The sequence below is a fragment of the Thermobia domestica genome, chromosome 10 (assembly GCF_964235325.1).
Source record: "Thermobia domestica chromosome 10, izTheDome1.hap1.1, whole genome shotgun sequence".
NCBI lineage: Eukaryota > Metazoa > Arthropoda > Insecta > Zygentoma > Lepismatidae > Thermobia > Thermobia domestica.
Window position 1 is genome coordinate 25,870,966 of NC_137463.1, and position 288,358 is coordinate 26,159,323.

Below are 288,358 nucleotides of genomic sequence, written 5' to 3' on the forward strand. Positions count from 1 at the left end.
AGAGAGAGATAAATCTCTGAAATCTAAACTATAGAGAACATAAAGGACAAAAGAATCTTATAGAGTCTACTTTGAATAAGTCAATGAGGCAGAGTGCTTCAATGGTAAAGCGCGAACCTCTACTGCTAGGGATCCCTCGATCAACCCCGGGCCAAGTGACTTTGTGGTGGACAATATCGTATCCTTGTGTTTTGTAGGGATTTTCCAGATTCCTCCCATTTTCTCATTCTATTAACTAGTTTTTCATCATTCACATACCTGAATAATCCGTTTTCTTAATCTTAAAGAGCATAAAGTGTGACGTAAGAATGTTCTGTCCTTCATATTTAATTCAAGCTAGCAGAATGTTTGCACAAAAAGAGTGGGGTCTATGAAAATTATTTGCCAGATATGCACGGAGGATTTTCTGGTTTTCAAAATACCTGTGGATACAAGGTTGATTTCACTCTGGTTATGTATAAAATTTCATAAAATTTCACAATGTTAAAACTGAGTGAAATCGTATTCTCACACCTCAAACCGATGGATTTATCCAATTTATGCAATTCGTTAGGCAGAACCTCTATCAGTATAAAATTGGAAATATTAGGATATTACAGAAATAGGAGTCCATTACCCCTTTAAAAGCAGAATTTCAGAAAGTGTTGAAAGATGTGTTCGGTTAGTTCTAATGAGGATTCTCATGAGGCAAAACTTCGAACTCCTTTCCTCCCCCATTAGGATTAACTAGGTATTTGAATTAAAGTAAAGTGGTAAATACTACATCGACCCAAGTGCTGACAATGCTTAAAAATTTATTTCAAGTGTTTCAACTTTCTTCTGACTTAACATTTTAGGAGTATATAATCTGAAACTAAAATCTGTTATAAATTGTTCCCTTTACCGTTTATGAGCAAAATTTGCCAATTACACAGGAAAAAATGATCCCTTACTTTTAATGAGCACGTTATATCCATTTACAGTTATTGGTATCAAATAACACTAAACAAATCTAAAATAATGTAAATAATGGATGGTAAAGCCGAATGAAATACAATTACAATGTCATTAAAAAGAGTATTATTTGATAGCAATTGAATCTAAACAAAATAAAATAAAAATCCCACAACAAACATGTTTACACCCTTCTATATGATACCTGTGATTATCATCAAGAATTTTTCGCTCAAGGAGAAAAGTGCGAGCTTTATGAAATCATTAGCGTTTTACATAGTCACAATATCCTTTGAAAACATTGTAAGCCAGCCAAACTAACAAACTAATTACTCTTTGTGATGACATCAATGAATATTCAACTTGTATACTCGTGTATACATACAGACACACACACACATATATATATGCTGTAATACCAATTGTGTCTCTTTCACAAAGTCTATCCAAAGCACCAACAGAGTTAGCGCCAGTGAGTATCACAAACAACTCTTTTGATGTCAACCTATTTACACCGTACTTTACATTAATCGACCAGTTTCTAAACCATTCACACTATCCTATGATTATGTTTCAAGTTATTTAGACTGGCTTATCACCCATAATTAAATTTATATATATATAGGTTATATGTTCACTTAGTCATATAGTCATATACACGTATATATATGTACATCACTATTTTCTTGTTTATGTACTGTATTTTACAACATGCATACTTAACTTTATGCTGATGTTACAGACTATTTAAATAAAAGCGTATTTTCTTTTCCTGAGTGGCTGGTCGTTTGCAGAACAAATAATATAACTCTATGGCTTATGGAACCCGGAGGTTCAATGCCACGTTCACAAAAGCTCTCCACTGACTTCTATCTTTAGCCAACTGGATCCAGTTTCTACTTTGTATTCCTATCTCTGCGAGATCCATCTTAATATTGTCCTCCCATCTACGCCTAGGTCTTTCTAATGGTCGTTTCCCGATTGGTCTTCCGGTCAAGACTTTGAAATTGTTTCTACTTTCTTCCATCCCAGCTACATGACCTGCCCATCTAAGCCTCCTAGACTTGACGACCCTAACAATGTTGCGTAAACCGTAAAAATTATGTAGTTCCTCGTAATGAAGCTTCCGCCATTCCCCATTCCCATTCCTCTTGGGTCCGAATATTTGTCTCAGGATCTTGTTCTCAAATACTTTCAGTCTATGTTCTTCTTTCAGAGTAAGCAACCATGTTTCGCAACCATATAGAACAACAAGCATGATTATCGTTTTATATATTTTAAGCTTCAAATTCCTCGATAGAATTCGCGACGACAAAAGATTTTGAACTGAATAATAACATGAATTCCCTGCTTTTAGTCGACATTTAATTTCTTCGTGAATATGATTTTCGTCTGTTAATATTGATCCTAGATATTTGAAAGTATCAAAAAGTATTATTTAATATTTTTACGTATCTATAATTTGCTGTATTACGGTCCCGACGCACTTCCATGTATTTAGTTTCCTTGCAGAACAAACAATATGATCCTTTTAATTAATTTAATGTTCCACGTGGGAATTACGTGTGACATTAAGTTAAATATTGATTCTATCAAAGGTTTGTTCAAATCTCAGAGTTAAGAGAACTGCTCTCGGGATAGATTCGTCACTGTATCTATCATTTTATGGATAGATACATAGGAAGGAGGAGGTGTTTATTTCCTTAATAATGATTAAACACTGCGCGAAATTTATAGCGAGTTTACTACGATTATTGCTTTGAGTACACCTTCTACAGTACATTTAAACTCCCCTTTGTGGAAATCTTGTGAGAAATCGTGGTAGTGGTAATAACTTAATATACTCTAATTAATTCAGATTTCCTTCTTAACTTTTTTCTGGGGCAACAGTGTTCAATTGTTACATGTATTCTTTAGGCAATTGTTGTCTCTATCCTTGTCACTTCCTCTTAGGTAACTGTTAGTAGTTACTTTCTAGTTAATTGTTCCTTTACCTTACTCTAGGATAACTGCGTCCAGTTACTCTCAAATTAGTCGTAAGTTTCGTCTTTTTTTTTTTTTTTTTTTTTACTAACAGATAAACAGTTACAAGCTATTTTCTAGATCAGTGATCACCAAAAAGTCGATTACGAGCTACTAGTAGCTCACAGGGACATTTTCGGTAGATCGCATTAACACTCTGGTTGGCTAACCTTGATTCCTCCATTTGATAGGCAATAAACAAATGTAAGATTTTTTTAAAAAAAAGTTGATAGTTCTTTTAGTTGGTAGTTTACAGTAGGATTTAAAAGTTGTAGAGTAGCTCAGAAGCTTCGTAAGTTTGGTGACCACTGCTCTAGATATTTGTTTTCTAACTTTCTCTGGGGCAAAGGTCAGCATCTATTTTTCTAGTCAATTGTTTTTCTCTATTTTTAATTTTATCTTGAACATTTTGTAGTTATTTTCTAGTTTGTTCTTGTCTTTCTTATTTCAACTGACATGACACTTCCTTAGCTGTGTCTAGTTATTTGCTAGTTGCAGGTTCCTTACTGTTGTAATTTTCCCTGCAGGTTAAAGTTGATAATTGTGCTTTACTTAGTCGTTCTTTTCTTGCATTTTCACAGTTGTGTGAAGTACCAGTGCTTAGCAACAATGTTTCTTCGAGATATGTTTTTGGGGGAGCACTGCCCTCCCCCCGCAGCTCTGAGAGTGCCTTTTCCCGGATGACACCGAAATAATACGTCTATAATATAATAATAAATAGAATATTACTAGGAGTGAATCCGGAACATTTTTTTTCTGAAAGAAGGACTGCTTAGCAATAAACTGGTTACTATTTTCCTTATTTTTTAAATGTTTTTACTTAGCTCTGAGCATGAAGTGTGTAGCAAAGATATACAGCTAGTTGCTTTTCCTCACTCTATTTTTTGAGATAATACTATCTACCCAGACAGCAATTTAAACTTGTTGCAAGGTTGCGGCAAACTTGCCTTTGCAGGTCAATTGGCTTGCCGCAAGCAGTACTATGCAAGCGAATTTACTTGCTGCATGCTTGTGGCAAGCTAGTTAGTTACATCAGGGCAAGGCTTGCTGCAAGATTGTTTTCACAAGCGAAACACAAGTTAAATTATGTCAAACGCAAGCCAACTATAAGCGTAACTCATCAATGGCAACGCAAGCCAACTATAGTTATCATCTAGTTAGTTCCTATTTTCTATTTTAATATTTTTCTGTGTCTCCTAGAGAGAATTCACTTGATAATAGCTGCATGCAAGTTTGCACAAAGAAAACAACGTATGTGGCGTACGTGAAAGCATACGTATATGAGTACATGCGCAAATCCTGTAGTTTTTGTACTTAACGTACAACCGTATGTAACATCCTTCAGCAAACACATGGTTGAAAACGTGTTTTATACTACTTTCTGTATAAGTGTTCTATCTATACGTATTTTCTGTATGAAAGAAAGAACTGTATATAGGAGGACAGGATCTCATACAGATCAACGTATATAACATATCGCTGACGTATGTCATACAGGAAAGACTGCTAGATGTCAGATATCCTGCAACGGCATGATGTAACATCGAAGAGGGAAAAAGGCAGTTCGTATGTACCATACGGATAATATATACTCCGTACAGATTTCCGTAGTGAACATATGGACTCCATATATTTGTACAATGCAACGCTGTCCGGATAACAGATTTTTCTCAGTGTGGTTATTCATTTTTGTCACAAATGGTGGTTCCCCCTGATTTTCTTTAATAGCACCAGACTTTTGTTAACCAAATAGTAAAATATCAGTTTTACTATAAATATGTGTGAATGATTGCCTAGTTAGCAAATAGTGACATTGTGATCTAAAGTTGTTATTTATCATTTCAAAAAAGAATATGGGTTGATTGCTGATTATGATTTATTGTATACCGAAAAGCTAAGAGTATTATTTCGATTTCACAGTTTGTCGAATTGTGCTTAATTCTATTTGAAAATTATTTCCCAAATCTCCAACGTTAAAGTTTTATTTGTATTTCAAAACTGTATTTCTTAGTTAAATATATTCTACATAAAATGTTTATAGGGCGTTAGGGAATGGTTACAAGAAAAAATCAGATGAGTAATGTTACCATATGATTTAATATCGTCACAATAATATAACTGTAGTTGAGAATACCGAATGCAACGAAAAATATTGTTTCAATATTGAAATACAACTTATGTATTAATATGCAGACATACAAAGTGGACCATTTTTCTTGATATGCCCTTCTCACTGTTGAACTAATAGATACAACCGCTGAAATGTTCTATCATTCAAATATCGACAGGGGACATTGTTTGACATACTGTGCAATACAGGCAGATTCAGAGTGTCATCAACCCAATAAAAAGTTTTATTTTTTAAAAAAAATATCACTAGGTATGGTTACTACATATTTCAAATCGATATATTAACCGAAGACTTACAGTATTGCACTTATTTTACAGTGTTGCAAACTAAGGAGGGTACAATATCAAACAAAATCGAGAAAGAATCAAAGATTGGGGGATTCTGAACAGTAATAGCGCAAATGAGACAGACAGGGTAATGCACATCCAAAGTACTTGAATGTCGAATAGCACAATCACCATATTACGTATTTTAGACAAGAAGAAACTAAGTTACATTGAATTGAAAATTATTTTTCTTCAAAGTACTTTTTAAAAAGTGTTTAGATGTGTCCCAGATCCAACTACGTAGATGGTTTTCAATATATACGAGGACTGATCAACAAAGACTGAGATTGATTATTGTACCGCAGTTTCCTTTGTTGCCGAATGCCGGCACGTTTGATAGTTGAAAGAGTTGTTTCATGTATACTTTCACTAGGTGGCAGCATTGTGGTGTCGGTAGGTTGGGAGTAATCCGCTGTGTTTTAGATACTGCTTCCACTTCGCCTCACAACGTGCTGTGTATATGCATACAACGGAGGTTACAAGAAAAGAACAGTATGGAACAATAAAGGCTTGTTCGCTTGAACCACACAGCTTCTCAAACACGAAAAGCTCAAGCAAGCTTAGGGTGAAAGTGCATTACCTCGAGCAACAGTGGTAGATCAAAAAATTCAAAGAAGGACCAGTTTTATGCGCTAGGGCAAGGTGAACCTTGTGTTTCGGCCTGTGATGTGACAGAAAGAAACATCAATACTGCTGCTGTGATTGTTCTTGAGGATCGAAGGATAATATTACGTAAACTAAATGAAGTGTTCGGAATTTCATATGGTAGTGTTTTTCAATACTGCACGATCACCCCGATATGTCCCGTGTTTGTGCCCGTTAGGTACCACGACTATTGACTCCGGAACAAGCTTGCTTGAGCTTTTAGTACGTTTCAGAAGCTGTATGGTTTAAGCGGAAACAAAACTTTATTGCTCTATACTGTTCTTCTCGTATAACCTCCATTGTATGCATATACACAGTACGTTGTGAGGCAAAATGGAAGTAGTGTCTAAAACACAGCGGATTACTCCCAACTAGGGATAACCAGAACCGGTTTCTGGTGGAACCGGTTTTCGGGCCTAAACGGATCCGGTTCTAGAAGATCCGGTTCCGGAACCGTTTTTCCGTATCCAGGTCTGGAACCGGTTCCCAAGATCCGGTTCTGGAACCACGGTTTCGGATCCAGGTCTGGAACCGATTCTGAAAACCGGATCCAAGAACCGGTTCCTTGCGGAACCGGTTCCGCTGGAACCGAAACTTTGTGACCATCCCTACGCTAAACCCGAGCTGCTGGCAGGCTCGGAACAGTGTGCTAGATTAAATTCTGGAAGCGACAGGCAGGCGCCCAGGCGGCGGCCGCTTGTCTCATTTGGCTAAATAAATTGGGTAACTGGCAAACTCATTGGCTAAACAGGCAAACTCGCCAACTCATATGGCTAAACACCCACTGGTGAACCAATTTATTTTTCTGGGTGCACAAGCGGGTCTGGGCGGGAGGGCACAAACACATAGTCCTCTTTGCAGTGTTTTGAAGGTGAACTTTGTGCCTCCTTTACGGGTCTTTGGGGGCTTTCGGATCCAGGTCTGGAACCGGTTTCTACGATCCGGTTCTGGAACCGGGTTTTCGAATCCAGGCCCGGAACCGGTTCTGAAAACCAAATCTCTGCGAATCGGTTCCTCGCGGAACCCGTTCCGCCGGAACCGGAACTTTGTGGCCAACCTACCGATAAGACACTGCTGCCACCTAGTGAGAGTATACATGAAACAACTCTTTCAACTATCAAACGTGCCGGCATTCGGCAACCAAGGAAACTGCGGTACAATAATCAATCTCAGTCTTTGTTGATTAGCCTTCATATGTAAAGATAATAAAATCGTTTGCAATTTGGTTTCTCAAACCATTCGGGAGACATGAAAACGTTGTTAGGTTTGACATATTAATTGAAACGTACTTTTGCGAAAACTTTTGAAAATTTTACTTTGCACTTATAACTTTATTACAATACCTTTTGAAAAGAGTAATTACAACAAGTCTTCGGAATTACATAATTTTAAGCAGTGCTACAAACTTTGCCCTTATTTATCATTGATACATCAAATTGCTACAAACACCTTTATAATCTTCACATCTTTTGAAAGCCATTTATACAACTGGTTGAAGTACTTGTCAAACTATTAGAAGTTTTTTATTGAAATAAAGTTCTTTTTTGGAAAAAGTCAAAATTTTAATCCCTTGTATTTTTGTTCTTATTCATTCAAAATCCATATCATGATCATAGTATTAGACACTACAGCTCTTAAAATATGCAGTGCCCTAAGAGTCTTAATTTCGTTACTACTGTTATAATGCCACTGAAATTTGATGTTTGTAACACTGTAGAGTCCATACTTTGTTTATAGTGATGAGTAATACATTCGATATCGTGTTTATTTGACGTGTAGAATAGAAATATGTAATAACTTGACGTAGCGCTATTTGAAAAAAATATATATTGCAATGTTCTATAGGTAGAGTCTAAATAATGTGTTCGGGAATTTTAACCATTCAACTTTTTTATTGTAAAATGCTTCTTATGAAGTTTTTACAAAGTTCTTGTAAGTCTTTTCCCTAAGTTTTTAAATGTTTCCAATGTATTGTCAGGGCGAAGCCCCTCGGCACACGATGCAGTCTCGGGAAATAAAGGATTTTTTCTTATACCAGAGCGGACTCGGAGCTGTTCGTATCTCATAGCAGCCTCGGGAGTAGGTATTAAAGGATATCTCCGTCGTTTATAGCAACCACGGGAGAAGGTCTTACAGGATTATACTCCGTTGCTCATTGCAGCCCTGGGAGTAGGTATTAAAGGATATCTCCGTCGCTCATAGCAACCTCGGGAGGTCTTACAGGATTATACTCCGTAGCTCATAGCAGCCCTGGGAGTAGGTATTAAGGGATATCTCCGTCGCTCATAGCAACCTCGGGAGGTCTTACAGGATTATACTCCGTAGCTCATAGCAGCCCTGGGAGTAGGTATTAAAGGATATCTCCGTCGCTCATAGCAACCTCGGGAGAAGGTCTTACAGGATTATACTCCGTACCGTAGCTCATAGCAGCCCTGGGAGTAGGTATTAAAGGATATCTCCGTCGCTCATAGCAACCTCGGGAGAAGATCTTACAGGATTATACTCCGTAGCTTATAGCAGCCCTGGGAGTAGGTATTAAAGGATATCTCCGTCGCTCATAGCAACCTCGGGAGGTCTTACAGGATTATACTCCGTAGCTCATAGCAGCCCTGGGAGTAGGTATTAAAGGATATCTCCGTCGTTTATAGCAACCACGGGAGAAGGTCTTACAGGATTATACTCCGTAGCTCATAGCAGCCCTGGGAGTAGGTATTAAAGGATATCTCCGTCGGTCATAGCAATCTCGGGAGAAGGTCTTACAGGATTATACTCCGTAGCTCATAGCAGCCCTGGGAGTAGGTATTAAAGGATATCTCCGTCGTTTATAGCAACCACGGGAAAAGGTCTTTTAATTTTAATTTAATTTTTAATTTATTGACATATAACACAACAGGCACAGGCCTAATTACAGTGTTACATAGTATATCGCTATACAGATTATATAGGTTAATAAAGCATAGTTACATTTGTCTTACAAAATTAATAGACTTCTTAAAACTACTTACATCCATTGCCAGTACATCCAGGTTGAAATTTTCTTTAACTAACGTGTTGTAGGTTGCACTAACTCTCCATATAGGAGCTCTGCTTAAAACGTTTGTTTTCGCTGTCATACAAAAAAATGTATTTTTCGAAGCAGTGCGCAATTTAATAGATGGTACTTGGATACATATTTTTTCGTTAAGATCAGGACAGTCTATTTTGCCATGAAAGAGTTTGTGTAAAAACAATAAATCAATATTTCTTCTCCTGAGCTCTAATGTTTCAAAATTAAAATTTTCAACAAGGTTAATGTAGCTTTCAAATTTTGGATAGAATTTTGTTTTCTTAAGGGTTAGAAGCCTTAGAAACTTATTTTGAGTACGCTCAATCAAGAATGAGTATTTCTGTATATTGGGGTTCCATATATTACTACAATATTCTAATTTTGACCTGACGTATGCATAATACAGCACAATTAAAGTTTGATCATTTTGAAAATCTTTACTGACTCGATAAATATATCCAAGATTTTTGTAGGCTTCTTTGCAAATAGTTTCAATATGTTGAATAAAGGTTAATTTTAAGTCAAAAATAACTCCCAAATCCCTTATAAAATCAAGCTTTTTTAGTTTTTCCCCTAATATTGAATAATTATATTGAATATATTTTTCTTTTCTAGTGAATGTTAAATAACTGCATTTACGAACATTTAACTTAAATTTATTGTTTTTACACCAAATTTCAAGATTTTGTAAGTCACTCTGAAGTTCTAAACAGTCCTGAATTGTTTCAATTCTGTTGAATATTTTAAGGTCATCAGCAAAGAGTAAATTTTTAGAAAACTGAAAGCACTCAGGAAGATCATTTACCGCCAAAATGAAAAGTAGAGGTCCCAGGTTCGAGCCTTGAGGGACTCCAGATGTTGCATGAAAGATTTGAGATTTATGATTACGATACAATACAGTTTGTTTACGATTTTGAAGGTAGGATTTCGAATGCAGAGTTGATTTCGAGAAGTTAAAGGATGCCAGTTTGTTTAAGAGAATGTCATGGTCAATGACGTCAAATGCTTTAGAAAAATCAGTATATATGACATCTACTTGTCCTTGCTTGTCAAGTTCCTTCGAAATGTAGTCTGCTATTAGTGCTAGATTTGATACAGTAGATCTGCCCTTCAGAAATCCATGCTGACTGACAGATAATGCAGGTTTAACATGATCCATTATTCGCTTATGCAGTATATATTCATACACCTTGGCAAACGCAGATAAGATAGAAATTGGTCGGAACTGTTCGATGTTGCTAGCTGAGTTTGTTTTGGGTATTGGACACACAACTGACTCCTTCCATTTTTCAGGAAAGGTACATGTTTTTATAGATAAATTAAATATAATATTCAGAGGTTGTAAGAATATATCTGAACAGCCTTTCACAATGTACGTTGGGATCATATCTGGGCCACTTGCTGTTTTTGATTTCAACTTCCTTACTGCTTCTTTTATTTCTTTTTCAGATATGAGAGGTAGTGAAAATATATCAAGAAGAGCACTGGAACGATCATTTAGAGACATGCTCGATACGTCATAGTCCGCTCTTGAGGAGCCATAGACTGAACTAAAATGTTGCCCGAATGCTTTAGCTATGTCCCTATCATCAGTAAGGTCGTGACCATTGTACTGTATGCGATCAGAAGACAAGTGACGCGATTTATTTTTAATGAAAGACCATAATAATTTCGGATCATTCTTCAATTTATCTTCTGTGCTGCTTAAAAACCCCTTATAAGCAGCAGTTATTTCTGCTTTAATTTCTCTACGCAGTTGACGAAATTGCTTTTCATGGTACTTAGTGTTACCTACACTGAGACGACTTTTTTTACGATGATAAGTTTTACGTTTAATTTTATTAATAATATTCGGGGTAAACCATGTAGGGTAGATTTTATTAGTTGCTCTTTTACGGGGAATGCAATCATCAAATATTTGATACAATACTTCATAAAATAGATCGACAGCGTGATTGACATCCTTAATATTCTGCAGCATCCCCCAATCCACAGCTAATAGGTTTCAGTAAAGTTTTTCAAAATCTGCTTTCCTAAAATTATAACCTACTGTGTTAGGCACTGTTTTAAGTTTGGTTGAATACAATGCTGTAAACTGAATAAGAAGGGGAGGATGATGTTTATCTTCTATTACCAGTGGATCGCATTCTCTTTGAACTGTTACTTTTGAGAGATTTGTGAGAACAAGATCTAAGGTTCGGCCATTGCTATTAGGAATATTATTAAATGAAATCAAATTAAAGAGGGACATAAAATTGTCAAGACTTTTACATTTAGCTGATGACGTCATTAAATCGAAATTTGAACTAGTTATTTGTCGTAGATTCAGATCCCCTATACAGAGAATTGTGCAACCCACAGGACAATTTGATTCTACAAATTCAAAAAACTGTTCATATATATGAAGTGGTGAATCAGGCTCTATGTAAACAGTACAAATATACACGGTAATTGAGTCCAAAACCAGTTTGACAATTACACTTTCAAAGTTAGTTTCCCAGCTATTTACTTTTTGAATATTATATTTTTTAAGCGCAGCAAACAATACTCCCCCACCCTTAGTCTTTTTTTGTAGTTCAATATTTCTGTCTTGTCTCCAGACCACATACCTATCATCAAAGAATTCTGAGTCAGAATAATTTGTCGTTAAGAAGTTTCTACCAAGCTAATAAAGTCATAAGAGTTAGATAAAACAGCATTATGAAAACAACTGGCTTTAGTACGCAGGCCATTGACATTTTGAAAGCACAAAGAAAATGTTTGGTTTTGATGTTTTGATTTTGATGGGTCACTGATTCTACCAAAAGAATAGTTACTTACTGGAAATGTTGGCTTCTGTTGTCTCTGATGGCAATTTTCCCGGCCATTTATTTTGGCGCTTGAGCTGCACCCCTAGTGCGAGGGTCCTGTTGTTTCCCTGCCCCGCCTAACCTTGCCTTCCTTTTGTCCCCGAGGGGTCATCCACCTTCCGTGTTTTCCGCCTTTGGATTTCTCTTGAAAGCTGTTTTCAGTATTGCTAACCACACGCACTTTTTCTCTATCCACACTCTCGCCTTTATCTTCATCTTACAGGATTATACTCCGTAGCTCATAGCAGCCCTGAGAGTAGGTATTAAGGTTATTCATAACGTCCAAATAGTTTGTGTCTAAAACGATAGATGGCGCCACCGTCACCAATGTTAACATATACAACTAATAAAATTTTAAAAATCAAAAATAAAATAAACAATTCAAAAATTAAGCAAAAACGGATATAATCTGGTTAATGGACGTTACAAAATCTAGGGAACGGTACGTGTCGATTTCACATATTGTTATTAGTTTCATTGTTAGAGGCCACCATTGTTAAGTAAACAATCAAATTTATCTGCCGTACTTTCTACCAGAAAGTGAAGAAACTTTGCACACCCATTTAAGATTGAGATATCTAGGGAATGGTACGTGTGGATTCCACATATTGTTGTTAGTTTCATTGTTGAAGGCCACCATTGTTAAATAAACAATCAACTTTATCTGTCACACTTTCTACCACAAACTGACTAAACTTGGCACACCCATCGGCTTAGCAGAGATATCTACTGAATAGTACCAGTCGATTTCGCATATTGTTGTTAGTTTCATTGTTAGAAGCCACCATTGTTAAACAATCGTTGGATTTCACCATTGTTAAATAAACAATCAACTTTATCTGCCATACGTTCTATCACAAACTAACCAAGCTTGGTACACTCATTTACGATTGAGATATCTATGGAATGGTACGTGTCGATTTCACCTATTGTTGTTATTTTCATTGTTAGAGGCCGCCATTGTTAAATGAACAATCAACTTTTTATCTGCCATACTTCCTACCAGAAACTGGCCAAACCTTGCACACACATGTAAGATTGAAATATCTAGAGAAAGATATGTGTCAATTTCTCATATTGTTGTTAGTTTCATTGTTGAAGATCACCATTGTTAAATAAACATTCGTTGGATTTTTCCATTGTTAAATAAACGATCAACTTTATCTGCCACACTTTCTATTACAAACTAACCAAACTTTGCACACTCATGAACGATTGAGATATCTATGGAATGGTATGTGTCGATTTCCGGGAGGTCTTACAGGATTATACTCCGTAGCTCATAGCAGCCCTGGGAGTAGGTATTAAAGGATATCTCCGTCGCTCATAGCAACCTCGGAAGAAGGGTATTGTGGGTGAGCATCAATAGTGGCACTGATAACTTCTTGGTTTCGACGTCCTCTTTTATAGCCATCTTCTTGGAGGGAGGACCCAAGGAGGGGCAGTAGGCTTTCTTCGTAGTTTTCCGAATCTTCTTCGTTTCCTCCTTGAGGTACAGTCTCCTTCTGTCTGCCACAGTTTGTTTATAATTGGAAAAAAACACATGTTTGTAGTGAAAAAATGTGGCTTTCAGTATGTGTGCAAATGGATCCTTGCAACATATAACGTTAGGTTTACGTTATGTTGGCAACACTGTTAATCTTGTTCCTTAACAAAATATACGAAACAGTGTCATGCTGCTGATATTCGCATGGTACAAATATTCAGGGTTTTAAATCTATTAGATTAGAAGTTAGAAGTGGGTATAAAGATAAATAATCCACTCTGTATAACTGAAGTATGTGCTTTATAAGAGGAAAAAGAAAAAAACTTGATCGAAGTGGAAACCTACAAGGAAAGAGAGAACAAGATTGCGTATTATTAAATCAAAGCAGCGATATTGGTTGCGACACTGATGGCTCTTGAAGGAAGTTATGTCTGTAGATATTAAAATTTTAATACTCCAGCTATGATATGAAAGCCTACTTAACGTATTGACTATTGTATACGACCTCCTGAAGCTGTATCAAGCTTCCTTCCTTTAGCTTGAGCAATGTTATTTTTAACGAGTGAATTCTTTCAAAAGTCACTGGTTGTGATATTGAATAAGAAGGAAATGTATCCCCAGAAACGGTATACAAGATACAGCAAAAAGGAGACAAGAAAGGTTGGGGAGAAAGAGACAAAACTCAATGAACTGTACAAGAACGCTTAACCCTCCTGGGATTTATAGTATATATGCATAACATACGTTTGTATTGTTTTAAAAGGCTCATTTAGCATCTGTTACTGCTGGATTTGCTCTGTTGTTGTGTCGTACATGCAATGCGAAACAGGTCACATGTGTTTTGAGAAGGAGCTCGTCAGGTTGGTAGGGGTCATGCCGTCATTTGTCTGCTCTTCAAGAGTGCAATGCAAAAGGCTTATTTTGTTCTCTCGCCTGGTGCCGCGGTGGCTCAGTGGTAGAGCGTTCACCTCTGGTGCTTGGGATCCTGGGTTCGATCCCAGCCCCCACCAAGTGAACTTTGTGGCGGACAAACACCGTGTGCGTGGGTTTTCTCGGAGTTCTCCCGTTTCCTCCCACTTTCTTCATTCCACCATTTTATTCATTACTCACCATCACCGTCTCCTTTAGCCTAACCGGCATAACCGTGGGACGTAAAACTCAAAGATTTCATTTGTTTTCTCGCAAATGTTGTCTAAAAGGTTTTATGGGATCCTAAAACGCATATATAAATATCGTGAGCACACGACGCATTGTATACATTGATAATTTTTTGAAGAGATTTTCAGATCAATACGTTAAAACAGGGCCGGTCCAAAGGGAGCCAAAACTTTTGAAAAATAAATTGTTTCAGAAAAACTCCTCAATTTCCTTTATTTCTCCTTCATACAAAACGTACATTTATAATTGAATAACTACTGTTAAATTCAACGTTACGCGTTAAAATGTTAAGAGATTAAATTAAAGACCTTGAGCAAAATAATCGCTCTAGCTCACGTGAGGTGAGGAAACCGCAAAACTGCCTCATGAGGTTCGGATCTCACTCCAAGTTATAAGCCTATGCCTCATTTTTACTCGATTATGAAAAAAACGAACCGTAAACTCTTTCCATACTCTGGTAGTAGCTAACCTTGGTTAACACAAAAAAGTAAATGAAAAAAATGAAATTGAATCTCTAATTTAACACCCCACGGTTATGCCCTGTCAGTTAACGAAAATTGACTATTAACCAAATTAAAATGGTGTTAAAAAGTTTTGGTGAAATTAGAATGTGGAAGGAGTGGGAAAACCGCGGAAACAACACTAAAACAATGTTGTCCTCCACAAAACTTACAATGCCAGGGACTGATCCAAAGACTCTTCTTAATAAAGATTAGCGTTTTACCACTAAGCCACTGTGATCCTAGTAGTAAATTTAGGGATCTCTCTTATAAAACAAAATATACAAAAGTATATTTATATTGAGATTATTTATTAAATTACCCTTGGGTCAAACCTTTCGATGTCTGTGTGTTTAACAGAATTAGAGAAAATTATAGGTCCAAAATATATAGAAAATAATCATTCTATCTAATACTGATTATTGTGGATTTTATTTCGAAGTTTATGCTATTTATAATTTCGTGAACTTGTTACACCTATTATATAAAAATATTACTTTGCAATTATTGAAGATATTTTACATGTGAAATTGTTAGAACGCATTAAGGGTTAAATTACCCGAACTGCTTAATTGTCATGGATCATAATATTTCATGGAGTATTATTTCTGATCCATCATCAGACGAGAAACATGAAATTTTATCGTCTTAAACACCATAAAATCTAATCTCTATTTCTTTCTTTTTTTCCCCTTTTCCCACCGTGTCTGACGAAGCTTCGTTTACATAATGTTCTTGTTCACTAGAACAACAACAGCTGTATTGAGATTGTATTTCCGAAAAAGATTTTTGAAAGCTTTCTTTTTATGAGAACGAAATAGTTATTTAATCCTTATATTTTATTTTTTGGGTTGCATATCTGACGTTCATTTATGCTGTCAACTTCCCTTTTTGTAAGTAGTTTTATGAATTTTTAATGAAAGTTCTCAGATAAACTTAGAAGTAATAAGATTTATGTAAACCAGCATTATCCATTTAAATTTCAGAAGCAACAATTCAAACAATTTTTAGTTTTATACAAGTTTCTGTGTTCTGTCTTTTTACAATACCAAGCTTATGAAGGACAAAACTTTGGTATAACGTAGGTTCTGAACCATAAGCGGGGCTTGAATTCAACGCAGATCGTCATGCAGGAGCTACACGTACGGTATAAGTCGTTCCCCACCATTACATCTCGCCTCCAAGATAGATTATAAGATCATATCAGCGGTTGCAGTTTTGTATTTTGTAACATATTGCAGTAGCCATACCTCTGTATTTTAATACAAATAGCCGCTTCATGCAAGTCAAAATAAATTTTGGAACAGCAGCGTTCATTTAAATCTCTTAAGGACTTTTCTATTGGTAAATAATAATAATTGGCGAATGTAGTTGAATTCACTGAGTATTGTGTTCTTTAATAATCAGAACTTGTATATATGATTATTCTCATCTGATTACTTAGGCCCGGTTTACATGAATTGACAATGCTTAAATAGTCCTTAGCATCTTTAAACACTCATTAAGTATTCTGTCCGAGAAGAAAATGCTGTCACTTACTGAAAATGTTTGTCACTGTGCAGTAACATAGTACTATACAAACACAGTAACAATGTAAAGTGTTAGATACATTCGATAATTACTTGCCGTCTGACACAAGGAGCTCATTACTTGCTGTTTGGTCAGCTTCAGAAAGGTGAAGTCAAATGTTGGAATTCCATAATTAATGCGGTAACAGATCGAGAAAGAGTGCGGATGCGAACCCGCTCCTCAAGGGAAGATTTTTGTGTTATTTCAACGAGATGCGAGTAAATAGTTTTTTTTTCTCTTATTATAGTAGACTAAAAATCTCCTCTCGTTCTATTGTTATTAAAAATTAGCTAATGTGTCCAAGTGGGTAATATTTTCCACCTCTCGCCCTCATCCCTTTTATTCCTTTGCACAAGAAAGAAGAGATTTAAACCCTTCAAAGTGGAAGGTATAACGTGTACATTCAGAAACAATATAAGTATAGCTTGGAGCTATGATGTCTTATACCTCCAATCTATGCTTAATATTGTTTCTGAATGTATATAGAACTTGTTGCTTAAGCCGTTCAGCATCTACAGGCCAACCGTAATGTATCATTTAGAACGTTAAGCATTCTATTAGTTCATGTTAACAGTGACTTACTTGTTAGCCTGTTCTTTAACTAAATCTTTTTCAGTTTTAAGTTTTTAATCCTTTAAACCAGAGTAGGAAAAATGTGCAGCTCTATACATACTCTAATGATCTAGTTACAGTGTAGTTTCACTGAGTAAATGGGCTGTAGACTCCTTCTGAAATGAAATGAAACATTTTATTTCATGGTCCCAGGATTGTGACTTTTAGGCTTTGGGAGATGGATGATTAACACAAGTGAATGACAATAGGGGAATTGGTGGAATGGGAATGTAGGACCCCGTGAAAACCAATGTAAACGATGTTGTTCACTACAAGCTTGCTTGTACTGAGATATTAAATTTTATGAATTATGCTTCAATTTGGAAGAATAGGTTTGATTAGTGATCTTGTATTAGTAAAAATCTTGGCCGCTAGAGTTGTTATGGCAGGGAGTGCCATGGGTGGCGAGTTTAGAAATTATTGCGTTCGTAAATTTTTGAAGTTGGATAAAGGTCAGTTGCTAACAAGAATATAACCGGTCAAGAAAGAAAAAAAAAGTTTACAGGTTCCTATGAGTGTTATATATATTTAGTGGCTGCCTAGAGCTTATAGTGAAAAATTATTGTATAATATCTGGTGAGTTACGTATTAATATATATTATATCAAAGAGATTAATACTCATTATATATTGTGAAGACATTGATATGTAAGGCGGGCTTAAATTGTTAGTCAAATTGTAACTGGATAATTGATTGACTCTGTCTTGTTGAGATATATATATAGGGCTAATATTCATATTGTAGTTGATTCTATTTAGATGTTGTTTTCAGTCGATACATATAATGTTAAATTGTTCCTATCAAGTTCGGATATTTTATAAAGGATTTTTTTGAAAATTAGATTTTCCTTTATCCTAGATTGTCCTTATTTAGTTACAAAGAATTGCATATTAATAGAATACGTTTATTTATTAAAGGTTAAACTATCCGTATTTCTTTTAACTGGATTAAATGTGGGGAATGTTGTGCATTCCTGACCGGTAACAGTGGAGCTATTCGTATTACGGGCAGCTTCAAGTTACACAAGATTCTTGTTAGCAACTCATTTCAGTTAATGGGTAGTTTAGGATTTACGAAGCTCACCAGTTATAATAAACTGAAAAATAGAGAATTGTGGATAAAGAGGATAAGATAAGAAAAAAAAAACAGAAGGAAATTAAGAGTCTTGTATATGTGTGCAGATATATGTAAAATTATATGCTTATTTCTTTTTCTTTTCTTGTAAAATTAGTGTTAATAGCGGGGCATAATGGATTCTGACCGACCACAATTATATTTAAATCATTTCGAAAATGGTGATCAGGGAATAGTAGTAAATAGGAACTGGGATATGTCCTTCTTGACGGATAATTCTGGATTGTTTGATTCTACTAGTAATGAAACGCAAGGAAACCCGTTTGTTGGGTCAAGTACAGACACCTGTAGTGATACGATTCGATCGACGACCTTGAGTGCTGTAGATAATTTGCTGTTTAGTAGTGGTGTTCTGGAAGGTCATGGCTCTATGCGTTCTCTTTATGACAGCCCACCTGCTTGTCCTTCAAATCAGGTAGATAAGCGATTACATAATAGCAGACCTAGTAACGTTAGTAAAGGTGTAGGATCAACAGCTGATCAGCCGTTTATACCATTTAATACGTGTTTTGATAAAATAACAGTAAATGCTGCAAGTCGTAGTTTTTCTGAATATATGAATAAAATTCCGAATTGTAATGGTTTGAATGATAGACAGTTATTTTCGTTTATGTTGGCTGTATACAGGGTTACTAAGTTAGGATTATTTCCTATAGAATCTGTATTAATAGCAGCTTTGGGTAAAACATCTGGCGTACTTCATAATGAATTATTGCATTTGTTTTCGTTAACGCATGATTGGATTAAAATATGTTCTTCGTTGTTTGCGAAATTTATAACAGATTTAGGAAAAAGGGAAATAATAAGGTCGTTTGTAGAACGAATACAGCAGCCAAGTGAAAATACAGTATCATTTGTAAATGACATGATTGATAGTTACATTATTTGTATGGGACTTAAAGATAATACTATTATTTTGGATAATGTAATGAAGGGACTTAGACCTCAAATTAGATATGAATTGTTTAAATACGAATATCCTGCAAGTTTAGAAGTGGTTATAAGAGAAGTTCAAAAATACGACGTTTTTCAGCGGAATCAGTTGGTTTATGATTCTATAGTTCGTAATACTCAACATTGGGAGAAGAAAAAAATAGACTGTTACTTTTGTGGAGGTGATCATCGTATTGCCCAGTGCCGAGTACGAGCAAGGACAGTGGCGGTAAATAGGAAAACAAATAGTGAGCGGCAACGCGACGTGACTCGTGTGTCGAATAGTAGGGATCAAACGGGTAATAAAAACTATGTACCACAAGACGCGAAGAAAAGGGACAGAAATTCGGCTGTTACTTTCAGTACTCAAGAGTTCTCTAATCAACGTGAACGATTAATTGCAACATTTGTGCGTGCATATGTTTTGGGAAAGCATTACTTTGGGGGAATTGACACATGTTCGTCTATTTCTATGATTAATAAAGAGTGTTTCGAACAGTGGAATAGTACATTACGTCAGCCAATTGAACTAATTCAAGAAACTTTCCGTGGTAGTGGTGTTGATGGGAAAACTATTACTTTACATTCTTGTGTGGTCTTGCCTATTCGGTTTCATACCAAGGTTTATAAACTAAAGTTCTTTTTAGTGGAGAAGTTGGAACCGGTATTCATAATAGGCATAAATGAGCTTTCATTTATAAAGGCTCAAATTGATTTAAGTACTAACAGATTAATCTTGAAATTTGAAAAGGTGGAAGTCCCTCTTAGTTATAAACCGACACCCCCCTCAAGTGATTTCAATAATGCTGCCGGAGGATTTGTATTTTGTAGTAAACATGATCAACCTGCCATGAAGTGGTGTGTCCAGACAGATCGAGATAACCAGTTAAACCCGTATGTTAGAGGAGAGGTTGGTGATTCGACTTTTGGAAATTGTCATCCTACGTTATTCCAGAATCAGGAGTTTACGGATGTGCAAGATAAGATTATGGTAGATCCACTTCTACATGAGGCAGATCCTTCATTACAAGGGTATGTAAACAATTTATTGTGTCAATTTTCGGATGTGTTTACAGATAGGGTTGGTGAGATAAAAGATTTTGAGTATGATATCAAGGTTGATAATGAAACTCCCATAAGAAACAAACCGTATCCGTTGTCCCGTGTTGATCAAAAGAATTTAGATAAGGTATTGGATGAATTGTTGGCTCAAGAAATTATACAGTCTAGTGATAGTAATTGGTCATTTCCTTGTTTTCTAGTGAAAAACAAGACAGGAGATCCTCGTATGGTAGTTAATTACCAAGGGCTAAATCGACGTTTGTATTTAAATCCACAGTATACGCCGCGGATAGAAGATGTTATGGCGGAGTTATCAAAGGGTGTTATATTTTCAAAATTAGATTTACGCCGAGCCTATTTGCATATTAAATTGACTGAGCGTTCTCGAAAATATACTGCCTTCCTTACGCATAGAGGGTTATTTCAATTTAATTATTTGCCATTTGGATTAGCGGCAGGTTCTTTCGTTTTATCACGAATAATGAATAATATATTATATTCATTAAAATCAGAGGGCGTTGATTGGTTCTTTGATGATGTAATATTATATAGTTCAGACATTGAAGGACATAAGAAATTGTTGGAGAAGGTGCTAAGTAAATTCCGTGAAAACGGAATAACTTTATCTGTGAGCAAATCTTTGTTGTTCCAGAAGCGCGTGTCGTATTTGGGTCATGTTATAGAGAATGGTAATATGTACATGGATCCTGAAAGAATCGAAGTAATAAAGAAGTTACCAGCGCCTAAGAATAGACGTGGTTTAATTAGTTTAGTCTGTTTTTTGCAGTACTTTAGTAAATTTATACCTAATTTTCAGGATATCATGGAACCACTTAATCGACTTAGGTCACCTAAGGTAGCTTTCCAATGGACGGAGGAGCAACAAGAGGCGTTGAAAAAATTAAAGAACTGTTTGAAACGCATGCTGTTTTGAAATTGCCTGACTTAGATGCAAAATTCGTCCTTAGCAGCGATGTAACATTACGTAGCGTTGGAGGCTGTTTACAACAATATGATAGTACAGGGCAGTTAAAGGTCGTAGCATTTTATTCTCGTAAACTAAAACCTTATGATTTCCATAAGCCTATATTCTTGCTTGAGCTTATTGCAGCTATCGAATCGATGGAACGCTTTAAAACATATTTGCATTCTCGTTTTGAGTTGAGAGTGGATCATCAAGGTCTTGCGTACGCTATTAAAAATTTAAAGCGGGTTAAGAAGTATGGTAATTTACTGTATAGACTTCTTGCTTTTGATTTTGATATTAAACATGTCCCTACTAATTTAAATGTGGTACCAGATTTTATTTCTAGGCTGTATGATAGAGAGAATTTTGAAGAAATGGTGTTGGAACCGTCTTTGTCGGACAAGGTAAAAAATTTGTGCTTGATTAACATGTGGAATATGCCTTTAGCTAGTGTGTCTATTAAGGAATACCAAAGGAGGGATCCAGATCTGAATAATATAATAGATAAGTTGAAGAGAAAAGAATGTGTGGAAGGGTATAAGTTAGTTAAGGATATTTTGTGTAAAAAAACTAAAGCGCTAAGAAATCCGTATAAGATCTGTCTTCCGAGGAAATTAATTAATACTATTTTTGAATTTTATCATAATTCAATAATACCGGGAGCTCATACTGGAACGAGGAAAACTATAGCGAAGATATGTTCCAGATATACATGGATGGGAATGGTAGATGATATTAAAAGATATGTATCTACGTGTGACCAGTGCCAACGTATGAAAAGTAACAATCGTAAACAAATGGGTCAGTTAGTATCAACTTTTGAGAAGGTGATAAACGGGATTTGGTACACGGATGTAATAGGGCCAGTAACAGAATCTAGATCTGGTCGATATTGCTTAATTGTAGTAGATTCTTGTTCTAAGTTTATGTATTTGGAACCGCTTAGAAATTTGAATAGTCAAACAATTATTAATAAATTGTATAAATTAATGTGTAGGCATGGTTTTCCGTTCTCAATAGCACACGATAACCATAGTGTATATGTATCTGCAAGGTTTCGAGATTTTCTTTTTGGTCAAGGAATTCGTGACATTCGTATTTCTCCTTATCATAGTTCTTCGAATAATGCTGAAAGATACATCCGTCTTTTAAAAAATTGTTTGAAAATTTATTTTCATGACAAACAAACTCAATGGGATAAGGGGATTAACGAGATAGAATTTTCGATCAATTGTGCAGAGCATTCTGAATTGAAATGTTCACCGATGGAAATGGTATATAATTATAATGTATGTGACCCACTTGATGTTAAATGGAATGTAGGAATTCTTGATTTAGATGCGCGAAAGGTAGATGTTTGGGTAAATGCTATGAAAAATATGGAAAGAGCATGGTACAGAAAGAAAAAGATATTTGATAAACGTAGATCGCCTACGAATTACCAGCTTGGGGATAAGGTTTTAATTCAGGCTCAGTTTAAATCATCTTTAGCTGATAAGATAACTCGAAAATTTCTTCCTCGCTGGCTGGGGCCGTTCGAGATTATCAAGTTCTTAGGGCCGAATAGCCTTCAAGTAAGATCTATAAGTAATGAGCGCGATGTAAGAAAGACCCATGTTTCCTTAACTAAGCCATATCGAGAAAGGAGGTATATTACTTAAGTGTATTAATGAAATGATCCGTCTCTTTATCCTTAAAAAAAATATATATATATATATATATATATATATATATATATATATATATATATATATATATATATATATATATATATATATATATATATATATATATTTGGCAGCATCCAGATATTTGGTTTAGATTTAAATATCTAAAATGTATATTTAATGTATGTTTGTTAATTATTCTTTTGTGTATTCCAGGCCTGGAATTCAATGATGTCCGCGTGTTTGTCGTTTAATGTCATATTGTAAATATTTGTACAAGAATTTGACTGGAAAAGAATGTCAATCGACCGAGAGCCGTATGGAACTATCCTTGAATTTGACTAGTAATTGCAAGTAATATTTGTATTTGTACCTGATGACATCTGTAAGTGTTAATTTTTCGATTTCTTGCCTATATTGTTTAGTTATTTGCTCTGGCAGTCAATTTTGGGGTACTTGTATTTAAAAAAAAAAAAAATCTCAGGTATTTATGTGTTCTTATAATTGAAATACGCCTGTAAATTGCATATGAATTATGTGATCATAGACATATGACCCAGTAGATAAATTCGGGAGTAGATGGTGGTGCTTAGATGGGGGTATGTATGGATTGTATGAGTGAGTGAATGAATGAAATTTTGGGGGAAATTTTTGTTATTTAGTTTATATTTTTTTATGTTGGTGGTGAATGAGTTGTATGATTCTGTGTAGGAATTAGAGTTTAGTGGTGACTAATTACTAATTATGAGAGCATGACATACGCTGATCCTATAATTCATAGCAATAGATTAAAAATAAATAAATAAATTTATTTTTGGCCAGGGGCGCCGATGTGTGTACTGAGATATTAAATTTTATGAATTATGCTTCAATTTGGAAGAATAGGTTTGATTAGTGATCTTGTATTAGTAAAAATCTTGGCCGCCAGAGTTGTTATGGCAGGGAGCGCCATGGGTGGCGAGTTTAGAAATTATTGCGTTCGTAAATTTTTGAAGTTGGATAAAGGTCAGTTGCTAACAAGAATATAACCGGTCAAGAAAGAAAAAAAAAAGTTTACAGGTTCCTATGAGTGTTATATATATTTAGTGGCTGCCTAGAGCTTATAGTGAAAAATTATTGTATAATATCTGGTGAGTTACGTATTAATATATATTATATCAAAGAGATTAATACTCATTATATATTGTGAAGACATTGATATGTAAGGCGGGCTTAAATTGTTAGTCAAATTGTAACTGGATAATTGATTGACTCTGTCTTGTTGAGATATATATATAGGGCTAATATTCATATTGTAGTTGATTCTATTTAGATGTTGTTTTCAGTCGATACATATAATGTTAAATTGTTCCTATCAAGTTCGGATATTTTATAAAGGATTTTTTTTGAAAATTAGATTTTCCTTTATCCTAGATTGTCCTTATTTAGTTACAAAGAATTGCATATTAATAGAATACGTTTATTTATTAAAGGTTAAACTATCCGTATTTCTTTTAACTGGATTAAATGTGGGGAATGTTGTGCATTCCTGACCGGTAACAGTGGAGCTATTCGTATTACGGGCAGCTTCATGTTACAACTAGAACAAGAAGAGGTGTATTGAGATTGTATTTCCGAAAAGGATTTTTGAAAGCTTTCTTTTTATGAGAAACGAAATAGTTATTTTAATCCTTATATTTTATTTTTTGGGTTGCATATCTGACGTTCAGTTATGCTGTCAATTTCCCTTTTTGTAAGTAGTTTAATGATTTTTTTAATGAAAGTTCTCAAATAAATTAGAAGTAATAAGATTTATGTAAACGAGCATTATCCATTTAAATTTCAGAAGCAACAATTCAAACAATTTTTAGTTTTATACAAGTTTCTGTGTTCTGTCTCTTTACAATACCAAGCTTATGAAGGACAAAACTTTGGTATAACGTAGGTTCTGAACCATAAGCGGGGTTCGAATTCAACGCAGATCGTCATGCAGGAGCTACACGTACGGTATAAGTCGTTCCCCACCATTACATCTCGCCTCCAAGATAGATTATAAGATCATATCAGCGGTTGCAGTTTTGTATTTTGTAACATATTGCAGTAGCCATACCTCTGTATTTTAATACAAATAGCCGCTTCATGCAAGTCAAAATAAATTTTGGAACAGCAGCGTTCATTTAAATCTCTTAAGGACTTTTCTATTGGTAAATAATAATAATTGGCGAATGTAGTTGAATTCACTGAGTATTGTGTGCTTTAATAATCAGAACTTGTATATATGCTTATTCTCATCTGATTACTTAGGCCCGGTTTACATGGATTGACAATGCTGAAATAGTCCTTAGCATCTTTAAACACTCATTAAGTATTCTGTCCGAGAAGAAAATGCTGTCACTTACTGAAAATGTTTGTCACTGTGCAGTAACATAGTACTATACAAACACAGTAACAATGTAAAGTGTTAGATACATTCGATAATTACTTGCCGTCTGACACAAGGAGCTCATTACTTGCTGTTTGGTCAGCTTCAGGAAGGTGAAGTCAAATGTTGGAATTCCATAATTAATGCGGTAACAGATCGAGAAAGAGTGCGGATGCGAACCCGCTCCTCAAGGGAAGATTTTTGTGTTATTTCAACGAGATGCGAGTAAATAGTTTTTTTTTCTCTTATTATAGTAGACTAAAAATCTCCTCTCGTTCTATTGTTATTAAAAATTAGCTAATGTGTCCAAGTGGGTAATATTTTCCACCTCTCGCCCTCATCCCTTTTATTCCTTTGCACAAGAAAGAAGAGATTTAAACCCTTCAAAGTGGAAGGTATAACGTGTACATTCAGAAACAATATAAGTATAGCTTGGAGCTATGATGTCTTATACCTCCAATCTATGCTTAATATTGTTTCTGAATGTATATAGAACTTGTTGCTTAAGCCGTTCAGCATCTACAGGCCAACCGTAATGTATCATTTAGAACGTTAAGCATTCTATTAGTTCATGTTAACAGTGACTTACTTGTTAGCCTGTTCTTTAACTAAATCTTTTTCAGTTTTAAGTTTTTAATCCTTTAAACCAGAGTAGGAAAAATGTGCAGCTCTATACATACTCTAATGATCTAGTTACAGTGTAGTTTCACTGAGTAAATGGGCTGTAGACTCCTTCTGAAATGAAATGAAACATTTTATTTCATGGTCCCAGGATTGTGACTTTTAGGCTTTGGGAGATGGATGATTAACACAAGTGAATGACAATAGGGAAATTGGTGGAATGGGAATGTAAGACCCCGTGAAAACCAATGTAAACGATGTTGTTCACTACAAGCTTGCTTGACCGGGGATCGATCCAGGGAACCCATGCACCCGAGATAAGCGCTCTACCACTGAACAACTATGCCTCCTCCCATAGGCTACTTTTACCTATTCTAATGTGTATGGGCGTAAAAGTTACGTACTTACCCGGACAAACAATATACAGAGAATTGGTTCACTTAGTCTCAAGAAAATATTCAGAGCAGCAAGCGAATAAGAAATCGCCCAATGACAAAGGTTTCTTAACCCAGAACTTTCTGTCATGTTCAGGAAATAATTAAATTCAGACGTCCTTAACAACACAAGATGTGCTAGGCATGTGTCATTTAAGTGTGTCAGCTACTTTTTAGATACCTGACACTTGGCACATATGATATTCATGTGCTAAGTATGTTCTTCAGCTACCTACAGTTTTAGGTACTTGTTACACCTAATTGATATTTGCAACTATGTACCACAAATATAGCATTTGCATACCTGGCTCAGTTTCGCACTCTAACAGTCATTTGTTTTTATGTCGTTACTTGGGACATATATCTGTCATGTTCTAGGTACGTCCTTTAGGTACACCTTGTCTCAAAAAGGTTGAGCGCATTCTTTATTGCTGTTTCGAGGCAAAAATTTTCAAAGTCCAACTTCGGGTATCTTCGGGAAAAAGTAAACCAGGTTCGAACCTCGAAGCCAACCTTTGCAATCGGGAAAAATCTTGCAGATGTGTTTTTCTTCTTTTAAATATAATAAGACTTGTTACCAATTATATATAAAAAAGCAACATTGATTGATGATACAATATTTCGAAACTGTATTAATGCCAGCACATGCTTGTTTGTCATTTTGCTCTCCATACTTAATGGAATATTTAGATACGTAAACGAATCTTTCCATTTGTAAAAGAATGGTGAAAGTTAAGACATAAAACATTATTCTCTCCTGAGTACTAAAATAAGAGTCAAAGTAGAACAAAAACAGCGTTTGCAGTGGATATGAATGTAATTATTATCTTAAATACCGTTATATATCGCTAGAAGTACTATTCGTGGAGCGCTTGTGTTAGCTCAGTGGTACGCCGCTGGATTTCAAATCGTAAGGGCGAGGGTTCGCTTCCGATCTGAGACAATGTTTTTTTTTATGAAATTCTATGTTCTGCAATGCATGATAAATTATATAAAATAATTACATTAAAATACGTTAGTTGTATATATATAACATATAATCATTGCAGAACATAGTGATTATTATGTTTAAAATATAACAGGGTTCACAGTACGTTGGTATTCTATGATAAATGTGAATGTTAAATACAAATTAAGAAAATAATATCATCTCAATAAATAAATTATGTAGTGTATTTATTTGCAGCTATTTGTCATATAGGGGTTACTTCTGAACATTCGTATTACAGCATGTCATTGATATTCTTGAAAAATTATCCGAGGCATAAAAAGAGGGTATAAACAGAGAATCCAAAGTCGGAACGCTCGCAAGAAATTCATGAACCCCAAAGGTCACGTGAGCAGACTGGAATTGTCCTTATGAAGCATGCCTCAGCAGAAGGTCTTTACATAGATTTTCAATTCAATACCTGATATATGCTTTTGCAATGTGGAAGTGGTGATGCCTTTGGTCGCTCTCTCTCACTTTCTCGCTCGCTCACTCTGTATTTATATATATGAAAGTGGATGTATGTGTGTGTTTCGACATAATTCTGATATGTCTAGAGCAATTTTAACCATATTTCTTACAATCTGGAAAAGAGTACTGTCGGGATATATACCAAAAATGCTAGAAAAGGATCGATATTAGTATCGAATCCATAGTTTCGTGGTCGCTTAGGTAAACAGTTCTACTTTCAATTCAAGTCCAATTAAGCTCCCATTAGCACCCAGGGTGGTTACATAGCGACAAAAAATATCGAAATCAACCAATATTAGAGTCGAAGCGTAAGTTTTCAGTGCCGCATTTCCCATTAGTCCAACTAGGCCCGTAACATATTTGAAGAGTGCAAAGTTTAAAATTTTAATTTTTTCGTATGAAAAAGTTAAAAAAATCGAGAGCAAATATACTATTTCATGAGCAGTCCTCTTTTACTATTCTAATATATTTAATGATAGCGTAAGAAATCTGAAAATAATTCAGAACATGTTTACCATTTATTTTTTGTTACGTAATTGTAGCTGTAGCATCTAGTGAGTGGTATTTAACTGCAATAAATTCACTAATTAAGCATATTCGAATTAAGTTTTATTTGTAAGTTAGGGATCAAGGGACGGAGAAATGTGTAGTTATTGGGGGCGCCGAGAGCAAAAGTGCGTAGGGACGCCGAGCTTCTAAATGCAGCACTGTTCGCTGAATTAATTGGTAGAAATTTTAATGCCATTTAAGACCAAATTTAGTCCTAGCAGTGGCAGTATCCGTTTGCTGTCCTAGGAGGAATGAAAGGGACTGACATCAAAATTATAAAAAAAGACCTACATTAGTGTCGAATCTATAATTTTGGGGGTCTCTTAGGTAAAGATTGGAACTTCAGATGCCATGTAAGTTAAGCCCTCATTAACACAATGAAGGAGTTTGTGAAATTTGACATGTAGAAATAATTGAAAATAACCAATGTTAGTATACAACCCATATCTTTCGTGGTCGCCAAGTTCATTGGGAGCAGTTCTGATGACCTTTAAGTTTAAGTTCAACTTCCAGTAAGAGTAAGATCCCCCAGCACATCTAATAAGGAGAGCGTAGTTCTGGAATGTCTGGAACAACCTTTACCAAACTTGGGGGACATATTACTTTCAATCAAAGAAGAAAATATTGTAGTAGTATGAAGTTATGGAAGTTGGGAGGTGTGACATGTAAAAATAATGTAAAACGACTGATCTTAGTGTTTTATCCATAATTTTCTCGGTCGTTGAGATGGATAGTGATGCTCCAAATGGAGGTTACATCCAAATTCATCCCCATCTTCACAGGATGATGGCCTGGGAGAGCTAAAAATAAAATCTCAAAAATTACTTAAATATTTGTCGAATTCATAGTTTTCGGGGTGAGAAAGCGTTTCTAATAACTTTGGAAGGTAATTTGTACCCACGTCTAGATGGGCTTTTTAATCATATCAATTTCTCACCTTAAGAACAAATTACCATTACAATTATGATATTAAGCCAACCTTCGCAATCGATGAAAAAATTATGTGGATGTATGTTTCGTCTTTTAAATGAAACAAGACATGTTAAAATCAAAGATGGAGTGGGTCAGTGGGTCGGTTGGTAAGTGGGTGAAATGGGTCAAGATTTGTGAGTGGATCAGTGGATCGTGGGTCAAAAGGACGTGACCTACTGCGAAACACCACTCACCGTGACTCACACTGGCCCACCCGGTGGCCACCCTTTTAGTCCAAAGAACATTTCGTCCAGAGACATTTAATCCAAAGACATTTGGTCCAAAGGACAATTCGTCCAAATGACATTTCGTCTAAAATACAATTGGTCCAAAGGACATTTCGTCCAAAGGAGAATTGGTCCAAAGGACATTTCGTCCAGGGATGTTTAGTTCAAAGCACATTTCGTCCAAAGAACATTTGGTCCGGTAACGCTTGGGGGTCAAGGGTTTGTTTCTATTAGAAGAGTAAAAGTGATTCATATAACATTATGACTCAGTAGCTTCTTATTTCTAAAGGAAATTTGAAATAGAGATTTATTCCGCAATTTTCATTTTGATAGAACAAATAATGCTGAGATATTCAGAAAAACGTAAACGCCTGAAAACAACATGGCCGAACAACAGGAGTGAGGGAAAGGTTGTAGTGTGAAGTATGTTGCTGTAATAACTGCTAACATGACATCTAAAATTTTCGTGTTGTGGATGAAAATTTTCATGTGTTTTCATTTTATTAATCATATCTCCAAGCCCCTCATCCTGTAAAGATGAGGATGAATTTGGATATAATGCCATTGAGTGCCTCACTACTCATCTCAACGACCGAGAAAACAATGGATAACACTCTACAATCAGTCATTTTACACTATTTTTACATGCCACTCTTCCCAACTTCAATCCCTTGAGGTATCTGAATTCCACAATATTTTTTTCCTTAGATTGAAAGTAATATGTCTCCCATGTTAGGTAAAAGTTGCTCCAGACATTCCGGAGTTTCGCTGGAATATACACGTATACATACATCAAAACATTTAGAGCTGTGTGAGCAATGCTTTTGATGTTGCTCCTGTAAATTCAAAATCCAGGAGGCATAGTCGCTCATACCAAAACGTGGCATTAAATGATATTGTGTTTGTAACAGTGTCACGAACTCAAACTATGGATTTCACACTAATCTCAATCACTTGAGACATTTTATTTTTCATCCTTTATCGCCCGCCATAATAATGGGTTTTGAACCAATTGAATTGATTTTGAGTTTAACGTCCCGTCAGCAGTGAGGCTATATGAGACGTAGACCTACTAATTAACGCGAACTACATGAGCTCTCGCTGGGGGCCGAATCTGGGTCTCCCACACCGAAAGCGTGTACGCTATACGCTTAACCACAAAGGAGCTTTACGATGAGAGTTAAATTTGGACTTTAACGCTTTCGGAGTTGTAATTAATAATTTCTGCAACAACGAGAACTATGGATTCGACACTAATATCGATCGCTTTTACTTTATATATATTGGCGGAGAGAAAGGGACCACATCCATATACAAAAGCCTTGCAGATTATTGAACTGAAATCCTTTGGAAAGAAATCCTATTCTACTTTCTTTCTCGAGTATAAATAAGTCTCTTAGACATGACTTCGTATTCGTAAATTTCCTGTTTACATAGTTTTGGGGATCGGGAGTTTTGTGTCTGTAACGAAGATTGGAGTTTGTATAATAATTTATGTTTATACCTGAATGGTCTCTTTACCCTTCAGAAAGCGTAAATCACTTGCTGTAATGAGAAAATTCAGAAGTAACTTCCGATGACAAATAGCTCCAAATAAATACACTACATAATTTATTCATTGCAATGATATTATTTTCTTAATTTGTATTTAACATTCACATATATCATAGAATACCAACGTACTGTGATCACCTGTTATATTTTAAACATAATAATCACTTTGTTCTGCAATGATTGTATGTTATATATATACAGCTGACGTATTTTAATGTAATTATTTTATATAATTTTTCATGCATTGCGGAAAAAAGAATTTCATAAAAAAAAACATTGACTCAGATCGGAAGCGAACCCTCGACCTTACGATTTGAAATCCAGCGGCGTACCACTGAGCTAACACAAGCGTTCCACGAATAGTACTTCTAGCGATATATAACGGTATTTAAGATAATAATTACATTCATATCCACTGCAAACGCTGTTTTTGTTCTACTTTGACTCTTATTTTAGTACTCAGGAGAGAATAATGTTTTATGTCTTAACTTTCACCATTCTTTTACAAATGGAAAGATTCGTTTACGTATCTAAATATTCCATTAAGTATGGAGAGCAAAATGACAAACAAGCATGTGCTGGCATTAATACAGTTTCGAAATATTGTATCATCAATCAATGTTGCTTTTTTATATATAATTGGTAACAAGTCTTATTATATTTAAAAGAAGAAAAACACATCTGCAAGATTTTTCCCGATTGCAAAGGTTGGCTTCGAGGTTCGAACCTGGTTTACTTTTTCCCGAAGATACCCGAAGTTGGACTTTGAAAATTTTTGCCTCGAAACAGCAATAAAGAATGCGCTCAACCTTTTTGAGACAAGGTGTACATACTGTTTCAGATACTCTACCAGCACAACATGTGCTAGGCATGAGCCATTTAGGTGTTTTAAATTCATCTTCCAGATTTGATGCATTTGTTCCTTCTTTTTCTAAGCGATTGTGTACTAGAAGCAACGAACCCATCAACTTTATTAAATGGAAACTGTCGCCGATCACTTGAAAGTGAATATGGAAGAAAGTAAATAGATATTCGTCATTTTGTTATAAAGTTACATGGCGAGCAGATTTTATCTGATCCCACACGGTTATCGTCGAATATACGCGGTTAAACGAGCACTCTGATTAGCCAAATTTAAAAGACCTCAACAATTTTTTCCTCTACAAGCGACCTTCTCTTCAGCGCCTCCGTGGCCAATTTCGAAGAGCACGCGGCTAGTACTCCAAAGGTTGGTGGTTCACGGCCACCCCAGCGTACATTACTGGTTTAAAGTGTTTCTAGATTCACCTTAATGTATACACATTATGGATATAGGCGATTTAACATACTTTGGGGGAGTAATTTTGTGGTTCATTTACGCTTACGGTATGGGGAACATACCTAGAACATACTAGGCACGTTCCCCAGGTACATGTCAGCCATATGTCTAGGGGTGGACATAGATTGTGGCTATCACTTGCCATCCATGTGATTTCTTTGTCAGAGGTACATAAGGCACATACTGGACACATTCCCATGTACCTGAGGGAACATGATAGGGATATGCCTGGTATGTAATTGTGCTGTTAGGGGTGTACAGTCAGATGGACGCAGTAAGTTGCTTATGTGATGTGCTGTTTTGAGTTTAGCGTTCTCTTTTTAGTACAATGGGTATTTAAAATTTGAACCTACAGGTCAAAGTGGACTCTGAACCATAATAACTCTCACAAGAAAAAGTTCTCCATCGTTAAAGACGTGCTCGTCAATACCATCCATTAATTCGTAAAGAGAGATTACCTCTCATGTATGAGAATCGAGTGCACGATACATCGAATATTGGCTAAAAACACAAGTTGTTCCTTACAAGTCTTCGGCTTGCTATATGTTATAGGATGAACTCGTGATTAATTAGAAGTTCTGATTGTCTACACTTCAACTTTTTTATGGTTTATCCAACTAACTTCCACTTACACAAATATTAATTCTAAGTCCTAAATATTCTTAGATTTGCTAATGGTAGTATGTTTCATGTAGATTGATTGTAACACTTTAGTAAATGTTGCACCACCCTAAAGATAAACGTTAACAAGTGCTTTAGCTGATATATACTGTGTTCATGTATTGCTGCTTAGTCAATATTATGTTGTAACGGACATGGAATAAGTACTTGTGGGTACTGTGTAAATAATTACAACCTTATTTATGTTTAATTCACATTTAATTGTCTTAACCCATTGAATCCCATCCCCGTATATAAGGTGTAGAACCTCGCACAGTCTCTCTGATTTTTATTTATTCATTTATTGAGTTGAGAAAAAGACTCGCTTCGTGTGGATCATTGTACTGTATGGGGCAGAAACATGGGCATTACGTAAAAATTATAAAAAGCAATTGGAAGCTTTCGAAATGTGGGTGTGGAGAAGAATTGAGAGAATTAGCTGGATCGAGCGGAAAACGAATGAGAGAGTGTTAGAAAGAAAATTTTAAATTTTATTAAGAAGAGGAGGAGAAACTGATTGGTACATTGGCTAAGAAGGAACTGTATTGTGAGGAACGTGCTAGAGAGTATAGTGGCAGGAAAGAGAGGGAGAGGTTGAAGGAAACTATAAAAAATGAACTATATCAAAACAGAAAAATCGTACGAAGACTGTGCAACATAACAGCTTCTCATTTGTGGAAAATGACCTGCTAATAATGGTAGAATACTATGATGATGATGATAATATTTACTTATTTGTTTCAAAACGGAAATATCCTTTCGTAAGTACAATTTTTTACTGAGTTCGATATGCCACTAAAAAAATATGATCATCATATTTTTCTCTTTTTTATTTCTTAGAGTCTTAAAAAGTAAAATGCACTGAAATAGCAAAATGAACAATATAATGTGTACCTACTAACTATACATTTAAAAAAAATCGTATAATGTTCTCGACAATTTCGGATGACAAATATGTCGACTCCGTCAATTATAATTCTTGCAATGAAGTAAAAAGTTTCCATCAGGGAGAAACTATTACACATTCCCGTGATGTTATTTAGTTAATGGACTTCCATGATCCTTCAACTTTCTTTTGTCCCCATTATCAGATATATATATATCAGATCATAATTTATATCCGCGTGGATTATTAGAAAATAACATGCAGCTGCTGTGAGAAACAGAGATTATTTTCTGCAAAGAAATAACAAAACTCTGAACTCGATATTACCCTGTTCGTAAATGTTATTTGACACGAAAATAGAACATAAAATGGCTTCTACAGTTAAAGTGATGAAGTTCAAGATATCGAAATTGTATTCACACTTCCTTATCATGTACTCAAGAAACGGTTCTTGGATTCCGTATAGCATGTCTATCTTTATATGTGAACACATTGTCAACCACTAAGGGGGGGAAAAAACGTACGTGGTGGACGTTAAAACGTAGGTTACATGCGTATTTCCTGTAGTTTTTGGATTTAACGTGCAGCCCTATGTAACATGCTGCAGCACAAGTATAACTAAAAATGTATATTTTATACGTACTTTCTGCATATATGTTCCGAATAAATATGCCGTCCTTACCAAAGAAATAACTATATATAGATGGTCATGGACGTATTTAATATACATATACGTTTGTAATATACGGAAGACTGCTAGATGACAGACATTCTGCAGCGCATGATGTAACATCTAAGTGGGGAAAGAGCAGTACATATATAGCACATGGATAACGCGTGCTTCTTACAGATTTCCGTAGTAAACGTAAGGAATCCGTATATTTGTACTATATACCGCTATCCGAATAATAAATTCTTGTGAGTGCAGATTGAAATCGAACATTTGACATCAATTTCTAGGAAACTGCTCTAGTATTTTTTTTAATTCCGGATTGACCACTAAACAATTATATTTGTGAATTTTTTTTAAAAAATAAGTAATTTTGAAGGCAGTTGTAGACAAGACAAAATCTACAATAACCAGCGAGTGCGTCCTCATAACACAGTGATTAATAGCTTAGTGTAGGGTTTGATTCTGGCAGTGGGCATTTGCCTTAGATAAAAACTCCAGCATTGACTATGCTCCCACTTTAAACAATATATTCTTTCCTATTACATAAACTGAGAAAAAAATGTAGATTGCGTACTTAAAAAGATAGGTTACATGCATAATTTCTGTAGTTTTTGGACTTAACGTACAGAAGACGTATAACTGAAAACGCATGTTTTATAATACTTTCTGTATAAGTGTTCCATCTATATGTACTTTCTGTATGAAACAATGTAGGCGGTCAAGATCTCACATACAAATGGACGTATATAACATATAACCGACGAAGGTAACATAAGTATATGTATGTGATATAGGAAAACTGTTAGATATCAGACATCCTGTTAGATATAGATATAGATATATACTAATTTTCAATACCATTGGAAAAACAAAAATTCACATGCACGTCAATTACATCAATGGATGCTGAAGTGTAGTTTTATGAAAGTATTTGTCTGTTACATTTTGAAATGCTTTTACCATTTTAGTAAAAGCAAAGCAATTATATTACAACAGCAAATTCAACATAAACAAATAAATAAGCAGTTTCAAGAAGCGGAGAGGAATCGAACTCAGAACTTCCCGGTGTGCAAAACTGTGAAACACAAACTCTGTTATTGAACCGAGTCCAGACACAAAATGTACCATCTTTTATTTTCTAGACTATGGTCTATTTGTCCATCAAATTTGATTCAGATTCGGCCAGTAGTTACCGAGAAATAAAGTACTACATACAAGGTGAATCTAGCCAAGCCTGTAACTAGACAAACCATTGCACCAAATATAGCATTTTTTTCATTCATTTGACCATAGACTATTTGTCCACCAAATTTGGTTCAGATCCTCGTCTTTTGATGGTTTAAAGAGATATCTTGAAGTTGAAAGTAGATTAAAAGGGTGTTGCACTTTTAAATGTTTATTTTTTTTTCAGAATTTTACAATTATTAAGTTTTGCTTCACAATTCGGCTATCTGTAAATATCTTTAAAAATAACATATACACTGAATGATTACATACACTGTATATCTCTCAGAAAATCATCACAGACTAGCAATGAAGTAGAGCATTTAGAAATGAGATCTCGTGTATTTGGGAAGTTCTTTGATCGACTTTCTGCGCTAGCTATCTTGACTGTGCTCTTCAGTGGTTTATTTGGGCACATCGAACAAACAATAGGATATCATTTCAAATAAAACCAGGACCGCTTCCCTTCTAAACCTTTCCAGAATTGTATTTGTTGTTAAACACTTTGTATGAATTGGCTTCTGAAGTGTGTCTGAAAACTGTTAAATATTAGTATTCAAATACAATACACTACACACGCACATTTTCAGAAAATAAAAAAATCTTCATTAGCAGATGTAAGAAATTTTAGAAAGTAAAATAATGAGTTCGGGCGCGTTTTTTTTTTTTTTTTTTTTTTTTTTTTTTTTTTTTTTTTTTACGGAACAAATTACGCCAATGCACTTTATGCTTATAGATCTGATTACTTAATAAGTTAACATATTATAATGTAATTCAAAATAATGTGCAAAATAATACTATTTAAAAAGAAACACGAAATGAGGCGCCTATAGTACTCGCGCTGAGTCGTGAAGCTTGGGCTCTAAACCAATCATAGAAATATTTTGCTTGAGCTCCAACACATCGGAAAACTTCGGTACAATTTGTGGAGCCGCTTCCCGAGCGCACACTTGGGGAAATGTCGAACAGCTGAAATTCACCAACAATGTTGCCAAACTTTGAATATATAGTAAACAAGTATATAAAAAAGGCATTTAAAAATTACCAATAATAACACTGCACAACAATAAAAACTATAACAACTATTCTAAAATGGTAACAATAGCACAAATACTAACAACGAAAATATCACGCAACAAAAAAGAATTAACAAAACGGAACTTGACGTCAATCCGACAACACTGTACTCTCGGGAGATGTTTTCCGTGTAGCGCGAGGAAAGACACTGACAAAATTTGATGGGTGGGGGTTGACGACCGGAACACACCCTCGCGTTCTATTGGGTGGTGAAATCGGTAGATCTAGGTCAACCTTCACGACTCGGCGCGAGTACTATAGTATCAAAAGCCGCCAAATTATTATTATTATTATTATTATTATTATTATTATTATTATTATTATTTTTACCGAAATTGAGTTCTATATCGCTTGTAATTTGTTTGATCTAAAGGAATTCCATGGAAACAGAATTTTGTTTAAAAGCTTAATATTAAATACTAAAAAATTAGTTCAAATATGGGACGTTGTACGCGTGTATATGGAGCTTCATCGCAAGTTTTGCGAGATTACTCGAAACTAAGCGACATACATGTGGCGGGTTTTGATACTAGACACCTCAAATGTATATTCCTCGTGATCTTTGGTTATCTAAATTCGAGCACCAAAATAGTCTATGAAGTGCCTGAAGCACTAAGTACTATATATTACAAAATAGATTATCTCCTTTAAATCCACACTACCTATCTCAAAAAATTATCTTTCTCATAAAAAAAAATAAAGCATACAAACGAAACCAATAAAATTCCTTTATTTTTATATAACAAAATTGCCTTGTATATACTATATCGTAATATTGCAAACATAAATTGTGAATACTAACATATAAAATAAATGATATTTTTCATGTAATATCCTCAGTATATTTATGTAAGTTATAATCTCCGTCGTAATCTATATTTTACGACAACAGAATCCAGTTAGCTTTACGACTGTACATCCTCCGGAAAAGAATAATGACTTTTTATTTTTCACATGTGAACGAGTTTACTTAAACTAGCAAGAGATTAATTTCTAGCATAATAAATAAAATAAGAATAGTAAACCACTATGTACTACTAATCCCTATGCTTAAACATTGCAGAGGAAAAGGAGGTTATGGCCCTTTTGGACTACTTCAAAGATTTGTGTGAAGCTTTTACAAAAGTTACAATGCACAAACTTTATTGTGCAACAACACCAGAGTTGAGAAGTAAGTACTCATATGAGAAGAACAATAAAAACTCGTTAAATTAGAAGATTTTTTTTTAGCTTTTACTGTTACTAAAACATTTTAACTTTTGCCATTCTTTGCTTTCTTTCTCCTTTCCTCTCAAGTCTCTTTTGTTGGTTTTATTTCTCTGTCTATCTTCACAAAAAAAGAAAAAACGCATGTGTAACGCTAAGATTTGTTTGCATACATTTCCATATTGTTTCTCCAGAATCCTTTATTTCTTCGCTTGGATCTTGTAAAATGGAAATTAATCTACTTCACACAATACAACTATGCAAATGTAATCGCTTTATAGTTAAAATAATTTTGTGTCCAAATGTTTAGAAAAGTATAATCCAGTGATAGGCAAACTACAGCTCGCAAGTCGGATGCAGTCCCTTTAAATGTTCTATTCGAAAATTGAAATCATTCAATTCTACGTCCCACGTTTACGCCGTTAAGATAAAGCAGACGGTGATGATAAGAAATGAATCCAATAGTGGAATGAGTAAAGTGGGAGAAAATGGAAAATCCCCGAGAAAATCCACAGCGGTGTTTGTCCACAACAAAGTCCACTTGGCGTGAGCTGGGATCGAACGAGGGACCCCATGTACCAGAGGTGAAAGTTCTACCTCTGAGCCACCGCACCTCCTGTTCTATTCGCTCCGCGATATGACTCCTACTCTAGCGAATGAAAACAAGAATATAATTACTTCGAAAGGGTTGCATTCGAATCATACCAACAGATCGCCATCGCATTACAAACATTTACAACTAAAGACCTTGTGAATATGTTTATTCTCGTGTATTATTTTTGTGTGCAAACTGAAGGTGTAATCATTAAATACAGTGAATTTATATTTGGTTGCATTCATGTGGTGTACGAATCAAGCCTTACAGTCCACTAGTATGAATATTGTTTTTAGCATTGTTATTGTACTTTAGTGAAGTTACAAATATATACATTCATATTGTACATTTGGGCCTCCGGGGGCTCTCGGGATAGCTTTTCTGCTCTAATATTTCCCAGGATACTTTGCGGTCGGTGACGTCACGTGGAGGTATCGCGGTATTTTTCAAAATAAGTGAAATTCTGCATAAACAATAACACTACTGTTTCAAGATGGGGAAAAGTTATTTTACTTGTGCAGTAGCTCATTCTAATAGCATAGGAAGCAATACAAACGAAATAATGTTCCATCGATTCCCTAAAAATGATGAACTTCGAAGAAGATTGATTTCCTGCTGTAAGCGAAAGAACACTTTTAATATGGATAACGCACGAATATTCTGCTCACTTTTTATCAGAGGATTATCAAAGGGTTTGAAAAAACGAGCTTCTAAGTTTCCTGCAAAAGTAATGTTTAAGATCTGACGCTCTTTCTTCATTATTGATACCAAACTGGCATGGGGAAAAATAAACTAGACACTAGACACTAGTCAAGTTGAAAAACAGGTGTGTAACAACAATAATTTTACTTTTATGACATTTGTTTCTGAGGGCCTGAAGCTTAAGGAGTTTATGTACGTAAAGTGAAGTGAAAGGGGGTATCAACGAGAATATAAATGTATACTCTCATATATTCTTTAGTTTAAATGATATTCGTAAGTTTTGTTAAGTATCTGAAACATTATTCTAGAAAAGTTAAAAGTGCATTTGAGCAGAACATTCATAGGAACCTATTACGAACCGAACCTTACGTAACTTTACCTAATCTAACCTAATAAAATCTTGTTCAACCGAACCGTACCTGTTACGTACAAATCACATTGATTTTATTCCATCTCGAATGCCACATCGTGTGACAAAATCATTTGTTCTGATCAAAGTGCACTCTTACCATATTCTTATAATTGAAGGGCTGGCCGATAGAGGGGGCTAAGCCACAAAAACTAAATTCCGATAAGTCGAAGGGCAAAGTGTAGGACAATTAACTGCAAATTTTCCCCTGTGAAGCTGGATCTTTTATGTATGTATACCACTCTATATATCTATATATCTTTTATGTATGTATATGTATATCTGTGCAGCTTATAACCTGTAATACATACTGTAAAATGTGTTATATTGAGTAATAAACAAATATTACTAAGGTAAAGGAAATATTTTGCTGTCACGATTTCTGACAATTTGGTTAATACACACTAAATACAACGGGTAGGTTAGATTTCTAACCTGACCTAACTTAACATAACCTAATAAATTAGGTTAGGTTAGATTCGGTTATATTAGGTTAGGGTAGATTCGATTTCTAACAATCTAACCTATCCTAACACAACCTTACCTAATTTATTACATACCCGGAATCTCTGAAATTTTGAATAATGTTTGCTTTATGTATTTTACTACCTGAAATGCTCTTATTGAGAGGATTAGTTTATGGAAATGAAAGTGCAATGACAAAAATCCATAATGCCACCCCTTCCCCACGCCCAAAGAGGATGAATTTGGTTTTAAACGGCATCGGGTTGGTCACTATTCATTTCAGTGACCCTGAAAATCATGGACTGGACACCAATTTAGGCTAAGTTAGTTAGTCCTGGCTGCATTAAAGTACCAAAAATCGTTAAAGTTGGTCGAGGAGAGTTGGCAATCAAAGATTGTTACAATGAATAGAAAATGCCCCCACTTCCCTTAAAACGGAAATTTTCAAAAACAATAGGACATGTTTTTCTTTAAGCTTAATGAGGAGTTTATATACCGAGTTTCATCTTTCTAACTTGATAGGTTCGTGAGATACTGCATTGTAGGTACAAATTTTGAACCCCTTCTACCCCTTAGCATTCGCTCTTTAATCAAAGTAATAAGGGCCAGGTCACGGTGGCGTATTTAGGGTGGAGGCTTCCGGGCTTAAGCCCCCCGCGAAATCTTACTTCCTATAGTAAAGTATATAAAATATCTTGCTGAATTTTCACATTTTCAGCAAAGCGCTCCCCCTACCCCGAAAGTTAGCAAAGCCCCTTCCGAAACAAAACCGTAAATACGCCACTGAGGTCAACTCATGTACGGTACTAAAAATTATAAAAATCGATCCAAAGCTCTAGAATGAATTAGCAAATAAACATTATATCCATTTTTATTTGTATAGATAATTAACCATTATTGACGATATTTATATATTTATTACATTATATTGTTTCATCTGTGAGTAGAAATAACTCATTATTTGTATTTGGAAAGACAAGGAATATCATAATTATGTTTTGAATCCACTTTTACGAATAAAGCGCGAAGTGTAACAAGCAGGCAAGCGAAAACAATCTTCACAGATACCTCCACATGACGTCACGGACAGTGAGCCAATCAGAACGCTAATCGCGAACTGGGGCTACCTGTTATTTTATATACCTTGCTAACAGATGAGCATTTAACTTCACTTATGGGAATTCTGCATCCTAGTTAAAGCCAGATTATTAGAAACTTTAATTATTAATAGAGTTTAGCATTGCAAGAATTTTGTAAAAATGCACCATTGTTGTTTTAAATAAATTACCAGGGCTGTCCAGAAAGTACAAAACGTTTTCAAATAAAAAGAAAAGTAACAAAATGAACTAACCAAATTGTATTTTATACATTTGAAAGGTACACTCTTAAGCTATTTTCCCACATAATCGCACATGCAAATTAAGGTACTTATTATAACGTGGCATAAGTTTTTTTAATACAATTGCGGTAAAAATCTGCCGCTTACGATTTCAACCACCAAGCTTTTCCACCTGAATTTCATGCACCAAAGTCTGTGAAATTTGGGGAAAATATTCAGCAAGTTCCGTAATCGTGAAACGACGATTTTCACGAATTTTGTGATCGATTTGCCTCAGCAGTTCGTCAGACACAAGGTTATGCCTAGCACTGCGGTTCCCATCGTGGCCATAATGCACCATTGCCTCACTCGGCCTTCACTCATTATTGCATGTCTGAACACTTCACAGAGTTGGGGATGGATTTCAATTGGCTTATGTTTTTCGCCAACAAAAACCTAATCACAGAACGCACCTCACAAGAGACGGAATTTTCTATTGCAGCGCACATTGTAACACGTCACAGAAAGCACAGTAAGAGCGTCACAGCTGGATCCGTACTGAGTATGGCAATGTTCTGACACCAAGATGACGACTCTAGCCACACGCCCACTGCCGCGATAGGCCAATTCGTCTGGAACTTTCTGAACAGCCCTCGTTGATTGGCCAGCCTAAAGCTTTCTTTCTTACTTTTTATTGGGCTCTGTCCTAAAATAACAAAAGCTGCCTATTACTGGCATAAGCTTTACAAAATTAACTTTATAACCAATGATAAAGTCATCATAATGGAATGCTATATTATTATTAAAATAATAATAATAATAATAATAATAATAATAATAATAATAATAATAATAATAATAATAATAATAATAATAATAATAATAAACAAATTTCATATTATATATAGCGACGATTACTTCCACGTTTCCGTTAAGAAACACGTGTTTTCGGTTCTGCCAAAATCTCATTTACGACAATACAGTTTTAACCTTATCAACAAATGAAATAATTGAGTTCGATTCTTTTTTCTATTTTTTTTCCCCCTCTGAAATGGTCGTAGTAATGTTGGCATCCAGTACATATTACAGAAAATTATTGGAGATATCTCTAAGAAGCTTTATAAAACCGGAGACAATTTCATTTTATCTTCTTCATTGTGTGGATAGCTCTTCTGATGACAGCCATATGCTACAGACAATCCAATCCTCTGGCGATGGCCATATCAAACGATGTTTTTTTTCTCTCTCTCTCTATTATTTTCAACGAAGATAAGCATTGTCTACTCGTGAATGGATCAATTTCTATTTGATTCAATCACAAAAGCGCTCTTGGCTTTTCTTTCGCTAGCTTCCATTTATCCCGGGTTATCTTTTCTAAATTCACCGGGTTGTCACACTGAAGTCATGTCTGATCGAATTGAATTGTTACCAAAGCAATTCAAACTCTCGTTGGTAGAGAGAAATGCATTAAAATGATAATACTTCCAATGATTAAGTGCTTACGTATTTGTAGTAATAACCAAAGATGTTCTGGCTATGTTGACGTGTCACAAACTGAAAGAGCCCAGAGGGCCGCGGTAGCTCAGTGGTATAGCGTTTGCCTCTAGTGCATAGGGTCCTTGATTTGATCCCAATGCTCCCGCCAAGTGAGTTTTGTGGTGGGCAAACACTGTGTGCGTGGGTTTTCTCGGGGTTCTCCCGTTTTCTCTCACGTTTCTCATCCCACCATTTCCTTCATTTCTCACCATCACCGTCTCCTTTAGTATAGCTGGCATAACCGTAGGACAAAAAACTTAAGGATTTCATTTCATATCATGAAGGGGTCCATCCATCACAGTCTTCAGTTATCCTCTTCGTCTTCGCATAGAAATTTTCTAGTTTAATACCGGTCATCAACTATAGCTTCTTTAGCTCCTTCCTCTTTTCTTTCAAATCGAGCTCTTAGCATTGTCCCTGAGTGTACATTAAATTACCAACTAATGCACGAACTAGTTTCTTCTAGTTTTCTTTATTAAATCTTAAATTTTTCTTTTCTTCGTTAAAATATTAAATAATACTTTTGATAAAGTGGATAGTTTCAAATATCTAGGATCAATATTAACAGAGGAAAATCATATCGACGAAGAAATTTAATGTCGACTAAAAGCAGGGAATTCGTGTTACCATTCGGTTGAAAATCTATTGTCGTCGCGAATTCTGTCGAGGAATTTGAAGCTTAAAATATACAAAACGATAATCATGCTTTTTGTTTTGTATGGCTGCGAAACATGGTCACTTACTCTGAGGGAAGAACATAGACTGAAAGTATTTGAGAACAAGATCCTGAGACGAATATTCGGACCCAAGAGGAACGGGAATGGGAAATGGCAGAAACTTCATAACGAGGAACTACATAATTTATACGGTTTACCCAACATTGTTAGGGTCGTCAAGTCTAGGAGGCTTAGGTGGGCAGATCATGTAGCTAAAATGGAAGAAAGTAGAAAAGCTTTCAAAGTCTTGACTGGAAGACCAATCGGAAAACGACCATTAGGAAGACCTAGGCGCAGATGGGAGGACAATATTAAGATGGATCTCGCAGAGATTGGAATACAAAGTAGAAACTGGATCAGTTAGCTAAGGATAGAAGTCAGTGGAGAGCTTTTGTGAACGCGGCATTGAACCTCCGGGTTCCATAGGCCATAGAGTTAGTTAGTTGTTCTTTTCTTTCCTACTATTCCCTCCACTTCCTCATTCGTTTTAAGTTAGACACAATTAATTTTCTTAATTATTCTCTACACTCACATTTTAAAAGTCTATAACCGTCTGTCGTCGATTTTGCGTAATGTCCTATATTGCACAGTACTTCACTCAAATATTTTATGAGTCTTCTTCCTAAACTCTTTGTTAAAGACGTTGTGACTAGAATTTCGCTCGTCCTAGAAGTATCTTCTACCCTATTTCCATTCTTACTTTTATTTTGCGTTCATGCTGTGTATCTTAACTAATAGTACTACATATGTAATGAAAATTAGTTACCTGTTTGACTTTCACCTCTTTCTAGCGTTTATTTTCATCCTATATTCGTAGCAGCTTTCTCTTAAGACTTGTATCTTATTTTCATTTCAGATTACCCAGATATCGCCATGTCGCCTACAAACCGTTTATTGGACATAATCCTTCTGTGGGGTAGTGACCCCCTCATCTTTCTATATTAATATTACGTATTAATATTTCTATATTAAAAGTATTACGTACATTATACTATGGTTAGAAGGAATATTTGGTAAATCATAGAACAACGCTGTTTACCCTCCATTTTTCGTCCTTTTTCTCGTGTTCCTTTTGTTTTCTTCGCTTGACGAGCTGCAGAAAATAGTATATGTATGTGTGTACTTGGTTTCTTTTTGAGTTGAGAGATCTTGTACCACAGCTATTGGTAAGAGATCCCGTGATCGCAGTTCTGCATTCTGATTAGTTAATAGATCTTCTCTCAGCGATGAATAGGGAACAAGTGAAAAAGTACATCACTTTTCTATTCAACGGGATGTAGAACATGTATCTTAAAACTTGTGTAAAAAAAAAAAAAAGTTTAATTTTTGTTACTTGTGTTATCACTCGTTTTACTACTGCATGTGAGTATATTTAATGTGGAATACTTAGTTATTCAATATGCTAAAGAATTTTGTTGGGTAAAATAGGAGTGAGACATGTTAAAAAATAGTATTTTCGGAATATTATCCTTGCTCCGATTTGTAATTAAGGCAGTAGCCATATTGAAACAAATTTCAAGTTAGAACACGTGGCGTACCATAATGGTATGGAAAGAATATGTACAGTATATATATATGGAGTCGATAATCAGCGGCAATTTAAGATTCGTATATTTTATTTTACTTGTCAATTGCAGACGTTTATTCTTGTTGGATTTTGAAAGTTTTTTTTTTTTTTTTTTTTTTGTTAATAAAATTCTGTTATGTTAACTTAATTCCGAGGTGTAGTTTGTTAAGTCAAATCATTGCTTTATCCTGCAACCAATGAAGCTGAATATTTATGTGTGCTTAATAAATTACGTTCTTTCTTTCAATGTATATTTTCATTTTTACGTGCGCTAAGCGACGTTGTAAAATACATACCTGTTGGGAATACCTTTCTCAGGAGTATTAACTCTCGCTTTTGCGGAGGGGGAAAGGATCGTGTTGATATTCGTGAATCCTTTCCTTTAAATTTAATCTTTGTGAAAGTTGGGCTTTCTGGGAGGGAGCTGGTTATAGCAACATTCCCACCCATAACAACGATACACTTCTATTCGAAATATCGACTTCCTTACGCAGTCCCTTCAACACTATCTCCGATAGATATATATTTATAAATAAACAACGCTATTGAATATTTGTCGAACTCCTAATCCCATTCCCCTCTACTCTGTTACTTCTTTCCCTTTTTAACACTTACCAGTTGGTTTATATATCAGTTTCTCACTTGTTGGTCTTTATAATATTTATTTTAATTAAAAAAGTGACATTTACTTATTGTAAAATGTTTTAGTTACAGTTGTATTGAAATTGAATATGTTTTCTTCTTCTTTTTCTTTTGTTGGCTTCTTTGCGACATTTTAAAACTCCATCGATCTTGGAAATGAAAAAAAAAAATTCTTCTTTCTACAACGGCGACTAGTGACGGTTTTGACACATTCTTGTAAGAAAGATTCGACGACACAGTGAATATGCATATGACTACTAAATCTAACTCAAGAATAAAGATGTAGAGATTTCCAATACTATATTTCGTGGCTCAATTATAAAATACAATATGTACAACATGTTACAAGAATTCAGTTAAATTTTCAACTTTTACTTCTTTTAGGCCAAAACTTATAGGGTACCACAAATGAACTTCATACTTTAATGTTTCTTGTAAACTGAAACTATTATATTAGAACGAAGAGCTTGTAAATAGAATGAAATGAAATCTTTGAGTTTTACGTCCCACAGTTATGCTGGTTAGGCTAAAAGTGACGATGATGATGAGAAATGAATGAAATGGTGGAATGAAGAAAGTGAGAGGAAACGGGAGAACCTCGAGGAAACCCACGCACACAGTGTTTGTCCCCTACAAAGTTTACTTGGCGGGAGTTCGGACTGAACCGGGACCCCATGCACCAAAGGTGAACGCTCTATTACTGAGCCACCATTGCTTTTGATTGAATTCTATCTGTGGATAATAATACAGGGCTTTCGGAGAGAGGCAAGGGGAAAGACAGGTTTTATTAAACTAGATTGTGCAACCGATATGTTTAAGCTATAGGAACCTTGTGCTTCCAGACTAAACTCAGTCCTTTCAACCAGTGTTTCTTCCAGACATGTTTTTGGGGGAGGTACTGTCCTTCCGGAGCTCTGAGAGTGTTTCTCGGAGTAAATCAAAATAACACATCTATAATATAATAATAAATTGAATAATATCATGTGAAAATATGTGCCCTTCCGAATATTAAGTGTACCCCTGAAATATTTTTTTCAGAAAGGAACACTGTGTTTCAACTTAATCGAAACACAAAATTAAAAAATGTTCAATACAAAAAGTATTACTGCTATTATATCTAGAAATACAGACACAAGAATAGTTATTAAGTTTCAAAATTAAACTTTCTATGTAAACCGTTGGTATAATTAATTCTTTGTAATCTGAGTTGCAGAACTGGAGATAAATTCAGAGCAAGTCCAAGGAAATGTTCTTTCCTCGTGAAAGTTGTGAGTTTATAATATGTTGAAGCAATGAAACCCGTGTTCACACCACCCATACGCTCAACTTTTATCAAACAACTTTATTCCAATTTTATCAAACGACTGGATTTAGATAGTGATCCTAAAAAAGATGCACTCTAATCAAATTTTACAAGTCAATTCCGAAAGGCAAGATTCCTAATTCTATAATCCGTTTAAAAAACTGCAGCAAAAAATCTTCCTCACCTCCCTTTCTCCCAGAGTTCGCATTCCCTGAAAAAAAAAAAAAGATTTTTTTTTTCTTTTAGTTTCTAAAGGGCTGGTGTGACCTTTAGAGTAAAGGAGATGATTTATTAATGACAACGAATGATTGTAACATTAATAATTTGTGCCCTTAGTTCGGGAATCGAACCGGGAACCATGTGCAGTAAAGGCACACGCGCTAGCCACTGGACGAGCAAAGAGATAGACCAGCGACGAGAATTTTACTATTCCTTGAGTGAACACGCATTAGAATTCTCACCTGGCTGAAACTCAAGGAAATAATCTGTCATACGATAACCATACATTTCTCCCGTTCTCTCCCACTTTCTTCATTCCTCCATTTCATTCATATCTCATCGTCTCCTTTAGCCGGCATAATCGTGGGAAGTAAACTTAAATGTTTCATTTCCTTTTCAAAATTCAACCTAACAGGAGAAGAAAATTCAAATAATGTACCTTTCACACATTTTCCATAAAGTTAAGAATAGACATTTTAGTGAGTTTATTACAGTGCAGTGATGTGAAACATCAGCGCCCGGGGCGATAGTATAAGACGGCACGCCCGTGCATATGAGTGGGGTCGACAGACGAGCCGCAAAGCGCCACCACCGTTGACGTGAAGCGTAAGAAAATTTTTAAAATAAACCCTGCTTTTCGAAGAATTGGAGCACTTTTTATTACTTTTTCTTTTCATTTTCCATATGTGCACTTCATTTTCCTAATATGAGTAAGGGTATAGGATCACTTCCTAAAGCAGGAAGAGGATTTAAGTACATACTAGTAATATTCCAAGTAATTTTTCCTCTCTATTTTTTCTTTCCTTTTTCCTCCCGAAATTTTTGCCCCCTTACTTCGGCGCCCAGGGCCGTCGCCCCGCTCGCACCCACCCCCGCGGCATGGTACTGGTTCATTATAAAAGCTGAACTCAATATATATATATATATATATATATATATATATATATATATATATATATAACTTCATTTCTAAGGTACAAGATACCTACTCTGAACCTTACAGTCTCTAGGTACTTCAGTCCTCTTCGATAATACTATTTCACAAGCTCCAGAAATATCATATTTCATCATACATTTGCATTCGTTATGCGTTTACTTTGCGTAAAGGCTATATGACATGAGGCGACAAACTTAACATGAAGTTTCGTTTGCATAGAGTGAATGTTTTATCCCTCACATTTTCAGGCCATCTTCCACTCTGACAAAAGAAAAAAAATACCAAAAAAAGTTTCGCAAGTCAAACGAGAGCTAGAAACAGAGAGAAAGAGAAAAGTTAGAATCATGCGCACAGAACAAGTTACTGGAAAACCTCCAGCCTGAAGCTATGATACAATTCAGGGGATGTGAACAGATATCCACTCAGTCGAGTCCTCTCGTCCGGAGGGGTGAGATACACAAAGTCATAAAGCGTTCGCTTTCCCTGTTTTGATGCGCGTATTTTATCACGTGTTAATTAGTGATATATGAAAGTGTACACCTTTTTATGAGCTTTGCGCTTGCTGCAGAAACGCAAGGTAATGATTTTCGCAGCAAGACATCGCAATGTTACTGCTATTTAAGCCGTGAACATGAAAGTTTTCTCGCGTGTTTGAATGTAATTGAAAACTTTATAGTTTAAAAAATTACAGTGAACTATACATTAGTTTGTTTTCATAGCTGTATAAGATTAAGAAATTTTTATTACCAGATCTTGGTAAGTAATTATATCTCGCTCTTGTTTTGACTTTTTTTTCTGTGTTGTAAGTTCTTTCCAATATTTCATTGAATGTTTAATATCAAATTTAAACCATGGTGTTTGATCGGCTGGTCAATCCGCTAATATTATTTCATTGGCAACATAGTTTCATAGTCTCCTTCGGTGTAAAAAAAATTTTTTTTTAAAAATTATGCCCGTTGGATTAAGGAAGACGGATTGTTAAGACATGTGAATGATGATGTAATAATTGGTTGAAATGGGAATGTGCGAGGAGACGGGAGTACCCCAAGGAAACCTACGGACAGTATGTTGTCCACCACAAACTTATTTGGCCGGGGGCTGAACCATGAACCCCACGCACCAAAGGTAAGCGCTCTACACTGAGCCACTGTGCCCCTCATTGAAACAAATAGAACGAACTTCTATCATTTAGATTCCCGATCAGAGTTTGTGTATTTGTCTGTCTATCTGTTTCATGATTCTTCCAAAATATTAACCAATTTCAATGAAAGTTATTATGTGCCACCCTCCAACATTCCGAAATAAGTCTATTATTTCCGAATGCAATCCATCAAGACTAAAAAAGGGTACACAGTGGCGCAATTCGCCACACGTTGTAAATATTCATATATACATACCATTTTCCAGTCTGTATAAACTAAATTAAAATAATTATTTGATTTTGATAAAACACAGAGAATATTATCTTTTATACATTCCGATCGTCAACATTGGTAAAAACCGTCAAGCATAAGTGGGTAAATGGGGATAAGGCCTCCTGAACTCTAAAATTTCCTTATTTAAACATACAATAGGGCTATGTTCACAAAGTAATTTTCCTCGATATCTTTTACCAACACGAATCGTTTTTAATGCAATAATGCGTATAGTTTTTCTTTGACGACTCTTAACCATTCCTACTGCATAGAGTTCAAGTCAAGAATTAAGAGTAAAATTTACCTTTCTTTACTCTACAACGCCCCACTTCCGGATATATTACAAACAAATTTCGTGATAAAATTAGTAAAGTGTATTAGATTTTAATACTTTCGATCCTAAGCTCGAGTCAGACTCGGGTTGGCTGTTTATTCCAAAACGCCAAAACCCGAGTCTAACTTTTTTTTTTTTTTTTTTTTTTTTTTTTTTTTTTTTTTTTTTACAAAATAGCTCCTATGTAACTTATTATGGTTTCCAGTCGGTTGTCAGCCGTGTTAAATACTCACTGAGACTCAGTTCTTAAAGAAATGCTATTAACCTGACATCCAGCGAAGAGTAAACGAACTTTTGCTGCTTGATTGCTGTGATTAACTTTCTTCGTTTGGCTGCAACACGATCGATAATATAGTGGAATATTTTGTTTGTATAACTATATAAGTTTACAAAGTTGTCATTGTTTGAAGCAAGTAAGATGAATATAGAGGAAATATCAGAGATTTTAGAAGAGTACAGTTTAGATCCCGTTCGGAAGGTGAAATTGACCATTCAGATTTAGACCCTGATTTCGAAATTCAAAAAGCAGGTGAGTACATGAGCAGTTCCGTGCTGTGGAAATCAGCGCCCGGGGCGGGAGTATACGACGGCACCCTCCTCCCCGTACATATGAGTGAAGTCGACAGACCAGCCGCAAAGCACCACCATACAGTGATTTTCCTTGATTTTGACCATCCTTCATTTTGAGCACTTTTTATTACTTTTCCCTTCCATCTTATATACAAGGGCGCCGACCTTGGGAGGCAGAGGGGGCCCGGGCGCTCCACAAAGCTCATGTTGGCTCCTGCATTGTATTGATGAATATACAATATTTGGCATAATTTGAATGCAATTTGTCTTAAAATTATCTATGCCTTCTGCATCTGAATGCCCCCCCCCCCCCAAATTTACAGAGAAATCGGTGCCCTTGCTTATATATATCTTCCCTTTATCCTCCCGAATCCTCACAATAACGGAACTCAGCGGTCAGTTCCAGCAGATTTCCAGCTCCTTATTACACACCATTGTTACTGTTTCGCACTTCATACGCAGCGGGAGTATTATGTTTTTATTGTAAACATTTTTTTCGTCTGTTGAAAAAGTACATATTTCAAGTAGCAGTGTAGTAAACTATTTCTTCTTGCATCATCAAATTATATATTCATAATAAAATCTAATGTCCAAAAACTTGTTTGCAATGTTTTTAGTGCGTCTATTATTATTTAGCAATGTGCTATAAAATTTTTAAAAAGTCCTAAAAAAAACCTCAGAATACTGGAATAAACGAGTCAGATAAGCCCAGGATCGAAAGTGTTCATACAGCACGGCCTTCAACTATCTCTAAAGCATGGGGCTAAAATCATATATATAAGACCGGGTGTATGTTCTTTATATTAACACCTACCGTTGTCTTGGCATACTTTTAGGTTTGATGTAATTTTAAGTAAACTCTCGAAGAAGAAAAAAAAAAGACCACAGGATATTGAGAAATTATAACGTTTGTGCTGGACAGAGGCGCACCTAGGTGGGGGTCCACAGGGTTCGAATTCCCTCCCAAAAAATTTCGTAACTCTACATACACTTGTACATTTTGTTAACAACTATATTTGTTTAATAGAGAAATTATTGATAATAGCGCAAAGATTTGATCTTACTTTCCCTCTGAGCTCCTTCTTTTCTTATAAAAACTATTTAGTTCTACTATTTTGTTTGAGACTATAGGTGACAGTGTTTAACAATTACTAATCCTATTTCTGCGTGTAAAATTACACCAGTTCAATACTAAATAGACGTGATGTCTTGTAGTATAGTATTGGACTCAACCAAACTTTGTACAGCTAGTGGCGGATCCAGGGGGGGGGGCTATCGGGATGATCCAACCCCCAAAAGATGAAACTTTCTTATATATATACAGTGGCGTATTTACGATTTCGTTTCGGGGAGGGCTTTGCCTGAAAATGTGAAAATTCTGCAAGATATTTCATATACTTTACTATAGTAAGTAAGATTTCAGGGGGGGGCTTAGGCCCGGAAGCCCCCCTAAATACGCCACTATATATATATATATATATATATATATATATATAAAGAAAACCCATCCCATTTTGAAGCTCTTAAAAGTAGCTCTAATAGCAGTATTACAACCCACCGCCCCCCAGATGTTCGTCCTGGATCCGCCCCTGTGTACAGCTACCAACAATCATTTCTAGATACGCACCTGGCGCTGAGTACTTTGTGTATAAAAAAATAAACGTGATATTGCACAATCATCAGACACATCCTTTTTTTTATTACATCAATTCTCACTATTTTCAAAAATTGTATTTTATTAGCGATGTTACATTACTCAGTATAGATTTATTTTAGAATGACATAATTGTTTATTTTAAGAGGATGGTTATAAATTCAGCCTGTTTGTCAGTTGTACATATTACTTTCGTGTGGCAGACATGGGTTCGATTCCTGAAGGAATCTCATATGGTTCTGATTCCACGTCAAACTGAAAGTCAACGTCTTATATAGTATCGCTACTGAAAGTACCGCTAAACTTATATAAAATAAGTTTTACATATTTTCAGGTAACTGTAGGAAGGATGCCGCAAACTATAGAATTTTAGTCAGGCACACTCAATTGTTTAGATGCTAATCAATCAATAATAAGGGAATGAATTTGTCACTCCCTAAGACAGTAAAATTTTCAAGAAGGTAATGCTTGAAAATCTCCAGTAATACAAGTACTTTTATCCTGTTTCCATAACGCAGAATATCACTACTTATATGTATTTTGCCAACAACTAACAGGCGACATAGCAAATGGTTAACATTGTTCAATACTAGCAGCTTCTTCTCCTCCATCTCTTACCTTTTACCATATCTTCCTTTCACCGTCTCTTATATCGTGTATCACGTTCATAATAAGACACTAATCGACAAGTTAGACATTAATCCAGAGATGATCACTTATTCTCGCTTCACGGCACCGTTAGCGTATCAGGATCTTATGACATCTAGAGTAGAAAATGAATTGTTTAAGTTTACTGTTCCAAGATTATGACTGTTACGCTAAGGGAGACGTTGATTAAAGCAAGGAAATGATAATGGAAGCATTGGTGGAATGAGAAATTGGGAGGAAGCAGGAGTGCCCCGAGAAACCCACGGACACAACCCACCTTTTTATATTAAATGCAAATAAAATTCAATTCCCAGTCTGGTGCTGTAGGTCATTCACACGTGCAAAGAAATTAAGGAAGTCTCATAATAATTTAAAACTATGTCCAGTTAAAACATTCTTTTAAATAGGAAATATAAAATTATGTTATGTAGCAATGTATCAAGGAAATAATAACACTTCCTGCTACACGTTATGAGGTAATTCTAAAAATGTAATGGTAAGCGGAAGAAAAGACGCTACCAAAACTAGGAAGAAAAGGTAGGTGGACAAAAAGAGTAGGGAACTCGAGAGAGTTTTGAAGTGACCATCTGATTAAAAGGATCTACCTCTCAAAAATCTTCATTCGTCAAAATCTGGGTGAGTACAATGCTGGATACTATTTGATATCACGCTTTATTATTCGACCTTGTCACAAAATTCGTTTAATTCTTATCCTATCTTCAAAATTCATTATGACAGTTATTATAATTTTTAACGTAAGGCCACAGCACCAGATTTGGGTAATTATCTGATCTGATATCTCTACTTTTATTTCTACAATTATTACCAACCATCTTAACTAATTATTTGCTCTACCTAAAAATTAAATGGTTAAGTTTGTTATGAGAAAACCCTTCAAATTGCCCCCATGCTATTATGGTTATTAATACATTGAATTATTTGTGGATAAAATTGTGTATGTCAACGTCCGGATTTCGGTCCAATATGTTGGCATATGTTAATATTGTCCACCACAAACTTACTTGGCCGGGATCGAACCACGGACCCCACGCACCTGAAGTAGGCACTCTACCACTTAACCACCGTGCCACCTGTCACCTAGACACCCTACAAGTGTACCTAAGACATACATATAAATATAAATGAATTAATGTAAAGTAATCTAAAAAGAAGTGAGGCTTTTCCAAACAAGATGCGTTGCTGTCAGAAGTCTCAGGGTATATGATTCGCAGCGGGACAGACCTAACGTCATGTGATGACTGATAGTTGAACCTAGTAGATTTGCAAGAGAAAGTGGTCTCTTCCATTCAGAGATTCGAAAGTTTTGACTTTCTAATATAACAATTGCCACTGTATTTTCTCTTTTCCTCGTCAAATTTCCAAAAATCCTTCCTTAGTGGTATATTACGTCAGGAAAGCTACGCTTTGTCCAAATTTAAAGTTTTTATCTTAATCTGTTTGGCCCTAGCGTTAATCAGTCAGTCAGTCGCTCAGATTGACCATCTGTTCAGGTCTTAGAAAGATATAGGAAGGATGCCCATCCACATTTTTTCATGGAATAAGGCTGATCTATAGTTTTCCGGTCGAAATTCATATAATAATGAATAAAATTGTATTTACGGGGTAGTGGGAAACTTACAATGATTCAAAATGATTTAATATTGCTCCATTCAGAAACATAAAATATTGCCATATTACTTTATTGATGCGGCAATGGCAGGAGTGCGAATACTTCTGACGCACAATTGGGCCAAACCAGGCAATTCTTGGCAAAACTCGAAAAATGAAGTGAAAGGTTTGTTATAATGAAACCTTAATGATGTACACATAAGATAGTGTGCAGAAAAGGAAGTTGTAGTAGCATACAATGACCTTATGGCACGCGTAAACTTGGTTATCCAGCCTGAGAGGCACTGCTTAGTGTCAGAAGATAGAATGTTGAATTTGAATGTGACTATCCCTACATTGCATATAGATATTCAGCGGTTGGTAAACATGGTGACACGGTCCACAAGTATGTATCGTTTTGTATACTTAGAATGTTGACGTGATGTGTACTAGTACTACATAATATAATATTTGGAAAATGGCGTGGTACTGAAAGCATGTAGATAGAACCATGGTCAAACGATACAATAGCCTGTTGGTAGAAAACATTGCATATAATGCATGTGATTTTTTAGTATGTCATAGCGGAAACCTTGTTCTTACTGTATGCAAAGAAGAAACCTGTATATATTTGCACTTTTGGGATATATAGCGCTTGAAAATAATTTAGAAAAAACGCATTCTGCATGTAGTGCTGTTTTTGAATTGAGCTGGGGCGAATGTGAGAGCAAGTATTATGCTATTAGAAGTGGGATCCCCATGCACGAACTGGCAAAGTTGAATATAAGTGGATTCTGGGAATTTTGCGCCTAGGCCTCGTTGGGGGCTTCGCCCCCAGGCCTCATTTGTACCCAACATCTAGTCATACTTCTTAGGCATTCACCACAGAAATGAACTCTAATCAAGCATGTTTGATTAGTGGTGGCGAAATATCAATGTTTGCTCAACATCTATGGACCATAACGTAGCACCATATTAAAAATGGCGTTGGTCAAATTCAGTTTTTTTTTTTTTTTTTTTTTTAAGATGGGTGGACAGATACGATTTGGTCACTCTATGTAACATTTCTCCATTGTAAAGTACGATTATGTATTGGTTGTTGAGTTTTAATTTAATATCTCTTTTCACAACAATCAGGAGATATGAATTTAAGATTTAACGTAGTTTCCGAACACATGAACTCCAATCTGGAATCACGATAGTGTCTTCCGTACCAAAAAAGAGTAGACTAACAATGTAGCCTCGAAGAAGCTCTACAATGAACTCCAGTAAGTGTCATTTCATCGTGCATTATACTTCCGTCACTCTTATTCCAAACTTGATCCAACCTATTTTGTTTGCACTTGCTGACCGGAAAGCACGTAGAACTAATGCTGTGTTGCAGTTTAACACACCGATGAACTTTCTCAATCAGCAATGGCTGTACAGGCTTTACTTATTAAGTAACGTGGCAACACTAGTGATGGGGGAAAAAACGGAAAATATTTTTCTTTTCCTGGGTTTAAACCCGTTTTTTTTTTCTTAATTTTTGAAAAATATGAGGGTTTTTCGTGTAACTACGAGAAAAAAATGATATATTTTATTTTTTTTATTTATAAGAGTATATCTCTTGACATGGAAAAAAATACAGGTTCTTTCGGAATATAATAATACAGATCTCATAAATTTTACTATTTTATGTAAATGAAGAAATATTTCTCAGGACTTATCACTTACGACACTTTTTGAAACAATCATAAATACTATACAAGAAATAAAAATGGTAGCTTATGGACGGACCACGTGTCCGAGTCAAGTAAGTATCACCCAAAACAACAAAACCTAAGCCAAATGATTTTTATGTGAAATAAGAGAATACCACGTATGCTAGTAAAGTTTCTAGAGTTTCTAGCGTATTGCCTGATGAAATCTGTTGTAACAAATTTTCTTAATGACTAATAAATAATGATTAAGCGGGCGAGCTAAGGATCTTCGACCACAAATGTCACTAATTTCGGATTAGATTAGGAAGGTAGTGGTTGGCTGACCCGCATTACCCATAACGTGTCTCTAAGCCAATTAAATTACGTTGATTTAAGAAATAGCAAAAGACCCTAAATACTTTGTTAATATAAATACATTATATTTTTTATATTAGAAAAATAAATCTCAGTTGGATTCCCGATTATGGAAATTAGGTTAGGTTAGGTTAGCTTGTTACGGTTAACAGTGCATAGCTAGTGAAAAGCCGATTATAATATAAACTTTTGCGAGGATCAAGGAAACTGGTCTACTACACGTATACAACAGTAAGAGTGCTATATTTTTCTAACGTACGAGTGCAAGCTATAACTAAATCACATTTATTACATCATACGTAAGTGCATCTTATCATTCTTAAGCAAAGTAACCTAACTTTTTCTAACCTGAAGTCAGTAATATGTACGTAAGTTGGATCAGTTTTCTTTACTCTTTCTTAAACTTTGATTCTGAAAACATTTTCTTACGGATTTAATGTTTTATGAAAGATCGAAACTTTCTGTTGTGAAGGAAAGACAATATATGCTATCTTCAGTTGGAAAAATTGCTCACTTCGGTAATAAATTATAATCATTCATTTAATGCCTAATGCGATTCAGTTTTCCGTTTGCATCTTATTTCTCTGAATGTGTGTAACGAACCGCGAAACGATATCGTCTAAATAAAACACTGATATATGTGGTGTAGGTGGGCGATATGAATCTTTATTTTAGATAGTTGTATTTATTCCAACAACAGACACAGTAAAAATACGCATATCTTCAAATCTTTTGCACAATAGGAAGTAAACACAAAATTGATTACAAAATACCACATGAACAGGCATGCCTAGTTAATACAAACGCTGTAAAAATAGAATTGGATGTCGTGATCATTTGTTCTTCAATTACTAATAAAGTTCATTGTATTCCAAACGTGTTTAGCTAACTCTAAATTGAAAAGAAAGTAATTTGTCACCATCTGCTATGGAATATAATTAATTTTATGAAAATATTAACATTGCCACCAGGTGTGCGGCTTTTGAGTTGTGGTATATTTAATAGTCATTAGCGATTTCAGTCAGATTGTAAATTGCCACCTACATCTCACACTAAAAATATGTTTTCTCTATCCTTGTAATAACAAACCACAATCAGACATCTGCAAATTATATAAACCCATATATATTCTCTTTTGAATATATCGGGAAAGAAACGTACTGTACTAAATATAAATATGCTACAAGGTTATAAGAATATGAAACAATTATAATTACCTGAAAACTTTTTACTGTAACCACTGCAAAAAGCCAATGCTATAGTATGTTTTTCGTTTGGTTTGCAAAAGGCTTTCGATCGAATTTGAAATATTAGACTCATCTATAACCACAATTTATCTCAACTTGCTTCTACTTATAGTATATCTCTTTCATCTAGGATTTCCTGCACAACTGAATAGTGCACGTTTCCATCAAGGCAAGTTTGGGCATGAGGCTCTGCATTGTCTTCACCAAGATAATATATTCTAGTCATGAGTGAGTTCCTCGTTTATCCCGCCAACCATTTATATTTTCCCTTTACAGTCGATACAATACCCGTGCACTAAAGTACAAGGTATGATCAAAAATACGCTGAATGATTTTTTTTAGCAGAAACTGCAGACGCTAAACTCATGTGATGTAATTTGTCCGATAGCCTAAGCCATTGAGACAGGCTGCGTCAAGTTGAAACACGTTCTGACTTGTCAGTCAGCGTCCAGATCCGCTAGAGTGAGGTTGTGTTTACCGTGTCTGTCGCGAATCAACAACACATAAACATTAAATTATATTACAAGTAGTGATGTGAGGTGGAAAATTTTCCGCTATATTTTTCCGGAAAATTTTCCGTTCTAAGAAAATATCAGTAATCAAGTAACAATTCCTCAGCAATCATGAAATTGATTGAATTCATGTATAGAAATGTTAAAAACTGAAAGATCGTTTAAAGAATCTGAAAATTTTCATGGCTCAGACAATTTTCAGTACTATGTAGGAACAAGTTAAACAATTTTTCATGAATCGAAATATTTTCTGCCTTATATGGAAAAATTGAAGAACATTTTATGAGTCGGAAAGTTTTTATCATTTTGAAGCAAGAAGTAAAACAACTTTTTTGTGAATAAGAAAGTTTTATTGCTTTGTAGAAACAAGTGAGAGAAATTTTCATAGATCGGAAAATTTTCATCACGATGTAGAAACAAGTGGAAAACACTTTTCATAGGCCTGGCAATTTTGGATATTATGTATAGTGATGTTAGGTGGAAAATTTTCCACTATATTTAACTGCACATAGAGCTACAAAATTGAATTTCAGTGGAGGAAAGATAGACAGCAACAAATTATAATTTTCCAATTAGCTTTCGGGAACCGGAAAATTTTCTATTCCAAGTTGGGAAATAAAATTTTACAGTGTTTTTCTCTCTCTCTCTCTTGCTCTGCGAGCTCCTTCGTTGCTAAGCGGTTAGCATACGCGTCTTTGGCATGGAAAACCTGAAAAATTGTTCCACTTGTTCCTATGTTATGTATACTGACGAATTGTTACTTAATCACTGATATTTGTTAAGAACGGAAAATTTTCCGGAAAAATATAGAACACAATTTTCCACCTCACATCTCGACTAAACAACGATGTAGGAATAAGTGGAGTATATTTTTATGAATCGGAAAATTTTAGGGAAACTTTTCATCACTGTACAGGACAGACAATTTTTCGATTCATGAAAAATTGTTCCACTAGTTAATACATCGTACTGAAAATTGTCTGAGCCATGAAAATTTTCAGATTCTTTAAAGGATCTTTCACTTTTTAACATTTCTATACATGAACTCAATAAATTTTATGAATATTGACGAACTGTTACTTAATCACTGATATTTGTTAAGAACGGAAAATTTTCCGGAAAAATATAGAAGAAAATTCCCCACCTTACACCACGGCTAAACAACAATGTAGGAATAAGTGGAGTATGTTTTTACGAATCGGAAAATTTTCCGTTTCAAAATTTCCCGGAAAATTTTCATCACTGTACAGGACAGACAATTTTTCGATTCATGAAAAAATTGTTCCACTTGTTCCTACATAGTAGTGAAAATTGTCTAAGGCATGAAAAATTTCAGATCCTTTAAACGATCTTTCACTTTTTAACAATTCTATATAGCCTATGAATTCAATCAATTTTATGAATACTGACGAATTGTTACTTAATCACTGATATTTGTTATAGAACGGAAAATTTTCCGGAAAAATATAGAAGACAATTTTCCACCCCATATCTCGACTAAACAGCGATGTAGGAATAAGTGGAGTATATGTTTATGAATCGGAAAATTTTCCGGAAAATTTTCATCCCTGTACAGGACAGACAATTTTTCGATTCATGAAAAATTGTTCCACTTGTTCCTACATCGTACTGAAAATTGTCTAAGCCATGAAAATTTTCAGATTCTTTAAACGATCTTTCACTTTTTAACATTTCTATATAGCCTATGAATTCAATCAATTTTATAAATACTGACGAATTGTTACTTAATCACTGATATTTGTTAAGAACGGAAAATTTTCCGGAAAAATATAGAAGAAAATTTTCCACCTCACATCTCAACTAAACAACGATGTAGGAATAAGCGTACTATGTTTTTATGAATCGGAAAATTTTCGGGAAAATTTTCATCACTGATTACAAGTTTCAGAAAAAGTGCCAAAGAAACTCATGAAATGTTAAAATTGGTATATCTTCATAATGTTCTAACTCCGAAGACTGTTTACAAGTGATATGAGCGATTTGTAAGCGCAAATGAGTCAGTAGAAGAACAGCAACGTTCGGGAAGTCCATTAATCTCAAAAACAGAAGAAAACATGCAAAAAGTGGCAAAAAAAAACTATTCGGTTGTTCGTTCAAACAGGCGAATAACGATTCAAGAGCTTTCCAAAGAACTAAATATCTCGTACGGGTCTGTACAAGGATTTAAACCACCGATTTGGAAATGAGAACAGTGAGTGCAAAATTCCTTCTCTAACTTTTGACTGGCAAACAGGGTTTTTGGCCGGAAAAATATTCCTATCTGTCCACATCCACCATATTCTCCAGATATAACATGCCGCAATGTCTGGCTCTTACCAAAAATTAAAACCGTGCTTAAAGGAAAACGTTTGGATGCCATTTCTGACGTTGAGAAGGCCACGACATAGCAGCTGAACGCAATTCCGAAAGGAGTTTTCCAGAAATGCTTTCAGATATAGATTCAACGTTGGGATAACGTACGCATACCTAAGACCACAAGGATCTTCCTACAATCTCTTAGAATCCCCTATATCGATATAACAAAAATTTATTATTATACACATTTAGATACCATGAAATAGTGGAGAAGAATGGAAAGAATTTGTTGGGTCGAACGGAAAACGAATGAGAGAGTGTTAGAAATGGTGAGTGAGAAAAGAACACTTTTAGATATTATTAGGAAGAGGAAGAGAAACTGGTTGGGACATTGCCTAAGAAGAGATTGTATCATGAGGGACGTCCTAGAGGGTATGGTGGCGGGAAAGAGAGGGAGGGAGCGAAGGAGACTACAATTAATGGATGATATAAAAACAGAAAGATCATACGCGAAGACGAAGAAGTTAGCGGAGGACCGTGGAGCATGGAAGCTTCTCAGCTGCGGCAAGTGACCTGCCAATAAAGGCAGAATACCTATGATGATGATGAGATACCATGAACGTAGATACAGGAGCATAGTTACCCGCAAGTAACATCGCAATGTGTTCAACCCTACCTTGAACTTGTGCGTCACCACTCCACGTAACTACTTCCTTCCATTTACTTGTCACTTGTCTAAAAATATGACGATAGTAGTTTCCGCTTCCAGATAGTCCTTCAAATGTTTAATCGCCTCAATGCAAGAGATAATAGGCACGTCCTTTTCTAACCACAAGTGGTTAATCTCATAGACCACACTAATAGATCATACTATTGTCTTCAATACCCACAGAGATATGTCAAACTACAAAAGAACCACAAATGGTAAATTATTTATTATGCATGCAATATTACATGTTAATTGGTCAGTGCCTGAGAAAATAGAAATTATCGCTAATCACCAAAGTTTGCAAAATAAATATCATCCTATCCCACAAAATGACTAACCAGAACATCTTGACCACCCACTACTTTTCGAGTGAAGTAGTTGACCTGATGTAAAAGTCATGGAGCACAACAGAACCTCTGACCAAACGGTAACAGCAATTTCACTCAACCAGTCATCATAGTCCTTTATGCATTGAATGGCGAAGGTAGCTTATACATCAGAGTTTGATATGAGCCAGTTTGTGACGGCCAGTGAGGTGGGAGCAAGCATCTCAGAGACAGTCCATCTTGTCGGATAAAAATATGCCAGCTGTCGTGATTAGTGTCTTCTAAAGATGAGAAAAGAACAGTAAAACAAGCAGCAAATGACAAAGCACGAAATGACCCAACCTTATCAACGATGATGTTGTAAACTAGTACCATATGATGAAACTTGGTGTATGAAGTGGATTCTGATCCAGAGAATTGTGTTCAACTTTTTCCTACCAGAAATCAAACTCAGGACCACAAGCACCAAAGGCACACGTGCTAATTACTGAACTAGCGGTGAGAACTTGCATTGCTTGATCCATTCTACAGTAATAACACAATAATGATCAAAACAAAACTATTAAAACAAAAGATTTGTTCATTTTGTATCCATTACTTTGATGGGAGTGCGTCTGAATCCTCCATTTCTTAGCTAAGTAAGACAAGTCCAAAACAATTTACAATTCAAGTTGCTTCATGCAAGTAGACTTTCTTAATGACGTCATTATCCAACCTCTATTGCCATTGGCCATTTTTAAACTGGGCCTTGTGCACTCACTAGAAAGCGTCTTGGAGTTACTGATTTTGCACAAAATTATTGAAAACGCGTTCATCAAAATTAATGGAAGATGTGTTTCATAATTTTCACACAGCTCTAGACGTTTTGCAAATATAGTAGTAGTAATAGTGATTGGCAAATTCCAGGGAAGATATTTTTCGGGAATATTTCCGGGAAGATTCCCCCAAATGGGAATTTTCGGGGAATTTATGTACAATCACAAAGAAAATTGCATTCTATTACTATATTATGATTTCAAAGTTAAATTCGTTTTCTTATCACTGTATATTATTACTGTTGTCTCCAGAGGATTCTTTAAAATGTATATTCTGAACGGTATTATGTTATTTTATTAATATTTTATTATATTTAGAGAATACACATAAATGTATATTTACTTACAATATGTTCTATGCAAGTAAATATGTGGAAAAATGGTATAGTAGGTCCATATACTTTTACATCGCTAAATAGTTTAAATTTATATGGAAGTGGATTTTTTAAACTTGACTGTACTACTGATAATATTTAAATGTTATAAACAAATTTGCTTGGGTAACTACCAGAAGACACATATCTCATCATTTTATCAACGTTTACGCATACATATTTATGTTCACAATATTTGAAAGATACTGACTTTGTAATTTTACACGTAACATTACCACATACGACCTTTCTTCCTATCTATTTCTCGAAATATAATGCGTTAATTCACATGTAAGAGAAGTCCAAGTACCTCTTCAGAAATTCGAGTCAGAGACAAGAGACAGACCGACGTCTGTTATTAACGGTGGTTCGGGGAGTATTAATAGTACTTCATCTCTATTTCTACATAATTTCTACATTACTTTACAAACTGGTTCCCTTTCATCATTTGTAAATTAGTACTTTGCTACTTTTTAGTGCAAATGGAAATGGAAATTAAAAACTCATATTAGTAGTTATATAAAGTACAGTCAACGAATTTTATTTTAACCTCCAAATTATTTAAAACTTAAAAGTAAATCATGATAAATGAAAACAAAGTAATTAGTCATATGGTTCTTATAATTTGGAAGATAAAGTAAAGAAATGGAAATAAATTCCTTCCCGGGAATTTATGTGCCAGGGAAAAAACCGGGAGTATTCCATTTTTATTCCTTCCCACCGGGAATATTCCCACTGCCCATCACTAAATAACTTAGTAACGGAATCTTGCACAGGAGAGGAAATGGCAATATACCTCGATTTTGATCTGTCACTGTCGATAGATCCCACCAAGTGACCCGAAACTTGTACCGCATTATTAGTTTGTGTAATCCTTTTTAAATGACCATCTACACTCTTTACTGACTTATCCCTAACCCATCTCTCTGGCTACGCCACTAGTGTAATCCACTTAGCTGAAAATATCCACCTTAGCTTAAAATATCAACCTTTAAAATCGATAGACTAGAGGCCTCAGTATTGTAAGCAATTCTCAGCTGCTTCAGAATTACAGAGGTAGTACCAAACTTCATGAATACCCAATACATAAAAATTAAATTTATTTTGTATGTTCCCTTTTTCACCACAGAGAGTCTTAATCGTTTTAAATGATTTTTTGAACATAGTTAGCTGTGCTCTAGAGGTAGGATTATATAACTCTATTTACATTTAAATACATATTCTAAAGCTGAAGGAGATTCAAATTACTAGGTATATACCATTAATATAGTACTTTACGAGCCTCTCAAATTATGGAGATGATAAACGGCATATAAACTTATTTATAGTGCGTCCAGTAAGAGAACGTCTCTGACAGCTCGTAGTGACATTGCCACTACTCGGGTGTCAAGGTTTTTTTCGGTGCAACTGTAGTGGCAATTTAATTAATGGTATAAGGCAAATGATCGTTTTTGGTAACACTGGTATCAAAGTAGGGGCTGCAATGTCCCATCGCATGTGGTAAGAAACGTCAGAGACCATCTCTTGTTGGCCGTGCTATAACAATATGTGAACTTATGATTCAGAATTTCAGAAAACCCCACCTTTAAAGGAAGGCAGTGGAGGAATTTCTACCATATTCGTACTTCTGATTTTGTGTTCAATGTCAAATTTGAATTCGGTCAAGTTGTTTTGCTTAACACTTTATTTAAAATAAGTGACATCGATGTTTTCCAAACTTTCAAATTTAAAGATGACACGAAAATGAGCCATTTTAAATGAATTTCTGAATATAATTAGCAATTTAGCATTTTGTCACTTCATACCATTAATAGATTCTCCACAAGTTGAGATATTTGATCATCAAAGTGTCTGTTGAGTTCTAATTGAACTAATTTCTCATAGTCAGTTAGGTATGCAACCATGATTTTGTTTTCGCATAATGAACGAACGTAACACTGGTTTCCTGCCTCTTACCCAAAAATATGCCTACAAGTTTATTGTCTACGACATTGTATATCGGCTTTTGACGACAAAGTGACTGGAACGTTTGATATAAACGTTTGAATATAGTTAGTGGTTGGCTTGAGCTGGGTTTCAAAACTTCACTTTGATATTCAACTGCCCACAAACTGAGATAATTATTCATCAAAGTCCTTTGAATTACAAGGAACGATTTATCATTGTTACGGTTTGTCTTTGTGCACAGTACGCAGTTGCAAAATATATATATTATCCCCACGTAGAATTGTTTTTCCTTTAGCTGATACCAGCGAAGCGGAGTTAACAAAGCTGATACCTAACACATATTAGCATCAAAGTCAGTTAGAAAGGATGAGTTTCAGAGTAACATTTAAACACATCTTCGAGATATACACTCAAAACACACAGTTAGCTTTATTTACTTACGAAGAGAAGCAGTACTTAGAGAGATGCTGAATATTTTTTTATCTTATTCATTTTTATCTTACTAAACTAATTCATGACTTTCCTTGTAACAAATAGTTGATTCTCATTTATTTCTGGAAACAATGAACAATAAAACATTCACAGGAATCCACTGTCTCATTGTGGCTTCGTATATCGGTAGAAGAAGCCTGGCAAAACTTTAGCATGAACGAGCTGGTGCCTGATTCGAGCTCTGATCTTCGCGATAGTTGAATAATATCACTACTCACTACCCTACTCTTCTTTGTAAGAAACTTATCAAAGCCTGCCATACGTAAAATTTGCTTTAAAATGTTCATTACTGCTGGAGTTTTTATTTTTGAGTCGTACATACATTGAGAAACAGGTCACATGTTTTTTCAGAAGCTCGTCAAGTTGGTATGAGTCATGACGTCATCTGTTTGACCTTCAAAAGTACAACGCAAAAGGCTTATTTTGTTATCTCCTAAATGCTGTCTAAAAGTTTATGGGATCTGAGGACACATGTGTATGCCGTCGACATGACCGGAGAGAGTACACGTGTCATGCCATCTTCCCTTCCCCCTATACAATTTAGATGTCGTTGTTTACTTTCAATTAAATGGCACTGGTCTTCAGTCCTCGTATTTTCCTTTTTAGGTTTATGATACGGACATGTAAATGATACTGTTTGGAAGGTTGCTTTATTCTGATGAGAATGAGGTATGAGTAAAAATCCTAGATTAATAGTGATGATGTAGTAGTTGCTTCACTGAAAGTCTAAAATTCACCTTTAAAATTCCAAAATCCCAAAGCGGTTAAAAGCGTTATTGTATATTGATCTAGAGTTTATATAGTTTCCAGAGTTTGTAAAACTATTTAACAGTACGAACCATTAAAAAAAACAGAAAATGATAAGAAAAGAGACGAACAAAGAATGAGGATCTTCAAGAAGGTCGCATAAATACAAATTAAAATTTTATCGCTAGAAACTTTGAGAAGAAAACTTACCACTATAATGACGTAATGTACACAGAAATTTGTAGATTAGGAAGTTTATCCTTAGTTTGCAGAAGTTAAGTGAATGAGCTCACTTAGAAGAAGATTCGCTTTCTTTGTGATTTTGTTTGGTATCTTTTCTCGTTGTTGAATAACATGCTGGTATTTTTCTTATTTTTTTTTTTTTTTTTTTTGAAACAGAAAAGCTAACGTATGTTGGTCATACAGAGGTTGTTCAGCCTACGTTTGGCCGAATTCGTTCCTTCCCCCTCCCGCGCAGAATGAACTCACCCGACCTGGCTCGTGGCGTCCTGGGAACGGAGTTGTTTTTCCACGCGGACGACAATAACGCACAAAACAGGACCATTGTTCTGAGTGTTGTGTTAAATTTGTTTCCAATTTTGTGGGCTTCCGCTCTATGACAAAAATGCCGCCCAAAGTAAGCCGGCTATGGGAAGGTTATGTTACAGCCCTTTATGACGCCCACTTTAGTGTTTCTGTCATTAGAAAACAGCGCAAGAAGAATGGTTGCAACATTAGCTTAAATGGAATAAAATATGTTATTAAAAAGTACAATGGCAACGAAGCTCCACCATTTGGATCACCATCGAAGTTGCCTAGGAAGCGGGAATGCACCAAAGCCACCTCCACTATGCGGAGGAAACTTCGCAAAATGGCAATGCAAGGTAATCCGCCAACACAAAGGAGTATGGCTAATCGTCTTGACGTGTCTTTGGGGACTGTGAGCCGGACGTTACACCATCAACTCAAGCTGGGAAAAGTCATGAAAGCTCGCGGCCATCTTTTAACGGATGCCCACCAAAAGGAACGAAAGTGTAACGCCCAGAAGCTGTACGAACGGCATCTGGCATAATAAAGGTGGATGCACGTCGTAACGCTCGATGAAGCATTGATTTACCTTTCCGACTGCGGCAAACCGAGAGCCATCATGTACCGAGAGGAAGTCGCCAAGAACTTCAGAAGGTGGGTGTCTGTAAAGAATCCTTCCCAAAAGGGTTCATGGTCGTTACTGGCTACGGTAACCGAGGTAAACTGAAGATTCGTAGGGTGGCGAAGAACTGCAAAATAAATTCGTAGTATTTTCAGGAGCAGATCATGCTGCCGATCTACGAGCATGAGATTCCAACAATGTATGGAAATGACGCCAATCTGGTGTGCATTCACATGGACAAATCCTCATCACATACCTCACGATCGTCCCCCGCATTCTACAGGGAGGTGGAAGAGGTAAGTGGTATACAGGTGATACCTTTCAATGAGGTACCTGTTAAATCTCCAGATGCAAGTCCTATGGACTATTGTGGATTTGGATTGCTGAAGCGGGCTTTGGGAAAACGGCGTGTAATAACTGTGGAAGGACTTTGGAAATCTGTGCAAAGGGAATGGGACAAGATTACCCTCCCAGTTCTTCATAGAAGCCTATTACAGTGGAAATTACGCTGTCGGGCTATTGTTAGGAACCAAGGGAAACACATCGAACACTTACGGAACTGGGACCATGGATTCTTCTAAATTTTTAGGTAAGTCGAAATTGGCCAAATGTAAACTGAACAACCTTTGTATTTATACAAAAAAAAAACAACTAAACCTAACTAATTAGAACATCCTGCAAGCATCGAGAATGTTCTTGGTAGGTTATACTAGGTTAGGACTCCGAATTTCAATTAAAAATCTTGTTAGTTTATTTATAATAGAGACCAGAGTAAAGCGAACTAACTCTCTGGTTTCATATTGATAATCTCTGTTGATGTTCGATACAGAGTGAATACCACCCAATCCAAGACAAGAGAGAATCTTGTAATTAAATTTCCAAATTTTGATCTTTACTTCAGCTCTTACTGCTGTGCGCCGACTTTACAATTAATCTCGCACTTGCTCGCACGAATACTATATTGGCATATCAGGATAAAATTAATGTAAACATACGATATTTGATATTTAAATCCTGTATTCTTTATCGCAGATACTTTTTTTTCTACCGACTATGAACTTCTCTCATTGTCAACATCTCCCTACTAAAGTATATTTGATGTTTTAGGAATATATTGTAATCCGTCATTCCTGCACATCATCTGCTGAGACATTACTTAATTTCAAAAATGTTAAACATGATTGAGTATACTTGAGTATACTTATTGGCAATTTCAATTTGGGCAAGGGAGGCACGGTGGCTCAGTGATAGAACGCTTACCTCTGGTGCATTGGGTTCCTGGTTCAATCCCTACCAAGTAACTTTGTGGTGGAAAACATCGTGCTCATGGGTTTTCTCGGGGTTCTCTCGTTTCCTTCCACTTTCTCATTCCACCAATTCTTTCATCATCATTCATTTGCTTTAATCATTGTCTCTCTTAGCCTAACAGGCATAATCGTGGGACGTTAAACTCAGAAGACTTAATCTCATTTTCAATTCAGGCACGAAAAAGTGCTAAGTCATTGAATCACATTAAGGAAATTCTGTTGTGACAGTAGTTATTGGCATAATACTATGCAAAAACCTTCACCTGGTTCTTAAACGTAAACTATTTGTCTGTTCGACTTCCAAAAACAAATAAATAAAATTATTAAATTCGACTAACAATAAACGAGATCTTATTCTAGTATGAAGACAAAGTATTAAACACAATTACCAGATTAACTTAGTATATAAGAAATTGTATAGTGTCTCAAAAAAAAAGACTTGTTTGAAAACGCGGTACATTCGAATGAAACTTTCTTTTCATCATCCATAAATATGTCTTCTAAGAAAGTAATCTATGATAGTAATTACAAATTCCCATGATAACAAAATAACGGTTTCGATTGATGAATGTACTAGGGTGGAGTGAAAAGAGGCCAAAAAGTTTTTTATTACTTCGATTTTGGCTAGGGGACAAAAGTTGCATCGTATCATAGTACTTTTCCATGGAAACTTTCAAGTCCCTAAAGTAATTTTTAGCCGGGGCGCAATGGACCTTAAGTTTGATAGATTATGCAAATAACTAAAAAGAGGCTAATTTTTAAAAAATCTAAATTCGAATTTTGATAGGGAGCAAAAGTTGCAATCATATCGTAGTGCTTTACCATGGAAAATTTCAATTCTATAAAATATTTTTAGCCGCTGCTCAATGGGCCTTAAGTTTCGTAGATTTTGTAAACAAATACATGTTTGTTGTGTATTTGTGTAATTATTAGACTGCTCTTCGATTGAAGTAGACTAATTTCAGGGCGCTAAGATTCGTTGTCGCGACAGGTGTATTTTCTGAAGAGCGAAGTTTCTTGCAATATTCTATGTTACAGGCTACATCATCCAGAATTCACCACTAAGAGGTGGCACGCCTGGAGATCAATCCCACCCACCCGCCAACATTAGATTGAATGTTTCATAAGTTTCGTTCACGTCTTCCTGCAAAATACTGCGACTTTGTCTCAAAAGTAGGCATCTATTTTTTCGTGTCAATTTTGGAACGAATACAGAAATCGCTCTCTCGTGCCCCACATACTGAAAGAAGTTTCACTAATTATTTTCACTAATCTTTCCACTACTTGCGTATGATATTTGAACTCAGGGACAACACATGTATTTTCTGAAGAGAGAATTTCTTGCAATTTTTCATCTGTCTCATGAGCCAGTATTGGCGGTTCTGTTATGTTACACTCATTCCAGTTTATCATTTCTGTGTAATTATTAGCTTCGAAGTTTAATACTGGCAACTCGAAGGAACGAATTTCAGAAGGTTTACACTGCTTTCTAGATTGAGATATTTTATCAGCAGCAAGGATTCGTGTAGTTGATCTGTCCTCGCCAATCACGGCAAAGAGAATGTTTTAAGGATTCGCATAAAATGCATTTCTGGAAATTACTTTATTGACTGGAGTCATGTATGGTTCTTGCAAACATCGCGAAAGTTTTATGGTCAAGAAGATATGTTTAACTCCGTATTTGACAAGAGGTTTCAGTTTAATGTTGAACCACACTGGTGAATATACTTTTACCACGAACTTTGATAGAGTTTTGAGCTCCTCTGAAGGACTTGGCATTAATATATATAGACGCAAAAGTCTGTAAACCATTGTTAACCAGCGAACATGCCCAAGTTTAACAGGTTTCTTAATGTGCTACTCTTTTATCACACTCTTCTCTTATGACAGATTGGAGTATTTCACACAAGTACCTCTGATCATAACTGAGATCACGCTCATTTAGGAGTGTAGGAGGTTCTGAAGAAATCTTTTCGGAGCCGTACACTGAATTTGTTTCAGAATTCACAAATGATCTATCAACAGAGCCAGAGAAAGTATAAGGGCCAATACTTACACCATCGATTTCTTTTAGTAAATGACGAAGTGGTAGTTCAATGAAATGCAATAAGCATATGCACCACTACAAGGGCCTCCCTAAATGGCTTTCGAACACTCTAATCACTCCTCCTTTTGACTCAACATTAATATTAGTGTCATCGCAGCCGATAGCTACCACATCTGATAGGTCCACATTATTTTCTTGTAATTCGCGGCAGATGAAACTAGAGACCCATTTCTACACGGATACAATAATATTCTTCCATCTTCATATCTCTGACTTCCGGACATCATGAGCGTTTGGTCTTTCTTCTAATCAAAATAGATGGCACGAGGTTTCACTTTATTAACAGTCTCTTTAGTTCTTACACTTATACCATTTTTCGCAATCTCTCTTTGAATTTTAATTCTGTCAATTATGTCTTGCGACTGCTCTGGACTCACGTATTTAAAATCCTCCAAAGCCGCAGTAATTGCTGCAATTTTTCTTCTAGTCACGCCGGTTTTCTCCTTCACTTTTGCTAATGTTGGAACGAATTTTCTTATTTGCGTACATTCGATCTGTGATTGCTCTCTTGTCAAGAAGATACTTCCAACTAAAATATTATTTCCTCCAGCTTCAGCGTGTTCTTTATAGCCTTCCTATCTTGTTTCCGAAGATGACAAGTAGTCTGAAGATTCGATAATATAACTAGTAGAGTATAATACTCTTTGGTTGAAAGCTTCACCGGAAGATCGCTTTTTGGCTTTCCTTCCTTCTCTTTTCTTGAATTTCTTTATCCAAGTAATATCAATAATACCGAATATCATTTTTTAGTCACCGCTCAGCAACACAAATAGGCTAGTTATCGCCCGGGGCAAGAACTCGCCCTAGCACCTCCCGACCAACCAAACCAAAAGGCTCCCCAATTATACCTGATATTGGCATCGGACAGTAGTTCTCCTATTCCATTCTTTCTTCGAGTGGTAAAGCTTGATTTCAAAATTATAGTACATATTTTAATTTTTAGTACACGATAAAACACTAAACTACTTTATAACTGATTGACAAATAATCTGAGAATAGCATGCTTGACACATTCTTACAGTCTTAACGAAATAACTGCAAATCGCAATGTTTATGGAATTATATGGGGATGTGCATATGTGTAGAATAAATCAACAGTCTTTTGCTTTAGAATAGAATATTTAATTATGACAAACAATCAAGCTGTTGTCTCGAGTATACTCGGACAGTTTACAAAACTCATGCATTTATGCATACATGCATCCATTTAAGTTTTACGTCCCACGCATATGCCGGCTAGACTAAAGGAGACTGTGAAGATGAGAAATGAATAAGATGATGGAATGAAGAAAGTGGGAGGAAACGGGAGAACCCTGAGAAAACCCACGAGTACGGTGTTCGTCCACCACAAAGTAAACACGACGCAAGCTGGGATCGAACCAGGGACCCCAAGCACCGGAGGTGTACGCTCTACCGCTGAGCCACCACGCCCCCTTTTACAAATCTATTAAATCGATGTAAGTTAAATGAAAGCACAAAAAGCAGGAACTAAAATTTAACCTTGCGGACTTTTTTTTTGGATGCAAAGGTTTTTACAATGGCCTCAAAACACAGCTTTGAAGCTAACTTATGATCTATGGATATGATTCTAAAGTTGGTGAGTCGTTGTTGTCCTCTTAAGTTTATGAGGTAATTTTTTTATGATCTTTAGTTTGCTAAAACTCCTTTACTTGCCTTATAGTGAAAATAATTATTTGTCCAGTTTTGCGCCCCGCCCAATTCGGCGCCCGGGGGCACAAGCCCCGTTTCCCTCCCTAGTTACGTCACTGCCATCACCAACCAAACAATTGTACTATTAGCAATACTGCTAAAAGTTCATTGTAGGATATCAGAAGACTTATTAAATAGCAAAAAGCTTTTTTATGACAAACTCGCAAAATGCTTACAGTTGATCACTTTTCTCCTTAGTATTTCCAAGTTTCAGGACTAAAAATAATTTTAGAGAATTAAAAATTCATGTTGTTATCTATTGACAAAGTATCCATCTTTTGCCCTCTATTCACAATACAAATTACAGTCTACTTTCAGCGAAGATTTGCTAAATAGTTACATAGTAAACGGAAATTGATGTACAAAATCTCAAATTTAAAGGCCCTCGGCTAAAAATTATTTTAGAGTATTAAAATTTTCTATGGTAAAGTACTACTACGATATGATGCAACTTTTGCCCCCTATCCGAATTCGAATTTCGAAAAAAAAATCGCTCCACCCTAGTATGTACTAAACAAACTGTCATACTTACAATTAATGGAATCACTAACGAATTGTAATCTATGTTTGTTTGTTTCTAGAATGAAGTAATTGCCATCAACTAATTTGATGATCAACTGGAAACCCTTTAAATGCTCAAGTAATAACATCGCGTGATTGGATTCAAGTACTGTGTCTGAACAATGTATCAGTGGGAACCAATATTATTTATTGATCGCTGCTGAACCTCTTGTGAATGAATGGTTCAGTGGATGACAATGGCCATCATGCAGTCTTGTTGTTGTTGGAGATCTGTGAGAAAAGGAAGTTATGCTAGCGGATGTTATACCTTGGTAAGTACATGTATCCTTTATTTCATCATTTCTATTTCACAAACATTCCAACTTACATTTTGCCTCAGATGCAGTGCCCCCAGCGGTATATTTTCCAAAGGAGGAGGGTCAAAAGATTACTACCAAGCGTGCTCTCGAATTACTCCAAGCGTACACGCTACACATAAGTGTACATTTGACATTTAATGTACGTACATTACCTATAACTATTAACTACAGTAAATATATTATAGTGCTTTAATATTTAACATAATTTTATAAAATAACAAGTAGTGTTGTTATGTGTACACCACGCGCAGGTGTTTGGTTTGTATGGTATAATATATTGTATATTAATGCCGAAACCGGAAGTGGAAGTAGATTTATACAATTTTCTGTTTAAGTGAAGAGTTAAAGACGGAGATGAAATGTATTCTTGAGACGCTTAATTAATTACAGGAAACCGGTTCTCACTGTCTACTATTGCGTTTGCTCTATAGTAATAATCAATTACAGGAAACCGGTTCTCGCTGTCTACTATCACTTTTGCTCTATAGTAATAACCAATTACAGGAAACCAGTTCTCACTGTCTACTATCGCGTTTGCTCTATAGTAATAATCAATTACAGGAAACCGGTTCTCGCTCTATACTAGTGGCTTTCCTCTATAGTAGTAATTACAAGAAACTGCTCCTCCCAATCTACCACCGGTTTTGCTGTATAGTAACGATCAATTACAGGAAACTGCTCCTTCCAACCGGTGCTCTATTGTAATCAACATTAAACCCGGATATGGTTGATTACTATCACTTCCAATTTTAATGGCACTTCCACCAACGAAGTTAATTCCTAACGTTTGACCCTCTGCACCCTGATGAAAACTACTGATAAATAAAAGAATTAAGGTAGGTGTAGGTAAATACGCCATGTTAAGGGTGTTGGATTTATTATGGCCTTAATTTTCGTGAACGCAAAGAACAAGACGTGTGCGTTGCAGAGTAGCCTTTCCCGTGTGTAAGGAAAAAAAATGTGCCAATAGTGCAACTCATTTCTATTTTGTACCCAAGATAAAAGAAAAAAAAGTGTTACAAAGTGACGCATTTACCAACACGTGCAGGTAATTATGCAAAGTCTAGGATACTACTAGAAACCTGTAATAAATATTGCAACTGCTTATATTGTTTGTATTGTACATACTCAAATATCACTACACAATACCGCTGAAGCAAAAAATAGAATAACCAAAGTGCAAGATGAAGATAAAAAGATGCAATATAAAAACGATAATCTCCAAGGTTCAAATGAAGTTCCAAACTGAAAAGTTTTAGTCCATAAGAAGGTAATCAAACAGTGTCACTGTACTGTGACTTAAAAAACTGCATCGATATTACATGGAACATGTTGGACAAATGAAAATATATTTATCTTCTGTAGTCAGTCCTGCACAAGCCCTAGCGTATTTCGCTGAACCACGCTTGGTATTGATTTAGTAGCCATGGAATCACAAATACTGATATTACACTTACAAAACAGTGATCCTAGACGGACACGAAATAAGGCATACATCGCTGTAGACAATCAGCAATGTTCTGAGTTAGCACGGTACAAATAACGGATTAATACCTCTATTGAAATTATAACGTCCTTCCACGGAACCTTCCCGAAGCAAACAACACTGCACGGCGTGGCACGACGTCTCCCGGGATATTCGTCAAATCGGACTCGTCCAAGACCGTGGCACATATTGGACACGCATTTTAGCGGATTTCGTCGGAAACGTCCAAGAACTGAACATTTGGTGTATTTAGCTGCACTGGCGTATACCTGCAGTTATCTTAGTTCTTAGGATTTTGTGTCTCAGACGGGCAGACAGAAGGACAGGCAAAATTTTTAATATAGTGTGTAAGTGCAAATCCAATATATTGTTACATTTCGAAGAACTGTACACCTTTCAAAATCCAGGAATGGACAATTGTCTATCCTGTATGCGACCATGGTGAGACGTATCAGATATGGTGAAACATCACTGCGTCTTTCTTTATACCGCTGAAAACGTTCTCAGCAATGACCAGGTGAGAGAGGCCTGATAAATGTTTAATGTTTCTGTGCTCAGCGTGAATACTGTGTCGAATATTATCCTTGATACTCCCTTAGCATTATAAACTTATTTCTGGAAATTCGTTCAGAATGTCTACCACTATATGAACACAATGGCTAGAATAATATCAAAACATGAAAAAAATTTAACTTCCTCAGTCCCGAGCTGATGTTTGATAAAATAAACTAGAATGGTTGTGTTGAGTCAATCGCTTATAGTCTTTCAAACACAAAACTGCTTTATTTTTTAGACATCGGATCCCTAGGGACCTATGACGTCATGTTCAGTCTGGTGAACATTTGAACATAGTATACAAATTTGTGTCATAAGTTAATTCTTCTTGTAATGGAATATCATGTTGAGGAATATACTTTTTCTTTTCACTAAGCATTTTTATTTAAGTACAGTAGTATTCTATGAACTACGCAGATTTTTTCAAATATTGTGATTAATATAAAGGTTTCTCATATATAAATCACAATGAATAAACATGTTCAAATTAAAAATTTGTATGGTGAGTAGTATATAAATATAGTGAGTAGTATAATGAGTTCTTCATATAAGATTTAATTACTTCTGTATTTTCATATTACAATTTTCTTTTATCTATTACGTATATTAACCAATAGCAATGTAACATGTTTTTCAGCATTTATTTTTCATGAAATTAAAGAAAAGGTAATTACGTTGTTCTTACACACAGAGGAGCAAGTAGTACATCACATTTTCTGCACTTAACTCTGCTTGATTTGGAACACCCTTGTTTCCTGCAATGTTGAAAGTTTTTTCATTCCGCAGCAAAGATGTTCGCACCACTAATCCTAAGATCAAGGGCAGGTAATGAAGTTGAGCATTGTCTCTTTTGTAATGGTTGTTCTAGTTGTGCTGCGTTATCACAGGTCCAATTTCGTTATGTTTCTTTCCTTTACCTCGAAATACCAAAATGCTTCTTCTCTTCCACGTTTGAGAATCAAGAGTTTGCTGGCGCTAAATCTATGAAGTGAAAGAAAACCTTTACTGAATATTTCTATGTTCTGGTGTCTATTCTGCACAAAGCAACAAATTTGTTGTTGAGGTCCACTCCACCCCTATTGATATTGTATTTGTTCACAGGATATGGCTGTTGTACTTGAATGTACTCCTTCTTTATCTTGCAATAGCGATAGGTATATGCAAGTGGTTCAGACCCATGACATGTTAAGCCAATGTAACGGACCGGTTATCCATCCCTTTTGTAACTGCAATAAATTCCTCATTCCTCACAAGTTCATCGAAGGAACATCACCCTGTTTTACTCAAACTTGCATCAATTTGCAGCTGGGAACAAATAGATAGTTTTGAACTTATACACGTTTCAGCACCTAATATACCGTTGTCACGTAAGTAATCAAGAAGATTAATATTCTTGAAATATCTATCAAAATATATCTTAGTACCTTTGCTAAGCGGTTTAGCAAGTTCTTTACAACCGTTCCTCCTATACCCAAACCTTTTTCAACAGACTTTTAGCCATGCAGTTGCTCCTTAGTATATCAGGACTGTGATCATTCGAGGTATATTCGTCATCGCTGTCCCCAACTTCAATATCACTTTCATCAAGAAACGAGTATTTGCTGAGGATTTCGCTCCACATCTAGAAAAAATAAATTGAAAATAAATACTCTGACTGAAGCATAAAACAAAGATTTTCACTTTTTGTTTTTTGCATTTCAGTTTGACGTTGATCCAAAATGACATTACAATTAGTATTTATGAGGTTAGACTTAAAAATGATTGGACCCACCGAAAAATCTGACTTTAGGTACCTTAGAATCTATTAAAAATGAAGATTTTAAAAAATACATTTCAGAAAAACACACACTGTGTCCAAATGTTCAGCGGGCTTTACACGTTTTTTGTAGCTACATTACCATGCCTCATCCCTTCACCACCAAACTAAATATTATTAATTTCGAAAGTCTAGACAATCAAAAAAAAAAGTAGGCTACAAAACATTTTGAGAAGAAAAGAGAATAAAAACGGAAACTTACCTCTTGTCCTAGAAGTTGAGAGATTCACCGTGTTTTCACCTGAAGACATCTTCCTTTGTCACGTAAAACCAAGCAAACGAAAGAAAATCACTTCCTGCTTACATATATTGTAGACCGATGTTCAACCTACCACATTGCAGGAGGTGGCGGGTGAAACTCTGATCTGAACCTTTATATTTCGCATAGAAAAATGTCCAGCATTCTCGACAAAAGGAGCGACAAGGTTAAAAATTTATCACCCTTAAAATACCTCTAACGCAGACTAAACTAGAAACATATTTCAATTTAGCGCCTCAAATTTCTGTAAGAATCATAAGTTTTATTCTACAAAAATAGGGGAAAATATTGTTTTATTGTAAAACGGAGTTGTTAAAGATACAGTTTTTTATATTACTGTCTGGAACGTTTTAGTTCGTTCTGCTAAAGAAAGTTAGAATTAATGTAAATTAAGTAATTTGATTTTCTTATTTTCGAATTGACGATGGGAATAGGATTAATTAAATACATTTCCACAATATTTGTCTCGCTTAAATCGCCTTTCACAAAAGCAGAGAGATAAATCTGAGAGTGTACCTCTCAAAAAATTTCTTACTTCTGGACTAGGATATGGATATGTATATATATATTTCAAAACGTGTACCATGACAGAACATACTTTAAACGAATATCCAACTGACGTTGATAAATACACAGAAAAATGACCACTGGAATGAAAATCGATCGTCGTTATTTCGAATTCTAGCCGGATGCTCTACCACTGGGGGTTGTAGCTACTCGTTTCTGCTTTTAACAGGATTGAGTTGAACTTCCTCCCACTCTACTGGCTGGTTTTCTGTGTACTTTTAAACATAAATCAACAAACAGACGGTTATGTGCAATAAAAAGTTGTCATGATACCTCATGCTTGTAGCATGTTAGCATAGAATTATTAGGTGAATTTCAGATGCTTATCATGTAGTGATATGAGATACGTTCCAAGAAAGTATGATTACTTATCCTGCAAAGAATCAGTGTAAGGACACAGTTCCACAGAATTGGACAAAACTAATCATTCAAAGCTGCGAACTTGAATTGCAAGGTTAACACGCTTCCTGTATCTTACTTTAATGAGGTGGTGATTTTAGTTTAGCGTCCCGTTCAGCAGCGAGGCTATATGAGACGGGGACCTACTGATTAACGTGGAATCCGAACCACATGAGCTCCCGCCGGGGTTCGAACCCGGGTCTCCCACTCTTACTTTAATGAATTACAAGCTTCTATATTCTCATACTGTACCAGTATTATTATTATTATTGTGTTTTACTCGAAAACAAGATCCAGTTACCCATAAATACCATTATTATTTTATATTTAAAGATGGAAGGTACACAACTAATATTATCAAGTAACTCCTCATTCTGTTAGAGTTCTTACTTTCGTTGCAGGACGACTGGATTCAATCCATGTGGTTCTGGTCCAATGAAAGGCTATTCAATAACGTCACACATAATCCCAATATTGAAAAGGAATATAAAATGCCAACATAATGATGTTTCATTTGATCTTTAGAAATCATGCAGTTGCAATTTTTTCCTTAAAATAAGTAGCAGTGCCTCGTGTACACCACGTGAAAGAGTTTGGTTTCGCTGGCGTGATATTTTCTAAATTAATATAGAAACTGAAAGTTTGTAGTACATTTTGATCAATTCCGGCTTTAGTAGAGATATTAAAGTGGAGAATATATATATTACTAACGCTTAATTGATTGCAGAAAAGAGCTTTCTATTCCTTTTTTTTACACTATAGCGATCAACGTTAAAAGCAAAAATGGTTAATATCTGCAACTTCCAGTTCGAATATAGAATTAAGAAAGAGGGTAGTTTCTATCTTTAGAAAGCCAAATCTATTCCAATCAAATGCTTCTTGCCATCTCTTATAGTATTTGCTCCATGTAGATCACTATTGAAAGCGAAAGTTTTAATGGATTTCTATCTCTTCCGGTTTTAGTATAGAGTTAAGAACAGATATGATATGTATTTTTGGGACGCTTAATGGATTGCAGAAAACCTTTATAGAGGTATTACAATTTTCCTTTATAGAGGTCAACGTTAAAACTGGAATTATTATTTTTTTTATCACTTCCAGAGGATAGATGATCTCCATGAGCGAAGTCGATTCTTAACTTTTCTCTCTCTCCCTCTCTCTCTCTCTCTCTCTCTCTCTATATATATATATATATATATATATATATATATATATATATATATATATGGTTAGAATCTAAGCTTAGTTTCGCATTTCGTCCATGGTGCGTTGTCCGTTGTCGTTGTGCGATGTCCATGGTGCACTTTCATACGACACTGTTCAACAACACACTGCCTTGTGGATACCTTGGTACTCTAGCCTTTTTGCTGGACGAGTACTACTTCTGTAACGTTGATCTCGTCACCTTAGGCCATCCCTGTGTTGAGTTGCTGAGATGAGTTTTTCAGCAGACTCCAATCCAAGCATTGGCAACGAGGGTTGCACGTTTCTCATGGTTTAATAGTTCCATTGGTATTCTACATAATTGTAATTCGTGAGAAACTTCTATACATACATTCCGAACCAACTGTGCACAGCTGTGACCGAAATGAATAGTTAGCTGTCACACTGGCTAGTTACTAGAATTTCACTACTTCTAGCCAATACGTTACTGGCAAAGAAATAATAATGTTGTATTTTAACTTTGAATAACCACTGGAATAAATTATTAGGAAGCTGTTCAGGAAATCAAATAAAAAATATCGTTCGAGAGGTGCCCACTAAATCTCTCGGTAGTCGTTTGACCGGATATAAGCATTTGTAGACATTATCCAGTTTTGGCCAATCGAAGACAAACATTTATTGATATTTCAGCTGTGTCCTGTGCGATGTGTTGTAGTAACTTCTGACTACGATGTTGTTAGTACTAAAAGAGGGAATCATATCTAATTTTACCACATATCTGTTAGTTATCTTCTCCAGCAAAAAATACAATCCAATATATCCACAATTTATGTATTTATTTACATATTTATGCATCGTTTCGCCTAATCCTCGTTTCCCTAACCAATTATCTGACACTTCTATGACAAATAAGTGATAAGATTTGTGTCCGTCACTTTAGGCGAAATAAGGATCCTCGTTTGGCCTAAAATGGCGGACTATAAAGACTATAAAAAATCGCGGAGGTAAAACTGGAGGGAAATTTCGAGTTTGTTTCCAAATATCTGATATTGTCAAACGGTACTGCTAGTTGCTATGTTAAAGGAAGTATAGTTTGTATGAGTATAAATGGAAATATTATTCGGATTTTACATTTCTGTTTGTTTCGTTCTTATGTGGATGCAGAAGTTATTTTCTTGTAGATTTTGCTAATCTTTCAAAGGATTTCATTCGTTCTAACATCCTTAAACTGTTAATGCATTATAAGGGAAATTATTGTGATTCTATAAAATTTTAATTCATATTAAATTTGTAAGCATTTTGAGCTAGATCTGACAAAAAAAAATGCCTTTTGCTCATAATAATGAATAACTGTGATCGAAATGAGTGATTTGTAGCAAATCGTTATGCTGTCAAGTAGCTTTTTAGATAATTTCACAATCCAACTATTTCAATGTGTTACTAATAAAGAAAGAAGTAAAATATATCTGAATTCTGAATAACCATTAGTAAATAGTTATTGGAAAACTGTTAAGGATATAAAATTCTATAAAAGAAAACAAAAAATATAAATATTTTTACATATACCCTTCAAATATCGCGGACAGGCATTCAATGAATCACATATAAGGATTTGTTTACATTTTTCAGTTTTTGGCCCCACACGATTTTTATGAGGTACACTTGAGCGTAGTATTTCATTCAAACGTATTTAATATTTTTTAAATTATTTAGTCACACGATTTCTTAGTATCATGTTCCATTATAGATCTACTGTATAAGCTTCTTTTTTGCTGTTGTAGCAAGTAAATTTCCCATGATACTGAATTATTTTCCAGTATTTTCTCGAACCTAAGAAATTCCAATGTAGTAAATGACTTTTTAAAACACATGTTTCTGACCAGAACAAAATGAATTATTTAATAATTATACGATGTTTCATTCAGAATTCAGAGCATAGGAGAAAAGACGGAAGTGATAAAGGGGTTATTAAGAGAAGGAGGTATTAAGACATATAGAAAAGGAGGAGAAACGTTGTTGAGGTGTATAAGGAAGAAAAAGAAAAGGAGGGAAAGCAATATAGTGGAGGAAGAAGAAGGAGTTATCTATGAAGTGAAATGTAGTGAGTGTGAAATGAAATACATAGGGGAGACGGGAAAAAGGCTCATGGACAGATTGAAACAACATAAAGATGATGTTCGAATGAAAAGAGAAAATAATGCTATTTACAAACATGTGAAAGAAACGGGGCATATGATAGATTGGGAAGGGGATTGAGGTTTAGAAAGAGAAAAAAGAAAGATTATTAGGAAGTGGAAGGAAGCGAGAAGAATAAAGAAAGAACAAGAGGAGAACTTAATGAACTGGACAAGTGGTATAAATATACATGAGCAATGGGAGAAATTATTAGAAGTGATAGAAAAGAAAAATGCATAAGACTATTAGTGCAATTTGAATATTTCCAAATTTCTGTTATTTTATTTTATTTTATTTTATATAAAGATAAATAGAATTGTAAATTGCATTGACAATTAACATACATTAACAATGTAATTATATGATATTGTTACATATTACAAATTTAAATTTTATATATATAAAAACAACAATTCTATTTGGAATTAAATTATTAACATCTTCTAACGCCGAACTGCTAGGAGCGGCTCTTACACCAGACACAAGGAGCAAGATATTACTGGAAAAGTTTTCATCTTTAGATCATCTACTTTCACGCCTTTCCAAACTTTCTGCACATTCAGCATTTTATCTCCTCAGAGCATCTTTCTCGATCCCAAGATTGTTGTATTTTCTACGTTGTTCCCCCTCCTGGAGGGACGATAATCTACTTGAGAAATTCGACTAAGCTCTTAAAACAGGATTGGAGAATATTCTTAATTGTACCCTCAGTGATGAAGCATGTCTACAAGCATCACTACCAGTCAGAAATGGAGGTCTTGGAATACGTCGCGCCACGGATCTGGCTATCCCGTCTTTTCTGGCCTCTTTCTATAGTTCAAGACAACTGATTGGAACCCTCCTTCAGAGAGAAGATGAAGTCACAAACCCGGATGTGGAGGACTGCATAGCCAGATGGTCAAATTTAGTTGGGTCAGACCCCCCGGCCAGGGATTTATTTGTAGCCAGGGAAGCCTGGGAATTTCCCCCCTTCTAAGTTTTGACTTCCCTGTCTCTAGATTTAATTCAGTCTTCCCAGCCTGGGAAGATATTTTCCCCCTTTCTTAGGCTATACAATCTGTTTTAAAGTATAATAATTCATTTTTTCAGTATGTTTATTGTCGCGAGCTGTGTTGGTCTTGTTTATACTGTAGAATTGCTTCCCGAAGAAAAATTCTTTCAACTGGCATCACTACTTATCATTCTTAATCTGAGTAGCACAGTAATAAAAAAGCAACGTTTTCAGTAATCAGTGAGAGCTCCTCCGTGGCTAAGCGGTTAGCGTACGCGCCTTTGGCGCGGGAGACCCGGGTTCGATTCCCGGCGGGAGCTCATGTAGTTCGGATTCCACTCTAATCAGTAGGTCCACTTCTCATATAGCCTCGCTGCTGAACGGGACGTAAAACTCAAAATCAATCAATCAATCAGTAATCAGTGAGCAGTCATAGCAGTTGTGAATTGGTATCTTCTTCGTTGACAAACACGTTAAAAAGAACAAAAGGAAATGGATATTAGACTATATTTTAACAAAAGAAAAGCTCCTGACGATGAGGCAAGTAATTCCAGCACACAAAGTAAGAGGCTTTGAAGATAGTGCAACGTCCGAATTCACATTAGAAACATCTCATCAGAAAGATGAAAATGATTCGGGACCTAGTGTTAATAATGGTAAGGTTATTTCTAGCCCAGTGGCTTGTTCTCTTCTATATGTGATCAAAAACAATCTGCGAGGTGGAAAATTCAACGACCGTGGCTAGGTGTTAAACAAAATACTAATGACATTCGCGTTGTGTATACTATATGTGCTTCCGTTCGTAAACTCGGTATTGATACAGTGCGTGAGTTTTCTCGAGGTTCTTCTGTTTCCTTCCACTTTCTTCATTCCACCATTTCGTTCATTTCTCATCATCACCGTCTCCTTTAGCGTAACCGCCATAAACGTGGGATGTAAAACTTGAAGATTTCATTTCATTATTCATACAGAAAGAAGAATAAATGCACAAAGTGTGTGGTGCAACGATATTATTGCAAAAACATCAAAGAAACGTTTTTATAAAATCTTTGACTACGAAAAAATGTTCACATGTCAATATGTGAACAAAGAGATAGGGCAGAAATATAGGTTTAAAGGCAAATGCAGAAGACAGGTGGAAAATTGTGAATGAAATTCGTGTTAAAAACACAGCTACGATATTTAGGACTGCCTACGTTATTGTCCAAAATCGTCTATCGTTTACGGTGCTCCTACATCGTATTAAATTACAAGAAATAAATTTAATGGACCTCGAACAAGTTCTTTACTCGTATGTTACATGTGCAAATATTATTGACTTTTAACTACAGAAATGAAGGTACTGATGAATGAAGGTAAAAGGTAAATGAAGGTAATGAAGGTAGGTAAATGAAGGTAAACTGACTGAGTACCTTGCGCGTTCCGTTGAACCCTTCGAGCTAATAGTGGATGAATCCTCCATTGTGTCTGATGTTCTCATTGTGTATATCCGTACTGTAGTTAATCACGTATGTATCAATATAATTTTAGGATTATTTGAGTTACAGGCAGAGGGGTTTGTGATTTCGTGATTATGTGAACGTATGAATCTTTCCAAAACGATATTACGGGAAAGACTTATAGCAGTTTGTCTGAGAGCGCCAGTAACATGCAAGGTGGAATAAGTGATGCTATCTCTTAACTGCAGCAAGAATTTGACACCAATTTACTCGTGTTTTACTACATGAGTCAGAAGATGGAACTGGTTGTTCACAACGTTGTTAATACGGTTTTAGATATGGTTCATTTTTAAAACTTTGTAGAGCGATTACATGGTGTTTATTCAATGTCCCCGTAGAGCACGAGAAATCGAATTAATATCAGAAGAACTAGGTATTCTCTTCTATAATATTGCTACAGTTTTTGATATACGGTGGTTAAACTCTTCTTACCTACCCTGCGCTAGTGGAACACTTTCGAGAAGGTTCTACAAATTTGCAGAGAAGTTTTGAGCAGCATGCAACATTTTCGGGCCTGCAAAATTTCACGAAGTGGAATTTGGTTTATGAAATGTCCATGGTCCGAGATGTCCTTAGCCTTTTTCTACAAGAAAGGTCAGCATCCCTTGTACTGTACAGGCAATAAGCAAAATTGAAACAAATGTACGTGTACTGGAAGCTTTGCAAGCAAAGGGTGGCATGTTCATGGTAGAATTACAACTTCAGTTTGAAGAAACTGCTCAGTTTTGTGGAGTCCCACTCGCAAAACCCTTAGACAGTTCTTTTCAGAAGTACCAGCAAATAAGATTGCAATTCTGTCAGGGTCTAGCAGATGACATACGGTCTTGCTTTTCTAACGAAACGTTCAGTAGGGTCGAGGTTTTGCTACAATCCAAGTGGTCAGAAGAATTGTCTGCAAGAATGTTATACGGCGACAAAGAAGTAATGAAAATAATAAATAAATAAATAAATTAATTAATTAAAATAAAATGTTCCTCTGATAATACAGCCAAAATTCTGCAGCATTCCGAGAAAACCTCCTAATATTGGACGAAATCTACAAAATCTTAACATGAAATCATTGTTCTTCTTGTTTCTTCTGCATACTGTGGGGAGGCTTTTCCAGCTTAAACTTACAGCACACTGACGCTAGAAATCGTTTATCTGTAAAACCAACCTCAAATCTACCAGACATTACGAGACTTCTTTCAATGCAGAAAAGTATGTCATCAACTGGATAAAAAGTGGACATCATGCTGCTACCGACAAATCAACTAGGAAAAAGACGGTATCCGATTTAAACCAATCTCGTATTGCTTCACTATTCTAAAGTGAGGTACAGTGTGACAGTACTATTAATTGTATTGGCACTAAAAATTATTTATGGTATGAAGAATGACATTTAATGCCGTTTTTTCCCTTCTATTTAATAAAATTAGATTCAAGTGTATGTGCACCTATCACTGTTCTGCAAAAAGTAAACTCTTAATTTTGTAGTGTTTATTGTTCGGGCGATGAATTTCGTCTTCAAATATCTAACAAGAATGGTCTAAAGAATTACTTGTCATAACAAAACAGTTTTACGTAGGAGTGTGACACTTGTTATGACAAGTTATGCAGGTTGCAATGTAACTATAGGGCTTTTGCTAGATGCTGCACACTTGCCCTCAGCAGTAGGACGAAAAGTAGCAAGGCAAGTAACGAATGTGATCTCATCTACTTAACCAAATTTTATCTAACGTCCCTACCAATATTTATCATAAAATTGTTTTTTTTTTTTTTTTTTAATGAAAAAAATATGAACTTGGGGACTGGCTATGAAACTAGTACCATAATTTCAAAGTAGATAGGTTTAAAAATAACGTTGTCCCAACCTGACTTTATAGTTGTTCTGTTATACGGAACACAATCTTTCATAAATATTCCCCCCTTCTACAAAATCCACAAATAAATCACTGCCCCCGGCTCCCGAAAGTCGAAATAATCAGTCGGTCTGGGACGAGCCTATCGTGAATTACCGTTTGGATTCATTATTGCAGACTTCTAATAACATCGAAGATAAGGCCAGATTACTTGCTGTCATGTCCCCTGAAAACGGAGCATGGCTTCAAGCGCTACCTTCACCTTCTCTCGGCCTACACCTAGACAACGAAAGCTTCCGTGTGTCCGTCGCCCTTCGACTAGGAGCAAATATATGCGAACAACACCACTGCCCAAGATGCAACGCTCTCGTAGATAAAAGAGGTTTACACGGTCTGTCATACAAAAGCAGTGCCGGCAGACATTCACACCATTCGAATGTGAATGACATCATTTTGAGAGCCTTAACATCCGCAGGGGTGCCAGCAGTGAGAGAACCAATTAGGTGCAGCCGTTCAGACGGAAAAAGGCCGGATGGTATGACTTTAGTGCCCTGGAAGCAAGGAAAGTCGTTGATTTGGGATTTCACTTGCTCAGACACTTATGCGCCCTCCAATCTGCAATTTTCATCGACCAAAGCAGGACTTATCGCTGGACGAAGAGCAAAAGAAAAAAGAAATAAATACGTTAATCTCCTAGATAAGTATTGGTTTATTGCAATAGCAATTGAATCTAGTGGATCCTGGGATCAAGAGGACGCAAAATTTATTAACGAAATTAAGAAGCGTATATCCATTAAATCGGGAGACACTCGAGCTAGGTCTTTTCTGGTTCAGCGCATAAGCATTGCCGTTCAGCGAGGGAACGTAGCCGCTATTATGGGCACGTTACCCACTGGTAAAGAATTAGAACAGATCTTTCTTTTATAATTTCTGACGGCGCTTAGTACACTAGGAGCATTGAAATTTGGAAATAAAGTTGGAGGGATCTAGAATGCATTTGAGCCCCGAGTCTTCTAGGAGTTAAAGCGCCGGTCAATGCATTGTACAGAGCTATGTTAACCAGAAGAAAACTAATTCTGGTTTTCCCTTTCTCAGCAGAGAGCACAGTAGGTCAAATGCATCGACCTCCGTTTGAATCAATATTAGTATTTTAAATATTTGTAAACAATCATATATTCAGCCGAGGTTTTCATCTAAGAATGTCGGAAAATTAATTGTTGTAAAAACGTTATATTCAAATTTCTATTTGTTTCTGTAATTTTAAATTTTTAAATAATTATTGATTTTATTAGTATGTAAAAATAATAAACAATTTAAAAGATAATAAAATATAACCGGATTGAGAAAAAAACAATTAAAATTATATAAATGAAAATGCTAACTAACGGCTGAGGAAGATATAAGATTTGCTGTCATCTGTCTTTTCTCAATGTCTGATGAAGAGGACGTTAGGTCCTTGAAACTGTAACAAAAATCGTATAATTATTAAATAATTCATTTTGTTCTGGTCAGAAAAATGTGTTTTAAAATGTTATTGTGATTATCCAGAACCATGGAGTATATTTAGTAAATGACTTCAAAGCTTTTTGACTGCTTTCAGTATTTGTAAAGATTCCGTACTACAACTCATAGAGAATCTGCACTATACTCTGCGCAAGATATGGGTAAACAATGTCGTCCAACATGAGGATACCATATCTCTTAATATTAGCTGAATACTTCCGGATAAGTTTGAGATGCATTTAATGAAGTTTAGCAGACTAACAATCTGTATCAATGGCTTCATCCTGTCTGAAAAAGACGTAATATATCACACTCTCACCATAGCTGCAGTGTTGTCCAAACACAGTTGGAGAACTTAATACAAGGCAGAATACGACTCTCTTACCTAAATTACCTAATTTTCTTCCAATGTGTTTGAACAACCGTGCGTAGAAGTCCTGACTGACTTTCTTCGATATAAATCCTTCTTAACTTTATGTACATGTTACCGAATACGGAAGTTAGTATTACACGATAATCGAGCTCTTCATACAACGCTAAAAACGACTCTGCATAAGGCTCAATATGTTCAGAATTCCTATCACCCTTTATTTCATAATGCTTTTTCGTTCTTTGACACAATTCTCTGAGCTGTCACATTGATTTCATGTTACGTTTATTTACTACATACAGTGTTCTCAGATTGGGCTACAAATAGCGGATTAGGCGATTTTTCAAGTCCCCTCGCGACCAAAATTTCAAATTGGGCGACGTACTACTTTTGGGCTACTTTTAATTATCTGCAGGCTATAGATCCTAAGATCTGCAGGCTACTTTCTTATTTTTCATTTATGAAATCAAAAATTATTAGCTTTATATAATAAAAGATTTTTTCTGAATATTCTATTCACAACGAACAATAATTGTAGTAAAATTAATATGTTCAATACTAGTTTAATTCTTGTTTTAATACTTTTAATTTCCAGATCTGACAATACTATACTTTTTCGAATTTGTGCTGTTACAGCAACAGCACAGTGACAAATAGTTTCTGTAGATACATTTCAAAAAATAGCGAAATCACTTATTAATAACGAATTTATTCATGATGGTTCATTCTAGATGTATTTTTTTTTTATTCTTTTAGGCACATATGCATATTCTAATTTTGTAGTTAACTACCTCTTGTTAATGAGCTACAAATATTTTCCTCGCAAAAGATGTTTTGAGAAAATCTTAAGGGAATTCATATCTCAAAACCTCCGCTACCTTTCGACAAGCCGTCAGGTGCCAATAGTTGACAATTGAGATGGTTAGCTTTAACCTTGAGAATTTTCTGGAATTGCTAAAGTTACCCATTGATGAAAGGAGCTAATATAGCTATAATGGTTTTACCAAAGCTGACAGGGTAAACAAATACGTACAACCATTTCCTAAATTCCTGTACGTGCTTTTTGTTTTTCACATCTTCCTTCACCACCCCTTTATGTGGGTAGTGCTCTGCCCATTGACCTCCAAAAACAAATCGTGGAAATTCATGCTTCTTTGTCTCCAGTCACATATACAGAACATCTGCCTCTCATATGGAAATACGAAAGAGTTAAGAAAAATAACAAAACGGTATTTTAAGTGACCAAAATATGCAGGTAAATTTATCATTATCATCATAGTATAAACATTTCTTCAAGGCGGCCAACTCACAAAGTAATATGTAACAAATGTCTTATGGGCAAATGCAGGTTCAAGACGAAACAGGTCAAGATGAGCAGGTCGCCATCTTAGAGGTGGCTAAGTTGACAGGTTTTACTGTATAGGGTTAGTAAAAGTGTGTAGCTTCAAAATAATTCATTTTTATGTTTCAACTACAAATAGTTCAAATCTGCTACTTTTAGAGTACAATCTCGCTATTTTATATCTTTGGATTTGGCAACACTGACTACATATATAGTGTTATTACCTGCAAATTACGATTCTATGAACAGGTGTCATACATCCAAAACCTAAGTTGCAGGAATCTCTGTATACCTGATAGAGGTCTGCATGGGTTCGGGCCTACAAGCATGTATAACTTCGGGCCCGGGCCGGGCTCGGATCGTAAATTTTTATATATACAACCATATTTCTCGGGCCTTTTCGGGCCTAACTTTGTAAATATACTGTACAATGATATACCGGTACGTATATTGCACCGTTTTTTCTGGAGAACTTTTAGAGCACAACTGCAAAATTAAACTTCTGATTGCTGTAAATAACAAATACAATTTGCGTTAATTATTAAATATCTGTAATTCGGGATTATTTCGGGCTCATTTGATTATCACACAAGCTTGGGACGGGCTCGGGCCTAAATGGTAAAACATATTTCGGATTCGGATCTGGCTTCACATTGTAAATTTATGGGCCGGGCCGGGCTCAGACTAAAAATTCTGGCCCGTGCAGACCTCTAATACCTGACAAAATGTTCTGTAGTTAATACCTGAAATTGCCATGTTTTTTTCTTGTCAACAAGCCTTTCACTATGTACGATACATCACATAGTAATATATATATATACATATATATATATTAGACAGTTTTTCTGCCTAGAATAGTATTTCACTCATAGTAAAATGTTACAAGCACATCAATGTTACAAATTATGTTCATAAAAAGTTTTAATGGTTCTCATGTTCTCCCATGATAATGAAACGGGCAACCTCAAAGTGACTTTTATTATTATTATTATTATTATTATTATTATTATTATTATTATTATTATTATTATTATTATTATTATTATTATTATTAAATATTCTGCATTTTGGGAGGTCCTGGGACTAATGGGTTTTATTTTTGCTTTTTAGTTTTTATTTTAGTTTTGGACTTGAAAATGTTTCTTCCACGTTTCTGGATCTTCAGCTTTCTCTTTTAACTCCAAATATTTTCTTCGTTTTTTCAAATCATAATTAGTTGTGTTCTTCTTCTTCCTATTCTTCGCTTTCCTTCCATCTTTCCTTCTATGGTGGTATGAAGAAAAAAATTTTTTGCAAGAAATATCCAATGCTATTGGCCTTCCTACAAAGAATAATGGCTAAAAACATCCTCTTTTCTCCTATCCGTTTTAAAAATACGAGGGCTATCCAGAAAGTAGATTACGTTTTCGTCTGTGTCCGCTAGGGGCGGGGCTAGCGCGGCCATCTTGGGGTCAGAGCGTTGCGCAGCTCAGTCGGCATCTAGCCGTGCTAGTGAGAGGTTCGTGCTGTGCTCCGTTAAGATACTGTGACGGTTTGAAATGTCTGCGTTAATTGAAAATCCCGCGAGCTGCGAGGTGCGTGCAGTAATAAGGTTTCTGACAGCAAAAAACTGTAAACCGATAGAAATCTATCGGCAGCTGTGTGAAGTGTATGGGGACAACATTATCACTGAAGGTGGAGTGCGACAGTGGGTCATAAGATTTAAAAATGGCCGAACCAATGTTCACGACGAAGATCGAAGTGGGAGACCCAGCAAAGTGACTGCCGAACTTGTCGAAAAAGTCGATGTTAAAGTCCGTGAAAATCGAAAGTTCACAATAACGGAACTTTCTTTGAGTTTTCCACAAATTTCGCGAAGTTTGTTGCACGAAATCATCAGCGAAAAGCTTGGTTACCACAAGTTTTGTGCAAGATGGATTCCAAAAATCTTGACAGAGGACCACAAAAATCAGCGAATGGCTGCAGCGTTGCACTTTTTGGACGCCTACAATAAGGATGGTGACTCTTTACTCGATCGCATCGTTACTGGTGACGAAACATTGGTGAAACACGTGAACTGTGAAACGAAATTGCAATCAATGCAGTGGGGGCACACAGGTTCTCCCCAAAAACCCAAGAAATGCATGCAAACAATGTCGGCAAGGAAGATGATGGCGACTGTTTTTTGGGACAGAAAAGGTGTGATTTTGGTGGACTTCCTGGAAAGAGGCACTACAATAAACGCTCAAAGGTATTGCCAAACTCTGCAAAACCTCAGAAGAGCAATTCAAAACAAGCGCAGAGGAATGTTGAGCTCTAAGATCTTGTTGATTCACGACAACGCCCGGCCCCACACGGCAAATGTCACGCGTGAAGTTCTTGAATCTTTTCAGTGGGAGTTGTTTCCTCATCCGCCGTACAGTCCCGACCTGGCACCGAGCGACTTCCACCTATTCCCAGCAATGAAGAAGTGGCTGGCTATGCAGCGTTTTGATGACGACGAACAGCTGCAAGAAGAGGTAACGAAGTGGTTGAAGTCGCAGGCGGCCGAATTTTTCGACGAAGGAATTTCCAAGCTCGTACATCGCTACGATAAATGCCTTAATTTGAATGGTGACTATGTCGAAAAGTAGTATTTGTGTGTGGCTTTCATCTGTATATAATAAAATTTGTTTCCTATACTTTGTTGATTTTTTATTCCAAAACGTAATCTACTTTCTGGATAGCCCTCGTATCTTCGGCTTTTACTCTTTGTCAATTTTATCTTCCCTTGTTTCCTCCAACAACACATTTGGGAGCTCTCTAAGTATTTCTTTTCTAACTTTCGTATTAAGAAAACAAATAGAAATTGTTCTTCTTCTTCTTCTTCTCTTAAAGGAGACAGTGATGATGAGAATGAACGAAATGGTGAAATGAGGAAAGTGGAAGGAAACGGAAGAATCCAGAGAAACTACGCACACAATGTTTGTCTACCACAAACCCCACTTGGCGTGAGCTGGGCTCGAACTAAGAACTCCACGCACTACTAGTGAATGCTCGAACACAGAGCCACTGTGCCCTCTCAAACACACTGAAACACGTCTTTAAATATTTTAAATCAGAATTTAAATACCAAATTTCTTGCCTCTAATCTTAAGGGAAAGACATAGCCATTTTATTATGCAAATAGCGAAAGTGATTTGTATCTCTGATTGACAGCTGATAAAATATAACACGAAAAGAAAATTACGCGAGTTGATGAATAAATAGAATGTAATTTAAAACTCTGAAACTCAAATACTCTTTTTTCTCGTTTCTTCCCTATATATATATATATATATATATATATATATATATATATATATATATATATATATATTCCTCTGTCGAATAATTTTGTATAACGCTAATTTTGACACTGTGATTCATTTATTTCGTATTCAAGAGCTGTTGCTTTTGTTTACTGTCTAACTCTCATCTGCCTCGTTTCCATGACAACGAAGAAGTGTAATAATTCAAGTTATGATGAATACCCAACAATTTTATTTTCTCCAGAGAATTTGAATGCGAGAAAAAAAGGTAGCGTGCAAGGTAAAGCGTCTATTTTTATAAAACTTTCTTCTCGTTCTATTGAGAGCAACAACACTCTTAAAAGTTCGATTTCGCATTGCTCTTTTCGTTAAAAAGGAAGTCCTGCTTCCTAATCAGAGCACGACTACGCGAAAATCATTCTGCCGGATGTTTATAATAGAATCTGTCTAGTGCAGGACAAAATAAGGTGGAAAACGAGGTAGTTTTGTTTCTCTCTGTGACTTCAAAGTTAAAGCAACTTCTTTTCAATGATTTATTCCTTGGGGCATAATTACTCAGTTGTTCTAAATGCCTGATTATGAACAGGAAGTTTCTAGGAGTCTTTAATGAGAAAAGGGTGAAAGAATCTTACCATTTACGTACTTTACATATAAAGAACAGAAACAATACAGTTTCGAGCCCTTTTTGTGTTTCTTTTGAAGTTTTCGCTAATTGATGTAAGACGTAATTAACTTAACAAGTAGAATCTTCGAAATTACATCAAAGGGACTTTCTTCAAAAGGTTATAACGTTCGCATAGCTATGCATACAGAATATAACATCAGAATTTTATTCTTATCAATGGACAAGGTGATTCTAGAAAATGAATCGCGTTTCTAATATATATTTTTAAAAAATAGAAGTAATGGAATTGTAGAAGTTCTCACATTTACTTACAGATGTCTAAAGTTTATCTATAGATATACGGTATTCAGAATTGCAATATCTCCCCCAGAGCCAGTAGCGTGGGTTGGGTCTGCGCCCACAAAATTGGAACAGTGAAAAGAGGACCCATGACGGCGAAACTAAAATACTGCTAATTTGAAAGTAATTATGTGATATCTTCAAATAGATAAAAGATAATCGAAAAGTGGAACAAGAGCTCGCTAGACAATATTGTCTTACATGAGGTACCGTTGTCACTACTCACTTACCTGCTTTCAATTTCCAGCCATTTAGAAAATCGGCATTTATTTTCGAGTTTCTAAATGGCCGCAGACGGAAAGCTACTAGGTGATTTGTGAAAACGATACCTCAGGCAAAATAATATTGTCTAACACGCTCTTCTTCCACATTTCGATTATCTTTTTATCTATTTGAAGATTTCACATAATTACTCTAAATTTAGCGGTATTTTAATTTCGCAGTGATTAGGCCTCTTAAAGGTGTTAAAAGAAAATTGCTGAAGGGAAATAGAAGACAAAATAATAATGCAAGTCAAATCTACCCAGGTTAAGTATTACGATAGTAGAGTGGAATTTAATAACCATAGGACGAGTTTCTTCAAATTAAATTAAGCTGTTACTCTGGAGCAAACTCAGAAGTTAATTCATGTTATGGGTGGTAGAGGACAAAGAAAATTGCTTCTGTGAAAACAGAGAGATGATTTCTTTTCATTGTGTTTTGTAGTAGTGTGTGAATATACTTCAAAGAGAAATGAGAGGTGTATGTGGATAACTTACAGATAGGAAAAAATATATAAAGTAGAACTTGAGTTGATAGCTGTGACCAGGGTTTCTAAGGTATAAAAATCTCTGCTTCCCATTGGTATATTTGCTATGGATCAGAATCTTTTAAACATCGACTCAAGCTCTTTTATTTTAGCAACGACAATAACTTGCGGTTTCACCTACTTTATTCAGGGGTACCATAATTTTATAGTTGAGCTTCCTCGTGATTAAATGGTTAGCGCACGCGCCTTTGGCGTGGGAGACCCAGGTTCGATTCTGGCGAGAGCTCATTTGGTTCAGATTTCAACGTTAATCAGTAGGTCCACGTTTAAGATAGCCTCGCTGCTGAACGGGACGGTAAACTCAACAATTTTAGCATTTTTTTTTATATTGTCACGTTGGTATCTATATTCTTCGGAATCTAAGAGATAAATAGAACTTTTTCATTGGGAGCACTAATTTGAGTTTCAATTTTTACACCCTTCACTGCTTTTATATTTAAACGTTTATTAATCTAAACAAACATTTGAAAATTTTGTGAAGGGTGAATATGGTCATCCCTAGCTGTGGGTCTGAACATAGTCGTTCAGAACATTGAAGCTAGTAATACTTGTCTTTGTTTTTTTTAATGCACCATTACATATTCATAGACATACATAAACACACACACACACAGAGAGAGAGAGAAAAAACCATATACCTGTAAATGTTGAATCGATATATTCATAATCTTGTAAACGTCTCTCCCGCTTTCAAATGGATGGTAAAGTTTATAAAGAAAGAAACTAATATAGCATCCATCAATTCTTGGCTAGAAGGCTACAGACACTCTAAAGAAAATTTTGTTACGGGATTCCCTCCAGTCGCTTTGACTTCGCTCACAGTATTTGCCATTTTCTTTCCACTCTACACAACAGCTGAGAAAGTAATTGAGTTTGTCCGTGTGGTTAAGGCAAATAGTGTCTCTTCTTTTCTTTCTTTTCTAACACAGCAGATGGCGCCACAATGAGATTTTTTCTTTTTAGCTGAACGAAATGTTCCTCCATGGATTTACAGCCTTGTACACAAAGTGAAACTTTAGTCCTGCTTTGAGCCACACAAGATTCAGATGAGACACTCTAAGCCTTTGGCACTTGACTGATTGAACTTCTTATCTCTTTCTTTGCTTTGTTTTGTCTTTCTTGTTTCTCTTTTCACCCTGTTTCTCTTATTTTCTTCTTTTTCGCTTTCAATCTACGTGTTGTTTTTCCACTTTTGCCCTTCAAATCCCTTTCACGCTGAATCAAATTACGCAAAGATAAAAAAAAATACAAAACTACGTTGCCTTTTCCAGAAAGAAAGAAAAATCACCATAAATTAATTTAACAAACAGTACACCATTCATAACCCAGTTAGCACCATCTGCGTCCATCCATAACTTAACCTAAGTTGCCATGCTGCAAGAATCTTGTTATTAAAAATCTTGCAACCTCATCTTTCTATTTACTATTTACACATTACAACTTTCTGAAACCAAGAAACAATATCTCCAACCATACAACACTGAACTCTAGTGGACAAATAGTGAACCTCCTCATTAAATACGTGTATTTTGGCGCGCTCCTCTTTCCCGACCAAAAGGATCCGTCGTTTCGGAAGCAGCGAAACTGTTTATTTTCATTATATCCTTATTTTCCTTGCGATAGCAGGTAGCAAGCAAGACGACCAAGAAAGTTGTACATGGTTTGAATCCTTGCAAGATGAAAAAGTTGGTACATGTCCCTTTCAAGACTATGTTTACATGGAGAAATATTGTAGGGTTGCAAGATTTTTTTTAAATAAGACTACAAGATTCTTGCAGCACGGCAACCTAGTTTTACCTCAATGCAAGTGACAAGTTTTGACGCCTGGTATGCCGAGGACTCAAAAATTGGTTATTACAACTGAAGGGAACCCAATGAAAGACATAGTGTCCCTAATTACTACGAGGGTTGTCCTGAAATCAACAGACGTTTTGAAGTAAAAAAAAAAAAGAAGTAACAGAATAAACAAACCAAATTGAATTATTAATATATACATTTAAAAGGTACACTCTTAGGCTATTTTTTCATATAATCACTATGCAAATTAAGGCACTTATCATACCGTAGAACAAGTTTTTCCATACTATCGCCGCTTGCGATTTCAACCACTGGCTTACACCGGCATGTAGTTCAGCATCACCGCATTGTGTAATGAACCATATCTTCATCCCTGGGAAGAGATGGTAGTCGATTGGCGGCAAATCTGGGCTGCATGCTGGGTGATCGAACACCTCCCATCCAAAACCTTCCAAGAGCTCTCGGGTACGTTTGGCCGTGTGTGCACGTGCGTTGTTGTCCTTCACTCATTATTCCATGTGCTTACACTTCACACAGTTGGCGACGGATTCCAATTAGTTTCTGGTTCTTTGCCAAGAAAAGCTAATCACAGAACGCACCTCACAAGAGGGGGGGTATTGTAGCGCACATTGCAACATGTCACAGAAAGCAATAGTAAGAGCGTCACAGTCCTTACGCTACCACAGCTGGATGCGTACTGAGTGTGGCAACGTTCGACACTAAGATGGGGACTCTAGCCCCACCCAGTACCGCAATAGCTCAAAACGTCTGACACTTTCTTTACAGTCCTCGTAATAGATATTTCATTACACGTGTTGAAGGGTTCTATTCCCGGTTAGAGTAGTTCTGAGTAATGGCTTGGATCCCACTTTGAAGAGGAAGTCCTGTTGAAACACAGGCTTGGTGTTGGACATAAAACTCAAATCATCCCAGAAACTAATGAGTAAGACACACATGCAGGAAAGATTCATTATTCATACTCTGACCTTGTTTTAATTGCAAGATAACTATGTCCAAATCTGTTCATTAGTTACATAGAGGTGTTCTTATTCGAAACAATGGTGTGTTCTAAATGATAAATGAGAACCCCCCTCCCTATTACATATCTGTTGGCCAAACATATTTGCCCAAATACTTTGGGTAAAGTACGAGGCATATCCAGAAGATAAATGTACTAGGTTTTTGTAGGTTTCAAAAAATGTATTTAAAACAAAACTTTTACAAGGTTACATCAGTACATATGTGAACTATTTTTCCACGTAGTCGTCATCCCTCTCGATGCACTTAGTGAGACGAGGAATCCATTCTTTTATGCCTTGGTCAAAGAAGTCTGAAGCCACCTCTTTTGCCCAATTCTTTATCTCTACCTTCACTTCTTCGTCAGCTGGAAATGTTTTTCCATCCATATGCATCTTCATGAACATAAACAGATGATAGTCTGAAAAGACAAGGTCACGGGAATGCGCGAAACAGTCAAAATCGGCGGTCTTCAACTCCTTTGCTCATCGTGCAGATCAGTACGACCATTTATAAGTTCATGATACCATAGAAACATACTTATACGATTCATAATTTCTTCGCCATAAACTAATTTGATCTCGTTAAAAACTTGAGATGAAGATTTTTCTTTCACAACGAAATAACGGATAACGCTGCGAATCTCGCACTTGGCGTCAGATTTTATCGACATCTTTCATGGGAGACGTTACTGTTGGTTGCACTAACGCGTGCGTGATTGGCCTTGCTGGAAAGGGTAGGAGCTAAGCTACACGGCAGTGTGACCAACATAGCAATAACAAATTCCCTCCTCCCACGAGGGCCCTAGTACACTTATTTTTGGACTTGCCTCGTATATGATCTAAAGTATATGTTTACGTGATGATTGTGATAAATTCAATCTTTAGATACCTATGCAGATAGTCTCGAACGAAAAAAAGATGAGGAACAAGAAATAAATGTTTCTTGCAACTGTGCATTTCTTGTAGGAAATTGTCAACGTAAAACACAACTTCCTAAATCATCCCTTCATCCACAGAAGATGTTACTGTTAGTATAATGATGACTTATGATCGCAGTGATATACTGCCTCTTTCTAAGGCAAGATGAAGCTGTTAATACACATCGTTAACGTGCTGAACTCCATTAAATGTATCTCAAACTTGTCCGGAAGTATCCAGCTAATTATTAAGAGATATGATATCCTTATATTGCACGATATATTCGCCCATATCTCGCTCAAAAATCGATGGAGGTTCCCCATGAGTTGTAGTATAGAACCTTTTGCCAGCCACCATATGCCCCCAATATCTCTCCATCTGAATAACACTTCTTCCGGTATCTCCACCATTTCTTCGTAGGAACTACCTTGTATAATGGCGGGCTTTTGCTATACAACATAATCGTTGACCTTATGCTGGCACAAGCATGTGGCTTCAAACAGTGACTATTTCCATTAACCAAGTATGGCCTTTTTCACATTTTGGCCTTTGGAAAAGACACAACTGAAGTGGACATTTTATTCGTATTAATCACTAATATTTTGTGATTAGTCGGCCTTGGGTAGGGTACTAAGTCTCTGCTACGAACCCTGGGAATGGTTAGGATTACATTTGAAGTTGTATCTACCCTTTCTCATATCCTGAGTGTTGGAGAAAGAGCTTGAACTCTAATTAACACTCGCCCAACGGAAATCAGGTCATTTCTGACCCATAAATGTTTTATTTTAACTTTTTTTCCTATTTCTTCTTCCTGTTTCCGGTCATCGGCGTAGGTATGCTTCTTTTATCCTACGTGCCATGTAGTAACACTTCTATTACCCTAACATTCTTCATTTGTCAACCACAAATAAACAATTCTTTGTCTGGGTCTTGAATGACCCGGTCTTCGCTGTTTACGTGAAGGATATTTTATTCGTCTTGTCTACTTCACACCGTCCAATTTGTTGCCATTTTACTCACTCTGCACGATCACGTCTACTCATGATCACTTGCTCATTCCCTTAGCGTGTTCCAACATGTCAGCAGTGTTGCCAGGTGGCAAAAAATTCTCACAAAACGGGAAATTCATATGAGTAGTGGGAATTTGGAATATTTTCTTCCAAATATGTAGGATATGAGATAATTTACTTCAAAATATGTACCAATCGAAACGCATGGCAGGACTAATATATATGCATATCTGAGTGTATTTGTGTGCGTTATATATTTGCAGGAAACATTGAATCATATTGGAAAATTTCATGTCTATACGGGCGGGAAATTTCCTTTCATGAACTGGTAACACTGCCTGTCAGAGTAAATATCAAACATTTTAGTCCAATTTGACTCATGCAGACGAAGAATTTAAATAAACTGTGCGCGTCTGTTCTCTGTGCGGTAATAATATATTTCGTGAACTGATTAGACAGCAACAAGAAAGTGCTGAAGCTATCATAGTCTGGGTTCTGGCTGTCTCCCCCCCCCCCCTCAATTTTTACCTTCAATATCCGCCACTGAAGACCAATATGCTCACCACTAATATCAAACTTTAAATTAATTGGAAATCTAGTAATAATACCATGTTCTCCTTAAAAAAACAATTAAAATATTGGTGTGTCAAAAATAGCCCTATGTTCGTCGGATACGTCATTTCTAGTATCTTCGCTGGGCGAGTGTTAACCAATCAAAACTGAATTCCTCAACGAAACGTTGGGAATGAGCAGTACACAGATCTGATCTTAATCTCGTGGACCTAATAGCATACGTTGAATCATTAAAACTTATGAGTTTGAAGTGAAAATTACAGTTCAGATAACTTCCGTGATACCAGAAATACAAAACGATTATTGTGAATCTTCACATGTTTAAACTAACTAACTAACTCTATGGCCTATGGAACCCGGAGGTTCAGTGCCGCGTTCACAAAAGCTCTCCACTGACTTCTATTCTTAGCTAATTGGATCCAGTTTCTACTTTGTATTCCTATCTCTGCGAGATCCATCTTAATATTATCCTCCCATCTGCGCCTAGGTCTTCCTAATGGTCGTTTTCCTATGGGTCTACCAGTCAAGACTTTGAAAGCGTTTCTACTTTCTTCCATTCTAGCTACATGACCTGCCCACCTAAGCCTCCTAGACTTGACGACCCTAACAATGTTGGGTAAACCGTATAAACTATGTAGTTCCTCATTATGGAGCTTCCGCCATTCCCCATTCTCGTTCCTCTTGGGTCCGAATATTCTTCTCAGGATCCTGTTCTCAAATACTTTCAGTCTATGTTCTTCCCTCAGAGTAAGCGACCATGTTTCGCAACCATACAGAACACAGGCATGATTATCGTTTTATATATTTTAAGCTTCAAAGTGAGCTGAAACAAATAAAGTGAATCATTTGAGAGAGAAAAATATGTCGGTAATGGTGGACATGTGAAGTGCCTTTCGCATTAAAATAAGTTCTTATTCATAAATTTTCTCCTGTAATATACCTTTCTAGCTACCCTGTGCTTTGGAATATATTAAAAACAGATGAAATTATTTTTATTCTTTTACAGCAGTCACTGGGAATCATTTTGTAGTTTCGTTTCTTTTAGACTTAGCGGACAATATTTTGTTTACGATTGCAGTTCCTGAACGAAACGTTTATCAATCAACATGTATCACAGTTTCGTTCTTTCATTTCAGATAAGGAATCATATCTCAATGTTTGATTATCTCACATATCTACAAGAATGTTGTGGATTGTCATATGTGACTACCAGTGTTGAAGAAACCTGGATAATTCTCATTGCAGGTATACTACACCATTACCCTGTTGGTATCGTCCCTTCACATCTTCGAAGAGAAAATTATGTTGGAAGGGAATATGACACTGGTGTCGCCGTCCCATAAAAGCGTACTCGAACCTGATGGACATTCCAAAGGTAATTATCTTAAATGATATATCATCACGTTTGCTAATTATTTATCAGTTCCACGTTCCAAACTTATAGTGTGCAAGAATTATTTAGCTTATGTTTAGCAGAAGGGGTCCAGCATCTGTTTCTAAAAAATGTTGCAATTTCGGTAATATCAGTTCACATTCGGTTAGTTTTTGTTAGGTTAAATGAGCTTAGGTTAGTTTGGGTTAGATGATAGTAGTGTAGGGTACAGCATAATCCCCCCCCCCAAAAAAAATACAGAATTTCGCAAATTTCTACTAATATTAGATTAGTTTAGGTTAGTTCAGGTTAGCTTAGATAGTTTAGGTTATGTTAGGTTAGATTTGGTTGCCTTAAGTTAGGTCTAAGAAGTTGCATTGCCCATTTCTCCTGTAAATTTTGTAATTTTTACGTGATGCTGGACTTCTTCCGCTAAACATAACCCAATTATTTTTATATTACACAACATTTACTAACTAACTCTATGGCCTATGGGACCCGGAGGTTCAATGCCGCGTTCACAAAAGCTCTCCACTGACATCTATCCTTAGCCAACTGGATCCAGTTTCTATTTTGTATTCCTATTTCTGCGAGATCCATCCTAATATTGTCCTCCCATCTGCGCTTAGGTCTTCCCAATGGTCGTTTTTCGATTGGTCTTCCAGTTAAAACTTTGAGAGCGTTCCTACTTTCTTCCATTCTGGCTACATGACCTGCCCAGCTGAGCCTCCTAGACTTGACGACCCTAACAATGTTGGGTAAACCGTATAAATTATGTAGTTCCTCATTATGAAGTTTCCGCCATTCCCGTTCCTCTTGGGTCTCAATATTCGTCTCAGGATCTTGTTCCCAAATACTTTCAGTCTATGTTCTTCCTTTCGAGTAAGCGACCATGTTTCACTACTATACAGAACACCAAGCATGATTATCGTTTTGTATATTTTAAGTTTCAAATTAATTAATAGAATTCGCGACGGCAAGATATTTTGAAATGAATAATAGCACGAATTCCCTGCCTTTAGTGGACATTTAATTTCTTAGTGAATATTTTTTTTTTCTCTGTTAATATTGATCCTAGATATTTGAAAGTATCCACTTTATCAAAAATATTATTTAATATTTTAACGCATCCATAGTTTGCCGTACTACGATCCCGACGAATTTCCATGTATTTAGTATTCTCTGTATTTACTTCTAAACCCATGTCCTTACAAGCGTTTAATCAGGCCTCTTCATTTCTTTCCATTGTTCTCTTATCATCCCTTATTAAATTTACATCATCAGCATACGCCATAACTTGGTGAATACCGTTCAACTCTAGGTTTCTGGTTGCTATTTTTGATTTTCTTTATAACATACTCCAGGACGAAGTTTAATAACAATGTGGACAACGCATCTCCTTGTCTCAGGCCATTCTTGACGTGAAAGCTCGTGAACAAAAATTCTGCTACTCCGAACTTGCTTTGGGATCCATTTAAACATATTTTAATTAACGTAATTAGCTTTTTCGTTATTCCACAACATTTACAGTATGCAGTATTCCTACTTACATGATTTTCCATTTGTTCCCCTCCATTTCGTGTATAGCCATTTTTGATTTCTTATAGGAGCACTTGCCTATGGCGTAAACTCGAATACTGGTCTTCCTCCTACTTTTTAATTAGTAAGATCTGTTTCATATAGTCACAGTTCTGAAAAGAAACATTAAGGCAACGATTTGCAGCTTATTTCATCTTAATTATTTCACTATTTAAATAGCATAACTTATCTTATTGAATGTGCCATTTATTTTAATCATCTAAAATTGTTGTACTGGAAATTTATTTATACGTATAAGTAAGCCGTTGGAGTACTATTAATATCGTATGTTGTAAGGTTTAAGGATATGAGCAGAATTCGTACATTGTTAGCAGTGTGTTTTTCAGTAATTTTATCACATTCCCTTTCTCTGTTAATTTACTTACTTATTTGAAACTTTTCAATTGTTATCATTAATTATTTCTAAAAGTCAATCGATTCCCATTTCCTATACCAAGACAATATTTCATCCGTTTTAGCAGACGTTTCAATTGCGTCAAAATTTTCGAATTGAATAGTATAATCACAAATCTGTAATCTGGTTACGAATGATTGTCTTTATCTTCTACAAATAGCGTTCTATCTTCACTTAGACAACCCTTATCTTCAATACAACGTGTCTATATCTTCACAAAATATCAATTATCTCCAATATTAAGCGTCCTTGGTTTCAACTAAATAGTCTTTTCCATCAACACATAAAATATCGTTAACTTCAAACAAGTAATTCCTATCATCAACAAAAAAGAGTTCTTATCTTATCTAATCCTTATAGTTTATACTAAAATTCTTATCTGAACACAAATGATCTTTATTTGTCATGCTAAAGTTCTTATCAGAACACAAATGATCCTTATCTTTCATACTAAAGTTCTTATCTGAACACAAATGATCCCTATCTTTCATAAAAATTCTTCTCTGAACACAAATGATCCTTATCTTTCATACTATAGTTCTTACCTGAACACAAACGACCCTTTCATACTAAAGTTCTTATCTGAACACAAATATCCTTATCTTTCATACTAAACTTCTTATCTAAATATAAATTATCCTTATTTTTCGTACTGAAGTTCTTATCTGAACACAAATGATCATTATCTTTCATACTAAAGTTCTTATCTGAGCACATATGATCCTTATCTCAACACAAAATCGTATCTTCTCAAAAAGCATTCAATTCAATATTCTTATTTTTACACACCTGAACAAAAATGTCCTTATCTTCACACAAATAGTTCTTGTCTTCATCACAAGAGGTCTTTATTTTTAAGGAAATAGCCCTTATGTTCCACACGTAAAATCCTTATACCAACACAAATAATCATTAAATCAACGTGCATGTCTTTATCCTCACACAAATAGTCCTTCGATTCAACACATAGCATCCTTATGACCACACCCATCACATATAGACCCTTTAGATCTTGTTTACACACACAAACACATCACTATTGGCTTAATTTTAAAGGCTATGATTCTGCTGATAAAGGAATATTTCTATTATAAGGTAGGTTTCTTAAAGTTCGACTTTAGTGAGTTTTTTTTTTTTTTTTTTTTTTTTTACGATTTTTCAGTATAACGTAAAAGATACAAAAATAGGTTTAAAAGATATATTTTTTCAAAAGGACAGTAAGAAATTTTTATTTCATGTTCAATACTTTTTTCTCATTTATGTATACAGAAAATATAGTTCATCTATAACTAAAGGATCTGTTATAAAAGTGCCCAATTTTCCCGTTTGCGTCGCACTCATACAATTTGGTGTGGGAGGAGGTCGTGGCCTAAGACCTTTCCATATAAATAATGGTGGTCATAGCTCAGCGGGAACTTGGCCAAAAATTGCTCAATAATACAATGGAAATGCCCATAAGGCGTGCATGTTTCTGACATAGACCCTATTTTCTTTATATTGTCCGAAAGAAGGGGCGCGGTTCCTTGAGGTTTTATGGAAGTGAGAATATACATTGAGCTCTACAAGTACTGTGAATTTCGTCGAACTCTAGACTGCGAAACAAGGAAACAAATCCTGCCAAAGTCAGGATGCGTACCATCTCCGATGCTCAGTCTGGCTTGATATGAGGCAAACCTCTCAGAAGAGAATGTCGTAATCGTGTGTCGTATTTAAGCTGAGTGACATTGCTGTAGATGAAATAAGTGGAATTGAATGGTAGTTAGGATTTCGCACATTGTACACCTATCTGAAACACCTATACTGATCATTGCACTAGCATAAGACGTCGTATTGAAAGGTACAAAATGATTTATGTGTTACCTGAGCTGAACTACAACGTTTTACTTATTCCCAGCACCGCTCAGACAGTTGAAGAAATGATTATGTATGATGGAGTGTGATATACATAAGTATGAAAAAAGGTTCAATTGTCGATTTCTTCATTCTCTGTCAGAAATGACTCATCGTTGTCGCCAAAGAGCCTAGATTCGTCTTTTTTGTGAATAAAATAAATCATTCAAGAACGCGGATGTCTTCGGACATGGTACAATTGCTTTGCCCATTCCTAAGTACCAAATAATGAGCATGACATGGGCACAACATCCAATTCCCTGTGCTCCATTTGCACATTGACAAAAATGTGCTCTAATGCAATCGTCCCCTTCCCGAGCAAGATCGTATAAAACGAAAGTGCAGTACTTTAACCGATTACTGTGCTTTGAGTGGTCATGTGCACTAGGTAAGGTAAGGTGTTTGCTTCATATCAAGCCAGTCTGAGCATCGGAGATGGTACATCCTCTGACTTTGACCCGATTTATTACCCTGTTCCACAGGCTCGAGTGCGATGAAACTCAAAGTGCTTGTAGAACTCGATGTGTCATCTCACTTCCATTAAACCTCGACGGAGCGCGCCCACTCTTTCGGACGATAAAAGCAAAATATGTCAAAAATATGAGCGCCTTATGGGCATTTCCATTGTGTTGTTGACCCATTTTTGGCCATGTTCCCGCTGAGCTATGTCCACCATTATTCATATGTGAATATCTTAGGCCACGACCTCTTCCCACATCAAATTGTATGCGCGCAACACAAACGAGAAAATTGGCCACTTTTGGAACGGCCTCTTTAATTCAGTTCAATTATGCATATGAATGATCGTCTCACAATTTTCTTTACTTATGTATTTATGTACATTTATAGTCACACATATATTTATTTATTTGTCTATTTATTGAGTTTCACACACAAGTTGCAAAGGACCCTTTCACATTGAAATTTAAGAAAATTTGGAAGAAACTCGGACAGAATCTAAATAAACTCATTACGTCATTCATCTGGTGAGATGAAAACCCTTTGGAAAATCTCAGTCAGTTTAGCCGACTACAAAATTCGTCCTAAGCACCCACTAACTTTGAAGCGGGAACCAAATCACTAACCAACTTGTATAGTAAATTACGAGTACGTCTCTTGAAGTTAACTCTAAATACTAATATTAATCCGAATCAAAAGTTCCCTTGAAATATTTTGTTTAATAATCTTAACATGTATTTAAATAAATTTGTCAGCAAATTAATGTTGTACTTTGTTTTAACAGGTAGTACAATTATTCTCCAAATTCTAATTTGTTGCATGGCCTTCGGTATTGTGACCTCAATACTTCTAATAATTGCTTTATATAAGGTAAGAATATTTTTAAATATTTCTTATATCGTATTATAATATAAATTTTAACTTTTTATATGCATAAAAATAGCCTTATTCTAATTAGTGTGTCCACATTAAGAGCCTGCCTTACTAAAAATAATACAAAATTTACCATTTTTCTTTTGCTTGATTATTCATCAGTGAAAGGAGATAATGAAATACAACTTACCACAATCATAGATAATGGTATTCTACAACAGAAAATATGAACCTGAAGAATGTTCAATGTTGCCATCCATAGAAATTACAGTGTTGCCAGAAAAACAATTTCCCTAAAATCAAAGTTAAGACAGCGAATAGAGAAATGAACTTAACCGCATTTGATTACGTATCGTGTTGTTTTGGTTTCTTGTGAACTACTTTTTAATTAACATTATTATTTAGTTTTAATAACTGTATGTTAAAACTATTTTGTTTATTACAAAATAAATACAACTATTATTTAAAAAGTAGTTCACAGGAAACCAAAACAATATGATACGTAACCAAATGCAGTTGAATTTGTTCCTCTACTCGTTGCCTTAACTTAGATTTTAGGGAAATTCTTTTTCTGGCAACACTATAATTTCTATGGATGGTAACACTGAACATTCTTCAGGTTCATATTTTCTGTTGTAGAATAGCATTATATGTGATTGTGGTGACTTGCATTTCATTGTCTCCTTTCACTGATGAATAAACAAGCAAAAGAAAAATGGTAAATTTTGTATTATTTTTAGTAAGGCAAGCTCTTAAGAAGTTGTACATTATTTTAACACTATGAGTGTGTTCCAACGGACAAAATGTATAGTTTCAAGTAGTAAAATTGATCATGTAAATTCATCTAACCGTTCAACAATATTGGAAACAGTTCAAAAACTGTAAAATAGTTTCTAAGTCTGCAACGAACGTGAAAACTGATGAAAGGGAAAACTGTTTGGTGCATTCCTTGCCACTATGCATTTTTCTTCAAAAGTCCAAGTTTTATTTATTTATTTATTTATTTATTTTTTAGTATGTAAAACCTAATACGAGGAAGCCCTTAAACTTTCGTCCGGAATATGGCACAAAACACATTCAATTTAGTGGATTCTCGTTGCATCTGTACCATCTCGTTGGGATTTGATAACCCAGAGATATGAACATAATGAGAGTTCACATCGCCACTTAGGTGAAATGTCGATTTATCACTGAAGACGACACGATTCAGAAAATATCCATCGTCATGCAGCAATATTTCATTTGCAAAGTTGGCATGTAAACCGTAGTCTGTAGGCTTTAGAGTTTGTAGCAATTGCAAACGATAAGAACGTAGTTGTAAGCGTCTCTTTTAAAATTCTCCACACAGATGGTTGCACTGTTACTACAGATTCAGTCTTTACAAAATGTAAAATGCAAAAAGCTTTCTGCTCACTAGTCGCCATCTATGGTACTAGCGCTTTCTAAAGGCAGACAGAGGAAACAGTGCATGCGAATGCGTGCGTACAAAACTGTTTGAGTTTCTCTTTAATTGATGCATTATTTATAATTGTGAGTTAATTGTAATAAATACTAGAAGGCCTTAAATCCCATATATTTATTTTGAAACACCCTGTATCTTCACTACATACAAGAATGTCTCTAAAATAATTATTTCCAACTGAATGCTCTATGACGTCACAGTTAATGTTCGCATTCTCGGTAAATCGTACGGAGCGGAAAAGGAATAAGCAGAAAACCTAACATTGATAGAAGACAGTGAGGATAGCTGAACAACGAAATTCATAGCATAATCAATGATTCTGCAGGCACACTACTCGTCGTTGTTGTTGTTGGTGTTTGATGAGCGTCCCTTTTCAGCATCAAGAATATATAAGACATGAATTTAAATTTAAGTGGAATCCAAACTATTGCATTGCGTCCAAATTGTAATGCTCTCTGAGCGGGAATCGAACTCAGAGCTGTGTGTATAAAATACTTACACATTATCCATTAGACCAGCGTAGAAGGCACATGCTGTTAACTCATAGCTTTATTGTAATTAAATATGACTTGGTAGAAATCCTCATTTGACAGTAATTTAGAGTCTGTTCCAAGAGACAAAACGAATTGTTTTAACAAGTGAAAATCCGTTCTCTTACATTATCCTCATTGATTCATGACTATTCCTACAATTCCAGCACTTATTTTTATTTCATTCTTCTATCTTATTCCCCATCTTTCTTTGTTCAACGTGTTTTTCCTTTTGTAAGGTCACACTTTTACGGACACATAATACCTCTAAATTGTACATCAAGCACATGCCGTTGATATTGTATAGCCAATTATTTAATAATTACAATTAAAATTATCACTTTCTATCCTGAAGGAAGGAGAAGTTCAAATGAAGAAACTGATGGGGAACAAGATTAGGTCCATGAATGGAGACTTACAAGCTTATTTTCTTGATATTTTCAATTAATTTAAACCATTTTCTAACTTATTTATAACCGATGTATTTTTCCTTTCTTTCTTGTTACATACAGAACGTCGTAAAATAATACATTATGCACACAACGAATTATAAAGTAATTGATATACGGCAGTTATTCGACAACACCGCTTCAAACAACGAAGATTAATCTTTATAATACAGACCCTGTCCATAAGACCCGTAGGAATTTTGAGGTGGACTAAGTTTCTCTTCAGATCCAAGTAAGACACGTCTCAGTGATGGAAAAAAACTTGGGTGATCATCTGGCAACCCGGGCATAAGTTGGCAAATTGGAAATTCAATATGGCGGCCATGCGAAAATGCCATATTTACCTAAAACACGAATATCTCATCATTAAATGAAGCTAGAAACTTCATTCTTGTACCGAATTCAAGATAATGAACACTGTAATCAAGAAACATTCGTAACGTCGAAACATAGAGCCGCCATTTTTAAATATGGCGGCAGTTTTTTCGAAATTTCGATTTTTTTGCACACTATTATCATTTATTCGAAGATAACTACGAAACTATAAGAGATACCATAAACATACCGGAAATAAACGGGATAGAGCATAATGAGAGCTTTCCAACGGTACTAATATCTTTTCTCTATCTTTAAATTTGACGGAGTTATTGAGATTTTAGTAGCTCAAGGTGTTTGGCTTCAGATTAAATTTAGTTAGGTGAAGCCAATCTCCTCATGATTTTCATCCAAAGTAATAATTAAAAATAGGCATCGCCTTATTTTTATGTAGACTGTGCCAGAAAAGTACGACTAAGATCAGCTGTAACCTCCATATACATTGCGAGACACCATTTTTGTAGTTCAGATTCAAAAATGTAAGAGAGCGGTTAGCGTACGCGCCTTTGGCGTGGGAGACCTGGGTTCGATTCCCGGCGGGAGCTCATGTGGTTCGGATTCCACGTTAATCAGTAGGTCCACGTCTCATATAGCCTCGCTGCTGAAAAGGGATGCTAAACTAAAATCACCTCACATCACCTCAAAAAGGTAAGAACATTCTTCGTTATTTTTTGTCACGCCCTTTTAAAATTTATGGTTTCGTTGGAAGTAACAGTGGTTTGGTAGTAATGAATGGGGTTTACGTTAGTATATAACATTTTAAGGAGGTGTGTGTGTGTGTGTGCAGGGTGCGAAATGTGTGGAGAAATGAGGGGGGAAAGTTACTTTTCAAATGGAAATAAAGTGTCCTTCAAGGGAGTAATTATGTAAGGTCACTCAAAGGAATGTTATGTTAGCAGAAGTTGTGGAGAGATTAAAGTGGAAAGCATTTTTGCATACTTCTGACGATGATTATCGGTTATCTACAATAGTTGCAGAAGTTCTTACTGCTATGAATCACTCAACAGCAGAAGATGCGCAAGCAAAGTTTAAAGAGCTGATTGCAGCATCACAGGAAGTTTTGGAAGCCTTAAATGTTTTCACTGAAGAGCAGATAAGGATGTCTGAGCAGTGTCAATTCCCTGAGGGGTTCTTACATCTAATAAGTCTTTTAAAGGACTTCATAAGAGCTGACAGAGAAGGTAATTGGAGTCTCTATCTTCAAACACTAAAAGATATCCTTCCAGTTTTTCAGGTATTTGACAGAATAAACTATTTGAGATGGGGTTCACTATTCTTTGAGCAAATGCTGAATCTTGAAACACGCCATCCTGAAATATATAACAAGTTCAAACAAGGACATTTTGTTGTACGAAGGGCAAGTGGAAAATTTAACGCTGTGGGTATTGACATGGCTCTCGAACAGACAATAAATCGTTCTCAAAAATCAGCTGGAGGGATTATTGGCCAAACAAAAAGGAAGGAATATATTGCAGAATGGGAGCTTGCTTACCATGAAGTACTGCTCATACGAGAAACATTTCAGTCTGTTCTTAATGTTATACCGTGTGATTATGAGTTAAAAATGCATCATGAATTAACGGGAAGGCTCAGAAATAAAATGGAAGAAAGCATCCAAAATATGTTCCAGTACATTGAAAGCAAAAAATCCATATATTGTGAATGGCGAAGTGAAGCTATCCAATGAGTGTGTCCCGGAATCGAGTGCTAAGAAACTTTTACAATTTTTGATGACTGCCGAAGAAGCTTTTGCCACATTCCGACAGGAAAGGTTTATATCTCGCTCGAAATCACTGATGGCACCCATTCACAGACAAAATCTTCCCACATTTCGAAGTATAACACAACCTAGCATGCAGATGAGGATCAATTACTGGTTCAAAGAAAAGTAGAAATTGCCAAGAAGAGAGGATTGTCGATGGCAGAAATTCTTAGTTATGATATTTCACCTTCACCCTTACTAGATGAGAACGGCGCCACTACGAAACCCTCAAAGTCTCAGCTTATGAATATTTTGATAAAAAGATTAGATACCACGACCGTAAATTTCCAGAAAAATGATCCTCTCGAAACCTGTGTTGTAGTTGATGTAATGAACCAGTTTCGAAGACTGAAAGTTAAAGGAAATGTCACATTTAAAGACTTGTTCACATCACTTGACACCATTGTAAATAATGCCTGCAAATTCAGCCGTGTCGACTATGTGTTTGATAGCTATCTTCCAACATCAATCAAAAATGCTGAGAGGGAAAGAAGATCTTCTGTACAGCCACTACCATTGACATCAATAAGCACTACCACAACACTTCCTGTACAGATGGACAGATTTTGGGCATCATCTGAGAATAAAGTTTTGATTCAGGCTGCTCTGGCTGAATTTTTGAAGACAGTTACAATAAATCGAGATTGGGAAACTATTCTCAGTGGCGTCTTGCTTGACGGTGCTCCTACTCCAGCTGTATCAATCAAAGATAAGAGATTCACGGAAATATCAGGAACTCTCAAAGTAGCTGTTGAGGAGGCTGACATACGCATTATCCCTCACGTTTTCCATGCGGCTAAACATGGGATGCAACGCGTTGTGGTGCTCTCAAACGACACAGATGTGTTTGTTTTACTGATTCATTTTTACAAGATCCTACATGAAAATAGACTTTCAGAATTATGGATGCAAAAATCGAGATCCGATATTATACCAATTCACACACTTGTCAACGAAATAGGTGCAGCAACAGATGCCCTTCTTGCAGCACACTTTCTTACAGGGTCTGATGTTACCAGTAAGATAGGTAACAAAATATCCGCTCTTAAGGCAGAACCGGAAAAGTATCTGTGCAAATTTGGACGAAGTCTTTCTCCAAGTGCTCAGTGCTTGGAACTTGCTGAAGAATATTTGGTCAGGGTTGTAAAATCAGACTCAAGATCTAAGACATTTGACACTCTCCGATTTGAAATTATGAATCAAAGTAGTCTTCATAGCTTACAGGAATTACCTTGCACCAGTTCGTCATTACAGGGTCACCTGAAAAGATCCTTTTACATGGTATATTCGTATTCTACAGTGTTAGGCGCAGAAGAACCATTAGACCCAACGGATTTTGGATGGACATACAATGCAGATGATTCATCGCTCACACCGGATACTAGCATTAATGAGCTACCAGAAGATGTTATTCGAACATGTACTTGCAAGAGCTGTTCTACAAGACGATGCAAATGCCTAAAAAAAAATTGTTAGTTGTACGACCTTCTGTAAGTGCAAAATGATTTGTAATAATCGGTAACGTTACGAACTGTAACTCAATCCATGTACACAAAATATGCAACGAACTTATTAATAACATTTAATTAGTTGCCCTCAACAAGACCGATCAAAATATTTCATCACAGGATTGTAAGAAAACCAAAACCAAGTAATTTCATAAAACTTTGTTATATTATAAATATGGTGCTTTTATTATTATTTGTATTAGTGTACTAACTTTATATCACTTTTAATTATATTGCTTTTTTCTACTGAAATTGTTGAATTATTATTTTAGCAACCACGATTTATTATTATTATTATTATTATTAACCATTTGCACTTTTACCTAGAAATCTCACTATAAGATCTTAGAGTAATTTATCAGCATTAAAACTTGTGCAGAAAAATTATGGATAGTTTTGCTTTAGCGCTTAACCTTTCTTAACTTAATCTGAAGCCAAACACCTTGAGCTACTAAAATTTCAATAACTCCGTCAAATTTAAAGATAGAGAAAAGATATTAGTACCGTTGGAAAGCTCTCATTATGCTCTATCCCGTTTATTTCCGGTATGTTTATGGTATCTCTTATAGTTTCGTAGTTATCTTCGAATAAATGATAATAGTGTGCAAAAAAATCGAAATTTCGAAAAACCTGCCGCCATATTTAAAAATGGCGGCTCTATGTTTCGACGTTACGAATGTGTCTTGATTACAGTGTTCATTATCTTGAATTCGGTACAAGAATGAAGTTTTTAGCTTCATTTAATGATGAGATATTCGTGTTTTAGGTAAATATGGCATTTTCGCATGGCCGCCATATTGAATTTCCAATTTGCCAACTTATGCCCGGGTTGCCAGATGATCACCCAAGATTTTTTCCATCACTGAGACGTGTCTTACTTGGATCTGAAGAGAAACTTAGTCCACCTCAAAATTCCTACGGGTCTTATGGACAGGGACTGGACTATTAAGTGAAGACTTTGTTTCCGTGCATTAATTCCACAGCAAAAGCTTGTTTCATTGTTCCACAGGTTTACCAACTGTCGTCTGCTGGTTGAAATGTTAGGTGCAAATTGGATTGGTTTTATCCAGTAGTTTGTGGAAACATCAAAAGTATTAGTCCCGACTAGTGATGTGAGTGGAAAATTTTCCGCTATATTTTTTCCGGATAATTTTCCGTTCTAAACAAATATCAGTGATCAACTAACAATTCCTCATTAACCATAAAATTGATTAAATTCATGTAAGTAAATGTAAAAAGTGAAAGATCGTTTTAACAGGTTGACTGCCAAGGTGATTTGAGATTACTGCTCCCAGGAGGCCATAAATTTCTTCTAACCTTTGGCTCAATTATGGATAGTCATGTCACATTTTTGTCGCGATTTGTCTCCTAAAAATGTACCAATGGGAGCCGAGCACCATATGTCATGCTCATGGTCTCATAGTAATTTGTGTCAATGAACATCATATATGACGCTCAAGAACCTGAATAGGTTAGTAATTTGTGATATCGAGCATGAGCATCATAAATGGTACTCATAGCCCCACAGAAAAATAAGGTGAGCACCACATATGATGCTCATGGCAGTCACACTGTTAAAAACCTGAAAATTTCCAGTACTGTATAGGAACAAGTGAAACAATTTTTCAAGAATCGAAAAATTTTCTGTCGTGTATGGAAACGTTGAAAAACTTTTTGAGTTGGAAAATTTTTATCATTTTGAAGCAAAAAGTAAAACAACTCTTTGTAAATCGGGAAGTTTTATTTCTCTGTAGAAACAAGTGAAAGGAATTTTCATGGATCTGAACATTTTCATTACGATGTAGAAACAAATGGAAAATTTTTTACAAGCGAACAATTTTGAATATTATATACAGTGATGTTCGGTGGAAAATTTTCCGCTATATTTAACTGCACATACGTATATAACAGAAAAGAAGTGTATTGAGCTATAAAATTGAATTCCTGCATAGGAAAGTTGGACAGCAACAAATTATAGTTTTCAAATTAAGTTTCAGGGACCGGAAAATTTTCTAATATTCCGAGTTGGGAAGAATACATGTACATAGTATTTCTCTCTCTTGCTCTCGCTCGCTGTCTCTTCTCTCTCTCTCTTTCTGTGTGTGTGTGGGGGGGGGGGGTGAAGTGTAAAGTCCAGGAAACATAGATCGAGTTCGTAGAGCATAAATATCCCATCCTACTGTTTCAGATATAAGAAGAAAGCGAAAACAAACCTTTGTGAATTTATCAATTATTTTAAAAACAGAAAATTCCACTATTTCTTCACATATAGGTCTGTCTATGTAATAAAAAAGCACTACATAAAAGTTCCTTATAAAGATTATTTTGTAACAGAAAATAAGAACAAATGTTTTGATTTTTAAATTATAATTTCAATATTGGAGTTTTGTATAATCAATATCTTAGAACAGATATTTTGTATTATAAAACTACCATTATCATGTATAAAAATGTATTAGAAATAATAACTATTCCGTAGAACAAGTACATATATAACAGAAAAGAAATGTATTTTTTATTTTGTAAATAATATTATAATTACTGGTTCCTTTTAGAACGCAGCGCAGATTTTTACGTTTCTTTTATTATTTTATTGGAAGAATAATTACATAACTCAGCTTGCTTAATAGTTATATTTTACTTTCTCTTCTGAATCAATATGTGAGTAAATAAATGTTTATTTTCTGAAAATGTTCAATATTTGATTTCATGAGTTACATAAACTGGGATTTTGGATAGTCAAAAATTTACAGTAGGTACTTTATTTTATCTCTACTTATTAATACATGTTGCAAGTACGTAAATCCAAAAAAGTAGTAAAGCTATGGGAAAACTTCGTCTTACGCGTATTAAAGTGACGAAATATGATTTTGTGAGACCAAAGGTGAATTCTGAGGGAAGAACTCATTGAAGTTTTTGAAACATGTTTGGAGAAATAAAGAATCGTTAGATTTTCACTTCATGAAACTTTTTCAGACAATATTTATTACCAATAAATTTTACTGCTAAACAACGACGTAGGAATAGGTGGAGTATGGTCTTACGAATCCGAAAATTTTCCGAAAAGTTTTCTCGAAAATTTACCGTTTCAAAATCTTCCGGAAAATCTTCATAACTGGTCCCGACCTAATGAAGTTATAGAAATCAGAGGAAGAGGGAGATACTTTTGCTGCTGTCTGTAGATTGTATAGGTTACAATATTACGATATGCATTATCGTATGAATTCCAATCCTATCTGTAGAATAATTGCATGAAAATTGAGTCAGACCTAAGGGAATTCGTATCTAATGTCTTTTTTTCTTTCATTTTTATTTTTCGATATTTATTAAGAAGAGGAAGGGAAGCCGGTTGAGACATTGGTTAAGGATCTTCATCCCAGCGAAATTAAAATACCGCTAATTTTACATTAATTATGTGACATCTTCAAATAGATAAAAGATAATCGAAATGTGGAACAAGAGCGCCCTAGACAATATCATTTTACATGAGAAACCGTTATCACGACTAACTTATCTGCTTTCGATTTCGAGCCATTTTGAAAATCGGCATTTATTTTCGCGTCTCTAAACAGCTGAAAACATAAAGCCACTAGGTGACTTGTGATAACGGTACCTCACGCAAAATAATATTGTTTAGGGCGCTCTTGTTCCATATTTCAATTATCTTTTATCTATTTGAAGATATCACGTAATTACTGTAAAATTAGCGGTATTTTAATTTCGCCGGGCTGAAGACTCTTAAGAAGGAACTGTATCATGAAAGACGTGCTAGAGAGTATGGTGGCAAGGAAGACAGAGAGGGCTCGAAGGGGACTACAATTAATGGACGATATCAAAACATAAAAATCGTACGTGAAGTGAAGACTAAGAGATTAGTGGAAGGACGTGGAGCATAGGAGATTCTCAGTTACGGTAAACGACCTGCCAATAATGGCAGAATATTTATGATGATGGTGATGATGATATTCTCTGGAAGGCATTCTCGTTTTTTGTGGCTATAAATGTACAGAAAGTGTTGTAGTTCTTATAATAAATCGTGCGTCTTAAAGACGAGTGAACTTTACACAAGACCAACCTAAATTTTACAATTTTATTTCGGTAAAGGCTCCTGAGTTACGCAGGCCTGTGAATAAATGTGTGCATGTGTTCTGTTTCAGGAAAAGATATGTTATCAAAAGCAACAGCCTAAAGATGGTTCGTTGCTTTCATTAAGTAAATTTTGATATTCAAGATGCTCCTTGCAATGGACAACCTATTACGTGACTCATTTTGTTTGACCAGAAACCACAGTAGTTCTACAGCGATGGGATTATGATCTTGACGGAAAAGTAGCAGAAGCGAAACAGCATCAAGCAAAATAGGGTGGTTTCAATATCTTATTTTTCAATCACAAAGAATGCATTCTCAATTTGGAGCTCGAAATGCTCTATTCTTTTTAGACAACCTGTTATTGATCAATAATGGTAACAGATTTAGAAGTAGCTGCCAGATATTATGACGTAACGTAACGATATAATTATCAAACTAAAAATTAATATACTTTTTTCAATATTTACGTTCTGTCTTATAATTATATAAACATTTAATGAACATTAATGATAAGGTCTCTTTGTAAGTTAACGAAAGTGGTATGTTGAACTTTTTCTATACAATATGTAACTAAATTTAATATTTTATTTTGTTTTTGTACTTCTTTGATATCTGCAGAAAACATTATCTGTTCGAGGTCAAGCAAAATGTTTATTATTAAATAATTATACGAAGTGCATTCTGAAAGTAAACCTCGGATTGGTCACTGTGCGTGAAGTAGTGGCGACAGTGCTTTGCAAAGGTGTGCATGGCAGATCCGTCCTCATCCAGCCGTGGTAGAGTGAAGATTGTCTGATCACTAGTTCCACTTTTTCTGCGTCTCAAAATGTGTGTTGCCATAGAAAACTCCGCCAATTGAGGTGCGAGCTGTCATATGTTTTCTTACGACAAAACAATACACGGCTGCAGCTCTTCATCGGGAACTTTGTGCCGTGCATGTACAAAGTGTGCTGAGTGAAGGAGTCATTCGTGAATGGGTTCTTTCCTTTAAAAGTGGACGAACAAACATTCATGACGAAGAGAGAAGTGGCAGGCCATCAGTGGTCACTGACGAACTCGTTCAGAAAATTTATCTAAAAGTTCGTAGAAAAAGACGTTTCACAATCTCAGAGCTTTTCTATGAATTTCCACAAATTACCAGGACTATATTCACAGGCTGGCTAAAGTCACAGGCGGGAGATTTTTATGCTGATGGAATTTCTAAGCTAGTGCAAAGATATGATAAGTGCTTGAATGTTCATGGAAACTATGTTGAGAAATAGAGCAAAGGAGTTGTTTTCAGATATATAGAGAAAGGAGTTGTTTCTTTTTTGCAATCAATCGGAGGTTGCTTTCCGAACGGCCCTCGTATATCATTATGATGTAAACGTTATCCCTAGTTTTCTTGCTTTGTAGTATTTAATATTTACAAGTTTATTACTCAAGCATACAAAATAAACAAAACAACATCGAAAGAAAATAATCTTAAAAAATTTTAAATAAATGTAACCGTTTTGTTAAATAATTTCTTGTCATAATGAGGGACATCGTTTAAGGAAAACAAGTCCAATCAGAGATGCAATATTTTTGGTCCTAAATATTGTGACTACGTAAACATTTATTACATGCGCAGCCAAAGTATATTCATCATTAAAACTTGAATACATGACTGGAAGAGTAATAGCCAATCAAATTAGGGCATTAAAGAGAAAAGGTATAAGCTATTCATCTTTGTAAGTTCTAGTGTTATAAGTGAAGGACTGAGAATATTTTTAGCATCTTTGACACAAATCAATTGTAGGCAAGGAATAAGAATTTATTTTTAAATAGTTAGTAAATTACGATAGTTTTAAAACAAAAAGTCGCTTACAAATATTTGTACAGCAGTCTATTGCGCGTACAAACTCATATAACAAGTTATACAACCAATTATAGTTAAGTTAATAATTTTACATCCTCATAAACCAAAGGATAAGTTTCAACTGTAAAATTTTTCGTGGTAAAGCATTATAATTGAGGCGGTATATGGAAAAAGGGCATATACGCAAAAATACCATTTCGAGAAAATCGCTATCAAAGTTTTCATTGTTGAATACATAAATGCATGTTGCTTATTTCACTGGGTGCCTATGATAAAAGTAAACTTTGGAATTTAATGTATGAAACTATAGACATTTATACTTGCTGTGTTGAAAAAATATTTCAGAATGATGTAATCTAAAATATACCTTATATGCCCTTTTTCCATAGATACAAATGTAATAACCAAAATTACTTACATTATACAATGTTTATTACCAAATTTGCATACAATAAACATGACACCGAATTGCAAATGCTTCCAGAAGGTGAAGTCTAACGATCAAATAATTTTTCGAGCCACTCTTTGTCTTCGTCCTTCAGAAATCTGTATAGAGCTCTTACATCTTTGAGTTTTAGGCGGTTGAGCTCTGGATACGGCATGCTTTCAAGGTCAAGATGTATACGGTCTCGCGGTGCCCTCTAATTCCAAAAAATGAATGGTTTATACACAGGGAGGTAATTTTCGGAACAAAGCAGAGAGCCAGATTGGTTCACCTTTATCATGACATATTTCATAATGGTAAATGAGTGGCGGTTGGAGACAGGTTTGGATAGGAACATATGGCTTAATCCGTTCTCCCATTCTTTCAATAGATCTCTATCCATTAGAACTTGAAACGGACTGGGGTTGCGTCTGCAGCAGACCATCGTAGTAAGATATGGTTTCGCTGTTCCTATGACTTCCTTTTTGCTGATGTGCTTCCTAATAAGTCCAAAATTGCGATCGCATTGTGAAAATGAGTGTCCACGTACTGGAAATACTTGTATTATTTCAAGATCATTGGTCTTGGCAAACCACGCTAAAAATCTGAGAATGGTGAGGTTCCAATTTTGACCTCCAGCTGCATCACAAAACAATACAATCGTCTTGATATTGGAGTATTCTTGAAGTTTCTTCACTAAACAGCCATACAAAAAAGAAGCCACTGAATTAGCATTCTTCTTACCATCAGTTTCCATGAAACAATAACAGTACGATATATCATCATTGAAAACATGCACATTGAAACAATAGAGCCACAGTAGTCGTTTGTAAAACTGTGTGTTTACGTTTAGGCATGGAACAGGAAAATTTTGAGCATAATCAAATTCCATCACTAAATAAGGCATATCCTGTTTTGCCTTCTGCAAATAATGATTCCTTATTTCTTTTTGTCTTGCTGCCTTGCGTTTATGAAGTGCATATGATAATGCACATTCACCACGGGGATTGTCTTTCAGCGTCAGTTCACATGCAGCACAGTAATCACAAGTGTCGGTTTTGGGTCTAACAAAGGCATATGAAAATTCAGTGGAAAAGTAGCGGAAATATGTTTTGTAGTTCATACGCAGATTAGTGCCAGATTTCTCTTTGTAATACTCGCGGAAAAGCTCATGAAGTTTCTTTATCGATAGATTAGGATTCTCAAAGTATTTTAGATTAGTCTTATGCGAGCAATAATGACTGCAGTCACTGGGTATAGTATTTAAATGTTCTGCCATTAGCTCCAACACATTGTTTTGCAGTTTGTGAGGCCTATTTGCGTGAGACCCCCTTACTTCCCTTGAGTCTGCATTTGCCAGTAGTTTACTTTGAATAACACGCAGCCGCTTCACGGACACTAGTAACAATTTTAGTATGAACTGCTGACATACCGGCATTTTTCTTCCGTTAACACACAACGAATACGACTAAGTGTGCAAACGTTCCTTCTTGGGATTCACAGTCCTCTTTCGAGACGACGTTTTGCTTTGTTCCATACAGTTAGCTAAAAATGAGTCCTGGCATGATTTCTCCTGTTGATTGTAAAATCCTGAAAATATTTTGTTTTGTGTATCCACAGAAAACTGTTTCCAACATGATTTAAGACAACAGTTAGAACAGTACTTGAAATTTTTGCTGCTGATACGTTTCCCTCCAGCATTGACACACTCTTCGCCTCGAAGATGCTTACGCTTAATATCTTCTTTTTTCTTGTTTCTTCGCTGAATATATATTTTCTTACCCTTCTTTTTGCTTTCCGCAATACTAGAATCATTGCTGTTACTGGCGTTCATGTTTAGGTTCAAGATATATTCACCACGAAACACAATGGACTGCAGTACGAATCTATTACCGCCAAAATACAGCTCTGCACACGACACAAAAACAGGAGTACCAACCTCAATTTTTTAAATATCTTGATGAAAATTTCACCACATATTCTTGAAAGACTGGAGAATTCGATAAAATGATCTCCGGAAAAAGGGCATATAGCAATATATGCCCTTTTTCCATATACCGCCTCAATTCCCCTCTTCTGTACGTAAATCAAATATTGCTATCAAACCCGTATTATGTTCTACTTGTACGTCAAGAGCCACTCTCATAGCTCAGTCCTTTTTGACGTAAATTCCCAATCTCTTTTCGTTCTCTCGTTCGAATAGCCTGTGAATAGCCTTTGAATCTCTCGTTTCGTCCTTTAAAACCTTTGAATGGGTTTGTGTTAAGAAAGGGATGAAAGGCTTTCGTATTCCAATAGCATTTTTTTTTTTTTAAAGGAAATGAGAATCCTCTTCAATAGCCTTTAACGGTGTCCCTCCCTTTAGTTTCAAAAGTACTCTTGTGAATGTACGCTTTTATTTTTTCCTTTGTTTATTTACTTTCAGAACGTCCCGATTTTACTTCTTCCTTGGATTTTAACTTTGATATCCACGACTCTTCTCGACATGACGTATGTCATATATGTTCTCACTCTACAATCGGTAAGTTTCATTTGGAAAGTTATCATTTTGTAGATATATAATTTGTTCTATTTGTTATAATAGCTATAGATGCTCCATTGCGTCTAAATGACTAGTAAAAATGATTTTCATACTTCTGACTCAGGTTCACTCTATAATAAAGTACTTGCATTGAACGTAAACTTAGATAGTGGCTTGAATTTTACCTTAAGAATGTCGAATACTTACACCATGGTTATGTTATGCCAATTAACTTATAGGAATGTATGTTATTTTTTCTTTGAAATGAAAGGGAATTATATATATATATATATATATACAGATGGTGATCAGAAAAATGGAAACACCTGTAGTTGGCAACACGTCAGATGTATGGGTTGGCAGTAGTGTCATGGCGCCCGCAGCGCCGGACCGCTAGTGGTGGTGTGTTAGGTCGGTCTCCATACTACGTCAGGCGCAGTGGAACAGCAGTGTCCAGTGCCTGCAGCATATGGAGGTAGTGTAAAATGGGAGACCTCTCAGATTTTCAAAGAGGGCAAATTGTTGGTGCGCGATTATGTGGAGTGAGTGTGACGGCAGTGGCTACTGTGTTAAGTGTGTCGCGTGGGACAGTGTCGAAGGTGATGATGGCCTACACAACACACGGGAAAACCACATCGGGGAAGCGAAACAGTGGGCGGAAGAAAATCATGAGTGACAGGTCACGCCGGGTATTAAAGCGCATTGTCATGCAGAGCCGTCGTGTCACTGCGGAGCAAGTGACGGAGGAACTCAATCAGCACCTCCCTCACCCTGTTTCGACAATCACAGTCCGCCGCGAATTACATGACATGAACTTACGGAGTCGTGTTGCACGGGCCAAACCGCTCATAAGGGACCACAACGCTTTCGCACGACGCAAATGGTGCCGTGACCATGCAACTTGGACCGTTGAGGACTGGAAACGTGTAATATGGTCGGATGAGTCATCCTTCACCCTATTCCCAACCACGGGCCGTGTTTATGTGTGGAGAACGCCCAAAGAAGCTTATGATCTGCAATGTCTCCACCCAACTGTGAAACATGGCGGGGTCTCGGTGATGCTGTGGGCCGCCATATCATGGTTTTCATTGGGTCCTGTGGTCACACTTAGCGGACGAATCACTACCAACGATTATGTCGCAATTTTAGGAGACCACTTGCATCCTATGGTCCGGATGTTGTTCCCGGACAATGACGCCATCTTCCAGGATGATAATGCACCCATTCATACAGCTGGCGTTGTTGGAGCGTGGTTTGAGGAACATCGGGATGAAGTTCAACACCTACCCTGGCGCGCCCTATCCCCAGATCTCAATATAATTGAACATCTGTGGTCCGTCTTGGAAACACGACTCCGGCGACGATTTCCACCTCCATCCTCTCTCACAGAACTGGCCGATACCCTGCACGAGGAATGGTGTAAAATTCCACTTGCTAAAATTCACGACCTCTATGCCTCCATCCCACGTTGCATCAAGGCTGTTCTGAAGGCGAAAGTTGGCCCGACACCATATTAATCTGGTAAGTTGCAATTTCGTTCAGGTGTTTCCATTTTTCTGATCACCATCAGTATATATCAGGTGTTACGAAAATGGTACCCACGGACTACTGAGCACTATTCTACGAGTCAAAATAAAGCAATATATATAATTGTATACCTTTCGGATCCTCGTCTGGAGACCGGAATTTCACTATGTTGCAACGTTGCAGATAAAGAATCACAGAGAAGATCTACCAATGTATCAAATAGTTACATCAATTCTTTCCAGATGGCAGCTAAAGTCGATGGACGTTGACACAAGCACCACCTATTAGCAAAAAAAAAAAAAAAAAAAAATCGAAGTAGCTGCTTGATGAATTCGTAGAGTAATACTAATGGTTCCAAGTTAATCTACTACATTGCCACATAGTGAAATTTTGATCCCTTATAGCAGCTGAAGGAGGCTCTGTAGGGTATGGCGTTATGTTTATTTTGATCTGAAGAATAGTACTCTGTTGTTCATGGACGCCAGTTTTAGAACGCCCGTTATATGTATATTATAATGCAAATGCAATTTGACTAGGTAAAAGACATTTCACTATAGTTGAATTAAAAACCGTTTAAATCATAACACTGAAACCTCAATTTGTTTCACACAATATAAACAAAGCAGAAGGTGTAGAGAGGGAAATCTTTGTTGGGTGGGGTCTTAGCTATGGAGAAGGGGATAAAATACTACAAGCCACTATGTAGTATTGAACGGGTATTATTCTGTACCCGAAAAGTCGATAAGTAACTGTAAAATAACTTCTAGCTATAATTTTAGGAAAATGTTATACTGTAGTACTATATTTTTCTTATAAGAGAAAGAGTACAGACGAAGTGTAAGATCAAATTTTCATGCCATATCAATCGTTTCCCTGTTAAACAAGTAGAGTTTTATTGAGAAAGTCTACAAAATGCATGTTGAGTTACGAAGTTTCAAGGGGGGGTTTCAGAACGTTGAACTCCCTGAGTGCGCCCCTGTATAGCATTTTCAAGTGTACAAGACGTGAAGGATTGTATGGGGGTAATATTTTCTTAAATAATAATAGTGAAACGAAGCGGTTTTAGGACTGAGGTTACAGTACATATGGAATATATTCTTGAGACTCTTAATTGATCGCAGAAAATCACTTCTCGCTATCTATTACGGTTTTTACTCTAATAGCCAGCAACCTTAACAACCGGAAACGTCTGATTTTCTACCAGTTTCGGTTTGAATATCACATCCATAAGCGAACTCCAGAGGCCATCCATAACCATAAAACTCCTAACTTTTGACTCTTTACATCTTGGCCAAAATTGATGGTGACCCAACACGTGATTCTTACTTGATTTTTTGTCTCCTGAATGGACAGACAAACATGTACAAAAACATAGTAAATCTATAAAGGAGTTTTGGTTTGTGTCCCAGACGAACAGACAGGCACACGGACAGACTGGGTAAAAATATAAAGAAGTTTTGGTTCGTCTTACGGACGGACTGATGGGCATGCGGATACACAGGATAAATATATAAGGAAGTTTTGGTTATTTTCCGAACGGACGAATGGGCACACGGGCAGACAAGATAAATATATAGAGGAGTTTTGGTTGATTTTCTGGACGGACGGATGGGCACACGGATAGACAGGATAAATATATAAAGATGTCTTGGTTATTTTCCTGATGGACGGATGAGCACATGCACAGAGGAGTTTTGGTTGGTCTCTCAGACGGACAGACGGGCACACGAACAGAAAGGGTAAATATATAAAAAGGACATTTAAATAAATTTGCAGATAAATTTTATAATGTCTAACTTAATTACAGGAGACAGAACTGTACAGTATGTATATATGGAATTTTAAAATAAAAGTTTGATGTAAAATGTAGATATTTTTGTTAAGAAAATGATTTAAACTTATTTTACTATTCATTCATAAATGGTTACATGAATGTGGAAAGGCACGCCTAAGGTAAAAGAGTCGAAATTTACAGTTTTTAATTTTGTTAAGTCCGCCACTACGCCGTAAACGTTGGTAGATAACCAATGGGCAACTAGCAATCTCTCGCCAAAAATTGGCGGTGCCGCAGCGATGATCCGCAGTGGCTCCACTTTTGTTCTGAAAATTATACCCCCAGCGGCAGAAAATCCAATGAACCACAAAATTGCACCCCAAAATATGTTAAATCGCCTATAAGCGTGATTTGTTTACATTAAGGAGTCTAAAAAAAACATTTAAATAAAGTACCCAGAGGTGGGCGCCAACAACCAATTTTATGATTACTACGCACGTGTTCTTCCGACCTCGCCAAGAAGATGATGGTAAAAAGCTCGCTTGTAGAGGGATAAATCGTTGAGATCTTTTTAATTTGGTCAATCAGAATGCTTCTTTAACCGTGTATATTCGACGATAACCGTTTGAGGTCAGATAAAATCGTGGGCCATGTAATTATATAACAAAATAAACCATGTATATTTATTATATTTCATCTAAATTCATACAATTATACGCACGCATCTGAAATTTTTTTAATTCACGATGTAGAGGCAGGGACCCCCGGACCCCCAGAGCTCACTTTAGGAAAAACTTCTCAGGAAAAAATAATATGTAAATAACCGCATGCACATGACTGTTGATAGTTCGTGTTCGTCCCTTCGCGATTCTCCGCGACGAAGAAGCACAGGCAAAAGTGAAGTCCTCGGTGCTCGCGGTGGTAACTTCAACTCCCCGACTCTAGATATCCGTTTCTACTCGACAAAACCCTGCCGCCAGTGGCACACTAGCAGCATCCTTCGACGCGTCGCTATATTGACGATCGACATTTACCGGCAAGAGGGCCACTAGGTGTTGGCGACGTTTATAACATAGGGTCGTTTCTTGTCGCAAGTTGTTGTGTTTTGCACATAGCATGTAGAAGGATCGCAGTAGATGCCCACATGCAACGTCTTAGGAAAGTCACCTTTTTATAAAGGCGTTAAAAAGAAATTAGATTCTTCAAAAGGTCACTTAATTAAGGAGATTTTTAACCAGAATGGATAGTACACGTAATCGATAGTTTACTGTATTTTTATTTAAGATAGTAAAAACACAAGAGAACACATAGAAAATAAGGAGAAGAAAGAACCAAGCATAAGATTGATAGAGCTATTGCCTGCGAAATTATCATTTAATTGGTCTAGCAAAGAGGTAAATTACAGTATATCTCTATAGTTTACTTTCAAATACACCTCGTATAAATTTATGCATAAACAAATGCCGATTAATGACGTGCTTGTGTTGGTTTTCTTTCAGGCGCCGTTTAATCCTGTGGTGGGGATGCTTTTTACCTGTGATGTTTTCATTGCCGTCTTAAATGTAAGTACGATTTTAAAATATTTTATTACTTTGATAGCAATAGTAACAATAAAAGAAAACTAAGTTAATGAAGACTTACAAGTTAAGTTTGTAGGGTAATAAGAGCGAAGATTACTGCAACTATGATAATGTTGGGATAAAGACGGTATCATATTGTGTGGGAGAGAAAGTAGGAAAAATCTACGAAGGCGTTATTGCGCAAAACAAGATTATGTGGAATTACATCTCTTAAAACTATTCGTACTGGAAAAAGCAATGTACAGCTGAGTCATTTTACTTTGCTGTGGTTTCTAGTACAAATCCAATGAATACTTTGATACCGCCATATTAAGTAACAAGCAGAACAGACTCGTTGAACTGAATTCAGAAGCTCTAGCCGTGCAAAGCTGTGGAACAGTTGCTGTCCTACTTTGGCCACCAAATTTTGTTCAAATATGGTCAAATCAAGAAATAAGGTACCACACACACACACACACACACACACACCACACACACACACACACACATATATATATATATATATATATATATATACTGTATACATACAGGGTGTCCCAGGAGGAAAGGGCAATATTTTGGGAAATGGTAGTATGGGTGGTTCTAAGCAAAAAAGTTCATATGAACATATATCCTAATCTCAACGGTTTGAGAGCTACAGGTTGTGAACTATTTTTAAACCGCAATGATCTTTATATCACGTATTGCTCACCCTGTAACTATTTTACAGGGATAAGACACAGCGGATTTGGAAGGTGATGGAATGAAATTTCCAACGGTACGCAGCATGTGATAGTGTTGTCTTTGGAAGGGAAGCTGTTGACGGGAATTTGAGAAAGTTAAGGTTATTTAAAGAAATTGGATGGTGATTCCAAATATTCCTCAATAACTTCTCTTCCAAAGAAACTGCTGTCACATATTGCATATCGTTGGAAAGGTCATTCCATCATCTTTCAAGTCCGCTATGTGGCATTTCTGTAGAATAACTACAGTGTGAGGAATACACAATATAAAGTAAAAATGGTTCACAACCTGTAGGTCTCAAACCGTTGAAATTAGGACCTATGTTCAAATGAACTTTTTTGCTTAAAATCACTCAAACTACCATTTCCCAAAATATTGCACCTTCCTCCTGGGACACCCTATATATATATATATATAAACATAAGGATATATATATATAAGGATATATATATATATAAGGATATATATAAACCTGGATTGAAACTATAAGTTCCTTTATATGTACTTATGCCGGAAGATAAAAAAAAAAAGTATCTATCAATTCTAAACTGATCAAAAGAGTAATTTCGAGGGTAAATTCATAAATATCACAAACAAACATTCCCTTGAAAATAAGAACTTATTACATTGTGATTACTTAGGAACTATTCAGGGTATATTATTGTAGGGATCCCGGCGGGGCTTTTCGCCAGTTGCATGTCACAACATTAAGAACTAAAAGTTTTGACAACAGAATATAACCGGTCGAGATATTGTTTTCAAAAATCTAGAATTATTCTCGATTTTACCAGTAGCTTTGTTTACAAATGGCGATATTACTGAGAGTAGCTTAACATAAGGAATATATCATGTACACTCATGTCCGAAATTATTGTCGCATGACTATAAATATGTTGTTGTAGGAATATAATTTGATAACGATTTTGACCTGTATTTCTTATAATGTTACTATGTGTATAATCGACAAAGACATGTATGTGGCAAATTTATGTCAAAAGAGCAGTAAATAAGAACGATACAACGAAAGTAAAATTTTCTTGTCCATTTAGCAACATTTTATTTTACTCATTCTAATTTTCGTATTTATAAGTCTTTTCCTATGAAATTTATCACAAATATACATTTCCAGATTATACACATAGTATCAGTATTAAAAGTACCCTTATCGAATTATATTCTTAATAAAAGACAGTTATAGATATGCGACAATCATTTTGGACATGAGTGTACAATGAAGACTAATAAACTAAGACTTGGTTTCTAACAACTTTCCTTAAAGTTTTGCTTGTCATTAATTCTGTAAATTCATTTTGAATATTTCTTCCAAGATTACACTTTAATGCTATGAAAAATTGAATACTAGCTAATAAATAGTCTTTATACAATAATTTCCAACGCTGCTCTTCTGCCTGAATTTGAATCTCAGAATTGCACTGGATAGTTCTTCCACGTTTCAGTGTTTCTCGAAATTAAACCAACAGATTCTGTGAAGCTTATTGGCTAGCGTGCGAATCTTTGGCCTTGAATTCGAATTCCCACTGGAAAATATTAAAATTTGAAGTACTACAGTCAGATCGGATTCTACTTTAAACTAGGGATGGCCGGATCCAGATCTGGTCGGATCCGAAGATCCGGATCTGGTTGGGTCTCGGATTTCGGATCTGGATCCGGATCTCGGATCTGGATTCGAAATTCGGATCTGGGTTCGAAATTCGGATCTCAGATCTTGATTCTTATCCAAACCAACATTCCACCCAAATTGTGATAAATTTGAATATAAAAAATTCGCCGAAAGTAATTTCACGAAGTCCTGACAGTGAAGAAGAAAACATAAAATTAAGACAAATATTGACAAGTCTATTTGTCTCCTTCATTCTACACTAACGATCAAATGCTTGCCTTACTAAAAAATAATCTGATTTGATCCGGAAGAGAGTTCGAACGTCGAATCTAGGTCCACCCGGTTGCAGGAACGAGATAAAATACACACATATTTATATTTGAAACCGGAATACAAAACTCCAATATTTAAAATTCCTCAATACACCTATTACATTGACAGTTAAGAAAACATAAACAGTTAAGATAAGTATTGACTAGTTTTTACGTATATTTATCTTGCTCAGTCTGCTCAAAATATCAAATGTATACCTTACAATTAGATTTAATAATTATTTAGTAAATCACAATATGAGCACCGAGAATAAACTATGAAGTTTGGTGCCACTTATCTAGATTTGAAATTTCGGATTCATACATAGAATCAGGCTGAAAGATAAATATTTGAGATCTGGAAACCGAAACAAGTACCAAAATCGTAGCCGTTTGTACCTAGGTAATGCGAGCGGAAGGCACTTGCACTAATTCCGCATGTACTTTGGGAAACACGAGAAACTAAAAACAGATAAATATTCTTTTTCAGGGACAAGTCGCGCTTTAACATGACTTTTTATGAGTGTTGTTTTTAAATACGAAAACTGTAATGGCGACTTGTTTGAAATAAATGCCTTTTCTTTTTTAGCAAGGTACTTTCACATTGAATAAAAATTAGCAAAGCACATTTCACTGATAAGAGTGCTGGTTCTTATGGAAGCTTTCACACTGAACCGAAGATTTCCTCATGTGGGTATCGGATTGCCACAATTCACCTTTCTGAAAGACGTGGTTTATCAGGAGGTCGGCCAAGATTCTTTTGGACTTAACCTATAGACTGCTTCTGGTCTCAATTATTCCCATATAACAAGGCTAACCATATATAAAATTGGTTCGAAATGATTTAAAATAGGGGCGCGGTGGCTCAGTGGTAGAGCGTTCACCTCCGGTGCTTGGGGTCGATCCCAGCTCGCGCCGTGTGGACTTTGTGGTGGACAAACATCGTGATCGTGGGTTTTCTCGTTGTTCTCCCGTTACCTTCCACTTCCTTCATTCCACCATTTCACTCATTTCTCATTATCACCGTCTCCTTTAGCCTTACCGACATAACTGCAGGACATTAAACTTAAAGATTTCATTTCATTTCATGATTTAAAATATCACTAACTGACCTTAAGGAGATAATCGCGATTTAAATATTCGTAAATCAGAATAGATGTAGAAGTTAAGCGTTAAAATAAATCCGATAATTCCTAATGCAACCTAATGATAGCAATAAAACTCCTTATGTAACATTTTCAAAGCTAAGATTAACAGTTATGTTCTTGAAGAGGGTTTATGGCAACATAGAATATTATAAATCCAATTATCATAAGTAGTACCGGTACCTCTGACAGTCCCGCATTTCACATCACCATCGCCCTTCATCCTGACAAGTGGCAATTCACTTACCCACAATGACTTTTCAGGCGTTCCAGTGATATCAATATCTCAGTTTGGGTTTGGGATCATGCTTCGGTGAACTTTGACTATCACCATTAGCAGCTATTAGAGAATCAGAACTTATTTCTGTATTAGATAATGTGGGTAACTGTAGCTTTTCGTCTATAGAAGACGGAGAGCATGCCTTCGGCAGTGGCGGTTCCAGGGGGGGCGATCGGGGCAATTGCCTTTCCCCCACAGAAGAGGAAACTTTCTTATTTTATATATAAAAATAAAACCCATCCCAAAGTTTGCAGCCCTTAAAAGTAGCAGTATGACAACCCATCCCAAAGTTTGAAGCCCTTAAAAGTAGCAGTATGACAACCCATCGCCCCCCCAGAAGTCGGTGCTGGATCCGCCCCTGGCCTTTGGTGCCCGTGGTCATGGGTTCAATTTCCGGAGAGGCACTCAACAATTTCGATGTTGACCCAGCATCATGAGGACAATTGAGGAGTTATCTTAAGTAAGAGGTAGCGGACTGCAGTCTAGAAAGCCGGCATTAGGGACTTCGGGTGTCGATGCGTTGACTACACATCCCCACTTTGAACGTGAGCCCGCTGGTAGGAACCAAAGGACTGTCGTGCCAAGAATTTAGTTTGTTTTAATTATCATAAATGCCTTCTTTATTATTAAATTTTATCCAATATTTCCTTTTCAACTGGTTTGCGAAACCCAGAGCTAGCTACTTGTTTTCTTTTTAATTCATGTTCATAGTTAGCACAACTAATCACTAAGGAAAAACAATCTTTTCAATAAAATTCGTCTCGCGTCTTTCGTAGCTCTAAGTTTAGTTATTTTTAGTTTCTTTTTTTTTCTTTTTTTAAGTTGAAGGGCGGTTTATCATTACCCCTCGCTTTCCCTATTTTTTTTCTAGTTTTACCTATGTTTCTTTGCACGGGCATTGCGCCTATACGCACGTGCTTAGTGTGTTAGTTTACAAAAGCGGGCCATTTTCCTGTCACTATAGAAAGTAAGAGTGCACTGTATCAGAGAAATATTAATTGACGTATGTAAGTGAATATATTTGAAATGAAGTCTTAATTACTCAGTTTTTGCATCGTACATAGTTTCCTCATCCTTATTAATCTCTTCACCCCCGCTTCCTGAATTCCAGTTCTAGTATTCTTTCTTGATGGGGGGACGGATGTCTCATGTAGGCATTTATTAACTATAACATCAGCAATAAAGAAAGTACGGTTTAATTTGCACCAATTTTAAAACATTACGTTAATTAAATAATAATAATAATAATAATACGGAGCGAGCTGTCAGGCTACTTTTTAGGATTCTTGCTTCGCAATTGGATAATACCGGGTTCGAATTTGGAGACCAGCCTTCCTGAGTGAGGATTTTCCAGGGTTGTTCCTCAGTTATACTGGGCAAATGCTAGGTTAGTACCTTGATCTAAGGCTCTGGAGACCTTCCTTCAATTCCTTTTCCAATGTTTTCATCTGTTGATTACTAGTGTAAAGTGGCCTCTGAGGATGTATCTGATAGCTTATAGTAAATAAACAATAACGACGTAATATATCTTCACGAAACGTGTGGGTTAATTTAACTACAACCTTACAGTCCCAATAGATAGCTAAAGTTTTAATATCAATTTCCTGACGTCACAAAGTATTCCTCTGATTGGCGCTGATCTACAGAAATACTATAGAATGAATTTAAATATAACAGGAGTCATGAGAGAATAATGACAGTATCTTTATTTATGGCTCATGTATTGCTATTCTGAATGATGTGCTCCTTATAGGGATGTGCTCCTCTGCTGATATGCTCTGATGTGCTACTTATAGAATTCTAATAGGTTTGACTATTTGGGATATTTTAAGCTTCGAAATTTTATTGAATGACGCACGATTTGTTGTCCGGAAATGTTTTTCTCTGCTCGGAGACGGGTTATAGGACTTCTGATATTTTGACTTTAAAATTAATGTTGTTCGATTCTACACGTCTTATTGAGTCTACACACCAAATTTTAACTTGCGCAAAAGTCCTATGGCCCTCTACAATTTTAGCAAAATTTTGATCTCCCATAATTTGGGATCTCTTCATTTGCGCAAGTTGACATTTAGTGTGTAGAATAAGTAAGAGGGTAGAATCGAATAACATCTGTTTTGAAGTCTATAACCTATAAATATGAAAAGTCCTATAACTCGTCTCCGACCGCTTTTATTTTTTGAAAGAAAAAAGCAAGAGTGTTACTGTGAAGCGGAGAGCTGTTATGTGCACTTGGCCCTAGCCAGTTGCCTGGTTTCATATTACATGAAAGCCGCCATTGCCAGGCAGACCTGAACGCAGTGCTTCATGTTTGTGATCGTAGCCTGCAATATCCCAACATTAAATGGTTTGCTCGCTGGTGTCTTCATACCACAATATTTCCTTTAAAAATGCGGCCTGACACTCTTTAAAGATACCTGTCAAATAATAGCTATGGACGTCTACTTTACAATGAAATCTTTCAGTTTTACGTCTCGTGGTTATGCCGGTTAGGTTAAAGGAGACGTTGATGATGAGAAATGAGTGAAATCATGGAATGAATAAAGTGGGAGAAAACAGAAGAACCCCAAGGAAACCCACGAACACGATACTTGTCCACCACAAGGTTCACTTGGCGCGAACGGGGATCGAACTAGGGACCCCAATTACCAGAGGTGAACGCTCTACCACTGAACCAATGCGGCCCCACGTCTACTTTACAGTACTACAACACAATGACTGAGCCAGTTTCAGACATCTGTTTCGGGGATGCACACTCAGTATTTCGAGGGGCACATACTATTTTCATATCGTATTATTCTATTTATTATTGTATTATAGACGTATTATTATGATCTCCTCCGGGGGCACTCTCAGAGTCCAGGGGGCAGTGTCCCCCCCCCCCAAAAAAGTGTTTGAAAGAAACACTGGACAGAGCAGTTTAGAATATCCTGTCGCTGCAGTGCACGAAATGGTACCAATCTTTGTCAACAACACATGGTCCTTTTTGCGCCTTTGTGCCCCGCGTTCCTTTGACGCCAATTTCATAATTATACGTTCATAAGTTGCTTAAGTATGTACTTGTATTTTCTTGTTTGTGGTACTGAAAGGATCCCCCTGTATAATATTGCAAAAACATCTATATCCCAGTTTATCTGTAAACAATTCTGACATTTGAAAAAAAAATGAAATGAAATCTTTTAGTTTTACGTCGTACGGTTATGCCGATTACACAGAGAAAAGTCCGTTCTCAGGACAGTGGTATATTGTACAAATATACGGTATCATCTTGCTTACTATAAAAATCAGTACGGAGCATACGTTATCCATATGCTACATAGGCACTGCCCTTAGATGTTACATCATGCCGTTGCAGGATGTCTGACATCTAACAGTTTTCCGTATATCACATGCATATACTTATGTTACCTTCGTCAGCTATAAGTTATATACGTCCATTTGAATGTGAGATCCTAACCGCCTACATTGTTTCATACAGAAAGTACCTATAAATGGAACACTTATACAGAAAGTATTATAAAACATGCATTTCCAGTTATACGTCTGCTGTACGTTAAGTCCAAAAACTACAAGAATTACGCATGTAACCTATCTTTTTAAGTACGCCGCCTACATTTTTTTCTCAGTGTATGTCTTGGATTTGAGCATATGATTCCCAGGTAAAACAGATATGGTTTCTTCGTAAATACCTATATACTACTTTCCTAGCTCCTATGATCACCATGGTAGGCAGGTATAGAATCCCTTTCCCCCACATTTTCGGAGATGTCTAGCTTCGCCCCTGTCCATTTCTGAACTATTTGTCAGAGAAACTTTTACCTTGGTTTGGTACAAGGATCTATTATTTCAGTTTTACCATTACTTTTGGGACACGCTGTATATTATTAGATGGATTATCTGTGAAGAGTCTGATTTATTGGAAAAATGAAATGAAATATTTAAGTTTTACGTCCCACGATTATACCGATTAGACTAAAGAAGACGGTGAAGATGAGAAATGAGTGAAATGGTGGAATGAAGAAAGTGGGAGGAAACGGAAGAACCCCGAGAAAACCTACAAGCATGATGTTTGTCCACCATAAAGATCACACGTCGAGAACTGAGATCGAACCAGGGACCCCAAGCAACGGAGGTGAACGCTCTACCACTGAACCACCGCGCCCCCTAATTCTGACATTTGAATCTTTAATTGGAAGAAGTGAACTGTTATTTCTTAGTATGTGTACTGCTGAAGTATCATACATAGTAATTTGTTGCAATTTGAACGCTTCTCTGTCATACGTCACTGACATGTGAGTGTGAATACACGTCGATCCTATTCACTTGTATAAATGTTTTATTCAATAGCACTTCTTTGTAAACGTAAACAGTAATGGAAGCTGTGATTTGTGTAAATAAATGTTCCACTACAATTTCAATCAATGGAACAGTTATGTGTGATTAAACTTTTCAGATGTCAGTTGTGAAATACTTCGTATTGTAACCTGTTCCATTATACTATTAAACTCATGGAAACTGTAACACCGCAGGACAAATAAATCACCTACCATCTCTTACACATTACAACAGCTACTGTTATTGAAACAATGCGTATTTGTAGAAATAGATCACTCAAATGGAAAATAGAAGTTAACCGACAAAGTTCATGTTTCATCATACAGTAACAAGCATCAGAGTATCACACACAATATGATTGAGGTAAGTTTCAATGAACGTATCACGTTATTTAGCATTTCCCTGGAGTAGGAGGTAACAACGAACTTTTGCAGATGTGTCATTTCAATTGTAACTTTGCTTTTCATTAATTTGTTAGTCATTTCTGAAGTTTAGTTTAAAAAAATATTCACAACTTCCGTAGATGAACATTCGCTCTAAAATGTAGAAGTTTTATTAAATCTTTAATTAAGTTTGATGTAAAAATAATGTAAGTTGTGTCTGATGTAGTTTATCCAAACATTTCCTGCAATTCGATAAATTAGTGTTGTTAGGAAGAGATTAAAAGTACGCTATTATCTCTACAGGTTTGTTTAATCATCATCATCATCATCATATGTGTTCTGCCATTATTGTCAGATCACTTGCCATAATTGAGAAGCTTGTATGCTCCAAGTTCTTCCGCTAACTTCTTCATTTTCGCATATGACTTTTCTGCTTTGATATCGTCCATTAATTGTAGTCTACTTCGCCCCCTCCCTCTCTTTCCTGCTACCATACCTTGTAGCACGTCCCTCATGAAACAGTTCCTTCACAGCCAATGTCCAGAGTTGGCGTGGGTCAATGAAAACTTGACCCACGACCCACTGACATACCACCCACCGTGACCCACAACCCACTGACCCACCACCCACCGTGACCCACTGTGACCCACCACCCACCGTGTCACACCGTGACACACCACCCACCATGAACCAATCTCATCCACTGTGACTTACTCTGACTCACCAAAACCCATCGTCATCAACTCTGAACACGATTCACAGCCTCTTCTGTACTGACTAAAGAGTTTACACTTGTAATAAAACAAGACTGTGAAATTGTCACTAATCGGAGTTTGAATTTCTAGTCTATCGCTCAAGCAACACCTGTTACAATAACGGTGGATCTGACCTTGACGATATAAAATGGTAGAGTGTTTGTCAGTGAGAAAATTGAAACAGTCCGAGGTGGGGGGAAATTAGTGTGTGCCTAAAATATACTTGTACTAAGAGAGTATTCTTGCAAGTGTTAATTTCTGAACGCATTCCAAAAGAAACTTCTATTCGCAGGAAAATACCCCTGTACAATATGGAAAAGGTTATGGTTTCTCATTTCACAGTATTTTTCTCACCAAAAACTTGAAAAATCAGTTTTTCGTAGTTTATAAAGGTGCTCGGGTACCCTATGTGAGAGCATTTCCATAAAGTATGCTCATAATTGTAATTTGTGTAATCACTAAAACACCACGTTAAATTTAAGTTACAAATATGCATAATTGCTATTATTATGAATATTTATTCAAAGTCATTTACCTAAAGCAAAGAAGAGACTTACTAAAAAATAGGTACGAAGTTGAATAACACAAATAAGCCATTAGTAATACAAATATACATATTCCATAACTCGTAATTTTCCACCTTAAAACAAATCTGAAATCGGGTTTATTTCCTGTTGGTAACTTTTTCGTGGTAAATAATCCGCAGTAGAATGATGTCCATCCTTCAGCCAAGAAATAACTAGCTTGTCTACTTTGAGCATGTCTAGCGGTGGGCCATTAAGATTGATTAACAAGTGAGACGATGTTTGAGCACTTAATCTATATCTAATATCAGTCATCTGTAAATTCGTAAGGAGAAATCCTCGTTCGCACTCTGTCGTGGAAATTGATAATACTTCTACCCGATTTCTGCAACTTCTCATCGACAATCTGCTTGTTAGACTTAAGTCTGATAACGATTTTACTTGGTCAGTTTTGAAATACTCAGCAAGAAGTATCATCTCTCTATCACCATACAATATCTTTCCCATGTCAGTTGGCAATGTCGACTCATGGAGAATAGAAACTTCATCTACCACACCTTCGGTAGGGAATCTTGTGAATAAATTATCAATTAAAGCCTGATAAACTGATGATTTCTTATTTGTTTATAAATTTAATTTTTGTAATTATACATGAAGGTTTGATGCCATTACCAAGTTCCCTCCCCCGTCTAGAAAGCGAAAGGGAACGAGGTTCCTGGAAAGTGTTCAGAGGTGAATGGGAATTTCCCTCCTTCTTCCCCTTCAATTACCACACTGATGTTTGCCATGTGCCAAATTACGAGGAATTTCAATTAAATTATCATGGTATAATTATTTCCTTGTTGAATTATCGATACTTTTCAGTGGAAAAAGGGATGAAATTCGAAAGTTCCAAATCAAGGTAAGTAGACTAACGTAAAGGAAAAAAGAGTGTAAAATTTTCCATATAATTATGCGTACAATCCAAACTTAAAATTTCCGTGTAACTAAGCTTACAGTACAAATTTTATGTCTATTTTCTCATAACTTTATGGGTTGATTGTCCTGTGCTGTAAGCGCTCCATATAATAAACATAAGCTTCAGCAATTATAAAGCAATGGATATATGAAGCCATGCACTGTATTTTTTGATTCTGAGTTTTTTTCTTAAATAACATCGATCGCTTTCGATCATTTTTACAAACCAACTCACTACCAATTTTCCATATATAGAAAGTGCCCCCCCCCCATAAAAGAGAATTTTAAAAAATGCTAAGATACATTCTGTTTATTTTCAATAAAGAGTTAATACACTGAATTTCAGCTCCGTAAGTTTAACGGCGTGCGAGATGCTATTTTTTTTTTCGAAAAAATTCGGATCCTCACTACCTCCTTAGGATATTATACATTATAATGTAAGCAATATAACATCCCAGTTAGGATTAAGTCCTAACAATATACCAAAAGTAATTTCATTTGACTTTGCAATTTGACCGTGATGATCAGGCACTACATTCAATTTTTTATATAATAATTTACATATTACAGTGATTCAAAAATGTATTTTTTCCAGTAGTTAGCTCATCTAAAGACTCACAGGTCTCAAAAGCCAAGTAGTAGTAGTAGTAGTAAAAGTGCTATTGCTATTATTACAATTAAAAATATCAATACCGGTATCCAAAAGTGACTGAAGTTCATTTTCTCACTTGGTTAGATATACTCACCTCAGGCAAGTAGACAGAAACAAATGGAAAATGAAGGGAAATGGAGGTCTTAAAAGTGAAACAAAGACAAATTTACCAGTCTTCAGAAGATACTGTCTACAATGCAGTGGACAGAGTGGGTCGGTAAATCATACTGAGTCGGTGGGTGGCAGTGGGTCATGGTGGGTGGTGGGTCGCAGTGGGTCACAGTGGGTGGTGAGTCACAGTGGGTCACATGATGTTGACCCACGACCCACCGACCCACTCAGAAAACTTGAGCCACTTGACCCACTAGCCCACCAACCCACTGACCCACTCCATCTCTGCCAATGTCCCAATCAGTTTCTCTTCCTCTTCTTAATAATATATAAAATTGTTCATTTCTCCCCCACCATTTCTAACACCCTTTCATTCGGTTTCTTCTCGACCCAGCTATGTCTCTCCATTTTTCTCTACGCTCACATTTCGAAAGTCGTTTTTCATCATTTTTGAGTAATATCCATGTTTCTGACTCATACAGAACAATACTCCACACGAAGCATATTATGTGTCTTTTCCTTACCTCTTTATTCAAGGTCCTACAAAATAGTATTTTCTTTCCCCTCAAGGCTCCTTTTGCCATTTTTATCCTTGCTTTTATTTCACGTTCACATTTGATATAATTACTAATAATACTACCGAGGTATCAGAAAGTAGTCACGTGTTCTATTTTCTTCCCTCCTACTTGTATATTTGACACCGGCCGCTTCGTTCCAATCACCATGGCTTTTGTCTTACTAATATTTATTTTCATCCCATATTTTTCACAGCCCTTCCTCAAGTTTTCTAATATATAATTGATTTGTCTCTTCAGATTCCGCAACAAGTTCCATATCATATGCAAACCGTATACATCTAATCATTCTACCTCCTACTGAAATGCTGTCTTGATTATGTATGTCCTTTTTCACTATCTCTTCCAGATAGATATTAAATAATGTCAGCGAGATACATCATCCCTGTCGTACTCCCCTTCCATTGCAGTCTTCTCTGTCATTTCTTCCCCTGTTCTCACACTAACTTGTTAGTTCATATAGAAGTTTCTTATGAGTCTTCGATCTTTCCATTCCAACCCAACCTTCTCTAGGACTTTTGCTTGATGAAACTGTTAGAAAACAAAGTGTCATACTGTAATGGACCACTTTGATCCATTACAGGAATTATGTGGTCTTGTCTGTGTGTGCCCTTATTCTTTATATTAACCTATTTAAAGTGTCATGAAATATTGTTATTGCTGAATTTCAGCAACCAATTATGCCAGTCTATGTGTTATAATATTCCATTTTATTATTACTATTACATTGTTTATTATTTGGTACAGTTACAGAATATATGCAAGTTGTAAGTTAGTTCTAGGTGCTTTGTACAGAAGCTTTGTCATCTCCGTGAATGCCATTTCTCTGGTTTCTAAGTACTGAAGTTTTGAAGAAAAAGAACGAAAAATTGTTAGTTTGGAATGAAAAGTAAATTGTGACACTATCAATAAAAAATGTATTTGTTATGTCAAGACTACATAATCTGCAACTAAATATAGGAAAGTACTAGACCTAATTTTAGTGAATTGTGTTACGAAAGAATAAGGTTTTAATATAAATTGAGTAGCTGGGATTAATAGAAATGTCGTTCTAAGTAGCTTTTGTCCCTAATCCCTATATGTCGCTAAGATTTATGCCTAAAATTTAATTTACCAAAAAGAAATCTATAACTTATAAGACTATATTAAGCAAAATTAGTTTGATATCTATACTATGTAAATGAAATAAATATCAGGAGCATTGAAATACCAAAACTGAAGACTTGTTTCCTAGTTAGGCTTATTTGTAGCAGCTACCTGATCATTAAATATATATCAAGCAAATGTCGGAATAGTAGAAGTTTCAACGGAATATTAGTGTTTCAGAGTTGTACCATCAACAGGGGAAGATTATAATTAATACGACGCTAAATAAATGCAGAATATAATGTATAAAATATATATATGTAGAAATTTAATGTCGACAATAATTGTTTTATGAAGTTTATGAAGAATAAGAAAGTACCCGATTAGTTGACAATTGCGCTCTGTTGTAATTTAATAATTTGTCCCTACATCAGGGGTGCCCACAAGGGGGGGCTATGACGCAAACTGCGTCATTGAAATGTTTGGGGGGGTTAAAAATCTATAAATACATACGTTTGAGGGGTGTAAAAATTAATCGAAAAGATTTTTTTCATGGAAGAACACCTACGGATAGACAGTTGAGGGGGGGTGCGTCATGGACATGAGGGGAGGTGGGCACCACTGCCTACATTGAAACTAAATGTGCATATGAAAGTATGAATGCTTCTAGACACATTGCTGTAAGTTCGCTGCTAAAACTACAGATTGTATCGTCTCGCCTAAATTGGAATATATACAAGTTGTGTTATAAAATTTTCTTTCCTGAAATATTAAAGTCTTTGACTGTTTATTTAATCAATAATTATTTTGCTTGATATTTTAATTTCGAATCTGCTGTAATGTCATATTAGTATACTCTGTTTACTTTATCTGCACCAACTGTACAAGAATCTGGATACCTGATATATGTGAGATACGTTAGAAGCGTTCTGGTCCTATATTACCTAGTTGAAGGATTATTTTGAAAACAAACTATTAAATGAATTGTTGTTGTGAAGCAACATGGCGACCCAAACAAATACTAATAGTACATTTTTCATATTCATACTGATAAACAAACGTAACCCATGAAAAGTGAGGTGTTACAATACCAAGGAATTTTCTTTCAATATTGTATTTTTGGAAGTCTGGGGACTTTTGAGACACCCTGTACATGTTGATGGTTTTTTTACTACTCATTGTGTTTCCTGGAAACACTGAAAGGCAGTCTTGTGTTTCAGATAGACTTCTTTCCCTGTATTAATGAATCCGAATTTCCTGAAGAACAAGCGAACCTTTAAAATATTTTGGTTGTAGATATATATATATATATTAATCCGTTATATCAAAAGTTCCAAAATTCTACGTATATTTCTTCCTTCTTTTCGGAAATTAGAATTAAAATCGATCGAATAAAGGGTTGTTAACTGTGATTCACTAATAGTTTTATAGGATTCCGTGGAACACGGTGAAATGACGGTTAATTGCATTTTACTTTCGATCATTAAAATATGTTTTTAATCCCTATGTTTCCTACTAATTTACGAACTCTGTCTCTCGGGTTTCTTAAAAAATGTCTAAATATCCTTATGTTTAGAGACCTATCCCTATTGTTAACACTGGATAGAACATTGTCTTCTGGTACCAATTCTTTGTACTTGGCCGATGTATGACATAAGAGTATGATTTTAGAATGAGAGAAATGGCAGAGAGAAGCACGTAGAGCAAATGACGAGAGAAGATTAGGGAGAAGAATGGAATAAAAATTTTGGTAGTGTATAAGCAGTCATGGATTTATAAGTAGTCTGCCCACAAAACCATGGACTGCACTATCTTGTCTGGCACCACTGCTCTTTCTCAACCTCAGGTATTTTTACTGTTCCTTGTTCTTTCCTGGTAGCAGAGTTGCCGTGGGTCAATGAAAACTTGACCCACGACCCACCGTGACCCACTCTGACCACGACCCACCATGACCCACCGTGACCCACTATAACCCACCACCCACCATGAACAACTATCATCCACTGTGACCTATTCTCACTAACCAAAATCCATCGTCATCAACTCTGAACACGATACACGGCCTCTTTTGTACTGACTAAAGAGTTTACACTTTAAATAAAACAAGACTGTGAAATTGTCATTAATCGGAGTTTGAATTTCTAGTCAATCGCTCAAGCAACACTGTGTTACAATAACGGTGGATCTGACCTTTATGATATAAAATGGTAAAGTGTTTGTCAGTGAGAAAATTGAAACAGTCCGAGGTGGGGGGAAATTAGTGTGTGCCTAAAATATACTTGTACTAAGAGAGTATTCTTGCAAGTGTTAATTTCTGAATGCATTCCAAAAGAAACTTCTATTCGCAGGAAAATACCCCTGTACAATATGGAAAAGGTTATGGTTTCTCATTTCACAGTATTTTTCTCACCAAAAACTTGAAAAATCAGTTTTTCATAGTTTGTAAAGGTTCTCGGGTACCCTATGTGAGAGCATTTCCATAAAGTATGCTCATAATTGTAATTTGTGTAATCACTAAAACACCACGTTAAATTTAAGTTACAAATATGCATAATTGCTATTATTATGAATATTTATTCAAAGTCATTTACCTAAAGCAAAGAAGAGACTTACTAAAAAATAGGTACGAAGTTGAATAACACAAATAAGCCATTACTAATACAAGTATACATTTTCTATAACTCGTAATTTTCCACCTTAAAACAAATCTGAAATCGGATTTATTTCCTGTTGGTAACTTTTTGGCGGTAAATCATCCGCAGTGGAATGATGTCCATCCTTCAGCCAAGAAATAACTAGATCGTCTACTTTGAGCTTGTCTAGCGGTAGGCCATTAAAATTGATGAGCAACAAGTTAGACAATGTTTGAACACTTAGTCTATTTCTAATATCAGTCATCTGTAAATTCATAAGGAGAAATCCCCGTTCGCACTCTGTCGTGGAAATTGATAATACTTCTACCCGATTTCTGCAACTCCTCATCGACAATCTGCTTGTTAGACTCATGGGCGCCGATTAGGGGGAGCAAAGGGGGGCAGTTGCCCCCCCCCCACATTTCTCAAATGGTCTATTAATGTATATACTGTAGTTTCAACAAGGGAAATTAGTATATTAAGATTGATATACAAATATTCAGATCATGTCTTGCCCCCCCCCCCACTTTTAACGTCCAATCGCCGCCACTGGTTAGACTTAAGTCTGATAACGATTTTTCTTAGTCAGTTTTGAAATACTCAGCAAGAAGTATCATCTCTCTATCACCATACAACATCTTTTCCATATCGACCATGTCAGTTGGCAATGTCGACTCATGGAGAACAGAAACTTCATCTACCACGCCTTCGATAGGGAATCTTGTGAATAAATTATCAATTAAAGCCTGATAAATTGATGATTTCTTATTTGTTTATAGATTTAATTTTTGTAATTACACATGAAGGTTTGATGCCACTACGAAGTTCCCTCCCCCGTCTAGAAAGCGAAAGGAAACGAGGTTCGTGGAGTGTTCAGAGGTGAATGGGAATTTCCCTCCTTCTTCCCCTTCAATTACCACACTGCTGTTTGCCATGTGCCAAATTACGATGAATTTCAATTAAATTATCATTTCAATTAAATTCAAATATCAATTATCATTATTTCCATGTTGAAATATCAATACTTTTCAGTGGAAAAAAGGATGAAATTTGAAAGTTCCAAATCAAAGTAAGTAGACCAACGTAAAGGGAAAAAAGTGTAAAATTTTCCATATAATTATGCGTACAATCCAAACTTAAAATTTCCGTGTAATTAAGCTTACAGTACAAATTTTATGCCTATTTTAGTCACAAATTTTTGGGTTGATTACCCTGTGCTGTAAGTGCTCCATATAATAAACATAAGCTTCAGCAATTATTATAGTAGAAAGCAATGGATATATGAAGCCAAGCAATCTATTTTTTGTTAATGATTTTTTTCTTAAATAACATCGATCGTTTTCGATCATTTTTACAAACCAACTCACTAGCAATTTTCCATATATAGAAGGTGCCCCCTCCCCCACACACACATAAAGGAGAATTTTAAAAAAAATGCTAGGACACATTCTGTTTATTTTCAATAAAGAGTTAATACACTGAATTTCAGCTCCGGAAATTTAACGGTTTGCGAGATACTCATTTTTTTTTTCGCAAAGATTCGGATTCTCTCTATCTCCTTAGGATATTATGCATTATAATAAAAGCAATATAACATCCCAGTTTGGATTAAGGCCGAACTATATACCAAAAGTAATTTCATTTGACTTTGCAATTTGACCGTGATGATCAGGCACAGATAGTTACATTCAATTTTTTTTATTTAATTATATATTACAGTGATTCAAACATGTATTTTTTCCAGTAGTTAGCTTCTCTAAAAACTCACAGATCTCAAAAGCCAAGTAGTAGTGTAAGTCCTATTGCTATTACTACAATTAAAAATATCAATATCCAAAAGTCCTGAAGTTCTTTTTCCACTTGGTTAGATATACTGACCTCAGGTAAGTAGACAGAAACAAGTGGAAAAGGAAGGGAAATGAAGGTCTTGAAAGTAAAACGAAGACAAATTTACCAGTCTTCAGAAGATACTGTCTACCATGCAGTGAGCAGAGAGGGTCGGTAGATCATACTGAGTCGGTGGGTCGCAGTGGGTCATGGTTTGTGGTGGGTCGCAGTGGGTCACGGTGGGTGGTTGGTCACAGTGGGTCACGGTGGTTGGTGGTTCACAGTGGGTCATGGTGGGTGGTGGGTCACAGTGGGTCACATTTTGTTGACCCACGACCCACTGACCCACTCAGAAAACTTGACCCACTGACCCACCGACCCACTGACCCACTCCATCTTTGCCTGGTAGTTTACTAAGAAGGAAAACAGTAAGCTGTGACGTCACAGAACATGCAATTGCAAATGACTAATTTGTAGTATCTGTGGATTTATCCGCAGCCTTAGAAATTTACGATCCACCCCGTTGTGTCCGTAAGTTGACAATACTTCATACCGTCTATACCGTTATTCTTGTGATTTTACTATTTCTGTTCTCAGCTTCTACTTTATTTATCTTATTACCATATAAGTCTGTAGAATGAGTGGCCAATACTGTGTCAGTCACTGTTATTGTTTTATTACCTCTAGCGGAGGGTTCAGCGGTAGAATGCTAACCTCTGGTGCCTGGGGTTCCTGGTTCGAGCCCCCACCAAGTAAGTTTGTGGTATACAACTTCGTGTCGTGTGTTTTCACGGGGTATTCCCATTTCGTACCACATTCTCATTCCACCAATTCTTCCATCATCGTTCACTTGCCTTAATCATCCATCTCAACCTAAAGGGCATAATCGTGGGACGTTAACCTCAAAGATTTTATTTCATTTTTTCTACACAGAAACTTCCTCTGAACGTCCTAACTTGTTTAGGCAGATAAACTTCTTATGAATATTTGAAGCATAAAGGACCCCGCTCAGAGCTTATGAAAATCCAATTTCCGTTAAATTGGCTGGTATTGCAGTTTGTTATGTATTTTGGCCCCTGATAAAAAGTCTCAATGGGCACGAAGTCCGAAAACCTTACCTCTTTTTTAGATATACGCTGATTATTATCCTCGGCATACTTTTCCTCGTAAACTGAAAATAATAGTTAGGCAGATATTTTATCTATGAAGTATGGAAGAGTCTTACTAGGCCATACTAAGGTTTAGGGGCTCGCTAATTCCGAATTCGCGGTCGTCCTCCCCTATCACGTCAGGTTCAAGGTCATTTGAAGGTGAAATCGAGAGGGAACGTTGCAAAAATCTGAACAAAAAGTACATAAATACTAAGTCGCTGGATCCGATTATCCATTTTCTTGACCCGACTAGGTCATGTCAATGTCATTCCTGGGTCATTTTAACGTCTGTCGAAACAATCATAGATAGGGTTTTAGAGTAGCTTAAGAAACCTTTCGAAGAATCGCAATCACTCTTACTGCAAGGTTTTCAGATCACTGATTTTAAACAATATATACATGTTTATACTTGCATGTCTACGTTATCTATTTTACCCCCTTTCCCCTCCGTTTAAAGCATCAAGTAGTGGGATAGTGCTTCAAGTCGCCAGATTTGAACCAGGGTTGTTTCGTTTTAGAATCTTTTTAAGATTTAGAAACGCTACTCGATATCAGCTTTGGATACTCTTTGCAGTGATGATGACGAATTGCCGGCCATGGAAGTAGAAGATGGTCCGATATTAGGGTATTGTTGAATTTACAAATCCTGTGCTAGGATATTAGGTTACCGTGCACTTGTAGCCAGTGTCCAATGGTTTTTAGGATGGGAGCGACATCAACAACAAATCAAATATCGTAGTCGAGCTCTACTGGAATACATGCAAGATGCTGGTAATCGTAATACAAACAACGACGGAAATGAAGATGAAATACTGAAGGTTGAAGTTCAAGAATGATGACATGTGAGATGCAAAACAAATCTTTATTTGAGAAGAGGACACTGCAAATGACTGAATGGAAAAACTAAATGGACAATATTAATTGTAAATTCGATTAACAGCGAACTCGGATTTTGAATTAGACGCCCTTAAAAACTATCTACGTATTTTATTTTAGATTTTTTCCTACGGTTTTTCAAGTTTGATCTTTAAATGACCCAAAATGACATTGACATGACCTAGTTGGGTCAAGAAAATGGCATAATCGGATCCAGCGACTTAAAAAACATTTACGTACTTTTTGTTCAGATTTTTGCAACGTTTCTCTCGATTGGACCTTCAAATGACCCTGAACCTGATGTGATGGGGGTTAACCGACCTCGAATTCGGAATCAGCGATCCCCTAAACCTTAGTATGCCCTAGTGAGGTTCAAGTATGCCCTAGTGAGACTCTTCCATACTTCATAGATAAAATGTCGACCTAATTATTATTTTCAATTTACAAGGCAGCGTATGCCTTTAAGTAATGAAAATAATTAGCGGATATCTCAAAAACGTATTGCTTTCGGGCCTCGTGCCCATTGATACTTTTCATCAGGGGTTCAAAATACACAACATACAGCAATACCAGCCAATTTAACTGAAACCGGATTTCCATAAGCTCTGAGCGGGGTCTTTTAGCTGTGACTCTTGTGACACTCGTGCTTTCTGTGCCCTTGAACCAGGCTTTGTACGGATATTAACCTTGAGTAAACCACGGGCACTGTCTTGAATCCCTCTTTAAGTACTCATGTCTCACATGGTCTCGGTAGTGAAGGTAACACGTCAATATGTCTTTAAACAATAAATTCTTCATAATACTTTTGGTGTATGCAATATATGGCTAATAGCTCTGTAATTCTAACAGCTTTTTATACTTGAACTCAACAATATCATTACTGTATATGAGACATTTTTTATTCTCCTTGGTTTCCATATATTTCATTATCAATTTTGAACATATCTACTTTCATTTCCTTAATTCACTCAATTACTTGTAATCTTCATTTTCCCTTCTCATTCTTCATTTTGCTAAGAGTTTTCTTGAGCCTGTCTCTTAATATTACAAACCTACTGCTCCTTACTTTTCTCTTCGCAATGTTTCTCCCAACACAAAGTAACGAAACAGTCGATTCTTACTTTTGAGCAATTCTCCAATACAATTATTTCTTTTCACTTCCAGAAACTTCACATTTTTCTTTGCTATTCTTACACTTTTAAATTAAATCGTTATATCTGCTTTTTACGAGTTCCAATCCTTTTTCATTGATTTCACTTCTGTATATATTTCTTCACATTTTATATTCTGATTTCTCTATAACATCATGTTTAAGACTGTACTGTTGTAAGATTATGGTTTTGTCGATTCTCATATGCCATTCACTCTTTTATTTCCAACACACTCCTTTTTCCTTCTCCCTAATAGCAAGGTTGGTTGGCCCACTGTTGGGGATTGAGTGGGATTTGATCAAAACGGTGGATGATGGCCGGTGCGAGTCTGTAGCAGGAAAACTACGTTCGTCCAACGTTAGTTAGATGTACGGTTGACTAACCAACTATTCTCTCGACCTTCACGCAACGATACTAGAATTGACTGTTTTTCCAACCAACAAACACGTTACTTTAGCGTTAGCTAAATGTCGGAGAACGCTCTTTTGGTTGGGTTACAAAAGTGCCAAAACCTGACTTTGGGCCACCGTTGGTATGTCGCATCGCCACCATTTCCCCAAACTTGGGTCAACCTATTTTGTTACTATTAAAAATGTGTTCCCCCATTTTTACTTTATTAGTATTATGACGCCTTAAGCTGACACACTTTGACAAGACTTTACTTGTGACATAATATTATGCACAATGCGAATGAAAATTCAAAATGGCCCATGGTTTGATTTCTACTTTTGTCAAACACTTTGTGGTGTACAAACACCGCGTTCATAAGTTTTCTCAGGATTCTCCCGTTTTCTCTCCCATTTTTGTCATGCAATCATTATCATTCCTCTGACCATCACCCTTTAGCCTTAGTGCATAATCGTGTGACGTTAAGCTTCAAAAAGATTTAAAATTTTACAAGAACACTAATACCTAGGTAATTACAAACTATTTTAATTAATGTTATAGCCATACAAAGGTAATGTTTACAAAGTTCGGAAATTATACCCATATTTGACAATTTTTATAAGATACACAAAACGATAGTTTCTTGGTAGTGTGTTTAATTAGCAAAAAAAAAAAAAAATCTTAAAACAACTTCACAATTTCTATTCTTGTAAACAGTCTCTTAGCCGATTAAGATTCATTTTCCGTTACGATTTTGCTTCTAAGATAAGTCAATAATGCTGGAGTTCCTTTCTGGAGAATAGTTTGCCGGGGCTGTCTGAAGGTATTTCCAGTTAAGTCAACGTATCGCAGTTGAGTAAGATTACCGAGCTCTGGAGGAATATATCCAATACTGTTGTTGCGAAGATTTAATGTCTGCAGGCGCTCGAGCTGAGACAATCCATTAACATTAATGCTTGTAATTTTGTTGTGTTCGGCTAATAGGATTTCTAAGCTCTTCATCTCGTACACACAGTTTGGGATTAACTGGAACATATTATACGAGATACAGAGTTCTTGAAGCTTTTTCAGCGAAGAGAGCTCTTCTGGAAGATATTGTAGACAGTTTCGTTCAAAGTCTAAATACTTTAGATGCTTGCACTCAGCTATAAATATTGGTATTGATGTAAGTCGATTGGAACTTAAGTTTAAGTCTGTCAAAGTTTGGAATAGCAGTTGCAAACCGGATGGTACTGCAACTAAATCATTCTTAGAGAGATCAACAGCTCTAACTTCAGCTTTTGAACTTTGCTCAAACACATTATCAGGAACACCACTTAAACCTTTCTGGCGCAAATTTAATGAGCGTGTTAATTGTAAAGCATATATGTCAGGAAACACGTTCTCTTCTTCTGAATATAACTGACATTCTCCATCTAATTTCTCTTCATTCATCGGCAAATAGTTGCGCAAATAACGAAGTATCCGTGCAGTTCCTCCTTCGATCACATACTTTGGAATTACTCGTACCGGATTTCCGTCCAACTGAATAATTTGAAGTTCACAAAGGAGTCCTATGCTTGTCGGTAAGGCCCGAAGTTCATTGCAAGAAACATCCAGTCTCACTAGTTGTTGTAGACATGCAATCTCTTCTGGAAGACTGTCTAGTTTATTCGATTTCAAGTCAAGTGTCTTCAAAGAAGACAAACCTTCCAGAATTTCTGAATCTATACTCACAATCCTATTATTAGCTAGATAAAGTTCTTTCAAGTATTTACAATCACTGACATCAGGAAAATCAACTAGATTATTATGCTGTAAATACAGGCATTCTAACTTAAGCATCCCCCCGAAAGATGGCAAATGTTCAAGTTTATTCATCATAAGATTCAGTTCACACAAACCAGTGAGTTTAGCAATCTCTGGAGCAATGGATTGTAGTTTGTTGAAAGAAACGTTCAATTTTCTCAACCGAGTCAAGAAACCAATTGTATTTGTCAGGACTGACAAATTGTTGTAGGACAAGTCAACAAATTGTAAGTTTGTCAGATCCGCTATGAAATCAGTGAGTTTTTCAATTTTATTATGAGAAGCTATTAAGGATCGGAGTTCACATAGTTTGCACATAGACGCTGGAAATGCCCTTAACTGATTGTAACTGACATTCAAATCAGTCAGCCATGTCAGCTCTCCAATTTCACTCGGTAAGTATTGTAAATTGTTATCTTGTAACTTTAATATAGTTAAGCTACTCAACTTTTCGATGTATTGTGGAATTTCTTTCAAAGCATTAGAACTTAAGTTGAGAACAGTTAAAGGCTGTAACTCCCACCATTTTGCTTCATCCGTGTCGCTATCCCATTTCATGTCCAAGTTCCGAAGTTCATTTTCGTCCAGTTTATTTAAGTGCCACACTCTATCTGGAACTGAAGTTAAATCTTTCCCTGAAAGATTCAAATTGCCGGTTCTTCTAGCTTCAGTAATTAAGCGTTGCAATGCATGAGATACGTTTGTTTGCCGCTTTGGTTCGACTTCTGGTGTCTTCGTGATATATTTTGAGTCGACAACAGGTTTCTTCAAGTTAACTTTTGGGTCGACAGTTGGATTCTTTTGTTTTGAAGTTACATTTTTTGACCTAACTCGAGTACGAGCACCTTTTCCAGCTTTCAACATTGTTATTTAATTCGATATCCAGGCTTGGTTTGTAAATTTGTTTTCGAAAATACACTACGCCTAATTGAATTATCAATCACACAATGTAGTTATCAAAAGGCAAGAAAATGTTCAGTATCTAAATACAGAAATCATAACTGTAAAATTCTGTGACCATGTAACGAATTAAATTAACAAGAAAAGTCATGTTTAAATGCTAATTTTTAAAATAATAATTAAAAAGTCTCTATTGTTTCGCTAAAAGTTAATGTAGTTGGAAAATTAATTGTTGTCCTCATTTAGTTGTAAAATTTTCGTTACACTGATATTTATCTGAGATTTTCAAATTGAATAATACCACTATCTTGTTTTCTGTCCTCATTTGAGGAATATTAATATTTATGAATCGCAACTCATGCAGCCATGTTGAATTTATCACTAAAATTACTAAGTATTAATATTGATTAAACAAAATGGCCCGTCCAAGATGGACGATTAGCCGGTTAGAAATAAAATTTGTGTTACACTGTTTTTCATTATATTTATGAAGAAGAAACGGCGCCAAGCATGTTTAAATTGTTGAAAATAATATTTAGATTGTATTAAAATTAGAATTGTCTAAAGTAGAAAATGCTTAACAGTAAAAATGTAATAAAAATTGAAAGCTAAGCTCTCTTATACTTATCTACTTGAGTGTCTGCTTCCACTAAAAACCACGTTGTAATCATGGAAACTTCACACACGTTCAGTTCAGTTTTATAACAAAACTAATTATGATTACGTACAGCATGATGTTGCCGTTATGACTTAGAATATACAAAGGGAATTTTGATCTCGGATTAGAATCACTGATTAAAGGACTGCTCTTAAAGTTATCACAGTATTTGATATAATATCCTTCTATGAGGAATACATAATACTCTGTGTACAGATTAGAATACAGAAATACGTAAATTGATTCAACAGTTAAATACATTTTCTCAAATATTATCCTTATGCCTTCTGCACTTTTCTTTGACACATGACTACATACCCTACGTGGCAAAAGTAAAGTTAGAAATGCCATCGAAAATAATTGTTGAACATTTAAAACTATTTCACCAATTGTCTCCTAATACCTTCAAAGATTTCATTTTAAAGTGCCAACTACGTACGGAGTTATAATAGACCTGCAAAGGTATATACCATAAATAATATACTGTAAATCTATGTGCCATAAAAATGTCAAGTGCCAGAAACGCGTACCAATCTGTGCTAGTTGATCACACTAATAAGTAGTTTCGCATGTTACATCTTTGAATTTTCTTCATTGCTGAAAGAGTTATATTGTTAAAGGTTTGGATATCTCTTTCAATAAACAAGCCATTTCAACAATGAAGAAAATTTTAAATAAAAAATATTTGCACGGATTGTTGCCTTCGATAAGTTATAAAGTTCCTTCTCTAAAAAATTTGAAATCTCTAAGTTGAAATTTGTAAAAGAAATTGTGAATTTTCGTGAAAGGTAAAAAATACATGAGAGAGATACGAAGACTGTAGTGACATCTATCAGCAAAACTTGTACCTTTAAACTAACCTTAAATAACAGAGATACTTAGGTTGATGTAATTCTAGATTGTGAATGGAACTTTACAACACAGATAAAGTAAATGTAAAATTTCTATCCTGTTTTTTTTAAAAGAGTGCAACTAACATTTTGACTGACCCTCGTATTATTATTATTATTATTATTATTTACTATTATTATTATTATTATTATTATTATTATTATTATTATTATTATTATTATTATTATTATTATTAATGATAATAATAATATTTACTATAAAGTTCTAACAGTTTATACTCAAAACAATAGGACAAAATAAATCTTGCAGGATTATCAAAATGCAAATACTTTTTTTAATCCTTGTACCAACCGCAGGAAGAAACAACATGTTCACATGTTGTCCAATCGCCTACATGTAATCCCAGGATAAAGAAAAGTCAGTATGTGGCAAAAGTGTCACGTGATGTGTTTTATTCTCTCTTCCAATATCACACATGTCACGTAAACAAGACAAAGCAAACAATTCAGTGGAATTGATGAGATTTTCCTGTTGTAATTCCCAGAAAAAACAAACATCTTTTTTTTCCTCCCTGCGAGCGTTGGAGTTCAGGAATTACAGTTACTGGGAAATTTCCAGACAGATACAATCACTGGGTAAGATATTCAAGACATTTTCTGGAAACGTCAAAGTGAACAAGGGAATTGAGTTGTTGGATTAATAATGCAGAAAATTAAAAAAAAAAAGAAAACACGAAAATAATAATTTTGCATTAATTATTGGTAATTCTTGTATTCTAGTTGAAATGGAAAATAACGGAGGAAAATAGGTTTGAAGAAGGTATTTGAACTCTCTTTCTCACCCTTAGGTCACGCATTTCAATGACAGGGAAATGTTAAAAAAAAGTCCTTAATTTTAACCCCTTCTCACCGAAACCTGGATCAAAAGTGAGGGGGAACGTGGGGGGACGACGTTACTCTACTTCCAGACTTCGTCCCTCCACTTCCTGAAAAAATTATAATGGGCAAAGACAGTCACGGAGGACGGCGTAAGGTCATGCGTCCCAATACCTTTTCAGACCCACTTTTACCCCTGACCCACACCCATCACCATTTCTCATCTGCTATGCCGAGGCCGATGAATACAGGCTTAAAGGATATTGAGTGTGCGAGTGTGCTACTATTAATCTCAATGGTTCCGAAAAAAAAAAAAAAAAACATTTATCGAACACTAACATTAGTAGCTTTCGATAAATATACATGCCACACTTTTCCATACCAAATGGCAAACTTTGGACTGAAACGGCATCGGAAGTGTTACTATTCACCTCAGCGATCTCGAAAACCATATTAGCAGTTTTTGATCATTTTTACACGTCAACCCCGTACCAACCCATACCCTTGCCCGCATATTAATGATGGATCTATTGTACTTAGACACTATCTAATGTGACACTATTTACCTCAGCGACCCCGAAAACTATGGATTAGACACTAATATTGGTAGTTCTGAATTTTTTTTTTACATGTCACACCTTTCCAAGCCCTATTACTCACCCCTTCTCACTTTACCTCTATAATGTGAATAAAACCTGAGATACACCATGTTCCACACATACACTAAAAATCATTAAATTCGATGCTGCAGTCTAGCATGAGTTCGCCGTCAAATATGTCATTTTTTATTTACATAGAAAGAGCCTCCTTTCCCCATTAAAACGGACAATTTCATAAACGTTGAAACTCTTGTCCGTTATTTTCAATGGGAAGTCTGTAAGTCGAGTTTCATCTTTCTAGCTAATTGTACTTGTGAAATATTCCATTTTTCACATAAAATATGACAGCTTACACTGCCCCCTTAGGATGTTAAATTAAAATTTTCATTCCTTTATTCTGGTGCAACAAACGCCTACTTTAGTAGTGTTTTTCATCAATTGGTTTCCTCTGCTTATCCCTCTTTTTCCTTTTACTATACCTTCTATAAAGTGTTACACGCCAAGTAAGATGAGACGAGAAATAAGGTTTCCTTGTCTCATCTCGTAAAATTTTGTAGAAGTATCGTCTCGTCTCGATTCTTGAAGTACCTTTTTTTTATCCTCTCGTGTCTTGCAAAGCTTAAATATATTATTTAACTTTGTTTTTAGAAAGATATTTTGTTCCTAATAATCGAAAGTAAGATAACTCTGCTCTGATTATCGCTCTAGTTACCAATTATTAAACAGAATAATTCAAAAACTTGCTTTCGTTCTAGAGTTATCGTGTGGAGTAACGGACAAACGTAAATCACCGTTACTCCTGCAGATATTAACAGATTGTCTCTAATAACGAACTCTGTTCTAATCATAGTTCTAGCTGTTTGTTGCAGAAACAACAGTATTCAAATAGTAGCTTCTGTTCAAGAGCTATTCTGTTCAGTAACGGACAGACAGACAACGAACGTGCAACGATTGCAATATTAGAAGCCCCACTTCCATAATGCTAATAAAATCCCATTGTAATTGTAACTAGTTTGCTAAAAATCTGTCTACCAACTGCGACGCACAAAATTGATCTGCAAAGGTTTCTCGCACACATCGTGGAATATATGAATATTTTTTCGAGAAAATAGAAGAGTAGAAATAACAAAACAAATACCCAGAAGCATGTTTGGAAAGGGATCGTTTGCAATCAAATGAAACCCACACAACTGGACGAGAAAAAATGATTGGAGAGGGATTAATTTCCTTCCTGAAAATTCCCTCCAGAATTTCTCTCGTTGGTAAAGAACATTGTTTACACACACAGAGTTTTGAGCGAAAATGTAGAGAAAGAAAATGGAACAAAAAGCCAATGTAAGATAAGTAGGTAGCAAGAGAGAAATAAAAATAGATATTTTTCGAAGCCAGAAAATTCTGTTTAACAATCTGTGATAATAATGTATAAATGCTAAGGGCTGTTCAATTAATTCCCGGATTATTCTTTCTCTCTCTCTCTCTGAAAAAGTATAAATTGTCGCAATCAACACTGCAGGTACCCACATGCGCAAAAAAAAAAAAAAAAAAAAAAAAAAAAAATGCGCGTATACTGTAACTCACGATTTTTCGCATTTATTCCATTTTCCTTACGTTTGTGAGTAAAATTCAGTTATTAGTATGTGGAGACGATACAAAGCTATCCATCTAAGGAGATATTTCCAAAAAATATAATAAAATAATAAAAATATAAGCAAAAAATAAAATTACGCTCGGTTTTGTGTATACTGGCAATCATACTTTTGAGGGATTTTCAGTAGCAGAGCACGATTGCGAAGGGAAATTGACAATAGGCAGTGAACGAGGGGCGAAAGGCGAAGAAAGGAATATAGAATTAAACAGAAAAACTCTTATCTTAAGGTTCGAAGCGATACGCACCATGGTTATGAGCACTATTTCTTAAGGAAAAGAGAGCAAACAAAACAGTCTCCGTGGTTAGGTGGATAGAGTGGCGGACTAGCAGTTATTTTATTATTTTGACACGAGATCGAATCCCATTCCATCCCATATATATATATATATATATATATATATATATATATATATATATATATATATATATATATATATATATATATATATATATATATATATATATATATATATATTACAAAACATTATAGGAAGTATATAATTTTGATGTTAATAAGAGCCAAAACAATATAATAAGGAAATAACTTATTGATAGTATCCTTTAATGGACGTATTTATTCAGTATTACAATACGTGTAGGCCTACTATTGGAAACAGCGATTGCTTTCAGTTTATGGTCTTGTATGTTACGCCTCCTCTGCCCCGTTCTTGAACAGCAGACAACTCACTTCGAATTTGTGTGTCAGGAACAGGAAAAAGAACATAAGAGACCTTGACAGTCCTTCCAGTCTTACCCCTTGTTACATCGACCTGATGTCAAATTATCATTTATGTGTGTGCGTGCTTGTGTTTTTTGCTTTTTAGAGTATTGACTTTTTCTATCTTTTTTTCATATCCACAAGTGCAAGAATGCTCTTGTTGAACGTAACTAAATTATACAGATCAATGTATGCGGAACACGAATATTTCCAAAAGATAACATGAATATGAACGATAATCATGCTATATTTCTACATTATATAGTAGTGTGAAAAACTGATATTAAAATGATATAACAAACAGACATAAGCTTTTTTCTAGCACGGCAACACATTAAACTAAATCATTAAATTTTGGGGATTACAAATTATCACCTTACGTGTCGTTTTATTCCTATTCGTTTTCACGTTCGAGCGACGAAAGAAGAAATTGTAGTGATAGTGATAAAAATCGAATTCGAGATTTCAATTAATTCAAGTTTCACGCCCCCACATATCGAAAAAGTGATTTTGATGTCTATCCATCTGTTTGTCTGTCGGGTTCGTCACGCTTTTACATGCATTCAAATAGAGGCCATATTGTTCAACGTATCTGGACTGAATTCTAGACATGAAGTTTTTATAACACCTTATCGTTTCGAATTCTATATCCTCCTACACCTAAAAATAAGGGTAGTTTACTGAAGGATGAAAATTTAAAATAATTAAATTGTCTCAAAAACAGCTGTAAAGATTTTACTTATTTTTTACAAATATATATTTTATTAATAACCCTTCACCGTAGTATGAATCATTGCTCTGAAAAAAATACATAAGGTGTAATTTACTGTATGGGATGCGTTTTTTCGAACACGTTTTTTCTCAATCACATTTCATAAATAAATGTATCATTAACAACCTAACAATATGACACAACTCGTTGGTTCTGTAAACATTCAGAAAGGGTAGTTTACTCTAAGTTTACTCTTTTCCCATTAACGCCTGACGCAATTTTGTTCATATTTCATAAATAAAGGTTACATAAACAACCTAACGATATGGTATAATTCCATCATCCTAAAAAGCTAGAAGTGGTATATTGCTTTTCGGAGTAAGTTTTACCCTACGATTTTGTCGAGAACGACTCAGGCAATTTTGTTCGTATTTCATAAATAGCATAACTCATTTGTCTTGAAAAGATATACAAGGGATATTTAATTCCTCGGGATGACTTTTTTGGCTATTTTCTCAGAAAGTACTCAGACGCTTTTGCTCATAGGTCACATAAATTATTTCCTTAATAATTCTAATATATGACATAAGTTATTTCTAATAGAAATATGACCAATGGGTACTTTACTTTTGGACGTAAGTTGCTTCGAACAAAGCTTTCCAAAACACATTATTTTATTCGCATTTCCCAAATAAATGTTTCAGTAATAGCTGCAGCCTAACACGAGTCAGTTTAAGAAATTCGAGCGAGAAAATTCAGTGCGTTTCATCCGTACCCATTCTTAAATATATTTTTAAATCGCAATTTTCCTAACAAAATCGAAACTTGTTTTTAAGTATGCCTCGTTGTGGCCAAATGACTCAAGTGCATTGGTTCTGGATTTGATTCCCGGTGAGAGCTAGTGTATTTTTATCCAACGTTAATGTATAGGTAATAAGTAGGTGCAAAGAGAAAAGTGTTTAAACAAGCCTAACCAAGCTAATGAATAATACAAAGAAATAATACAATATTACGAAGTTATTGAAGAAACGTTTTTAATATTAGATATTTGCGTGTGAAATGTCCAACCGATGACTGTCAACTCCAAAGGTAAGAAAGTGAAACATCCAATACCAGGTTAATCAGTGGCCTCTAGTTAAAGCTATCCTACTAGGAAGTGATTGAGATACCAAAAAATGTTGTAATCGCTGGGAGACATGTTAGGAGAATACAGTGGGTGAGAGAGTTTAATGCTGCAATTCATGAATAGTCTGCACCTTCGTTGAGTATTGAAGTGCGTAGGCCTATGTAGGTTTGCACTGAAATGAAAATTAATATACAATATCTGTTGAACATTACGGGGGGCTTGCAGACAGGTTTGCAGTGCATTTCACGAGGTTCGATATTGTAACGATCCTAGCAAACTCCTGATCCTTCCCCACTGTACACTATAAGTTAAATTCGTGATTAATTAAAACTTTCTTTGTTTAAATTTAACACTGTTAACCGTTATCACCTGTGCACTATGAGCAACAATCCGCCAGTAATTCTTTATTTTTGCCCTCTGTTTTAGCGCCATAATTGTCTTTGTTCATAAATTTCTTTGTCTATGGTTTTGCATATACGTAGCGTGGACATTAAATTTTGACTTCTACGCCATATGCATCTAATTACAAACACACCTATAACACGAACATAACTAACTTGGAATATATAGTTTGTGTATGGAAAATCATACATGAGGCGCTGCACGGGAGAGCCGTGTGCATACATATGGCAGTCAACTTCCTAAGAAATTAATAATAATAATAATAATAATAATAATAATAATAATAATAATAATAATAATAATAATAATAATAATAATAATAATAATAATAATAAACAAAAAACGAAACAGTTATTTACATAATTTATTTATTTAAGCATGGAAATGCAATGGACTTAAGTTATTTCTCTCTCTCTCTCTCTTTGAAGTCAACAACCCTTAGGGTGCCAAGACGTAGAAAAGGACTTGTGGCACTCACGACTATAGGGTGGTGTGTGGTTGGCACATCGGGTTCCTTTGTTGTTAGTTCCAGCTTTCTAGACCGGATGTAGTTATTCCCGGTAGAAAATACAAGAAAATATACCTTTCTATTACTATTAAAGTAAATAATTACACACATTCCCTCGATGTGATACTTGTTTGTTTAATTGTATATAGATAGCTGATCCGCGGAAGAATCTTTGATGATAATAATAAATAAAATAAACTCGACAAATATTCTTGTAAATAATAAGTAAAAGTTTGCGTCACACTGTTCATTTTGCTGGGCACGCCAGTGTGCCGTGTTATCCAGTTGTGGCACATTGGAATATAGGGTATGGCTTTCTAATTTGTCCCAATTATTTTAACTGCTTCAATTGAAAAGAATCTTTAATAAGAGAGTGAATTTAGTCTTCTTACCCTTCGATTTAGAAATAAGGTCCGCTAGAATTGTATATATAAAAATGATAATACTCAGAATTTATAGAGTAGTTTATTTTATTATGGTATTAGAACATACCATAATGCCATTATATCAGGTGGAATTAAAGAACAGTTTTAAATAGAATTAACATTTCGTTCCCGTTCTGTTTTTAACTTTAATATATTAGAACGATACACTAAATGTCTTCTTGCTATTTTTGTTCCTGCGATACCATATGAAAATTCTATTAGGGGATTTCAATGCGAAGGTAGGACGATAGGATATTTTCAAACCAATTATAGGGAACGGAAGTCTACATAAGGGAAGTAATGACAACGATGTTAGACTCGTGAACTTTTCAAAATCCGAAAACCTAATCGTGAAGAGTACAAAATTCCCACATCGCGACGTTCATAAATATACTGGGACATCACCAGACGGGAAAGCACATAATCAAATTGATCACGTTTTAGTAGATAGAAGAAGGTAATCTAGCATAATTGATGTCCGGTCGTTTAGAGGGGCTGATTGTGACACTGACCACTACCTGGTAGCAGCGATAATACGAGAAAGGTTATCGTTGAATAAAGGTAATATTCATTGTCCGAAAACGGAGAGATTCCATTTAAAGAAATTAAAAGAGAGCCAGGCAAGAGAGAAATACCATATTGAAGTTTCGAATAGATTCTCGGCTTTAGAAGATTCGTAGTGCACTAGTGTTGAGGATACCTGGATTGAAATTAGAGATAGCATTAAAATTTCAGCAAAAGAAAAATTGGGACACTCGGAAATACGTAGGAACAAACCATGGTTCAACCAGGAATGCATTAAACTAGCAGAGAAGAGAAAACAGGCAAAATTACGCTGGCTACAAAATCCGAATGAAAGGATTACACAAAATTTCACAGATATCAGGCGGGAAACTTCGAAAACTTTTAGAACAAAAAAACGCGGTTTTCTGAAAGCTAAAATTAAGGAACTTGAAGATAATAGTAAAAATAAAAACATCCGGGACATGTATAAGGGAATCAACGAATTTAAGAGAGGCTATCAACCTCGTGCTTATATACTAAAGAAATCTGACGGTACACTTCTCACTGACACGGATAGCATCTTAAATAGATGGAAAAATTTCTTTGACGATTTGCTTAACACGCAACCAAAAACTAGTGTGCGTGGAGAAAAGGAGATACACACCGCAGAACCGTATATTCCAGAACCCAACCGAATAGAAGTAGAAACTGCTATAAAGGAATTAAAGAAACACAAATCTCCGGGTGTAGATAAAAGTCCGGCTGAGTTAATTTTAGCTGGAGGCGAAAAATTGTGGAACAAAATACACAAACTCATTCTCCTTATCTGGAACAAGGAAGAATTGCCACAAGAGTGGAAAGAATCAAGCATTGTTCCAATTCACAAGAAAGGCGTCAAAACTGTCTGTAATGTTTATCGAGACATTTCTCTTCTGTCAACATCCCATAAAATCCTTTCAATAATTATATTAGCAATACTGACCCCATACGCAGATGAAATTATTGGAGATTATCAGTGCGGATTTAGACGAAATCGATCAACTATCGACCAAATATTTACCATTCACCAAATACTCGAAAAAAAGTGGGAATACAATACCCCGGTACATCAACTATTTATTAATTTTAGAAAGGCATACGACTCGGCTAGGAGAGAAACATTATACAACGTTCTTACAGTACTTGGAATACCGAGAAAGCTAATTAGATTAATTAAGGTATGTTTTAATGAATCCCAAAATAAAGTCCGGATAGGAAAATTTTTGTCCACGAGCTTTCACGTCGAAAATGGCCTGAAACAAGGAGATGCGTTGTCGCCATTATTATTTAACTTCGTTCTGGAATACGCTATAAGGAAAATCAAAGATAGGAACCAGGGCCTAGAGTTGAACATTAATCACCAGGTTATGTCATATGCTGACGATGTAAATTTAATAGGGGATGATAGGAGAATAAATAGAAAGAAATGCAGAGATTTTATTAAACGCTGGCAGAGACATGGGTTTAGAAGTAAATGCAGAGAAAACTAAATACATGGAAGTGCGTCGGGACCGTAATACAGCAAATTATGGATGCGTTAAAATATTAAATAATACTTTTGATAAAGTGGATAGTTTCAAATATCTAGGATCAGTATTAACAGAGGAGAACCATATTCACGGAGAAATTAAATGTCGAATAAAAGCAGGGAATTCGTGTTACTATTCGTTCAAAACCTCTTGTCGTCGCTAATTCTGTTGAGGAATTTGAAGCTTAAAATATACAAAACGATAATCATGCGTGTTGTTCTGTATGGCTGCGAAACATGGTCACTTACTCTGAGGGAAGAACATAGCCTGAAAGTATTTGAAAACAAGATCCTGAGACGAATATTCGGACCTAAGAGGAACGGGAATGGGGAATGGCGGAAACTTCATAACGAGGAACTACATAATTTATATGGTTTACCCAACATTGTTAGGGTCGTCAAGTCTAGGAGGCTTAGGTGGGCGGGCCATGTAGCTAGAATGGAAGAAAGTAGAAACGCTTTCAAAGTCTTGACTGGAAGACCAATCGGAAAACGACTATTAGGAAGACCTAGGCGCAGATGGGAGGACAATATTAAGATGGATCTCGCAGAGATTGGAATACAAAGTAGAAACTGGACGCAGTTAGATGAGGATAGAAGTCAGTGGAGAGCTTTAGTGAACGCTGCATTGAACCTTCGGGTTCCATAGGCCATAGAGTTAGTTAGTTAGTTAGTTAGTTAGATATGCGTAGCAGACAGTTTTCTTTAGTTACATTCCTCTCGAAAATTTGTTTAATTTTGTTTGTGGTATAATGCAGTTTCCACAGTAAACCGGGTTATAAATAAAAGTACGAAAAAGTTTAAGAGGAATACAGAACTGTTAAATTATTATTATTATTATTATTATTATTATTATTATTATTATTATTATTATTATTATTATTATTATTATTATTATTATTGATATTTTTAAAACATTAGAATTACGTGCTTACGAGGATTCGTGTTCGGCCCCCTCCGAATAGAAAACCTGGATACGTGTCTGTACTGAATGATAGACATATGAGTCAAGGTTTAGACGTGCGCGCTAGGCGAAGACTCCAGAGCATGAAAAATAGATTAAGACCACAACTTGCAGTTCTTCTTGCCGATTGGTGCTATCTGCAATATGTCGGATCATACGGTATGTGGAATAAAGGAAGGTCAGATAAGCGAGACCATGGTGTATTGGTGTTTCACGCACCTAAATCTGTAAAATGTTTGTATAAACAATTATTTTTCACTCCCTAGCAAAATTTGTAGGTATGATCAAACACTTTGCCTTATAAAGTATAGTCTCATAAAGACAAAAGTAGTTTTTAGCTAAAAGCTAAAGAGAAGCCAATTTCAATAATTTACTTAGGTCTTTTTTTAATAATGGCGAACTAGTCCATTTCATCACGATAAATCACGTTTGCTAATAAGATGTCTTTTTCTGTCCGTATATATCCTTCACACTTTGTTGGAGACAAAGTTGTTCTTTTCCCAAGGAAACAGGATAAGAGAAGCTATACAACAGCATGAACTGAAAACAATAGCTATTACCAATAGTACTCTAATACTGGATAAATACGTCAATACAGCAAAATATCAATAGGTTATGTCCTTATTATATTGCTTCGGTTCTTATTAACATGAAAATTATAATTTGTAAAAAAAAAGGAAGGGATGGGATTCGATCTAGTGTCAAGATAGTGTAAGAACTACTAATCCATCACGCTATCCACCTAACCACGGAAACTACTTTTTGCTTGGTCTCTTTTTCTTAACAAATAAATGCTAATATCAATAGCGCATGTCACTTCCAACCTCAAGACAGAAGATTTCCTCTTTGTTTCTATATTTCCGTACGACATCTTGGTTTACAGAAGCTAATTTATATTTGACAGACAATCTACACACTAGGTTTTAACCAATAAATGCAACATTTTACTCCACTATCCAGTTCTTTGATCCAAATCCTCGACTTCCCTACTGAATTCCCTTCGCAATCGTGCTCTGCTACTGAAAAAATCCCTAGAAATCATGATTGCCAGTATAGACAAAACCGAGCATAACTTCGTTTTTTGCTTATATTTTTATTATTTTATTATATTTTTTGGAAATATCTGCTTAAATGGATTGCTTTCTATTATCTCTACATACTAATAACTGAATTTTACCCATGAACGTAAGGAAAATGGAATAAATGCGAAAAATCGTGAGTTACAGTATACGCGCAATTTTTATTGCGCATGGGAGTACATCTGCCAATGGTGTAACAACAGAGGCTTCTGGTGAGGGAAGTAACACTGATAAAATTAAGATTTTTTACAGTTTCAAACTATAAACAGCAAGAAAATGTACTAAATGCCTAAACTATGTTGAATACGATAGAAAATTTTCTAATTTCTGAGACCAGAAATATCACGCTTCTTGTGTCATCTCGAATTTGAAAATTCACTTCACGTTAGTGGACAACATTAGCCCTCGAAGTTTGATTCCCCAAGTTTCAATCAATAAGAATTTAATTGTTATCGGTATGACTTCCCTCACGAACCGCCTCTGTGACATAGCACGATCGATCATCTCAGTTATGCCATGTCAAGTGTAACGTAACTATGTGCGGTGTGTTGTGTCGAATTATCAAACAGGCGATCGAAAGGATCAGTGAATCTAAATCTATGTTATAAACGTAACCAAGAAAGTCTGTCTCTTTTTTTAGAAGTCTGTGTTCCATTGGCCCCCACACCAGGCCCGTATCCAGGGGGTCTAGGGGGCCGCCCTCCTAAATTTTGGCGGGCTCCCCTAAAATTTTCACGTTAGACTGGCAAATGAACTACAATATGGTTATGAACTATAATATGGTTGCATCGCGCCCCCCCCCCCTACACTTTTGGGCTGGCTACAGGCCTGCCCCACACCGTGAGTTGAATGAGAATGGAGCTAATGCGAGGTTAATTGTTGGTGTGGGTATATCCAACATACTACCTGGTTGTGGCAGTTCAGTTACACCGTAAACTTGCGTAAGGATAGAGTGGACATGGGACCTCCTTACAGAGCGTCATAAGGGCGTATATGCTGTACGAGTTCAAACTCCGATTAAACTCCGTTGCAGCGGAGATATGCCAGATATCCTGGAAGATATACCAGACTTTTGGTGAGGGTATCCTGACTATGCGGACAGTGCAACTGTGGTTTAACAAGTTTAAGAACGGCGACGAAACACTAGAAGACGCAGCAGGTGCCGGAAGACCGATACATTTACAAAATGTAGATCTTCAGGCAGCAATTGAAACGAACAGTGGCCAGACATGTGAGGAACTGGGACTACAATTCAGTGTGAGTGGAGAAACCATTCGGCTAGCACCTTCATCAACTTGGGAAAAACTTCAAGTTGGGTCAATGGTTCCCACATGATTTGGCTCTGGAAGGGTTGGGTAATTACACGTAAAAAAAAGGTTTTCTACGTGATGCGTAAAAACGCGTAATTTACTTAAAATACGTAAAAAAATTAGAAATAGGTCTACAAATTAAAAGAAAATGTTTTACGCGCTGAGCTTTAAAAAATTCTTCCTAAAATTGTGTGGAATCTAGCTGGATTTTGCAAAACTTAATCCGTAAGCATAAACCGGGAATTTTGTATTGGCTTTGTAAAGTAGCATTGTATAATACGGTTTGCACGCGTGACTGTTCAAAACCGATTTCATTATGTTTCATGTTTTAAATCCTCTGTAATCGAAAAAAGTTTTTATGCCACAGAAGCCGTGGGAGAAACTATTGTGCAATACAACAACAATGGTAAGCCTTCGTGGTCTCCATTTGTGACGACTTTCTGCAATCTCAGAAAAGCATCACGAACAAATAGAGGAGTTTCTGTTGGAAAACCTCGGCCCTTCAGGAATAACTAGCTGTCAGCAATATCGGGGAAAATGTGAAAAATTTGAAGCACTTATGAAGAAGGGAATTACAACACCACGCACATTCTGGTATTTCGCTACTCGGCAACATAAGGAGTTGTCTGAATTTGCTATGAAGTTACTGAACATCCTAGCATCTTCAGCACAAATTGAAAGACTTTTATCAAATTGGTCCTTGTCCATAACGTCACAAGGAACCGGCTCAGCTTCGAACGTTCGAAGAAACTACTTCAAATATGCTACACCCTCAAATTACAAGACCACTCAAGTTATGAATATTAGTGTGATTAAGAGTATTGTGTTTGAATTGTACTTAACTAGAATGGAAATGGCGTGTAACATTTTTTAGAATTAAAATAATGGCTAAGTTTTAAATGAAATGATATAATCAGTGTTATTGGAACCAAGTGAAATAATATATTCAGTATTCGAACTAGGAAGAAAGACAAATTGTTTCTTTCCAAAAACAACGAAGAAACAAGTAGTTCAATATTTTGTTGAGTATTTTCTTTAGTTTTGTCTATTTATTATGAGCATGGAAAAGTTCTACATTAAAAATTCAAATGATAGTCAAGTGCTAAGGAAAGTAATATATCTAGTGTTGTTGTTGGACTTGGAAGAAAAGAGCAAAATAAATGAGTTCATTCCGAAAAATGTAGTATAATGTTCTGTTGGATGCTTTTATATTTTTTCAGTTGTGTGTCTTTAAAATGAGAATCTAATAACTTTTACATCAAAAATTCAATATGTCTCAGTGCTAAGTGAAGTGGTATATATAGTGTCGTTGAGACGTGGAAGAAAAACAAATGAGTTTATTCTAAAATTTCAGTATTTCAATATTCTGTTCAGTATTTTTCGTACCAGTTGTGTGTGTGTGTGTGTGTGTGTTAGTGAGTAATATGAAGGTGAAATGAACATAACAGTCGATCTCTTTTTCTTTTCTAATAGAAATTTCAAAGTATACTGAAATGTTTCGAGTTTCATGTTAAAAGCTGCAAAGGTATAACAAGAAATTGTTATAATCAAAAGGTTACTTGATACTTTCAAACATATCCGAACCAACACATATTTTTAATGTATGTGCTTATATGTTGGGTGGTTGTGCTTGTGTGTGTGCTAACAGGTGGAAAGTAGTAGTGAGCCGGCGAGGGGCTATCCAAAATTATCTTTTATTACTATGATTTGTCATGAAATCATTACTTTTAAATATAATGTTCAGAAGATAATAATGTTTTAATGCTTAAATAAGAAAACTAAGCTTACAATATAATCGACTATTCAAAATGATCTTAGTTTTAATGAAAGAAATATATTTTTCTACGTCTGCGTAAAAAACTAATTTTCTACATGACGTATATTACTAGTAAATTACGCGTAATTTATGTAAAATACGTAACAAGTAAATTACCTTGCCAACTCTGGGCTCCGGACCAGAAGGCAACGCGAGCACGAACCTGTGTTTCTTTGCTGTCTCGTCTGAGGAAAGAGCCATTTCTGGACAGAGTGTTGACATGTAATGAGAAGTGAGTACTGTACGAAGCCCCATGGGGACGTCATTATTAATTAGCAACCCAACAACCTGTTCCAAAACAGCCGAAATCAGCAATGTGCAAGAAAATTGTCCTGTGTGTTTGGTGGACTGCTCGCTGCATCGTGGATCGGGAACGGCTACCAGCTGGTCAGAGCATCAATGCAACTGTGTACTGTAAGCAGCTGAACCGTGTTCAAGAAAAAACTCAAAACTCTGGATGCAGCACTTCAGAATCGCAAAGGTATCCTCCTGTTACAGGACAATGCCAAGCCCCACGTGGATATGATGACCTGGGACACCATTCTACGCCTTGGATAGAAAGCACTTTTGCATCCTCCATATTTCTCAGACATTGCACCGTTCGATTATCACCTGTTCCATTCCTTGGACAATCACTGTAAAGGACGCCACTTCAAATCAGTAGTTGAGGTGTAAAATGCATTTGATACCTTCTTCGCTTCATGGCCTACCAAGTTCTACCACAATGTAATCCATGGCCTTCCAGAACGTTGGCAGAAGGTCGTCGATGCTGATGAGGACTATGTTTGATCTTCAAGGTACGTCTTAGTTGACATAATGACGTTTGAAGGTTGTGGCTTGGGTGAAAAAGCGATAGAACTTCCCTGGTTACCTTTATAAAATTTGTTTAAAACCTTAGGGAGTCGTATAGAGAGACGTGCGAAATGTTTTAAATAACATTCGATGATGCATGAATGAGTCTCACAACGATCTTTTAGTGGTTTACAGTTCACAGTCTTAAAGAATATATGTAGAAGGTGATCCCCGATTTGATTCCCCGTCCGTGAGTCGGAATGAGGGGGAAAATTGCATCGTCGGGAGGCTGTGCGGGACATCGCGAAGAACTTTCGCATGGTCATCGGAAAAATTCGGGCCAAGAATTATCACTCATTACCAGATAGACACTCATGTCCCTATCAGCAGGAAGTTGGAAAATGTCATAGAGAGGGAATTGGAGGAAACAACAGGCAATAATTCGACATTCCTGGCCAACATCATCAAAGAGGATGAACTTTGCTTAATGAGCACGAGCCCGAAACAAGTCACCTGGTCCAGCGCCGGATAAAAGTGATACTTATTGATTTCTTTTACATGGTCGGGATCGTTCATCAAGAATTTATTCAACGTTCCCAACCTGTCAATAATTAGGTCAACACAGCTGTGTTACAACCGTTACGCAATTATATTAATCGTAAACGGATGGTCAAGTGAACATCTGGACAATATTCTTTCCACCGTAGCAATGCTCCGCTACACCATTCGGGAAGGCCGTTCAATTATTGGACAAAATTAGCATCCGTCATACACGATCTCCCTATTCGCTGTATCTATCTTCGTGTAACATTTTTTCTGTTTCTTACTCTGAAAATTACCCTTAAAATGGAACGATTTGCAACCATATAGAACAACGAGGAAATAATGATGTATTCTAAAACATTAGTTCCAAGACTGCTTCCAAAGATAAGTAGAATGTTTGAATTGGTTTGTATATGCAGCAAGAAACTAGTTAGAAGAAGACAAGCACGAATAGGTGATACGATGCCATTTTGGTTTTCTTACAGCATTAGTCCAGTAATTAAATGAACAGCCAGCCTTTGTCTTGTATTTGTAGTATAAAGTTCAAGAACGGTGCTTGTATATTTACGGATTTAGATTTCAGCCTTAGCGTTCCTTTTAACAGCGAGGTTGTATGAGACTTGGACTTAAAGCTTAACGTGGAATCCAAACCACTTGAGCATTCACCGGGAATCAAACCCGTGTATACCACCCCAAAGGCGTGTACATTAACCATATAGCCACTAATGAGCTTTTCATATATGCGGATCCAGGATTTAGACTGCGAATTAAAAATATTAATGAGTTGTTTTGCTCATTGTACAGTAAAGGAGATTACAGTGAGTCAGTGGAAGAGTGCTCATCTATGGTGTGAGGATCCGTGGTTCGATCCCAAACTATGTAATGCTATGGAGACTAACATCATGCTTGTGCGATTTCCCAGGATTCTCCTGTCTTCCCCAATATTCTCATTCCACCAAATATTTCACCATCACTACAGTACTTCCATTAATTATTCCAAGCTTCCATTATACGTAACAAGTAAAAGGAATGCCAGGATTAAAATATGACATACAATTGAAATACAAACCTTACCATTACACAATGTACTACACGTACGCAAACTTCCAAGCTAAGATAGAGCTTGCATACGTTTGCTTCTTATTCTAAACGAGTTCAATGTTACTCGATAAAACCTTTTATGAGCCTTAAGCTATTTAACTCTAGCATCATTTACATCCCATGCAGTCGTTCTTTCAGAAAAAGTGTCCCGGGGAGGCACACTTAGTATTCCGGGGAGGCACTACTGGTACTATTCTATTTATTATTATATTATAGACATATTCTTTTGGTCTCCTCCAAAGAAGTAGTGCCTCCCCCCTAAAAAATAAAACATGTCTGGAAGAAACACTGATCCCATGGAACGATTAAATTGGGTCATTTTGACCCATGCATGTTTCCTGTAAACAAATTGGGTTGTTTATTTTTAAAGAATAGAGACAACATTTGTTATTCGTAAATACTTATTTACAAATTTACATCGAGTTTCGCATTACATAATGTTTCCTTTACTAGTAAGGCCAATTGAACGTAGCACATACACAAAAGAAAAGTTCTTAGAATGTGGGTCATTGTGACCTGATCTTGGCTGTAAAATCAAACAACTTTGTACAACATGCAGAGAAACAAGTAATGGCGGAAATCAAGGTGTATTGAATGTCTGAAGCTCGCTTACAGTAATTTATGAAATTGTATCTTAGTCTATATCTTGGACTGTTGTTTTATGCTTATGGAGCTCTTCTTTCCAATTACAGATCTATTGTATACTGTGCGTGATATCACAATACCAAGAATATTTAGCAGGGAGGGGGACAGCGGATGATGAATTTCTTCGGAGGGTAAGTATTATATACGTGCTAATATTTATACACTTTACTTAACCAATAAGCTTTACAGGTTGATTATAAATTATTCATCGGGTTTGAGCGGACAGTATATCCCTACTAGTGGTAGTAAAGGCACATACAGTGTGTTTTGGGCATGACTCCAAAAGTAAAAACTTAAACTGTCGGGAGATCTATTAGGCCACGGTTCAGCACATCACCCAATCCAATGGTGTGCAAGTTCTTCGTATAGGTAGCGACGCACTTTAATACGCTAATATTGCGATGTCCTATCCTTAATGCACCATCTCAGAATGTTTTGGGGTTCTGGAAGTGAAGTTGCAAACTGTCTACTATTTGCACGCTGTACGATGACAACGGGAAAATACTTTTCATATTCCAAGTCACAAAATGCTTTTCGGGGTATAGACGTCGTTTCAAAAACTAGGCTTGTGCTACCATCTGTCGCCATAAGCCAAAATTACGAATGTAATTCTTAAAGCGATACAAATGATCTATAACCATCCTGTATATCCGAATAGCGCAACGAAGGTGAGCATATGTTTGATTATAAAGATATTGCATGGGTATAAGTCGTATGCTCTCGTATACGTTCTATTACGTCCCCGATTTTAGGCTAAAGGAAGACAGCTGACTCCGTTAACCGAAAGGACATAATCGCGAGACGTTAAACGACAGCTCGTGTGTAAACAACAAAAATCATATCTATTACCTTATAGTGTACCAATTGGTATAACATGGGATAAAATGGGAATTCTTTAAAATATAGAGTGTATCAAAAAGAACTTTACAACTTTGAAAACTCTTATTGATTTATTTATTTATCTTACAGACGTGGTTTTGGTGATATTTTGTAGCAAAATACATCAAGTTTTGACTCACGTAGTACACTAGTTCAGAAACAAGCCACCGCAAGCGCTAGTGGCAGTTGCAGCAAAGATGGCTGCTTTTACTGGTCCCGAGTCTACTTGCTGTGAGTTTTGGTTTGGAGAATCCAAGTCTGCAACAACTGTGCAACGTAATTTTCGTACAAAGTATGGTAAAGATGCTTCCAGTAAGCTTACTACTTATCAGTGTTAAAAATGTTTTATTGAAACTGGATGTTTGGTAAGACACAACAAATCTTCAGGTTTGAAGACGTTGTAGAGCAAGTGTGACCAGATATGATGTGTGCCACATCACTAATTGAAGCCACATTGAGCCTCTTTAGGTATAGGGTCTAACGTAAAACAAAAAGAAAAAAGATTGATATGTTTTGGTACAAAATGATACCGAAACCATGTCTGTAAGCTAAATAAATCAATATGAGTTTTCAAAGTTGTAAAATCCTTTTTGGTACACCCTGTATAAATGAGCCCTTTAACAATGATTCAGCGACTCCTAATCAAGTAAAAGTATTGAAACTCTTTCACAATAATATATCCTCTTATTTTTGCGTATGGAACTCAATATACTAAATTACTTTATAATTATTATATTGTCTTATTTCCGTGTGTTTATGGCAATGCATATATGTGACTAACTAATTCTATGGTCTATGGAACCCGAAGCTTCAATGTCGCAGTCACAGAAGCTCTCCTTTGACATCTGTCCTTAGCCAACTGGATCCAGTTTTCATATTTCTGCAAGACCCATCTCAATATTGCTCTCCTATCTACTTCTAAGTATTCCTAATAGCTCATTTCCAATTGGATTTCAAGTTAAAAACTTGAAAGCATTCCTACTCTCTTCCATTCAGGCTACATGATCTGCCCACCTGAACCTTCTAGCCTTAATGTCATAAACAATATTCGGTAAGTGGCATAAATTATGTAGTTCCTCATTATAGGATTTCCGTCATTTCCCATTCCTGTTCCTCTTGCGTCTGAATATTTGCGTCAGGATTTTGTTTACAAATACTTTCAAACTGCGTTTTCCCTTCAAAGTAAGCGACTATTTTTCGAACCATGCAGTACAACAGGCATAATTATAGTTTTATATATTTTATTTTTGAATTCGTCAACAGAATTCCCGAAGAAGAAAGAATTTTAAGTGATATTTCTTGCTTTCAATTGACATTTAATTTCTTTGTGCTTACGGTTTTAGTCTGTTAACGTTAATCGTGCATATTAAAAAGTGTCTACTTTGCCAAAAGTTTTACTTCATACTGTATTTAACGTACCGACAATTTGCAGTATTAATTTATATATATATATAACTTTCATAAATATTGAATTTTTATATTTCGTTCCCCTGAATCAAGCAAATGCGCTGTCGCCATTATTATTCAACTCTAGCCTGCAAGCTATAAGGAAAATCAAAGATAACAACCAGGGCCTAGGGCTGAATGGTATTCATTAGGTTATGGTGTATGCTGATTATGTAAATATAATAGAGGATGATAGAACAACAGAAAGAAATGCAGAGGTCTTATTAAACGCTTGCAGGAACATGGGTTTAAAAGTAAATGCAGAGAAAACTAAATACATAGAAGTTAGCCGGGATCGTAATACTGCAAATTATGGATGCGTTAAAGTATCAAATACTACCTTTGATAAAATTGATACTCTCAAATATCTAGGACTAATATTAATAGACCAAAGCAATATTCACAAAGAAATCAAAAGCATGGAATTCGTGTTATCATGCAGTTCAAAATCTTTTGTCGTCGCAAATTCTGTCGATAAATGTGAAGCTTAAAACATATAAACCGATAATCATGCCTGTTGTTCTGTATGGTTACGAAACATGGTCGTTTACTCTGAGGGAAGAATGCAAACTGAAAGTGTCTGAGAACAAGACCCGGAGACGAATATTCGGATCCAAGAGGGACGGTAATGGGAAATAGTGGAAACTTCATAACGAGGAATTGCACAATTTATACCGTTTACCAAACATTGTTAGGGTCATCAAGTCTAGGAGGTTTAGGTGAGCAGGTCATGTAGCTGTGATAGAAGAAAGTAGAAACGCTTTCAAAGTCTTGACTGGAAGACCAATCGTAAAACGATCATTAGGTAAATCTAGATGCAGATGGGAGGACTATGTTAAGATGGATCTCGCAGAAATAGGAATATAAAGTAGAAGTTGGATCCAGTTGACTAAGGATAGAAGACAATGGAAAGCTTTTGTAAAAGCGGCATTGAACCTCCGGGTTTCAAAGGGCATAGAGTTAGTTAGTTATATTTGGCTCTATTAAATGTCTACAATTAAATTCAAATCTCTCCCCATAATTTGAAACGCAGAAAAGTTGTAACATTGTATAGAGCTCGATGTAAAGTTTTGTTTCTTTCTCATTAACTTTTTAGAGTGTTCTCTACAGTTTATTAAGGACATTATGACTTTTTTTCTTTGAACAGGAAGAAACAGATTTAACCTCAAACCAAGGCACAGAATAAATGAAATTAAATTAAATGAAATTTGTTCGTGTGGAAGTTTATTTGAAAGGGAAAAAGAAATGTAAATCTGTCCCTCTCAGACTTATATTCAACTTTCCTTTCACACAAAATAATATTTTTGTCTTTTCTCTTCTTTTTCCTTTCTTTTTTTTAAAAAAAATTAATTTTAATGATTGTTTTGTTTGTGTAATTAATATGAAAGTAACTGGTTTCATTTCGTAATTTCTGAAGGTTATTTGGAAACAGTACCTCTTTCTTTTTTATTTCTATATGAAAAGATTTATTCTGCAAATACTGGCAATTAAACTATTCATCGTTAAACAGAGCACAAATATATATCTATATCTATATATATATATATATATATATTCTTCTCAATAAAGTATACAGCCTCCCAAGAAGTCAGTGATTTGAACATAAGTGAATTCATCATACTTTCTTGAATAGATCACTTAATTTTAATTTGATTTTACAAGTCAATGACTCAACATTTCTGGTTTGTTTGTTCGACTACCTCTGTGAAAGTTACCTAAACTTTTACATTGGTTTATGTTCAGTTTTCTTCATGACTTTTTGTGCGTGTTTTGATACACAAGGCAAACAGTTAATTAGACAAGTCTCTATAACTTATTAATACTCTACAACACTGAATTAGGAATCCTGCGAGTTCAACACCTATGTACATTCAACATCATTGAGCTGCTTACATAGTTTTGCTTCTGTCCAAAGACGGGTTGTGTCCTTTTTACCTGACGTAATGAGGCAGGACCACTAGAGGAGACCGGTCATTTTCTTACTCATGTTGTCCAAGCAGATAAATGAACAATTGCAAATTATGGCGCGGGAAAGTAAGAGTGCGCTGATAATTAAGATTGGAGGCTACCACAAGCACTTAAAAATGAAATCTTTCATTTTAACGCCACACAATTATTCCCTTTAGACTAAGAGAGATGGATGATTATTAAAGCAAGTGAATGATGAAAAGTGGAAGGAAACGAAGTAACCCAGAGAACCCACGGACACGATGTTGTCCACCAGAAACTTACTTGGCTGTGGATCGAACCAAGGACCCCACGCACCAGAGATAAGTGTTCTACCACTGAGCCACCGCGTCCCACCACGTGCGTGTGACTGTGTAATCATGACTTTGTTTTATAAACAGTAACTTGCAAACATTATTTAATATTCCTTCTATGGATACCCTTACTTCTTATAATGTCAAAATTATATCTTTAGTCTAACATTCCTGTGTTATCTGAGCACCAAACTCATGTTAGTTTAAAGAGAACGGATCATTAAATGTAGATGAAAGATTACGGAAGAATTCATTTAAAGCTCACATGGTCTATAATAACCGTTTACAACTGGATGTTCTGTAAAGTCACAGTGTGCTATCCCAATTCTTAGCAAATCATACAGAGAGAAGAATCAACAGACAAAAAGCCTGATCCTGATAAAATAACAATGGGGAGAGACAAACAAGAGCATCAATGGTTTGGCAGATAAAATAGTTGTATATCTATGAGTACCCGTACATTGCAAATAAATTCCGTTCTCTATTTCGTCCCCTTTCCTAATTTGCTTTATCTATCTCTGTCCTTTCTCCAATTCTGCATATGCGTGCTTCTACCTTAAACATTATTATCCAATTGGAAAGCACTGCTGAATACCCTTCGAAACAGGAGTGAGAACACTTTACCCTGACTCTTATAGCTGTTATAATGCGAAGTTAATCCGAGACTATTTTTACAATTCGAATCCGAGGGAGGAGTAGTGTGTACAGTGGGAACTAGTAACTGTATCCTGTTACTGGTAGATGGCAGTTACTTTGCGCGCCAGAGAAAAGCATAAAATCAGTTGCAATTTACATAGGACTTCAGTCACAACATGCTAATGAGACATAGAGTGTAAGACATTTGAATGGTGAAAACGCATCAAATATGAACGTGCATCTGTCACTGACGATCCCAGGCGTCGTCGATCCCAGCGCCCAGCAGTCATTCTTGAGAAAATTTAGTATTATAAACAGATTGTCATTAACAGTCGTCCACTCGAGAATTTTCTTATCTGGTGCAGGAAATGGAAATTAACTGTCAATTCAGAGAAAACACAAACCATTGTTTTCCTTCCACCTAAACGTCGAACTAAAGTACGCCGAAATCCAGCTAATCTTTCTATATCAGTTGACGGGCATTTACTTCGACCAAGCGCCTCCGCTACGTATCTTGATGTGGTATTCGATACCAAACTCACCTGGAAGCCTCACTTTCAAAAACTGGCGCAAAAAGCATCAATTAGATTAAATCTTCTACGCCGCCTTACGGGCACAACTTGGGGACTAAGTGCGGATGTCTTACTAAAGACATACAAGGTTTTTCTCAGACCTCTTTTCACCTTTGGTCACATTGCCTGGTGTCACGCTTCATCTAAACTCTACGAGAAGTTAGCAGTTATGGAACGCCATGTTATTCGCTTTGCATATCGGATTCGCTTACCATATCCAAACTACATGACCTACGAACACATAGACTTTCCAGCCATTTTCGATCATCTTGCTACATTCCGATCAAGATACATTCAGTCACGCATTACCAATGCTCATCCACTCTATCTGGACACTTTAAGACTTGACACCATTACAGATGTTCCATTTCGATACCAGCACTCACCCCTCAATATACTCACCACACTGTATGTTAAGACAACAAACTTGGACGCCGCAGAGACAGCCATATTTGACATTTACGTCGTCAGAGATCATATACCTCATATTTTTCCATTTTAGCACATGTTCTTCACTCATCACTAGCATTGGGCTATCATTACGTCTTACATCAGTCTCGAGTCGCCCCGAGACAGAAGATATAACCATCATGAGTCAACTAATGTTCCCAATGTGTTTGTGACGTCAATACACTTCATATCATTATCATATCTGCTTATATATACATATATATATATATATATATATATATATATATATATATATATATATATTGTATACCTTGTTACATGTATACTTTAATTATATTATATTTGTATATTTGCAACATTAGTATGATATCTTGCACTACCTTATATATATTGTTTTGTTTTCAACACTAATTTCACGTCGAGTTTTCTTCTTTTCTCAATTTATTGTTTTTTTTTGTATTACACTTAGACCATCTATTGTACCTGTATTAGCAACACTAATACGTATTGAAACCTATGCCAAAGAGAGGGCGTAGCCCTCTAATGGCTGGGGTTAGTCTGTGTGATACGAAGTCAAATATGATTATATAAACAAAAATAGATGATTAAAGAAATTTCCTAAACCTAATCCCTTACCTTTACAATAAATAAATAAATAAATAAATAAATAACAGTCGTCGAATAACATTCCGTGAATTTGTAAAGGTGTGTAATTTTTGGTTAGAAAAAGTAAACACAATCATTCATTAGGCGTTTGTATTTATTGTTTCGCAAAGTTAGTACATGTTGAATTCTAAAACGGCTTTTCCCTTTCTGAACGACTCAGACGAGTTAAAATATGGATTGAACTGAAGGACCGCCATATTGTTTCCACCTCTTTGAGACCCTTAAAGAATTCCCCGAAGGTCAAGACTTGAATAGTGATGACGACGTAAAGCAGACTATCCTAGAATGATTCAGACGTACTCACAAATCTAAGGAATATGGGAAAATGTATAATTGTAGCGGGCGGCTATGTGGAAAAGTAGATGCACATTCCACTCCTTAACACGTTTGCTGCGTCACGGGACACCGGTAGCTCGTGCGATACGTCGATTCTGTGCGGTGCCGTTTTATGCATTATATTACCCCTGTACGTTTGTGTATTTTCATTTTTACAGATTTTTAACATTACTAGCATCCACGCGCTACACGAGTCAACGGTGACGCGTCCTGCGTTGGCGTAATGTAGCTTCAGATACTATCAACAGATGGCTGAAGTGTGAATTTGAAATACCGTGTCGTCATCTGTGGAGAAAAGCTGAAAGTAAGATCTGTACAGGAGTCACTGCTGACTCGTAACACACCGACGGACAACTCTTGAACGAGACACACGGAAACTCGTATAGCACTGAGATCTAAATAGTTTTACACTGCCGCAGCGAACGTGTTAATATATGTATATTTGCAAAAATAAATCCCAAATTGATTGAACTAGGTATAAACGGCATTTAAGACCATTCCGGATTCATTCCTAGGAATAAACCACCTTTCTGATTTTTTTAAATGATAAATGAGTTATGTCATATTATAAGGTTATGAGTAAATAATGTGTTTGTAAAATATGAACAAAATCGTCTGAGTCGTTTTGGAGAAATTTGTCTGAAAAGAATTTACACTTAAGGATAAACTACCCTTCCTGGGATTTTCCCAGATAAATAGCTTATACTACAGTATAGGTTTGTTGATATAATATTGATTTATGAACTATAAGCAAAATTCTTTCAGCTGGTTTCGAGAAACTTGCAGTTATTTATTTTCACCCTCGAAAATTCGAAAAAAAACTAAAGAGTCTTAAATAAATCTTAAGTTCAAAATTTAGTTTCGATACGTTGAACGGTATCGTTTCTGCAGGAGTGAACATATTTACAGGATGATTAGAAAAAAACGAGAAATTTTTAAAAAAAATAAATAATTTCATGAAAACAAATTTTTAAAAATATATAAATATAAAAAATATAAAATATAAAATAGTAAAAATAATGCTATTTTAGAAAACATACAGTACAATTTTGGTAACCGGTGGTCACTGGCCAACTGGTCACTAGTTTGGCCAGTGGTCACCGGTTTGGCAGTGCCACCAGTTAGTATTTGGTACAAAAATGATTAACATCCTCTTAGGTATTGATCAACACTAATATAATCTCCCCATGACTTACGGTTACCTAGATATGGCTTCTTAAATCTCCCGAAATCGGAATTTTTTGGCCAATGTATCGGGAACGGTAAGTAAGTAAGAGATGTAAGAGATGATATTGGCATTGATTTGGCCAGTGACCACCGGTTACTAAACTTGCACTGTATGTATTCTAAGATAAAATAGTATTATTTTTACTATTAAGTGCGACAAATATTTAATATATATATATATATATATATATATATATATATATATATATATATATATATATATATATTCATGAAATTATTAAATTTTCAAAATTTCCATTGTTTTTTTTAATCATACTATACATCAGGATGAATAAACAAATACAAAGGTAGGCATCTAATTATCCCTTTTTCGGCATATAGAAGCCATGAAACAAGTAAATTCTTTGTAATCTTTCCTTCTTTTCACGATCACCCCTTTCGTCGTTCGAAAATAAATTTTAGGATTTAAGCTGTAGATTTCTGGGGTTTCGACACCTAAGGCCATTTAGCCCGTCACGATTTGAGGGATAACGTCCCTCGGCGTGCACACAATCCGGGCAAAGGGAAGGAAGAAAGGAAGGAAGCGGCCTGGGACCTATAAGTTAGGTACCACCCCGGCATTTGCCTGGTGTGAATGAGGAAAACCCAGGAAAACCTCATTCAGGGTGGTGTAACCACTCCGTGTTCGAGTCTCTGTTCGTGGTTCATGGTCCTACCAATAAGTATTTTCCTAATACCTGAACTTACCTGGATAGGACGATGAAGGACCTCTCCAAGAAGGGGTTACAAATTGCTTCCAAATCGCTCGTCGGTCTCAATGATGAGACAAGCATTAGGCTCCGGGAGGTTCGGGTGTCTCATCTCGAAAACCTCACGGACGATCAGACGGCCATCCAGACCATAACGCACGCAAACATCACTCACACAAACAACGAAAACACTCTGGATTAAATAACGCTATACTTATTTATTAGAATGCTATGATATAAAAACAAATAACGAAGAGGAAGGAACACAACACTGAACACAGAATATTTATAATAATTTTCATCACCAAAATCACACTTTGCCTTTCTAATGCACTGTAGCCCTTTATATATATATATACAGTGTGCGAATTAGATAACCTATATTGGGGGGGATAAAATTAGGCCAAAGGACATAGTCTGAAGGTTCAAATTTCAAAATGAGACAATAAATGCCTTACCCCAAATATATATATATATATATATATATATATATATATATATATATATATATATATATATATATATATATATATGTGTGTGTGTGTGTGTGTGTGTGTGTGTGTGGCATGTGTAATAAATAAGAGATTTATTAATTTAATAAATCTACCGACAATAACTATGCACATATATATTGTGTGACATACACACACCCCACTAAACCTTTCTGAACGTGTTTTAATGTTGTACTCACTCTTGTCCCCGTAGCTCTCTAAGATTTATTTAGTTAATAATTCGGCTCGAGCGATAGCCATGATCACAAGCATATGTTAATTTTTCCACTCATATTGAAAGCTTCCACTTTGCATTAATACATACAGGTTGCGAAAAAAAACCTACTTCAGTCTTGTGAAAACCACTAAAATTATCAGTTAAACCGGACATTTTTTTTTAAGAAAATCTAGATATTAGCCTATCAAATAAGAAATGGATTGTTGCTGGTCCCGATTTCTCACACCAAGGTCAAATCGAAGGCCAAATATTTAAAATCTCTCAATTCAAATTTCGAGCTTGTGCTTCTACTTCCCGCTAAAGCTGTGCTCATCACGACTTTTTTTCTCCAAATATCGATTCCGTGATGGGCACGGAAAGTCAACACTTAAAAATTACTTTACTGTTAGGTTGAAGATGAGTTGATTCACTATGGGCTACGTTATTCAAACAAAGTAAAACATTACACTGAAGTTTTTCAGACAACATTAATTGCGTGGACAGCAAACTGTACAGCGAAAAGATGGAAAAATGACGGGTTAACTTAAAAAAAAAAAAAAAAAAACGCTCCAGTTGAAATGCTTATACAGACACGGACAATGACACGGAGAACCAGTCGTATTAACAAATGATGAAACAAATCTTGAATTATTCGCTTATTCACCTAAAAATCACCTTCATTAACATGTCTGCTCACTAGGAGAGTATCCCCCAGCGTGTACGTTAACATATACTTACGAGAGAATACCTATATCTCAGATTAGAGTACAGTTTCAAAAGTTCATTTCCGTAAACTGTAAAAGCAGTGATTACTATGCTAATTATCACAAATTAAAAGCAACTTTTGAGTTGCATACACACAACCTACTAGGGAATGAAGACCATGTGCTAACAAAGAGTACACTGGAAAATGAAATAACATGTTATAACAAAAATTAAAATAAGATGATAATCGATACAAATATAGAGGATGAATATGACATATCCGAACTTCGCCAAGTATGGTAGAAGGAGCTATTTGTTTACTTCTTCTTGGCCAACCGCTAAGAACATTTATAAATCTATATGTGGCTTTGTTATACGCAATTAGTACATTCAAATTCACAAACGATGACGAACTGAAGGGTACGAAGGTACAGTTGCAAGTAACAACCGTAGTCATAATAATATAGTTCTACTAAACAACGTTGAAAATAGTGGGTAATTAGGTGGTAAGTAGAAATGACCAAAACTGAACAGTTTACATCGATCATTTCGAAATACAGCTAGATTAAATTTACAAGAAATAACAAAAATAAGTGAAATTTGGAGTTATACTAAGCATAGTTTGAGGGGTAAAGCGAGCATCCCCGGTGGGGATACTTCAGTTGACTTCTTTGGGGGGGAACAAAATGTGATTGAGGGGGAAAATCAATTCACACCATTGACGCACTTGGGGGATTAGCACTGGGGGAAAAGTTGCCTCGACAATCCCATGAGGAATCCAGTTGCTGCGCCAAACAATCCTGAAGCGTAAAGATGAGTCTTCCAAATTAAAAAGAAAAAGTAGAATGCTGATGTTGGAGGACGCGTATATAACTGACATACACGCACAAGGTCTGCGGACCTGGGACTTCACTGGTTGGGGCTAGCCGTAAGAAAACGTCCTTCGCCGGCTAATAGCTTGTGCCGCTTAACACAGAATCATACTTGATTCCCGAAGCAACGTGCGTGGTGACTGCTTCTAAACCTGGAGTCAAACTCCCTGAGCACCAAAGCTGAAGGTACGGGCTGCAATGTTCGACTGAAAAGTGTTGGCAGTTCATTCCAAAAACCACTCAGTTAAATCACCTGTGTGCACATGCAAACAGAATACGGAAAATAATTTATGTCAAGTGCCCACAATGGACGAGACACTGCGATAACTCGGACGTGAGAAAGTACAGATAAGGGACTGCAAAACCAACGCAACCGGCGTCACTCTGGTCACTTGAATACCTGTTCTGGTCTAATCTGCTCTAATCTATTGCAATGTTTCATAAGCGATTAAAGAAAGCACTTAATTCAGTTCCCAGTAACTATAGAATATATACTGTGCATATAAGTCAGGGAGAAACACTCAAATGGTTCGTCACTAACTGAAATGTTCTCACCAAAAGCAATGTTTTGAATATATATATGAAAAAGCGATGAAAGGCTTCTTTGTCCAGTTGTGTGGGAAAGAAGCAATTCCCACCGAAGAAAGAACTTATATCCGTCGCAGAATAAAGTACAAATCGAAAATAATAATCACTGTCTTTACGGAATATACAGGGCGTCCACAAAAAATACTTCTATAACCTGGTGGCGGTTATAGTGGCTGGCCTGAAAAAGCGTGTTACACTTTTTGGACCGAGTGACCCCACCGGGAATCGAACCCGGGATCGCTCGCACCGAAGGCGAGAGCGTTAGCGACTACGATACGCGGGGCTAACAAAATTAAAAATTGTTAGGATATGGTTTTAAAATATTAAAGTCGCTTTCTTGAGTATTTAATATGTATGCCCGAAGAAAAAAAATAAGAAACAGAAGAAGACGGTTCGAAAAGGTTGCTAATGGTGGATAATAACTGTTTTCAACGTCAAAGTGGACAACTTACAGCAACATATCCTGATGGATGGAATGGTCTCGATCCAATTATGACAAGTTATTTGAAATACTTATGACGATGGAGATATAGGTGACGAAACTAATAAGAAAATATATTTTTCTTAGTACTAATGAGTAAAAAAAATCTCTCCCTGAAGAGTTGAGCTCCATTAGTCTCTTCTTGCCCTGTAGATTATGCGTAGGTTTAACTCATCTAACTTTTGCTTCACTTGAGAACTTACTCCGTTCTGCTTTAAGCCTTCACATTGATTTTTTCTTTCTTTCTTTCTTTCTCCATTTTTTTTAAAGAAGTAAAACTTCATAGTAAACAAATAATTTTACAAACGGTGTGGAGTTAAAAACATTTATTTTTAACGCGTTTCCTAGAGTTATAAGAAAAGATAACGGGAGCCATTCTTTCGCGTGAGTTGTTTAATAAACAAGTTTCCTAAATGGAGAAAAAGTAAGGAAAGTTTTAATGACGAAAGGAGCTATTTGTAAGGATGTTGTGCAGGAAAGTTTGTTGCGAAAAAAGAGTCCAAACAAAGCTATTGCTATTTTTCTTGTACAAACGATTTCGAGATAACACTAGTACATTATCTGATTTTTAGAGATCTACTGATCGTTTCACCTTCTCATCAAGTAGATATGAGACCGTACAAGGGATTAATGCCTAATTTTGGTCATTTCGGACATATTGCATATTTAAGATTTCTACCTGACACTCCCTTCAGAACATTCATATCCACATATTGTAAAAATTCTTATAATGTAAAAGACAACTTTCACTTTTACATGTATTATGTTTCTTTCTTGAACAACTTTAGTAAATGAGCTTAAATTCCTTGTACTCGACAAAATTTCGCAGCAGAAACATCGCTGCATAAAATCTCGAGGGCCAAAACCACCCGGAATAAAATATCGCCGGTCTAAAATCTTGCCTGGCCAAACCCTCGCTTCCGAAAATCTCGCAGGCCAAAATCTCACCCAGCCAATATCTTGCCTTACTAAAACATCACCGCCGAAAACCACGCCGCCCAAAACCTCGAGGGTTAAAATTTCGCTTGGTCAATGGATCACCGTCCAAAACTTCGCGGACCAAAATATCGCTTCACCAAAACCGCTCTGGTGCAGTGCTGGTTTCGGCTGTTTTGGAACCGGTTGATGGGATGCTAATCAATGATGACGGCGCCGTGGAGCTTCACACAGAAACCACTTCTCATCACATGTGAACATCCTGTCCAGAAATGGCTTTTTCCTCAGTCGAAACAGCACAGAAACACAGGTGTCTGCTCGCGTTGCCTTCTGGCCCTGAGTCAAATTATGTGGGACCCATCGACCCAACTTGTAGTGTTTACCAAGTTGAGTGGAGATGCTGTCGAATGGTTTCTCCACTCACACTGAATTGTAGTCCCAGTTCCTCACATGTCTGGCCACTGTTTGCCTCAGTTGCTGCCTGGACATCTTTATGTTGTACATGTGTTGGTCTTCCGGCACGTGGTGCGTCTTCGAGTGTTTCGTTACAATCCTTCAACTTGTTAAACCACCGCTGCATTGTCCGCGTAGTCACGACACCCTCACGAAATGCCTTGACCCCAGTTTGAACTCGTACAGCATACACGACCTTATGACGCTCTATGGAGGTCCTCTGTTCACTCTGCCCTTACGCACGTTCATGGTGTAACTGAACTGCCACAACCAGCTAGTATGTTGGATATACCCATACCAACAAATGACGTACGCTTTATCTCCATTCGCACTCAACTCACGATGTGAGGTCCAATTGAACACAGAGCTCTACAAAACGCGACAGAACTTTCTTGGTTAGCTTTATAATAATAATAATAATAATAATAATAATAATAATAATAATAATAATAATAATAATAATAATAATAATAATAATAATAATAATAATAATCAGCAGCAGCAGCAGAAGAAGAAGAAGAAGAAAAAGAAGAAGAAAAAGAAGAAAGGAACTTAAGTAACGTGTTCACTTTAGAGATTAGAAGCGTAAAAATGTTGACTGGTTTGAATTGAATGGACATATACATATAAAATAAACCGACAATCTCCAATTCTTGGATTTGAAGTCGGTCAGTAATGAAAAGTGACATAACCCTCTCTCTTTCCCCATTACTCGCACGTGTATACTATATGATCTTAAAAAAATGTTCCACAAAAGCTTTCGTAAAATAAAATAATTTAATCATTCATTGATTATAGCGTAAATGTTTCTGGCGATTCTCAATCATCTTTACTGCTTGGGCTTAAAACGGGTCAATAATCAGGGTGTAAATTCATCTTTCCCAATTTTAAGTAAAATATTTCCCAAAAAACTTCTGATTTTTTTTAAAAAATACAGAAAACATAATATGTGGTTTGTTTGAAATTAGAGATTTATTCTTACGGTTTGGAAGTTGAAATTAATCAGAGGAAAGAGGAACTGTTGTTTGCTTCAACAATGCACAGCATCACTGGATGTAGGAAGAAGTAGCCCGAAAAGAATTACCCTTAGCTCAGAGCTGTAGAGGTTAAAAAAGAAAAAACGGCAAGGGAAATTGACAAGGATGTTTAATTTTTATACGTATTTTGTTTTACTGAAATGCATGTATTTGCACAGGCTAAAGGAAAAATACATTATTTGGCTTCTATTCTATAGACCAGAGCTTTTTTCTTTTTTTAAAGGGCGGAGGTCATTTCGTATCATGGGAGAGTATGACTTTGGTCTGAAACGCTTAATTATGACGATAGGGCTAATTAAAGGAAATTAGTGGCGTTGGTGATAGGATGACTGACATTGAATAAAACAATCGTTCAACTTCACATACGTGTGCAAGATCTCAATACAAGAAAAACATTTATCTTTGATCGAAAACGCCTAATTATTTTAATTCAATTATGTGTTATTACTAAATATATACATATAGCAATATATAGAAACATTCTACATCGAAGAAATCGCTGTGACGAGGTTTTATGCTGACGACATTATTTCCTAGGCGAGATGAACTCCCGCGTAGTTTAGGCCAGGTGCGATTCTGTGTCGCGAGTTTTAAAATCGCGACGAGAATATGCGGAACGTGTGTAGAGCAATAACACCCCAAGCACTCCGGCATATGTGTGGTAGTGTGCGACGCTGTATCCGTTTGTGCTGCCAGCAGAAGGGACACCAATTTGAGCACCTATTGGCATAGTACCCAAGACTGTTGCGTATGTACATTTCTTCCTACTAACATATACAGCAAACCTATTAGAAAACGACATTTTGTCATCCTCGTATAGCTCCTGTTTCCTCCCTTCCCCTTGTGGTGCTGACGCCACTGTCGTGGGCCCTGCAAATAGGTCTGCTCCTTTGTTCTTTAACTTGCTCCCCTTTCTATTCTCCTTGACCCAGGGTATATCACGCTCCAGATTATTTCATTCCATCTTGTCCTCCACTGACGTGGCAACGTTGTATTTTTTGTTTATTATTGGGCGCTTTAACAATGTCGAACTTAAACGGTTGTTTCGGTTACGAAAATTGCACCATTTTAGATTGACAACCCACACTTGGCAATTAAAATGTTCTCTTATCATTTTTTCGTATCTTCAATAGTTACCGAGTTGGCCTATGGCAAGGGACTTTTGACTCGCTTGGTGTATATATATATATATACATACATACATACATACTGTACATATATATTTCATTGTGACACATTAATTGCGAAACTGGTAATATTAGGCATTAATTGACAACGCGCTCTTAACATGTGGCTAATCCATCCATGAAAACGTGACCTAAATACAATATACTAACGTTAAAGTCATACTGATGTCTTTTGATTAAAAAAGTAAGCGTAACATATTTTTCTGGCAGTATGTGTATACAAATAAAGGGAATGGAAAGGATAATTGGATTGAATATACAACATGTCTAAAAAATGTGGATGCAAACATTAGTAGCTATGTGACTGATAACATATCTTGGATGTATAACTTTTTTTTCTCAAATGTTAAAATCAATAGTTTTATGAAATGCACAAAAAAGATGTTTCCTTCTTAGCGAGGCAAAATAAAAGAATGGAACTAATACTATAAGCATTGGGCAATCTTTTTTAGTGTTATGATCAAAACGGGACTAAAATTAAGAGCATTGGGATATCTTTTTAGGACTGAGGTCTTAAATTGACTAAGAAGAAAAGAGTGGGCGATATTTTCAGGGCCAAGAACTGAAATGGGACTAAGATTAAAAGCATTGGTCGGTCTTTTTAGCGTTGAGGGATGAAATGGGACTAAGTGTAAAAACATTGGGTAATGTTTTTAAGGTTGATGGCAGAAATGAGACTAAAACTAAAAGCATTGGGCGAACATTATAAGTTTTAAAGCTGAAATGAGACTAAGGCAAAAAATATTGGACGGTCTTTTTAGGGTTGAGTGGTGAAATAGGACTAAGTCTAAATGCAATGGCCGATATTTTTAAGATTGGGGGTGAAATGGAACTAAGACTAAAAGCACTGGACCATAATTTGTAGTGTCCTTTCTTACACCGTTCTGGTACGGCGCAGGCAATCCCATAATAAGTGTTATTATTATAAGATCAACTAGAAATATATTGATATCTGCTTGGTTAATATTAAAGCATCGGACTTCCGAGTGCTGGTACGTTGCGAACGTAGAATAGGCAAACAAGGAAGGAAACAGGACATAGGAATTGAGTAAAATGCATCAGGAATTGGTACGCAATATGATAAGTAAGATGACAATAAAATCAAATGCAGCTTTTAAGTGTTGGTCAATTTTATTATCCTTGCTGCATATAGCGCACAAACCGTTGTCGGTTTATCACATGAATTGGGTTAAGTTCCCAAGTTGGGCGTCCGTTTCCAGCAAAATTTTTAAAATTTACAGGAAAAATATGGATAATTTGATCGTTTTTGTGCTTAATAATATATGAGGGTCTCGAAAATATGTTTATTTGTTATATATAAGCGGTTATAAACTTGGGACTGTACGGCGAGCGGAGGGAACTACTTGGCGCAAGGTAACCAAACAGTTGCATTGTGGGAAAGTAACCAGCATTTATGTTATGAACATGGCGAATGTACAAGGGCAATGAACTAACAGTTTTAACATTTGTGAAGGAATACGTTGATAACGAGCAAAATCTTTTAAAAGTTTGTGAAGAGCACGGATTAATGAACCTAATAACAAATTGCAGAAAATGTGGAAAGGAGATGACAGCGAAAAAAAACGTGGCGAAAGTGGACGCCCAACTTCGGAATAAATGCCCATGAATTCTATACCCTTAAACCAGTACAGTTGCAATAAGGCACAATATCCACATGCATATCGTTACTTATTCATATCAACATCCAAGTTATTAGCACTCCTCTTTCAGATATGAATCATCCATCATTGTATTATCTGTCAGGAAAGTAAATGTACACCTATTTTTCGAGTCTGGCATTCCTGCTCTCCATCCGTGGAGAGTATGAGAATTAAATCAATCAAATGTTTACTGAGGTGCAAAAAGAAAAGTCTAATCTGCATAAAACATTGCCGAGGGACACAAGCTGTGAATACGAATAGTGCATAGTCTAAATAAAGGACGACACCGAAAGAGAAAGCCAGAAACAGCTCTTAAACGGAGAAAAAAGACTAAAAGTTGTTGAAGTGGGAACATAAAACACAAATACAACAAATACGCTTACAACCAAACGTTCACTACGACATGATCTTGGTGTAGTGGTTAAGGTGCTGGCTTACAAATGCGAAGGTCATCAGTTCGAATCTCCGGTAAGGACATTTTTAATTTTTTTTGTTAATAATACATAGTGTTTAGATTAGGCTGGTCAATACGTTTTGCACAGAGGCCCGGTTTAGCTCTGACCCACCACAGGTGCGAGAAGGGAGCAATACACTTTTTCTCTCTCCCTCTGTGTGTCTGTTTATCTATCTATCTGTATATATATAACGTTATTTGTGAATGCCATAACCACCCTAATATTCAGCGGATTGAGACGAAACTTGGCACAAACATTAATTGTTGAAATAACTTGATGAGTTTGTTAACCAGAATAATCAGATGAAAATGTTCAAAATTGCGGCCCTTCAAACTCTTAAAAATTTCCAAGGGAACCAAATTTCGCCCATAAATAGGTATTCAGGAAGTTTGAATAACTTTTCCTCTTTTACTGAAATATTTGTGTCCAGGGACTTATCCTCTTTTATTGAAATATTGTACCCGATTAATCGCCTAAAGAAGGTTCACGTCGTTTTGCTACGGTCGGGCTTTTTTTTCTTTTTCTTTTTTTTTTTGCAGGAGGGGGGCTATTTTCCTATCGGAACAAGATTATTATTAGTGACGATAAGAAATTACACATTGAAAGTGAAGTAACTTGTGAAACGTGTTATTTGAAAGAATAATATAATAAATGTGATTTCCCCTAACACAGAGAACTGTAAATCATATATTTCGAGTTCGTGACCGTGAATGGCGAGGAGTGTTATTTGATTTGCTTTTTAGTAACATATTGCATTGCATATAAAGGTAGACAACACTAGTGGTAAGTAAAACAACAACAATAATAATAATAATAATAATAATAATAATAATAATAATAATAATAATAATAATAATAATAATAATAATAATAATAATAGGTATTTTTTGTGGCAAGGCAATATCTTCTTCAAACGTAATGATTGTAATGCTATATCTCCCTTACAAACCAAATATTAGCAATTTATATCGAGAGAACGGGAAATTGTAGAGTGATGGGAGCAACGTTGGACATCATAGTACTCAGAAAAAGAAGCGATTTCAATGCAAAATGAACGAAGAGTCATTGTCATGGGGAGTCATGGGGCCACGGCAGAGCCCTTTTTAGGCAAAATGTCGATAACTTATATCGAGAGAGCAGGAGGTGATACTGGGATGGGACCAACGTTGGACACCGTGGACCCATAAAGCGCATCAAAAAAATTAGGGGGGGGGCGCTAGCCAGCCTTACTTATTTCCACATAATAATATAAAATTATATTGTCAAAATACACACACGAGTTAGCTAGTAATATTTCATATTATTATTATTATTATTATTATTATTATTATTATTATTATTATTATTATTATTATTATTATTATTATTATTATCAACAGCGTCTTTTCATTACGTGTGCATGTTTGACATGAAACCAAAGAGAAGATCCATCATTCGTAGAAAGAATAAGAATAGCCAGTTACTTTAACTGTGAAGGACGGCGAAAAATACGAAAAGAGTGACTACCTGTAGGGAAAGAAATAATACTATCTCTCAAATGGATAAAAAAACAATCCGAGATAGATTCGAACTCGCATGGACGGCGCGAAAAGCCAGTGTTTTGTCCACTTTTTTTTTCACTGACTCACCGAACTTCTTTCAGTAACTTACTTATTGCTAATTTTACTTGCTTCACTCGTTTAATTTGCTTTTTCTAATAACTTGTAACGACAAGGACACGAACACAGAAACATCGAGGACAGTTAAAAATCACAAACGATCTCCCGCCGGGAATCGAACCCGGGACACCATACACCAAAGACGCACGTGTTAGCCACTAGACCAGCGGGGAGGACACTGCTCATTCCCTGTGTCGTTAGGGATTACGACCACTGTATTACCAGCTATCACTTCTGTGGGTTGTATACTATGATCACGTTTCTTCTTTGCTGGAAGAGTTAAACCTACATTCTATGTAATACATGAGGTATTTAGACCTACATGCTCTTCATATAATGTAATAAAAGGGTCATGCTGGGAATAAGAAAAAGAACATGCCTTGGACAAAACGGAAACTATTGGCATCAGAAATATTTATCTACGAGGCATGCGCAGTAGTATATTTCAGAACAGTTACAGTTTAGTTCAGTAAACGAAGAAAGGGGTATAAAAAAGCAAAAATGTCGCGTCAACGAGATCGACCAGAGTTGACAGAGGAAGAAGCAGATGTGTATTAATACAACTTGGTTAAATTGATAATTGATTCTTTATCCTGTAGTAGATCGTATCACAACTTTACGGGAGAGCAGAAATATGCTTCCTTACGCTATCATATAGTAAGCTTTAGTAACACGATCATATAGACACAAATGGATGTAACTGTGAGTACTACAACTTGGATTTAACGAAAGCCGTTTAGATATTCAGTGGTTTGTAGGGTTGTATAAGACACAAAAAGATAAGACACAATATAATTCTTCATACCTCAGCTTCCACTAGCTAGATACATGCAATTTCTGGTTAGATACTGAAACTGCTGTCGGATTTTAATACATGACGTATTACAGGATACGAAATGCTTTGCATTACTTGTTTGTTTGTAGACAGCTACTAGCTTAGTGTTCTGAAAGGTTGTGTATAAACTAGGGATACCCAATTCCGGAATTATTACTTTCCGGATTCCCGAAAGTAAAACCGGACAAATTCCGGAATTCGGAAAATTCGGATTTTGGAATAATTCCGGAATTCGGAAAAATCCGGAATTTAGAAATTTCTGATTTCGTTAACATTCCACAATTCGGAAAAATCCGGATTTTTTTAAAATCCAGAGTTTTTCTAAATTCCGGATTCTATCCGAGTTCCGGAATTCTTCTGAATTCCGGAGTTTAACTAAATTCCATAATTTTCCGAAATCCGGAAAGTGAAAGTTCCGCTTCCGAAAAATGAATTTATTTTGGTTAATATGAATCGTGGCGGATATAAGTTTTTGATCAGGTAATGGCGACTGCTTTGAAAGAAATGGAGAGTATGAGAATTCAATCTGTCATATTTGTTATTTCGTGTGGAGAAAAAAAAACTTGTGAACCAACGGTTTAAGAACAACTCAAGTTATTAATGTAAACTTTGCCGACATCATAAAAGAAATACGAAAGACATTTTGAATCGAAGAAATATAACATACAAGTTTGCAAGCGGAGACAAAGAAACCTAACGTAACCAGACTAAAGACGAATCGTTTACCGCGTAGCGATCGCAGTTCAGTGGTCAAGGTGCTTGTGCGAATGCAAGTTGCAATTTTTTGTTGTTGTTGTTCTTGCTTTAGGATTTTTAATGGCGATTGATCGGCGTTGACATACGTTTTATTATATTCAGATATTTGAATACTCGGATGTTTCAATACTTGAACTATCAAATCTTCAGAAATAATAATAAGCTAATAATAATTATTATTATCTCGTAGAAGATTAAAAGCTAGGAGCTAATTATCCCTCAGGTCATACCATTACAAGCAGAAACGTGACATTAGTTAAGAATATTTCGGTTTGGTTTAATGTTGCTCACGAGAAGATGAATTTTTCATCTCGTTTCTAAAATAAATAAAATAACATGAGAATTAACATTTTACATTCGAGACGGGACAAGGCTAACTCAAAATTTTCGTCTCTCTTTGGAGATGAAAATTGAGACGAGACGACAAGTATCGTAAACATTTCCCGTCTTGTCTCGATTCTCAAAATAGTGTATGTAATTTCTTTAAGTAACAATTGCTAAGTAGGCTGAATCTCATAGGCTATTTCGTTACATTGTATTTCAGAGCTCATTGAATTATGCTCTGTGTACGTATTTTTGTAGCAAAGCTTTTATATTAACCTCTGCACATCCTAAAAATTAGTTTATTATATGCCTTACTGTTGCGTGATATTCAGTTATATTTATTACAGTTATTTTCCTTAAAACATACAGTAGAATACTTTCTACATGAAACTTCAATGGAATGGTCTAGTTTAAAATGTTGGTAGTTGCAGAGGTGTGTCTTGAAGGTATGGAACTTTTTCCCCGAAATCTCTACTTTTATGTAAGTTATGTTCTTTTTCTCAAGGCATGTTCTTTTTCTTATTCCCAGCATGACCCTTTTATTACATTATATGAAGAGCATGTAGGTCTAAATACCTCATGTATTACATAGAATGTAGGTTTAACTCTTCCAGCAAAGAAGAAACGTGATCATAGTATACAACCCACAGAAGTGATAGCTGGTAATACAGTGGTCGTAATCCCTAACGACACAGGCAGTGAGCAGTGTCCTCCTCGCTGGTCTAGTGGCTAATACGTGCGTCTTTGGTGTATGGTGTCCCGGGTTCGATTCCCGGCGGGAGATCATTTATGATTTTTAACTGTCCTCGATGTTTCTGTGTTCGTGTCCTTGTAGTTACAAGTTATTAGAAAAAGCAAATTAAACGAGTGAAGCAAGTAAAATTAGCAATAAGTAAGTTACTGAAAGAAGTTCGGTGAGTCAGTGAAAAAAAGTGGACAAAACACTGGCTTTTCGCGCCGTCCATGCGAGTTCGAATCTATCTCGGATTGTTTCTTTATCCATTTGAGAGAAAGTATTATTTCTTTTCCTACAGGTAGTGTCTCTTTTTTTTCTTATTTTTCGCCGTCCTTCACAGTTAAAGTAACTGGCTATTCTTATTCTTTCTACGAATGATGGATCTTCTCTTTGGTTTCATGTCAAACATGCACACGTAATGAAAAGACGCTGTTGATAATAATAATAATAATAATAATATGAAATATTACTAGCTAACTCGTGTGTGTATTTTGACAATATAATTTTATATTATTATGTGGAAATAAGTAAGGCTGGCTGGCGCCCCGCCCCCTAATTTTTTCGATGTGCCTTATGGGTCCACGGTGTCCAACGTTGGTCCCATCCCAGTATCACCTCCTGCTCTCTCGATATAAGTTATCGACATTTTGCCTAAAAAGGGCTCTGCCGTGGCCCCATGACTCCCCATGACAATGACTCTTCGTTCATTTTGCATTGAAATCGCTTCTTTTTCTGAGTACTATGATGTCCAACGTTGCTCCCATCACTCTACAATTTCCCGTTCTCTCGATATAAATTGCTAATATTTGGTTTGTAAGGGAGATATAGCATTACAATCATTACGTTTGAAGAAGATATTGCCTTGCCACAAAAAATACCTATTATTATTATTATTATTATTATTATTATTATTATTATTATTATTATTATTATTATTATTATTATTATTATTATTGTTGTTGTTGTTGTTTTACTTACCACTAGTGTTCTCTACCTTTATATGCAATGCAATATGTTACTAAAAAGCAAATCAAATAACACTCCTCGCAATTCACGGTCACGAATACCTATACCTATTTATGGGCGAAATTTGGTTCCCTTGGAAATTTTTAAGAGTTTGAAGGGCCGCAATTTTGAACATTTTCATCTGATTATTCTGGTTAACAAACTCATCAAGATATTTCAACAATTAATGTTTGTGCCAAGTTTCGTCTCAATCCGCTGAATATTAGGGTGGTTATGGCATTCACAAATAACGTTATATATATACAGATATATAGATAAACAGACACACAGAAGGAGAGAGAAAAAGTGTATTGCTCCCTTCTCGCACCTGTGGTGGGTCAGAGCTAAACCGGGCCTCTGTGCAAAACATATTGACCAGCCTAATGTAAACACTATGTATTATTAACAAAAAAAATTAAAAATGTCCTTACCGGAGATTCGAACTGACGTCCTTCGCATTTGTAAGCCAGCACCTTAACCACTACACCAAGATCATGGCATAGTGAGCGTTTGGTTGTCAGCGTATTTGTTGTATTTGTGTTTTATGTTCCCACTTCGACAATTTTTAGACTTTTTTCTCCGTTTAAGAGCTGTTTCTGGCTTTCTCTTTCGGTGTCGTCCTTTATTTAGACTATGCACTATTCGTATTCACAGCTTGTGTCCCTCGGCAATGTCTTATGCAGATTAGACTTTTTTTTTTTGCCCCTCAGTAAACATTTGATTGATTTAATTCTCATACTCTCCACGGATGGAGAGCAGGAATGGCAGACTCGAAAAATAGGTGTACATTTACTTTCCTGACAGATAATACATAATTAACATCTGTTTAATATACTTCATCGTATCCATTACATACGTGATCATTTAATTCAAAAAAATTGTCATTAATACATTAAATACATTAGCTTCATCGTATAACAACAAAAGGATGATCATTTAGATAGAGGAGGCAAGTAAATCATTTGGTATGAAATACATACATATGTAGTAACCTACCTATTTTTGTAGTAACCTATTAAAATTACATATGTTCTTGGATAATAGTATACAACAGTTCCTTATCGTGTTCCGTACTCGAGGATAGTTCTTACTCTTGCACCACGTACAGAAATGGTGGTATGTCATGTACAAGTGGTAATAGAACACAGAAGAAACCCAGATTATGTTGTACTCACACTGGAATATGCAGTATGAGTACACCGTGATCTGCGTTTCTTATGTGTGCTATTACAACTTCTACATGAAATACCATCACGTTTGTACGTAATGCAACAGTAAGAACTATCCACGAGCACGAGATATGCAATATTCGTTCAAGTCCCCCCCCAACACACACACATAGTGAAATATAAAGTACAAGGGCACTACAGAGGCGCACATAAAGTAACGGGTACGTACAGGTCTTCACGAAAACCTGTACGGAATGACCCCCAAACCTTCCTTTCTGTCTGCAAACACCGCTAAGCAATCACGCTTGATATGGTACTACTTCGTACACCTCAGACATTTGAACATCAGCAGTCGTGAAGAAAAACAACACGTAAGAACAACAAAGGTGAATAAGGTTCGGAACAGGAGAGAAGACAATCTATTTACGGAACCCTCACGGATTCCAGACTATTTAAATCACAACGACAAATTCATGTTTTCTTCTCTTGATCAACACAACTATGTATAAAGTTATTTATATTATAATCACTAACTACAAAAACAGCAGGAAATCTCAATTTAACAGAGAAAAAAGAAGATAACTGGCTATAATTTCTCGGTCATTAATGACAATATACCGGTGGCGCAGATTAAATATAACCCAACATTAACTTATATAACGAAATAACAGAAATAATGGCATGAATGCAATATTAACAATAACCAATATGCCCTTACAAATGGTAAAGGTAAACAATAAGGGCGCACAGAAAGAAAAATAATCTTATACTGTAATGGAGACCAAACGGGTCCATTACAAATTTTAGGGTTAAGGATTAATGTTTTATGGATATTAGGGATGATTATCAATGATAGAAGTATAAATTATGTATTGAATCGTGGCCAGTGATTTTAGTATTACTCACATTATTTAACCCCAACAAGGAAAGAAAAAATATTGTAGAGCATTTTATAAAAGCTTTGTAAAAGAGATTTTTACAACTATTTCTAGTTTCTATTCAATATCCTCATAGTTCAAATTTTTCTGTTGAAAGCGCCACATTAAAGACTTGAGCCAGCACTACATTTTTCTATCAGGTATGTAAGTAAGCAATCCTTAAATGACTGACGTGACATACGCGTATACACAACCTAAAAACATGTGTAATATATTTAAAGATTTTGCACTTGAATGACATGCTAGTGGAAAGTGGTGGAGAAATATTGTATTGTAATCGTGTTTACGAGTTTTTACAATTTTTCAAAACCCTTATTAGCATAGAAGTGCGTAAAATATAGGTTTCAAGATTTGAATCTAAGAGGTTAGAACTAATTCATACAAATAGTGTCTTTATCACAATATCTCTGTTTCTGACTACGTCAGCTTCCCTTACAATATATTTGATCTGTGCTGACATTAACTTATCTAGCCTGTCAGCATATTCTCGCAAAGTTTACTTTTGTTAACAGGTCTTCTCGGGCTAGCAGCCAGGTAAATACTGTTATATCTTGCGACGTTTCGAGGGCTGACATCGTCCTCATCTTCAGGCGAATATGATGGTGCAATGGAGTGTAGGAAATATATATACTCATGTATGTATGATTGGACTCTTCTGATTGGTGGTTGAAATGGCGGCTTCTGATTGGTGCTTGAAATGGCGGGATATGATTGGTGTCCATGTTATACTCAGTTGAAATCCTGTGTCTCTGTTAAGATTCGTTTTTTCTTGTATGATTGCAACGGCTTCTTTTATCCTCCTGTCCCAAACTCTTGTGCATTTTGCTATTATTTCGGCATCTGTGAATAAAATCTTATGTTGCTGTTTGATGCTATGTTCAGCCAGTCCGGATTTTTCTGGTTGGTTTAGCCTGATGTAACTGTTGTGTTGTTTCCATCTGGCTTCAATGGTTCGTCCTGTTTGTCCAATATATGACTTACCACATTCACATGGAATGCGGTAAACTTCAGGAGTTCGGTGGCCCAGGTCGTCTTTGGTTGATCGTATTAAGTTCTTTATTTTTGCTGGAGGCTTGTGTATTGTCCTGATGTTGTACCTGGCAAATAGTCTGCTGAGCTTTCCAGAAGTGTTCCCGGTGTATGGGAGGCAGATTGTGTTCTTCCGTTCTTCATTCACAGTTTCTTCTGCACTTTTGTCCTTGTTGTCAGTGTCCTTTGCTTTGGTCCTTTTCAGGGCCATATTTATATCTCGCATTGAATATCCATTCTGTAGCATGGCGCTGCGAAGGTGATTAAGTTCCTCTATTAAACAATCCTTGTCGGAGATGGAGAATGCTCTATGTGCTAAAGTGTTGAGAACTCCAAGACGTTGAGCTTTGTGATGGAAACTGTTTGTGTTCAGATATAAATCTGTATGTGTTGGTTTCCTGTATACCCTATGGCCTAGGCTGCCATCTGGTCTTCTGTATATCATGATGTCAAGAAATGGTAGACGTCCATCTTGTTCGACTTCCATTGTGAATTTAATATTCGGATGCTGGTTATTGAGATGCTGCAGGATTTCATTTAAGGAGTTGAGTCCATGTGGCCAGATGGTGAAGGTGTCATCAACATATCTGTAGAAGTGTGTGGGTGCAAGTGGTGCTTTCTTCAGTGCTTCATGTTCAAAGTGCTCCATATAAAAATTGGCTACTGCAGGTGAGAGTGGAGAACCCATGGCGACGCCGTCTGTTTGCTCATAGTACTGACCATGGTATAGGAAGAAGGTTGAAGTGAGAACATGTTGAAAGAGATCCAATATCTCAGGCCGGAAGTGTTTCCCAAGAATATAGATATGTTCCACTACAGATATGAAAAAACGAATCTTAACAGAGACACAGGATTTCAACTGAGTAAAACATGGACACCAATCATATCCCGCCATTTCAAGCACCAATCAGAAGCCGCCATTTCAACCACCAATCAGAAGAGTCCAATCATATATACATGAGTATATATATTTCCTACACTCCATTGCACCATCATATTCGCTTGAAGATGAGGACGATGTCAGCCCTCGAAACGTCGCAAGATATAACAGTATTTACCTGGCTGCTAGCCCGAGAAGACCTGTTCACAATACGTCGCCAGGAAAGCTTCAATAGATACTTTACTTTTGTTGTTTCGTTTAAAAACAATACGAACATTTCATTAAATTTTGGACAATAAATGTATATCCATCCTGTGTACACGATTAGTCGCAATTAAATACTTTTCCCGGTCACGTCTCATTAGAATTCCTTCTACTCTTGACTTTACGATAATATTTTAATACTTTGAAACGAGAAAACTTATTTAAATAGTTCAATAATTAATATTTACGAGGTATGATCAAAAGATAATTTTATAATTAAATTTGAAGCAAAGTAATAAGCTTACATGGAATTTGATTTAATCTCCTTCAAAGTACTGTCCATGGATAGAACTTACCCCAGTGTTGAATCCATGACTGGAAGCATTTCTGAAAGATTTCTTTCGGAAGGGCGTTCAGCTGCTCTGTCGTGGCCCTCTCAAAGTCAGGAATGGTGTTAAAACGTTTTCCTTGAAGCACGGTTTTAATTTTCGGGGAGAGCCAGAAGTTGCATGGTGCTATATCTGGAGAGCACAGAGAATGTGGACAGACAAGAATATTTTTGTTGGCAAAATTTAGCTGATCAAAAACAAGGTTTTCACTCCGCCTTTTCGTGCTGAAGAAGGAATCAATTTGGCCATTTTATCAGCGATTAAAATACGTTTCACGGATCCACACGAGATGTTTAGTTCTTTGGAAATCTCTCGAATAGTCATTCGCTTATTTGAACAAATTACTTGTGCCGCTTTTTGCACGTTTTGATCTATTTTTGATGTCGAAGGACGTCTCGATCGTTGCGCGTTTTCAACTGACTCTTCGCCACTTTTTAATATCTCATACCACTTGTAAATAGTCTTTAATGCCACCACTATATCGCCATACACTGATTTTGACATTTCGTGAGCTTCTTTGGCACTTGTTTGCAGCTTAGAACAAAACTTAATGTGGGCGCGCGAGAGACACTCTTAACACGTCCTTACTCTTCTCCCTCTCGAAGCCAACTAACATGTCACAACTCGTTCAAACGCGACACTGGCTGTACCAAAGGATTAGACTACTGTTCTAACTAGCTGAAATGGATACAACATCGACAGATGGCACTGTGCAACTTCATTCACCGTACTTTTTGGTCGTACCTTGTATTAAATTTAATTCTATTTGTGAAGAAAAATATAGGTCTTCTTAACAAAAACACCTAGAGAAACAAAGGTGGGTGGCTAGGTTTTCTGTAGTATGACTTTACCACGGAAAAGTACAATACGTATCGCATTACTTGTTTACTTTTACCAACATATCTACACATGTATGAAAAAACTAAAATATTCTTCTTTCTTTAGAGAATTCTGATAACATGAGTCTCTTTAATACTTTCAGCTACCTACAGTGAGGTACGAATCCCAACCTACGGGAACTACCGGCCTTAGTTCTCGACGTCCCACAGCGTGTCAAGAAACAACAAAGGTTGGACTGTCTCCAAGTCCTTCAGCTAATATTCTACCCGTCTTGGTGGTTGAACCCTCTGCGGTTAAAAAGAAGCCCAGTTTGAAGATTCGTAAATCCAAAGAACCTAACAGGAAACATGTCCAATTTCCAGCCGATATGGGAGAGGGTAGCAGTGAAGCAGGTCCTGAAGGTAAAAGTTTATTTCTGTGTTTTTAAAATTTTGTTTTCTTCTTACATCTTGGAAGAGATACACTGTATGAGTTCAGCCATAACGTTTTCAGTTGTTATATGTACTGTAATTGTACGAATCTGTTAAAACACGAATGCATATTTCTAGATTCAGCTTCAAGAAGAGTTAAAGATTATCGGACAACACAATAAGTGTAGTTGTGTGTATGAATTCGATATATGTGTGGAGCAGATTCAGCATCTGTAATGCCAGACTAATCCCAGCAACTAAGTAACTTTGAGCGTGGCCATGTATTTGGGGCTGTTAGAAGGTGGGTAGTCATTCTGGAGGAGTAGTACTTGTGTGAAATATGACATCACAGTGGTCATATCACCATGGATAACAGAGATTTGGAGAAGCCCCGTCGAGGATCAAGTCCTTGCGACATTAGTACCTGAACCGAAAACTCATTCGGCCCGCTGTAACCTACATAATGACAAACACAAGTTATCAGGGTCCTCATGTGAACAGAAGAACACTAAATAGTCTCAGGTCTCTATTTCCGTGTACCACTCGCACGATTAGACCTAACAGTTGCTAATTAGCGATAATTCCCTTGTGGCGTCGGGAAAGACTATAGTGGTAAAGCAAGTGCTAGGTGCTGGTGTCCGTCTAGTAGAGTCCTTCCTATCTCGCAGACAGTAAATACGTATTCGTAACTGAAGATGGGCACGTGGTTGAAATATCTATTGAGTGTTGCTATTCGCCAAACCTGACATGTGTGGCAGTCAACACGATACGCATTCTTCATTCACGGAAATATGACTAGTGCGTCATGATATTATTAATTCGGTGTTCTGACCTTATCTGTACACTCTCACAGAGAAACCCAGCTTGCTGCTCTGCGTAGACATATCTTGTTTTACCAGGTGTCTGTGCCATACCAAGACTTTGTGAAACATGATGAAACGGCGCCTTACTGCTAACCGGGCTCTGGCAAAGATTTCGCCAACGATCTACAACGAGCATCGGACACCATGTGCCGAACAGACATACAGCATTTACATGCTCAAACAGCTCCTCCTGTGAACGCTCGCAGAGGCTGCATGTACTTTTCAGCTGAGTGCTGTATGCTTCTTCAGCACTTATTGACATGTCTGGTGTGTCCCAACGAACAATCTTAGTATCACTACTATCTACTATCATCTTATTGTATACCAAGTTTGAGTCAGATGTTAGATGTGCTTACAACCACTGTACAATTTAATAAATCTAAAACAATTAACAGCTACCAATAATAGCTTTGACTACTAAAATGTGATTATAGACACTGTAAACTGTAATTAGCGATATAGCCTAACATATAATAATGTCGAAACGGAATGCGAAGAAGAAAAGTTCTCCTAATTGTTTGTCTTTCTGAAGCCATTATCCGCATACATAACACCAATGTACATTTTCTTCTAGCGGCATGTTTTACATTTCATACCAAATATTTTGGTTATCTCAATTTTCATTTTGTTTTCTTTCATATGTTTTTCCAGGAACCTCTTTTTTTGCTCCCACAATATTTTGTAACTTTGAATACATGTATGTCGTATCAACGAACTTAAAGAGTTCGCTACTGAATTATATATATGGAGTGTATGTGTGTGTATGTATGCATGTCTGTTATTTGCAAATTTTTCAATTCTGAGGCCTTCATTCGATAGAGCATCAAACACTATCTGAAAGAAGTGGTGGAATTTTTCGCGTCACTCTTATCGTTCCCAAGATAGTGGCCAAAGAAATTCCGATTTCGGCAGATTTAAGGAGCCGTATTTGGGAAAACGTACGACATAGAGAGAGATGATATTGGTGTTGATCAATACCTAAGAGGATGGTGAACATTTTGGTACCAAATGGTAACAGGTGGCCACTGGTTATATCTGCATTTTCATTATATACGGTGGTGAAAAGTGACTGTTTAATGCAGTTTATTTAATAGATTCCCTAATATACAGGTTTCTAATATGTAAGTGTATTATCTATTGAATTTAATCAAATAAATTTCTTAATATACAATTTCATATAAATTTTGAAAAAAAAATCTTCGTAAGTTCGTTCTGGCAATGCTCTTCGAGTATTCTCAACTGTTCATTTTTTAATTTACTTATATTAACTCCGTGCAGTTTTGTTAAATATCTTTCGGATTAAATAGTTAGAATATAAAAATAATTGCGGCCGCTAGTAAAAGTTTCGAAAATGGTTTTTATCCTAAAGTTTCAAATTTTGTCTAATGAGACTCTAGTTTATTGAAGACAACCGTTAGTAGTAAAGCCTGAAAGAAAGTAGTTAAATACTCAAAAAAGAAATGTTGATTTTATTATTTCTTTTTTTTATTTATAACAATGTTATTTATGAAAACAGACTGACAAGGAGGGTGTCCGAAGTGTGAATTTCAGATTTCAAAAATATTTGTGCAGATCGTTAGGGGGCTCATGAAATAAAGATCGGCACAACAAATTTCGGCGGAACCCCATATTTGGGTGGCGCAGTACCCCATTTGCGCTTTTCGGCTTTCGTAGTAAAAATCAGCCTTTTGATTTGAAAATTGACTTATTGTTGTCGACAATCATTATTATTCGTCTTCATTTGCGTAAAGATACTTCAATTGTGAGTCAAGGATCCCTGAGTTTGGGGGTCCCCAGTGGCGGATATAGAAGGTAAAAACTGGGGGAAGCCAACCCCAGGCTATGATACTATATCATGAGTTTACTATAAACTTTCAAGAATATATAAATAATAGCTTCAATTATTTTTGTCACTAAAAATACTGGGAGCTGCCCCTCCGGCCCCGGGCTAGATCCACCACTGGGGTCCTCCTCACAAGTGTGATACATATTCCCTCTTCATTTTGACGAGGTGAATTCAAATATGTCAATAAAAGTTTTTTGAGGAGCACATGTGCGGCACAGGTCTCTACTTAGTTTTTGGGATGCCGAATCACAAGTTGAAAGATATCTGAAGGGCTGAAGTTTGGCAGAATTCGTGCTTACTTTATGTATTGTATGTTTTACAGAAATGAAAGTGCTCGAAAAAGTGTTCCGCGCAAAGACTTTTGCAGGAGCAACTACATATTAGGAGTGTTATATCTTCGCACTCATCGCATGTGATGGCGTCGTTTAAGGAAAATGAGAAACTCACTGGATTAACTAATTCTGGCGGCCTCGCATCTACATATCCGGATTTATACCAACTATATTTGAACACATCATGGTACCTTGGCGATGATAGTTGTTCATAAACTAGCGATTGGAATTTTACAATGTTGTTACGTTGTGAAGTTGTATATCAATTTGGTGTAAAATTACGAAATCTCTTATTTTCCGTACAAAATTCATCAATATTCTAAAGCCCCAAATATCCAGTGGTTGTACAGCCCAAGTTGCTCCCAGTGGAATCTGTTTACATAACGTTTTATCGTCTGGAATGTGTTGCTGCGTCTTTTTCTCGTTAAAAGATGACCATGAATCTACAAGCAAGACACTTTTGTCCCCTATGTTAGGAACCAAAACGTCACGGATCCACTCCTCCAAATGCAGCTTACCCATCTTTCCAGATTTTGATGCAGGAAACCTTAACATTTGGTGGCTGAAATAAAGTTTTCTTGATGTGTGCTCCAAATTTTCCTGTCGGTTCTGGGAATGCAATCTATAATGGCCCAACTAATTTTCCAGTGCCAGACATAAGGGGTATTATTGTATAGATATGAGATAAGGCTCTTTGGATTGTGCAGAAGCTTCTACTTTTTTTCTCACCTTGTATACCTAACATACGATTATAGAGCAATTCCATTGCAAAAACACTTTGATCGGAATTATAAGTATTGTCTATATCGAATTCCGGTAACGTATCCCTGACTTCTAGCTGGAAAGATGTGGCTGAAGTTTCTATTTGTTGTGAAGTGTCAACGTCTGCTCGCGACACGAATTTTGTTATTTCTCGCTACACAATATTATGTTTCCGTTTAAAACGAGTGCAGGAACTTTTGGAACCTTTAAGTTTTCAAGATTAATTTCTTTCGCTTTTTCAATTGCCCATTTCCGAACATCCATGTCATGTACAGGCATGAAATCTCTTTTGACTTCAATCCATGCAGTAAGCACTGATTCTGCCAAACTTCTATTTCAAACCCTTCAGTTCTCTTTCAACTTGTGATTCAGCATCCCAGAAACTAGGTAGAGACCTGTGCCGCACATATGCTCCACAAAAAACTTTTAATGACATATTTGAATTCAACTCTTCAAAATGAAGGGGGAACATGTATCACACTTTTGAGGCGGACCCCCCGCCCACACACACACATAGGGATCCCTGACCCACAATTGAAGTATCTTTATACAAATGAAGACGAATGATAACGATTGTCGACAACAATAAGTCAATTTTCAAATCAAAAGGCCGATTTTTACTACGAAAGCCGAAAATCGCACATGGGGCACTGCCCCACCCAAATATGGGGTTCCGCCGAAATTTGTTGTACTGATATTTATTCTATGAGCCCCCCTAACGATCTGCACAAACATTTTTGAAATCTGAGATTTACACTTCGGACACCCTCCTTGTGAGCTCCCTACTAAAGTAGATGCTATGAGTACATGCAATAGAAACAAGCCTAATAAATCTTGAAATTAAATAATGCAATTCTCTTTATACTAACTAGGTTCAAGAGCACGACGTTCCAGATTTTAAAGTTGACGATCTTGTATTCTGTCCTATACGGGATTGTGTATTCACTAATACGAATAATTCAAAATCTGTGACATAATCCGCGTGATTATTCCAACTTACACTATACTCAGTGATTGCTAAAAGAAATAAATATTGAAGTATTGTTGAAGTGAAGAAAATTGGAGGAAATGGAGAAACTCACGCATTCAACTGTCATAATCCTGGACCGAAGGTGGATCAAAATTATAAGTTAACTTCAGTCAACGGCGCCAACTTTCCAAAATTTATGTGGGTGCATATCAATGGCGGGACGTGTTAGCCTGAAGTCTCGATATTTGATTGATTTATTTTTAGTTAAAATCTTTGATCAACACTGTCATAAAGGGCTGTGCTGTGATAAAGTAAAATATAGCGGTACTATAAGGAAAGTTGGGGCTGCTCTAGCTCAGTCGGAAACACGGCTGACTTAAACATAAGAGGAACGGGTTCAAAGCCGGGTCCAAACAAAATCTTGTGGGTGCGGCGCACTCACAAGATCATTTATGTGGCTGCCGGAGCCCCAGAGCACTCACGTAGTCGGCGCGCATGACTTCAGTTGTTCTACAAATTATGAATATTTTAAAATTATGCGGTGACAGTTGTAAGATTTAAAATCTTGTGAAAATCTACAGTTGCTAAGTTACTTCCCTTCCGAAGGACGCGGTTTTACAAGGAAGACAAAATTTTATCATGTCTTGCTCCTTACATATATTTCTTTGGAACGTAGATAGAAAATTAACAAGAAGAATACACGAAGAACTCAAACAGAAAGACTAGCAGTCGTGGCAAGAAAGCAGGAGAAGAAATTGTACTTTGTATACCGTACTAGTGAAGATTCATATAGCATGTCATTACATTGCCATGAGGCTGAGGTAGATCAGTGCTAGAGCGTTCACCTCTGGTGTATAGGGCTCATGGTTCGATCTCAGCTCACTCCAAGTGAACTTTGTGGTGGACAAATAACGTGCGCGTGGGTTTTCTCGGGGCTCTCCCGTTTCCTCCCACTTTCTTCATTTCACCAATTCATTCATTTCTCACCATCTCCTTTAGCGTAGTCATCATAATCGTAGGACGCAAAACTTAAACATTACATTGCTATTGCAATCACATTGCATTATAGTCAGAAAACGTAATTTTGTGGTCTGGATTTACTACTCAATTTGTTATCCAATCGTATTTCTTTGATGATGATGGTCCAAAGGGACCATAGACAAGGTCCTCCACTACTCAGAGATAGGTTAATATACTGGCCTTATCTATTACTCCTCCATTGAAACAAAGACGTTGTCCCAAATCAAACATTTTCATGCAGGATGAAGTAACCCCACATAGTTTGAGAAATGTGAAGTATATTTTTCGCCAATATTTAACATATGTCAGGATGTCAGGATGGCTCAACCAAATGTTACTTGGTTTTTCGGGTAGTTATAATTTGTAGCGTATCAGAGATACGATTCGACTCGGAATATTTTGCTTCAGAACACTATTCGTCTCATCCAAGCTATTACAGCAGACCAAGTGCGTTCTGCTATAGACCATACTGTAAACTGAATTCTGTTCCTTGAGCATGAGGATGCAGCTCACATTCAACAGTATTTCATATTTCATTTTAAGTTGCAGGCTAAACCATGACTACGGTGTTTTCCTTATCTAAAATCATTGATATATCTGTTAGTTGTCTGTTCAGTAAAATGTTTACCGTCTCATTTGGACCTTCCATATCTTTTTTTTTTTTTTTCCTGTCTTAAGCAAAACAAATATGACCAAGCACATATTTGAGGAATAGTTGCTAAACAACTATCCAATAGGATAGCGGTGGCTCAGTGATAGAGCATTCACCTCTGATGTTTGGGGTCCCGGGTTCGTTCCCAGCCCATGCTAAATGAACTTTGTGGTGGTCAAACACCATGTGCGTGGGTTTCCTCGGGGTTCTCCCGTTTCCTCCCACTTTCTTCATTTCATTCATTTCTCATCATCACCGTCTCCTTTAGCCTTGCCGGAATAACCGTTGGACGTAAACCTCACAGATGGCATCAACACAAAACGAAGCAGGTAGTGCAGCTGAAGTGGCCTGCAAGAGAAAACACTCCAAATATTCTAAACTGAAAGAAGAGCATCTTTTCGTTGCTTTTGCAACTGAAACTATGGGGGTTTTCAGCAAAGAAGCTCACAAATTTTTGAAAGAACTGGGTTCCAATTTGATTATTAAATCAGGCGACGCCAGAAGCCAACAATTTTTAGTACAACGCATTAGCCTAGCTATACAAAGGGGCAATGCGATTAGTATCTTAAGCTCCTTCCCTTCACACAAGTTAGAGGAAATCTTTTATCTTAATTAAACATAAATTTTCACTTATACATTTTCAAAAATAATTCATTTTAGCGTCTCATTCTAGAAAAATATTTGATGTATAGAATATCCACGGATTCGTAAGATCATAATGCATAAATAGCTTATATTTTTCATATCTGTAATTTCTTGCCCTGTATCTTCATAATATCATTGTGGCATTGGAGTTTTATATTTCCCATCTAAATGTACCGTACTAAAAGTCTTTCACCTGTACTCTAAAACTCTTTCTGTGATAGAATTAAGTTTCATGTTATTTCGTAAGCTTTGCCATTTTGTAAATCATATAATTTAACAGATATTAAGTAAATTCTTCTAATAGTATTCACAGATGGCATCCATTTTTTCAAGTATCCAAAAACTTAGCGTTATCTATCAATGGACAGTTTTTTCATTGATCGAAGAAACCGAATGTGGTTTCAAATAGGAGAAACATTGAACAATAATAATAGTAAGCTGAATTTACATTGTCGGAAAAAAATAGATGCAATTGTCACTTGAACAAAATAATATGTTATACTAAGTTATGTTAAGTTTAATTTTAAAAAATAATGCATGTGAAAGTGAAAATAATTTTGTTCGAGATTAAGATAGAAAAGTAATTTACATATTTTTTTCGTAAAAGGGAGACTTTAAAGGAAAAAATGTTTTCGTAAAATTGATAATAAGTAATCAAAAATAGTTAATTGCTAGCATACTCACCACATAACAGAAATAGGAAACAAAAATTGAAGTTACATTCAGCTGCAGAGAAAACGCTCCTTACAAGCGTACTGTCAATTGTCAATTGGCTTACTTAAAGAGTAGCAATATAGTTGTCCTATTCCCTTGAGAGACACTTTCAAAGTGATGTTCATTTAGGAATAAAACTCATTCAAAATAATTCAATTCATTTAACTAAAATGCACTGTTTGATAACTATGGTAGAAGGCACATTTAGGGAAATGAGAAACAACTGTTCTTGTACGAAATAAACAATACAAAGTGGCACTTTCATAATATTTTCTAAATTATCACACTGATGGGATGCGTTTTATATATTCGTGCCTGGATTATGTTGCCTCTACTTTTCATAATTTCATTTATGTAAATTCTTAGCCGTAATTGCTCCTTAATGGATTTGTGCACTTATATGAATTATTAAAATCACCTATTATCCTGAATGCACCACTACATTTCCTTATTTAATTTACATGATAGCATCTCTAAAATAAAAATAAACATGTTTACAATCCCTTTTGTTGTTTTGACTATTACATAATTTTCAATATTACTTACATTATATATGAAGTATATAAGCATACGTTTATGACCATAAACTAATTTGTACATTCTCTACTAAGTAGTAAAACAAAGGTAAAGAAATTATTGACTTTTCGGTGCGAAGATTCGATTACAGCTAAGCGCTAATTTTGAAAATACCTAACATTTCGACTGTAACGAGCTTGACCTACATAAAAATAAGTAGTAGATCAATATGTGGGATATAATAGGTCTATAATAATAATAAAGGTTAAAGAAATGCGAATGCATTTAATTTCGTCTAAAGTAGCCATCATATTTATTAAGTCAACCAGTTCTCTCCATCAAAAGGCATTATATTAAATATGAGCAATATGTTTACCATGGGGGAAAGTGGATCTGAAAAGGTAGGGGACGATAGGTAGGAAGGACATGACGTCATTCCGTCCCCTGCTTATCTCTGCCCATTGTATTTTTTAGGAACTGAAGGGACGCCATACATACTTTTTGGAGGTGGGGTGACGGCGTCCTCCGGCGTTTCCCAGCACTTTTATACCTGCACTTTACTTATTGTTTCCAATTGTTTCAGCTGTAGAGAACATACCATTTTATACTAAATACGATAACAACTTGATTGTATTAGTCATCATTATTATACGTTATCATTATATATTACATTAAAATTAATATATTGTTTATATTATATTGGAATTATATTATGTATGTATAAAGGTAACCAAGAAAGTTCTGATCCCCATCAGCATTGACGATCATCTGCCAACATTCTGGGACGCCATGAACTCCATCGCGATAGAACTTGCTGGGCCGTGAAGCGAAGAAGGTATCAATGCAATTTGCACCTCTACTAGGGACTTGAACTGGCGTCCTCGAAGGTGATTGTCCAAAAAATGGAACAGGTAATAATCGAACGGTGCAATGCCCGGGGAGTATGGCGGAAGCAATAGTGTTTCCCATCCAAGGCGTAGAATGGTGTCCTGGGTCATCTAAGCCACTTGGGGCTTAGCGTTGTCCTATAACAGTCGGATCCCTTTGAGATTCAGAAGTGCTGGCTCCAGAGTTTTGAGTTTTTCTTGAACACGGTTCAACTGCTGACAGTACACAGTAGCATTGATGCTCTGACCAGCTGGTAGTAGTTCCCAATGCACGATATCGCAAGCAGTCTACTAAACACACAGCAGGACCTTCTACTGGTGCAGCGCTGGTTTTGGCTGTTTTGAACCGGTTCATGGGATGCTAACCAATGGTGACGGCGCCATGGAGCTTCGTAGGGACTCATTTCTCATCACATGTCAACACTGTCCAGAAATGGCTCCTTCCTCAGACGAGACAGCAAAGAAACTCAGGTGTCTGCTCGCTTTGCCTTCTGGCCCGTAGTCAAATCATGTGGGAACAATCGACCCAAATTGTAGTGCTTTTCAAGTTGGTGGAAGTGCTGCTGAATGGTTTTACCACTCACATTGAATTGTAGTCCCAGTTCCTCACATGTATGGCAACTGTTCGCCTCAATTGCTGCCTGGACATCTTTATGTTGTACATGTGTTAGTCTTCCGGCACGTTGAACTTGTGAAACCACCGCTGCAGCGGCCTTTGACCCCAGTTTGTACTCGTACAGCATACACGCCCTTATGACGCTTCGTGGAGGTCCCATGTTCACTCTGTCCTTACGGAAGTTTACGGTGTAACTGAACTGCCACAACCAGGTAGTATGTTGGATATACCCATAACAACAACTGACCTTCGCCTTATCTCCAATAGCATTCAACTCACGGTGTGAGAGCTAATTGAACACAGACCTCTACAAAAAGCGGCAGAACTTTCTTCGTTTCCTTTATAAGATCATTGTATACAATATACAAATCATATGTAATTTTCACATTGTTGAACAAAAACATAAAAAGTCGAGAAGGTAAAATCTACCTAAATTGTACTGAAGAGACTTACTGGTTCTAATATTACGGATTTTTTGGGGCTCGTGCAGTGTGAACTTCCAAGTTAATGAACAGGCCTGGCATGAAAATTTTCCAAGAACTCTCTCTCCGTAATCATATATGATTGAATGTGTAGGTGTGCAACTGACTTCGATCAAATCGCCCAGCAATCGTTATATGACAAAAAAGAAAGAAGAATCGCTTCGTAAAACATTTGCAGTAAGGGAGTCTCATCGCTAAGTTTAGCTAAGTTACATCAGTCAGTAGCGTTGAAACTCAAAACCGGGATTTTTTCTTTCGAGTGGAAGCACAAGAGGCTGGCGAAAAAAGCAAGTCAGTCGAGTAGAGGACTCGACAAAGCAGGAATGCTTTTGCACGTAAAAAGGCATTAGCTATTCTGTGTAGACTCGTACTTAGCCCGCCGATCTGATTTTAGTTTACAGAGCTTTGTGCCTGTTGTTGCTCCTAAGATGTTGGAGTAAAAGGAATAATTATCAAACGAGCCTTGCATCTAAATCCATTTTTTTGATTTTACGAGTTATATAAAATGAAATGAAATCTTTGAGTTTTACGTCCCACGGTTATGCCGGTTAGGCTAAAGGAGATCGTGATGATGAGTGATGAATGAAATGGTGGAATGAAGAAAGTGGGAGGAAACGGGAGAACCCCGAGAAAACCCACGCACACGGGATTTTACGAGTTGTCGTAGCCGAAAAGGAGAAATGGTAGTAAGCCGGTTTTAAACGTGATTCGATGCAGTCAGTGGACCTTGGCATGAGCACCTCCAAATGATAACTCCAATGTGAGCAGCATAGCTGTTGGCTGCTTTTTCTTTCGTATGAGAAATGGACAGTTGCAACCAGGTTTCTGAGAAGAGTATATAGCCCAGAAGAGGAAACTGCGGCTAACTTAATCCTCACCCTCCTTGTACAGTGCAGTGTGTACAGTGAGACGCGAGTGTTATATAATTATCGCCTCTCTCATTCCTTGCCGCTAGCGTAAACTGTAATTAAAATTGAGAAAGAATAATTCTTATAAATCGAAAAGGCCATCTGATTAAGGTAAATGGGTTTAAGAAAATAAAAAGTAAAGTATTTGTTTTTGAGCCCTCAGGTTGTCAAAAGGGAGAGAGAAATAAGTCATCTGTTAGCAATCCAAAATCCAAAATCAGAATAAGTCGTCTCGTCCTATTCGCGATAAACCCACAAAGATCGATCATATCCATAAATGGCTTTACCACGTTCGCTGCGTTACGAGTCACCGGTGGCTCGAGCAATATTTCATTTCTGTGCGGTGCCATTGTATACAATGTATTATCTCTGTGCGTTTCTGGTATTTTCGTTTGTACAGATTTTTAACATAACTACAACCCATGTGCTACACGAGTCACTGGTGACGCGTCCTGATTTGGTGTAATGTAGCTTCAGATTCTTTCAACAGATGGCTGTAGTGTGAATTTGATATACTGTGTCGTCATCTATGGAGAGAAGCTCAAAGTAAGGTCTGTGGACGACTGCACGAGTCGCTGCTGACTCGTAACGCACCGACGGACAAATCTTCATCGAGATACACTGTGAATCGTATAGCACTTAAATCCAAACTCGGTTTAACACTGCCGCAGCGAACGTGTTAAGTGTGCCCAAGTGTGCTAAAATATCCTATTATAGCCAAACAAAAGACGTTGCTCAATGGTTCAATGAAATTTAATTCTATCACTTAACTTATAGAATTATTGTAGTTTTTTTTTTTTTTTTTTCTTGATGATCAATATACTATGTTTACGAAAGTAATTTCGTAAATCAGCTTCATTTTTCATCATACAATTTTAAGAAGATTCTGTAATTCAAGGGTCAAAATCTTAACTACTTCTTCAAGTACGCTCTTTAATGATTGTATCATCCTAATAACAAACTTCTCAGTGTACACAGCAGTGCCTCTTTTTCACATAAAGTACTGTATTCATCACTCGAAGGACAAGTTCATTTTTATGCCTGACACCATGGGCGGCGATTAGGGGGGAAAAGGGGGGCAGTTGCCCCTCCCCCACTTTTCTGAAATGACCTATTAATGTATATAGTTTCATTTTGAAACGTAAATTTTTTTGTATGTATTTAGAAAAAATGTTCGATAGTCTCTATAATATTTGCCGTTGCGTGAGTACGTATTGGTTGTCTTCCCGTGGAGTTAAGAAAGCTACAGGAATTGCGTTTTAATTGCCACGAATATGGTCCAAGAATTAATCTATTTAATTAACATTTCGAGCAATTAACAAGAATTAACATTTCGAGCATACTTTCACTTCTTCTTACAAGGGATCAATGTAAGTCCAAAAGTTATTCTTTAATTGCACAAAAATTGACAATTCGTAAAATGTCTTTTCTTCTTTCTAATAGTAAGAAATATTTGATTTGATTTGATTTTTTTGAGTTTAACATCCCGTACAACAGTGAGGCTATAGAGACGTAGATTTACTGATTAACGTGGAATCCGATGGGCTCCCGCCGCGAATCGAACTCGGGTCTTCCAACATTGCGCTAACCGCTTACCCACAAAGGAGCTCAGTAAGAAATATTAATTAAAAAGAGAGTAATAAAACACAGCTTCAACCTTTTCCGTTGTTTTGCAATGGTGTGTTTAGGTGTGTACGAGAACGAACATGTTTCGAGATTTCTTTAAATGTCATAGGATACGCTTGTAGAATTTACTTTCATTTTCTAAGAGTAATAACATACATTTAATAGCATATGTGGAACTAAAAAATAAGTTGTTTATTAATCCCCAGTTTCAATATAACTTCTTTAAAATAAGCCTCATTATTCATTACTATGATTAATATTATCCTTTGTATTTATTTGCTTTGCAATTTGTTATTAAATAATCTGATCACACAATCTTTCAGACAATTTTAAGATGTTCATGAGCAAAGAATCAAATCTTACACCTTCGTTTAAGAATATAAAGGACTTGTACCTACTTGCGTTGTTCTTATCAATTTACTTAATAAAATTTGAAATACGATATACGGTATTTTAACCGAAAAAGATAGTATCCCATTAGTTATACAACCTTTCGTCAAACAAAACGTTAGAAGTAACCAGGGAAACTAACATTGATATACAAATATTCAGATCATGTCTTGCCCCACACTTTTAACGTCCAATCGCCGCCACTGTCTGACACAGAAGTGCGCCATATGTAGTCTAGCCCACAAATTTCTCCCAGTACCTTAAAGTAGATCCTATTTTACATTGTAGTAACTATCCCCTACAATTTATCAGGTTGCCAGTATGTACCTGTGAAATGGATATGTTTTATGTCAACATACACTTCTTCGTTTCACTATTTGAAAAGCAATTTTCCTCTCTTCAAGTACAAGTTTTCATCTATCCACTTAGACCGGCAGGATGACTAATTCGCCTAGAGTATTAACTATTTCTGATGTAGAAATAATTTTTACAGCGTTTCAAAAGGGCAAAGTTGCTTTCCGTTCAGTACTTACACAAAATCGTATTTATAAAGTGTTTCTACCTTTCTCAAACTTCGCTGCGTTTACCTTGTAAAATCCCAGGCACTTATTTCTGTTTTGTGAATATTTAATTTTTTAAATTTTAAAATAGCTGGAGTCGTAGATTCATTTCCATTAGTATCATAGAACAAAACACACATTGAAAGGTGATCCCTGTTCGGTACTATGAAACCATACTTAAGACACTGGCGGATCTATCAGGAGTGCGGTGGGGGACGACCGACCTCCAAAAGGCAATATTTTTATAGGTGTCTATAAATATTATCCCGCGTTTGCTCGGCCTAAGGCCATCTCTTACGTACCAGCCGTTGCATCAACAGTGAATTTGGTGCATCTGCTCTTCATATTTTCTGAATTTGCCCAGGTTGTCCCCCAGAACCTCACCTTTACTCGGCCTACGGCCTTGCACCTCTTAAATTCATAATTCTATCTGATTTAAAGTTTGTTTTCCTATTTCAACTATTTAAAAGATAACATCCCAAGAAAACGCCTATTTAAATAATATAGGGATTTCTTCATCCTCGTTTACACTCCTTAAAAATTAAAAATATTCACTTTCGGAAATTTTTCCGTAGGTTAGTCCCGGAAAGCTACACTCATGTCAAATTTCATTGTTCTAATCCTGCCGGAAGCGCCTAAACATTTTGGGGTGTAGAAGACGTCCCATATAAATAACACGGGAAAGATTCTTCAGTTCTCCATAAAACCACTCTAAATTTAGAAATTTTTATTTTTACTTATTTACTTAGGTAATACTCTCAAAAACGTACAAGCATACCGAATTTCAAGTTTGTATTCCAATTTCAAGAATCTAAAATATGAGAATATAAGTAAAAAAAAAAAGCCCATTTAAATAACAAGGGGAATTTGTTTATCTCCCCTTTAGACCCCTTAGAAATTAAAAATATTCATTTTTGGCAATTTTTCTGTCAGTTAGTCCCGAAAAGCTACAATCTTGTCAAATTTAATCATTGTAGCCCTAAAGGAAGTGCCCAATAATTTTGAGGTGTAAAAGGTGTCTCATATTAATAACATGAGAAAGATTTTTCAGTTCCCCATAAAACCACTCTAAAGTTAATTGTTTTCTTTTTTTTATTTTTACTGATTTACTTAGGTAATGCTAGCGAAATCGTACAAGCATACCGAATTTTAAGTTTATATTCTAATTCCAAGAACCTAAAACATGAGATTATAGGTAAAAAAAAAAAGACCCATTCAAATAACATGGGGAAATTCTTCATCCCCCCCCCCCTTTAGACCGCCTAAAAATTAAAAATATTCACTTTTGGCAATTTTTCTGTGGGTTAGTCCCGGAAATTTACAATCATGCCAAATTTCAACTTTCCACGTCAACCGAAAGTTCCCCGTTTAATTTATGTCAGTTCATGTAGTTTTATATGTAGTTAGGAACCGAAAGTTCCCCGTTTAATTTATGTCAGTTCATGTAGTTTTATATGTAGTTAGGATATTGTTGGCTGACTTGCTCGCTAGCAAATGCGATTTTCCAATACATTTACGCAGAAACATCCATCTTAAAATGAAATTTCAATCTAAGAAACACCAAAGAAATGTTGCATCTTGAACGAAATTACATTTTAGGATCCTCGAGAAAATTGCATGCTTTACTTTGTTTTCTAGGCAATCAAAACACTTATTTATTCCGTTTTCTCTTGATTGTCTTTGCTGCAAGTCTGATTTTTAACTGGTCGATGGGGTTCAAAACCCTAAGACAATAATAAACTAAATAATAATGTTTTTATAAACTATATATAAGAATAAATAAAACCTAATAACTCTTGAACCACGCAACCGACCACAATCAAATTTGCCATATAGATGAGGTTGTGGCCTGGGATGTTTTTTATCACTTTACTTTGACAGCACAACAAAGGGCCGGTGAGAGGGGAGACATGTATATATATATATATATATATATATATATATATAAACTTAATAACTCTTGAACCACTAGACCGATCTCAATCAAATTTGCCACATAGACGAGGTTCGGGCCTGCATTTTTTTTTTTTTTTTTTTAATCATTTCACTTTAACGGTGCAACTTTGGGAAAGGGAAGGAGGATGAGATATAGACAAATACTTTAAAATGAACGTGACTGCTTTTGTGACTTAATAGCTATTGAACCACCCGATCAAATTTTCAGCATTGATGAGGTTCGGGCCTGGGAGTGTTTGTATCGTTTCACTTTCACGGTGCAACTTAGCGGAGTGGGAGAGGGATATATTTAAAAATAACCGATATTAGTGTCGAATCCATAGTTTTTTGGGGTCATTGAAATGAATAATGACACTTCCGATAACGTTTAAATCAAATTACGCCCACAAATTGGGGGAGGGATATATATATATATATATATATATATATATATATATATATATACGGTATATAATGATCGAAAATGACCAATATTAATGTGGAACCCATAGTTTTCGGGGTCGGTAAGATGAAGAGTAACCTTCCGATGCCGTTTAAATTCAAATTCAGCTTGCAATAGTAATATTTAATTTTTATTGACATTTTTACCAAACACATTTCATAAGAACTTGTGTGTTTATTTTTTTTAAAAAATTCAACCCTGCGAAGTGGATAATCAACGTTAATAGTTGTATAGAAACGAAAATATATATTTCTTCAATTATAAGTAAAGAATGAAATTTTTCAGTTTAACTTCTCAAAATTATGCCTTATAAGCAAATGAGACGGTGGATGAATGAAATAGAATAACGTAATGAGAATATGGGAAGAAACGGGAGAGTTCCGAGAAAATCCATGGATAGGTTGTGATTTACCGTAAGCTTACATAACCCAGGATTGAACCATGGATCTCTGGCACCAAAAATGAATTCTCTACTACTGGTCCACCTATTCTTTCTTATTCTTCAACCGCAGTTAATATCGTCATACCACAAAGTAATACTCAGCTCGACTTGCATATTAGTTCCGCCTGTATACACATGCGTGCTATTTACCTCTCTTATTAGATTATTAAAAGAAATTGAATTGGAAAACTTATTGACAATTCCTAAACACGTGCAGTAATAAAAGCCGCGTTAGAATAAAACACACGTTATGCAACTTAATTCTGTATATAAATATTTATAAAGTGAAAGAAAAAGTGCTTTTATACATAGTTTATCTCTAAAAATATAATTATGAAAAGAAAGAAAAAGTATTTTTATAGCTTGCGTTATCTTTAAAATACAACTATGAAGAGAAAAATAAGTATTTTTTACAGTCTGTATTATCTCTAATATACAACTATGAAGAAAAAGAAAAATTATTTTAAGTTCCCGTTATCTCTAAAATATAATATGAAAAGAAAAAAGTATTTTTATAGTTTGTGTTATATTTAAAATACAATTACAAGGAGGAAAATAAATATTCTTACAGTGTGTATTATCTCTAATATACAATTGAGGGGCTTAGTGGAAAAGGGGCGTATCCCACAAAATTTGGAAAATCGAGATATCTACATATTTGGATACATTGAACTATCCGGTTTATTGAGAAGATGTGTTCTGACTTGACTCCGTATACTGTGGATCCCATAAGCGTAAGACGAAAATGAGGAAATATTTGTGTCAAAAATGTTTGTGGAAAAATGACGTATCCCCTTTCAGTTGCAACTCTTGAGTGGAGAAATGACGTATCCCGCTTCCAGCTATATTGTGAGTTTGTGGTGATATAACATTATCTGTAATTGGTTGTGAGTCTAGAAATCAGCCAGTGTGACCGATGATACATGTTGCTGTTGAAAGTGATAATAGCTGCTGTGCAGGACGTTGTAAGTACTTCCAGTCTGGGAAATTCGCCTGTTAAACCACGAAAAAGACAACTAAACGAAGACAAATGGAAGGATAATGAACGTAAGCGTAAGAGGAATGCAGGAAAGAGTTACGTTGGACGCACAGGTAAGGAAGTACCGGATAAAATGCGAGGTGATGTGAGGTGTTGTGAAACTGATTGATGTAGATATATGAAGGATATCGATTCTGAAACCAAAGATAATATTTTCATTTCGTTTTACAACATGCAAGATTTCAACACGCAAAATGCCTATCTATTTGGGCTAATCAGGAGGTCAGAATGTAAGCGTGTGTACACTAAAGACAGGAAAAATGTAAATGTCTCCAGGCGCGCCAATACTTTTCATTATGTTCTTCGTTCATTATCAGGAGTGGAAGTTAATGTATGCAAGCAAGCATTCTGCAATGCCCATGCTATCACTGAACGTAGACTGCGTACCGCCCGTTGTGAATCGAGAACACATACGAATGATATGCCTGCTAAACCGTTGCATTCTCCCAAAGAGGACCGTCGAGATAAACATCACAACCGCCCCCATGCTATTTCGGAAGAAAATCTAGATATTGTCAGAAATCACATTAGGTCGTTTCCAAGGTACCGTTCTCACTACAGCAGAGCTGCTAACCCTGAACATGCATATATAGTTTCGGTGCATTCTGTGCAACTAATGTACGATTTATATGTAGAACAATGTGGAGAAAGAGAAATCGGTCCAGTGAAAGTACATACATATTTATATATGTTCAATAATGAATTTAACATAGCATTTAAAATGCCAAGGACCGACACATGTAAAACTTGTAATTCGATGCTACACGTAGAACCTAGACCATCTGAATATCATATACACATTCGTAAAGCCGAAGCAGCCTACCAATCTTTGAGAAATGCAAAATAGGAGTGCTAATACATTAACAGCAGCACTATAGTTGTTGCTATGGATCTGGAACAAGCACTTCCAACACCGATGATAAGCACGGAAACTGTTTTCTATTTGCAGCAGTTGTGGACATATTGTTTTGGGTTCCATTTCTGTCATGATGATTCTGCAGTTATGTGTGTCTGGCCAGAATCTGTCGCTTCTCGTGGTAGTGATGAAGTTGGAAGCTGTATTCTTCAAGTGATAATGCACCTACCAGAGGATATTCGCAACAGATGTAATTTAATAGTGTATAGTGATTCGTGCGTCGGGCAAAATAAAAATTCTGTCATTATGGGACTCTGGCTGTATTTGTTAGACGTCACCGACTTCCAGACAATAGAACATAGATTTTTAGTTCCTAGCCACACATTTCTCTCCTGCAATGCTGATTTCGGTATCATTGAGAGAGCGAAGAGGAAAACACAATCTGTGTACACCCCCCCTCAATTGGCCATTTTGATAAAGACAGAACGCAAAAGGAAACCATTCGAAGTCATCGAAATGACAACAGAAGACATGAAGGTTGTATCAGCGTTGCGATCTGTTCTGACATTTCGCAAGAAAACAGAAGATGGAAAAGTCTTTAATATAAGAGCAGCGAATAGCATGAAATTTCTGAAAGGCAGCCAACTAGTCCAGGTAAAATATACATACTCGACATGTGAGCCTTGGATTACTCTAAGTTTGCAGTGAGAAAGTGGACGACCGCGCTCTCTGCAAGATATGGTTTTGTTATCCAAGTATCCGGAAGGAAGACCTATTCAGAAACCTAAATATGATAATCTAATGAGCATGTTAAACTATATTCCACCCATACACCACGAATATTATAGATCTCTAAAATGGAACAATGACAACGCGAACTACGCAAGGGTAAGTGAAGTATCTCTTCAGATTATTGTGCACGCAGGGTTTATTGTGCAATATAATGTTTTTTAACTGAGTGGAGTACGTGAACATTATTGACTGAGGCGAACGTGATCTTACTTGTTGTGTTATTCTGTATGTTACATCAATATTCGCGTATTTTAACTTTCATTTTGATTCATTAATATAGAAAGTTCGTATTGATTTGGCAACCATGATCATGTGCATATCTTATGTTTATTTCTTCTTAAAGATAAGAAGTAAGATGCATGGTGATTTTTTCTGAAACATATCAGACCTTCTTCTAATATGTATTGTTATATTTATGTACCTTTCTTCCATAGAAAAACTTTTGTCAGTTGCAACGCAAAACCTTCTGTTTCTCGAAAACATTCAAATGTGGGATACGCCCCTTTTCCACTAAGCCCCTCAATTAATGAAAGAAAGAAATATGCTTTTATAGCTTACGTTATCTCTAAAATATAATTCTGAAAAAAAAAGTAATTTTATAGTTGGCCTTATCTTTAAAATATAATTATGAAGAGAAAAGTAAGTATTTATACAGTCTATATTATCTCTAATATACAATTATGAAGAGAAGGAAAAATAATTTTATAGTCAGTATTATCTCTAAAATTTAATAGTAAAGAGAAGATAAAAAGTATTTTATAATCTGCATTATCTCTAAAATACAATTATGAAGGGAAACAAGGCATTTTTATAGTCCGCAATATATCTCCAATGTACATTAAATAAGATCATTTTTTTGTTTGTTTGTTTACAGCAGAACATGTGGAGCTTTCCAGCACAGGTGAAGAATCCGTGGTCGTGGAAGAAGCATGGCCTACAGACAGCAAGAGAACGTCCCTTGTACCTGGAGTGGACACAGCTCCGTTACTCACGCCACCTGCAGCTACAAAAGCACAGTTTTTTGAAGATCAAAAGTAGCTACAGGATGTATCGTTTCTAGAATAAAGACATAAAGAAGAAACAGAATCTTTTAACTACATTTCTTTCATTTGTTGCTCAGTACTAAAGCAAACAGTGTAACAGTGTTTGAAGACAAACATCGTATGTGTAGAGACAGTGGATGTTAAGTCTACATTGATTACTGTTACCAGACATGTCGTGAATTATTCAGTTGATTCAACATGAATATTAAAACAAGATAATATTGCAATATATCAAATTACAATCAATATACAATCAAGCAAAACTAAAACTTGTGTTATTAATTGATATTTTTGTACTTAATATTGCTAATTTTGTTGATAAGGACGTAAGTAAATGGTGCTGTTACGAATATTTATCGCGTACATTCCGACATGTACTGATTGCTTTCAATTTGCTCTCGAAGAAGAAGGAAGCATAATATTTGATGGTTATGCTAATTCGTTACCAACGTATAGTTGTAATTAACGGAAAATCATTTAAGTAGAAAACTATTGAATTCCATTCAGTTTGTATATTTGTTAAGATACCTTAAAGAAGGTGCTCTTCACATTGTGAAGAATTGTTGATGGATCATTCATATAAGTTATTCTTTACCAGTCAATGATTGTACAACGCCAGAATATTCTTTATATCTCGAAGAATAAGTAGAAGGCAACAGTGAGAACGCAAGACCAGAGTAAATAGAGGTTATACGAGTAACGACAATCCATTTTCCAATTCGTAGTGGAATAACCAATAAAGAACACAGAAACAGTCGATTAGTCAATCAACATGTTCGAAACAACAATTCTCAGATGCTCCCAAAATGGCTGCTATGTCATGTAATTTCCATTTACCCTACAAAGAGTGAGTCAAAATTTAAGAACATAACAGTATTTGTCAGTGGCTTTCACGAGGCATTTATCTGCAAGCAGTGTTCACATATCATCTGAGAAAAAAATTCCCACAAACGAAACAAAATTTGGCCAGTTTTGCATATAATTTCCGTAGTTTGGTTGTCATTCTTTTTCTGGTTCAAAAGATCCAATATATTTCAATCACAAAGTTTCTTGTTGGCCTTATATCTGGAGAACAACATAGAGTGAAGCCAAACCCAAATTATAACTTAACTCAGAATCATGTGCTTATTCCGTAGAAAATAAGAAAACTCGATCTAGGGCCCGTTCAAAACTTTTGTTTCCCTTATCCAGAATCTGATTTTTGGTCAAGATCGCACTCTTTCGATCCATGTTTTTGGGATCATTTTTAAAATTCTTGTCTAAACTTATGACAATTCTTAACACATACTCGTGTAAGATGCATTTTTTGTTATTTGACAAGTAAATTTTGAAATACAATGGTTCAATTTATATAAAATAATTATTCATTTTTTCCACTATCATTGCGAGATTTTCTGGTTTTTGTTAATTCAGATATTTCAAATAATAATAATTAAATGCACATCAATCAACCGACACCTCAGATCTGAAGGTCTCATTGGGCAACTTGGATCGCGAAAATCATTTGTGGAGGGAGTGACTTTGACCTGAAATAATTGCTCTGATTTATTCCCCACATCTATTCTATCTTTCTTCTTCATAGTAACAAAAAGGGTAATTTACTATGATCTTATAAAAAGAAAGACTTCCAAAAAGAAAACGGAAGAGAATTTACGCTTACTGATTATTCTAAACAGAAGGTTTCACAGTAACAGGGCATAAAATTCGGTCTGCAACCCAACACGACTATTTTCTTGGATTTTGCCTTTCAAAAATATCCTTTTGCCCTATTTGAAAAATTTTACTAGCAAATTTCTCTCAGAGTCTACTAACACTGCCTGAAAGACGATCGATTTCATTTTTTTACTTGCCACCACGGCTTCTACAATTTCTAATAACTGTTGTCTGCACAACATATCTATCTCCTAGACCAATGAGAACGCCAGTAGCTAACAATTATTTTACAGAGAGTACAGCTGAAAATGGTTGATTTAAATTGAAATCGCCATGATACATGTATTACATTCTGGAACAAATATTCGTAGTGAATAACATGTGTCAAATGCAGAAGTCCGGTAGAGATGGACTATCCTTTTTTTCTGCCACCAATAACTCGAATAATTGTGCATGTAAAATACGTGTTTTCTGCTCGAAATCCAAGAAGGAACTTTCTGTAACCATAACTAAAGGTTTTTAGGATCCCAAATGATATATTTCTACCCGAAATTTAAGCTTGAAAAACTTGCTGACTGGATCATCTATTCCAAAGTATTATGAGTTATATGGACCCTGCACTGTGGGAGTAATGGGTCATATGCAGTACCTAAACAATAAATAAATAAATAAATAAATTGGAACAGTTTTGTCTTCTAATACGTTATACTAATAAAGTAGATATTATACAGCTACCAACTTTTTAAGCTGAAATCTATTATTGATATCATCTAATCTAATATTGATTAAACCACAATAGAAATACAGAAAATATAAGAATGGACTTCTTTCTAACATGGAATCTACAAACAAAACTTTTCAAATTGCAAGAATATATAAGTTTCATGTTTTAAGAAGAAAAATGAGTGTCAGTAGTTACATTGCATCTTCTTCTGTATAATTGAAAACTTTACCATACAAATTACAACCATCCTCAAATTTCGAACAACCATCATGTAACCAGTGTTCACACATAGTACATTGTATCCAGTCGTCTTCTCTTCATGTTTCAATATAATTTTCACCGCATCCAACACAACTCGTTTTCATCATACTCCTTCATATCATCAGTGTCAGCATATTATATTTCGGTACCCATTATTTCATATATTATTGATCATCCTCGCTGGATGAAGATATGATCGGAATTCTTCTCTTCTTGTTGTTTCTTGTTTCTTGTTTCTTGTTTTTAATGTTTGATTTGCTGCACTTAACATTTCTCTTCCTGTTTCTCTGTAAGCTGATGTGTTCAATGTGGTCATCTCTCACACAATGGCAGGGTTCATCTATCACAAAAAAGAAGAGGTAAGAAGGGTAGTTTATTTGTTGTAGTTTTTGAACGCGAGAAACTTCATTGTTTTCATTAACACATTCTTTTATGATGAAATGCGTTAAATAAAACAAAACTGAAGAAATCTACATCAAGAACGTAGAATATAACTTTCAATGAATTGTGGTTAGAAAAAAGTTTTGACCTACCTGAAATCAAAACTTTGCTTACTAAAGAAATGTGTGGACTTTTGCTTCAGGAAAACACACATTGTCGACGAACATGCATCCGCCATGACACTACACCGATATTCACGCTGCACTGTGGTGGACAGTTTACGAATTGTGGCTGTGGTTCATCTCACCCAGGAAGGGGCATCTCTACCGGACTTACCCTAAGCACTAAAAGTATTTGAATCATTGCATGTGGATTGTTTGTCTACTACAAAGAAAGCGAAATGAGTTCAACAGTTTTCGAGCATAATGCCAGGTCGAATAAAAGTCCACAATCGTAGTTACGATTTAGCTTTCTCGTGGCAAAATGGTTAACGTTACCCCTTTGAGTGCGACAGGTCGCAATACGATTCATGATGGAAGCTAATATGGTTTGGATTCTACATTAAGCTGTTGGTCCAAATTTTGTTTACCTTGTTGGTGAGAAGAATACGGACCTTCCAAACAACATAGTTACAGTTGAAGAAGTTGAATTGTAAGAGAAAAGATTGTTTGCACCAGTACTACGAACTAGAGGGTTTCCCATTAAATTTAAAAGGAAGTCTTCTTCTGGAGGAACCAAATTTTGAAGGATCTCCAAGCTAAAATTTCAGACTTCCTTTCGTTATCTCAGATTTCTTTTACATTTCGTGAGATTATGAGATAATTTTATCTAGGAATGCAGAACTCCTTTTCTTTTTTTTTTACCTATACTGAAATTTATTTTGTTCAATACTTAGTTCTATTACAGGTTTTAAAATAAGACATACCTGGCCTTATGCAGAGTCGTTTTGACGCATGATTAGTGCCCTACTAAAGAGCTTGACAAACATATGTTTCCTGCAGTAGTCAGGCCTTTAGTATGACACTAATCATACGTCAAAACGACTCTACATAAGGCGGACCATTTTTCACTTTAGCGGTTTGAGATATGACGTAGTGGAAAACTACTTTCTGAATTGACATTGCTACGAGGTAATGTGCATAGATTGATTCTTGTTTGTTTCATGAGAAAAGTATACTGGACTATCTATCGCGAAAATACTATTCTGATCTCGTTGATCACAGAAAACTACACACTACCAATATTAGTCAATGAAATCGTTGTATACATTTTTGAATATGAGATGATTTGTTACTGATACGATGAAAACGGTAATAAGGAAATTGTACATGTTTTCTTCCGACCTTTGTACATAAGTACTGTGAACTACAATTGCCCAATCTTTCTTGTTCGTTGACTGCGATGGTGTTGCTTAAACTCTGTTTGAATGTATTTTGATCTCTATTTTCAATGCATTGTAAATTTGTTAAGAATTTCGAATACGTAATTGTATTGTCTGTGATACATTTTTAACATTTTATGTACATTAGATATATAATAATGTGTTATTATTGTTTTTAAAAATGCATGTAGTTCCTGGCCCTAATGACAAAATAAATTGATATTAATGAATATCAAACATATATTGGAAAATTAATTTACATTATTAATGCCAATGTAACTTAAAATTATATTATTTTTTCTTCAGACCCTTGGAGAGACTGTTGAAAACTTGAGTGACAATAAAGAGCTCCTGGATTGAATTGGCACGTGGTAGAGTCCAATGCCAAGATTTATTTTCTGCGTCGATCAGGGGTGAAAGTTAGGAAGCTAGGTTATGTCGTTCCCCCACCTCCCAAAAATATCTATGGCGTCCCTCCACTTCCTAAAAATTACAATGGGGAAAAATAGACACGGGCCACGGTGTGACGTCAAGTGTCTCCCCTACCTTTTCACATCCACTTTCACCACTGGCGTCGATAGATCCGTGTCACCACGTTTGGCCTAATCCTCGTTTCGCCTAATCAATTATCTGACACTTTTATGACAGATAAATGATAAGATTTGTGTCCGCCATTTTAGGTGAAAAAAGATCCTCGTTGGCCTAATCCTCGTTATGCCTAAAATGGCGGACAATAAGAAAAAAAATCAACTAGAGGGAAATTATAAGAGAAAATTCCCTAGTATATGAAGAATTAAGAAATGCAAAATATATAGATTGATATTATATTTTCGAGGAGTTAGGATTACCAAAACTCCTTTATGTATTTACTACGACCATGTATATATACGAACATATATATATCGTATATATATCGACACGTTTTCTATCGATCTAAACGATTTATAATATGGATTCAAAATCTTAAGAATAGATTTCATCTCAGCTTCATTCTTCTATTGAACCCAGAAGTAGTAAGAACTAGCACAACTTCCGGTTTCGATATTGACTCCTAAATATTAAAAATCGTAAGAGATAAGGAGAAATCGTTTTTGATGAGAATTCAGCTTCCGATAAACAGGTTACATGTCTCACATTATCATTCTATTGCTGCCGTAAGTTATAGATATATTTCCGGTTTCAATATTGAATCTGCATGATTTGGAAATCTACAGTAATTTAACAATGTGAAAAGAAACTCACATGTAAGAGAACAAGGTATAAATGTTTTCATAACTTTGCTTACTGCACCGAACACCAGTAAACCTTAGCCCAGACGGCCATCCAACTGAATAAGGGGTTCAGCCGGTATGTAGTAGACAACGTTCTCTTCATCGTATGGACCTTTGGTACTTACTATTCACCTGTATTGTATCGAAGTACGAAAATCTCTAGAGTCAACTATATCTTTATTTATTTCTGTCATACGAGTGGAAATGCAGTGTACCAGCAGGATAACCACCCTCGTAACAGATCCCGGTTGGCCACCATCTATTTGGAGGACCATTCCACTTCTTCCTGCTGAAACGATCACCAAGAAGCCCGGATTTCAATCTCATTGTACACCTCAGAGACTTATGCTATGAGCATTTCCGGTAGTATGTGAAACGAATGGAAATTCAACTCAAAAGTAATTTCAGAAGTAATAATAAGAATTGAAATATATTTTTCCTCTTTCTTCGTTAGTAACACTTTGAGATGTTTGGATTGTGGTATTATCCAAAGAGCAATTTGTCAGCGGAGCGATCTGTCACAAATCACTCATATCGATCACAGTTGTTCATTGTTAAGTTATGAGCAAATTTAGGGATCTTTTGTCAGATCTAGCTCGAAATATTTACAGATTTCATACGAATTAGAATTACAATAGAATCACAATAGGATCCCTTATAATGCATTAACAGTTTCAGAAAAGCATTGAAACTGGAATAAAATCCTCTGAAAGATCAGCAAAATCTACAATAAAATAACTTTTGCATCCACATAAGAAGAAACACACGAACTATATTTCCTTTAACATACCGATTAGCAGTACCGTTTGAGAATATCAGATATTTGGAAACAAATTGAAAATAAGAGTTACTTTTGAACAGCACTCACCTTTAAACAGAATTAATAACAGGTGTAACTTTTTGTGTTTCTCTCATCTCAAATATAGTCACTATACACCCTGTGGGGGCATTAATATTCTCAAAATGGAACGGAAAAGTAACTGTACAATTGTCGAAACATTTTTCCGAAAGCAAATAGTCCTATTACAAATTATTTATGGGAAAACTAATTTGTATTTCTCAGATCTTCACATAGTAGGGAATATTTTTTTTCCGGAAAATTTCCCTCCAGTTTCATCTCCACGATTTTTTTATAGTCCGCCATTTTAGACAAAAATCGAGGATTAGACCAAACGAGTATCCTTATTTCGCCTAAAATGGCGGACGTAAATGTTATTTTTTATCTGTCAAAAAAGTGACAGATAATTTTTTAGGCGAAACGAGGATTAGGCCAAACGATGCGACATCCGATAGATCTTTGAGCTTCGTAAGCTACAAATTAAATTAGTTACTTTAAGAAAATGAAAAAAATGTAATTAAAAGGCAAAACGTCCCAAATCTCTTATTTAAAGGTTTCTCTTACTTCAGATGCCCAGATGAGTTATGGGTGGGTAACGTTCTGTGCATGAGATTTGTTGAAATTTTCACGTGTCTTATCACCATTTGCATTAATCGAATCTTGTCGTTGTTTTCGTTTATTAAAGGTGTTTTCCCAGTAACAAGGTTATATGAGACGTGGTCTCACAGTTTAAGGTGGATCTGAACCACCATGCAATAGTATGGCACCGGGAATCCACCTTAAAACCACGTGACCCCAGTTTTCAAATCCTGAAACCAGAAAAATATTTGTTGCGTCTGTAACGCTGGTATGGTACACTTAGTTTACAAAAAAAAAAGTTCACCTCATACAATGAATTTCTAATTCACATACCTACATTTATTTAATACGAGGAAGGATAGAGAAAAAGGTTAGAAACATAAAACTTGTAAGTTATTTACTGTAACTTAACGAAAAATTATTTGTAGATTAATAACATGTGTGTTCTGATGCAGGTTTGAGGACTTCGGATTATGATCATGCAATGACCCGAGAAGCGGACATAAAAATAATGACTAGTCTTGAAAATTGGTCAGGAGTAGAAGTGAGTCCAGTGGTACAGTTCCTGTAGACCAAAAATACGACACTTGCTGACTATCAAAGGCAGATTGTAGAGGTGTATGGGAGAGTGCTAAATTTCAAAGTAACATGTAAGAAAATAGTGTCTTGCCTTCAAAGAAAGATGGACCAATATTGTTAATAGCAACCCTGCACACAGCGGTAGACCCAGTACTTGAACCACTGACGTTACGCTTGGAATGACTAGAGCACCCCTTCTACAGCCCTGATCTAGCACTAGTTACTTTCACCTTTTCCATGTTGTAAAGCGAAAAATGGCTGGCCATCATTATCTGATATGTGGTTATGTCACAACCGCTGCCTCACGGTGGCTACGAGAATTTGACGTGGATTTTTATGCAAATGGTATAAGATTTTTTTTTTTTTTTTTTGCCATTGTGATAAGCGGTTGAACAAAAACTGTGATTACACCCAACTTGTAGTGCTTCCGAAGTTGATGGAGGCGCTGCCAAATGGTTTCTCCACTCACACTGAATTGTAGTCGCAGTTCCTCACATGTATGGCCACTGTTCACTTCAATTGTTGCCTGAAAATCTTCATTTTGGACATATGTTGGTCTTCCGGCACGTGGTGCGTCTTCGAGTATGTCGTCACCGTCCTTAAACTTGTTACACCACCGTTGCACTGTCTACGTAGTCACGACACTCTCTCCAAAGGCCTGACATATATTCCGCCCCGCTGCAGCGGCGTTTGATCCCAGTTTGGTCTCGTACAGCATACACACCATTACGACGATCTGTGGAGATCCGCTGTTCACTCTGTCCTTACGTAAGTTCACAGTGTAACTGAACTGCCGCAATCAGGTGGTATGTTGATATACGTACACCAACAACTGACCTTTGCCTTATCTCCATTCACGGTATGAGGGCAAATTGAACATAGACATGCACAAAAGCGACAGAACTTTCTAGGTTATCTTTATACGTAAAACGCATATGGGCGGCAAGCTTCAGCCTTTAGGAACACATCAGTGGCGTATTTACGATTTTGTTTCGTGGGGGGCTTTGCTAACTTTCGGGGATGCTTTGCCTGAAAATGTGAAAATTCTGCAACATATTTCATATACTTTACTGTAGTAAGTAAGATTTTGGGGGGCCTTAAGCCCAGAAGCCCCCTCTAAATACGCCACTGAAACACATTAATACCAAAATTATCTTCCTAGCTTAAATAGGAGCTGATCTATTAAGTGTAAAATAATTGACGCAGCCGTTGCGTCCTTCGGTGTTTAAATTGCGAACACTATTTACAGGGTGGTAGGTAACTCCAGCGACAAACTTTGGGAGATGATTCCTTATATGAAATGAAAGAAAAAGTCCTAATAAATATGGGACGAAAAACGTTTCCTTTCAGAGTTATGAGCCGCCGAAAATTCACGTTTCGAAACGCTCTGCCTTAGAAAGTACAGGACAGATCCTAAGCGGTATAAGCAATTACAAAGGAACAAGTATGCGCTCAATATCCATGTTCTACTGAGGTCCGTTATCGGCGAAACGAACTGTAAAAAGGAAGTTGAGGTATAGGGATACTCCTTTAAGTACTAATGGCGCGTTCCTTTCGCCGATAACGGAGGATGGCAAAACATGGATATTTAGATAGATCGCATACTAGTTCCTGTGTAATTCCTTAAACCGCTTGGGATAGGTCCTGTAGTTTCTAAGGCAGGGCGTTTCGAAACATGATTTTTCGAATTTCCGGCGGTTCATATCTCTGAAAGGAGACATTTTCGACCTATGTTTATCAGAACTTTTTTCTTGCATTTCATATAAGGAATCATTTCCCAAAGTTTGTCGGTGGAGTTACCTACCACCCTGTATATTGCCGAGACTATCGTTATTTCATAATGGGTAAGTATTAGCATTGCAAAGCAACAGTAAGTTTACAGCACAATACCGTTTACTGTATTTTGTACTCGAATGCGCCAACTATTTCAATGTGTAGGTACTTCTAATTTTGAAGATTCAATTCAGAAGAGAAAACATCCCACATACATGTAGTAATATATGCGATAACCTCCTTTCTATATACTCCGTTTTACTTCAGAAATACTACTGTACATGGAGACATGTGTGCTTGATTTTTCTATTTGTTTTAATGGAATATCTTCTGTAGCTAAAGAGTTCATATTGAAGTAACTACTAGAGACTAGATCATATAAAGGGACAGTCTGTTTTGATATTTCTGATGGCAATGAACAACCAAATATAAACTTTCATTAACTCATCTCTTTTTTATATATATATATATATATATATATATATATATATATATATATATATATGTGTGTGTGTGTGTGTGTGTGTGTGTGTGTGTTTGTGTGTGTGTGTGTGTGTGTGTGTGTATTTCTTTTTTAAAACATTACGCAAACGGAAGGACGAAGAGAAACAAAAATCTCATAAAACCTTCAGTCTATGCAAAATGAACGGAGAGTCTCAAATGTCAGTTCTCTGTGAAAACTAAAGGAAATTATTTTCCTCTGTAAAAGGAAAGGAAGCAAAAAAAAAAAAAAAAAAACGGAACGAGAATAACAGATTGAATCTGAAGAAATTTATTGACTGTCAGTTGAAGAAAGAGTAGAAGAGAAAGAGGATAAATTAAAAAAAAATATCCTGCTACAGAAACAAAGGCAGTGAAAAATATAAGCTTACGGATTGATATAAATGCACGAATGCACACACGCATAGAGGGCAGTAGCTATATTAAGAATCAAGCAGTATCAAAAAGCTAACTTATTTTCTTTTTCTTTATATATATATTTGGGTTTCTTATTTCTCTTGTTTTTGTTCAAGTAACTGTTTACGTTGAGGGTACAAGTAGTTTGTGTTTCACTGTTAAGCTAGGTTGCCATGTTGCAAGAATCTCTTCAAGGAGCAAGAAAGCTTTTGACCAGTTGGCGTGTTGGCGTGTTTACCAGTTGGCCAGTTGACCAGTTGGCAAAATTTACCTACAAAATTTCCCTAAATTACATCTCAAAATATATCAGACCAATCGCGCAAGAAGTTTCGTTCTGTATGGGACAGAAACATGAACATTGCTCAAAAGTGATGGAAAACGATAGGAAGTTTTCAAAATGTGAGTGTGGAGAAGGATAGAGAGAATTAGCAGCATAGAAATACTAGGGAAAAAAACAACAATTTTAGATCTTATTGAGAAGAGGAAGAGAAACTGGTTGAGACTTTGGTTGAGAAGGAACTGTATCATGAGGAATGTGTTAGAAGGTTTGGTGGCAGGAAAGAGAGGGAGAGGGCGAAGGAGACTACATTTAATGGACAATATCCAAAGAGAAAAATCTTACGTGAATACGAAGAGGTTAACGGAAGACTGTTAAGTGTGCAAGTTTCTCAGTTGCAGCAAGTAACCAGCCAACAAATGCAAAATACCTATGATGATGAAGATGATGTACGCTTATCGTACAAGGAAGATCATGTGTATGTTTAAATATCAACACAAAACATCTGGAAAAACATTCCAATTACTATTCGCTGTAGAATGATGAAATGTGCACACGGAGAGAAAACAAGATTGTTATTACTATGTTGAAATTGTTGTCTGTTGAGAGTGTAAAGAGGTAGGGGATTTAATTAAAGTTTCATCCATTACAGAACATTCGCTTTGTATGCCTCAGGGGAAAACATTCTGAATTAATATGGATGATGGCTTTTCTTCAACAAAGTCATCTGTTGAATCCATTTTTTTTCTTTGTCCTATTTTCCAAGTTAATGTAACTAATAATAATAATAATAATAATAATAATAATAATAATAATAATAATAATAATAATAATAATAATAATAATAATAGAAATATGAAAATCAACCATGATTTGAATTACTATAAACAACACTTACATTGGACGAAAAAGCGAGCAAAATAGGGACATATTTTTCCAAAATCATATCTGAAAATTGTAACAATACGAAAGCTTCCATTTACAAACTTTCGATGCCTGATAAATCAGCATTCAGTTACTGAACTGTACATTAGTAAATTTCCTCATTGCGTAAGAAAAATTGTCATTTATTGATTTTAGAAAATCATTTTCCAAATGACCAATTAATTGTATCATCATTTATTTTCTCTTAATAGGTATGTTTATATATATACATAAACACTGATATATATATATACATAAACACTGATATATATATATATATATATATATATATATATATATATATATATATATATATATATATATATATATATATATATATATATATATATATATATCCTGTCTGTTCATGCGTCCGTCCGGGAGACAAAACCATGTCTCTGTTAGTTTGTCTGCTTTGTTTTCATTAACACATTGTTTTATTATGAATGCGATAGTTGAAAACAAAACCGATGACATCTACATCAAAAAAGTTGAATATTGCTTCAATGAAATGTGGTGAAACAAAGTTTTGGAATCAAAAATCTCGTTTACTGAAGAAATGTGTGGACTTCTGTTTCAGGAAAACACAAAGTGACGACGAACATGCATCCGCCATTACACTACACCAATATTCACGCTGCACTCTGGTGGATAGTTTACGAATTATGGATTTGGCTCGTGTCGCCAAGCGGGTAGTAGAAGGTGGAATCTCTACCGGACTTACCCTAAGCACTGAAAATATTTGAATCGTTGCATGTGGATTGTTTGTCTTCTACAAAGAAACCGAAACGAGTTCAGTGGTTCTCGAGCATAACACTAGGTCAAATAAACGTTCACAATTCTAGTGAAGATTTGGTTCCCTTGTTACAATATAGTTAACGTTACTGCTTTCAATGCGGCAGGCCGCAATACGATTCCTTGTGGAAGCTAATATAATTCGGATTCTGTAGGTACAAATCTTATTTTGCCTTGCTGAGAAGAAATAGGAATTATGAATCGTAACTACAATCCCAAGGTTCAAAATGTGAAATTGTAATTGTATATGTAAATCAATACTTTACAGTCAAGTCCAAAATTTGGAGTTAGAGGCAAGAATCAACCAACCATATTTCACGGTATTAGAATACACAGTACAATACAATGACTTGTAGGTTGAACTTATACCCGAAATTGCTGGGAATGTAAAGCTGCTCAAGTAATGTTCTTCTCAGGAATACTGCTGCTTTTTGTGGAGACAATCTCGATTACTATCAACCACATGTATGGTAAAATATCTTCTTGCAGCAATAATTCAACACTAACAGTTGAAAAAGGCACATTTGATTTTCGGCCTAGACATCTGAGGAACATTTGGAGACCATGCAAGTAAATCGCCTTTGCATTTGCTAATTATAATTCTAGTATCACAGAGAGGATTAGATTGCTGAATTATAGATATCACTGTTTTAGTGTTGTGAAGGCCTGAAGAAAACGGAAATTTTGAATAAAAAATTTTGTTTTTTTCCTGAGCTTGGAAGAATTGGAAATTTTGCGAAAAATTAAAACTTTCGAATATTTTACTATATTATGCCTTCAAAATGAAAACTATTTTATATTTCCCAGTTTAGACATCATAATTGGGTACTTATGTTTCTTGTATTAGAATAGGAAAATTTTGTGGCAACAAATAAACGTACACCGCTTATCCAAACACTTTAAAGTTATCACCATGATAGAATGGAGTTATGGCTACAAAAGAAACTAAAATATAATCCTAGTTAGCTTAAATAATATAGACGCATTTGAATTATCTTAAGCAATTTTATGAAGTTCCCCCTTGATGGCAGGGAAGTGTTAAAATAACGGGGCGAGAATCATTTTAGTTAATATGTTAAATCAAACATATATTTTATCGAGATATCTTCCTTGTGCTATATAAAATTTCCAGAAATTTTGATTCCTGGATTAGCAAATATCATTTATTTGGAAATATTGGCAAGAAACCAGAAAATATAATTTAAAAACTACTTTTTCACCTGATGCTGAGGGTTCTACTCTTACTTGATGTAACATGTCTGTAGCTCGCTAACAGGAAAAATACTTAAAGCAACAAGTTTTAATTTTAGTTTTTTAGTTTTCTGATTTCTGGTGAAAATCCCTCTTTATTATTTGTATATTTTTCGAATAACTCAAAAATAGATATCATCTTATCTACACATACACACATACACCGCACAAATGAGTAAATTTGAGCAGCGAGAAATATATTAAATGATTGAATATGAGAAACTTCCGTTCGTGCTTATTAGAGACCAGCAGAATACTTGTTTTTCGCACGGGAGGAATATGTTTCATTTTGGACATAAAGGGCACCAAAACTTTAAACAATCAACTTGTGGACTCCTAAAACTATGAATTCGACATCAATATCGATCATTTTCAATTATCTTTACATGTCACCATCCCCCCCTTAGGAGTACTAACGAAGATGAATTTGGATTTAAATGGCATTAGTTGTTCATCTCGGCTATCCCGAAAACAATGAATTCGACACTAATAACGGCAATTTTTGATTATTTTTATACATATATCTCCTCCTTCCCCTCTCCCAAGTTGCAGGGCTGAATTTGGATTTAAATGGCCAGAAGTATCACTGTTCATCTTAGCGAAACTGAAAACTAATGACTTAACACTAATCTCGGTCATTTTCAATACTTTTTATATACATATACCCCTCCTCCAAATTGGTGGTATGAATTTGGATTTAAACGGCATCGGAAGTGTCACTGTTCATCTCACTGACCCCAAAAAATTGTGCATTCGTACACTAATATGTTATTTTCACTATATCTCCCACAGTGGTGGGAAGTAACGTAACACAAGTAACGCATTACTTGTAACGAGGTTACTTTGTAAGTAACGATTCCTGGTAACGAAATATATTTTTTTCAAACTAACTATAATGGTAACGCGTTACAAATTTTAAGTAACGTATCTAGTTTGCGTTACTTTTTCTACTTTACATTTCGGATGAGCAACTAGACCTATAATATATGTATATTTTTTCGGAAACAAATGTTTCTTTCCTGTTGTAAATTTCTCAGAATGGAGCAATGGAGCATGAACTATGTTAATGACTGACAGTCAGTCACCGACACACAGAGAAACAGATAAGATCTTAATGCTACTTGCTGGTTTTACAAGGTAAGTATAGCCTCAGGGAAATGACATGTACTGATTTCAAGCATCTGGAAGATTTTGTCATAGATTTTCACAGCTCCAATCAATACATTTAGTAAGTGAACTGCGAGTGCAATGGTAGTCTAATTTACTTTGAATTGTGTTCTTTTTATAAAGATGGAGAATGAAAAATATTTTACCGTTCCAACATTTGAAAAAATACTTTTTGTTAAAAACTGAGGTGGACGGAATTTAAATTAAAGTTCTGAAGTGCTCCGGCGGGAAATATTTATCAACAGTCAGGAGTTCGTCCACAGATTTGAGGAAGCATCTAAAGATTTTTTTAATTTTTTTACTTAAATTTCTAGAGTAGACCGAGACAGCACCACACAAACATTTGGATTCAAGCTGTTGTCCAAATGTTAATAATTTGTTTACGCGTGCTCTTACTAATATTATATTATTCATTCTTGTATAGTGCTATTCTGTTTATACTTGTGGAGACTTTAGAAGTTGCAATTTCTTCGAAAAAAATGTTTCAATTGCAACTAATTAAGAAAAAAGATAAGATTTCATTTTCTCAAAAGATTAACACATTGACCGCCATGTGAGATATAGATGACTCACACTAAACTGCTCCGTGATGCCCCGTGAGCCACATATGACTCATTTGTTGACTTTTGTTTGGCACTTATCTGAGGCTCTACGAAAAGGATTAGGTTTTCTTTCTCAATACGATGTTTTGGGTCAAGTGTGTGACTATATTGCATGCACTTTAGCTTTCCGAATTATACATCGATATCCACAGAAAATATATCAAAATATTAACTTGTTGAAAATACGAAAATGCACTTGTTTGGGCTTTTTTAAGCCGTGATACTTCGCATTTTAGAATTTAGCATATTTAAATAAAGCTAGAGACCTCAATATTTAATATTCCATGCTTTTGAACCAGATCTGGCTCCTGGCGGGAAAAATTGAGCGAGCCACATATGCTTCACGGGGCGTCAGAGGAATAAATTTACTTCTAGGCCCTGTGAGAAATATGTGGCTCACATGAAAAACAAGCAAATTGATCTTTTTTATTAATAATGCATTATTGCATACCATTAAAATTGTAAAAGAAATATATTTTAATGCATTAGTATTAGTAAAATTTGCCTACTGCTTATTCTTTTAAGGAGTAATTTGATTATAATTGACAAACTTTCACCAGATCAAAGAGCATATTAAGAACTCAGTTTCATTCCAGAGATCTATGTGTCGCAATAGACATGCTTTATGATAGTAGGTTTGTATGTAACTGTAAAAGTTCTTTAATTAATGCTCATCCAGGAATAAACGACTAAAAGGCAAATAACGGTAATGAGTACAGAATATTATTTTTCAAGAATAATTGCAACAGTTTTATTTTAGAGGTTTTTTTTAATATTTATAATATTGAAATTTCTTAACTTATATTTTTCACGCAAAACTAGAAAATCGGGGAAACCAGATGATTTTTCGAAAAAAAATTGAAATTTTTGCGCCCCTTGGACTAAATCCTGGTTTCACGTAGGGATCTCAAAAAAACTTTGAGAAATACCCTAAGTTACGCACAAACAATATGCAAAGTTTCAATCTGATATCTTAAAAGCTAACGACGTGAAAAAGTTTTGAAATTTGCCTTAAGAAAAAATAAAAAAAGTCACGCTCCTCCGTCCCCACTTGGCCCCGCCAAGTTGACCATCCGGTTCCAAAACGCATCTGCGGTATTCTTTGGTCCATCCTTGACTTGACCAATAAAAAACATGCTTAAATACTTGTTTTAGAATCTAAATAAGCGGTCAAAGTCGATACTACGCCAAAGTGACAAAAGTTACCAAAAATCCTAAAAGGGTTAAAAATACCACACAACCTTACTACAAATCTGGGGCTGAGAGGTAAACTATGCGATCGCTTTTTGGCCGACATTGAGTTATCATATTTTTTCTTATTTACATTAGTAAGAGAGACGCTAGGAACGTTTTGAGTTGAGATGTGGACAACTGGAACGCAGGAAGTGAACAATTTTTCCGTAAATAAACACGACGCAATTCAACATATTGCTTTGAAAACACTTTCTCGCTTCTCCCGTGAAACTAATATTTTATGAGTTATACTACTTTACTTCCCAGCCCCAGAAATAAGAAAGTATAAGGGGGTCGCTCGCAAGAGGATGTGATAAAATAGAAGTCGTGATAGCAATTAGGTTGAGAACCACTAACTGACACTATACTCACTGATAAATAAAAGAAAGAATAATATAAGTGTTGTTGAAGTGAAGGCAATTGGAGGAAATTGAAAAATTCACGCACGCTACTCTCATAATCCTGGATCGAGTCTGAAATACAACAAAATGATGAAAGTTGTATCATAAAGAAACGGTTTTCTCTCTGAAGATTCCAAGTTAACTTCAGTTATTCAACAAACCATGAATAGTTTAAGTTTATTCCGTGACAGTTGTGAGATTTAAAAAATCTTATGAAATTCCACAGTTGCTAAATTACATCCCTTCCAAAAGACGTGGTTTTATAAGAAAGACAAATTTCATCATGTCTTGCTCCTTACACACATTTCTCTAGAACGTAAAAAGAAAAAAAGTAACAAAAAGAACGCATGAAGAACTGAAGCAGAAAGACTAGCAACCGTGAGAAAATAGAAAGACAGCAGGAGAAGAAATTGTCCTTTATATACTGTATATTGTTGGATGACTCGCTTGCTAGCAAATGCGATTTTCCAATACATTTACTCAGAACATCCATCTTAAAATGAGATTTCAATCTAAGAAACATCAAAGACGTTTAGTCTCATGAACGAAATTATATTTTAGGATCCTGGAGGACACGACATGCTTTATTTTGTTTTTTGGACAAACAAAACATTTATTTAGCTCTTTCGTTTTGATGGTCTTTGATGCAGAGCTAACTACTAACAGGTTGGTTCTACCTTGGCTACAAAACCCTAAGATAATTATAAACTAAATAATAATGTTATTTTATAAACTAAACAGCGCAGAACATCCTTTTAAACATACACTGTCCGACAATTAAGTAATGAGACTGATTTCATTGTGACGAAACAGTGAATGTAATCCGTAAACCAATATGTGCGTTCCTCCCTATATCCCTCCTCTATAATCTGGCAACACCGCATTATCGCATGCGAGGCATGACGGGAGACGTCATTACCAGTAGTCACTGAGAAGCCCTCGTCACGCTAGCAGCATGAAACAGAGAGCAAATATCAAATTCTGTGTTAAATTGAATAAAAATGACACAGATACTGTTGATTTGATGCGGAGGAGCGTTTCGTGAAGAGAATTCTTTGCGTCGGACTTGAATATTCAGTCCCATGTAGCTAGTTGCTTATCCATGACAATGCAGGAATATTTGGCCACAAAACAAGTGTGTGTACTGAAGCACCCCTCCTATTCTCCAGATATATCCTCCTGTAACTATTCTCTGTTCCCTAAACTGAACTCACCTTTAAAAGTAAGATGTTTTTACAATATTGAAGACATCAAATCAGCTGTGACAACGGCATTAGGGAACATACCATAAACTGAGTTGCAGAAATCATTCTACTTCTTGCTTAATCGTGCCAATCGCTGCATTGACGCCAGAGGGGTGTAAATAAACAGGTCTTATTACATTATCTTCGTTTGTTTGGTCACAATAAAATCATCCTCATTAGTTAATTGTCGGTTGGTGTATAATAGTTACATAAAGACGAAAATACATATATAATACTTCAATTGTAAATAAAAATGAAATTTTTCAGTTTAACGTCTCACGATTAGGACGTCCTTATAGGCAAACTACGACAGAGGATTAATGCAATAGAATAACGTAATGAGAATGTGAGAGAAAAGGGGAAAACTCCGAGAAAATTTATAGATAGGATGTGGTTCACCTCAAACTCACATAACCTAGGATTGAATTATGGATTCCTTGCACCAGAGATGAATTCGTAACTATTGGTCCACCTATTCTTCCTTATTCTTCAACTGCAGTTAATATCGTCATATCTCAAAGTAATAGCTCGATTTGTACAGTATTTCCGTCTACACCTGTTAGTGTTCCGTCTCTTTGGATACTATTCACTGCTCTTATTTGATCATTTAAAAAAAATGAATTGGTAAACTTAGTGACAATTCCTAAACAAGTGGAATTATAAAAGTCGCGTTAGAATAAAACACACGGTCGTGTTAGAATATGCAACATAATTCTATACCTAAATGTTTATGAAGAGAAAGAAAACTGTCTTTATAGATAGCTTGAGTTATCTCTAAATTGTAATTATGCAAACAGAGAAGAAAAAATAATTTTTTTTATAGTTTGCCTTATCTTCAAAATACAATTATGACGAGAAAAATATCTATATTTTTTAACAGTCTGTATTACCTCAGTTATGAAAAGAAAGAATGAAGGCGTTATCCCTAAAATACAACTTTGAAAAGAAAAAAAGTTTTAAAGTTTGTGCTATCTTTAAAATACAATTATGAAGAGAAAAATATGTATTTTTACAGTTTGTATTATCTCTAATATAAAATTATAAAGAGGAACAAATGTTTTATAGCTTGCGTTATCTCTAAAATACAATTATAAAAAGAAAGAAAAAAGTACTTTATAGTCTGCTTCATCTCGAATATACAATTATGAAAACAAACAAGGCATTTTTATATTTCGCATTATATCTCAAGTACAAAGTTTCAATATGTATTAATTTTTTTTTTCTTCAGCGGAACATGTGGAGCTGTCCAGCACAGGTGAAGAATCCGGGGTCGTGGAAGAAGCATGGCCTACAGACGGCAAGAGAATGTCCCTGATACCTAGAGTAGATACAGCCCCGTTACTCACGCCACCCGCAGCTATTAAAGCTCAAGTTTTTTTAAGATGAAAAGTAGCTACAGGATGTTTTGTTTCTAGAATAAAGACATGAACAAGACACAGAATCTTTTAACTACATTTCTTTCATTTGTTGCTCAATACTAAAGCAAACAGTGTACCAGTGTATGAAGACAAACATCGTATGCGTAGAAACAGTGAATGTGAGTCTACATTGATTACTATTATCGAACATGTCGTAAATTGTTGCGTTGGTTCACTACGGATATTGAAACAAGACAATATTGCAATATATATATAATTACAATCAATATACAAGCAGTCAAAACTATTGCTAATTTTGCTTCTAAGGACGTAAGTAAGTGGTGTTATTACGAATATTTATCATGGTAATGGTAATTCGTTACCAAAGTATAGTTGTAATTAACGGAAAATAATTAAAGTAGAAAACTTTATGGAATTCCAACTGGTGTTTATAATATTTGTTAAACTACCGTAAAGAAGAAGATCTTTACTTGTAAAAATTGTTGATGGAACATTTATATAAGTTATTCTTGACCAATCAATAACTGTGCGACGCCAGAGTATTCTTTATATGTCGCAGAATAAGTTGATGGGAGCAGTGAGTACGAAAGACCGGAGTAAATAGAGGTTATAGTAGTAACGACAGCTCGTTTTCAAATTGGTAGTCGAATAACCAATGAAGAACGCAGAAACAGATGATTAGCCAATCAACATGTCCGAAATAATTCTCAGATACCCCTAAAATGGCTGCTATGTCATGTAACTTCCACTTACTCTGCAAAGATTGAGTCAAAATTTAAGAACACAGCAGTATATGCAGTGGTTTTAACGAGAGATTTACCTGCGAGCAGTGTTAGCAAATTATCCGAGAGAATATCTCCACAAATGACATAAAAGTTTGCTAAGCGGTTAGCGTACGCGCCTTTGGCATAGGAGACCTGGGTTCGATTCCCGACGGGAGCTCATGTGGTTCGTATTCCACGTCAATCAGTAGGTCCATGTCTCATATGACCTCGCTGCTAAAAGGGACATTAAACTCAGAATCAATTCAACTCAAGATAAAAGTTTGCCTGTTTTACATAAAATTTCCGTAGTTTGTAAATTATGCTTTTTTTCCTGAGCTCATTACAAATTTTTATGGTAAACAATCTTTCCAAATACAATGGTTCAAAAATAACATAATAAATACATAAAACAAGAATTTTAGGAATGATCCAAAGAAAGTGGATCAAAAGATTGCTATCTTGGCCAATAATTAGTTTTTAGATCAGGGACCACAAAATTTTGAACGGCCCCTAACTCGATTTTTTTTTTTTTTAATTAACGGAATAATGACATCCTACTAAGTTAAGTAATAGTTTCGGTTTGGCTACACTATATGTAGTTCTCCAAGTATAAGGCGTACAAGAAAATTTTTTGATTTTAATATATTGGATCTTTTGATCCAATTATTGTCATTCTTTCCACTATCATTGCCGGTTTTCTTCTTGAATTTTTCAATTGAGACTCTCAAATAATAATAATCTTATATATAAAAGAGAACGTACAAATCCTTTGTTCCCTCATCACGCTAATACGGCTGAACCAATTTCTTTCATTTTTGGGGGGTTATTAGGATTTGGACCCTAGATGGTTTTTATCATATCACTTTAATTTTTAATTACCAGTGTCTTGAGATAATTGACCATTCAAGTGTCCATAACGTACAAATCCTTTGTTAGTTCATCATAGGTAAAAATAAACGTATTTATATGCAACCCGCATGACCGTGTCACTCGGCGGGTTAACATAAATGACAGGCGATATAATGTTAACATTTACTGCAAGCATATTTCACGGGTATTAAACACATGAGATATGGAGTTGTGCATTTAAATTTTCATTTCAACCCAGCGAAGCGGGTAATATATGCTAGTTAAACATAAAGTAATGAACCGACACCTCAAATTTGATGATATAGCCTCGCTGCTGAAAGGGACATTAAACCCAAAATCAACTCAACTCAAGAAGCGGTTTTTCGAAATCGATTTCTTCGTCCCAAGAATAGGTACCGTCTCCAACGTTAACTCTTTAAAACGGAAATTCATTTAAAAAAAAAATGAAGCGCTTTTGGTGTTAACGTTGTTCCCATAGCGCAAAAGGGAAATAACGATAAGGCGTTTCTTGTAAGCAATTGAACATCTCCAGAACATGCCTTCAACTTCCGCAATACTCTACCTTAACCAGAAGTGGTTGAAATTTACTAATATTTTCGGTTTCAATACATATTTCCATATAGTAAAGACGGTAAGAGAGAACGAAAAGCGGTTGATTGACCCAGATTCAGCATCCCGAAGATGAGCTTTTTCTCAAGATTTATCTATCTGTTCAAACCGGAGATGGTCAAAATCTATGCTTTTCAGTTACAACATTGATAATGTATAAAAAATAAATATATATGGACAAGCAGGTTTTTTAAATATGGATTCAGTACAGTAAAAATACATTTCTTCTTTAATTATTGCAACTGAAAGTGATAGATATCAATTAGCACTGTACAGGTTTCAATATTAATCTCCGTAGAATTAAAACATTAAGGCATGGGTTTTTGATATGGATTCAGTATCTGACGAACAGATTCTATCTTTGATCTTATTAAGCTATTGCCACAAGTAGTTATAGATATACTACTTCAAGTTTGAATATTGAATTCATATAGTTTGGAATCCATAGTTTCACACTGTGGAAAAATCATTCTTATCTTTACTTTGTATATGGTACCTTTACGGTATAAGGCAAATTTAACTTATACAATGTGTTTTTGTGATACAACTTGTAATACAGACTTATTTTTGTAATACATAATGTTAGGCTAAGGGAGACTATGATTAATGCAAGTGAATGATGGAAGAATTGGTGAAATGGCAATGTGGGAAGGAAACGCGAGTACCCCGAGAAAACCCACGAAGATGATGTTGAACGAGATAATTTTACTTATCCGGGGATCGAAGCAGGGACGCCACATACCAGAGGTAAGCATTCTACCATCGAATTAGCATGCTCTCTACTCCTCATTTTGGAGGATACATTTGCTACAGAAAACATCCAACTCAACATTACATTTGAGAGTATACGTGGTACACTCATTTGTACATGCTCTGTTTTACTTCAGGCATACATACATAGAGGGATTTGTGTTTGATTTTTCTGTCTGGTTTAATGGAATTTCTTCTGTAATTAAAGAGTTCATATTGAAGTTACTACTAGAGACTAGACCATATAAAGACACAGTCTGTTTTTGATATTTCTGATGGCAATGAACAACCAAATATAAACCTCCATTAACTCATCTTTTAAAAAAATAAATGTTTTTCTTTTTTTGAGAAATTACACAAACAGAAGGACGAAGAGAAGCAAAAATCTCATAAAACCTTCCGTCTATACAAAATGAACAGAGAGTCTCAAATGTCAGTTCTCTGTGAAAGCTAAAGGAAATTATTTTCCTCTGTAAAAGGAAAGGAAGCAAAAGGGAAATGTGCTTTACAAAAAAAAAAAAAAAAAAAAAAAACGGAACGAGAATAACAGATTGAATCTGAAGAAATTTATTGACTGTCAGTTGAAAAGGCAAAGAAAGAGTAGAACAGAAAGAGGATAAATTTAGAAAAAAGCTCCTGCTACAGAAACAAAGGCAGTGAAAAATATAAGCTTACGGGATGAGATAAATGCACGAACGCACACACGCATAAAAGGCAAGAGGGCAATAGGTGTATTAAGAATCAGGCAGTATCAAAAAGTTAACTTATTTTCTCTTTTTTTCCTTCTTATTTATTTATTTTAGTTTCTTATTTTTCTTGTTTTTGTTCAAGTAACTGTTTACGTTGAGGTTACAAGCAGTATGTCTTTCACTGTTAAGTTAGGTTGCCATGCTGCGAGAATCTTGTTGCTGTCATTTAAAAAACTTGTAACCCTACAATATTTCTCCATGCGAACATAGTCTAGAAAGGGACATGCAACAATCTTCATCTTGCAAGGAGTCAAACCATGTGCAAACTTTCTGGATCGTCTTGCTTGCTACCTGCTATCGCCCTCCCACTGACAAAGAAAAAAAAACAGTTTCGCCGCTTCGAAAACGACGGATTCTTTTGGACGGAGAGGGGAAGTGCGTGAAAATACAGGTTTCTAATGAGGAGGTTCACTATTTGTCCACTAGAGTGCAGTGCTGCATGGATGGAGATATCTTTCTTGCTTTTAGAAAGTTGTAATGTGTAAATAGTAAATAGAAAAATGGGATTATCAAGATATTTTAATGACAGCTGCAAGATTCTTGCAGCATGGCAACCTACCCTTAGGGAAATGTGTATCATCGTAGTGTTCGCTGTTTTCCTTTTAAAAAAAATCAGTCGAATTACATAAAATTTTCCCTTTTCTTATCAAATTTACATAAAGTTAGGTGATAAGATTATTTTAGTTATATTAAAGGAACTGCCGACCAGAGTTGTTTTGTTCATTTGTTTTTGGCTTTTTTTAACCTTTTCCTTGACTTCTTAACAAAAAATTTACATACACCCAGAAAACATTGGATACAAATTATGCTACTTTAAACGCACATACACACTATTACTATTGTGTTGGTTTATTTCTGAAGAACAAAGAATATTTTTAAGGATTTATATAGGTCAATTAGTCAGCACGAGTATTTCCTTGGATTTTCGCGTTTTATCGAAAAATTTAATTTTAGCTAAATTTACCTATGAAATTTATCTAGCAGGCGAACCAAACAAGGAGTTTTGTACTGTAGAGGACAGAAACATGGACATTATGCAAAAGTGGTAAAAAAAAAAAAAAACTACTGAAAGCTTTCGAAATGTGAGTGTGAAGAGGAATGGAGAGAATTAGCTGCGTTGAGCGGAAAAGGAATGAGTTGGTGTTAGGAATGGTGGGCGAGAGAGAAGAACAATTTTAGATATTATTAAGAAGAGGAACAGAAACTAGTTGGAACATTTCGATGAGAAGGAACTGTATCATGAGGGATGTGCTATAAGGTACGGTGGCAGGAAAGAGAGGGAGAGGGCGAAGGAGACTACATTTAATGGACGATATCAAAACAGAAAAATTGTACGTGAATACAAAGAGGTTAACGGAAGACTGTGGAGCATGGAAGCTTATCAGTTGCAGTAAGTAACTTGCCAATAAAGGCAAAATATTTATGATGATGATGATGATGATGAATCATATAAGAAAAATCTTGTGTGTGTGTGTGTGTGTATATATCTCAACACAAAACATCTGGAAAAATCTTCAATTACTTCACTGTACAACGATGAAATGTGCACACGCGGGGAAAGGGAACGAGATTGTTATTACTATGTTGAAATTTTTGTCTGTTGAGAGTGTGAAGAGGTAGGGGATTTAATTAAAGTTTCATCCATTATAGAACATTCGCTTTGTACGCCTCAGGGGAAAACATTCTAAATTAATATGGGTACTGGTTTTTCTGCAACAAAGCCATCTGTTGAATCCACTTTTTTCTTTGTCCAATTTTCCAAGTTAATGTAACTAATAGTAATAATAATAATAATAAGAAGAAGAAGAAGAAGGAGAAGAAGAAGAAGAAGAAGAAGAAGAAGAAGAAGAAGAAGAAGAAGAAGAAGAAGAAGAAGCTCAGCCGTGATTTGAATTACTACAAACAACACTTACATTGGACGAAAAAATGAGAAATATATGCTTCAAAATAGGGACATATTTCTACAAAATGAAATCTTAAAATTATAACAGTACGAGTTTCCATTTGCAAATTTTCAACTTACAAGATCCACAAGCTAAATCACTATTTAATCACTTAACTGTAGTTCGGTAAATTTCCTCATTTCCTAAAAAAATGTAATTTATTGATTTTAGAAAATCTTTATTATAAGTAGACTCTGCATTTACTAGGTAGCTGATTAATTGTATTATCATTAACTTTCTCATAACTCAAATTGGCAGTTAATATTTTTGATTCACATATTTTAAGGAGTGTGGTTTACCAAAATTCATTTATATATATCCCGTCTATTCATGTGTCCGTCGGGCAGACAAAACTATGTCAGTTCATCTGTCCGTCCGGGACACAAAACAATGTCTGCTCGTGGTCCATCAGCGAGAAAAAACACGTCTGTTCATGTGTTGGTCCGGCAGACAAAACCATGTCTGTTTGTGTTTCCGTCCGGGTGACAAAACCATGTCTGTTCCTGTGTCCGTCCAGAAAACAAAACCCTGTCTGTCCATGGGTCCGTCTAGAAGAAAAAACCTTGTCTGTTCGTGTGCCCGTCAGGGAGATAAAACCATATCAGTTCGTGTCCATTCGGAAGAGAAAAATATGTCTGTTCGTGTGCCCATCAGGGAAACAAAATCATGTCTGTGCGTGTGTCCATCCGAGACACAATACCATGTCTGTTCGTGTGTTCGTTCTGGAGACAAAACCATGTAGGTTCATGTGTCCATTCAGGAGACAAAACCGTGTCTGTTCATGTGTCCGTCTGGGAGACAAAACCATGTATATTCGTCTATCTGCCCATGAGAGAAATCCTTATCTGTTCGTATGTGCATCCGGGACTCAAAACAATGTCTTTTCGTGGTCCATCAGCGAGAAAAAAACATGTCTGCTCATGTGTTCGTCCGGCAGACAAAACCATGTCTGTTCGTGTATCCGCCTTTGAGACAAAACCATGTCTGCTCATGTGTCTGTCCAGGAGACAAAAACATGTCCGTGCATGTGTCTGCCCCGGAGACAAAAATATGTCTGTTCGTGTGTCCGCCCGGGTGACAAATCTTTCTCTGTTCATGTGTCCGTATCAAGAACTACTTGATGGATCACGATCAACTTTGGCTGGAATAAACATTCAAAAGTTACGAATTCAGTTCGTTGGTGGAGGTAATCGATCTACCCCAAATGGTAGAAGGGGCCACGGTGGCTCAGTGGTAGAGCGTTCACTTCTGGTGCTTGGGGTCTCTGGTTCGATCCCAGCTCCCGCCAAGTGAACTTTGTGGTGAACAAACACCGTGTGCGTGGATCTCCTCGGGGTTCTCCCGTTTCCTCCCCCTTTCTTCATTCCACCATTTTCATTCATTACTCATCATCACCGTCTCCTTTAGCCTAACCGGCATAAACGTGGGACGTAAAACTCAAAGATCTCACTTTTTTTTCTAAATGTTAGAAGTCAACCATTTTCTGTTTTAACATTGATCACTATAGAACAAAAACGTTAATAAATAGTAAGAAATGTTTTTCTCCAATCGATTAAGCATTCCAAGAACACATCTTCCATCCGTAATTCTCAGCAAAAAAGGGAATTGATAGAAATCTACTACAACTTCCGGTTTCAAAAGTGATCTACATAGAGTAAAAGTGATTACAGATAGCGAGAAACAATATTCTTGGTATGGAAAAATATGTAGTATCTTCTCTCTTAAATCTCTCTTCAAGCCGGAAGTAGTACAAATGAACAACTCCCGGACTTTAACGTTGATCTTTGTTGAATAAAAACCGCAGTAGATAGTGAGATGCGAAATTCTTCAATTAATTAAGAATCTCAAGACTACACTCAATTTCTACTGTAATCTTTGAAATAAAACCACATCTAGTATAAAATCTGCAATACCAATATGCAAACAATCCCTCCGGAAACGAAGGATATCCAGTTCAGAAAACTTCTCTCATTTTAATGCTGTACGTGTTGCAAATCCGACATCAACCTGCTTAGCCGAACACAGATTCTTACCACTATCTTCTAACCAAACTTTTGTCAAGTTTTCAGAACTTGCTCTCAACGGATTTTTTTTTAACAAATCAAATCATAAGGTACTTCAGAAGCTTAAGTATTTCACCATAAAGAAAAGGAAGCATTAGTGAGTGACTGAAATTTCGTAAGGAAAGGATGAAGGTCTACACCAGCGGTTTGGAAGAAAACTAATTTATCTCCAAGCAAAAAATCTTTCAAACATGATTTAACAATTTTAAAGCTGTCACAAGGTGGTTCGATTATTACCTGATACTGAATCGGCACTTCTTCAAGTGTGGTGATGATCGCTGAGCTCTGTGTACTGGATTCACGTTTTCCATTTTTAAAAAAATATGGGCACTTATTAGAAAAAAAAGATCTCATTAAAAAGTTACATGTATGCCAAAAATATCAACAGAAATTACCTGCAAAATCATAAGAAACATCACAAGACACGCGGAACGCAAAACTGAATTGAAAATTAAATGAAATCTGTAAGTTTTACGTAACACTGTTATACCGGTTGACTAAAGGAGACAGTGATGATGAGAAATAAATGAAATATACTTTTCAGTTTTACGTTTGCTGTACATTAAGTCAGTTAAAACTACAGGAATTGCACATGTAACCTACGTTTTTGCGTACGCAACATACCATTTTTTTCTTAGTGTGCTATAGACAAATGTCCACTAAATTGTGATGAAGAGAGAAACATATGTTTCCACATGATTGATGCAGTTCCATCCAGCATATTCCATCGATTTATGTCTTCTGCAAGCGAACTCTGCAAATTAATTCTCTAATGTGTCCCTCATTCACTAAAAACACGCCTCTCTCCCGCCTTTATGTAGTCAGCTCAGGCACGTGGGATAGAGTAATTTCCTTCAATCTGGTACTCTCTACTACTTATTCGAATCTGTAACTCATAAGTTGGTCATACATCGAGTTACAAGACGAATAAGCTCTGACAGCTTAAATAATGGCGAAGATTGACTGAGCTCCAAGGTTTCCTGACTAAAGGTAGTCACATCGGATATTATTGTTAATTTTTGGAAAGGTTGCTTGCTTTTTGGCTTTGCTTGGCGCACTCGATTATATAATTGGACCAAGCAGTTTTGGTGATATTTTAGTTCCGTTGCTAACATGTTACCACTGCTTATTTTTGACAATAGCTTCATATCGTAAACCGTCACTGCTGCTTTACGAATGGTCACTTGTAATTGGTGTACATTAATTAAATCTTCATCTGCACAGCCACAAATTAAGTATCTGTCTTTCACATCGCCAATATGGAAAATTGAGGGATTATGAGAAATTCCTAACTTATTTGCGCAGTGTTGCTAATATTTAATAACAACAGCCTTAGCCGGTTTGGTTCTACCACATTTATTATAAGGGGGCGCGGTGGCTCAGTGGTAGAGCGTTCACCTCCGGTGCTTGGGGTCCCTGGGTCGATCCCAGCTCGCGCCGTGTGGACTTTGTGATGGACAAACACCGTGCTCGTGGGTTTTCTCGGGATTCTCCCGTTTCCTCCCACTTTCTTCATTCCACCATTTCACTCATCTCCCATCATCTTTCACCGTCTCCTTTAGCCTAACCGGCATAACCGTGGGACGTAAAACTTAAAGATTTCATTTCATATTTATTATGGCATGTTTTATGGAACTTGGTTTCTCTTCCAGTTCCGAATCATCATCAAATTAACGAATTTGAAAGTTTGTTGAACGTTCAACCTCTTCTTGAAATTTGTGCAGATCACTGGGAAAGAATTTGTATCCTGCTCTATTCTCTTCGCGAACGCTTTTTGAAGAACAGACCAAAGTTTTGCTGGAACTTTGCTGACTCACTACACTAACTCCCAGCTTGTATCGCGTGACGCGCTAACACTAGTATGCGAATCATTCGTAACATTTATGATTCCACATTTCCTCTTCTTGCGCATGGTGACGATCAGTAATAGGATGATTTCAGAGTACTAGTTTACCTCTTCTAAACTTGTAACACAAAGAAAATCAGTAGTTTCGAATAAGACGTATTGGTACATAGTGAACAGAAAATAAACATTAATGATGTGATCTTATCTGTCCGTTACAATAGGCATACACGGTGTAACAAATGTTCGTAGCAATGAGCCATCTCAATTACTCATTACATTTAACTTTAACATTAGCAGCCAAAATCTTGGCCAATTTTAAATGTGAACTTTAGCCCGAAAACCACATATTTCCAGGAACATTGTTCTGTTTACATTTTTTCGTTTCTGCAATAATAATGGAGTTGTTTAATTTCAACCTACTTTTGTTACACCCTGTATAATACTCACTACTGCTCTCAATAATTTAAATTGTAGCCTTTATTAGCAAATATAACTTAGATGAATTCAAAATACTTATAGGAATTCTTTGTAATCAACGTTTAAACGCTTTTACCATTCTTGTAATTGACGTAGCGACTATGTTGTTTAATGACGTCACAGGGGCAATTAAAAGTTTTGTGTTTGGTGTCCAAATTTAGATTTGATCCTTAGTTGTAGATTTTCCACAGCGGCATGTCAGTAGAATGAGTTGCAAAATTCTTTAGCTACTGAATCCCAATACTATCTTTCATATAAATTAAGCTTAGCTACATGCAAACTAGATTAAACAATAAGTAAAATACAATACAATTAAAAAGGTGGCGAAAGAAAGTTGGAATACATGTCCTTCCTGTTTTGTCATTTCCAAATAAAAATTGCTTTATTATTTGTTCGTTTTAAAATCGGGGTTATTTATTTGTGTTTATTTTTAATAAAAAAAATATCATTGTGCTCACTAAATAAATGTTGATTGCAGTTATTTTTCACCATTTTTATTTCACTATTTTCATTTCATGAAGCTTAATTAGTATTCAGAATGTCATTCAATATAAACGTTGTGACTAGATGCCACTATTTATTTTAATATATTTTTCAGTTCAGTAATCAAAGTATTCGTTTTGTCTGTTTTAGTCTTTGTTTCTATTAATTGTGAAACACGTGTGCCTGGCTATCTATTAATTAAATTACGTTTTTTTAAAAAAAAATTGAAATTACCTTTTTTCAACTGATAACTTATTGAATGGTTTGCATACGCTACTGTTGTGCGAATTAGGTTACCAAATTCAGAGAAATAAGGTAATTATTATATTTACACTTCATGTTTCAGTGAGTTTATGATTCAGTTAATGAAATATTATACAAAGTATTAGGTTTGCTTACATATTGTGAAATTAACGAACTAGTTGTTTCTACTAATTAAATAATAACCCAATATTAAAACTGGTCACTATTTCCTATTTCTAGAAAGTAGTACTAGCAGAGATTGAGTGTATTCCAGACACCCTGAATCCATATTAATGTATCGTTTTTACTCGTAGTAGTTGTTAGTCTTTGGGGGCCAACATTGAAACTGGAATTGTCGTCCATTATTACAACTTCTGGTTTTAATAGATAGATATGGGCGAATATAAAATCTATTCTTGAAATATGGGCGAAGATAAAATCAAATGATAGAGGGATATGGGCGAAGATAAAATCTATTGTTGAAATATGGGCGAAGATAAAACCAAACGATAGAGGGATATGGGCGAAGAAAAAACATTCTTGGGATACGGGCGAAGATAAAATCAATAGTTAGAGTGATATGGGCAAATATCAATTCTATTCTTAGGATACGAGGGAAAATAAAACCTAGATCAAGAGGGGTATGGGCTAAGACAAAATCTATACTTGGGATACGAGCAAAGATAAAACCAAATTCTAGAGGGATATGGGCGAAGATAAAATCTTTACTTGGGATACGAGCGAAGATAAAACAAAAATTTGAAGGGATATGAGCGAAGATAAAACAAAAAAGAAAACGTTTCTCCCTCTGATTTATCTTGTTTGCTCCAACACCTGTCAATAGACGGACGGGCAAAGATAGTAGTTTTAAAGATTTGTTTGCTCGTTCGTTAAAATTTAGCATTCTTTTTAAACACAAAGGCAATATAAGACATCAATTACTGTGGAATCCAAACTATACTATAAATAATATGTTCAAATTTCTCCCACCGAAAATCGAAACCAAGACCTCATATATCCAAGTCACATGACCTAGCCACTAGATCAACTGGAGAGCCACTTGTTCTAAAAGAGTATCTACGTGTCACCTTAGTAAAGTTTGGGGATCTAAAATGGATAATTCAGTTATTTTCGTTATTAATGGACAATTCAGATATCCGGGTCTTCCAAGAGATCCTACTCCGTTTGGGTTTTCAGTTAAAATTTTGAAATCGCTCGTGCATTCTTCCATTCTGGCTATATTACCTGCCCACCTAAGGCTCTTAGTGTGTATAAGTGTGTTTTTGTGAAATTGTGCACAGGTATATCAAAAAGTAAGATGAAGTTGTCTGTAGAACCCAATTTTTTGTATGGCTAATTATTGTTATTAGCGTTATTTTATATGTTACAGATACTAATGTGAGGGAAACCTGACAGCATTTAACAACCTTCTACGTCAACTCGTCCGGTATCTACGGCACGTTAAACATGGCGCATTGATTTGAACATGAGGAAGTCCACGGTGGTATTAGTTTCTTATGGACCAAGGGACAGAAAAAATGTTACATTCATCGCGAATTGGTAAAGGCCTATAAAAAAAGCGTTATGTTGCAAAAAAAAAGTGTATGTGTGGTGCATTGCATTCGCAAGTGGTAGGGGGACTGTGAGAGATTATGGCAGAAGTGGCAGACCAGAAATTTCCGTTACAGGCGGGAATATTGTGACGTGGATGCGATGATTCGTGAAGACAGAAGAGTGAGATTGCTTGACATTGGAGATGCATTGCAAATATCATGTTGTTCAGTGAGAAGTATTGACCAACTTGACTTCAGGAAAGTGTGTGCGCGTTGGGTGCCAAAACATCTGAATGAGGACCATCTGATGGGCATTCCCTGGTTACTTCACATGATATGCCCACGAAACAAATCATCGCATCATAAGGAGCGATGAAATCTCAATACTACTAGGAACACCTTAATCTAAACGCCAGAGTACGGCATGGAAACATCCGTCGTCACCGCTGGCCAAGAAATTCAAAACTTCAACGTCTACCAAGAAATAATGGGTACTGTGTTTTGGGACCATCAGGGTGTTATACATGTTGAATTTCTGGTAAAGAGTACGAGCATTACTGCGAAAAAGTACCCGCTAAACCATGGACACATCGAAAGCAGCCATATGTCAGAAATGAAAAGAACACTACGAGAGGAGTGTTGTTACTGCACGATAATACACGACCATATGCAGCTCAATAGACCCGTACACACATCGTGAATTTCAACTGAGAGATTCTTAATCATCCTCCACATAGATCTGATTTTGTCTCTACCGCCTATCATTTGTTTGGACCTCTAAAGAAACACCTACATGGATGGCGTTTCGATACACTGGAGGGGCACAACAGAGTATGGTTACCTGTTTCGAAAACCTGGAACAACAGTTCTTTGCAAAGGGTATGACCGATTTGGTATCATGTTAGAGTGCATGTTTGGTCGGCAATAGTTCCTATGTCACATGATACAGTTTCAGATATTTATCTCTGCACGTTTCTCAATAAATCACTTTTGCACGTATCTCTGCACTTTTTGAGCCACTTAGATAGATAGATAGATAGATAGATAGATAGATAGATAGATAGATAGATAGATAGATAGATAGATAGATAGATAGATAGATAGATAGATAAATAGATAGATAGATAGTTGATTATGTAAAAAGGGGATAGGATGTTGTTGTACTGTACTTATAAATTACACATATCACATCCACTGCTAATGAACTGTATGATTAAAATCCATTGCATTGATTCTACCCAGATATCATGAAGGAACAAGAAATCATAAGACTAACAAATATTTTAAATGTTATTTGCTTGCGCTCTTATTCAAAGGTACATGCATTAATTGAATAAATAGGACATGCTTTGTTGATACGTTAATGTAATGCTTAAATGTTAGTACAATAAATTACTTAACTTGTTTGCTGCAATAATTGCCAATTGTACAAATGCTTTGTTGCTGAACCATCACACACTTTTGTCTTCGGGCACTCACAAATTGAGTAGCGCTCGAAAGCACTCTTAAAAGCATGTAAATGTAAAACTTGTGTATTAATTAACACGAGTTTTTTTTAAAAAAAAAACTATGCAAAAATACATTTTTCTCATTGCACTTCACAATACATTATTCGAATGCACACAGACACAACTTAAGTAGAACTCTGAAAGTACTGTTGCCAGTCAATGCAAACACACAATTCACTAAAATTCACCAAAAAATCGCGAAAAGAATCCCAAAAAATCACTAAAACACACAAAAATAAAACTAATATGAATTTAAAAAAAAATGCACATATACAAGCTTATCCAACCGTATACATTTTTTTTTTTTTTTTTTTTTTTTTACGGAGTTCGAGTTAAGTTGACACTGTTACCACAAAGGCTAAATTCTCTCAGCACGAGAATGTAGTTAGTTCACTCTGGCTTGAGAAAGTTCATATAACTTTTGTGTATTATTTGATAAGGAAACAAAAAAATATTAATTAAACTCGTATCCTTGTGCTAATAAAGGAAACACTAATACTCGAAAGACCTTAAATCCTGTTTTCAATCTTTCTCTTGCAAAGTTGATTTCTCATTATTATAGATTTTGGTTTAAAAATAATAATAATAGAATGAGTTCCTTGAGTACACGATAATTGAAACAGTTGGTATTGACATTTCCACGAAAATAAAGTTCCCATTAAACTCTTTCTAAGGGAGGAATAACAAAAGGAAACAATTACGGAAAAAATATATATATAGAAAGCTGAAAACAGTAACAAGGACGGGGTAAATAAGATGGATTTAGAGATATTTTAGAATTTTGTCAGCTTTTTCGATTGTGAAACCTCATACAATGCCGTTCTTTTCTTAATAGTGCTATCTTTCAATCAGCATTTTGAGAAAAGACGCGTAATATCGAGTTATTCTGTTTATTTTCGCTTTTTTAAGGTTAAACTGTCGTATGTGAAATAGGGTAGCCGTTTTCCAAGAATGCCAAATTACGCTGTGTAGAAGTATATTAAATCATATAGGGCGGATATGTCCGTCCTTCTGTCTGTTGACAGGTATCAAAGTTAAAACGGCAAGAGATAGGAAGTCACATTGGACGGATATATCCGTCCTTTTGTCTGTCGATAGATATCAGAGTTAAAACAGAAAGTTAGAAAGTCATATAGGACGGATATATCCGTCCTTCTGTCTGTCGATAGGTATCAGAGTTAAACGGTAAGAGATAGGAAGTTATATAGGACGGATTTATCCGTCCTTCTGTCTGTCGATAGGTATCAGAGTTAAAACGGTAAGAGATAGGAAGTCAAATAACACGGATATGTCAATCCTTCTGTCTGTCGACACATATCAGAGTAAAAACAGTAAGAGATAGGAGGTCATATAGTACGGATATGTCCGTCCTTTCGTCTGTCTACAAGTATCAGAGTTAAAACACTAAGAGATAGGAAGTCATATATTACGGATATGTCCGCTCTTCTGTCTGTGGACAGGTATCAGAGTTAAAATGGTAAGAGATAGCGAGGTATGAATTCAGTGTCCCGAAATTAGTTTAGTCTCGCATCTTAACGCAATACTCAAACCTTAAACGGTACAGTCAGCAACAAAAGTTCTTTCCATTTGACGAAATTAGTTTCATAATTACATCAGAATGGGAGAACAATTTGAGTACAGTTTTCAGTAAATTAAAAAGAATGTAATCTTTTGTAGTTCCAGCCTTGAAACTCAGTGAAACTGTATACGTTCATTGTTATTCCCAAAATAAATTTTATCAAGCAGAAACAACTTTTGTCACTGACTGTACAAATCAACCATTTACCGTTTTATAGTTGATTATTATAAAACAAAGTCGGTAATAGATAACGAAAAGCTGGGCTTTTCAAAAATCAATAATCGTCCCAACACTAGATGCCATCTCTCTGAAAAATTAACCACTTTCAGATTCAATATTGATCTCCCATAAGGCAAGGAAACACGGTAGTTCAGTGGTAGAGTGCTTACCTCTAGGCGTGAGGCACTTGGTTCGATCCCGGGCCAAGTAAGTTTGTGGTGGACAACATCGTGTCTGTGGGTGCTCCCATTTCCTCCCACTTTCTCATTCCACCAATTCTTCCATCATTATTCATTTTTCTTAGTCATCTCTCTCCCTTAGCGCAAAATACATAATTGTGGGACGTTAAACTGAAATATTTCATCTTATTTCATTTTTCCATAAAGCAAAAAAAAAAAAAAAAAATAGAAATACTCACAAGGGAACATCTTATATTGATAGTAGTATTGTCCAATCAAACAATGCGCAATCGATAGAGGAGTGAAGAAAAGTGAGAAATCCAAAGTTTTACGGGCCGCCACCCAGAAATACAGGAGATACAGAGGAAAGAAGGATCTAGAATCATATAGAGATATCAATGCAAAAAATACACTGACACAGAAAGAACTTTAAAATGGTGAAAGTAATCATAATGGCATTTACACAAGAGTATAGTAAGCAAACATTGTATCCACAGACATACCCACAGACATAACATCATATGTAACGCAGTGTTACCAACTGACCACAAAATGAAGTTTGTAAATGGCACGGAACACAAATTATAACATGTAGAAAATCTAATTATGATTAGAACCATACCTGTGAAGTCATGATGTACAGTGTTGCCAACGTTTGAAGATAGGCCTATATGAATTCCTATTTGAATATCGGATGTAGGAGAGAACATACAGTACACGATTCTAACTAGTTAAAACCCAAATATGAGACCACAGACAATAATATAATCACTGAAGCACAAAAATAAGGGACGAAGCACAGTGTCGAAGCAAGTTTGCCCAACTGGAAAATCATAATAGTATCAAACACAACACACAAAACTGAAATGATGCATGCTCTTGGATTGACAATTGATTAGCAGGCTCACGTTTCTGATGCACGTAATATTGTTTCACCTCACACATTATTGGTAGTCAATTTTTCAGTGTTGTGGTTGATAAAGCGCTCCGCAGGGCGTTGGTAATGTATGTACTCTTCTACATCCGAGATTCATGTAGGAATTCATATAGGCCTATCTTCAAATGTTGGCAACACTGTACATCATGACTTCACAGGTATGGTTCTAATCATAATTAGATTTTCTACATGTTATAATTTGTGTTCCGTGCCATTTAACAAAACTTCATTTTTGCTCAGCTGGCAACACTGCATTACATATGATGTTATTGAGTATGTCTGTGGGTACAATGTTTGTTTACTATACTGTTGTGTAAATGCCATTGTGATTACTTTCATTTTGAAGTTCTTTCTGTGTCAGTGTATCTTTTACATTGCTATCTTTACATGATTCTAGATCCTTCTTTCCTCTGTATTTCTTGTGTTTTTGGATGTCGGCCCGTAAAATTTTGGATTTCTCTCTTTTCTTCATTCCTCTATCGATTGCGCATTGTTTGATTGGGCAATGCTACTATCAATATAAGATGTTCCCTTGTCAGGAAGAAATGGTTTTCTGATTTGATGTACATGTTTCTAGAATATTGTTTCAGTTTAATTTTTATCTTTTATGCAAAAACGGTAATAATTTTCGCGATCTTTCTCGTGTAGCTTCGTGTGGATGTATCTTCGATTTTACTCAACTATTGTAACTTGAAGTTATTCACATAAATCATCTGATTACAATATATTAAATCATATAGCTCTGTAGTCGACAGTAGTTTCACTTGCTTTACAATGATTCTTGTGTGAAAAACCTGTTTACATTGACTTCAATTGACTTCATGTCGGTGACACCGAACTATAATTTGTGAGTTATTACATTTGTATCTATTTAAACAAAATTTATAAAGAATACGAGATTTGTTTAAAAAGTATTTACGTTGTAATAATAATAATAATAATAATAATAATAATAATTATTATTATTATTATTATTATTATTATTATTATTATTATTATTATTGAGCTGAGCGAAGCGAAGCTCTCATACTCGGGTTAGCCGTTTGGTTGTCCGCGAACTCCTCCTAGACCGTTTGGCCAATCTCAACCAAACTTAGCACGCTGATAGAGTATGTCGTGCTGAGTGACAACATAGGTCGAAATCAAAAATCCGATGTACCATCGAGGAATAATCACCGAAAAACACTTCCTCCTAGATCGTGTAGTTTAAGCTCGCTCAGCTCATTTCATTGCAATCGGGTATATCCATTGCATTCCTAGTTATTATTATTATTATTATTATTATTATTATTATTATTATTATTATTATTATATCTCGCATCTCGCATCTTAACGCAATACTCAAACGTTAAACGGTACAGTCAGCAACAAAAGTTCTTTCCATTTGACGAAATTAGTTTCATAATTACATCAGAATGGGAGAACAATTTGAGTACAGTTTTCAGTAAATTAAAAAGAATGTAACCTTTTGTAGTTCCAGCCTTGAAACTCAGTGAAACTGTATACGTTCATTGTTATTCCCAAAATAAATTTTATCAAACAGAAACAACTTTTATCACTGACTGTAGAAATCAACCATTTACCGTTTTATAGTTGATTATTATAAAACAAAGTCGGTAATAGATAACGAAAAGCGGGGTTTTTCAAAAATCAATAATCGTCCCAACACTAGATGCCATCTCTCTGAAAAAATCACCACTTTCAGATTCAATATTGATCTCCCATAAGGCAAGGAAACACGGTGGTTCAGTGGTAGAGTGCTTACCTCTAGGCGTGAGGCACTTGGTTCGATCCCGGGCCAAGTAAGTTTGTGGTGGACAACATCGTGTCTGTGGGTGCTCCCATTTCCTCCCACTTTCTCATTCCACCAATTCTTCCATCATTATTCATTTTTCTTAGTCATCTCTCTCCCTTAGTGCAAAATACATAATTGTGGGACGTTAAACTGAAATATTTCACATCATTTCATTTCTCCATAAAGCAAAAAACACACAATAGAAATACTCACAAGGGAACATCTTATATTGATAGTAGCATTGCTCAATAAAACAATGCACAATCGATAGAGGAATGAAGAAAAGTGGGAAATCCAAAATTTTACGGGCCGACACCCAAAAACACAGGAAATACAGAGGAAAGAAGGATCTAGAATCATGTGAAGATAGCAATGTAAAAGATACACTGACACAGAAAGAACTTTAAAATGGTGAAAGTAATCATAATGGCATTTACACAACAGTATAGTAAGCAAACAATGTACCCACAGACATACTCAATAACATCATATGTAACGCAGTGTTACCAACTGACCACAAAATGAAGTTTGTAAATGGCACGGAACACAAATTATAACATGTAGAAAATCTAATTATGATTAGAACCATACCTGTGAAGTCATGATGTACAATGTTGCCAACGTTTGAAGATAGGCCTATATGAATTCCTATTTGGATATCGGATGTAGAAGAGAACATACAGTACACGATTCAAACTAGTTAAAACCCAAATATGAGACCACAAACAATAATATAATCACTGAAGCACGAAAATAAGGGACGAAGCACAGTGTCGAAGCAGGTTTGCCCAACTGGAAAATCATAATAGTATCAAACACAATACTCAAAACTGAAATGATGCATGCTCTTGGATTGACAATTGATTAGCAGGCTCACGTTTCTGATGCACGTAATATTATTTCACCTCACACATTATTGGTAGTCAATTTTTCAGTGTTGTGGTTGATAAAGCGCTCCGCAGGGCGTTGGTAATGTATGTACTCTTCTACATCCGAGATTCATGTAGGAATTCATATAGGCCTATCTTCAAATGTTGGCAACACTGTACATCATGACTTCACAGGTATGGTTCTAATCATAATTAGATTTTCTACATGTTATAATTTGTGTTCCGTGCCATTTAACAAAACTTCATTTTTGCTCAGCTGGCAACACTGCATTACATATGATGTTATTGAGTATGTCTGTTAGTACAATGTTTGTTTACTATACTGTTGTGTAAATGCCATTGTGATTACTTTCATTTTGAAGTTCTTTCTGTGTCAGTGTATCTTTTACATTGCTATCTTTACATGATTCTAGATCCTTCTTTCCTCTGTATTTCTTGTGTTTTTGGATGTCGGCCCGTAAAATTTTGGATTTCTCTCTTTTCTTCATTCCTCTATCGATTGCGCATTGTTTGATTGGGCAATGCTACTATCAATATAAGATGTTCCCTTGTCAGGAAGAAATGGTTTTCTGATTTGATGTACATGTTTCTAGAATATTGTTTCAGTTTAATTTTTATCTTTTATGCAAAAACGGTAATAATTTTCGCGATCTTTCTCGTGTAGCTTCGTGTGGATGTATCTTCGATTTTACTCAACTATTGTAACTTGAAGTTATTCACATAAATCATCTGATTACAATATATTAAATCATATAGCTCTGTAGTCGACAGTAGTTTCACTTGCTTTACAATGATTCTTGTGTGAAAAACCTGTTTACATTGACTTCAATTGACTTCATGTCGGTGACACCGAACTATAATTTGTGAGTTATTACATTTGTATCTATTTAAACAAAATTTATAAAGAATACGAGATTTGTTTAAAAAGTATTTACGTTGTAATAATAATAATAATAATAATAATAATAATAATAATAATTATTATTATTATTATTATTATTATTATTATTATTATTATTATTATTATTATTATTATTATTATTATTATTGAGCTGAGCGAAGCGAAGCTCTCATACTCGGGTTAGCCGTTTGGTTGTCCGCGAACTCCTCCTAGACCGTTTGGCCAATCTCAACCAAACTTAGCACGCTGATAGAGTATGTCGTGCTGAGTGACAACATAGGTCGAAATCAAAAATCCGATGTACCATCGAGGAATAATCACCGAAAAACACTTCCTCCTAGATCGTGTAGTTTAAGCTCGCTCAGCTCATTTCATTGCAATCGGGTATATCCATTGCATTCCTAGTTATTATTATTATTATTATTATTATTATTATTATTATTATTATTATTATTATTATTATTATTATTATTATTATTATTATTATTATTGGGGTAACCAAGTGTAGTTAGGAAAACGTGGTTTGATGCATATGCATAGAGTTGATCCTAATGAACATTCTTGTTTGGTTGTTGTTGTTGTTGGTTTTTCAGCGACGTGGGAATTTAGTTACTGACAAAAATTACTGAAAATCGTAAACAACACCACTACATTAAATTTTTGCGTCAAGCTTGAAAGATCCCAAGTGGAAACGATCTAAAAGATTCAACAGGTCCCTCAGGGATGAAGTAATTGCGCAAAAATCGTAAGTGCACTCTTCAATTCTTCTTATTTGATACGGATTTTTGTGGCCAAACACAGCATATCTGAGCTTTGTGAGGCTTCTTATGGTCCCAACATGGCTTCATGTGATTTCTGGCTTTTCCCCAAGCTGAAATTGTCTCTGAAAGAAACCAGATTTCAGTCCATAGTACACATTGTGCGGAATACGACGATCCAGCTGCGCTCGATCCCAAACTAAGCGTTCCAGCGCTGCTTCCAACAATCAGAGAACAGTTGGGAGAAGTATGTGGCAGCCCAATGGGATAAATTTGGAGATTAATATAAGATTGTGGTACCTGAATACGTGATTTTGTTTATAAACAGAAGTCGGATACTTTTTTTAAGCAAACCATGTAAATCATCTCTAGCCAGTGATTTCTACATTTGACGATTTAATGGTTTGTCACACTTTTTTTAGAGTTAATTTCTATCCGCGACCAAAGTCATCGTTGTTCAGATATATACAAAGATGAGTTAGCCCTTAGTAATATGGAATCCATTCACTACACAACTGTTATTCTCAGTATTAATTTGTGTTTCTGTTGTTCGACTCTCGTTGATGTCAAGCTCATCATTACAAATACGATCAACATCACGACCATTACACCAGTAGCAGATCTAGAATGTAAAAACTGAAGAACAGCCAGAATCTAGTTTATGATAGGTGTACCATGAGTTTACTATAAACTTTAAAACTATATAAATAATAGCTTAAATTATTTTTGTCACTTAGAAAACTGGGGGATAATCCCCCCGAAGTCAGGCTGGATCCGCCACTGCATTACACATCTCTACAAATTTTAACTTTCATAAATGCGTAGAAATAAAAGAATGTAATTTTTAGTAAATCAAACGTCCTCAAAATGAAAATACAGTCAGTTTTCTCGTATGACTTTCAGATTGTCTGCTATGATGATGATGATGATTAACTATTTACAGGAGTAAATGTAATTTGAGACATAAAGTGTTTATAAGGACAAATTCTAAGTTTAATGAAAAAATGCACATAAATGTTACTTAACATTCCGAACAAAGCATATATCAAACTTATTACGTATTACGTATGTATTACTTATTTCGTTGTTGTTACATATGTATATATGTTTACATATAGGTTTGATGGAGAAAATCATTTACAGCAAAGACCATTTCGAAACACTTTTCCTTTTGGCTGTTGTAGAGTCCACTTTCATGAAGAACCAACAGTAATCAGTCATCATAGACAGGTCCCATTTCCCTTTTAACACAAAATGTCCCGGTAAAGAATGCACACACAGTTCATCGTTCATAGCAGCTAAATTTTCAGAGGAAACACTCAAATGGGAATGCAGATAGTGAATTTTAAGAGACATCTTGCACCCTTGTTCCTCGTAACTTTCAAGAAGCTTCTGTGCCAGTATTTCGTAGTTTATTTTCCTACGTTTACCAAGAAAGCCATTCACAACGTCTTTGACGGATTTCTATGCTGCTAGTTCGCTTGGACTCAATTTACACTCAAACAAATTAGTATTCAGCGATTTCCTTAGCTGAGGTCCAATGAACATACACCTTCTTTTAATTTTGCTTCACTCAAACCTGGGAAAATCGTAAGCAAATATTGGAAACCCTCATCCTGTTTGTCCATACTCTTCACAAGATTCTTCATTAATCCAAATTTTATATGTAGAGGTAGAAGAAGCACCTTTTTCGGATCAACAAGTGGTACCCATTTTACATTGTGTTGCCCTGGAGCTAATTCGCCTTTTTTTTTTTTGGTAATTCTTTAACAACATGACTGTGTCATAGGCACGAGAAACACGGACATTTAATAAAAACCACTTTGCAGGCCAAGATGAAGTCCCATAACTTTGAAGTCGACACAAATATACTACCTGTAATCATTGTAATTAACAGCTTGTAGAAAATTAGACATGTTGCTGTTAAGTTGCCTTCATTGCTACAAGGAAGTACGTTACCATTGTGTAATAATACAGCTTTTAAATTTACGTTAGACGCGTCAATGAATAAGCGCCATTCTTCCGTTTCATGGGAAATACCCAATTTCGCAAATAATGCATTCACATCATTACAGACACAAACACCAGTATTTGAAACTCTGAAATATGGCAACAATTCACTATTTCTGTTTCTAAACACGGTTAACTTCGTTTCTCGATCCAAGAAGTTCCGTTGTTCCAGACGAGAAACCAAAAGTTCGGCTTGCTGCTTAAATACAGACCACCAACGAGATCGTTCAGTTCCTGTTTTGTTACCAAGTGGGACTTGTCCTCTTCTCCTGGCATGTAGGAATCACCTGACATTGATGTTTGTTTTTTTTTCATCCAGCAATAGTGGATTGTCTTAAGTAAACCCTTCCCTTTCAGATGGTGGAACTGGAATAGGTAAACCTATTCCATGAGGGATTGGACGTATGGCTAAGAGAAGATTAAGGTATTGGATGGTTCTATTGTTTTTTGAAGAAATAACTGTAACGTTTATTAAGCAGAAGTAACAATCGTCTACGCGATTAGCTGGTTCACGCTACACCATATGCACACCGAAGAGAAGTGACCTCCTTTACCCATCAATCATTGAGTCTGCCTTACATCACATTTCATGCAGGTAACATTGGGTGCCTACTTTCGATCCTGATCACCAAGAAAAGGTCCGAAATAATATTCGTATGTAGCTTTAAGAACATTAGAAATTTGTCTTCTCTGAGATTTTGGAGTAAATTCGCCACAAACGTAACAAATTATATCCGGTGAGTTCTTGCAGCTACGCTTTAGTTTCTTCCAGGAGCGTCATTTCAGATTATGCTTGGGGGGGCAAAACCCCTTGATATAAGTAAATTTTCGCGTATTTCACTGATTTACTATTATTTTATTGATAAAATCAATAGAAATCTCAAATTCAGGGGGAATTGACCCTCCCTGCCCCCCCTAAATGACGCCCCTGGTTTCTTCATTGTTGCATAATCACACCAAAAAGAAGAAAGTACCTCAAGAGACACCTGGTGCCTTCCATTTCAACTCAGGCAAAAAAAATATAAAATTGTACCATCACCATCTCAGATATTGTTGAACCTTTTTTTATAGCAACTAGACATGTTTTTAAGAGACCCATATTTTTTTGTTTTGTCAAAAAAAAATTTCCCGCCAAGTAATGGGCCATCAAAGACGGGGAGTACAATTTATGAATTGTAGAAGACATGGAAAATGGTCAACTTCGGAGCCTCACCATTCGGCTATGGAGACAGGTAGAGTTATAATTCTTGTTGTGGTATGTACATAGGGATATAAATAAACTATATTTTATTATAGTTTGGTTTGCGCATGCGTATCTTTTTGTACATAAATTAACAAATGAACGTCAATTTATCTGAAAAGTCGAAGTTTGCGAATTTTTTTCGAGCACTTCCGGTTCGAATTTTAAAATTCTGTTTTAACGGTTGGTAAGACCTGGTTACCCAATTTCCGAAAAAATTTTGTATCGCTTCTGTGTGCAACCGTTTTGTCGCAAAAAATTCGAGAAATCGTAAAATTTTCAAAAATCGCCATTTTTGGACGCCATTTTCTCGAAAACACCATCTTTTAAAATTCTGAAATTTTGTCAGATGGTTCAACTTTATATGAGTAATAAACACACCAAATACCATTCTCGACCAATGCTTCATGAATTAACTGCAGCCTTTTAAAGTTAGCGAAGTTTCGTTAACTTTGATGTCACAGTTAGCAACACTGGGAACAATAAAAGTGCAATGATTTGATGATGTTTGTGGTTCACATTCATTAAATGAAGAATAAAAGGTTTTCTTGACTGTTTTTGTCATTATTTTGATCAAGAAGGCTCTCTGAAATAGTAAAATGAGCCTCCCCCTAGTCCTTCGTTTTCTTAAACCGAAATAGTCTGAGGTGGAAATTACGATTACGAAACGCACAAATTTCAAGTTCACTTACTTAAAATGGTCTTCGGAAACAACATTTCACTGATTTTTTTTATTTTTTTATTTTTTACATGTACCAATCATTTGCTTGATTGGTGTTTAATATCATGTAACCGTGCAGGTGCTCCAATAGGTGTTGCCTCACTCACAAGTTGTCCAGGAGTGGATCTAGGGGGAAGAAACTTTTTTATTTTATATATAAATAAAACCGATCTCAGAGTTTGGAGCTCGTAGCTCTAAGTAGCAGTATACCCCCCCCTTCCTTCTAGAAGTCCGTCCTGGATCCGCCCCTGCGTAGCACATTGTCTATAGTCACAAATGCTGAACGTCCACGTGGAAGCATAAACAGCACTTCAACTTCACGTAATTCATGATTTATTCATAATATTTCTGCTACGCATCACTGGTTATCATACATATATGTATGTAACGAAAGTTCCGTTTTGCAGATTTCTTAAATCTACACTTTGAATTGCAGAAATTCGATTTTGGGGAAAGCATGAAGTTAGTTTATGGTGACCCGTTACTGCAATAAAAACTTTGCCATTTTCCGAAAGCCAAAGATAACTTCGTTGAATACCAGTTACCGGTCGCATAATTTCCCCTTTTTACTTCCGGAAGTCGTCGAATTCAGTTCCAGGCAACAAAACTAGAGTAATACCCGGAGTTTGTACTTGCACTATACTCACGAATTCTTCTGCGGTTTTAGTGGGGGCGCGGTGGCTCAGTGGTAGAGCGTTCACCTCCGGTGCTTGGGGTCCCTGGTTCGATCCCAGATCACGCCCTGTGGGCTTTTTGGTGGACAAACACCGTGCTCATGGGTTATCCCGTTTCATCCCACTTTCTGCATTTCATTCATTTCTCATAATCACAGTCTCCTTTAGCCTAACCGGCATAATCGTGGGACGATTTCATTTCATTCTTTTCTTCTGCGGTTTTAATACTGTGTAGCTGCATTTGACTAAGGTTATGCCGCGTTGCAACATTCTTTACCCCCCCCCCCTCAGTACCGTCGCAGAGACCATGCATGGCCGGTTTCACTGCAAAACCACTGCTTTATTGGACCTGTCTGCATCTCGAACATCTTAAATCGATTTTTAAAGTGGGATGCAGCGCCATCAGAAATCACTGAAACGATTTGGGAAATTGTAGACACTTATTTTCTCGTATTCAAATAGTCAGTAAATTATATACATGTTTAATATGTTTAAAAAGTCAGTAAATTTCTTTGGAACGCGTAAGAAAACGTTTCGATTTTTTTTTAAACTTTTTGTGCTTTTTCGATCACTGTAATGACATCGCACTTAATTGAGACTTTATCTGGAGCATTTCAAATCATCATTGAGGTAATAGTTTAGTATTTTTGTAGATCATCAGAATTGGCCATTTCAAGTAAACTTAAAATTTGTGTGTTTCGTAATCGTAATTTCCACCTCAGATTATTTCGGTTTAAGAAAACGAAAGAGTAGGGGGAGGCTCATTTTACTATTTCAGAGAGCCTTCTTGATCAAAATAATGACAAAAACAGTCAAGAAAACCTTTTATTCTTCATTTAATGAATGTGAACCACAAACATCATCAAATCATTGCACTTTTATTGTTCCCAGTGTTGCTAACTGTGACATCAAAGTTAACGAAACTTCGCTAACTTTAAAAGGCTGCAGTTAATTCATGAAGCATTGGTCGAGAATGGTATTTGGTGTGTTTATTACTCATATAAAGTTGAACCATCTGACAAAATTTCAGAATTTTAAAAGATGGTGTTTTCGAGAAAATGGCGTCCAAAAATGGCGATTTTTGAAAATTTTACAATTTCTCGAATTTTTTGCGACAAAACGGTTGCACACAGAAGCGATACAAAATTTTTTCGGAAATTGGGTAACCAGGTCTTACCAACCGTTAAAACAGAATTTTAAAATTCGAACCGGAAGTGCTCGAAAAAAATTCGCAAACTTCGACTTTTCAGATAAATTGACATTCATTTGTTAATTTATGTACAAAAAGATACGCATGCGCAAACCAAACTATAATAAAATATAGTTTATTTATATCCCTATGTACATACCACAACAAGAATTATAACTCTACCTGTCTCCATAGCCGAATGGTGAGGCTCCGAAGTTGACCATTTTCCATGTCTTCTACAATTCATAAATTGTACTCCCCGTCTTTGATGGCCGATTACTTGGCGGGAAAATTTTTTTCGACAAAACAAAAAAAATATGGGTCTCTTAAAACATGTCTAGTTGCTATAAAAAAAGTTTCAACAATATCTGAGATGGTGATGGTACATGCTCTGCCTGAATTGAAATGGAAGGCACCACCTTTTTCTATTTCAATAGCAATCATCGTAAACCGACAGACAGTATTTGACTGGTTAGATTTTTTTTTTTTCACAAGTCTTTCATTCCCATCAGACGATGGGCGGTTATGCCGTCTCTATGGCCAGAGGGAAACTGGTTAGAAAGGTAGAAGCAATTTCTATGAACGGCCTATTCTCTTCATCTTCTGAAATTATGATATTTTTATTCCCAGTTTGATATTTGTTGGTTTCTGTATTTTATGTCGAATACTGTGAACGTAGCCAATTATTAACACAAACGCTACGCAATTATTTGTTACCCAAGGCAATTTCTTTGCCTAAACTTGCGAAAAAAGTAAACTTGTGTCACTGCAGCCTCTATTGTTAATAATAGTTATAATGCACCAAAACATGTATAATCTGTGCTCGTTAGTAAGTTAGGAAATTGTAAATTATTCGAAAACCTGACTTGATGGGAAAGAAACGAATCCCTAATCGTAATCAGCGTATTAAACTTACGGCATTACTCGAGCAGACGGTTCTACCAAATTTTGACAAATTTCTTACATTTTCGGGTTATTTTAGAACAAGTTCGTTTTTTTTTTTTTTTTTTTTTTTTTTTTAGCAGAGCATGCACTAAGTGAGAAGCTTTAAGAGAGCTCAGTGTAAGTACAGTGTAGAAGTATGGCATAAAAACTATACTGGGTAAAAGAACTAACTTGTGCTAGGGGGCCACTAAAAACAGCAATGCTATCTAACCCAGTTGGGCAGAAGTGTAACAAGAGCAAGGGAGCAGGCGCGTCAGCGACGATGGATTTACGCATAAACGAGTATAGTGGAACAGCACAATTACACATACAATATTTTCACTATCAGTCAAAATTCATTTCAACATGTTGTGCACTGATAGTAATTACTTATATTTACACTCTCATTCTTTTGCGAAAAATGTTTCATATTGTATTTTACCTATAAATTTTCTATTTTTTAGAATCGTCTGCTTGAGTGAACCCAAATTTAGTAGAAATCAATTTCTTCCTTTTATGCACAAAAAAGTGTGTAGATACGTATTATCATCAAGTATTCTATCATCATTGACAATTTTCAGTGGGAGTTATTCATTTGAGACTTCCAAACTATGATACGCATATGTCTCTTCATCTGTCCGTTCATCTGTAGAGAAGAATTAGATTAGGATTAGGAATTAGATTTCTGGCTTTCGACATCTATGGCCATGTTAGCCCATCATTTATAAGAGATGATGTCCTTCAGTAATCCGAGGAAAGAGAAGGAAGAAAGGATTGGAGAAGGAGAGAAAGCCTGGGGCCTCCTGGTGTGAATGTGGAAAACTCAGAAAAACCTCACTCAGGATATCTGGCCTGAAAATGCTTTTACACTTTTTCTACCGAGTGACGACAAAAGATATTAGAGCAAGAACGGTAAGAAATATTGAGAAGCAGTTTTGCAACATCGATTCAGTGCCCTAAGAATAGATTCCATCTCTTACGTAATCTTCTATTTATATCGGAAGTGGTAGAAATTAACCATTTCCGGTTTCAACGTGTAAAACCATAGAACAAAAATTGTACCAGATAACGACAAGCTGTTTTTTCAATCGATTCAGCGTCTCAAAAGAACGTACCACCACTAATAACAACAACACTCTACCAAAACCTGTAAGTGGTTAAAATTTACTAGTCTTCCGGTTTCAATACTTATTTCCATAGAGCAAAAACGATAAGAAATATCAAGAAATTATTCGACAGCACCTCCATCAACTTGGAAAGCACTACAAGTTGGGTCAATGTGTCTCACATGATTTGACTCCGGGCCAGAAGGCAACGCGAGCAGACACCTGTATTTCTTTGCTGTTTCATCTGAGGAAGGAGCCATTTCTGGTCAGCGTGTTGACATGTGATGAGAAGTGAATCCTGTACGAAGCGCCGTCATCATTGATTAGCATCCCATGAACCGTTTCCGAAACAGTCGAAACCAGTACTACACCAAAAGGAGGTCCATCTGTGTGTTTGGTGGACTGGTCGCGGTATCGTGCATCGCGAACTGACACCAGCTGGTCATAGCATCAATGCAACTGTGTACTGTCAGCAGTTGAGCCGTATTCAAGAAAAACTCAAAACTCTGGTGCCAGCACTTCTGAATCGCAAAGGGATCTTCCTGTTCTAGGACCACGCTACGACCCACGTGGCTAGGATGACCCGGAACATCATTCCATTCCTTGGATGGGAAACACTTTTGCATCCGCCATACTCCTCGGACATTGCACCGTCCGATTATTACCTGTTCCATTCCTTGGACAATCATCTTAGAGGACAGTTCAAGTCCCTAGTATAGCTTCAAAATGGACTTGATATCTTCTCCGCTTCACGGCTCACCACTTTCTACCGCGATGGAATCCATGGTCTTCCAGAACGTTGACAGAAGATCGTCGATGCTGATGGGGACTATTTTTGATCTTCCAGGTACGCCTTAGGTGACATACCCATGTTCAAAGGTAGTGGGTGGAAAAGCACTTTCTTGGTTACCTTTGTAGGATGGTGTCATATCAAGCAAACAGATGTAAATTTGGTGCATTGAGTTCGTCGGAGAAATGTGTAAGAATAACAACGATATGGTCCCGGTCAAGTAAGGAAATGTTATCTTCTCCAGAAATAGTCTTAGTAGAACTGAAAAAATACCTGGTTAGTAGGCTATTCACAGCCGATCGGAAATTCAGCAAACAATCGTGACATAGTTTCAAGGATTTGACGAGGATTTTTTCTATGTTCTAATCACTGTCTTTGTGAACTGCCGGAAAAGACGATTGGACAAGCATGGTGACTATTGAAAGGTATTAAGAGGCAGCACCCTACTACTTTACCTAAATATATCTGTCTATGGAATGAACTGCCTCCATGAGGGGTATATCCTTTGGAATGAAGGGTACCCATAAGAGTATACATTCCTATGGAATGAAGTGCGTCAATGAGAGTATGTCTGTCAATGAGACACATCCGCCTACGAAGTGAAATACCTTAATCATAATAAAAGTATATCTATGGAATTAAGTGCGCCCATGAGAGTATATGTTTCTACGGAAAGAACTGCGTCCATGAGGGTACACCCGTTAATGGAATGAATTGTGCCCATGAGAGTATATCTGCCTATGAATGCGTCCATGAGAGTATATCTGTCCGTGGACTGAAGTGCGTCTATGAGAGTCTACTTGCTGATGCAATGAAGTGCATCAATGAGAATAAAAGTGTATGTGTATATTGAGTGAAGTGTGTCCCAGAGAGTGTATCTTTTTATGGAACTAACTGTGTCCATGAGCGCATATACGGAATAAAGCGTGTCAATGAGATATCTGCCTATATAATGAAGTACAGTCAAGAATATTTTTGCTTTAGTTTTTGAATCACCCTTCAACAAATTTAAAATGTTGAGAATCAATGAGAAAGCTAGAAAACTGCATAGTTTAGCAAAAATAACATATCATTAAGCGAACCAACATTGGTCTACAAAATCTCTCAATGAAGTACAAAAATTTTCGCGCCGTCAGTTATGATGTCGTATAATGCACACCTTGAGTTTTGTTTTAGAAGAAGGTATCAAAAAGCTCGTGACGCCAAGAAGGTGACGAACTATGAAACTCCTCCCCTCGTAAGGCATTTTATGGTTAGGTAATTGCATGTTAGCCCTACAAATTCTGAACTCGTTAGAACAATTCTTTCTTTTTGCAGGTAAATCACTGAAGGTGCGATGATTGACAAGCTTGAGACACAGAGCATCATTAAGTTCCTTTATCGTCAGGGAAAATAAGCAAAGCAGATCCAAGAAGAGATGAAGGAAGTATATCGGAATGAAAGCTCATCCTATGAGATGGTACCCAAGTGGACACGGAAATTCCAAACTGGACACATTACCAGGCCTCTAGATCTGGAAGACCATCTTTCAATTGATGAAGCCGCCTTGATGAAAAAGTTGAGATCATCATGATGGAAGACAGAAGGATTATCATTGGAAGTTTTATGTATGCAATAGGCATGAGTTATAGATCTACCTCGAATATCATTCACAACCCAACTGCATCTTCAGAAAGTGTCAGCACGGTGGATGCCACGACTGCTCATACGTTTCCAGAAGAGAAATCGCGAGGATGCTGCGAGAAAAATGTTGCACCACTGTGATGTGGATGAAGAGGACATTTTCGGCATATTAGTGACAATGGATAAGAGTTGGGTTTATCTTTATGGCCCAAAAACAAAGATAATGAGTAAACAATGGAAATACCCCTCCTCTCCCATCTCTAAAGAGGCATGAGTGCAAAAGTCTGCCACCAAAATGATGCTATCCGTTTTCTGGGACTGTGAAGGTGTCATGATGACAAATTACCTACCACAGGGACAAACTATTACTAATACCTATTAATCTTATCTTCTGACTAAGATAGGAGAGGAACTTGCTGAAGGAAATTGTTGAAGGGTGATTCAAAAACTAAAGCAAAAAAATTCTTGACTGTACTTCATTCCATAGACAGATATCTCATTGACGCGCTTTATTCCGTATATGCGTTCATGGACACAGTTCGTTCCATAAAAAGATACACTCTCTGGGACACACTTCACGCAATACTTTTATTCTCATTGATGCACTTCATTGCATCAGCAGGTATACTCTCTTAGTCGTAGATTTGTCACAAAAGGGGTGCTGCTTTTGGTAGACAATACATCAACTCATTCTGCCCATGCACCCAAAATGAAGGCAATGGAATTAGAATATTCTCTCAAACCCGAAACTAGTACCAAATGGCTTCTTTCTCTTCCCAGAAATGAAATGAAGCGTCCACTCAGAGGACTCTATTTTGACAGTAGAGTTGATGTCATTTCTGAGGTTGAATTGTAGTTTGAAAGCCAAACTGGAGACTTTTACAAAACGGGCTTACTGAAAGTGAAAAAGTGTTGGCAAAAATGTTCGTTAGTCACGGTGACCATGTAGAGAAGGACTAATACTATGACGATGTCAAAGTTCTCCAGAAGGGACTTCTTTTGGGTGATTGCACAAACATTTTGATAGCTCCTCGTATAAGAAAATACCTCGAAGATTTATTTCTTGACCGCAATTTCATAGAACTACCTATCTCACTTGGTTTAATCTTTTATGTTAATTATATTATCTTTCAGTAGTTTACTAAAATTCAAAGAAGTGATTGGAGTGTAGAGAAGAGACACTTAGCAAGTATTTTAGCATCTTTTCGAAAAAAAGAAATTTCTCTGGACAATTTAAACTTAGTCATGAATATCTTAATTACACATGGACATCGACCATCTTAACTAACTGACCACATATGTGTTCTGTAGATGAGTAATGTAATGGAATCTAAATAGACAAAGTTTATTCCGTTGTTAATACTAGGTACTTCATATGCGTACTAAATATTTACATTCTCATCGTGAAACGCACAGCACCGACATGTTTTAATTCGTTTAAACTTAATTAGCGGTAGGTTTCGTTTGCTAACCTCGTTTCGAATGACATTCAATTAGTGCACCCGTGGTAGGTATATTTTATTTGCTGAATACATAATTAAAGTTGTTTAAACCCCAGAGTAACTAATCAAAAAGTGATTTTATACTTTTATTATATTATGTGTTCAGAGATAATCTGTTTGTTCCCTGTGCTCAGTAGCCTTCCACTATATTTATTTAATTCTTCTTCAGCTACCGTGATTCTCTCCCAGAGATAATTATCAAGAGTCGTTAAACGGACACCATTATTGGTTGATATGGATGCCATGTAAATCAAGCTGTGTTATGTTTATCTGGTTCACTTAGTACCACATTTTCATTAAATATAAATAAAAGGGAATAGACGTCCATTATTTTCATGCTTCGAAAATTGGTGGAAATTTACAGATTGTAAGAGAAAAGCTTAAAGGAGATGTGTCACCACAGGGTTTTTCATGTATAATTGGATTTTAGGATTAGGAATTAGATTTCTGAACTTTCAGCACCTAAAGGCCATGTTAGCCCTTCACGTATCAGAGATCACCCTTGGCGATCACACTATCCGAGGAAAGGGAAGCAAAATTGAATTGGGGAAGCAAGGAAGCGGCCTGAGACCTGTATGTTAGGTACTATCCACACATTTAGCTGATGTAAATGAGGAAAACCCAGGAAAACCTCATTCAGAATGACTGGCCTGAAAAAGCTTTTTACACTTTTTCGACCAAGTGCCCCCACTGGGAATCGAACCCGGGACCTCTCGCACCGATGGCAAAAGCATTAGCGACTATGCTACGCAGGATTTTTTACTTATAACGAAGTTGAGCTATCGCCCCAAACTTTCGATACGCACATTTCTGTACTAAATATAGTTGGTCTTGTAATGCTTAAACAATCATTTACATTCATATTTTTCATTGTACTATATTTCACTTCGTTATCATGTAACCTTTTAATCAAATAAATGAAATTAATTGCTTCTGTAATTCACAATAAACACAAACCAATACACTGTCGAAATTTCACATTATTAAATTTGATTTTTTTAAAAAAATATATTAATATGATGTGGGTTTATTTAACCACAAGAGTAAAAGGATCAATATGTAAAGCATTGTTAATATATTGGGCCATAGAATAATTAATTAATTAAACATAGTGTTAGAATATTAACAAAATTCAAAACATTTTCTCGACAGTGAAACAAATAATATTACAGTTGAAGTATCAGAATAAAATGAAAGCAATATTTTGAAGCTATGCGTTCAACAGGATAAAGGTCAACATTGTAAAAATTCAATTCATTAAGCTAAACATTGCAATAAAGCAGGTATTATGTATGAACATTGCACTCGTAACACATTAATGCAATTAATTAAATCTAATATCAAGGGCGCCGATCCTGGGGAAACCGGAGGGCCCGGGCTCCCCAATGCTCATGTGAGCCCCTTTGTATATATATATATATATATATTATTGTTATATGAATTTTTCATGAATATACAAAATTTGGTATAATTTGAATTCAATTTTTTCTTAAAATCCTCATATATACCTTCTTAGATCCTTGTCTACAACCAACACATATCTGAATGGACCCCCCAAAGTTACAGAGAAATCGGCGCCCTTGTCCAGTATATCATTCATTAAACTTATGTTACAAATTACAAGGTCGTAGTTTATATATTTTTGATTGATAATTTTTGTTTATTAAAAACTTTTAATTTAAATTTTGTTAAATACATTACTTGTATCACATTTTTATTTGACATCTTTTTATACACTAAAAGTATTTCCAGTACAGCAAATACGTAAATGTATATAAAAAAAATATTAATCCAACTACAAAAAGTTCAAATTAAACTACAAACTAATTCAAAACTATTTTTATTTTTTTACAGAACAAAACTTATCAAACAAATATATTGTTGTAAGAAAAACGTTTCACGGTTTACCGTAAAAATTTATAGCGTTTCTAACTATCTGATTAGCACAACAAACGATTTTGAACTATTTGACCAATAAAAATAATATCGTTGATAACTTGTGTTGTTCACGATTTTGGATAAATCATTTCCTAAAATTTTTAGTTTTTAAAAGACAGTCATTGAGTTAAAAGTGTTTATAATTATATATTCAAGAATTTTTACATTGCTAAATATTTAAATTGTCTGTTTATTTAAAATGGCTTGATAAAACAATAGCATTGTTAGAGTACGTTTCCTTTTACTTGGCACGCTTCCCGCGTAAAAGATGGATCTATCTACAACACGTTGTTGCCACGCCACGGTTAAGTTGAGAGTTACAATACGCTAGGAAACACAGCAAAACGCCACACCATTCACAAATCACTGTAACACACTTGTTGACGTGTGGCAACTAAGCATTCCAAATACCCGCCAAACAGCAACGACTTCATTTGATGGGCTGGCTGACAACTAACGTCACCTACACGACAAAGCCAATAAGACATCTCATTGGGCTAAAACGTTCACGTGAGTGCTAGCAGAAAATATTTTAAAGGCCACCAAGTGCACTGGCGGGAAGTGTGTCAAGATAAAACAAACATACTCTAATCAGAGGCAAGACTATAGGTAATAAGAGTGGCCGTCTAATCAGACTTCACCAAAGATAACTTTCCACCAATTAGAATTCAGCAAGATATATAAAGAAGAATTCAGACTATGAGTCGTACTACAAACCATAGAGTTCAAAGTGTAAAATTTGTTGTATGTTAATCGGTTTTAATTAATACTATTAGATTGCAAGTCTAAAATTTGGATAAGTGGATGTCACTTTCAGATGCACAATCAGAACACGTTACCATGTTCCAAACCTTCAGACAAACATTTTTTTTCTTTCTTTTAAAGTCACGAAATAAGCGGATATGACGTCAAAATATTTGATGTTAAAACACTGTTGCAGTATATGTCAACGTATCATTATTATGCATGGTAAATCTTGAAATTGATGTCAAATCATTAACAAATGATTAATTGATTCCTAAATTTTGGGAGCGGCAGAACTACCATGTGGATACCTAAATTAAAAACACACTCATCAAACAATACATTCACAATATAGGCCTATTCTCTACCACAAAACTAATTATTGTTGCACAATGGTAAACCGGACTTTGTATGTATTTATAATGTACTTATAGGTTTCACCAAATCTGGTTATTGATTTTTATTTTTCCGAGCGAGTATCGTGGATCTTGTGCATGTGGGTAACATTTATCTTTCAAATAGACGTACGGATCTGGACTTTCACATCATATAGAGCATTTTGCTATCAATTATGGATTTTACTCTATAACTATCAGTGCTGGCTTTACGTATAAGCTAAATAAGCTATAGCTTAGGGCCCCACTCTCTTGCCTCCCCTAAAAAAAATTTAAAGACAAAAATTGGCTGTAATATAATTTTCATATAATAAGAGAAAGCAAATAAGATAAAACGCACATACAGCAACGGTATTTTGTATTGTTATGCACTAGGCTCCCATGAAGCAACTGATGAGGGCCTCGCTTATTATTGGTCCCTTTTTCCCAACTCTGCCTGTAATAAGGCCCATGTTACCCAGCCTTGCTTATAATGGAACCCACGTTTCCCAGCCCTGCTTGAAATGGGGTACCTGTTTCTTAGTCCCTCTTGTAATGGAGCCCCTGTTTCAGAGCCCCGCTTGTAATGGGGTTCTACTTTTCGGGTCTGCTTATAACGTGACCCCGTTTCTCAATCCCGTTCATAATGTTGTCCCGTTTCACAGCCCTTCATGTAATGAGGCACCTCTTTCCCAGCCTGCATGTAATGGGGCACCTGTTTCCCAGCCCTGTTTCTAATGGGAACTTGTTTCAGAGTCCTGCTTGTAATGTGGAAACCTTGTATCCCAGTCATTGCATTTAGCTTCGTTAATAAGACTTCACAGTATAAGTGTTATGGTATCTTGTACTTGTATGCTGATAGAACTCTACTGCTGCCCTTTCTCGTACTCTTTGGAACACGACAAGATATTGGGGCTACTCATTAAGAAGACATGAAACGACAAGCTCGCGAAATAATAGTAAAATATCAAGAAATTACAGCTCTAAGCGGCGATATTTTTTATATCGAGAAGTACTGTCAAAAAGTATTTTCATATTATTCAGAGTTACTATCCTTGCCACTCATTTTCATAGTGATCTATAAAGTGTCAATAACGGGTCACTAAGGGAAAGAAGAGGAGCATGAATCATTCGTTTTAGGTACCTGAGTCGTTCATTTTTACATATTAACAGCGCACCGTATTTCGCTATGTATTGTTGTGTTCAGAATTGCACAATTGAATTTATCTTGTGTAAGTTAATATGCAGCAGTATGAATGTGATAGACCTATTGACACTAGTTACTACATAGTAAGGTAAAGTACCTAAATATTTTCACGTCGTAGTAGAAAAGAAAGCTATAATATTTAGAATTATTTTAGTCTAACAGTGACGTTTTTCAACGATATTTCCATGATTTTCAGTGAATTTGTGTCGTACTAGAACTCGTGTAATCTCCGGGAGTTGTATTCCATTTTGGATTAAGTTACTCTACTAACTTGACCTGAAAAAAAAAAACACGATTGGTTGAAAGTGGAGTTGAGCTCAGGTAATACTTACTAACCCTGAGTGATATTAAGAAGGTATTTATCTACATAAATCCCTGGAAATGTTTGGAACTTTACCGAAAAAACAACGTGAATAAAAAAAAACAACTTGAAATTTGAACTGTTGCGACCTCCACGTATAGAAGCATGGATGGAGCTTTGATCATAGTTGGCGTAGAAGGAAGCAGGGGGATCAGCAAGGGGCTTAATTGGGACGAAATTAAACTAAAGCTAATTTTACAGTTTTTTTTGGCAATATCTTCAAAATAAACAAAAGTAATCGAAAAGTGGAAACGCAATGGACTAGACAATATTATTTTGCATAAGATACCTTTGATATGACTCACCAATCTGCTTTCGCTTTGCAACTATTAATAGATTCGGCATTTATTTGCAGTTCTATAAAAGTCTGCTGTTCTAATGAGCAGTGTAGACTACTATGATGATATTGATATTATATAAATACATTCTATTAACTACAATTGTATTATGAGCAGGTTATAACAAGGTCATATTGATAATTTTGTATACAAGGAAATTCAAAATCATGGCCCCGATATCAGAAATTTATTTTATGAAATCTGACAAATATATGTTATTATGAAACATGTGCTGATAAAGGTAAATTGTCAAACTTTTCTTGGAACATATTCAGAAATGCTCTATGTGAACACCGCTCATAACACAGCACACATCAAGCCGATAGTCAATCTCCTGCCAAACCTTCTGTAGCATAAGTGTTCTATGTGAGTACCTTTCGTAACATGGTACACATCAAGCCGATAGTCTATCTCCTGCCAAACCTTTTGTAACATAAGTGTTCTATGTGAGCACCTTGCGTAACACGGCAAATATCAAGCCGATAGTCTATCTCCTGCCAAACCTTCTGTAGCATAAGTGTTCTATGTGAGCACCTTGCGTAACACGGCAAATATCAAGCCGATAGTCTATCTCCTGCCAAACCTTCTGTAGCATAAGTGTTCTATGTGAGCACCTTGCGTAACACGGCACACATCAAGCCGATAGTCTATCTCCTGCCAAACCTTCTGTAGCATAAGCGTTCTATGTGAGCACCTTGCGTAACACGGCAAATATCAAGCCGATAGTCTATCTCCTGCCAAACCTTCTGTAGCATAAGTGTTCTATGTGAGCACCTTTCGAAACATGGTACACATCAAGCCGATAGTCTATCTCCTGCCAAACCTTCTGTAGCATAGGTGTTCTATGTGAGCACCTTGCGTAACACGGCAAATATCAAGCCGATAGTCTATCTCCTGCCAAACCTTCTGTAGCATAGGTGTTCTATGTGAGCACCTTGCGTAACACGGTACACATCAAGCCGATAGTCTATCTCCTGCCAAACCTTTTGTAACATAAGTGTTTTATGTGAGTACCTTGCGTAACACGGCAAATATCAAGCCGATAGTCTATTACCTGCCAAACCTTCTGTAGCATAAGTGTTCTATGTGAGCACCTTGCGTAACACGGCACACATCAAGCCGATAGTCTATCTCCTGCCAAACCTTCTGTAGCATAAGTGTTCTATATGAGCTCCTTGCGTAACACGACACACATCAAGCCGATAGTCTATCTCCTGCCAAACCTTTTGTAACATAAGTGTTCTATGTGAGTACCTTGCGTAACACGGCAAATATCAAGCCGATAGTCTATTTCCTGCCAAACCTTCTGTAGCATAAGTGTTCTATGTGAGCACCTTGCGTAACACGGCACACATCAAGCCGATAGTCTATCTCCTGCCAAACCTTTTCCAGTATGTTGCGGTCAATATCAGCAGTAGCTGCTGTGATGCGGGCACGCAGGTCATTCAATGCTGTTGGAAGTGGTGATACGTAAACATGATTCTTTACAAAACCCTACATGAAGAAACCACATGGAGTCAAGTCATGCGTACACTAATCACAGATTTGTTTATATGATAATGAAGGACGTAGAAGGATCTCTGCCTTACATTCAAAGCCATTTTCCTTAAATGCTCGCTCCTGACTCCTAGTGGTAGAAAGTGGAAACATTAGGTGTAAACTAAGCTTTGCAAGTTAGCCTTTCGAAGCATGTCTCACAGTGTATTAGATTTCACAGAATAACTTTCTGAAATCGGATCCATCATTTTGACTTGCTCTGTATAATTATTAGCAGTTTGCGTAATATATTGACACCTCTTATTATTTCGTGTTATAGCAAGCTTCCAGAGACTAGATTATGAGTCTGTATTTTGTTTCGAAAGAATTTTGCAATGTGTTGTTAGTGTTGTAAGTTGATCAATATGTAAGTTAATAAAATACACATTTGATTTGTAAACGTATTTAGATATCTATTAGTGCTGTAAATTATCATATTTCATACATTTAAACACCGAAAATGGCTACATTTTGTCGCTGAAATATATATATATATTAGAGTGGTCCATAATTTTTGATTTCTGAATTTCTTTGGACGAACTCCCTAAAATGGATCCATATAGGACTAAATTAAGCCAGGAGAATAATTAGCTCCATTGAATAATATTAATTGTGCCTCAAGCGACTTAGAGTTTGAATGCGTTCACAATATGGGGAAAAGCTGGAATAAATTTTCGTAATTTAGAAACAGCTTAACCGAATAGGAAGATACCTTGGATAATGGAAATAGAGGCAGAAACCCAAATAATTTTGTATAGTGTTGTCATAGCGGCCATCTTGAAATGCACCATCTTGGATTCAGGTCAAAATTTTCAAATAGGAAGCGGGTCATGTGACATCATTTTGAGATAGCGTTTCACCAGAAGTACATATTTGGCACTATTTTAAAGATAGCTTTAGTCATGTAAGAATTATTACCCGTGAAAAGATTTCTCCTTTTCAGAGGTAATAATTCTTACATGACTCAAAGTAAAGATATAGTTTGGCGCGAAAAGAACAAAAGGAATACGCACGGCTTCAAAAGAAAATGAACTTGTGAAAATGATTTGTTTGGACTTTATACACCAGAAGACATGGAGGTAAGCAACGCAAGTAAAGAAGAGGAAAACCTAGTTGAGAATGTTAGAGAAAATGTAAATATGGATGCGTGCGTGCCGGGACCCTCCAACGGATGTAAAAGGGAAAAAACTTATTTATTACCCCAAGACTGGTTGCTGCTCTTAATCGATACAAGGTCACTGATAGAGTAGCAATACATATTCTGACAGCGACGGCAGAAGCATTAGGCCAGAATATAGAGGAACTACTAATAGAAGATCTTCCATTCACTTGAAGAATTGAACTTGGTAAAGTTCTTGCAGGCAGTTTGTTGTGACACTACTCCCTGCAATACGTGTCATGTCAACGGTGCTTGCATTCTGCTAGAGCAGAAGCTCCAAAATAATCTTCTATACTTTCCTTGCAGAGATCACATTTACGAATTGGTTTTTCAATGTGTATTTGATAAGTGCTGTGTTTCATTTGCATCTGGACCGGATGTTCCCCTATTTTCAGAACGAGTAATCTAAAATAGATTGCACTAACTTTATTCCAGGAATTGATGATGATGATGATGATGTAAGGAACAATATTTCCGATGTAAGAAATGAAGTGTTGAATTTTGCTATCAAACTTGTAAAAGCAGGACACTGCAGAGAAGATTACAGGAAATTTTTAGAACTGACCATCATATTCTTGGGTGGTGTACCTCCTCGAGGAGTTTTCTTTCGTTTGCCTAGAGCAATTCACTATGTAAGGTGAATGCGAAAAGCAATCTACTGTTTAAAAATACTTCTCTGTCGCTAACAATTTCGTCTAACGAAGCAAATAGAAATGCGCCTTCGGAGAGTATGCATTATTCTGATATGACTATATGTTCAAGCTTGGTTTAAATGTGATTAAGCATCCCATTCACCATTACAAGACCTGCCATTTTTGAAAGGTTTGTACAGTTATAGACAAATAGATGCTGAAATATCTCAAGTGTCTCTTTCTAAATTTTTTCCCCATCTCTGGTACTTTACGGAGGGACACGTAGCATTGTTTTTTTTTTTAATTATAAAGTTAGCATAATGAACAAAATGGTTGAATGAATTAAAGCTGGAAGGGGAAACTGTGAAGCAGCAAAGAGGCTTGACACAAGATGTGATACCATAAAAATTCTTGTGAAAAGAGAAATCAGTGATCCGATTTCATAGTCAAATAACAATGACTATCTTCAAGGAAAGACAATACTTAAATTTATCCACGTAACAAATAGTGCCACAGAAAGGAGATTGAAACTAATAGAAGATTACAACAACGTTCTTACGAAAAATTAGAAGCATAAACAGATTCTTTTGCAGATAGTGAAAACACAGAGACAAGCTTTTCCTAGATGTGACAAAAGTGAACTATGTAGCAAATAAGATTGAAAACTCATCATAAAGCTTCTACATAAATAAGGAATAGTTAAATTTCTTCCAAGTTATAATTTTTATTTTTCCTCATAATGATCTATGAATCATCTTGATGGAAAACTTATTTGTAGTTCATAGCGAAACAAATATTTAACTTTCTCTTGCAGTTTGTTTCAGTTTATGTAAAAGACTTTCAAAATTCTTACAAATCTATAGTCCATATCTACAACAAAATAACAGTACATCGAAACATTTTGTTTCTCACACCTAATAACTCTTACATGATTATAAGTAACGTGAAAATAATGCCAGATTTGTGCTTTTGGTAAAATAGTACCTCAAAAGCGATATGTCACAAGACCCTCTTTCTATTAAAAATTTTGACCTGAATCCAAATGGTGGACTTCACAATGGCCGCCATAATAATGCTATACAAGACTAGGTTGGTCTCTTCCTCTAGTTCCATTATCCAAGATATCTTTCCATTCCCTTAAGCTGTTTCTAAATTTCGAAAATTTATTCCAGCTTTTCCCCAAATTGTAAACGCATTCAAAATTTTATTTCGCTTGAGGCACCATTTAAAATTATTCAAGGGATCTAATTTTTCTCCTGGCTTAATTTGGTCCTATATGGAACCATTTTAAGGGGTTCATCCCAGGAAATTCCTAAATTTATTTTTTTCCCATATAAATAAGAACCACACTAATATATATAAAGAGCCCCATTACTTTCAATAGCTTAGAACCCCATCAAACCTAAATCCGTTAGTGATAACGATCATTGTTAAAAAAAGAAGTTGTTAGTTTCTGCCATTTTCGTTTCCAATAGAGGGTTAAGAAAGACGATTATACATATCCTTAGAACTTTAAATCGATTGCAGAAGACCTCTTCTCATTATCTCTTATCGCGTTTAGTTTTGTGTAGATCAATATTGCAACCAGAAGTTGCAGTTGATTTCTATCACTTCCGATTTTAGTAGAGAGTTAAATAAAAGATGGAAGCAAAATATCTTCTTGGATATTTCTTCAATTTCAGAAAACCTATTCTCGCTTTCTATTACCGTTTTTAAGCTATAGTACTCAACCTTAAAACCCGAACTTTTTTAATAACACTTCCAGTTCAAATATTACGTGTTATCATCTAACTCTATTCCAGTTTGACCCTTTACAACCTATCCGAGACTGGTAGGGCTGCTCAAGTATTTCTTGGTAATTCTGAAGATTTTTTTTGTCTCCAAACACGAACAGACTGATACACGGACAAACAGTGTAAATATATGCAGGAGTTGTCGTAAATCAACTTCCTTAGAAATTATGTACTTTCTGTGAAATTTCTTACAAGGATTTTTGAATCTCTCCTATTTTGAAAATTGTAATAAAAAAAACCTTCAAATTCCATCCTGTATTCATTGTATATAGTTCTATGTATACCTCTAAATTTACTTCGAATAAGTGAACATTGTGTTTGATGTTTAGACTAGATATCGATTAACTGTCTGTTCATGACATTTGCCCGCTGGTGATGAATATAAACGTAACGATAGGCATCAAAGTGGCTTTAAGTGGTTTCGATCGACAGCTTGAAAGCTAAACGCAAAGGTGAAATTATATATATATATATATATATATAGTTTTAAGTGATAAATGACCCTCAAGCCCATCAAAATGCTCAAGCTTGGTAATAAATGAAAGTACAAGCCTACCTTTCAAGATAGCTCGAAGCAAGCAGGAGCAGCTCAAAGCAAGTGCAGCGGAAAACTTTTAACTTTTCTGCAGTTGCGCTCGATTATTTCTCCTGACTAGTCACTGCGGACTAATATTACATGCAAATAAGTGTTGCCAAGAAAATTTTGTCGCTTTTTGTGGAGATCCGTGTTTCATTGGCTCTCACACCGTGAGTTGAATGCGAATGGAGATGCGGCGAACGTCAGTTGTTGGTGTGGGTATATCCAACATATTACCGGGTTGTAGCAGTTCAGTTACAGCGTGAACGTGCGTAAGGACAGAGTGAACATAGGACCTCCACAGAGAGTTATAAGGGCGTGTATGCTGTACGAGTTCAAACTGGAATCAAACGCAGCTGCAGCGGGCCGGAAGAAATGTCTGGCCTTTGGTGAGGGTGTCGTGACTACGCGGACACTGTAGCTGTGTGGTTTAATAAGTTTAAGGACGATGACGAAACACTCAAAGACACCCTTACCCAACACATGTATAAAACCCAACACATGTATAACATTAAGATCTTCAGGCAGCAATTGAAGCGAACATTGCCCAGACATATGAGAAAGTGGGACTACAATTCAGTGTGATTAGAGAAACCGTTCTTCAGCCCTTCCATCAAGTTGGGAAGCACTTAAAGTTGAGTCGATGGGTCCCACATGATTTGACTCTGGACCAGAAGGCAACGCGAGCAGACACGTGTGTTTCTTTGCTGTCTCGTTTGAGAAAGGAGCCATTTCTGGACAGGGTGTTGACATGTGATGAGAAGTGAGTCCTGTACGGAGTTCCACAGTGCCGTCATCATTGGTTAGCATCCCATGAACCGGTACCAAAACAGCTGAAACCAGCATTGCACCAGAAGATCCTCTCGTATGTTTGGTGGACTGCTCCCGGCATCATGCATCGGGAACTGTTACCAGCTGGTGAGAGCATCAATGCAACTATATAATGTCAGTAGTTGAACCGTGTTCAAGAAATACTCAACATTCTTTAGACAGCACTTCTGAATCGCAAAGGATTTTTCCTGTTACAGAACAACGCTAACCCCCACGTGGCTAGGATGACAATTGACACCATTCTACGCCTTGAATGGGAAACATTATTGTATTCGCCATACTCCCCGGACATTGCGCCGTCCGATTATCACTGGTTCCATTCCTTGGAAAATCACCTTAGAGGAAGCCAGTTCATATCCCTAGTAGAGATGCAAAAGGCACTTGATACCTTTTTCGCTTCACGGACCACAAAGTTCTACCGTGATGGAATCCATGGCCTTTCAGAAAATTTGCAGGTCGCCGACGGGTCTATTTTAGATCTTGCAGGTAAGGCATACCGATGTTCGTAGGTGGTGGGTGATAAAGCGACAGAATTTTCGTGGTTACCTTTGTAAAACATAAAAAAATATATTATTAAATTGTATTGTAAAAAACAATAATTCAAACAATAGCCGACGTTCCGAAGTGCAACTGTAGTTCGATAAGTAGAGGCCGATTGTTGTAAGGTATGAAAAATCGGGAAATGGAAAGAGTGATTTGAGTGGCAGTAAATTACATTCATTGTTTACTGTGAAGTGAGAGTCCTCGGACGACCACTGGAGGGTTAATAATAGTTGTATCTAGTTTGTGATAAACAAAATAATTTTAACATACAGTTATTAAAATTAAATAATAATGTTATTTAAAATATAGTTCACAGGATACCAAAACAACATGATATGTAGTCAAATACAGTTTAGTTCGTTCCTCTAGTCGCTGCCTTAACTTAGATTTTGGGGGAAATGTTATTCTGGCAACACTGTACTATCTATGGATGGTAATACTGAACATTCTTCAGGTTCATATTTTCTGTTCTAGAATAACATTATCTATGATTGTGGAAAGTTGCATTTCATTATCTGCTTTCACTTATGAACAAAAAGCAATCGAAAAATGGTAAATTTTGAATTATTTTTTTGTATGTCAGGCTCTTCAGGAATTTTATGCATATTTGGGAGTTTTCTCGTGCATATAGAGTTATCAAGTACATCTTCCGCGTGGGATAGGGTTTGATTCCCGGTACGACCACGTGTGATTCAACGTTAAATAATGTCTACATATTGGTGATAAAAATTAATTATCGAATGAATTTTCATTTGCTTTACAAACCACCGATGTCGAATGAATACTTGAATTTCAATGCATCATGAACAAATTATCGTGTTCCTCTTTTTTATAAGTTTATAAGTATTATAAAAATTCTTGAAATAAGGTCAGTTAACTTTTCATTATTACTTAGTCTTTTCGTATCCATTTTAAATTGCATTGTTAATAATTATGTATGTTAATGGGTATGTAACTATATGGTTTTCTAGTAAATCTATTAAGAAATTCAATTTGACCGGTGCCTTTGGCGTGGGAGACCCGGGTTCGATTCCCGGCAGGAGCTCATGTGGTTCGGATTCCACGTTAATCAGTAGGCCCACGTCTCATATAGCCTCGCTGCTGAAAGGGACGCTAAACTAAAATCAACTCAACTCAATTTGACCGGTGTCAGAAACATCCATTATTTTCCACTTTTTGAATAGCTTGAATTCTTGAATATGTATGCTGAGTAATGTATTTAAAATTAAGTAAAATAATTCTGCAGCCACTGGCGCAAATCCCGGGGAGATGAGGGGATATGTTCTCCAGTCTGGGAATTGGGGGGACTATCCCCCCAATAATACGATTTGAAATGTGTTTCTTGCCTAAGTAGAAACATATCTATATATATAAAAGAGAACGTACAAATCCTTTGTTCCCTCATCACGCTAATACGGCTGAACCAATTTCTTTCATTTTTGGGGGGTTATTAGGATTTGGACCCTAGATGGTTTTTATCATATCACTTTAATTTTTAATTACCAGTGTCTTGAGATAATTGACCATTCAAGTGTCCATAACGTACAAATCCTTTGTTAGTTCATCATAGGTAAAAATAAACGTATTTATATGCAACCCGCATGACCGTGTCACTCGGCGGGTTAACATAAATGACAGGCGATATAATGTTAACATTTACTGCAATCTACTATGGTTTTTTTATCTAAGTAACAAAGTTTATTGCGTTCCGGGGTGACCGCAGCGAAGCGGGGCGGGTTAACATAAATGAGAGGCGATATAATGTTAACATTTACTGCAATCTACTATGGTTTTTATCATATCACTTGAAAGCGAAAAAGTAAAAATTATCTAAGTAACAAAGTTTATTGCGTTCCGGGGTGACCGCAGCGAAGCGGGGCGGGTTAACATAAATGAGAGGCGATATAATGTTAACATTTACTGCAATCTACTATGGTTTTTATCATATCACTTGAAAGCGAAAAAGTAAAAATTATCTAAGTAACAAAGTTTATTGCGTTCCGGGGTGACCGCAGCGAAGCGGGGTGAACGCTGCTAGTCAATTATAAATATGCATGTAGTCAGATTTCAGAATGTGTTCACGGTACTGATTTGTAATACTGATATGTACCACTATTTCGTCTACATCGCTTGATATATATATAATATACAACAGATTGACTTCAGAAATCAGATTCATCTACCGTAATATAAGTCTCATCTCCCCTCTCCTCCCCGGATAAGCTCCAAATCTGCCGGCCTCCCAATGTTGAAGACAACTCTCCTCCCCCTGATCCTACACAGCATTGTTTTTCAACTTCACAAATATTTAGAACATCGCTTTAAAAAAATAAGGGAACGGTCTTACCCCCCCTTACCCAATGTTCAAGACAGATTTGCGCCGATGTCTGCAGCACGCATATTGAATGTTGGTTGTGCAACGTCAAATTGGCTGATTTTTCTGTAATGTTAGTACCTCACATCATAAAATAAAGAATGCCTTTAAAAGTAATTAATCACTAGAGGCTCCGAAAGCAGGGATTGATTTTGTAGCTGTACAAAGCCGGTTTCAGTGCCATTGTCGATGTGATTTCTCTCTTGTAGAGCTCTGGAGCCGCCACTACTTTGCTATCTGCTGCTACATGTCCAAAATTAAACTACCTACATACTGTTCTGTAATCCGATTCCACCACATCCTATCTAATGATTCAAGTGGCTCTTACTTTTGTCTTTCACTGAGCCTCTAATATCTAATGCGTTTCAATCAAGGATGTTATAAAATAGAGAATCTGCTCTTACAACAAAATCTTGAAGCCATACGTCACAGTTTCGCCACCTCTACTCTGCCCTCTCCGCCCAATAAGATCGCAATGTTTTGAGTCAACAATCATTGCGGAAACGAAGGTAGCCAATCATAAAATGGCGCAAACGAGAGTAGCCAATCAGACGTGCCGATGCGCGGTTATTTTTTGGCTTCATTGATTTAATAGGATGAAGATACATATGGGCAGATCCTCTATTTTATAACATCCTTGGTTTATATAGTAATCATTATTCACTATCAACCATTCTTTAAGTAAGCTATTTGCCCTAACGTCCAAACCAACTGTAATGTTCTGAAAGTAAACGGATTTACCAAAATATAAAACTAGTAATTTCCAGACTACTTTAACTTTTTGTGTACTGTTTCGTAACTTAAAAATGCAGAGATTTCTTATATAAAATTGTATTAAATATAAAGCTAAATAAAATGAGTGAAAGGTTCATTCTTTGTATGTGATTACAGTTATTCTTGAGAGAGAGATTTCTTTAATGATATACATAGTTCTTTAGAATAACTGAACAATTAAAAATTGATCATAGAATCCTCGGTAGAAATAAAAGTCTAAGTTACATGCATCTTATTATTATTAATATAAGGTCACATTGAATTAATTAAGTCACTGAAAAAGGAAGTTACAAATTTAATAAAATACAGAATTTATGAATTGAAATAAAGTAAAGTCTATCTTGGAGGAAGACCTCCGTGCACTAAACTTTTTATATATTGCATCTTTACATAATTGAATTACAGGTTTAGTTATAGACTAGTTGAAGGTTTGAGTAAGCTGATGTCCATGCTGACAGTGACTTAGACAGGGTTGCCAACTTTTCTTATGATAAAATCGGGACGGGACAACCGGTGTTGGAGCCCCCTTCCCCTCCCCCGGAGACGACTACACGTACAGCGAGTCGTAGAATTCAATGTAAATAATTAGCTGAATAACACGAACCTGAATGAATGCGGCGCCTTATTTTTTTTTATTTTCCCACCCACTGCTCATCACTAGGTATAAGCAATATATGTAACAAATTCAAACCAAAACAACTGCAATTTATTTAATATAAACAAAGTTTAGAGAGAAAACTATATACAATTTTTTTTAATCACAAATGAGTGCATAACATTGTTAAGGAATTACTGACAAAAAGTATTACTAAAGTCAAGTCTTATTCTTTGGCTATTATCATATAACAAATTCAAATCAAAATAATTGATTTATTTAACATAAACAATGTTTAAAAGAGGTTGCAAAAACAATATTTTTAGCGCTGCATGGAATACTATCATCATAATCGGCTGGATTATCAATTCAAAACAATTAGGGAATAAGTAAAAATTAAAGCTACTTTTACTGCTGACTATTTTTTCATGAGTCAAATTAGAATACAAATTTCTTAAATTGATTCTATACATAAAACTGTGCGTGTAAAAGAATAAGTTATTCCTTTTTAAAAATGGCCCAGCAAAATATCAATTAGCTTCAAAATTCTATAAATCGGGACAACATGCGTCCCGACGAGTGTCCGGTCGGGACGCGGGAAAAATAAGTCAGAAATAGGTACAGTCCCAACACAATCAAGACAGTTGGTAACCCTGGACTTAGACTCTAGCTGTCAACTAACTTGAGTATTGTGAGACATATAGATTATAAAGTACGCTATTGACGTTTCTGACTGTTCTGACCCTCTGTATATTTTTTGGTCAAATTAGCCATATATATATATTTGTTTCACCTGTTTGAATTCTTTGTTTGTGTGTGTATTTTTAACATTGTCACTTTCATCTTTCTGATTACACTTCTTTGAAAGTGAATTTACTTCCTGTTTCTTTTTATGTTTAATTACCAAAAAAAAA

At 35.9% G+C, this 288,358-nt stretch overlaps 2 protein-coding genes across 3 annotated transcripts; one reads left to right on the plus strand and one right to left on the minus strand.

The window, feature by feature from the left end:
- The first annotated feature begins 49,151 nt into the window (after positions 1 to 49,151).
- LOC145662381 (uncharacterized) lies at positions 49,152 to 223,795 on the plus strand. 2 transcript variants are annotated; one of them, XM_081727900.1, is made up of 9 exons: positions 49,152 to 49,466; positions 73,337 to 73,588; positions 101,207 to 101,336; positions 106,460 to 106,545; positions 121,413 to 121,508; positions 126,309 to 126,371; positions 169,452 to 169,535; positions 198,537 to 198,795; positions 218,995 to 223,795. In XM_081727900.1, the coding sequence occupies exons 2-9, from the start codon at positions 73,496 to 73,498 to the stop codon at positions 219,156 to 219,158; spliced, it is 975 nt and encodes a 324-aa protein (XP_081584026.1). In that variant the 5' UTR covers positions 49,152 to 49,466; positions 73,337 to 73,495; the 3' UTR covers positions 219,159 to 223,795. The 2 variants fall into 2 exon arrangements, with proteins under 2 accessions (XP_081584026.1, XP_081584027.1); XM_081727901.1 differs by having other exon boundaries at positions 218,998 to 223,795.
- On the minus strand, positions 148,421 to 150,880 carry LOC145662380 (leucine-rich repeat-containing protein 40-like). Its single transcript, XM_081727899.1, has one exon. It carries the CDS (start codon positions 150,522 to 150,524, stop codon positions 148,602 to 148,604), a length of 1,923 nt encoding a protein of 640 aa, XP_081584025.1. The 5' UTR covers positions 150,525 to 150,880; the 3' UTR covers positions 148,421 to 148,601.
- Positions 223,796 to 288,358: the final 64,563 nt, after the last annotated feature.

Bases quoted from the DNA above. Each gene is read 5' to 3' on its own strand.
- LOC145662381 (XM_081727900.1), top strand. From the start codon at position 73,496: ATGGTTCAGTGGATGACAATGGCCATCATGCAGTCTTGTTGTTGTTGG. The intron at 101,337-106,459 runs GTAATTATCTTA...TTGTTTTAACAG, and splicing joins ACCTGATGGACATTCCAAAG to GTAGTACAATTATTCTCCAA. The intron at 106,546-121,412 runs GTAAGAATATTT...ATTTACTTTCAG, and splicing joins TAATAATTGCTTTATATAAG to AACGTCCCGATTTTACTTCT.
- LOC145662380 (XM_081727899.1), bottom strand. From the start codon at position 150,524: ATGTTGAAAGCTGGAAAAGGTGCTCGTACTCGAGTTAGGTCAAAAAAT.